This window comes from Talpa occidentalis, unplaced genomic scaffold (assembly GCF_014898055.3).
Source record: "Talpa occidentalis isolate TD23 unplaced genomic scaffold, MPIMG_talOcc4v2.1 talOcc4.12, whole genome shotgun sequence".
Lineage (NCBI taxonomy): Eukaryota > Metazoa > Chordata > Mammalia > Eulipotyphla > Talpidae > Talpa > Talpa occidentalis.
Genome location: NW_023601212.1, coordinates 85844162 through 86105131, shown reverse-complemented (window position 1 = coordinate 86105131; position 260970 = coordinate 85844162). Strand labels below are relative to the sequence as shown.

The window sequence follows — 260970 nt, the reverse complement described above, 5'->3', positions numbered from 1 at the left end:
ACATGGAGCAGCAGACCTCTCCTGTCTCTCTGCTGCTCCCCTCAGCAGTGTATCTCAGTCAGTCTGCCTGTTCTGTTTCCCACTCTGTCTGTGGTGAATCCTCTCACCCTCCCGCGCGTCTGGCCTGTACCCGGTTCTTGTATAAATAAATAAATCTTGAAAAAAAAAAAAAGAAGGGGTTAGATGTACTAAAATTACAATGATAACCAATAGAAAGAATAAAAAAACAACCTAACCAAAAAAAAGAAAAAATGTGAGTGAGCTCGATTCTTTGTGCTTAGCATAGGGGTCAGTGTTGCCTAGACCTAGAAATTAGTCTCCTTACAAGTTCAGAGGCTGTCATGGGGACCATTAAAACCTCCTTAAACATAATCACCTCAGGGGCATGGGAGTGAATGGGATTTTTACTTCTTCATTTTATACCCTGATAAGTAAGTTAATTAACAAATGAAGGAGAAACGACAGGAGGAATTTACCGTCAGGAAAGACATATGGACTTGCTCGGTTCTGTTTTAATTATTGTACAGAGAGCAGGACTGAATTGCTGCCTCAAAATTGGTCACGTAAGCAGTTCTTTTACATCTTCTGTCTTCCCTCATGGAGTTTTCATCAGTTAGATTGGAATTTTTTTTGATGCTAGGCTTGGTTTGGCCTTTAAAATTTTCCATCCTTTTGGGTCATTACTATACCAATAACACAAAAACGTTTTATCTACAATTCTCCACATCTAAAGCTGCCAAACCTCAGTGAATTCCCCTTCTGGCTCAGAACATGCTGAGAAAACAAAGCAGATCACACAAAAATAAAACATGAAATATTTTTGGTCCTTGGCAAGATTACAGTTTTATTATTGTTTTTCATAGGGGGAGCATGATTTTAATCCAGCCCTTAATAGATCAGTGTTGTCCTTTATATAATGATACAGTATTCCAACAGAGATGCTTGCCTTTGGTTAAAAAGTAGCCACATAGCAAGAAACAAGCAACTTCTGGAATAGCTGCTTGTTAGTTCCATGTAAGGCTTCTGCAATTTTTGGCTGAAGAGCTGGGAGAAAGGAGGTCATTCAGCCACTCACCAGACCAGAGCTAAGAATGTAGCCCCCCAAGCCCCTGATCATTTTCTAGGTGTGCTGCGCCAGATGCCAGTAATCCAAAGAGCATTACATATCTGAAATGAAGAAAGCCCCCACTACCCGGTATAAATTTGACATGCAGAGTGATCAATGAGCCACAGTTAAACGGTGTAGGGTAAGTAAATTGATCAGGCTTTTTGCACGTTAGCCTCGTGCCATCACCTGTGACCTGAGTGTGTTAATGCAAAAGGTGCTTGAGAGCATGGGCACGGGGTACATGTGCCCAATTATGGACACCTGAGCATGGGTGTGTGCACATGTGCAAGTGTGCACACCTGTGCCTAGGAGGGAAGCTATAAAAAGGCAGTGTCACCCTGAGGGAGGGTCTCAAGTTGCTGTCTCCCTGCTGCCTGGTTCCCCTGCTTACCAGCGAAACCTGTGAAAATGATGCCTAGGGCTCCAAAATTCTTCAGGTCGCTAGAACTGATGGGGAACCTACCCAGGCAGGGATGGTGGCAAAACAGATGGTATTCAGTGCTTTGTAGTTTGGTCTTACAAAAGGAGCCATTTGGAGCCTCAGAAAGCAGGTCTTAAATGCTACTGAATAACTGCCAAAATGATCTATTACTCAGGAAGCTACTGGAACAAATATGGAGGTGCTGAAACACTCATGGAATTTTACCTGCCCTGTTGTTTTGAAGGGCTAGCGATAAATTAATAAACGTGTCTGCACCGCATAATACCACCATGGGATTTTTGAAAGATCAAAAATAATTGTTTTCAGATACAGTTTGATTTACTAATAAATCACTGAAACTCATGTGCCTTGAGTTCACAGACTTGTAAAACCTGGCGTGACCTCTTACCTTCCTTAACCCTCTAGACCAGGTGCTCCAGGTGGTGGGTGGGTAGCAAGAGGGATGGGTAGATGGAAGGGGAGTGGGTGGATGGGATGGGTAGCTGAGAGGATACATAGCTTAGTGGGTGGGTAGGGTGTGTGGGTGGGTAAGTGGAAGGGGCATGGACAGGTGGTGAGTGAGTATGAGAGTCACTGGTGAGCTCTAGAGTACACAAGGCCTTGAAAAATCAATGATATCTTGAACAGCTGGATGGGGAGCTGATAAAGGGATTAAGCTAGAAAGTGAGAGGTGGAAGAAGGAACTGCTGCGCACCCCTGCCCAGCACTGATTCTTGGGGAGAGGCTCAACTCTGTTGCTAGCTTTCTTGGCTCTCTTTGGAACCCCGAGAGGGAGCTGCAGAGTGGAAGGTGGTGTGGTTGCAGTGCCCTCTGGTGGCCACCAGGGGATTTGGCGCCCTTAGGTATAATATTTTCTCATTGCCTGATCTGGCAACCCTCACCCCACCCCTACACCAGAATATAAACTCCGCGAGGACAGGGATTTTTGTCTGTCTACCCACTGCTGTCTATCTGGCATCTAGAATAGTGCACGCCACATAGTAGGCATTCAAGAACTATTAATCGAATGAGTGAATGACACTGATTTTGAACTCTACCCCACCATTTTATTGAGGTGTGATCCTAAGCAGCGCTCTTAACTTCATAAAGCCTGTTTCCTCACGGGCAAAACAAAGACTCTAACACCGTCCCACTATTATAGGACAGGAAGAGGGGCAGCCCAAAACCCCGCAAACCTGCCTGTTCTACATGGGTTCTGCCATCCGCCGCATCAACACAAAACATATGAGACTTTAATGGGAAGGAACTTTAATAAAACTAGGAAACAATACAGGAAAGGCAAAGAGTCTAGTTTCTAAATGAAGCATCCAGAGTTACCCGTCCCTCGTGGGTAAAAGTCCATCCATATGGGATTGGCCCAGAACAAGGCCCCAAAGCCTGCCACAAGTCTAAAGCATCTTCCTGTGGGGACCCACAGAAAAGGGTCAGAAACAACCAGACAAGCCCGGAAGGAAAAGAGCAAAATCAACATCAAGATAAAAGCTGCCATTGTCACCTCCCCACGGGTCTCACCCACATCTGTGTCACCCAGTCCACGACCAAAAGACAAGTGCAGTTTCTTCACGTGTCTCTAGGCTCCATGCGCCTCCTCCAGGTCTCCTTGCTCCATCCTGCTCCTTCCTCAGTCTCTTCTGCAGCTTCTCCTCTTCCTGCTCAGCTCCACCCTCCCTTGGGTGGGGCAGGGAACCTCCCCCTTTCCTGGGACCACCCTGTTACACCACCACCACCACCCACGTGCTTTACCTGAGGGAAAGGGACCTACACAGGCTGGGCGAGGGCCCTCCATGAATGTATGTTTGCTTCTCACTCTCCAGCAGCATCGACGATGCATTATATGCTGACAGCAGCCCCCATTTCAATAGACCATTTGCCTTAACAGGCATGGGCTTTCTGGGGCTTTCTGGGTGTTGGGCAGCCTGGGGAAGGGATCTAAGCTCAGTCCCAAATGACCAGCAGGGAGGAAGTGTGGCCAGACACACTGAGCAAAACTGGCTGAAGTCTTGAGATTCCTCTCCTGACATGCAAGCCTGTCTCCCACCCTTCAGCCACACCCAACTCTTCCTCCTGCCCTGAACCCATCAGGTTTCATCTGCCATCAGAACCTTTGCAGAGGTTGTTGCTTCCACGGGCAGTTCCCTGCCTCCACCACATTGTCACAACCAACATTCAAGCCCTCTGCTCCGGCCCCTTCCTGCTCCCCCTGCAGCCAGCTGCCCCAAGTGCATCTTCCTGCAGTGAACTCAGATCTGCTTATCTCACTTTCCAGCTTGAATCTCATTGTTCTAGGAACAGAGTCCAAGTCCTCTGACCTGCCATTTTGTGGTCTGGACCCAACCCAGTTCCTGGCCATCTTGCCTCTACTGATACCAGTTTCAAATCTTACACCAAACAGACCAAGATATTTCTTGCCTCTGAGCTTTACTCATGTCGTCTCTCTGCCCGGAAACCCATTCCCAGGTTTGTGCAAGGAAAACACGTGTTCTTTTTGCCTGCCCAGGATCCATTTCCTTTCCCTCTGGTGATGAAACCCCCTCCCAGCTCTCAGGTCTGGAGGTGCCTGTTGGGGTGACCTAGTTCTGAGTTAAAGGTGAGTGTGAGACACAACCTGGTAGGTTTCTTTTTTCTCTGGACTGCTGTGGTAGCAGCATCCCTTCTCCAGGCGAATGGCCCTCTACCCTTTGTCTTATTCCAACTTCTCCCATTTATTTTATTCATTTGTGTCCTGGAAACACTTGAGTTTGCACCCCCAGATTGCTTCCCCCATCCTCCCACTCCCCCACCTGTCAGGCTCTCCTGTCCTGACTTCCAGAAGTGCCCCCGGATCTATAGGGGTTCAGTTCTCCCTTTTCGGGTCTGAGGAGCTGGGGCTTTTTGTCGGGAGTTCCCTGGAGCAGGGAAGGCTGTCAGCTGAGAAGGTCTGTGTTCATGCTGGAGGAAGGACTATGGGACCCAGGGGCAGAGGGGTGGATTAGAGACAGGAATGAGGGGCACCTCTAGGCTGCCTCCTGTGGGGGCCGGCCCTTTGGCTCAGGGCCTCAGCAAAGGCAGGACCCAAGTTTGCCAGCATCTGCTGCTGGATGAATCTCCACTGTGCGCTCTGAGGCTGGCCCTGGCAAGCGCTCAGTGCTGTTTGGTGCATAAAGACAAAGGTCTTGATCTGTCTGGGAAGTAAACTCATTCTTGATCTGCCCCTGGCCAAAGGTGGCTGTTAGACAGTATCACTGCTTAAAGACACCTTGACTTCAGAGAAGGTCATATGAGGGGGAAAAAATGCATCACAGAAGAGATGAACTCTGGTAATTTCTAACATTTACTGAACACTTAACTATGTATTATCACTCCCCAATTCATACTGTTGCTCACTTGCTAGAACCATTTTACAGATTAGGGAACTGAGGTGAAGAGAGGTGAAGTCCGTCCTTGGAGGTCACATAGCAGCACATGGCAGAGACAGACTTCCACCCAGGCTAAAGCTGAGAAGCTCCTGTGGGCCCCTGGACCTAACAATGTGTGGCTGGGAGGGTCCCCAGCAAAGTGTGCTCTCCCACAGCCAGCATCCTCCACGTCCGTTTTAGGACCTGTGGGCATAAGGCACCGGAGTAGCACCTTCAGCAAACAGCTTGAGGGAGAAATCAAGGGCTGGGGCAGCCTGGGTCAGCATCCCCAAAGAGATGACATCGACATGGGGTCCACAGAACTGAGGGAGGTTGCTGAGTGTGATGCCCCCACTGGCTTCCACACCCACAGTTGGGAACCGGGCCTTCAGCGCCTGGGCAGTGGGGTGCAGCTCCTGTGGGGCACAAGTAGAGGGGAGATGAGAGTCCCCAATGTGGCCCCTTCCCAGAAGGCAGACCCCGCTCACCTCAGGCCTGAAGTTGTCCAGCAAGATGAAGTCCGCCCCTGCCTCAGCTGCCTCCAGGGCCTCCTGCAGGCTGCCGCACTCCACCTCCACCTTCAGGGTAAAGTTGGCGGCCTGCCGGGCCCCTCGCACCGCCTGTCAGACAGACCAGTGGGTGAGGGTGAGAGGGTGGCACCTGGCACAGGAGCATAGTGAGCTGGGACTGGTATTTAGAAAGCTCCAGATGGGTGAGGAACTTAGTTTAATGAGGAAACCAGGCACTGGGATGGTTTCTTTGTTATTAGATTCAACCACATGAAATAACCACTTGTGGGGGTCAAAAATGACCAATATCAGCAATATTCAGCATCTAGGACTGAGTCCAATTTCCCTCAGAATATGAAAACTGGAAAGGATCTTCAACAACATTTTTCCAGATGGGAAGCATGTCCAGGGCCTTGAGTCACCTGCCCTAGGACCCAGAACCCACCACACTGGGCTCCCCCACCTGGACCTTGGCGCTTGAACATCAGCCAAAGCAGCAGAACGGTGGGAAAGCAGCCACCGCTGATTTACACATGGAATCACTGAGGGGTCAGGTGTTTTGCACCCCCAGAATCCCATCCCTTTTTCTGGGGCGTGGCTAGCCACAGGGGGAAGGGCTGTGACTGGGCGAGGACAGGACCAGAGCAGGGATCAGGACACGCACCTTTTCCACACCACCGGCGGCCACCACGTGGTTGTCCTTCACCATCACCAGCCCCCCCAGGTCGTAGCGGTGGGGGGCGGCCCCGCCCACCAGGAGCCCGTACTTTTCCACCAGCCTGAAGCCCGGCGTTGTCTTTCTCGTGCCAGCCACATGTCCGGCCCAGCCGCTCCCTCTGGCGGCCTCCACGGCCGCCGCTGCAGCGCTGGCCACCCCACTGCAGCGCGCCAGCATGTTGAGGGCCACTCGCTCCCCCAGCAGCAGGCAGTGGGCAGGGCCCCTGACCTCTGCCACCTTGGCCACGGGCATCAGTTTTGATCCCTCGGGGAGGAACCAGGAGACCTGGCAGTTGACGTGGGCAAAGATGGCATCGAAGAAAGGCCTCCCAGCCAGGACGCCCGGCGACTTGGCCCACAGCGCCGCCTGCGAAGGAGCCGCCCCAGTGGCCAGGGCGGAGAGGTTGAGGCCCGGGCAGTCCTCTCGGAGCCAGGTGTCTGCCAGGGCTGCCAGAGTGGCGGGGGGGAGCAGGAGCGCCAGGCCTGGAAGGAGATGAGAACACAGTTCACATGTGGGCCGCCTCTCGGGCAGTCAGGGGTAATTGTCAGAATATTGAACAGGGCGGCAGACTGGGCCTTAGCCAATAGGGGTGAAGATGGGGGGGTGGACCCGCGGCCTGATAAGGGTGCCAGATGGAGCAAATAAAAATATAAGACATCTAGTTAGATTTAAATTTATGACATTCAGCATTATTTTTAGTACAAATATGTCCTCGGCACTACTTAGAAGATACTTATGCTTTAAAAAAATCATCTGTTGTTTATCTGAAATTCTAATTTAACTGTGTGTCCTATATTTTGTCTGGCAAATCTAGAGCTGGGTCAGCAACTACTTCCAGCTACAAGGGACGTGCATTGCACACCACCCGGAAGTCGCCCTGCAGCCGCTCCATTCGGCCTTGCAATGGGCACCTTACCCGCTGAAACCCCCAGCAGAACGTGAACTGTGTGTCTTTTTCAGTCACAGTCTGCTTGTTCTATGGCACCAAGTATTTTATTTTATTAAAAGAGTTATTTATTTATGCATACAGGAACTGGGGTACAAGCCAGAGGTGTGGGGTGAGAGGATTCACCAGACAGAAAGGGGAACAGAGCAGGTGGATTGACTGAAGCACACTGCTGAGGGGAGCAGCGGGAGAGACATGAGAGGTCTGCTGTGCCATGTGGGTCACCTTCCTGGCTGGGGATCGAACTCATGCTGCAGTGGCTGCAGATAGCTTCATAGTGCTTCGTCTTAACCCCTTGCGCCACCAGGGAGGCCCCAGCACCAAATATTTTAAAGCTGGGAGTTCGTCTTTTTACAGACGTGGAGAATGAGGACCAGAGAGGACAGGCAAATGGGATGAGGTCACACAGCAAACTGGCCGCAGAGTTGACCAACCAGCTCTGGGGGTCTTGGCTGTCTGTCCCTCCACCTTCGCCCTCTGACTGGAGACTCCTCCCACGGCTGGACAGTGAGGGAAGAGCACTGGGAAGTTGGGTTTGAGCCCTGGCTCTGCGAGACTCAGTTTCAAGAGCAAGGGCGAGTCCATTGCCTATAAAACAAGCGTCGGGGGACAGTGGGCTCTAAGCTCCGGACCCCTGGCGGAACCCTGCTGAGGGGCTGCCTGCAGGGGCCGAGCTCAGGCACGGTGCAACACTGCCATCTGTCGGCCCAGAGAAGACCTGCAGCGCATGGGCGCGCGCCGCAGATGCACTAGCTTCCCCGCGGAGGGGGAACAATTAGACAGCCTGGGGGGAGGGGTAGTTTTCGTTTGCTTTGGTTACCCCACTTTAGCACCAAAATTTGGTTAAGGCTAGACTTTCTGGTCTGCTCCACTCTGAGAAGCACGTTCTTCTTGTCCGGCCCCTCAACACCCCAAAGCCAAGCAGCCTATCTTCACACCCATCTCTCAGCCACAGTTGTCAGGGATTGCACTTGGTGCTCTTCCCCAAGTCCCATGCCACCGCCGCCCCACTTGGCTTCCCTCCCTCAGTCAGAGGCAGCTGTGCCCTCGCTGCGTGCTGGGAACATAGTTAAAAGACAAAGACATCGTCCCCATTCTGGAGTCATGGTGCAGTCAGGCAAAAGGCCTGCATGAGACCAGAGGCAGGGCCCACTCTGTTCAGAGCTGGTACAGTGTTATTTGCTTTTTAAAGCTAATATGAATCCTTCAACTGATGGATATTTGTAGGATAAATGAACTTGGTCAGGCTTTTACTCCACTAGCCTCTGTGGCTGTCACCCGTGACCTTAATGGTGTTGATGCAGAAGGGGCTTGGGAGGTGGGTGTAGGGCATGCGGGCCTGATTGTGGACACCTGGAGTATGGTATGGGCATGCGTAAGTGTGCACACCTGAGCCTAGAGGCTGAAGCTATAAGGGCAGCATCACTCAGAGACAGGACTAGCTATATCAGAACGGCTATGAGAGGACAAGGCCCTGAATGAACACCAGAGATAGTCCAAAGAGAAAGAGTATAGATTCTGTTGGGGCTGCCAGCCTCCTGGCCATCCCCCCCCCCCCCGCCCTTGGCTGCCCTGCCTCGCCAGCCTGCGGGTTTGCCCCACAACAATTGGCATAGAAGGAACATTAGAGCCTGAAAAAGCCGCTGAGGTCTCTAGGAGTCTCCTTTATCCATCTTCCTGAATCAATAGATTGGGAAGACCCGAATGTATTGATACATCCGTCTGCCCTGGGCTTGCTGGCACTACAACAAACTGGTGCATCTACTCGTGAATTAAAAAAAAAGGAACCAACTCCTGATATATGCAATAGGGATGTATCTCAAGTGTATTATTCTAAGAAGCCAGATTCAAATGGCAATTTGAGTCCACCCATATGACATTCTGGAAGAAGCAAACTGACAGCAACAAAGAACAGATCAGTGGTGGGGGTGGGACTGACCACATGGGGCAATGCCAGGGAGTTTTTGGATGTGACTGAACTATTGCCAGTGACAGTGGCACCTGCCAGTTTGTCAAGACTCAAAAAAGAGGTGAATTTTACTATCTGTAATGAAACCTGACTTTAAAATAAAACAATGATGGGCCTCCCTGATGGTGCAAGGGGTTAAGACGCAGCCTATAAAGCTATCCACAGCCACTGCAGCATGAGTTCGATCCCCAAGCCTGCCAGGGAGAAACCCATATGGCACAGCAGAGGTCTGCTGACTCACCCACTGCTCCCCTCAGCAGTGTACTTCAGTCAATCTGCCTATTCTGTTTCCCACTCTGTCTCTGGTGAATCCTCTCACCCTCCCATACCTCTGGCCTGTACCCCAGCTCTTGTATGCATAAATAAATAAATCTTTAAAAAAATAAAAATAAAACAATCAGTCCATTTGGGTGGAGCCTTCTGCTCAAACCCTTACATTCAGTGTACTATTTTCACCGCTTTTGGCTTCCTTACATTTCTCATTTTCTTTTGACAAGTCCTCATTGAGCACCTGCTCTGGGTGGCAGAGTAGGTGTTTTTCTCTTAGTTCTCAGGCTTCAGCCTATGCTGTTCCAGGTGTTGCCTCTGCCCAGATATCCCTTCCCCGACCCCACCCTTAGGCTCTCCCTTCACCTGTCAGTCCTCTTTCATGTCTTCTCTTAGATATCACTTCAGAAGGGGCTCTCACAGATCCCCCTAAACCAGGTCATATGCCCCCTACCTATTCTTACCTATCATCAAACTCTACTTTTCCTTTCTGGATACCAAGATATTTCTTTCTTTCTTTCTTTCTTTTTTGCTTGCTAATACTTTATTATTTTATTTTATATATTTTCTACGTCATTTTCATTTTTGCACAATGTATGCGAAACCAAGATATTTCTGTCAAGAGAGTTTTCTGCTGTAGTGCCTAGCACAAGTGCAAATGTGCTGCTTTTAGATTAAAAAAAAAAAAGGTCACACACTGGCTATTGTTTTGCTTAGTACTAAGTGCTCAGTGATGCTGATCCCATCAGAGAGGTCACAGGGCCGAGTGAATCAGGGCCGGGCTCTGGGGCTACATGGCCTGGGTTCCAACAGTTTCAACCACTTTCCTCTAAGTAATCTTGGGCAAGTGATTCAGTCTCTTAAGAACCTTGGATCCCTTGTGCAGAAAGGGGAAACTGAATATAATAACCACCTTAGGGGTGTTATGAAAATCAAGCGAGTTAATATTTGCAGTTTGCTCAGAAAACATTGTCTGGCACGTATCAGGTGTGTTCGCTAAAGGAATGACTGAAACGTTTACCAAGGGTCATGGGAGCACAGAGGAAGAGATGACTCGGGGGTCCCTAAGGAAGGGGGAGGCTGTTTCAGTGACTTTAAAGGATGAGTCATGTTTACCAGTCAGAGGTGGGGGGGGCAGTAGGGGTGGGGGCGGCCAGACCATTTGGACTATAAGAGCAGGGGTTTGAGGCTCAAAAGCAAGAAAATAAACAGAGTAGGATCCACAGGAGAAAGGCAGGAGTGAAGAAAGACAAAACTAGGTGCTGGCTGAATGTGGGCAGACCCGAGGGCTGTCACAGAATTGTAACCAAGGGGATGCATGTTATGATCACAGTTTTGCTCCACAAGGGCCATTTCAGCCACAACTGGGGATGGGTTGCAAGACAGAGGAGGCTGAGGGGATTGGCCAGACAACGTGATAACACCTGAGCCTGGGTAGTAACCACAGAAATAGTGAGCAGGGGCAAGTGTGGGTTATTTTCCAGGTAGAATCTACCCAGATTAGCAGTTAATGAGCTGTAGATGCATGAGATCCTGTCCCCAGTAGCTGAAAACTGACATAAGTTGTGCAAGAAGAGTAGGCTGGGTGGAGGACAGGGCCAGCAGAAGGCAGTGGGCTGCACTGCCTGCGTGCTTGTGGGGCCAGGCCTGGCCACCAAGTTTCTTACACCCTCTCCTCTGAAACTCACCACAGGAAACTGTTCCCATTTTACAAGTACTGGGCCAGGCTTTCCAGAAGTTTCCTAAATCATGCCCTGGGGACACAGCATGTAAGCAACAGGGCCTGGGAAGAAATTACTTTGTTTTTGCAGATTTTGAGAGGCCAGAGGAGCTGTGGGTGGCCACATCCAGACAGTGGTTAGGAGAATGATTCTGGAGTTCAGAAGAGATACTGCTGGCCAGAGGAGATTTTGGAGCCACCAGTTACACAGGTGGTGACTGAGCACAGCAGGGGGTGAGATCCCTGGGGCAGATAAGAAGAGTAGGACCCTGGGAAACATCAGTATTCGAAGGACATGCAGTGGCATGGCCATCAAAAAGAAAAGCAGCACCAGGAGGGAGTGGGTATCTGGAAGTCCCCAGAAGTCCCCAGAAGTAGAGTGTGAGCAGAAGCAAACAGAAGGAAGACTGAAGTGGGCATCGGACTTAGCAACAGGGAAGCTGTGGCTGGAGTGTCTCAGAGCTGGTGGTGAGGTGGGCAGCTGTGGGGTCACACTCAAGGAGTGCGTGGGAGTTGAGGAAGCAGAGGCAGGGTGTGGACAACCCCTCTTAGGAGAAGTGGAGAACTTAGCAGCCTCCCCTGGGCTGCGTATGGACATCACCTGGAGAGCTTTTCAGTCACTGCTACTCTGGCCCATTCCAGACCAGCCAAATCAGGATCTTTGTTGTGGGGGGGGGGGCGGTTCCCCAGGCATCCAGGTTTGGGATGAGCCTCCCATCCCCATCCCCTGCCAACTGAGACTTAGATGCAAGTGAAGATTAAGACTCTATGTTCAAGGCCTCCCTGGTGGAGCAGGCGGTTGAGCACTGCACTGTGAAGCTGTCTGCAGCCTCTGCAGCGCAGGTTTAATCCTGGCCGGCCGGCAAGAATCCCACATGGCACAGCAGACCTCATCTGTCTAGCCCACTGCTCCCCTCAGCAGTGTATTTCGTCAGTCTGCCTGTTCTGTTACCCGCTCTGTCTGTAGTGAATCCTCTCACCCTCCTGCGCATCTGGCCTGCACCCGGGTTCTTGTTTAAAAATAAAAAACAAACCTTTAAAAAAAAAAAAGAATTGATGTTCACACAATTCTATGAGAGCTTCAGAAAAGGCAAAGGGAGAGAGGCCGACACCAGCAGTGGTTGAATGCTGAATGAGAACTTAACTGAGATCTTACTGAAGTGATGGAAATGGCCTGATGATGGCTCCCCAAGTTAGTAAATTTGCTGAAAATTATTTCACTGGCTGCTGAAACAAACCAGAACCCACATGCTGCTGAGAAGCAGAAACCACTTTGCAGCCGGTGAATTGGAGGACGGGGCATCGCGCAGGGAAAGCCCACAGCACAGAGAGATGGCCAGGGAGCTCAACCAGCGCACGTTCATGGAAACAGCTGATGGGGGCAGACTCCTGGCTGCACCCACTAATTTACAAAGAAGCCAGACACACAGGAATGTGCCCAAGGGTTCATGGGACACAGTTGCACGATTCGACCATGGGAAAGTCAACCAAAAGATAAGTTCATTTCTCCAACAAATACACTGCAAGGAAAACAAGGGATGAAAAGAATTTAAAAACACTGGGCCTCCCCAGTGGCGCAGTGGTTGAGCGCTGGGTTGCGAAGCTGCCCGCAGCCTCTGCAGCACCAGTTCGATCACTGGATGCTCCCCGGCCACTGGAGGAGGGTCCCACATGGCGCGCAGACCTCTCCTGCCTCCCGCTGCTCCCCTCAGCAGTGTGCTTCGGTCCTTCTGCCTGCTCTGCTCCCCGCTCTGGCTCTGGTGAATTCTCTCACCCTCCCGCGCTTCTGACTGTACCCGTGCATGTATAAATAAAATAAATAAATAAATAAAGCTTAAAAAAAAATTAAAAAACACTAACTGTAAGATAAATGAGTTTAAAATCTGGCTTTTTTCCACCCTCCTCCCTTCCCCATCAGCATCCAGCACTGGCAACTGTGGTCTTGCCCGCACACATGTAATTATGGGCACCTGGACCAAGAGCAGGGGGCGAGCATATACTTACAAGGGGATGCCTGTGCCGAGGGGGAGGGGATTTAAGGGTGGCACGACTCTGAGGACAGACGAGAGGAGGGAGCCAGAGAAATGCTGAGGAGAAAGTGGGTCTGTCCCCTGACTCAGCACTAAAGGCCTGTAAAAATCTACCAGAGTCGCCAAAATTCTCTTTTCCCTTAGGAGAACTGGCAGTGAACCTGCCCGGCCTGGGATGGCTGCAAAACACTAACCTATCACAACCTATGGCTCTTATTTGAATCCTAATTCAAGCTAATTGAAATGCAATTAAGACATTTATGAAACAATTGAAAATCTGGATTGATTAGATATTGGATAACTTTCAGAAATTTTTAAAAATATGCTTGTGATTGTCCTATTGTCACAAAAAGAAAAGTCTATCTCTTAGAATATAATTTAAAAAAAAATAATAAAATGCTGAGATGTTCACATATGAAAAGATTTGCCAGCCAGTTTTACACTAGGGTCATCCTGGAAGGGAGGCAGTGGAAGGGGTGTGGGTGGGGTTGCACTGGCCGAAGGCTGATACTCCTGAGGCTGGGTGATGGGTACATGAAGGTTCATCAGACTTCCCTGTCTGCTCTTGTGTAGGCTTAAAATTCTTCATAACCAAAAGCCAAAACAGATCAAGAAGGAAAGAAAAGAGAGAGACAAGGAAAGCTATTTTAGGATGGCTTGGGCACTGTTCTCAATCCTGGCTGCACCACTGAATCATCTGGTGGCTTTGCTGAATCATCTGGTGGCTTTGCACGGGGTTAGACCCTCCCGCCCCAGCCCCAGAGATGCTGCTAGTGTAACAGGGTGGTCCCCAGGAAAGGGGGAGGTTCCCTGCCCTTCCCTTTCCTGGGGACCACCCTGTTACACTAGGACTGGTCTGGAATGTGGTCACATGACTTCAATTTGAGGCAGAGCTGAGCTTCTGGACACCGGCCATACACTGGTGTCTACCACACGTAGACACTTCCCACACATTGTCACAAATCTCCAACGTGTCATTTGTATGTACAGATGGAGAACGAAGCCTCAGAAGCGTTAAGGGAAGTTACCTGAAGAGCAGAGCTAGAAAACTACCAAGGTGGGCCCTGGTCTCCCTTCTCCACGAGGGTGCTCTTACTAGCCCCTCCCCCCTGCCTCCGCCCTGGGGGCCACTCTCCTGCCTCCTTGGAGGTCAGTTGTTCCCGCTGCCTTTGTAGGGGCATAATATTACACGGATCGTTGTTCCTGAGAAGTAATCAAGTGTGTCTGGTTTTCTTCAGGCCTGACTCTCTCAAGCATTTCCAACAAAAGGGATTCCTGCTGGGAGCTTTGAAAATACAGGCTCTCCTAATTAGCAGCTGTTCCTGAAAGGAACTTCAGGGGGTGGGGGGTGCTGTTTTTGCAGCTGCAGGAGGAGTTTTCCACGAAGCTGCTACACAGAGGGGACAGCTGTGCTGCCCGTGCCCTCCTTGCCTTGTTCTGAGTCAAGCGCCCTCAGCACGCCTGCCCTTCAGAGATTTGCATTTTATCCTGTGGGCTGTAATCTGACCTCTTAAGGCAATGCCTTCTTAATTCTTTCTCCAGAGTTTTGTTAAAATTGTCTTTGAAGGAAACCAAAGCATCTGGGGATATTTCCTACTCCTCTCTCTTTACAAATAATGTAGAGAGACACTGATAAACTGATGCCTTTGACAGAAAAATGAAGACTTCCCCACCGGCACTTATTTATGGCTCTACTCTGCCTTGACTGATTTTTGCTATTTGTTTCTACGTCATCCTAACTAGACAGGGGTTTGTTCGTGCCGGGAGGCATGACACCAGAATCAGCACTCTGTCCTTCCTCTTCCCTTCAATCATCTAAGTTGTTTGTGCGTTTGATGGGCACAAAGGCGGCTCTGGGGATGCACCTAAAATAACATAAGTTGTCTTTGTTCTTCATTTTATGAGCAATGATACAGCTTACGTTTGTAGCAACAGCGGTTTTAAATGTGACTGACATTAGCCCTGGCCAAGGAGTGATGGTTTTCCCCAATTTACAGGGGAAAATTAACTTAAAAATATAGATATTGACATTTTTATTTATTTTTATTTTTATTTTTTTAAAGACAGTTTTTTTTTTTTAAAGATTTATTTATTTATTTATACATGCACTGGGTACAGTCAGAAGCGCGGGAGGGTGAGAGAATTCACCAGAGCCAGAGCGGGGAGCAGAGCAGGCAGAAGGACCGAAGTACACTGCTGAGGGGAGCAGCGGTCGGCAGGGGAGGTCTGCGCGCCATGTGGGACCTGCCTCCCGTGGCCGGGGAGTAGCTGGGGATTGAACCAACGCTTTAGAGGCTGAGGGCAGCTTTCCAGCTCAGCGCTCAGCCGCTGCGCCACCGGGGAGGCCTGATATTGACATTTTTATTTTTTTATTTATTTTTTTTTTAATAGAGGCATGTTTTATTTATTTATTTGTTTGTTTGTTTTGTTTATACATGCACTGAGTACAGTCAGAAGCGCGGGAGGGTGAGAGAATTCACCAGAGCCAGAGCGGGGAGCAGAGCAGGCAGAAGGACTGAAGTACACTGCTGAGGGGAGCAGCGGGCGGCAGGAGAGGTCTGCGCGCCATGTGGGACCCTCCTCTGGTGGCCGGGGAGCAGCCGGGGATCGAACCTGCACCACAGAGGCCGGGCAGTTTCGCAACCCAGCGCTCAACCGCTGCGCCACCGGGGAGGCCCTGATATTGACATTTTTAAAAAAGCTTGCCTTTTTAAGTTTTTCTTAAAACTCTGGGGCCTGCTCCATTGCTGTCTAATGGAATATAGAATGAGGTCCTAAATAGAATAATTACAGCCCTTTGACAGGCTTTCCCAGGCACTGCTGCAAGCATTTACCCCCTCTCTGGGTGTGGGGTGCAGCTTCTTCCAAGTATTAACACATTTTCTTTTCTTTTCTTTTAAAGATTGATTTATTTATTTATACAAGCACTGGGTACAGTTAGAAGCACAGGAGGGTGAGAGAATTCACCAGAGCCAGAGTGGAGAGCAGAACAGGCAGACTGATGAAGTACACTGCTGAGGGGAGCAGCAGGCGGCATAAGAGGTCTGCGCGCCATGTGGGACTCTCACCCAGCAGCCGGGGATCAAACCGGTATTGCAGAGGCTGCGGGCAGCTTCGCAACCCAGCGCTCAACTGCTGCGCCACTGGGGAGGCCCTAATTTTCTTTTTTTAATAATCTATGTATATATTTTTTACATCATTGTTCATTTTTTTAAAACACATTTAATTTTCACATCACCTCTACAAGGTAGTAATATTATTAACCCCATTTTACAGATAAGGAAAGTGAGGCCCTGGAAGGGCAGGTAACTTGCCTAGGTTCACATAGCGGGGAAGTGTGGAATCAGGGTCATAAACCAGCAGGCTTGTTCCAGGGTCTGTTGCTCGCTTCCCCCACCTTAACCACACTGCCATTTAATCCAGCACAAAATTGTATTTTTTAGTTAGTATATGTTTACTGTCAACACCGGGTTCTGCTGCCACACCCAGGGTCACAGCTCTGTCCCTGGTGTGTCGGAAACTGCCCAAATTGGGAGTTGGGAGACTGCGCTCAGCTCCTGGCCCCATCGCCTGCCTGGTGGGAGACCTCGGCCATTTGCTAACCTCTGAGAATCAATTTCATGAGGAAATCGCAGGCTGTGATGAGGAGAGAAGAGCTGATTCACAGATAGTGCCTGCCCGAGTGCCTTCCAACCCAGGGTCTGTCTCTGGCACTTTGTCCTTCCATCTCTTTATTTGTTGATCCATTTGGCAAACACCAGGTGGAGACAGAGGCTGGCTAGAACTTCCAGATAAATGTATTTCTTTCCCTTTCTCTCCCTAGATAACAGAAGTGATCTCCAAATAGTGCCAGACTTGCTAGCCCTGGCCGAGAGGTAAAACAATGCACAGAGCTTCAGGAGGGGATGAGCTGTTGCTGTACTATGAGGGCAGTAAGAGGGGGCTCCAAAGGTCTCTGGGCCAGATGGACACTGGACAATGACAGGGAGACTTGCCAGGGGGAGAGCAGAGAGCAAGGCCTGGCAAGGAGAGGAGGCGTGGGGCACACCCAAGTGGAGGTGCACAATTTTGGCGCCTAGAGAGCAGCAAAGGAGGGTGACTTGTAGCTGGGGCCAGACCAGCAGGCCTTGAATGACAGGAAAGTGTTAAGGTTTTATTCAATAGACCTTGGGAAAACAACTAAGACTTTAGATCAGTAGTCATATGATCCCCAAAAAGGCAGCTTAAAGTTTAAATATTTTAATTGTGCCTAGAATTCTTGAAAGATTCAGGTGGGGAGGCTGCTGCAAAAGCCTGAGCAAGAGACAGTGAGGCAGAAAGAAGTATAGCGGGAGGCCAGCCCGCTCCAAGAGGTGAGGAAACGTGCCTGGCCTCCTGCACCCCCAGCCTGGCCTGACTCGGCCCAGTCCTGCATTGGCCTGAGTCCAACTGCTGCCTTTGCACTCCAGCCTGGCACCTACTCTGCCCCAACTCTGTCCGCGCCCCTTCTTTGCTCCACCTTCCCAGCTTTTGCCTCACCCCCTTGACTTGTCCACTCCCTCCTGGCTAAATGCCCAGGGGTGAGTGACATCAGCACCAACCCCACGAGCTAGGTCAGTTAAACATCAGGTATTGTCACCCTGAAGGCAGTGATGCAAAGAAAGACCCCACAGGGCTGCTCTCCCAGGGGGAGGTGGGAAGAGTCCCAGGTGATGCAACAGAGGTAAGTCCATAGGATGTGGCAACTGTTTGGATATTGGGGTGCTAGAAGTCGAAGGGGACCCTGAGGTTTCCAGGAAGGTGGTGAGGCACAAAAAGAAATGGACACATCCGTAAGAAGAGCTGGTGGAGGGAGAGACTGAGCCTGACACGCCAGGGAGTTGTCACAGAGGCAGAGATGGACACAGAGTTTCCCCCAAAACGGTCCTGGAACCTCGGGAGGGCTCAGAATGTGAAGAATCGACAAGACCACCAGCATGACCACCGGCACGTGACCGTGTGCCAGGCACTTTGCGCGCCTCATCTCACATATTCCTCACCACAGCCCAGGGAAGGTACTGTCCTGCCTTGTCGATGAGCAAACCCAGGCACAGTGAGGCTAAGCTCGCTGCCCAGGCCACACAGCTGGCAGGTGCAGACTGGACCCGAGTCCAGGCTCTGACTTTGAGTTCATCTCTAACTCATTTCTGGACTCCCCAAGAGCAGGTTCTACGACCGAATCAGAAAGGCTGGGTGTTGGGGGCCAGCAGAAGCCCCAAACCAGGGAGGGAGGTCAGAGTTGGGGCAGGTGAAGTCCAGAGAGGAGAAAGTGAAATGCAGAGCGCTCCATGCAGGGCCTCTGTGCTGCAGGCACTGGCCAGGTCTCCCGTGTCAAGCCAGTTGCCCTCTGCTGCTCACAGCCTGGTCTGGGGAGCAGGAACTGGATGTCATTAAACAGATGCAAGAAGCCAGCTGACTTGCCCAAGGCCTGTTTCTGGTACAGTCCAGATTCAAACAGGACACTCGACTCCAGAGCCTGACATTCGGCACCAGCCTGAGACATCAACCCCCTCTCATGGCAGGAATCACGGGACTCCAGCCCCCTGCCCCCACCCTGCAGCAGAGGATAGGACTTTGCCTCCATTCCTCTCTGGAGCAGCTGGTGAGGGGCAAAGTCCAGAGCTATTCCCCTCCAGCCTCCCCCTACTCACCTCCTTAGCCCCCAGGATACAATGTCTCCTCCGGGCCACCCCAGCTTTTCCAGGGACTTCAGAGCTTTCCTCCCAAAAGCTTATTGGGGACCCAACATAGGAGAAAGAAGAGCAAGTGGAGGGCTTTGGGAGGCAGGAAAGAGTGCTTGGGGTTCAAGGAGGTTGGAGCGAGATGGGGGTTGGGAGGAGACTTGAGATTTCAGCGTAAATAAGGGACTAGGATAAATTGAGACTAGGGGAGAAGGGGCTGGTGATGCAGGGGACGGGAGAGAGATCAGCATCTTCTTTACCTTCAGGGTCCATGACCGCTGGGAGCTGCAGGGTGGTGTGTCCACTTCTTAGACCTGGGGTTCTGAGATCCCGGAGGTCAGGGTGGGGCTGCCAGAGGCAGCGGGAGGAGGGGCTGGCCAGCTGCCTTGTCAGCCTTTCCCAGTGGCTCTGGGCCTCCCTCCTGCCCTCCTCCAGGACCCCTGGGGCCGTACATACCTCTGTCTGCTTTCCACACTCAGAGGAGGAGCTCTCCCTTGCGTAACTCAGAAGGCCTCTCCTCCCTGAACTGAAAACCTGTTCTTTCCACACGCCAGAGGCTGTGAGTGGAAGGATGTGCCCCCCTGAGCTGCAGGCCTGGCTGTGTGCTGCAGGCCTGCCTGTGTGCTTCAGAGAAAGAAGTGGGAGAAGGCTGGGAAGGGGCCAGTGGGCTTGGGCTTCAGTGGTCCTGGGGACTTTGGCAAGCAGTTTCTGAAGAAGAAATGGAGACACAGCTGGTCTGAGACGGGAGCTCGCCGAAGCCACTGTGCAGCTCACTGGAGGGAGCTGGAGAGGCTTTGCGATGGTGCGCACATCCTGATGCCATCCTTCTTTATCTCAAATAGCTTTTTTACGTTTTTCCTGCACCACAGTGTCCTTAGCTATAAAATGGTACAATGCTGTTACCAGCAGAGTCTACAAACTGTCACTGGGTCAGAACCTCTTTCACCAGTTCTGGGTTGGGCCACTCACTCCCACAAATGTAAACAAAAGGGCCTTTGGTTTAGCAAAAAGAAAAACAACAATTTAGTCTAACCAACAAGGGGAGAGGGAGAGGGAGGAAACCCAATTACCACGGAGGATGCCAGGTGGAGTTGCAGCTACAAGGACAGCAGGATGAAGCCTGCTGATGCTAAGGTTGGGGCTCCACCCTAGGGGGTGGAGGGTGAAGGTCTACCACCTGCCAGCCCGTGACCTTCCAAAGCAGCTCCAAAGCAATGGAAAAAAAAAAAAAAAAAAAAAGCAAGAGCCCAAGTGCCCAGCTCCCTGTTAAAGGCTCCCAAAATATGGCTGCTCAGCCCCACCCCCCTCCCAGCAGCCCCTTGCTCAGGGATGTCAGGGCCAGAGTTCAGACTGCAGCACTGCACAGGCGTGGTCCCCTCTGACTTGGTTGATGTCAGGGAGCTGAGTTCAGCCCCTTTGCACCAGGCCGCTCCAACAGCACCTCCCTGTGGGTGCCACTGACACTTGAGTGAGAACCTATGAACGACAGTAGAAACCCAACAAATTTCCTTCCTTTGCTTCTTCCCAAGGTACTTTAAGAGCACAGCATATCAGAGCCAGGCTTCGGAATGGGAAAACCAGGAAGCCACCAGTAAGCTGCACCCTGGCTTTGGCAAGCTCCTGTCTCAGACCAGCTGTGCCTCCATTTCTTCATCCGAAACTGCTTGCCAAAATCTCCAGGACCACTGATGGCCAAGTCCACTGGCCCCTTCCCAGCCTTTTCCCACTTCTTTCTCTGCAGCACACGACACAGCCAGGCCTGCAGCTAAAGTGAGGCAAGTAAGGATGGAAGGGGCACAAAGCTGAGGGAGGCCTCCCTGGCACCTCCAGTTTCTCACCTCAGCACCCACTCACCTTCCTCTAGTCCAGGCCAGCTTCTGAAAGCCCCACTCCAAACTAGTCTCGCCCTTTCCCCACAGAGGTCACTTTCTCCTGATTTTTCTCTTAAGTCCCTTTGCTGTCTCTGGTGAGTCCTTCTCCCTACATCCTGCCCTCAAGTTTGGGTGTTCAATCAGTGAGAAGGGACAGTTTCTCTTCCTGAGCACACAGCTAAAGGACATTTCCCAGACCCCAGGGCACTGAGACCATCATGGGACTGAATTCTGTGGCAAAAGTGGGATGTCACTTCCCCTGACCACAAAAATCTTCCCATGATCCTCCTTTTGTTATAGAGCAACCCCGATATTAAACGGGTTCCTGGCTGTGGGTCCTCACCCGCGCGCTTTAAAGGGACTTATGAATACTCTACTACAGACACACACAAAAGGGTTAATAAAAGGTTTATTTACAAGAGAAAAAGAAATAAGGAAAATGTACAACTCAGGGAGAAAATAGGGAAATAAAGTCTTTAATGCGTCCTACCCGATCCGACGACCTGGAAACCCAAAGTCACTCTCAGAGCTGGCCGGATGCTGCGAGCTGGCGGAGAGCCAAAAATGGGGGATCCTCCAAAGCCCACGTGTCTGCCTTTTATATCCACCTGGCTGCTTAACCCCACCCTCAGGTCCCAGCCACCTTCCCTTTAGTCGTGATGGGATTTGGAGTTCCCAGTGTCTTTGACTTTGACCTGGGGTGGGGGTGGAGTCCACAAAGCCTGTATGGAATTAGCTTTGGGACATCCTTTTCCCCCCTAACACTTTCTCCTCCCCGCAATGACAGAGCCACACACTGGAAAGAGTCTGGGTCCCTGAAAGATCTTATGTGAGGTCACCCTCCAAATGCCAGCATTGAGCTATTACAGAAGCAGGAAGAAAGCTTCTCAAGTTATGTCCCTGAGATTCTGGAGGATGTTTGTTACAGCAGTTAGCCTCCCTGACATGCTGATTCTCTCCACAACTCTCTTCTCTTTCTACACAGTTAATGATCTAGATAAATGCACGCATTTATCCATCTATGCCATTATTCAAATTGCTACCTAAAATCAGATGACTCTTAAGTCTATATCTCCAGCTCTGACTTCCCTACCAGCTTTGGACCCCTATTTCTAGCCACCTCCAAAATATCCCATCTATTTTAGACCTATCCCAACAGGTCTAAAAATGAACTCATTATGTTTTCCCAAAAAATGCTGTTCGTCTCTCTGCATTTCCACATAATGACGTCAGCATCTCCTCAATCTCCCAAAATAGAAACCTTAAAATCTAACTTCATTCTTCCCTCCATCACCTCAACAGCCTATTAGTTCTAAAATTGTATTCTCTGAGTAAATAGATTTCAGACCTGACCTCTTCTTTCACCTTAAACCAGACTCCCATTATATGGAAGTTGGGCTGGATGATGCTCCCATCTTGGGCCGCACTGCCTGCGGCCACCCTCCTGGGGCATCTTCCAGGCACTAGGCCAAATAGGGGCTTGCCAGACATTTACATAAAGTCATCACTCGTTCATTCACTGAGTCCCTCCATTCAGTAAACACACACATAGCTACAGCGTGCCAGGCCCTGGACTCTGGAGCCCCAAAGATGACCCATGGATTTGGAGGGCGGTGAGAGGCACTTTCAGATGACTTGTGAATGTCATCTGTGTTGTCATATGAAGCTGTAAGGGTAGAGAAGAAACACTGTGTCTGGTTGAAGTGGAGGCAGCAGGGCAGCTTTGCGAAGGCAATGACATTTGAGCTGAATCTGGTCGGTTGAGGAGGAGTTTGGCAGGGAGTCAAAATGTGTGTAGGGCAAATTGTGGGTGGGCTGTCTTCAAGCAGAGCATGCTCAAATGCAGGGGTGAGTCTGTGGCCCTCTCTGTGGCTGACACCTCCCAGGACCTGAACCAGGGTCCTGATGCTACACACTGGCAGGCAGGAACTGAGCTCCCTAGGGGGCCGGGGCACACAGGTACTCATTTTGCAGTTCATTGTCGGGAACAAGTAGATCATCCCCCAGATGCTCTGGGTTTCCATTGTCTATGGGCTCTGCCCATCCCCCCCCCCCACCGTCACCCACTGTGCTCCGTCCTCCACCTCTTAGGGTTTGAAAGTTTGTTCTTCACTTTGATTTGGGGTCTGCTTTTCTTACTGCTTTGGAAATCTTAGAAATTTCTGATTGTATTTCTCTCTGGTCTTGTTAACAGTCCCACTTTGATCTGACTATGACTCAGCTGCTGAGCTTGGAGCTCTAGGGTCTGTTTCCCATTCCCTCACTCAGCCCAAGGACTGGAGATATAGAAATTGACAGGGGCAACTTCTGCTTTCAGCCCCCAGCTGGCCCCTCCTTCTCAGTTCTGCCCACTGACCTGGGGTCAAATGTCAGAAATGGGGATGCAGAGAAAATTGGGTGTAAATGTCCACTTTCAGAAATGAAATGTTCTGCAAATCATGCTTGGAGGCATTTTTCCTGCAAAACCGAATCACATTATTCTCAAGACCTTTCCCTTCCAAGTCCTTCTTCTGTTTGAAATTTTCATTTTGGATGACAAAACTTTAGTTGTAACCATGATCATCTTATTGTGCACTTTTTGAGAATAGAAACACGCACTTTAAAATGAGTTGATGTTAAAATACACTCTGTGTGTGCATGTATGTCCTGTTACTTAAGGAGCTATAGAAAATGTGCTAGTAATTTAAGTTTTGCATAAGAGGGAAAAATACTTTGCTATCCGAACAAAATTAATATCTTCCACATTTTAAACTATACCCATCTCCCGCACAAAAAAGCACACCTCACATCCAGGGAGCTATAGGGATTTGATGAGATGAAGGAGGGCCAGCCAGGCTGGGTGGGCAGAGGTGAGGCAGGGTGCGACTTGAAGGGATCTATGTTCCATGCCAAGGAAGGTGGAACTCTATCCTGAATGCCTTAGGGGGTTCAGGGGTCGTCTGGACAGGGTGGCTATTTAGAAAAGTCACTGGGCCCATCGTGGGCAGACAAGGGACTGGGGCTAGGAAACCCCAAAGGACAGTCTCAGTAGGACCCAGGTGGTGGGTGATGGAGCCTGGAGAGCAGGAATGGTCCTGGGGCTGTGGAAAAAGAATCCACTGGAGTTGGTACCCAGGGAGTGAGGACGGGGGCAGCGGATGGAGGGCACATGGCCCAACTATGGCATTTACCGTTGCTGAGGCCCTGGAGAGGGCAGAACCAACTGAAGATTTGCTGATTTCCCCATTGTTGTGAGAACTGAATTCAAACTCTTAAGCCCTTCACAGTGAAGCTCCCACATGTCCAGGCTCACCTTCCACAATTCTCTTCAAACCAGACGCCCCATCCCTCACCCCATGCACACTTTGCTCTTTTTTAAAAATTGTAGAAATGATAAATGTTTATTGCATACAATTTGGAAGACACAGATAAATAAAAACAAAATAAAAACCACCCATACGCCTATTACAAATAAAACCACAGCAAACATTTGGGACATTTCCTTCACAGACAATTCTGTCTATGCTTTGCAAATTTATTAAAAAACTAGAATCATACATATTTACAGATTAGTATCTAGCTTTTTTCTCACTTAACATTATATGGACATTTTTCAAAGTCAGTATGTATTTGGAAAACAGGATTTTTAGCAACTCTGATAAGTATGAACCATTTACAATTATTTTCATAACTGATATGTTTGGTCATTTCTCATCACCATATTTTTGATTTTCATATTGTTTCTCTCTCTCCTCCCTGCCCCCAACTTTTTATTCTTACAATGGCTGCTGGTTCTTTTGGTTCTTTTTTTTCCCACTAGAGAATTGAAAGGTATGCATTCCGTGTTTCTCAAAAAGAAACTGCCTTGACCTCTGCACGCTCACCGCGGAGTGCCTGTGATTGCCTTCAGCCAGCAGTCTCTGAGCAGTCATCTCACTCACTCATTCTTTCATTCAAACGAAAATTTACTGAGCACCTGATACAAACCAGGCATAACATAACCAAGACCATGACAGTGAAAATGACAAATAACCTGTGAAGCTTTAGCTCCTGGGGAGAATCTCCTAACTTATCCCCACGAGCAGCATGTGGCTTTCCTGTCGGTATACATGTAAAACTTTGTTTGTGTCTCCGAGTTCCATCCTTGGCCGGCCAGGGAGCTACCCACATGGTGCAGCAGACCTCTCCTGTCTCCCCCCCTGCTCCCCTCAGCAGTGTATTTCAGTAGATCCTACTGTTCTGCTCCCCACTCTCTCTCCGGTGAATCCTCTCACCCCCCGCACCTCTGGCGTCTACCCCAGTTCTTTTATGCATAAATAAATAAATCTTTAAAAAAATAATTTTTTTGTCTGTGCTTCTATTTTAACACTTTTCACATACCTTGATATTTTCTGGGGTGTGAGAGCCCAGTTGGGTGCCTAACGCAGTCCCACACCCATTTCTTTCAGGATTTGCCCAGGGAAGGCGTGGAGGAAGGGAGATAGCTAAGGCGTTGAAGAGTTACACTCAGTCGCTCGGGCCGTCTACACATGTTGTCCGAGGGTGATGACCTCCGAGTTCAGTGACAGTATTTTCTAAATCTGAAATTGGGGCACTTGGTTCAGCAAATTTAGGACAATCGTGGCAGAATCACTTAGTGACTTTTGAAACTCAGTTGGGCTGTTCTGGGGCTCCAGTTAGTCCCAACAGCGCCGATGAGCAGCAGGAAACCGAGCCCGGACGTGGGAGCCGAGGCTAGCTGGGGGATTTCTATCCCAGCTCCGCTCACCCCTCAGGCAAGTGCAGGTGGCACAGCCTGTGATGGTTGGAGGACCCTTGGCAAGAACTGACCGGCCTGCGCCCTCTCTCTGTCTCCTGCCTCCCCCATAGGCCAGGTTGGGTGGCTGGCACACTGGGTTCCCAGAGGCCTCCCTTTTTGTAGGTCAATCTGTCTGTTCTCAGTCTCTGCACCCTCTGACTCAACAACTTCCTCTTTGCAAATTTCCTCTTTGCCCTGGGGAAATACCAAACTCTCTGGCCCATGAAGCCCCAGACTCCAGCCTGGACTGGTCTCTGAGACTGGGCACACTTGGGTCTTGTCCTTCCTCTCCATCCCAGAGCCACAGGGGAAGCCCCAGTTCTGTCACCTGCCTCAATTTCCTCACTCTCACGCATTGCCCCTGGAGAAGGGAAGGAGCTGTCTGGGAACAGGCCCAATAAGCACACAACAGCCAGGGCCTCAGCAAGGGCTCCCTCTCACTCTCGGGTCTCCTGTCCCCCTGCCTCTTGGGTGTGCCCCGGAGTGGGGAGGCATGAAGGACGGGAGACTGCTGAAGAGCCGAAAAGTCACACTCAGTCACACAGGCTGTATTTCTAGCAAGCCTAGAACTCTTCCCTGTGCTACAGACGGAGCTAAATCATCTGCCTCCTCCACGCCATCTGAGCAAAGATGAGGGTGCATGTGTTCTCGCAGTCCCTGCGTCTCCCACTCTCGGGCTGGCATCTCAGTCTCTGTGCCCTGCCTGCCACCTCCCCCATGCTGCCATGCCTACCACTGCCCTTCACAGTCACGTCCAAATCCTCTCCTCCTGGACAGAAACTGCCTGCATACATGGCCCCACACAGAGCGGGGGCTTCTGAGGCCTGCACCTGCAGGCAACTCTTCTCATCTCTGCCCTCAGGAGGCGAAGTGGCTGAGGCCTCTGCTGCCTTGGTCCACTGGTTGGGGAGAGAGCAGAGCCCTGGGCCCTGGGCCAGCCTAGAGTCCACAAGCACAGCTGACCGGCACACCCAGACTGGCTCCGAGTACCCGGGCTGCCTGGTCCACGGTGCAGGCCATTCATGGGCTGGCCCTGTAGGACTGTTCTAATCTATGGAATTAGAGCACTTTCCAGAGGAATCCTACTGGGGAGTTTGCAGGGTTGTCATTTCCTCTTCCCAGACCTTAACACCCCTGGAGAATCCTCTGAGAAATCACGGGTCAAGAGAGTCTATAACTGTGCAGATTTAGCAACTGGCTTCAGGACCAAAAGAAAAAAAAAAAAATTGGAGAAATAGGTGATGGGAGAAGCCGGGATCAGTGAGGAAGGTTTATTCATCCAGTCTACAAGCACTCAATGGGCACAGGCCCCAGCCTCGGAGCTGGGTGTGGGTCTTGGATGCAGATACCAAGAGATGTTGCGTGTAGCTGGGGATGGGTGCTGAGTGCAGATGCTAGGTGTGAGTGCTGGGTATGGGTATTAGACACTGGGGCTAGGCACAGATACTGGGTGAAGTCCTAGGTTTGGGTGCTGGATACAGGTGCTGGGTGTGAGTGCTGGCTGAAAAGTCCAGGGGTAAGAAGCTGAGGAAGATTCAGAAGGGAGCTGCTGGGTGCAAATACTGGACGGCCATGAGGTTGGAAGTGATGAACGTGTTGAAAGCTGGGAATGACTCTGACCTCCCATCTAGTTACTTACAGTCAGTCAGAGGCCTCCACCTCGCCCACTTCTGACCCATCAGAAACAGTCTCCTCCTCACTGCCCACAAGTGGCTCACCCTCCCCTCTCACCCCAGGGTCTGACCCAGCCTTTAACTCCTCCAGAGCAATGGAACCCTGGCAAGATTTCCGTCTGCCGAAGAAAGTGATAAGTGTGGGCCGCCTGCCAGGCCCCTCTATCTCAGGCTCCCCAGAGCTCTTGTCATCCCCAGCCACTGCCACAGAGGCAGGGGTCATGGCCTCCTCATCCGACACTGGGGCCGGCCCTGCCCAAGTATCTACTACCCCATTGCGCTTGCCTACCCTGGTGAGTTTTGGGACCCCTGTCCTCTGGTTTCGCCGCCTGCACCTAAGCAGGAGCAGAGCCACCAAGACAATGACCACCAGCAGGGCCACAAGTACAGGCACCAGCATGATGCTCTTTGGCCCCTGTTCTGAACTGTAGGGGGATCTACTTCTTATGTAGGAGGTTGGGGAGGTTTTTGAGGCAGTCACTGGGGCTATTTTTACCCTAGAGGTGGGGGAGCCAGTGATCCCGTTGGAGGTCTCCTCAAAGCTGGTTGTCATGGTGACAAGGAATCCACTGGTCCCACTGGAGGTGTCCGGAGAACTAGTTGCCATGGTGACAAGGGGCCCACTAGTCCTGCTGGAGGTGTCCAGAGAGCTGGTTGCCATGGTGACAGGAGGGCCACTGGCCCCACTAGTGGGCTCCAGAGAGTGAGTTGTCATGGTGACAGGGAGTCCACTGGTCCCATCGGTGGGCTCCAGAGAGGTAGTTGCCATGGCTTCACCAGTCACAGTGTGGAGATCCAGAGAGTCCGGCGCAGTGTTATTGGTTGGTTTAGAGATTTCCAGGAACACTATTGCCTTGGTGGAAATTTCCTGGGGGGTTGTTGACACAGATGCAGGGAGGTCAGTACCGGCATCAATGGAAATCCTGGGAGAGGCCTCGTCAATCCCTATATGGGGAGTCGAAACAGTTGGGTTCTGGGTGGTCTGGTTGCTGGCACTACCATTCTCCTCAGGGGCCCTTGTTAATGTAAAGCTGGAGTTCACTGAAGTGAGGTGTGCAGTCTCAGAGTTCTCTGTGACCAAAGAGTCAGAGGTCTCATTGGGTGTAGGCTTCGACTGAAGGGCTTCGGCTGAAATTGCTGGCTGCTCTTGGGCCCAGGAGCCCACACAGAGAAGAAGCAGCAGGGTCATTTCCATGATAAGAGGCCTGAGCAGGAGTTGGGATCTAGAGGGTGGGGAGAGGCGAGAGGCATTGAAGAACATAAAGATCAACATAAAGATCTGAGGAGGACCTGGCCAGGCCCTCCCTCCAGCCCACTTCCCTACCAACTGCCAGGTCTTACTTGCGGTGTAACGGCTTTTTCCACCCTTGCTTGTGCTATTATCAGAATAGCAAGGGAACAAAAGCTGGTAGCTCCCCATCAGCTATCTCATCCCTCCTGCCCCAGGGCACAGCAGCTAGACTCCAGCCTCAGCAGACCCTCTTGGCCATCGCTGGCCTTTTCCAGCCCCTATTGCCCTTTTTCCATCACCTGTTTGGGTCTTCTCAAGCCGTAGCATGTTCCCAGGTCCACTGAGTTCCCTGCCCCACCAGTCACCCTTCCTTACCAGCTCTCTTGATAAGGACCAGGCTGCTCCAACTCCTCCTGAAGCTGGGGCAACTATGGGCAAACTGGGCCCCAGGGGAAAGGAAGTGGCGCTGGCTCCACCCCACCCCACCCCAGCATCCTGCCCCACCCTCCTCACTCTCTGTGGGGTCTGAGATGGTGCAGGGACTCTGGGTCTCAGCTAGGGAAGGTGGGGGTCAGGGGAGGAGCCTGCAAAGAGGATTCCTGCGTGTCAGTGGGGAAGGGGTGGCAAGGGTTGAAGCTGAGCTAGGAATGGAGGTTAGAGCTGAGGTGATAGGAGTATGTGTTTGAGAACAAGGGGGTGCGGAGGAAGAGATGGGAGGGGAGGGTGGTTTTATCTGCATCTGTGGGCCCCCAATGTGTAAGACGTGGACTCAGACATTTCCTGTCCTTAGAGTCCCCAGGCCGTACCAGATCAGAGGAGCCCCGACTCTGATTGGGGAGTGAGTGACTGACTGAAGGCAGCAGGTGGTGCCAGGTGAGCTCCTCCCCACTTCTCAAGGAGCTGGAGGGGGGCGCACATATGACACCCAGTTGTGGATTATTTAACCGAATCAAGGTGATTATTAAGCATTGAATATGCTCTGAACCTATGTTTATAGAAGATTGGTAACGACGTGGGACTTTATATGGAAGACAGTGGTGGGGGGAAATATCCCCTGAGGTATTAACTGTGGTTTTTAGGACAAGTGTGATTGGGGGAGGGGAGATTCTTTTTTTCCCCATAGTTGCATTTTCTGACTTCCCACTAATTAGCAAGCTCTGACTTTGGGGTGTGAGGGGTGTGGGGGTGTGTGCTTTTTGAGTGTTTGCTTTTTTTTTGAGGGTTTGTTTTTTTTTAAGGTTTATTTTATTTTTATTTATCCTTTTATTTTTATTTATCCTTTCAAGAGCTGGGGTGCAGGCCTGAAGTGCAGGGGGTGTGAGAGGATTCACCAGAGACAGAGTGGGGAGCAGAACAGGCAGATCTACTGAAGTACACTGCTGAGGGGAGCAGCAGGCAAGACAGGAGAGGTCTGCTGTGTAGCCATGTGGGTCACCTCCCTGGCTGGTATCGAACTCCTGCCCAAGTGGCTGCCAATAGCTGGACAGTGCTGAGACTTTGATCCCTGCACCACCAGGGAGGCCCTAGGGTTGTTTTTCTTTGTTAAAGAAAAAGAAAGCAAGTTGACTGCTATATTGTAAAAGTAATGCCTGTGTATGCTAGGTGACTGAAACAGGCTACTATCAGAGTCAGTGTTGCACCCCACTCAAGCTAGTGAGTGAGTCTGACACAAAGACAAGTGGTTCCCGGGTCGGAGGCATGGGAATCCCTGGCTCACCCCACAGCAGCTGCTGGAGCTTCATGTTTGCCCTTCATGTCCCCCAAGTCCCACGGAGATTGGCTGCGCAGCTGAAGAGCACGGTGCTGAGGTAATGGCCCTCTTCAAGCCAACGGTAAGCAAGCCCGCCCCTTGCCCTAAAGGAGACCTGACTTCATCCTTCAGAGTTGCTCACCTTAAGGACGACCCTGAGAAAAGGCACGACCAGGACCTGGCATTCCTGGCACCAGCTAGAGTGTGCCTCTTGCAACCACAGTGCATTGCCTCTCCCGGCAGCCTGGAGGGTGTGACATAAATGGTCTCCATACCACCACCACCAGGCAGGACGCCGTACGATGGTCATATTTGTACAAGCACATAGGTATTTTCATTATATTTGATTTTGTTAAGTATACTGTTCTGCATTTTTCCTTTTTTTTTTAAGTCTTTTTTTTTTTTTAAAGATTTATTTATTTATACAAGCACTGGGTACAGTCAGAAGCTCGGGAGGCTGAGAGGATTCACCAGAGCCAGAGAGGGGAGCAGAACAGGCAGCAGGACCGAAGTACACTGCTGAGGGGAGCAGCGGGCAGCAGGAGAGGTCTGCACGCCATGTGGGACCCTCTTCCAGTGGCCGGGGAGCAGCCGGGGATCGAACCGGCGCTGCAGAGGCTGCGGGCAGCTTCGCAACCCAGCGCTCAACCGCTGCGCCACCAGGGAGGCCCGCATTTTTTCTTTTTTTACTGAACAAATAAAAGAGAGAAAAGGAAAGAAAGGAAGGAACAAGGGAAGGAATGAAGGAAGGAAGGGAGAGAAAACATTCCCTGTCAGACACTTAGGTTGTTTCAACATTTTGCAATTGCAAACAGAAAGGTGAATATCATTGGTTGCAAAGTAATTGGAGCTTAAACACTTTTTTAATTCTAGAAAATCAACAGAAATATTTGTAAGACTGCACCAAGATCCCCAATTTCCCAGTCTTTAAAAAGATCACAGAAGCAAAATTAATTTTTTACAAAATTGTCATTTGAGCCAAGTGACTGCTCCTGACATAATTATTTGTCCCCAGGCCCTGTGCCAAGCTCCTTCTGCTGGTAGGGCTGAGAGTGTATGAATGTGCCCAGCTTTCCTGAAGGAGTCAGAGCAAGGGTCTTCCCAGCACATTCTATGGACCTTGGGGTGAATGGAGAGATGATGAAAATGTGAACAAGGGGTGGTCGCTGTCTTTAAGGCAGCACAGAAATGCAATCATATCTAGGAAACTCTGGTGGCAGAAGCCAGGGAGTTATACTCCCTGTTTACCAGGCACAGAACCACCGGTTCTCTGTGTGATTCCAGCACCTCCTCACACAAACCCATTTTACAGCTGAGGAAGTTGAGGTGCAGAGACCTGTAGAATGTGCTAGACCTGTAGAATGGCCAGGCTCAGTCAAGCACTTAGAGTCACATAGCCTTTACTCCATACACTTAAAAAATGGTTAGGAGACTTGCCCAGGTACAGACAAAGAGTAAATGCTAGAGGTGAGCTTCAAAACCAGGTTGGTAGAAAAAAAAAAAAAAAAAAAACACAACATCAGGCTAGTAATGTAATGGCCCAAGGCCAAGGATAAAGATCTCTAAGGTAGTAAAGGTAGTAGTACCAGTCTGATAATTACTATGCTTCATTTAGAGGCCTGCTTGTCTATAAATAATCAAGTAATAGAATATTTGCTAAAAAGTGACTAGATCTAGCCTTAGAGAATGTCGAGGAAGATTTCAGAGAACCATATCTTAAAACGTTCAAAGGAGATACATAACACTTCACATCTGTGAGAATGGCCCATATCAAGAGCACCAGAAACAAGGGTTGGCAAGGGTGTAGAGAAAAAGAACTAGACTTGTCCAGGCCTTGGGGAAAACAGTACAGGGTTTTCTCAGAATATTAAAAATAGATCTACTGAATAATCTAATAATCCCACTCCTAAGTATCTACCCAAAAACTATGAGAACAATAATTCAAAGAGACATATGCATTCTTACGTTCACTGCAATTCCAGGTCATGGACACAGCCTATGCGCCCATGACACAGGAGTGTGCAAACAAGATGGTGTACTTCTGAGATGCTTGTACATGATGGAATACTATTCAGCTGTTTAAAAAAAATGAAGGAGGGCCTCCCTGGTAGCGCAAGGGGTTAAGCACCACACTACAAAGCAATCCACAGCCTCTGCAGCATGAGTTCGATCCCCGGCCAGCCAGGGAGCTACCCACATCGCGCGGCAGACCTCTCTTGTCTCTCCCGCTGCTCCCCTCAGCAGTGTGCTTCAGTCAGTCTGCCTGTTCTGTTCCCCACTCTGTCTCTAGTGAATCCTCTCACCCCCTGCATCTCTGGCCTGTACCCCAGCTCTTGTATGCATAAATAAATAAATCTTAAAAAAAAAAGATTAAATCTTGCCACTTGAGACAACATGGATGGACCTGGAGGGGATTATGCTGAGCGAAATAAGTCAGGATAAAGACAAATTATCAGATGACTTCATTGATATATGGAATATAAAGAAGCAAAGGAGGCCCTCCCTGGTGGCATAGGGGTTAAAGTCTCTGCTGTCAAGCTACTGGCAGCCACTGCAGCACAAGTTTGATCCCCCGCCAGGGAGCCAACCCACATGGCGCAGTAGACCTCTCCTGTCTTGCCTGCTGCTCCTCAGTGGTGTATTTCAGTCAATTCGCTTGTTCTGCTCCCCACTCTGTCTCTGGTGAATGCTCTCACACACCGGCTGCCACACCTCTGGGCTGCACCCCAGTTCTTGTATGCATTTTTTTGGTACACATTAATAAATAAAATAAATCTTAAAAAAAGAAAGAGGGCCTCCCTGGTGGCGCAGCGGTTGAGCGCTGGGTTGCGGAGCTGCCCGCAGCCTCTGCAGTGCCGGTTCGATCCCCGGCTGCTCCCCGGCCACCAGAGGAGGGTCCCACATGGCGCGCAGACCTCTTCCTGCCACCCGCTGCTCCCCTCAGCAGTGTACCTCTGTCCTTCTGCCTGCTCTGCTCCCCGCTCTGGCTCTGGTGTACCCAGTGCTTGTATAAATAAATAAATAAATAAATCTTTAAAAAAAAAAAAAAGAGGAAGCAAAGCAAAGGAACAGATAAAAACAAAACAAAACAAACCCTTAGATCCTGGCTGCAGAACTGAGACTTGGGGAAGGGGGAGAACCTAAAAGGAGGGGAGAGCGAAGGGTGGGGGTTGCCAAATGGACTGTGCAGGTTACTGGTATTTGGCAGTGGGTGTGGAATAGCAACATACATACCAGGAAAGCTGTGAACCTACACCCCTAAGGTACAGAGTGTTGTAAAGCAACTCTAATTAAAAAAGCAAGCAAGCAAGCTAAAGGCAATAGGGAAGCCTCTCCTCTTATATGCTACATTCAGTCTATCTGTAAATTCCACTGTCTCTACCTTCAAAATGGGGCTAGCAACTAACACCTAGATCTTAATTTCTAAATATCACTCTTCTTGGAAAGAAACCAGGGGTCCCTGGAAAATGGCTGATTTCAGGACTGGGGCATAGAAAGTATAGGATGATCCTGGAATATCTTGTTGCACCGGAAAGCAAGGAAGTGCTGGAACAAATCATTCTTTTTTTTTTTTAAGATTTATTTTATTTATGCATACAGGAACTGGGCTGTAGGCCAGCGGTCAGGGAGGGTAGGAGGATTCACCAGAGACAGAATGGGGAGGAGAACAGGCGGATCTGCAGAAATACACTGCTGAGGGGAGCAGTGGGTGAGACAGGAGAGGTCTGCTGTGCCATGTGGATCACCTCCCTGGCCAGAGACAAACTCATGCTTCAGTGGCTGCGGATGGCTACATGGTGCTGCAACTTAACCCTTTGCGCCACCAAGGAGGCCCCATGCTTGTTTTCTAACATACCATGTCATGTACTGTCTTATTTTGTTTCTTTCTGTCCCCGCTGGCATGTAAGCTCCATGACTGTCTGGGTGAGGGTTTTTTTGCTGCTGTACCACCAGCATCTAGAAGGTTCTTTTTTTTTTTTTAAGATTTATTTATTTATTTTACACAAGAACCTGGGTACAGGCCAAAAGCGCGGGAGGGTGAGAGGATTCATCAGAGACAGAGTGGGGAACAGAACAGGCAGACTGATGAAATACACTGCTGAGGGGAGCAGTGGGCGCAACAGGAGAGGTCTGCCACACCATGTGGGACCCTCGCAGGCTGGCTGAGATTGAACCGGTCCTGCACAGGCTGCGGACAGCTTCACAGCGTGGCGCTCAACAGCCTGTACCACCAGGGGAGGCCCTAGAAGGTTCTTGGTACACTGTAGGTGCACTATTCACCATGTTTATTGGCTGAAGAATTCTGTGACTGAGAGAAGGAAGGAAGAGGGTGGCAGGCTGATGAACTGTGCAGGTCAGGTGGCAAGGAGGCCAAAGAGCGGGGAGAGGGGACCGGGAGCAAGGGTGTGCCGAACTGTGAAGGCCCTGCCTAGGCCACAGCCCTCAGGAGGGCAGTGGAAGTCCTCAGAGGTTTGCAGTCTGAGCAGCCATGCCAACTACTTGTGAAGATAATATTCCCTCCCCCAAACCCTGTTCCCCGTCTGGGTTTGGACTTTCAGTTCTGACCTTTCAGTAAAGACTCTGTAGGTCTTTGAGGTGACAGTCATTTCCAATCAGACACCAAAACAAACAGAAAGCAGCTGGCAGAAGAGATTCTTACTGCCCCTTTCTGCCCCTGAGCCTGAGACAGGGGATCCACAGAGAAGGAGTCAGGACATCTGAGCTGCCTCACCTGCTGTTCTCAGGGCCTTGGCTCAGTTATCACCTATCTCTGCTTATGTCTCTACACCTATAAACAATAGAAATAATACTATTTTGTTGTTATCAGAAGGATTAAATTAGAAATGTGAGGAGTCTAATAAATAATAGTTGCTGGGCCTCCCTGGTGGCACAAGGGGTTAAGATGCAACCTACGAGGCTGTCCACTGCCACTGCAGCATGAGTTCGATCCCCAGGCAGGGAGATACTCACATGGTGCAGAAGACCTCTCCTGTCTCGCCCGCTGCTCCCCTCAGCAGTGTATTTCAGTCTGCCTGTTCTGTTCCCCCTCTGTCTCTGGTGAATCTTCTCACCTCCACACCTCTTACCTGTACTCCAGTTTTTGTATGCATAAATAAATAAATCTTTAAAAAATAAATAATAGTTGCTGTTATGAGGACAAGTTGAAGTCCCATCCTGATCCTCCATGACTGCAAGATTTGGATTTGCTTGGGTAGTTGGGCCCTTTCTTCCCACTGACACCCCTCATCAGGAACAGGAAAATCTAGTCAGTCCCTATCTTTTGGGGAATTTCCATCTAGTCAGAAGTATATGTACTAATTTATTCACTGAACGTAATTGAGTCTTCATTTTTATCAACATGATACAGATTATAAACACAAAGGATTTATCATGAATAGTAATACTCCTCCCACTTCCTTCCCAAGTTATAGTCCCAGAAAGGCGCCATATTTAATCCTTTGCACTTGTCCTAATCGGGGTCCTTTGCTGGTCTGGGTCCCTAAACACTGCACTAACTCTGCTAGATCTCCCGCCCATTTGCCTATTGTGATCTGCTGGCTTCCAGCCTAGCAGAGGAGCAAGTCACCCACTGGCCCAATCCACTCTCTATGTCACTTACATCCCTCTCTAGGTCCCATGTCACTGTAACTAAAGCTGCTTCCTGTCCCTTTAAGTAAGCTCTCAGAGGTGAATTTTATGTTGTCAGGCAAGCCACAAAGTGGTTAAAGGAGTAAACTCTGGGGCCAGACTTCCTGGGCAGACCCAAGCTCAGCCACTGAGAATACATGATCCTGGGCAACAAGTGTAAACTTTCTGCATGATCCTCTGTGACAAGAGGCAGCCTCGTCCTGAGGATGACAGGCCCTGGAACATGGCAAGTGCAGGGAACAGCGCTTGAGCATCCCAAAGGCCAAGGCTGGTTGTTAGAAATTCTTGATTGTCACTTGATGGTTTCCTTTCCTTTGTGTGCTGACCAGTTTCCGTTATGTGTACGTTTAATAATGCTCAAGGAGATACTACTTGCAATCTTTCCTTTGCAATCAGCCAGCCGGCATTTAAATTGCTCAAGAATCATATGTGACCAGTGACCACTGTGCTGGATGATGAGGTTAACAAAAATGAGACGAAAAAAATCCAAGTCTAACAAGCAGCTCATGCAGTGACCAGGTCCATATATGACTTTGAACTTTCTGGGGCTGAACCAAAAGGACAATTTACATGTGAATGTAAGAGGAGAGTTCACATAGTCAAAAAAAGGGAAGAAATACAGTAGTTCCTCAGAAGAGGCCAGTGTTTTCCTGGCATTCACTTCTAAAATTAATCTTCATGTGAGAACACCAGTTGATGTCCTGAGTAAGGACCACAGAATCAGATCAGCCTGAAGGCAACTCCAGTGACCCACCCCACCCACCGTATGTGTGTCCCTGGGCATAATCTGAGTCTCGATTTCCCTGCCTTTACAATGGCAATAAAGGAACTACCGCACAATGTTATATAGCTTGTTCATTTAAACACTAACCATGTAGGGCCTCACAGGTGGCCTGCGGGTTAAGTCTCAGCACTGTCACCTCTATGACCTGAGTTCGATCCCCAGCCAGAGAGCTGACCCACATGGCTCAGCAGACCTCTTCTCTCTGGCCTGCTGTTCCCCTCAGCAATGTGTTTCAGTAGATCTGCCTGTTCTGCTCCCCACTCTGTCATTGGTGAATTCATCCCCTGCACCTCTGGGGTACACCCCAGTTCTTCTACACACACACACACACATACACACACACACAAATAATAATAATAATCACGAACCATGTAGCAGGCATTGTTTATGGTAACACATCAAATAAAGTGTTGGTCACCTGTCTCTCAGAGGTAACCTTCTCCAAGACAAATATGTAATGTTAGATATTATAGAGGGCCATAAAGCAGGAAAGTGGGGGGAGGGGTCGAGAAAATGCTTGTTTCCCAGGAAACCTCTGGAGAAGGTGACATCTGAGGGAAGTGAGGGAGCCAACTGTGTAATATCTGGGAAAGGGGAGAATGAAGCCAATTCAAAGGCCCCCAAAACAAATCATGTTTGGCATGTTTGGGGTATCCCAAAGGGACCAATGTGGCTGGAGCAGAGCACAGGGAGAAGGCAGGAGGCAGGTCAGAGAAAGGGGCCAGATGCTGTGTGGCACCTTAAGGACATTCGCTCTGTCAGTGGAGAGCTATTGGAGGACCTGAAAAGGCTCCCTCTGGCTTTGGAAGACAAACTGTAGTGGTGAGTGAAGTGGGGAGCAGAGGAGCAGTAAGGAACCCCTGCACTCCACCAGGTCTAAATCAGGATGATGAGAGACATGGAGAGAGATAGGTAGTTACCAAATATTTTTTTAATATAGCATCTGCAGGGTTTCTTAACATGCTGGTTATGGAGGTGTGAAAGCGAGGATTTGAGGACACCAAAGTTTTGAGATATAGAGGGCCCGGATAGGGTGGGTTTGGTGGAGGCCATAGAGTTCATCCAGGCACATGTTAAGTTTGATATGTCTATTAGACGGCAAGTGGAGATTTCAAGTAAGCCATTCTGAAACTCATAGAAGAGGTCCCCACTGAAGATGCATATTCGAGGGATAACAACATTTGAGTAGTGTTTTTTATGGCCATGAGTCTCTGGGTGGATGAGTTTACCAAAGAATAAGTGAAGAGAGCCAGCTCTAAGATGTGAGGTGGGTGCACTCCATTTACAGAAAGGGCAGTGGTGGCTCAGAGAAGTTAAATGACTTACCTGAGGTCACACAGCTGCTAAGGGATAGAGTCAGGATTCAAAAGTAGGTGCTGGTTCAGATCTTCTTGTATTGCATTTAAAGTAGTCTATGTCAGCTTCTGTTCATGGAATTTGCTCCATGGCATTAATTTAGAATATTCAGAGGATTTATCACGTATTCATGTAGGCTCTGAAGTTCTAGGTTTTTCTCAAGTGAACTTTGAGACAAGCTTGAGAATCAGGAATTCAATGTTCTTGATGTCTGGTGGGATTCTCATATACTGAGACAGGCAGATCAGAGCAAAGGCAGACTGGAAGGAGTCTAATAGACATTGAAAGTTGGAGGCCTGAGTTGTCTAGTAACTGGCCAATAAGGACACAATAGATGACATGCTCAGCATTACACCCGGCAGCCTCCAGTCAGGAAAAATGTCAAGATCGCTGTCACCAGTTGCCTTTCACCTCAGTTCTAAATTGAAAGCAAGTAGCTCCCCTCTCCAGGACTGTCCTAGGTTTATTTTTTTTTTTAAGATTTATTTATTTATGCATACAAGAGCTAGGGTACAGGCCAGAGATGCGGGGGGTGAGAGGATTCACCAGAGACAGAGTGGGGAACAGAACAGGCGGACTGACTGAAACACACTGCTGAGGGGAGCAGGGGGTGAGGCAGGAGAGGTCTGCTGCGCCATGTGGGTTTCTCCCTGGCCGGCTGGGGATCGAACTCATATTGCAGAGGCTGCGGATTGCTTCATAGTGTGGTGCTTAACCCCTTGCGCCACTAGGGAGGTCCTGTCTTAGGTTTAAACAAGAAAATACCCATGAAATCACCTGATTTATGGCAAACCATGCACAGAGTTTAATTCCCTTTTCATCTCTTGTCATTGCTATTAAGAATCTCAGAGGAAATATGCTCAGAAGCATATGACCTCCAGAGGTTTCTCACCTCCCCAAGAAGTCTGTTCAGTTTGACATATTCCACCTAGGAAGTTGTATTCAGACAGAGTTCCTCAGGGCTCTGGGACCTGTTGCCTGGACTAATTATTTTCTGGCCCCATATGCCCCTTACAATCACAACTGAGTTTATGTTAATGAGGTGACTTTTGGAAATACCCTATAGATGGAGGAGACTTGTCATCTGGGGAGCCAACCACGTGATTACTGGGTTGGAACTTTCGATCCCACTTCCTGACCTCCTTGGGAGGGGACAAGGGCCAGGGGTTGAATTCAGTCGCCAGTGGCCAATGACCTAACCAATCATGCCTATGTAATGAGCCTCCATAAAAGCCCAAAAACATATTGTTCAGAGGATTTCTGGGCTGGTGAGCCCATGGAGATTTGGGGAGCATGGTGCTCCTGAAGAGGGCATGGGAGTCCCCATAGCTTGTCCCCATGCATCTCTGCAGCTAGCTCTGGCTGTTCCTGAACTATATATCCTGTCCTAGTAAACTGGTAATCAAGTAGTAAAATGTTTCTCTGAGTCCCATGAGCTGCTCTAGCAAATTAGTAGAACCCAAGGAGAGGATCATTGGAATGTCTTTTCTATAGCTAGTGTCAGAGCCCAGGTATGAAACTGGACTTTTGATTGGTTCCTGAAGTTGTGGAGGAGGGTGATGATGGGCAGTCTGATGGGATTGAGTCCTCAAGCTGTGAGATCTGACACTACTTCCATGTTGGTGCCAGAACTGAGTCAAATTGTGGGACATCCAGCTGGTGTCAGAGCATTCCTGGTTGGTGTGGGAACCACTGCCCACCCCACCCCAGTGGGGTTGGTACAAAAGCCTTAGGGTTGTCAATGAGGCGGGATTTGCTAGAGTAGCCCTGGCTCATGAAACAGGTGCTTTGGGAAAATGAATGAAAGAGGGGAGATGAAGAACTTGATTCCTGGGTGGCCAGGTGGTTTCATCACACATGGTTCCGAGCTGCTGTCAGTTACTAGAGATAAATGTTAATGAAAGAATTTAGGGAGAAATCCAATTTCTGGGGAGCTGGGTCATGGATGCATCAGAAAAGGCAACCTAATTAAGAAAAAGCAAAGTATTCAATCCTTTAATCATTGTTATCCCAACAGAAAATGGCAAGTTGAACCTTAATGCTAGACCAAGCTCAGATTTTAGGGAGTCTGAGCTTTGGTCACTAGCCTCAAAGCTGCCCCTCAAAGTAAAAAATAGTGCAGGAATCACAGAAAGCACAAGGAGAGAGAAAAAAATCAAGAATTACTGAAATTAGGGGTACAGTGCAAAGCCATTGCTTCATTTTGTGGATCGGTTGGTATTAGCTTCCTGGGGAAGCTTTACTAAAATGAATTATGAGAGGAACTAATTTAGGACATATGTCTTTGGTTTTAACTGCTGCAGATGGCGCTTTGTGTCCAGACACACAGGCGGTTATTCCTAAGGGGACAGTCCACCTGGTGGACTAGGTAAAAGCCAGTGTGAGCTCCAACTACCCTGGGGGAGGGGGAGCGTGCTACCCATCTTACCCTGTAAGTGCTAAGTAAACACCCCAGAGGAAACAGATTGCTTCATATGCTCATTAGGTGGGATGGCTTGATGATGACGGGAATACTCACCTGGTCAATATGCCATTACCAGGGTCAGATTGAATGCTATGGCTAAGGGTGGCCCTTTCACAGCGGTGCCCCACATAACCTTATCATAGTCCTCCTCAACTGACAATGAGATTACATCTCAATAAACCCACAGTAGGGCCTCCCTGGTGGTGCAAAGGGTTAAGATGCAACCTATGAAGCTATCCACAGGCTCTGCAGCACAAGTTTGATCTCCGGCTGGCCATGGAGCTGACCCGCATGGCGCAGCAGACCTCTCCTGACTCACCCCCTGCTCCCCTCAGCAGTGTATTTCAGTCAGTCTGCCTGTTCTGTTTCCCACTCTGTCTCTGATGAATCCTTTCACCACTCCCCACCTCTGGCCTGCAGCCCAGCACTTATATGCACAAATAAATAAATCTTTAAAAAATGTCAATGCTATTTAAGCACAGAGGAGGGAAAAGGCTGGGGATTGACCACTGTCCTGACTTCTGAAGAATGCACTGTGGAGACATAGAGGCTAGCTACCTGTTGTTTAAATCTTCTTTAACTAACTCCTTGGTCATTAGTGGAGGCCAAAAGGTAAGTTTACTCTCAGGCATCAGATTCCTGCATGGCTGTTTCACAGAATAGGATAAAACTGTCCTGACTTTAAGACATGAAGATGGCCTCCCTGTTGGTACAGGGGGTTCAGTACAGTGCTGTGAAGCTGTCCACAGCCTCTGCAGTGCTGGTTCGATCCCCGCTGACCTTGGAGCAACCCACATGGCGAGCAGGCCTCTCCTGGCTTGCCTGATGCTCCCCTCAGCAGTGTATTTCATCAGTCTGCCTGTTCTGTTCCCCACTCTGTCTCTGGTGAATCCTCTCACCCTCCCGCGCATCCGGCCTGTACCCTGGCTCTTATAAAAATAAAAAATAAATCTTTATAAAAAAAAAAAAAGACTATGCAGATGGCCTTGCTCTCTTGCCTACTAGCCCAGGGAAGGTCTTCCAGATCATTCACGTTATGTTCACAGCAGTAATGGCACCCCAGGCAGCTATATGCTGGTACCCTCCTGCCTACTAGCCACACCAGAACTTGCAAAGACCATCTTCCTGATGGGGAGTCAAGTTCAGTTGACACACACTGGTACAGCTGTCCCAGAGGTTAATATATTGAAACAATAGTCCTGTACCTCTTGGTAAATACCTGCTGGCCCAAGCAATCCCTCCAGGAACCTCATGCCCGTTGCTTTGGCCACTCCTTCAGGAAATCCCAGAAAGCTACACATGCCAGTAACTGAATAACAACAGTACCCCCAGCAGCTCTCCTGTCCGCTTGTGTCTATTGCAAGCATCCTTTACCTCCCTCCCCTTTTTATAATGAACCTTCCCTTTTGGATTAAAAAAAAAAAACAATAGAACCTCCCACCATATTTTCATGAGGACTAATGCACATGAAACTTAGCCTAAGTACACATTACTAATACTCAATAAAAGTTGGATATTATTATCATCACAAAGGCAACTCAGACCAAAGTTTGTTCCCCAGAAGACAAAACCCTAGTGGGCTCCAGGGTGATGTCATACATCCGATCTCCTTGTGGAGTCCAGGTTAGTTTGGAGGAAGAATGATCACAGGAAGTCCATGGTCATGGCATTCAAGGCCAGGCTCCTTCCACTACCCTGCTCCCGTGTGCTTGCCTCTAGCCCACACTGCACAAGGGCTCATGAACATAGAGAATGGTGCCCCCTGCTGACCTCCATGGAGAGCTGTCAGGACATATTATGTGCAAACCCAGAAGCTGCCATGGATACTCTGACAAGTATTTAAAGGAGACTTCTACTTTGATCATTTATAATCACTTATGATCAAGAAAGGTCAGCAAATTCAATTCACTTCCCAAAAGCAACTGTAAACCTGGACAAAACAGCCAAAATACCCATTTCAAGGCTCTAAAATTGACCAAAGTCTTACCACAATCTGAGAATCTAATTAACTTGAAATCTGCTCAGTTTTGAGTAAGGACAGTGGGAGTCTGTGCTGTTCTTGCTTCAGGCTATGCCATCTCTTCCCCTCTCCCAACTTGGTAGTGCAAACCTTCTGCCAAATGCACAGGGCTTGGGGACCAGCAGCATCATTTGGCTTGGAGCCACGGGCAGTGCCCACACTCAGCGATGTTGCCAGCTAAAGTGACCATCTTAATGGCAAGCAAATGGGGAGGATCAATGACTCTACTAGCCAGATGTTGCATATGAGCATGTGTAGCTAGTATGTTCCTAGCTGCGGCTATATGCATTTGCAGCAGAGCAGAAAGCTCATGCTACCCTACTACTCCAAGCGTTACATGTATATAGAGAAAATAAAACTGGGGCCAGCTTGAAAACAGTCTGAACCTGGTGCTGTCCAGCCCAAACAGATCCATTGGCAGAGGACAGAATTCCCACTGGCTCAAGGTGACTCACTAATCTCTATCCAATAACTGGCTGACCATTAAGTTACAAAGACATAAGGGCATTCCTAGGAACTCAAACTTAAAAGTAAAAACGAGATTATAAAAAGAGACATCAGTGGTTTCACATCACAAGGAAAGCAGATTTCACAGATTATTAAACAAACAAAAATCAATGACAGCAACAGCCTAAAGGGGGCATCAGAATCCAGTCCAAACTCGAAAAAATAATCAGTAGCAACTGTTTTTGAGTTATCCGAGATATTACATTTAACAAAGACTTAGAAAGAGCAATTATAGGGCCTCCTCGTGGCGCAGCGGTTGAGCGCTGGGCTGCGAAGCTGCCCGCAGCCTCTGCAGCGCCGGTTTGATCCCCGGCTGCTCCCCGGCCCCCGGAGGAGGGTCCAATAATCTAGAAAAACACCTCATTTTAAAAATATTAATCACATCTGCAAAGTCACTTTTGCTGTGTAAGATCAGTTCCGAGGTTGAGGACATGGACGTGGACATCTTTGGGGGACTATTATTTTGCCTACAAGGGTGTCGTCAGTGAAATGAACACAGGAGGAAGCTGTGAGGGGCAGGGGAGGCCAACTTTGGAGAGATGAGTCCAAGTTCCCTTGGGACATCTAGGGGAGCCGCCCCCAGGGCTTCCATCTTTCCCCACACAGGAAGCACCTCCCAGAGTCAGTCATTGGAGCTAGAAAGATGGACACTGGATTCTACTGGTTCTAATACCTGCTTTGCACATGAGAACATTTCTGAAATCAGGATGCATCTCTTAATGACATTTTACAACTGTAAGTAGCGGGGTTTCTTTTCTTAAGCACACATAAAATAAGAATGTCACAACTGAAGGCATCTTGGAGTCAGTGAAATCCAGGTCTGGGCTAGCACCAGAATGAGCCAAATCAGGCCTCAAGCATTACCCCCAACCCCAGCCTCCCACTATTTCCTGGTTCCAATTCTGGCTCTTTTCACCCTAAGCACTCATGGGTCCTTCCAACCTGGAAACTGGCCCCTCCCCGCCAGATATAGCCTGAGTCACAGGAGTCCTGCCCAGTGGTCCTCCAGGATACGCTGAAAACATCTGGGAGCCTTTAAAAGCCCCAACCACCAGGCCACAATTTAGAGCAACTCATTCCTCACAGGAATTTCACAGCTCCCACAGGAGTGCAATGCACAGCCCAAGTGCAAAAGTGGAAAAATCAATCTAACTTGGTGTGAGTGAGCAGACAGAAGACAGCCCAGGTGCAAGGTAGGCGTGTTTAGGTCCATCCCATCCAATTATACCCACCTGTCTCTCTCCCAACCACCCCCATTCTGAATTCCTAGAAGAGAACCAGTCCAGTTATCTCAATTCCTTCAAGGCAACAGCCCACACCACACACATTGTGGGAGCCCAGGAAAGGTAAATTGTGGGGTCTCAAAGCAGAAAAGCCCTGGTGCCAATAAATGTCTGGGAGTTTTTGCACCTGGGCCAGTTTCTCTGATTTGCTGTGATCTCCAATGAGATACTGCCCAGGGGGTCTTACAGGGTCCTTCAAGTGCTAACACTGAGTTTGTACTTCATCTAAGAAGCCATTTCTGTCTGAGGGACTTGAGGCATTGAAGACTCAGTAAGTGCCAGGTTTCCTGCTCACCCCATCCTTCTAGGCCTAAAATCTCCACTTCCGGGGCTCTGTCCTACACTGGCTGCGAGGACAGAATCTTGAGGTTCTAAAAATCAAACACCAGAAAGAGCAAAACAGAAATCCCCAAAGATATTGGAGAATGGAGTGTGAGTGAAGCCATTTTGAGATGGTGAATAAAGTCCAGGCAGAAAGGTCACAGACGCCTGGCAGACCACAGCTCTGTCCTTCAATTGGCAAACAATGGCAAGGTGTTTCAAATTCCTGAGTCCAAAGGGGCTATGGAAGGGGTCGCTGGCTTCTGGCCATCAGCACAGCACAGCCCAGGCCTTCATACACAACTAACACCTTTTATTGGGAAAGGGAAAGTGACTGAAAAGTGGCCTCCGATATCCTCACTGCCTGAGGCAGCTGGGGCCTCCCTGCAGAGTCCAGAAAATAGGGGCCACCAAACCGGGCCCCAGCAAGTTCAGGTATAGAGGTCAAAATCAATACGTTTGGAGTTGTAGAACTGTCCACCAGGGGGGTCCAGCTTCCGACAATAAACACCATCCGGAAAGTAGCCTTCATTCACCCAGGTCTGCAAGAAAGAAGGCAGAGCTCAGGGAGCTCGGAAAGGAGTGGTGGCGGGAGAGGAGAGGCAGACTGAAGTAGGAAGGGACTTACCTGCATCTGAGTGCTGGTAAAGGGCCCATACAGCTCAGCATCGCCCGTGTTTTCCCACTTGTATTCCCACATCACATCCACCAGACCATCTCCTGGAGACTCTGCTTCTAAAGTAACAGGCAAAGCCATTAGGGCCTCAAGTGTCCTGCCCCTGACCATAACAGCTCTCCTCTTTCCTTCAACCTTACCTTCTCTCTGGGTAGGAGTTGGGGTCTCCAGCTCCCCCTCTGTCACTTCCTCAGCAAACATGTCCAGAGAGGGTGGAGGTGTGGGGTCAGGAGCTCCCTGGGTCCGGCACCCCAATCCCTTCAGCCGCATGGCTAACCGTTCCCTTGTCTCCTGATATACGCCAAGGTTGCCCCGGGCTACCATCTGGTCAGCCAACCCAGAGAGCCGGTCCAGGCGCTGCGGGGAACTGGGCCGCCCAGACCCCTTGCTGCCCCGTTTACCTCCCCCTCGAGCCCCCAGACGCCTCAGTGCCCCAGCCACTGTCTCTCTTGGCAACAGTATCTCCAGGAGGCCCTCCAGGAGGGCTTGGGCACTCATTGGTGTCTGGCCCCGGCTCTCCTCATCCTCTGAGTCTGACTGTGGGCGCTGATCAGGTGGCCGCTCCCTGATCTTTACCTATAATGCAAACACAGAGGAGTTTATTTTCTATACACTGCCAGCAAGACCCATATCAGCACTTGCTGCCACCAGGCCCCAGCCATGCCACCCCTGGGCCACACCCAGTCAATATTGTCCAGCCAGCTGTCTCGGATCTGAGAATCCCGGTTCAGGAAGTAGTTGCCATCAGCATCAAAGTGGCCTTCCTCCATTTCTTCCTGCAGGTTGAAGGGTGTGATCCGCACACCTCCCTCACTGGGAAGTGTGGCTGCTTCCTGACCTGCATCAAAGACACAGGGGTCCCATGCCAGGCATGTATAAAAAGGCACAGGGCCCCCCCCCCCTTGACCCAAAGCCCACCTGTATTTCCAAGAGAGTCAGTTCTTGGGCATAACTCACCTTCCACATCCTCTGAGGCCAGAATGTCGTATTTGCTGGACCCCTCATCATCATCATCCTCCTCATCGCTGTCCAAAGAGTGTTTGCCTTTGAAGCGGCTCCCAGGACCCCCTACCCCAACCACAGGGTCTATGAGCTGTGAACAGGAGCCAGCAAGGCAAGAGATGCAGGTTACTGCTATTCCCACCAAGTACTCTAGATTCAACCTGAAAATCCTCCAAACCCACTTCTCAGACACCATGGAAAAGCCAGTCCTTTCCACTCTTTGTACTCCTAGTTTTCTTCCTCTTCTGGCTTCTAGCTCCACTTTTCTCCCCTCTGTCCTCCCGAGAATGAAGAGCCCCATTCACCTTCTTCTTGGGGACACTGGCTTCATCCTCCTCATCATCGCCCACGCCTTGGAAGGTCACTTTCCTCTTTGGCATGACTGGACAGAGGGACCTTCCCCAAGCTGAGCTGAGGGAAAGGGGGAAGATTATGGGAACTGGGTAAGGAGTGAATCCCCAGCACAACAAATGTTCCACCTGGGACGTACTATATCCAGTTGAGGAGGTGAGGGAGCACAGAATTAGGGGCCGAAAAGGACGTTGGGAGCCAGGAGGCCCCCAAGACTTTGTATGGCATCCGAAAGAGTTGCTGGCGCGGGAATGGACAGGCGAGTTCACGGAGGATCTCCTGAGAGCACCCCTACCCTCGACGAAAGGGTATGACCATGCCCATTCCCGGTCCCTGCAATCCTGGGCGCGACGGGGCTCGACTGGCTGACACCCACTCCTCCACCCCGGGTTCCCTCAGAGCCTCCGAGGCCCGGGCAAGGTTGGCGCCCTGGCCACCCCGCTCCTCCCTGCACCGAACTCCCAACTCCGCGGGGTAAGCCCCAACTGTCCCGGGATTTGAGTACAAATTAGAGAGGGGGCAGAGCCACTGGGTCCCGACAAGCCTCAGCGGCGCGCGCTCACCTAAAGATCCACTGGAGGCGGGGGAAGAAAAAGAAAGATGCTTTCCCAGGGGCCACATCCGGGGCACCCAGCTGCCATCACCCGGAAGAGAACTGCCGGAAGTGCAGGGAGACCGGAAGTGGCTTCACTCGGCTTAGAGGACTAACTGGGAGAGCGGGCGGAACTACACGATAGGCGGGGAGACACACCCCCTCCTAGTAGTGACGTGAGCAGTGTGGGGCGACAATGGAGAGAAGTGGGGACTTGTGAACGCCTAGACCCGGATCGAACGAGAGATTTGGCCGGAAGTGGTCTCGACTCCCTCATACTGCAGTAGAGGCTATAGGGAGAAAATGGAGCGCTCCCTACATAAGAGCCCCCAAGGCCACCATGAAAGAATTAATTCCGAGCAGGGCCGGTGGTTCTCCGCTAGTTTCCCCTCTCTGCATTGAATCATCTTTCCCCCAGGGCCGGCCAAGAGTTCTGAGCCCCCTGCCCAGCTCCCCCGCATCTCATTAGAAACCCTGCCTTCCCACTCCTGCTGTTGGCCCTCTAGATCGAGAGGTGCCGCTTTGCTCCTCTCCGAGGGGAAGTCTGGCTTTCCTGATGAGGCGCCTGGAGGCCCCTGGCGGCTCTGGGGGCATTTACAGAATCCAGCTCGCCTTAGGACCCAGAGGAGGTCATTTACCCCAGGGCGAGTTCCTGGTTTCAGAGATAGGAAGAGCCATCGCTGGAGAGGTGGCAGTGGCACCTGTGCCTAGTACCCAGCCCTGAACCCTGTGCTCTGATCTCAGGTAGGCCTAGAAAAGGGCAACAGTGCCTCTCTCTGGGACCACAGCTGCAGGATCAGACCCCCAACCTTAGGAGAGGGCCCTTGCCCAGGTTCCTGATCCTAGGGGTACAGCTGAGTGTCGGAAGTGGCTAGGGTCAGTACTAGTTCCTGAGGACGTTTCGCAGTCTGAATACCACTAAGCCACTGCTGTGCCCAGGAAGAGCCTACTGGAGCCAAAGGGGGGGGGGTTCTCCACAGTAAGCAGGTGGCCCACCCCTCCTCTCTCCTACCCCTAGGGTTTCCGCCCAGATCTGACTACCATGAAACTGCATCGAAAGTCTGTGCTCAGTTTCTTCCGCGGGTACAGAAGAGAGACTCCAGACCAGGAGGGCATCTTACTAATGAAGGGGACCCGAAACACCAGCTACCATCGCCGCTGGTTCATCCTCCGGGGAAACCTCCTCTTTTACCTGGAGCACCAGGCAGACCGCACACCCCTAGGCCTCATCCTGTTGGAGAACTGCCAGGTGGAACCACACCTTGGGGCCACAGAACCCTATGCCTTTACCATCCTGACCCCTGGGGCTGAGGGCCTAGAAGGTGGGCGGTTATACAAGTTGGCAGCAGAAAACCAGGAGGAGCTGGGAGCCTGGCTGTGGGCACTGGCTGGGGCGAGCTGGGGGCGGCTGGCTATGCTGCTACCCCAACTGGAGGCCCAGTACCGTGAGCTGTGCCAGGCAGCTGGCCAAGAGCCTAGCTCACCTCCAGAGGGCTATGGCTCCCTAGCCACCTTCAATGCCCCCTCCAGCTTTCAGGAGTTGCATGAGCGCTTTGGGAAGGAGATCCGGGTGCTACAAGAGGTACAGAGAAAGCTCCAAACTGCCAGTGACAATGGAGGCAGCAGATCCCAGGAAAAGGTGGAAAAGGAGCTAAAACATTGTTTGTTGAGTGACTGATGGACCAAAGACCAAGAGGTACCAACCTGCCAAGACCAGCCAACTACTTCAATAGAGACCCCAGATCCTGTCTCCTCCTGGCCTTTTTTTCCCCTTCCCTATTCCTTATTCTACCCCCCACTCCCTTCATCAAATAACAAGGCAGGAGACAGGCCCAGGTACAACAGCAGGTTCTTTTCTGGTTTCCTTCAAGCGACCACATGGGGTGGAGGTGGAGACAGAAGAGAATGTAAACATTGGGTTCCACCCCCTGGAGCACAAAGGGAAGACCCCTTGACCAGAGAGGGGCTGGAGGGTTCGAAGGGAATAAGGTGAAAAGTGGGGGCGCTGGTGAGACAAAACAGAGAGGCCTGAGAGTAGAGAGGAAGGTGGGTAAAGAGGAAAGCAAGGACAGTGGGTAGGAAAGTGGGGGACATTTCCTATTCCGGGCATGTCCCCTTAAATAAAGTGTAAGAATACTATAGGAGAATCAAAGAACAGAAGATTGAGCCAGCACCCCCACTCTGGGACAGCCAGGTCCTCTGTACATAATTATCACAGAGATGTCTAGTAGGGCGAGAGCCTGGCCCCCCAGTCAGGAAAAGGGGGAAGACAGGCAGGACCGAAGAGAAAAAGGAACCCAGCTCCACTTCATGGGGAAGGATAGCGACTGGAGTGTAAGGATCTGAAAACTGCTGATTCCCATGGCCAACAGTCAACCCTGTGGTGACAAAAGGCCAATCAGGACAGCACCTGGGAAGGAACCCCAGAGGGAATAGGGACAGGAGTGATAGAGACCCCGTGATGAACCTCACTGGAGGGGCTCCAGACTTGTTCCCAGCTGCCCCAGGAAAACGCAGCTGGCCCATGCACTGACTCCTGGCTGTGCAGGGATCCGCAGCTGGCGAGGAGATGGGGAATCAAGCCACTTTCCTCAGAAAGAGGGAGAGCCTGCCAAGGGGGCTGGGGCAGCACCCCAAGCTAGACTTGCTCTTAGCTGAGGGAAATAGAGGGGGGGTGATGCAGTCCAGGCCCAGGGCAGAGGTCAGAAGTAAGCATCCTGCCGGGTCTCAGGTGCTGAGGGCCTGTCCTCACCATCCTGGGGGGCTGGGGGCCCATCAGCCTTTCGACGCAGGGAAAGCTTCCTGCCTTGGGCCTTCTTCTCCTGCTTTTGCCTTTCCTTCTCCTGCTTCTGCTGTTCCTTCTCCTGCTCTTTTTCCCACTTCTGCCGCTCCTTCTCCTGTTTCTCCCGTTCTTTCTCCTGTTTCTGTCTCTCCTTCTCACGTTCCTTCTCCTGTTTCTGCCGCTCCTTCTCCTGCTTCCGGGTCTCCTTGCTGGAACCCAGTGGGGTGCTGTTGCCAGTAGGCGAAGGAAGAGATGGACGCAGTCCCTCAGCAGTGACCACAGGCCCTGGAGCAGGCCCAGCACTAGCCCTGCGGGCAGGAGGGGGTGGAGAGGGAGCCCCTCCAGCTCCCCGGGACCCTCGGCTCTTGAGGCCAGGGAGGCTCAGAAGGCTGGAAGAGGGGCCCAGGGGTGGCTGCTGCCTCCGACGCTCCTCATGGATGGCCCGGGAACCATGCAGTCGCCGTGAAGGCCGATACTGCAGCTCCCCCCGAGTTTCCCGCCACTTCTTGAGCTGGGTGGCATTCTCTCGTTCGATCAGGGCTTCTGTCACTGGGAGGTTGGTCACCTGGACAAAGAAGAAATGGGTGCCAGAATAAAGATGAGATGGGGTTGGGGTGAAGTAGGTGTGGGTGTGCGATGGCCAGGGCCTACCTCATGCACCAGGAACTCCTCCTGCATGCACTGTTGGGGCAGGTTACGCAGCTGCTCCATGGTTTCATACATGCCTTGACAGGCGCGCAGCTTCTCCACTGAACCCAGTGTGTGCCGTAGCAGCACCAGGGCCACCCGGAAAATGATCTTGACACCTGCAGGAGCAGAGTGAAGAGGGCACGGGGGATCAGGCCTTGGGATCTCAGCCTGTCATATTTAGGAGGGACTCAGCCCCCCTCCCTGTCTACTGAAAATTCAAGAAGGGAAATGAGCAAGCATGGGCTTCAGGTTCCTGGAAGGAAGAGCAGGCTCTGGGCTGGCGGCAGAGTCAAGACCAGACCTCTGTTTCCCCAGCCCCCAGATTGCTGACAATGACGCCTAAGTCCAACAAGTACCTTCTATCAGTAGGCCACCTCTGGCAGCCACCATGGAAGGCCCTCATGGCCTGAATGACTACAGAATTACCTTCACAGAAGAACATGTCCCAGACACGCAGTACTGAAGCCCACGGCAGGGTGCGGGCAAAGATGCACATAAACCACTCTGTCATATAGAGCACAGGATCGATGCGCTGCCTCCGCAGGTGCCGATGTGCCAGTGGGGAGGCCCGGCGCAGCAGCGCAAAAAAGATCTCTCCATCCAGTTGAATGGCCTCCTAGAGGAGGGGTAAGCCAGGAAAATAGGCCTGCTGTGGCCTCTTTGGGGTAGAACTGGCCCTGGTAGTAGATCCCCTGGTAGGGGATCCTCACCTCAGGGGAGAGGCCCAGAAGTGTGGGAAGGAAGGGCACAGGGTAGAGCAGGACAAGGACTCCCTGTAGGCTTGGGGAAAAGTCACAGCCCCACTGCACCCAGCCTCTAGACACTTACCAACCCTGCACTGTAGTAACCAGGGAGGTACTTGTCGCAGATCTGCACCAGGCACCAGAAGGCTTGCTGAGAAGGGCAAGAACAAGCAGGGAGGGATGGGGCCTGAGAACGGAGCAGTGAGCTCCCGCATCACCACTGTAGGCCAAGATCCTCCCAGGCCCTCCCTAGCCAGGACCATCTTGTGCTGACCTCAGCAGGCATGTGCATGAGCAGTACTGCAGCCACAGGAGCCTGGGCCTGGCAGTAACCCTCATCAGGCCGGTAGATAGTATAGGCCTTGAGAATTCGATACAGGTCCTGTTGCCTATGGGTATGGGGAAAGACCATGAGGGTGATCAACATTTGGTTGAGAGTTCCCTATGCCAAACTAAAGCTGCCCTCTACCCCAAGCCAGACCCCTCCTAGATTCAGTTCCTGATTATGTCAAGAGCTTTACTGCCACATACTCCCATCCACCTTCCTAGCCCTGCCTATCAAGCTTAAGCCATGGACTCAGATCATAATCAAAGCATTCTGGGCACTAGCCTTCCATCCCCAGCTGCATGCCCCATAACCCCCTCCCATTCCCCAGCACAGGCTGTGCTCTCTCCCTCCTTCTCTGCCCCTGTCCCATAAACCTTCAAGGCCATCTTCTCCAGAAAGCTTTCACTACCTATAGCATCAACTGTCCAAATGCTTTATCACCCCAGAGCAGGGGCCCTCTGAGGGCAGGATCTGCCTTATCAGTCTCATTGGAATTCATCAGTGTGGCCCGCCCCCCCCCCAAATATGTCCAATGGGCCCTGGTGAAGGCCTAGGAAGCCCACGGAAGGCCACTATGCCTGTGATCTTTCTCTTGTCTGCACCCAAAATAAAAATCTCTGCCTCAGACCTGGCTCTGTTTCCTTGAGGGTACCTTGATGCTAAATGAGAAATTTATCCACTCAGCCCCACATTAGAATAGAACTTTCCCTTCACTCCTCATGGCTAAGCACCAAATATATCCTGACCTTTATTCATGTCTGTTCCCTCTCTCCACTTCCCCATCTACTTTGAATTTCAGACTGTCATCTCTCAACCAGAAAAAAATACAGCTGTACCCCTTCATCTGTGATTTCAGTTACCCAACTGTGGTCCAAAAATAATGTCATGTACAGTAAGATATTTTGAGAATGATACACTATATTCCCATTATTTTTATTACAATATATAGTTATAATTGTTCTAGCTTATTATTATTATTAATCTTATTGTGTATAATTTATAAATTAAATTTTACTACAGCTATGTATGAATAGAAAAAAATACAGTATATATAGGGTTCAGTGTTACTCACAGTTCCAGACATCCACTGCGGGTCTTAGAAAGGGTCCCCCACAGATAAGGAAGAAGTATTGTAATGCCTTCCCAGATCCTCACCCTGCCTCCAGTCATATACACTCCTAAGCAGCCCTGACAATAGTGTTTCCCAAAATTCAGTCCCTAAAGTGTGGTCCTCATTTGTGCTTTACCTACATACCAATCCGGACATATTAGTTATTTTACCTAACACGTATTAGTGTAAACATAATTTCCACAAGCTCCCATGCCAGCATTCATCCACCTGCCTGCTTCTGTGTCCCTGCCTTCTCTCTTCCTGTGGGTGAACTGTCTGATCCTGGCCAAACAGTCCTTCCCCTTGGGCCCTGGATCCCATCCCCTCTCATGGACACAGCTCATCACTCCAGCAGCTTTCCCATGTCTCCTGCATCACCAGATTTTCTCTCTCTACTAGATCAGTCCCATCAGCATTCCAACACGTTATTTTGTTCTAGTTTAAAAAAGTCTCTCAGGGCCTCCCCTGGTGGCGCAGCGGTTGAGCACTGGGCTGCGAAGCTGCCCGCAGCCTCTGCAGCGCTGGTTCAATCCCTGGCCACTGGCGAGGGTCCCACATGGCACGCAGACCCCTCCTGCCGTGTCCTCTGCTCCCCTCAGCAGTGTACTTCAGTCCTTCTGCCTGTTCTGCTTCCCGCTCTGGCTCTGGTGAATTCTCTCACCCTCCCGCGCTTCTGACTGTACCCAGTGCTATGTAAATAAATAAATAAATATTCAGAATAAATAAATAAATAAGTCTCTCAACCCCATTCTCCCCCCCCCTCAATTTCTCTTCTTACCTATTCAGCAAAACTCCTCCAGAGTATAGACTCACTGTCTTCAATTTCTTTCCTCTCATTCTCCAGTTAGGCTTTAACCCACTGCTCCACACAAAACTGCTTTTATCAAGGCTACCAATTATCTCCACACTGCTAAGTCCAGAAATGAATTTGCAGGCTTGACTTTACAAGACCCATCAACAGCATTCCATACAGCTGCTCCTTAAAACCCTCTTTACTTTGCTTCCAGGGATCACACTCTTCGGTTTTCCTTCTTTCTCAACAGCTTCTCCTTTCAGTCTCTGCTACTGGTTGTTTCTCATCTTCCAGTGTTGAAACGTTGAAGCTGCAGGGCTCAATTTTGAACAACTTCCTTTCATACCTACACTTGCTGCCTTTACGATCTTACCCAGTCTCATGGGTGAGATCTAGTCCCATCTAGAGGTTAACAACTGTTTCCAATTTCTCTCCAGTTTAAACCTCTCTCCAAAATCCAGACTAAGTATATAGTTTTACCCAACTTACTTGACATCTCCAGCTAGACGTCTAATAAATATTTCACTCACATTCCAAAACTGAGCTTCAGCGATACCCCGAAGGCTATTTCTCCCCCATCCATATCGGTACACAGCAACTCCATTCTTCCAGTTTCTCTTTTCTGTCACATTTCACATCTAATCCTCTTGCAGATCCTTCTGGATTTAACTTCCAAGTAGATATCCAGAGTACAGCCACTTCTCCCCATAGTTCCTCTGCTATCACCCTGATCTATCTAGTGTCACCTTTCTCCTGGATTATGAAAGTAGACTCCTAACTGGTCTCTCTGCTTCTGCCTTGTCTCCTGATGGTCTATTCCCAGCACAGCAGTCAGAATGATCCTCTTAAAACACAAGTCAGATCACTTGTAACTCCATATCCACTCACAAACTCTATTCCCTTTCTTGTTTTAAGCTTTAATACATAGCACTGCTGCATATAAAATATACTTTCCTTCTTTATTTCATTATTGTCTATCCCCACTAGAATATAATAAGCCCTGTGAGGGCAAGAGTTTGTCGTTTGTTTACTGCTGTCATTTATAACTAGAACATGCCTGGCAGAGAGCAGATGCTCAATAAATATTTGCTGAAAGGATGAACTTATCAATAAAAAATGTTCACCCAAGAATCACCCAAGATCATCTTACATTCTACAAGGGAGCAGTATATTTACAGCTCGAGGAAATCTGGCATTTAGAAAAAGCCAATGCCTTGGCACAGCATTTAAGGGCCCTTGGTGACTGGCTCTAAACTGCTTTCCCAACCTAGGCTCTACCCAAGCCCAAGGCTAAACACTGTTTACACACAGCCTCAACCCCACCTGCCCCAAAGCCAGAAAAAAACCTAACTCTTCCTCCGCTCCCATATCCTTCAAAATCCAGCTCAAATGCAACGGCCTTAATGAACCCTCAGGGTGCTCCCCTCCCCCCCCCACCCTACCTTATCTCCCACCCAAGAGTCACAATCTTCCTCCCAGGACATTTCTTTTAATCCACTAAGGACCACTCTTCTAGAAATCCTGGAGGGTAAGAACTGCTTTCTATCAAGCCCTGTATCCACCTGGAGCCTTCAACAAATGTCCACTAACTGACCCACGTGGTCAGGGCCCCTTACCCATGCCCCCCTCGAGCAGCAAACATCTCATGGAAAGGGAACTGGCGGTGCAGGTCCTTCTCAATCACATCCAGCCACTTGGGGTCCCCAGTAGCTCGTTCCAGTTCCTGCGGGGCAACAGCAGGAATAATCTCAGGATCTGGGGAAAGTGATGATACCCTTTACACAGTGTCATGTGTCCCCACACCCTGGAGCTGCACGCACCTCAAACTTGCCCGGGTTCTGCTCCAGGAGTTCCTTGCTATTGGACAGGTATTGCCAGGCCTTGGCTCTAAGGGAGGAGGGGATGCCCTTCCGGCAGCGCAACTTCACCTAAGGCAGAGTGGCAGGCAGGGAAACAGCTTCAGGGGCTGCACAGCCTCCAAGATTTCCCCAGCAGTGCTCCGGTTCTCTGAGCCTCCCCTCCCACATTCCATAGGCTGCCTCCACTGTACATGGCTGGCCTATTTTTAAAGTTACTTCTCCTTAAGGCCCAAGGCCCACCTACCCCCAGTGTGGTCCAGAGAGCAGATTCTATCAGGTTCCTGGACTTCCCTGGAGCTCATGGGCCACCCTTCCCTCAGCCCCAAACCCACCCACCCCCATCCACTGCCCTGCCCATCAATCAGCTTTTTCAAACCTTCTGGAAACGCCGTGATAGCCACTTATCCCAGTTACTAAACATCTCTAGCCACTTGAGCTCTCGCTGCCGAGCGACATCCACGGGAATGGAACTTTCTCTGCAAGATGAAGGAGCATGGAAAGGGTCAGTTAGCAGCAATATAAAACCTGGGTTGCTGGGGGAACTGAGGCAAGTCACCTCCCCAGGCTCAAATAAGAGACTCAACCCAAAGGCATTTTGTGAAGGAAAGTTGGCGCCCTGGCCATCCAAGGCTGTCGTTCTCCACACTGAAAGGACTTTCTTTGGAAGAACTGTGTTCTCATTTTGGATCTTTTTGAACACAAAGATTATATTCAAATCCCCCTTCTGATACATACAACTTTGGGATGGGAGTATGCCATATTTAAAAGCTCCTACCTTTTTTCAGAAGACTTCTCCAGCAAAAAAAAAAAAATAAAAAAAAAAATAAAAGCTCCTACCTTTTGCTCTACCAAAGATTCAAATTCTAGCCTTACCACTTACTCATTGTGTGACTTTTAGCAAGTCATTCAATTCCTCTAAGCCCCAGTTTTCTCATTTGTAAGATGGAGAGACAAACAATATCTATCTGAGTTTATTGACATGTTATATATAAAATAGAACATAGCAAGAGCTTAGTAAATACTGATTATTATTCATTAAACAAAACACAGAACAAATTTACTACTCTGTCTCCTTAGAAGCAACTACCTGTGTTTCCTCCTGTAAGACTCTTGAGATTTCTTAAGCCATCTGCAATTCCCTCTACCACTCCTCCCTGAATCACCCCAGATTTCCAGGCACATGAAGCTCTCCTTGCACTGTCTGTCCACTGTTCTGTCAGAGCTTCACACTCAAGATGCTCCATCAGTCTCAAAACAATTACTGACAGAAGCCAGTACCAGGTACATGGAATGAGAGAGTGCGGATTTCCAGACAGACCTGAGCTCAAAACTCAGTTCTGACCCTTAGAAGTTGTGAAGTCTTGGCAAGTGATAACCTGCGTCTTTTCCTCATCTGTAAAAAAATGATGTCACCTGCAGCACAAAGTTATGACAGGATTATCTAAGAAACTATATAGAAAGGATTGTTAAATGGAAGTGTTCACTAAATGTTTCTTTTGTCCTAGAAGCTCACTGAACTGGGAGGCCATCTCTCATTAGTCTATTATAGTCAGTTCCAAATTCCACTCAGGACTAGGAAGAGTAAAATACCTTTCCTGCCCTCAAGATAGTTACACACCAGCAGGACAGATAACTGGCAGTAAGATGTGAGAAATGCAACGACAGAGATGCACAGAGCAGCATGTGGTTGGATAGTGGAAGAAGGGACATATGAGGCAATCCATGAAAAGAAAGGGGAGAAGGGCATTCCCGGGCAGGCAGGACAGCCTGGGTTTGAAGGAGAGACTACACTGGCTCAACAGGACCACAGCACAAAGTGGCGGGAGCGACCAGAGAGGCTGACGAAGCCGATGTGACCCGATGTGATGAAGCCAATGTGCAGAGAAGGAGCCTGTGTGCAGGCTTAGAGGCCCGGGAACTTTATCGCGAGGGCAGTGGGGAGCCTCTAATGCTTTTAAGGTAACGGGTACCCAAGTCAGCCTTGCTTCAGCGGTAGCGTCCCCAGCACAGAAGACGCATTTTAGAGGGACAAAACTACAACCCGAAAATCCAATTCAATCAAAGGTCCTGAGGGCAGCATGCAGCTGAGGAGCAAGCCATTGGTCATGCAGAACCAGATTATTTGAGTCGGGGCAATTCATTCAGCTGCTCAAATCCTGTTTCTTCATCTGTGAATTAGGTACAACAAATGCCTTCCTCCTGCGTGGGAAAGCACCAGGGTCAAATTTCAGTTGCCTTCCCCTCACAGGAATGTGAATACGGTGCTCAAAGGTTTTCTGATGTTTCGTTAGATTATAAACCTTGCCTAGAACATCCTTCCACCGAGCTTCCCCCAACAACAAGGTCTCCCAACACACAGCCGTGACTAACTCCTACTCGGTATGATTCAGATCAGCTTCAGTCGAATTCCCAGACTGGGCAAAACCCAGGTGCTCACAAAAGCCTGTGATGATCTCTAGGCTAAACCTAACATGCTGAAACCTACAGCTTAAGTATTTGTGTCCCCCTCTAGGTGGTGAGCGCCTTCCTTAGTACCCAGCACAAGCCTGCTATCAAGCAATGGCACAGGAAGAACTGACCAGCAGGTATGGGAACAATGGGCAGGATCTAGAGAGAAGGAAGGAAGAAGTCAAAGGCGATCACACCCCCACCTCAGGAGTGACTCAGGCCCCTGGAGGGAACTAGGAAAGAGTAAGCTGGGCTGGGGAGATGAGGAAATGGGGAAGAGGCCTCCTCCACCCCCATTCCTTCAGTGAAAACAGAAGACTGCCCTGTCCTGCTTCACAGAAGGCCCCTCCATCACCCAGACTTCCCCACCTCACCACCCCATCAGACAGTGGGCGATGGGGGAGGGGATGCGCCTGCATCCCTCCCAGACTCTTTCTCCTAAGAGACCAAAGATCTCTACCAGAACCCCCCTCCAGGATGTCTGGTCTGTAGCTAAAGTTTCACATGCAGGAGCTGGAACTACCCTAGGTTATCATCTCGTTCGACCTTTTAGTTCAGAGGAGAAAACTGAGGCATGGAAATGGGGAAGGCACTCACTCAAGGGCACAGAACACACCAAAGGCAAGGCTCAGTTCAAACCAAGAACCGACCCCTGGTCCGAAAGTCTCACAACATGCCACAGAAACCTCAGGATGCTCTCAGCTTGAGCGCAATGGCCAAGCAGCCCATCCCGCTGACAGCACCCCCCATCCTCCCAGGAGGCTATGCTGCCAGAGTTTGCGCAAAATGCATCATTTCCCTGCCTCCCCCCCAACCTCTGCCTCCCTGAAGCTGTCCCACTGGGTGCCCACGGGGTACTCACAGGCTGCCCGAATACTGGCTGCCCCCAAGGAAGCCGTACTTGTCCGTCTTGCGCAAAGCCAGTCCATTTATCTCTGAGTCTGAGCCCATGGAACTCACATCATCGGCCAAGGACTCCAAGGTCCCAGACATGAGGCTCACAGAGTCCAAGTAGCTCAGAGTGTCTGGGGCCTGCCCTCGAGGCCCAGAGATGCCAGGTCCCAGGCTGGACATGGAGCCTAGGTCCTGAGAGTTTTCGGCAGGTTCGGGAGCGGGGGTCACGGTCACGACAGCTACCAGAGGCTCACTTGTCCCTGGAAGGCCTGTATCAGGCCCTAAGGGGTCCTCTGGAGGCTGTTCTGCTGATGCTGATGCTGATGTTGCTGCTGCAGCTCCACGTCCACTTGTCATTTGTCCTGCTGTCACTGCTACACCCCGTGCAGTCACTCCTGAGGCCACTGTAGTTCCCGGCTTGGGAGCGAGCGGGGGTTTGGCCGTCAGAGCCCCAGGAGCCCTTCTGGAAGGGGTTCTGGTAGGGGTCCCGGCGGGGGTACCTGGTCCAGGGGCGGGTGAGGGTCTAGCCTCCTCCATCTTCGGAGAGTCAGTCCCTGGGGCCGGAGTCATCGATGCCTCCGCTCCCACCACTGCCGCGGGCACCAGGGGCACTGGGCTGGGGGCGCCCTGAGCCGTCGGGGCTTCAGGTGAGGCCTCCAGAGGCAGCATCACCACCGTGCTGTCTGGAGCCGTCGGGGCCGGGGCCGTCGGGGCCGGGGCCGAGATCTGAGTCGGCCCGGGGACCCAGGTGGGCCGCGCCTCCCCGGGGGCCACCAGGGTGACCGGGGCCGAAGTGGCCGTGGTCACTGCCGGCCCCGAAGCCACCACCAAGAAGGGCCCGGCCCGGGAGCCTCGGGGCGGCGGCGAGGGCGCCGCGGGGGCCGCAGGGGCGCCATGACGGCGCGGCGGGGCCACCAGGGGCGCCGGGCCCGGCTCCATCGCTGTGGGCCGCCCCTCACATCCCCCCCGCCCGGGCGGCCGCAGAAGGCGCCGCCCCTCAGGCCGCTCCGCGCCGCCCGCCCAGGAAGGCGAGAGGGCGAAGGGCGCGGCCCGGCGTGCGCCAGGGGCGGGGACGGTCCGCGGGCTGCCGCCGGCGCCCGGAGGCGGGGCAGTGGTACCCGGGTGCCCGGCGCCGGGGTCTCACTCGCGCCCTCTCACCCCTCGCGCGCTCTCGCCGCCGCCCCCCTCCCGCTTCGGGCGAGAGGCCGGCCCCGCGCCTGCGCACATGCCCCGGCGCCGGCCGTGCGGCCAGCCCGTCGGAGTTCCACGCCTGCGCGCGAACCATCCCATCGCGCTCCTTCTTCCTCCCGCCCAGGCAGGAGGCCTGGACGAATAACAGCAGAGGGGGAACTGGCTTCTGCCAATCGTTGGAAGGGTGGGTGGGGCTGGGGGTGGGGAGGGGGTGGGCGATCTGGGAAGAGGAAACGGAGACGGAGTAGGGCGAGGGGGCCAATGAGAGGGCGCGAGAAGGCCGGGGAGGCGGGACGAGGGAGTAACTAAGGGAGAGACGGGCAGCGCAGCCTCCCGGCCAATGGCGGTGGCTGAGGCGTGAGCGGCCGCGGAAGGAGGCGGTGCGGGGAGGGCAGAGGCCGGCCTGGCTAATAGGAGCGGTAGGGGGAGCCCACGGGAAGGGGAGCAGGCGGAGGTCGCACGGGCAATGCTGTGTGCTTGCCCGGCGACAGACAGCGCCCCCAGTCAATAGGAAATGCGGAGTTCTTCAGGGCTCCCAAGAAGGTCAGAAAAGTATCACAGCCGGGCCAGAGGGCGGGCCCACTATGCGATTAATTTGCCTCTTCCGCCAATGAGCGCATTAGCTCACTTTAGCAACAGAGGAGGAAAACAGACGGTTGTCATAGCCAATGGCAGCACCCAAAGGGCAGGGGCGCTGCCAACTGGCGGTGCCGCTCCAGGGATATCGGTGACAACCAGAGACAAGCGCGGAAAGGGGATGACAGTTGGAGACAGCGCAGAGAGGGGTGGGGGCTGGAAGCACTAGTGTACCACTAAGCCAATAAGAGTGTTGTTCTGCCCCACCCGAGTCCTTTTCTGGGCCCCCATTCTCTATCCAGCTCCGCAGCCCCCGATGCCTCCCCTCCCCACGCGTGAGCTATGAGACCACCGAGCTCCACCACACATCCAGTGTCCTGTACAGCCCTGTCAACGTCCAACACTCCTAGTCGAAGCAACTATAACCAGAGACCCCCAAATCTTCTAAGCGACCCGTCCGTTCCTATGGGAATTCCAAGTCCCAAGTCCCCCTCCTCAGTGCCCCAGCTATCAGCACTCTCCACCCCCTACCCCAGAATCCAGGTTCCAATTCCTCAGACCGCACTCTCTGAGTCCCCTCCCCATTCTAGTGGGAATCCGAGACTCCAAAACCATAAATTCCCAATACCATGAGTTCCCATATCTGTTCTTATTCTTTTAGGATCCATGACCCCTCTCCCATCAACTCCTCTCCTCTCATTGCCATACCTCTCTGTGCTCATTTTCTTCGAAAGAAAAAGAGACCCCAATCTCATGAATTCACCCCCTCAGCTCTTGACCACAAACACAAAATCCTGATCATAGAGCCCCACCACTCTGACCCCTCTCCCTTGAACCCCAGGAATAAAGCATCCTAATTTCCATACAGAATCCACCATCCTGAATGTTCTATCAGGTCTAGCTCCCACCTGCCAAGCTCCTCCTCAGTTTCCCAGGTCTCTGAGACTCCTCACTCCCAGCTCAGACCCAGATCTTGTGAATTCCAACTCAGGGCCTGAGATATACCACTCCTGAGCTTCTTCTCAACACCCCACTTTCCATTTGACCCAAGCTTCCCCCATTCCCCTCTCTGAAGTCCTCCTCCTTCCCAGAATCCTACCCAGTAATAAGTGGGCTCTCTGGACCTGTACCCCCATGGTAACCATATAAGGTGAGGCAGCTGTCAACTGTGGCAGGGAGGGGCCAGTGCAGGAGGCCAAGGGCAGCTGCTAAGTTTAGGGTGGCTCCTTCTCTCTTCTGAGAGACAACAGGTGGCTGCGCCCCAGTGCCCAGAAAAGAAAATGTCTTTAAATGATTGGCATGATACTGGAGAAGGGGGAAGGGAAGAGACACCTTCCTCAGGACATCAAGTCCTAGAGGGAGCAGGAGGAGGAGATGGGTGTTCTTGTCAACCTTGGGTTTCCTGGGGCTTCCTCGGTCACTATTTCCCCAGACCTTGACTGTATGGAGGGGACTGGAGGACTGAAACCCAGAGGGATAGAAGGGGGTATCTCAAAGTCACAATCAGCCAAGCTGGTTCTTGCCCAGAATGGAGAAAAAAAAGACCTCTGTCATCCAGTCACGCAAGAGGAGACAAACTAGCTTCTCTCTTGGTGTCTTGATTCCCTTTCTCTGAGTTCCAGCTTTCATACCAATATCCAAAGAAAGGATCACACTCACACTAGACCATGTTCTTCTCCTGTTTCTAACTTTTCCAGGGTTCCTAAGGTCTTGGCCCTCCACCTGGCACAGAAGGCCCCCTGGTACCTAGTCTCCAGTCCCTTGCATCCTCTACTCGAGTCATCATTCTGACAACCTGTATGTATTTGATCTTTTACTTCTCCAGGTCTTTGTCCATCCATGCAATCTGCTTAGCATACTGCTCCTCTCCTTTCACCTGACTCACTTTTATGGTCTCATAAAGTGATTCCCATACGCCTACACAGGATTGCCACGCCCTCTACTTCTGCACACTTGATCATCTGCTATGTCATTTTCTGCATTTATCCTGTCTCCATGGCTAGACTGTAAGTTCCATCAAGGCAGGGTCTAAATATTAATTACAATGATTATACATCACTAAACCCTTTCCAAACAATGTTCACATCTGCAAGTTCTGTGAGATGGGAATTACATCCCTATTTTATAGAGGGGGAAACCAAAGCCCAGGGAATTAAAGCACAAAGCTCAAGATCACAGTACACTCTGCTCCAGGCTGTCTACTGACTCCATACTCTGCATCTTTCCTGACAAAATCCCCCCTCTACTTAAAGGAGATGGAGAATAACTGCCTGATCCTTCCAGCTTCCACAGAAGGCCTTCCTACCTTTAAATTCTGCCATTAATGCTAACCATACATACACTTGATTGTGAACGCCACAGTGGAGGGGGAAGGGCTATGTCAAAATGCATTCATGAAGCACAGCCCAGAGCCTGGCACACTGTAGATGCTCTATAAATTTACTGGGTTTAAAAAAAAAATAAAATTTACTGGGTTTAAATCTAGGCCCATCCTACTCTAGGGTGCAGGGACTTGTTTCATCCCTCTCACCCTTATTATGCCTCCAAACTCTGGCACATTCCAGCCCCCTTTTGGGAGAAAGATCCTTCCTGCCCAGGTCCTAGTGAGACAGGCATCCCAAGACAGACTCCCTCCTCCCTCCCCCGGGGCTCCAGCTGCTGTGGGCCCTCCAAGAAAGGAGAGGCCCTGAGCCAGTCTATTTTGGTATCTGGGGTGGGCACCAGCAGGGCTAAGGTTACCCTGGTATGTTAAGGGCTCCCTGGGGCAGGGCTATATAACCCCAGAGGGACTGCCCCAGGCTGACTCTCTGCTCCTTTCCAGCCAGAGCCACTGCTTGCCCCCAGGACACCGAAGACATGGTGAGTGAGAATCCAGATGCCCCAGGTCCCTCCAACCTTGAGGCAGCCTCACCCTTTGAAAGAAAGTAGTGGGTTCCAAAAGGAAGAAAGCTGAATCTTACCTTTCCTGGTATCACTAGTGAGAGGCATAAGGGACGATGGTTTAAAGGAACCAGCCAAGGATAATCTGCCCAGACACTCCATTCACAGCGGCCCAGTCCCTTTGAAAGCATCCTCTACCTCCCTGCTCTCCATCTTCCTAAAACCCTCTGAGACCAGCCAGGCACGGGGTCCCACCCCCATTTTATAAATGAGAAAGAAGCGATTCCATCTGGGTGAACAAGTCAGTCAGGGTTGCACAGTAAGTCTGAGGCAAGCTCAGGCATTTGTTGGGTAGGATGGAGAATGGGGATTCAAGGGCAACAGAGAGGAATTTGGGAATGTAAATGAAGCAAGTTCTCTCAAAGAGGTTGTGGGAGGGAGCCTTCCTGGTGGCACAAGGGGTTAAGAACCACATTACAAAGCAATCCACAACCTCTGCAGCACAAGTTTGATCCCCAGCCAGCCAGGGAGCAACCCACATGGCGAGGCAGACCTCTCCTGTCTTGCCCGCTGCTCCCCTCAGCAGTGTATTTCAACCAGTCTGCCTGTTCTGTCCCCCACTCTGTCTCTGGTGAATCCTTTTACCCCCTGCATCTCTGGCCTGTACCCCAGCTCTTGTATGCATAAATAATCTTTTTTTTTTTTAAAAAAAAAAAAAAAGGTTGTGGGAGGAGAGGGAAAGAACCAGAAGAATGTTTTAGAAGGGCCTCAAAAGAACCCTAAATCCAGTCCATTGCCTCCAAGAAGGAGTAAGAGACCGGTCCATGGACCCCTTTGCCCAAACCCCACCCCCTAGGCACCCAAGAGGGCCAAGAGAAGGGCAGCAGCAGAGGGTGGAAGCTCCAATGTCTTCTCCATGTTCGACCAGACTCAGATCCAGGAGTTCAAGGAGGTGAGTGAGGAGAGGGGAGACTGAAGACTGACCAAATGTACCCCCTACTGCTCCTGCCCCCTCTTCCTGGAATGCACACCTGTTGGGGGGGGGGAAGGGAAGGGTTTAGATTCCACATTCCCCTCCCTGCCTGGGGTGTAAGAGGACAGCAGCTGGCTGGGGGCCAGAATCTGATCTGCCTGGGATAGGGATGCTAAAGCTTGGTCATGGGAGAACTAACTCCTCCCTGCCCCTGCCCTGCACAGGCCTTCACTGTGATTGACCAGAACCGGGATGGCATTATCGACAAGGAAGATCTTCGGGACACCTTTGCAGCCATGGGTGAGCCCCCCCACTCCACCTGCGAAGAGTTAAGACTGCAGAGTCCCGGGAATTCTGTAGCCTTAGGTTCCAGGCCTGTTGGCTCCACCCTGGACCTCATTCTACCCAGATGAAAAATGGCTGGGATGATATAAATTTATGGTAAGCATCAGCTGCAGGCCACAGAATCCCAACCCAGACTGTCCTAACCCCCCACTCTGCTCCAGGCCGCCTCAATGTCAAGAATGAGGAGCTGGATGCCATGATGAAGGAAGCCAGCGGCCCCATCAACTTTACCGTCTTCCTGACCATGTTTGGGGAGAAGCTCAAAGGTGAATTAAATGTCCGGAGGCTAAGCCCCTAGTTGGCCCTCCCAAGAAATTTCAGAGGGCCCTTCAGCATCATATGCTATCTGACCTCCAGGTGCAGACCCTGAGGACGTGATCACTGGAGCCTTCAAGATTCTGGACCCTGAGGGGAAGGGAACCATCAAGAAGCAGTTGTAAGTAGCAGCTCTCATGAAAAAGCCTCCTTAACGTCTTACCGAGGCTTAGGCACTGTCAGAGATAATGGAGAAATGAGAAATGTGGAAATGGGAGATAGCATTGAATTTTCACAGCAAATATGGGCGAAGAGCGAGATCGGGGAGGCCAGAGTGTCCGGGAGTCCATCAGAGGTCTAGGGTGACCCTGTATTTTCAAGGCGAGACTGGGAATGGCAACAAGGATGAGGTGGGAGGAAGGGGAAAGGAATCGTGACGTCCAACAGCAACCCCCTGCATGTCACTTCTCCGCAGCCTGGAGGAACTGCTCACCACTCAGTGTGACCGCTTCACCCCGGAAGAGGTGCGTGGAGGAGAGGCGGGGGCGCGGAGGGGTGGGGGAGGGGAGCGCCGGCCAGACGTGCCCTTGCGTTTCCCCCAGATCAAGAACATGTGGGCGGCCTTCCCCCCCGACGTGGGCGGCAACGTAGACTACAAGAACATCTGCTACGTCATCACGCACGGCGACGCCAAGGACCAGGAGTAGGGTCCTCTGCCGGCCCACCCTTCCTGCCAGTCCGACCCCCACCCCAACTCCCAATAAAGTTCTACTGGGATCCTGTTTCTTCTCCGCCCGCGGGCGGTGTTTGCCCCACAGGGTCTCCGCTGGGGACGGGCGGGCCGCTGCGGGGCGACGGCGGGGGGCCGGCTGCCGGCGGGGGGCGGCCCAGCCCGGGGGCGGCTCCGCCTGCTGCCCCGCCACGTACTCCCGCTCGGACAGACTCGCGTGGCCTTAGGGAAACTTTATTGAAGGTACAGCTCGACTGGAGAGGGGCCCTGGGGGTGGCAGGGACGGGACCGGAGACGCGCCCCCCGCAGACGGGGGCGGGCCGGGCTCCGAAGCCCGGATGTGCGGGCACCTGCGAGCGGGAGAACCCGGGGCAAAGGCGGGCCTTACGGGCTGAGGCTCCGGGATCGGGCGCTGGGCCGCCGGGGGCGCGGGGATTGGGCGGCTGACGGACGGAAGGCGGAGCCGAGGTAAAGCGTACCCCGCGCGGAGGCCTCAGAGGGCGTCCGACTGCTCGCCCTGATTCTGGCTCTGCTGCATCTGCGCCTGCATCTTCTCCAGCATCTCTTGCATGCGGCGCAGCTGTGCGAGACAAGATACAGGGCGATGGGGTCGGAGAGGCCAGCGAGGGGCTTGGAAAAGGACTTGGGCGGGAGTGGGGGCAGCGGGGGGGAGTGAGATGCTGGCTCACCTCTTCATCTTTCTCTCGGATCAGCTTTTCCGTCTCGGCCAGAGGCAGCATGGGCATCGGGATCTCTGTGGCACTCTGGCGGGAAAGCTTACTAGGGGGTGGGAAGGGGAACGACAGTCAAGGTTGGGGGACCCATGGTTGTGGGTCAAGGCCACAGGGCAGGACCTGGGGCTAGGTTGGGGTCTAGGAGGCAGGTGAGCCTAGGACTCCGAAGCAGTGTAGTAAGCCAAGTGGTTGGAGAAAGATCTGGATGGTGAGACCGGAGACTGTGAAGGACCTAGGAGTTGGCTTCTGCTCTCACCTACGACTGGCTCGATCACGCGCCCCAGGCCGAGCCAGGCTCTGTAGGCAGCGGGCCCTGTAGCCCTCGTAGAGCAGGTCGTGCGTCACCTCCTTCAGGTCCTGCAGGTGTGTCTGCACCAGCATGCGTCGCAGGTTCAGGAAATCGCAATGATGTGGGTTCTCCACTGGGGGGCGGAACCGCGAACCTCAGCGCTCCGGGTCCAGATTTACACCCCCACTCCCACCCCCACCCACCCCCGCCCCAGTCCCATCTGCCCAGTCCTGCCGCCTTCTAGGGGAGGGTGAGTGGTCAGCAGCCCAAGGACCCATCTTTGGGTTCCTATCACCCCCGGTACTAGAGATCACCCTCACTTCACATATTGGGTGCGTTTGACCGGATGTCGCTCCAGCTTCCTGCTGGCCTCAGAGCTTACGCCCGCCTTACCCTCTACTGTGCCCCAGGAGTAACTGCGTCCTCTCACCGGTGGGGTCCCACCAGCCCTCACTACTTCACATGAACCGACGACTGCAAAAGGGATGCTTTCCTAGAGGGCAGGAGTCAGGGATCACTGTTAGGTGGGCAGAGACCTCTTTCTCAGTCTTCACCTGCACATCCGCCTCCCCTGCCTCTCTGCCCTCCTCCTTTGCCTCTGAACCTTCATTTCTGCATCCTGCCTCTTGAAATCTTCATCTTCGTCAGAGTCACAGTCAGGGAACTGGTAGATGTTGATTTCCTCTTCCTTCAACTGGTCCCGTATCTCAGAGGAGACAGAGACAGAGACAGTAAGAAACACAGAGGGTGTGAAACACAGGCCAAGGGGGCGGAGGTGCATTCACAGGCTGGAGATAGTGAGGTACAGATACAGAAACCAGATGACCAGAGACAGGAAAGACATGGGTGGTAGAAACGATGTGCAGGATGACCAAAAACAAAAGCTCAGAGAGAGAAAGATGGTGAAAAACTGAGACAAAGACACCCTAATAAGGAAGACAGACCTGGAAAGAGTCTAAATGCCAGTAGCAAAAATGGTGGGAGAGGGTTCTGAAGACACCGGTAGGGTGTCTTTAGTATCGGGGGCCAGGCAGATATCAGGGGTTATCAGATCTATGCCCCTGCCTGCAGATGGGCCTTAGCCAAGCATCTAGCCCCAGGATTCTATTCTGAGCCTGAGACCTGCATCCTTCAGGCAGCTTACTAGCCCTCCTTCTCCAGAAACTCCCATAGTCTAGCCTGACATATCATGCTCCCAAAAGGCCACCCCAAGATCTAAGAGGTGAAAACTGGGTTCATGACTTTTAGCTTCATGCAGGGTTGAAGATCAGCCCACACACCTTCTGCTTGAGGATCTGGATTTCCTTAGGCATCAGGGCATCTGCTTTGCCGATGACAGGGATGATGTTGACCTTCTCGTGCACTGCCCGAAGGAAGGCTATATCTAGGGGCCGGAGCCTGCACCGAGGAGTGGGTCAGGCTCAGCCTCAGGGTCTCTAGACACCCCCAGCCCTCTCCAAATGCTCCAACCCCCAGGGTGTCCCTCAGACCCCCGGCCAAAGGGTGAGATGAAGTAGAGGCAGCAGTGGACACGGGAATCCTGAATGTTCTTCCGGTTCAGGCCACTCTCATCCCTAAGATACTGCTCGAACTGTTCCTCAATGAAACGTACCACTGGCAGCCAGCTGGAGTGTGGGGATAGAGCGCCTGGTCAGAGGTCAGGGGCCACGGGGCAGGGATGGGGATAAGGCTCACCAGGATGTGGGGTTAGGGGAAGTACTGGTTTAACTCCAGGCAAAGACATCAGATGAAACTGGCAGGGGTGTAGATGAGATGTTGGGGCCAGATGGCAGCCAAATACAGTCCCCACCTTCTGGATCAGGGTGTTGGGGCCAGGATAGACCAACCCTATAACAAACCCCCAGCCCCAGTCTCCACAAAGTAGCCACACTGGGAAAGTTACCCTGCCACCTCCCCCCACCTCACCAGTCTGAGCAGTCCACTGAGTCCCCAAAGCCAGGCGTGTCCACTACAGTCAACTTCACCTTGATACCCCCCTCCTCAATCTCCACACCCCGGCGCTCGATGGTCAGTGTTTGTGTTAGGCGAGCTATGGGGACAGAAGAAATCAGGGTGTGAGGCAGACTGAATTTCCTTTTTCTGTACCTTAGTTGCCCCCACCCATTTTTCAGGGGAGAAAACTGAGTCTCAGAGAAAAACAGCAAGCTGCCTGAGGCTCTGGCTCATGGGACACCCAGATTGAAAGGCAGAGAGTGCAGCGAGGGGACACAGGAGGGGGACAGAGAGCCTGGGAGGATGGGAGAATCTTACCACTGGCCTCTGGCACTTGCCGATCCTCATAGAGGTTGGTGAGAAACAAGCTGTTGATGAGGGTGGATTTCCCCAGGCCTGACTCCCCTGTGGACAGGCCAGGCCCAACTGTTCAGGTGAGGAGGCAGCTAGGGTCTCTTGAGGAGCCCCCTCCAGCCCTGTCTCCCAAACCCCCAGACCTGCCACCATGAGTGTGAAGTCAAAACCTTTCTTCACAGACTTGCGATGCAGCTGGTTGGGGAGGGCAGCGAAACCCACATACTCCTTGTCCTGTTGATGGGGTAGATAATATGAGGCTGCTGGGAGCAGCAAGCTGGCCCCCCTAGAACCTGAGCTTAGGAGCTAGCAGGAATCAGTCTACTGTGGGTTGGCTCGGCCTGGCTACCCTGGGATTTGAGGGCTGGGGCAGAGATGCCTGGGTTCCTGGGCATTAGGACTCACCATGGTCCTGCTAGCTGTCGCTGCACCTGCAGTCACTCGCTTCCTCTGGTGGGACAGGAAGTCGAGTGTGGCAAACAAGGGGAAACAAGGGGGCGGGCAATGTAGGACGCTGAGATGCGCAAATGAGCCCAGAGAGGTGGGGAAAGTTAAGGCAGAGAAAACCTGCCGTCCCCTGGATCCTTTGTTCATCATCCTTCTGGAAAGCTTACTGTCTACACACATTTATTCCAAATTCCACTGTAGCCTCATCACCCTGGTGGCGGTGGGGTATAGGCAGAAAGGAAGGAAGTAGGCTGGTCTCTCTAGCAAGTGAGATGAAAGCTTTGGGGATTTTTTTTTTTTTAATTCCCTAGCAGGGCCTCGCTGGTGGCACAGGGGTTAGAGTCAGCGCTATCAAGCTGTTGTCAGCCAATGCAGCATGAGTTTGTTTTTTTATTTTATTTATTTATTTATTTATTTATTTATTTATTTAATAGAGGCATGTTTTATTTATTTATTTTATTTGTTTGTTTGTTTTAGTTTATACATGCACTGGGCACAGTCAGAAGCACAGGAGGATGAGAGAATTCACCAGAGCCAGAGCAGGGAGCAGAGCAGGCAGAAGGACCGAAGTACACTGCTGAGGGGAGCAGCGGGCGGCAGGAGAGGCCTGCGCGCCATGTGGGACCCTCCTCCGGTGGCCGGGGAGCAGCCTGGGATCGAACCGGCGCCTCAGAGGCCACGGGCAGCCTCGCAACCCAGCGCTCAACCGCTGCGCCACTGGGGAGGCCCTGCAGCATGAGTTTGATCCCCGGCCAGGGAGATGACCCACATGGCGCAGCAGACCTCTCCTGTCTCACCTGCTGCTCCCCTCAATGGTGTATTTCAGTTGATCTGCCTGTTCTGCTCCCCACTCTGTCTCTGGTGAATCCTCTCACCCCCATACCTCTGGCATGTACCCCAGTTCTTGTATGCTTAAATAAAAATAAATCTTTTAAAAAGGATCTGAGTGGATCAAAGGGATTGGAAGTGGGAAGGAGGCAGCGATTTCCTTGCCATGAAATGGATTCCTAAAAGGATTTCAGGCTTTTGGACACCACTGCTAGGGGGACCCGGTCCTCGCATCTTGCCCCAGGCCCTCTCCTGATTAAAGCCCTTCAGGGGCTTCCCAGTGACCCCAGAACCAAATCTCAAATCAGACCTGACAGCCAAAGTCTCCCAAATCTTCACCCCATCTCTCTCTCACCATTGGTAATTGCCCATGTCTTTGGCTCTGCTCATGCTGCTTCTCCTTCTGCGCCTGGTAAACTCCTTATCTTTCAAGGCTTTGATTCAAAGAGCGCTTCTCCTTCTATGAGATCTCCCCCAACCACCCCAGGCAGAGCCATTTTCCCTCTAGACTCCCCAGCACTCTTTGTAGGCCCCTTCAGGGCCCACATGTGCTTATCTGGCCGTCTCTGCTTCCCCTGGCTGAGCTCTCTGAGAATAGGGACCATGTCTTCCAAATTTCCATAACTTTTGGTGTCTTGCACAAGGGCCTGCACAAAGAAGGAACCAATAAATAATATACTAGGTGAATGAATGAATAGAAGAAAGAGTGAATGGATGAAGTAAAGGCCAAAGGCTGGAAAACTACAGAACAAACCTTGCCTTGGAGTCAGAAAGAACTTCCCAAACTCCAGTTCTACCATTCACTGTGTCACTTTGGACAAATCATTTGACCTCTCAACTCCAGTTTCCTTGTGGTAAAATGAAATACACACATTTCCACTTTGTTTTCAGGACTCACAGTAGGTTTAGATGATAGAGGTTTTGGCATCAATCAGTAATATATACATACCTTTCCTTTAATAATTATGAGCTGAATGACCATGGACAAGTTAATTAACCTCTGTGAGCCTTTAAAGCTTCTCTCCTTACAAAGCCCTACCTGATCTGGATTCTGCCTCTGCTCCAACCGCATTTTCATTCTCAACTCCTTTTGGTTCTATTATTTATTATTTTCCTTTCAGTCCTTTTAAACTCCACCCTACTCCCCTCCCACTTATGGACAGAATTGTATCCTCCCAGAATTCATGTGTTGTAGTCCTAAACCCAACCCAATGTAACTATATTTGGAGATAAAGCCTTCTGAAGGGGGGTGGTGGTGGTAATTAAGGTTAAATGAGGTCATAAGCACAGGGCCCTGATCCAAGTCTGATGTCCTCATAGAAGATACCAGTGATCTCTCTGCCCACACATTAAGGAAAGGGCACATGAGGACACCGTGACAAGGTGGCTGTCTCTAGCCCAGGGAGAGTTCTCACCAGAAACCAACCCTGCTGGCACCTTGATCTTGGACATCCAGTCTTCAGAACAATGAGAAAATAAATGTTGTTTAAGCCTTCTTTTTTTTTTTTTTTTTTTTTTATTTATAGAGGCATGTTTTTATTTATTTATTTATTTGTTTGTTTGTTTTGTTTATACATGCACTGGGTACAGTCAGAAGCGCGGGAGGGTGAGAGAATTCACCAGAGCCAGAGCGGGGAGCAGAGCAGGCAGAAGGACCGAAGTACACTGCTGAGGGGAGCAGCGGGCGGCAGGAGAGGTCTGCGCGCCATGTGGGACCCTCCTCTGGTGGCCGGGGAGCAGCTGGGGATTGAACCGGCGCCGCAGAGGTCGCCGGCAGCTTCGCAACCCAGCGCTCAACCGCTGCGCCACCGGGGAGGCCCTGTTTAAGCCTTCTTGTGTCTGGTATCCTGTGAGGGCAGCCTCAACTGGATGATATAGCCCATGGCCCACTTCTGTCCCCTCATCACCCTCAGGCAACCGTTGTAATGTGCTTAATGTGTAATTTTTTTGTTTGTATATATTTTGAAAAGTATGTGACATATAAAAATAAATCTTTAAAAACGATGCCAGTTAATTGCTATCTTTTTTTAAAGATTTATTTTTATTTTATTTTTTTAAAAGATTTATTTATGCATACAAGAGCTATGGTACAGGCCAGAGATGCAGGGGGTGGGTGTGAGAGGATTCACCAGAGACAGAGTGGGGAACAGAACAGGTCGGCTGACTGAAATACACTGCTGAGGGGAGCAGTGGGTGAGACAGGAGAGGTCTGCTGTGCCATGTGGGTTGCTCCCTGGCCGGCGGGGTATTGAACTCATGCTACAGAGGCTGCGGACTGCCTCATAGTGTGGCACTCAACTCCTTGTGCCACCAGGGAAGCCCAAAATTTATTTTTAAAAAATTAACAAGTTATTTAAAAAATAAAGCTTAAAAAAAAAGTCTATATAGCTTTATAAGATATTTATTTATGGCTACAAGAACAAGGGTGTAAGCCAGAGGTACAGGAGGGTGAGAGGATTCACCAGAGACAGAGTAGGGAGTAGAACAGGAGGATCTACTGAAATACACTGCTGAGGGGAGCAGTGAGGAGACAGGAGAGGTCTGCTGCGCCATGTGGGTAGCTCCCTGGCTGGGGATCTAACTTGTGGCTGCCAATAGTTTAATAGTGCTGAGACTTAACCCCTTGTGCCACCAGGGAGGTCCTCATTCTGTTCTGTTTTTTTTTTTTTTTAAAGATTTATTTATTCATCATACAAGAACTGGGGTACAGGCCAGATGTGCAGGAGGGTGAGAAGATTCACCAGAGACAGAGCGGAGAACAGAACAGACAGACTGACTAAACTACACTGCTGAGGGCAGCAGCAGGTGAGACAGGAGAGGTCTGCCGCACCATGTGGGTATCTCACTGGCCAGGGGATCGAATCTGCACTGCAGAGGCTGCAGACAACTTCATAGCACTGCACTCAACCACCTGGGCCACCAGGGAGGTCCTCAGTTCTGTTTTTAAGATCCATCCATGTTGTATATCTAATTCTTATTTCGACTTCATTTCCAGTATTCTTCCCTTCACGTGACATTGGGGAAGTCAGCTCTTTGGGTCTTACTTTCCTCATCTATCAAATGGAATTAGAAGCTAAACTCAGCAAAGGTTGTTTAAAGTTCATGATTATAGAGACACACCGTGATTAAGAGTTGGGTGATCTTATTTTAACCTCTTGGTGGTGAATAATTCTACCTTATAGGGTCATGATAAAAACTATAAGATCAAATACACATAAAGCCCTCAGTGCAGTGCCTGGCATGTGAGAGCTCACACAGCATGCCAGTTAATTGCTATTTCCTGAGCCAAGGGATGTCACAGAGCCACCAGCTCAAATATACTGACTGCTCTTCTGGATTAGTGGCTCAGGATCCAGATGAGCGAATCAGTTAGGGCTGTGCCCTCTGGGGAGACAGAGACAGCTATAAGTAAGTGTGACATACAGTGCTGGTGCTAAAAAAACATGTAATATGGGGGGTAAATAGTACTTAAGCCAAGAGAAGGAATAATTATACCCTACTCCACTCCATCACAACCTTCCCTCCGCATTTCTCACCATGTAGAGTAGTCCTATGCTTCATTAAAAATCTGAACAATGGCCTCCCTGGTGGTGCAAGGGGTTAAGACACAACCTATGAAGCTATCCGCAGCCACTGCAGCACAAGTTTGATCCCCAGCCAGGGAGCTACCCACATGGCACAGCAGACCTCTCCTGACTTGCCTGCTGCTCCCATCAGCAGTGTATTCCAGTCAGACTGCCTGTTCGGCTCCCCACTCTGTCTCTGGTGAATCCTCTAACCCCCCACATCTCTGGCCTGTACCCCAGATCTTGTATGCATAAATAAATAAACCTTAAAAAAAAAATCTGAACAATGCCTCCCTCCCTCCTTACAAGTATGTCCAGTTGGTTTCCAAGTCCTTCCTATTGATCAGAAAAATGGGTCCCTTTCTATCTATACCCTTCACCCTTCGCCCCTCCTCTGGGTTCAAACTCTGATCAGGTCTCTCTTGAGTTTTTCAGTAACTTTTTTTTAAGATTTATTTATTTATGCATGCAAGAACTGGGGCACAGGACCTCCTTGGTGCTGCAGGCAGTTGAGTGCCGCACTGTGAAGTTGTCTGCAGCCTCTGTAGCGCAGGTTTGGTCCTGGCTGGCTGGCCGGCAAGAATCCCACATGGCGAGGCAGACCTCTCCTGTCTCTCCTGCAGCTCCCCTCAGCAGTGTGTTTCGTCAGTCTGCCTGTTCTGTTCTCCGCGCTGTGTCTGGTGAATCCTCTCACCCCCGCATCTCTGGCCTGCACCCCAGCACTTGTATAAATAAAATAAATCTTAAAAAAAAAGAACTGGGCTACAGGCCAGATGTGTGGGGGGGTGAGAGGATTCATCAGAGACACAGCGGGGAACAGACAGATTGACTGAAATACACTGGTGAGGGGAGCAGTGGGCAAGTCAGGAGAGATCTGCTGTGCCATATGGGTATCTCCCTGGCTGGGGCTTGAACTTGTGCTGCAGTAACTGTGGATATCTTCATAGGTGGCGTCTTAACCACTTGTGCCACCAGGGAGGCCCTCAGTAAACTTTTGGAAAATTGTATGTATATTGCATAATCAACACACATTCCCACAGAAGTGTCGGAAAGGCAAATGGCTAGAACCCACTTCGATTTTTCTCCTGTGCCTATACATGTGAGTATTTTCCTAATTAGGCTCATACTCTTTGTTTGGTAACCTGTTTTTATCGCTTTATGTATTCTGTACATCTTTCTATGGTAATACACATCTCCATTGTCATTTTTACAGATGCTTGGCATTTAGATAGATCCCCACTCTCCTTGTGCTAAACAATGCTGAGCTGGGATGAACATGTTTGTGGTGTCATCACTGGGCCTTACTCCAGGGATTCCTTGGGCTTATTTTCTTTTTTTTTTTTTGGCCCGAGGCATGTTTTATTTATTTATTTGTTTGTTTGTTTTGTTTATACATGCACTGGGCACAGTCAGAAGCGCGGGAGGGTGAGAGAATTCACCAGAGCCAGAGCGGGGAGCAGAGCAGGCAGAAGGACCGAAGCACACTGCTGAGGGGAGCGGCGGGCGGCAGGAGAGGTCTGCGCACCACGCGGGACCCTCCTCCGGTGGCCAGGGAGCAGCCGGGGATCGAACCGGTGCTGCAGAGGCCGCGGGCAGCTCCGCAACCCAGCGCTCAACCGCTGCGCCACTGGGGAGGCCCTCCTTGGGCTTATTTTCTATAAGAGGAGTTACAGAGTCAAAAGAAGTCACAGGTTTAAGGCATTAGTGTATGTTAACAGATTGTCCTGTGGGTAAGGCTCCAGACTGGTCTTTGTTTAGAGATGATATGAATTAGTAGTGACACAATACTTTATTTACATGCTTAATAACTCCTGCACATTCTGCCAATCATTCATGGGATAAGGGCTTAGAGAAGGTAAGGTCTCTCCTTGAGCTTCCTGTGGGGCAGTGCAGAGTAGATAGCCGTTTTCTCATTCAATAATTATGTGTCTTAGCTCTTTTTCATCTCACCATCATGTCTTCATAACTACCTGTAACTCCACCAGACATCTCTGGAGGGGTGTCTGTATCTTTAAACCTGAGTTCAGATTCAGACGTACTAGTTCCAGGGCTTATCTTCTCAAAGTCAAGAGCTGTGCTGGTGGTTCAGCTCTTCAAAAGTTCCTCTAGGAAGGGTCTTGGCTCCTTGTCATTGGTACTCGCTCACCTATTTTTTTTCAAAGACTTTATTTATGCATACAAGAACTGGGGTCTAGGCCAGAGGTGCAGGGAGTGAGAGGATTCACCAGAGAGCGTGGGGAGCAGAACAGGTGGATCCACTGAAATACACTGCTGAGGGGAGCAGCTGCTGCGCCATGTGGGTCACCTCCCTGGACAGGAATTGAACTCGTGCTGCAGTGGCTGAGGATAGCTTAATAGCACTGAGACTTTAACCCCTGCAACACCTGGGGGGGCCCCCTACTTCTCTATTTTTCATGTATGCCTACCCCTTTAAACTGGTAACACCCCAAGTGAAGTCAATTTGGAGAGGTGTTGAGTGCAGAGAACAGGGTCCTTGGGTTACTGCAAAGAAAAGTTTCACTAGCGTTCTTTCAGTGGCACAAGGTGAGTTTTCCCACGAGGCAGGGGCATTTGGTTATATCCAACAGGGCAGGTTTAGTAAATAAAAAAGGGAAAGGAAGTAAGGGGTGCTTGCAGACACAAGAGGGGCAGAGAGTGTTATCCCTGAAAGGTTTGTTAGGAAAAGGAGAAAGAAAAAGAGGCACGTGTATAGTCACAACTATGTTTGGAAGTGGTAGGTTTTTTGTTGTGTTTTTTTTTTTTTTTTTTTTTTTTTTATTGATGAACTGGGGTCAGATCAGAGATCAGAGGTAGGGGGGTTGAGAGGATTCATCAGAGACAGAGTGGGAAGCAGAACAGACGGATCTACTGAAATACACTGCTGAGGGGAGCAGCAGGCAAGACAGGAGAGGTCTGATGCACCATATGTGGGTTAGCTCCCTGGCTGGGGATCGAACTCAGGCCATAGCTATGATAGTGCTTAGCCTTAACCTTGAGGCCACCAGGGAGGCCCTGGAAGTGATAGGTTTAACAGACGCCTGCATAGACACAGGTGGGCAGGCAAGCTGCTGCTGACCAATGCAGAAATTGCACTGATACAGTGTTCTCTTTGGGAGGGGTTCAGTCCTTTGTGAAATTGTTAACTGTTGTTAGAGAAATCACATCTAGGTAGATTTGAAATACCAGTAATTCTCAACGAGGTCTTCAATCTCCATATCCCCACTTCTGGTCTTCCCCTCTGGATGCTTTTCTATCTCAGTCTGACACTTGCTATAGCAGTTGGATTTTTCATTTCCATAGCTGGCCATCGGACTATATTAGTCACTTCAATCCCCACCTCCAGTTTCTGGTCTTGTGATTGCGCCATCCTAAATTTCCTACTCTTAGTCTCCACCACAAGGACAAATCTTACAGCCGTATCATCTCCCAAGCTCTTGGCTTAGCAGAGGGGCTAATAAATGTGAATACACAACCCCCTCCCCATCATCAGATGGGCTGCAGGTACTGTCAGCCTCTGCAAAGGCAAGGTTGTACTGAGCACAGTGGTTGGATGCCTGGTGTTTAGGGAACACAGTCCCAGCAAGCGCCCCACCAAACTGAGAGAGTTTAATGTTACAGCTTCTCCCAGGGCTTAGCCTTTGGAGGGTTGTCGACCTGTTCCTACTCTCGTGTCTAGGAACCTCTTTCTTTGTGTCTTTGTTCCATGTTTTGTTGTTTCTGTCTCGGACTTGTTTCTCTCCAGGCTCCCTGCCTTTTCTTATAGTCCCTCCGACTCCGCTTCAATGACTTTATAGCTATGTCTTATCGTTTTCTACATCTCTTTGTCTCGGGCAGCCAATCCTTCACTCCGGTATTTTTGGCCTGCCGCTGTCTCTCTCGGTTTCTCCCGCCTTCAGGCTCAGGGCTCTTGGGTTACGACTTTGAGAGCCTCCAGCCCAGGGTCTCAGTTCCCGGCCATTCAGCTCAGGGTCATTCCATCCGCCCGCCTCTCCAGCGTTTGTGCGGCGGCTGCGCCTTATCCCTGCTCGGGGCTCGGCGCCCCCGGCCCAGCCCCCACGCCCACCTCGGACCTCGGCCTCCCGCGCCCGCCCGGCTTTGTTTCCCACGTCTCGGCGCCCCGCCCCCGCCCCGTCTAGGGTCTCCGCCGCCCTTTGTCTGCCTCGGTCTCTCCCCCACCCCTTTCCCCGAGTCCGTCTTCCGAGCTCTCTTTGTCTCTCCGGGCCGGTGAGGCTGGCGCTCTCCGCCGGGCCCGGGCGTCCGCGCGGGGGCCTGATATCGCGACAGCTGAGGAAGAGCCCGGCCCCGCCGCCCGGCGCCAGCCCAGGAGGCACACGGTTAATACCACCGAGTTCGGGCCGCTGTCCTCGGCTTAGAGCAGCCCTCTCCGCGGCACGCGCCCGCCCGCCGGCCACCGAGCTCTGGCGGACGCCGCGGCCCCCGCGGGTGAGCGGCTCCTCCAAGGTCCTAGAGCGGCCCCGAGCCGCCCGGCGCTTCCGCTTCCCGTCCCCTCCCCCGGCGGCCGCCCCCGGGACGCTGGGCCGGAGCCCCCTCCCCGTTTGGCGCGGAGCCCACCTCCCGGAGCCGCCGGTGACTCGGGCTCCCGAGCCTCGACAAGGAGCTCCGGAGGGCGCTGGGGCGGCGGAGCCCGCGGCGGCCGGGAGGTGAAGGGAGCGGCTGCGTGCGGGAAGGAGCAGCAGGTGCAGGGGCGGCCGGCGGCGCGGGCGGGGGTCACCCGGAGCCGTGCCCGGCACCTCGGGCCGGGACGCTGGCCGGCAGAGGGCAGCGACAGGAGCCGCGGGCCGCACATGGCCGTGTGACCGCGGGGTTGTGTGTCTGTCCTCTTGCTCAGGGCGGCGTGCGGGCGATGGAGCGCGCGGTGGATCCCTGGGGCCCGGATCTCCGCGGCTCGGAGGAGAGGGAGCAGCTGAGAGGCGCCCGCACAGGTGAGGGCTGCGGCGGTAGCCGCCGCGGACAGGTAATGCCCAGGTGGGGACTCCGGTGTTGGGCTCTCTGCCTGGCCGAGACCCAGAAAAATCAGACGTGAACTGCTTCCAGGGGGAGGGGGAGGGGAGCAAAATCCGAGGAAGGGAGCCAATGTTTCTGAGCATCTACTGTGCGCCAGGTCTGAGGAGGCAGCCTCTCTAGGTCTCCCCTCCCCGACAGTCATCACCATTCTCACTGCCTCTGCCCTACTTCAGGCCTCATTTGATCTCGTCTAGGCAATTGCAGTAGCCTCCCTTTTCTGTCTTTTTGATGCACTCTGCTGCCAGGTGAGCTAAGCTATCAGGTCTAAATGCCATCTCCCTAGCTCCCCTCTGCTGATTAGAAGCCCTAGTCTAATGTTCAATCCAGACCTTACATGCTTAGTCTAGTCCCAGCATCCCTTTCCAAGCTTTATCCTTCCTCTCCATGGTTTACTCCTACCTCTGCTATGAAAGCCAGTCCCTGTCTCCTTAGTTCCTGTTACTCTTGTGATAGCACAGTTATTATGAACCCACAATTATAATTATTCATGCTTTATCTTATCTCTCTCCTTTGTGGGAGGTTGGGGGTTGTCCTCTCATGTACACACAAGATGACTGAAGTAATAAATTACAGAATGGGCTACCATTATCTAATAGAAATAGCAAATGCCAGATTTTCCAAATAAAGAACATATAATGTAATACTTATCACAGGCTTGGAAATCAGGCAGGCCCGAGTTTAAAAACTTAGCTTTGCTACTTTCTAACCTTTCTAACCTTGAGCAAGGGACTTAAATTCTATGTGTCTTCATGTCTATGAAGTGTAGATAGTAGCAGGATTACTTCATAAGATTGATTGCAAGGATTTAGCAGTGCTTTGAAGGGGAAATTTTAGGGAGATCTTTGTTTCCTTTGGCTGACCCACTAATACATTGGGAAAGAATTTAGCAAGTGAAAGACAAATCTGATTTCTTGCACAGGGAGGTCCAGAACCTAGTAAATGATCAAAACAATTGATACAGCTTTTAGACAGAGAAGCAATAAATAGGAAGTGCAGACAGGATAAAGAAATTTTTGAAAGTTTTGGTTCAGACAACCAATTTAGTTAGCTAAGCAGAACTTGTTCATTTCCCACTCCTGTCTGTGACAATAAAGTGATTCTCTATTTCGAGGGTACCTTTCACGAAGAGATTTTCTGCTTTCAGAAGGAATAGAGAGGAGGAGGGTCAGGGAAATTCCTTGCTTTTAGGAGAAAGGAAGCTTGAAGGTATAATTCATTCACCGACTGTTTCTTTAATATAAAATAAATAATACTTGGTGCATTTGGGGTGACCTGGTCTGGAACCTGGTGGCTAAATTCAGGGAAGTTATTGTTATTAGTGAGGCAGAGACAATAAGAGTTTCAGAAGTTTGGGAGAGACAGAGCAATCACAAATTGTCAAGGAAGCCTTCCTGGGAAGATTGCTATCCAAAGTCGGAACTGAACCAAAGGGCAGGGTCTGCAACTCCCTTTTCTTTCCTCAGGTCTAGGGAGTGAGAATGTGGAGATTTCTCAGCCCCATGAGTTTGAACATACCCCACAGGAGGATGACTTGGGGTTCAAGGAAGAGGAAGATTTAGCTCCAGGTCATGAAGTAGGAAATGCCTCTCTCAAACCCCAAGGCATCCAGACCTGGGATGACTTGTGGGTCCACAGAGAGGGTCCAGGAAAGGCTCCGACTCGGGACAGAGGCCCCCGGCTGCTGGGAGAACCTCGCTGGGGCCAGGCTAGTGATCGAGCTGCTGTGTGTGGCGAGTGTGGCAAGAGCTTTCGGCAGATGTCGGATTTGGTGAAACACCAGCGGACCCACACAGGGGAGAAACCCTACAAGTGTGGGGTCTGTGGCAAGGGCTTTGGTGATAGCTCTGCCCGTATCAAACACCAGCGAACTCATAGTGGTGAAAAGCCCTACAGAGCACGACCTCCAGCCCAGGGACCCCCAAAGATTCCTCGGTCCCGGATCCCTGCTGGTGAGCGCCCCACTATCTGCGGTGAATGTGGCAAGAGCTTCCGGCAGAGTTCCGACCTGGTGAAACACCAGCGGACACACACAGGTGAGAAGCCCTACAAGTGTGGCATCTGTGGCAAGGGCTTCGGTGACAGTTCTGCTCGGATAAAGCACCAGCGGACACACCGTGGGGAGCAACCCCCCCGGCCAGTGGTACCCCGACGGCAGCCATCTCGAGCAACTACGGCAGCCTCACAGGGACCCAAAGCCCAGGACAAGCCATACATCTGCACTGATTGTGGTAAAAGGTTCGTGCTCAGCTGCAGCCTCTTGAGCCACCAGCGTAGTCACCTGGGGCCCAAACCTTTTGGCTGTGATGTGTGTGGAAAGGAGTTTGCCAGGGGTTCAGACCTGGTGAAGCACCTGCGGGTGCACACAGGCGAGAAGCCCTATCTGTGCCCTGAGTGTGGCAAGGGCTTTGCTGACAGCTCTGCTCGGGTCAAGCACCTCCGCACCCATAGTGGTGAGAGGCCTCACGCCTGTCCAGAATGTGATCGCACCTTCAGCCTCAGCTCCACCCTTCTCCGCCACCGCCTCACTCACATGGAGCCCCAGGAGTTCAGCTTCCCAGGCTACCCCTTAGCCCCCCTGATCCCCAGCCCACCTCCCAGCTCAAGTCCACCCCCGCCTCCTCTTGGCACCAGCCCCCCGCTGACGCCTCGAAGCCCCTCACACTCGGGTGATGGGCCTTTTGGTCTGCCTGGTTTGGAGCCAGAGCCTGGGGGCCCACAGGCTGGGGAACCACCCCCACCACTGGCTGGTGATAAGCCCCACAAGTGCCCTGAGTGTGGCAAGGGCTTCCGCCGAAGCTCGGACCTGGTCAAGCACCACCGTGTGCACACGGGAGAGAAACCCTATCTTTGCCCAGAATGTGGCAAAGGTTTTGCTGACAGCTCGGCCCGAGTCAAGCATCTCCGCACCCACCGTGGTGAACGGGCCCGGCCACCACCACCATCTACTCTCCTAAGGCCACATAACCCCCCAGGCCCAGCACCTACTGCCCCTAGACCCCGAGTCCGTGCCCAGCCCTCTGGACCCAGCCAGCCCCACGTGTGTGGCTTCTGTGGGAAGGAGTTCCCCCGGAGTTCTGATCTGGTCAAACATAGGCGTACACACACTGGAGAGAAGCCATATAAGTGTGCAGAGTGTGGCAGAGGTTTTGGTGACAGTTCTGCCCGTATCAAGCACCAGCGTGGGCACCTGGTCCTGAGGCCCTTTGGAATAGGAGATGGTCGAGCAAGGCCCCTTAAGGAAGAGCCACCAACCGGATTGGAGTGATGGAGTCCAGGGACAGTGGAGGCCCAGGACACCAACGGGAGGGTATTTGCTGCTTAAACAGAGAAGAAAGGGCCTGGGAGGTGGTGGGAGGGAGACGGAGGGGCAGACGGAGAAAGGAGTGAATAGATAGAAATAGAAATTGGAGACAATGACCTTGAAGCTCAGGAAACTTCTGGCTGGACTCAGGGCCTTCCCATTATGGTCTGTATGACCAGCGTCTAGTATACTGCCTGGTATACAGTAAGCCCTCACTACTTGTTAAATGAAAGCAATTGGTTTTAGCCTGAGGGCTCTTGAGGAATCAAATTCCTGCTGTGAAGAAAACTGGTCCCCTTCCAACTTTACTGGTAAGTCCAGCACCCGAATCCAGTTTATCTGAACTTACGAGCTGCAACAGTGAGACTTGGAGTTTAGGGTGAGAGGATGAGGCAGGGGTGTCTTGATCATCTTGATGGGGAGAGCATTGCTGTGGAGTGGGCGCTACCCAGCGTTGGGTCACTAGACACGGCCAGGAAAGGCACTCCTGAACAGCCCACACCGCTCTGCCTTTGACCCCCACCCACCCTGACATCTGGACACTGGCAGACTAGAGACTGAAGGAATGCTCAAGGCATCCATGCTGGTTGCCAAGCCCAGGGCCTTCTGATGGACGTGAGCGACAAACAGGCTGGGAGAAGTAGGGAAGCACCAAGGCCCAACAGCCACATCTCCATGTAGCTCCTAGCCAATAAACTGCTTCTTGTCTGAGGCTTAGACTCTGTGTATGTCTGTGTGTGTGTGTGCCTGGCAAGGGGTGAAAAAGGTGTAGAAGGTTCACAAGCCATGTGTAAACTTGTGTAGGCCCCTTTCCTCTTTGAACGTTGGCTTGACTTAGACGCTTTCTAATGCTGACATCTGGTTTAAAAACAACTGTCAAGTCAGTCAACTGAAGCCCACAGGCGCCACCTATGCCTCAGTATCCAGCTCAACCCATAAAAGGAAAAGCTCGCCAGGCTGTTGGTTGGGCTGGACGGCAGGAGTGGGGAGGGGGTATGTCAGTGAAAGTTTTTGCTGTGGCGACAGGTACTGAGTGAATTGTGACCTCCTGCGACTTACTGAGAATCCGGTCTTTTGGCTGCACTGCCCAAAAGGAGGTAAAGGGGAGGTGGCTCCACTGGAAAAGTCCGTCCTCTTTCCCAGCAAACTTTTTGTCATCAGGAGGGGAACTCCAACTCCCAGCATTTTATTTATTTATTTATTTATTTATTTTATTTTTTTTAATAGAGGCATTATTTATTTATTTATTTGTTTGTTTTGTTTATACATGCACTGGGTACAGTCAGAAGTGCAGGAGGGTGAGAGAATTCACCAGAGCCAGAGCGGGGAGCAGAGCAGGCAGAAGGACCAAAGTACACTGCTGAGGGGAGCAGCGGGCGGCAGGAGAGGTCTGCGCGCCATGTGGGACCCTCCTCCGGGGGCTGGGGAGCAGCCGGGGATCGAACTGGCACTGCAGAGGCTGCGGGCAGCTTCGCAACCCAGCGCTCAACCGCTGAGCCACCGGGGAGGCCCCCCAGCATTTTTTTTAGGAGGCCCGCAGGGAGTAAGGGGGAAAAAGGTACTGATTGATTGGCCAGGGACAAAAAAGACTAGGGCGGTTCACTCATCTAAGCAATGAAGTACAAGATTACTTTGGTTGCTTTGCAACTTCGCTGGTCGAGCTTGACAGCTACTCTGCCTCCTTGGAGAAAAACTCCCGCGAGGCCTTAGCCCTTGGCTCCAGTTTCCCTGGAAACCAATGAAAGCTTGCTGCAGCGTGGTCCCCTCCATCCTTCATGCTGCCCAGTTATACACGGAATCCTAGAATTTTGCCTTCAGTACAGGGGCCGGGGGTGTGTGGGGAGGAGGGTGCTCCTTGCTGCTTTTCATGTCTTCCCCCTCTAAAAGGTCTTCAAGCAGGCTAGCACTGAACTGACCATGTCACTCCCTATTAAAAACTGCAGGATCTCTGCTTGTCTTCTCTGTAAAGCTCAACACCTTGGTTGGCATTCAAGGCCTTCCACTTGTGTTTTCAGACCTGTGCCTCTTAAATGTTGTTTCCTTTACTTATATGTAAAAGAATGGAGATTAACGCATTTGTTAATCTCTCCTATCAAAATAACTCAAATTTTACTTCCTCCCTGAACCTCCAGTCTGAGTTAGAATCCCCTTCATCTGAACACTTAACACATCAAGAGCTGCTGTGTGCTAGGTATTGGGGAGAGCACAGGATGAGTAAGACAGGGTCTGCCCATAGTTTCCATTGGCAAGATAGACATTAAACAAATAATTACAAGTGTAATGAGGATATGAAGGAAACATTGATGCAAGAGTGAATCCTATATGATCCAAAGACCTCTCCAAAGAAGAAACAATTGCAACTAAAAGAGGGACTTGGAGGGCCTCCCTTGTGGCACAAAGGGTTATGTCTCAGCACTATCAAGCAATAGGCAGCCACTGAAGCACAAGTTTGATCTCCAGCCAGGGCACTAACCCACATGGTACAGCAGACCTCTCCTGTCTTGCCTGCTGCTCCCCTCAGCAGTGTATTTTAGTGGATCTGCCTGTTCTGCTCCCCACACTGTCTCTGGTGAATCCTCTCACCCTCCCACACCTCTGGCCCAGCTCTTTATGCATAAGTAAATAAATCTTTAAAAAAAAAAAAAAAAAAAGAGGGACTTGGAGTAAACTAAGAAAGGGAGCAGGTGGGGATGGGAAGAGGTAAGGTGAAGGCAACTAGTGAAATGCAGAATAATGAGGACTAAGATACAAAGACTTCCAAATTCAATTTTCTTCCTTCCATTTCTATGGGAACCTGGCATACAATAGGCCTGACTAGATGCATTTGTGTACAGTGTCCTTGTAACACCATGTGCTCTTCACAAGAATTTACAATCCCACAGGATGCTACCACCTCGCAAATCTGGCAAACTTCCACTTTGAATGCCTTTCACATTTACCTCCTCAGTACCGCTTGCACCCAATATCCATATCCTTCAAGGGAGTTACTCACTCATTCTACTCTTATTTTTCTGTCAGAACACCTATTTCTTTCATATATTGATTTATATTTCATGTTTATATCTAGTCATATATTGTTCATAGTCTTCTTTACTCAAGAACAGGAACTAGACCTGATTCCAGGTAGGTACCTGTTTATAGAACAAATGGACAGAGTTGTTTTCCAAGCACCTGTTGCAGAGTCCTCCCACAGCAAGAAATCCTACCAGTAGGGTCTTTCACTGCTCCCAGTTGAGCCTCTTTACTGGTTCTCTGAGTCAAGACAAGCAGATTTGCCTTTAAAAAAAAATTATTTAGGCATAGAAGAACTGGGATGTAGGCCAAAGGTGCAGGGTGTGAGAGGATTCACCAGAGACAGAGTGGGGACCAGAATAGGCGGATCTATTGAAATACTCTGCCGAGGGGAGCAATGGGTGAGACAGGTCTATTGCGCCATGTGGGTCAGCTCCTTGGCCAAGGATTAAACTCAGGCCACAGTGGTAACAGTGCTAAGACTTAACCCCTAGGCCACCAGGGAGGCCCCCAGTTCTTACCTTTTGCTAGAGTTGGGTTTCCAACCATAATCTGGTCCCTGCCTACCTCTCCACCACCTCACATACTACATTTCTCCTTGTCACCTCACTGCACTTATCACAGTCTTCCTTCTGTTCCTCAAGCTTATTCTCACCTTAAGATGTCTAGAGTTCGATCTAGAATACTCTTCTTTCAGATTTTCAAATGGCTAACGCTTTCTCGCCATTCAAGTTTCATCTCAAACATTATTTCCTCAAAGGTGCCCTCCCTGCCCCCAACCATAGCCACTGGCTGCTGCATCATCTTGCCCTGTTTCCTTCCTGGACGTTTACTATCTGAAATTATCTTGTTTACTTGCTTATATGTTTTACAACCTTAGAGGTGCAATAGCACCCAAGATTTTTGTTTTGTTCACTACTGCATACCCAAAACTTAGGATGGTGCCAGGCACATAACAGGACCCAGTAAATACTAGATGAGCGGATGAACACACGCAAAGTGGCTTTTGGGGATCTTGAATGTGCGTATCTAGGTATTTGTCCCCTTTTCCCAAGAAGAGCATAAGTTTGACCAGATTTAATCAAAGGATCTGAATTATGCCCTAGGCTCTGTGAACTGATGTTCAGAGTCCTGGTCCTACCACATGTTTCCTCATGTAACCTCATTTCTGAGAGAGATTTGGGATAACAGAAAGAGCATGCTTCTTGTGGTGATATGACTTTGAACAAATTCAACTAAGATTTAATTTTCTCATTTATCAAAAGGAGATAATATTATTGATCCCCACAGGACTGTACTAAAGAGAAGGTAGGGAATTATAAGCAATGTATATTTCGCTTTTCTTTCATCATATCTGAATCTTAATTGCCCATTCAATAGAATTAGATAACTTTTTCAAGACGTGGGAAATAGATTTTATATGAAATATTTCAACGTTTAAATGCTGAAAACTACAGTTTGTAAGAGTGCCCTTTTTATCAGACTAATTTTTATTTATTTTGTCTCCCCATCCCCCCACTGCCCAAACTAATTTTTGAAAGAAAAAACACCCTGAGGGCCGCGCAAGGTAGTTCTGTGGGCTGGATAGGGTCACTGGGTAATTCTCCATCTGGGCTACTACTTGTCAGGATGCTGTGACAACTCTTACGTTGTTAACTTAGGCAAATCAGTTTACCTCCGAACTTCAGTTAGCTCATTTGTAAAATGTATCCACCTTTGTGCAGATCAAAGGAGATAAAAGTTGGTCGGAAGGTAGTGAGTTATATCAATTGTTCCATCCGTTACAGATCAAACTCCTTACTCAACTCTTTTCCCCTCCTCACTACCGCTCTTGACTAGTCTTAAAAGAAAAAAAAAAAAAGAGTGATAAAGTGTGTAAAGACGCTTTAGTAAAACGCTGGCTCAGAGTAGGCACACCGCCCAGCAAGCAGCAGCTGATTTGCTAAGTATGTATTCAAGGAGCAAGCTATCCCAGAGACCAGGCCACCAGGAGGGCGACACCAGGAAAGGAGAAAAGACGGGAGAGGATGAAAAATGAGACGGGCAGGGGTGAGGAGAGGCAGCAGGGTCCGCCCTCCAGGCGGGGCGCCCGCGAGAGGCCCAGGCCGGGGCGGGAGCGCACGTGGCCTATTTCGGGCGGAGCAGACGCGCTTGGCAGCAGCGGAGATCTCCGAGTCAGTCACAGGAGGCGAGCCTGGAAGGTAGGTTACAACTGAGCTGCGAGGACCTGCAACGCCGGCACGGGACGGCTTGGGGCCCCCGGGAGCCGGAGGGCCGCGCAGGGCGCGGGTCCGGGGGTGGCCACCCGCCCACTGCAGTCGCGGCCGGACGCCTGGGTTCCCTGGGCCCCGCCCCCAGGGGCGGCACCAGGAATCCTGGCCAATGGCCGCTCGCCTCCCAGGCCCCGCCCGCCCCGCCCCCTGAGCCGCGGCCTCTGAGTGCCCAACCGCCCGGCGCCCTGGCCTGGGGCAGCGCGAGCGCCGAACCTGCGGCCGGTGAGTGCGCACCCCCCAGGGTCTCCGCCCCGCTCCCGCGTCCAGCCCGTGACCTAGAGCTCGGGGCCGCAGATCTGGGCGCCGAGGAGTGACTCAGCGCGGGGAGGGTGGCGACTTGCCGGGGCTGGAGATTCGAACTGTTCAAGGCCTTGAATGCCGGGACGAGCGGGGTGAACTAGTGTTCTCGGAGCTGGACCCGGGGCAGTGCTGGGGGTGGGGCCGGGCCAGGGTGGAGGGGAGAGGGCCCGACCCAGAGACCAGGGCCGGGCGGGAGAAGCCAGGGCTGCACCGCCTCGCCTGGGCCAGGGCCATAGTGATGGGGGCGGGTCCTGAGCTTCTGACCCAGCTCCCCGCCCCAGGACACCAAGATGCCTGGCGAACAGCAGACAGAGGAGGAGGAGGAGGAGGAAGAGATGCAAGAGGAGATGGTGCTGCTGGTGAAGGGTGAGGAAGATGAGGGTGAGGAGAAATATGAGGTAGTGAAACTCAAGATCCCCATGGACAGCAAGGAGGTACGTGTCCCGCACCCTGGGCCCCTTTGCTCCTAATCGTGGACCAGGTCCGACCTTCCTCAGACAGAAGCCAGAGATCCTGCCCCTACTTTTCCCGAAATCCCACAGTTGGCCACCCATCCTTCTGCCCTACTGTCAATGCTGCCATCATACAGATGTCACGCCTGCTGTGTGAATGCTGGAGAGTAACACTGTCCTTGGTTCCTCGTGGAGTTTGCTGTCTAGTGGGGTTAGACTGACAAGTACCAGCAGTTATTCTGGTGTGACTGCAGACACAAGGGGGTGTGGGAGCCCAGATATGGGAACTTAATGCATACTTGGGGGTTGGTGTGGGGCAGTGGGGGGGGGGTCATGTCAGGCAACAGCAACAGCTGACTTTGCATAGCATTTAATGTGTGCCAGACGCTGATCTAAGCACCTCAGTTCTTTGATAGTGATAGTATTTGTTCCATTTTACAGGTGGGGAAACTGGACAGTGAAAACTGGCCTGTGGTCTCAAGTTACTAAAAGGATGGTTTGTCGAGACTAGTAGGAATCTGAGGGGAAGAATGGCCTTTTTAGTGGCCCAGAGGAGTGAGTGGGGCACTGGGAGGAGTGAGGGCACATGATTCAGTCATGTTGTAACCTCGGTGAGAATAGTGTATGTTTTGGAGGCCAGGTAGAACATCTGGGTTTTACCCTGAGGGTGCAGAAGGTTCACAGAGAGGCATTTTGTGGAGATCAGAATGAGTTTTATTTACCCACTCAAGACCCTAACTATCACCAGGTATATTTCCACTTCCCAGAGTCCTACAGGATGCCCATCCCCAGCCAAAGCAGTCCTAATTTCAACCTCCAGCTGTGCCAGGTTTCTGGGCCCAGGGTACCTGATTTCTTCCTGCACAGGGGCCAGCGAACGTTCTGCTGCCCCCTAGTGGGTATCGTGGGCCCTAACTGAGGGGGCTGGATGCTTTGACAAATTCTTCCAGTCAAAATAACTATTACAGTTGTTTCTCTCAGGCTTCTTTAGCCCATCATCCTAGCTCAGCCTTGCTCTCCTGGCCCTGTGGATCTCCACCTTTGACCTATAAATTAAGAACTGAGATTCCAGAGCTTAGGGTAGACTTCCAACTCCTTCACTTACCTGCTTTGTGACTTTTGGGAAGTTTAACCTCTTTGTGCCTCAGTTTCTTTACTTGTAAAAGGGAAATCATAATAGCACCTACTTCTTGGAGTTGTGAGGATTAATATGTTAACACATGTAAAGAACTGTCTGGCACATAATAAATACTATGTAAATATCTGCTATTATTCATTCATCTTCCTGAAGTTCAAAAAGGTCATCCTTCCAGATATTTTTCAACTCACTTTTATCAAAGACCATTCTGGGCCTGGAATTGAACAGGGAGACCAACATGGTGGCTCTTGACAGGTGATTGAGAGCAAACAAGTCTTGGGGAAAGCTTTACAAGATACCTTTTGATTTGGGTCTTGAAAGTTTAGTGCAACAGACTTTGATTTGGCAAGTGGAGGAGGAGGAAGGGCATTCCAGGAGGAGACTGCAAAGGCAAAGGCTCAGATATGAGGCAAGAGAAGTGGGTGGCGCCATCAAGTAAAAGGTGTTGAAAGCCAGCATAGGACATACTGAGTTAGGTTATGTGGTGCCATCAGAAGCCTTAAATCAGAGGAAGGACATGTTTGTATTTTCAATTTAGAAGAATCATTAACTACTGTGGAGAGACCAGGCCAGGTAACTTGCTCCAAGGTAGGGACAGCAGTGCAGTGGAGAGAAGCTGAGAGGAGGGGATACCTGGTTGGACTGGTTGGAGCTAATCACGGTGTTGGGGGAGCTAGGCATAGCTAGTCATGAAAGGTATGAGGACTAGACTGTAAATGGCATCATGTGGCAATTAAAAACATTGGTTCAAATCCTAACTCTACCATTCACCAGCTTTGCCGTGGCTTTCTCATCTGTAAAATGGGATAATGAAAATAAGATCCTTGAATGCCAGTCAGAGAAGGATCATCCAAGGAGGAGGGTGGCATTGACACATCCATGCACACATCCCAAGGACATTTACACTATGCCCATAAGATAGCTCACTGATTTGCTGTGTGGTCCCACTGGGTGTCAGTTTTTCTATCTGTGAAACAGTGATCTTGAAAGCGCCTTCCAGTGCTGACACTCTGTGACTCTTAGCTGTCACCTAGTTCTATGCTAAGTCATTGTCCAGAACAGGCCTTAATTATGCTGCACTCAGGGGCTGGGGTATTCTTTCTCTGCCTATCACAATCCAATCTATCTTTAATGAATAGAACAGATTTTCTCAGGGCTCTCTGCACATCCAGTTCTGTCTCTCCCTGCTTAAACCCTTGAGTGGTTTCCTATTTCCCTCAGGATAAAGTCTCAGCTTCTAAGTCTGGCATTCAAAGCTCTTTACCATTGACCTCATGTCCTGGTTTCATGTCTAATCAATCAAGATCCATCCCATTTCCCAGCTTCAAACAGAACTGACCCTTTCTTACCTCTAAGACTTTGCCCATGTGATCTCTCAGCCTACTTAGCCCTCTTGCCCTTTTCCACCTGCTTTCCCCTACAGTAGCTTCTCTCTTCTAGATCAAGTTTCTTAATTTTTACATGCATACAAATCACCTGGGATCTTGTTAAAGTGAAGGTTTTGATGCAGTAGGTCTGGGATGGGACTTGAGACTGCATATCTAACAAGTTCCCACAGATGCTAGTGTTGGTCTGTGGCCCACACTTCCATTGTGGGGGAGCTAGAGCACAGGGATCGATTTTATACTTTATACCAATAAGAAGATAGATTCTGATTTTTGAGAGTCAAGGGGAGCGAGACAAGCTGCACAGGTGACCTCAAACATGTCAGCAAGATATAACTGCATCATGGCTAAGGGATAGGCGTTTTGGACAATGACAGATGTCCAGTTCAAACTCTGCGGTTGATTAGCTGATGACATTGGGTAGTCAGCAACCTTACTTCTGAATCTTAAATCTTTTTTTATAAAACAGAACTAATGATACCTAATCCAAAGGGTTGTGAGAATTTACAATGAAAACATGAGTAAAAAAAAACTATTGTTCCTGGCACATAGCGCATGCTTAATCAACGGTAGTTTTATTTAAAAATATTATTATACTACATTATATCCCCATAGTGCTTCTTGTTATAGGGTTCTATGCAAATACCATTTATTCTGACTTCTAATAGTTGTAGGATTTAAGACAAATAGAGCTTTTTACAATCACCTCTGTCTGGTATTTGCCAAGCTTTAGTAACGTGTATTACTCACCTGTTGTGCTCATATATTTAATGCTTTTCTTCAGATAGATTCACATTGTTCTGTTAAATAAATTTACCTTCATTTAAACAACAATATTGATGAAATTGTGAGTTTCATGGAATCCATTGTTTTTCTAATATCTGTGAAAATAAATAATGATTATAATAAGACAAAGTTTGCCTACATAACACCCAGAATCCTCTTGCATCCTGTAGTGTGCGTCCCTCCAGTTGGGAAGTTTTGACTTCACCTAGGTGATCTCACCTTCCTTGGAGCACTGAGGCAGGAAAGGGAGTGACTTGCCTGCAGTGTTAATGAGCTCGCCTTGGCCCGTCTTACCAAGATTCTTCCTGGGGCACCCAAGTCCCCCTCTCCTGGAGCTGGAGATACTAAAGAGACACGTGTGAAGAATTTCTTTCTTAGGAAGCCTAAGGACTTCCTGAGGCTGCTAAAGTCACCTTAAAGAATGGTGCCAAGGGAAAACAGACCAGAAAATGTAGCTATAATGAAAAAAGTTCTCTCCACAATGACTGTTGTGTTGAAATCAACCTGATAGATGTCAAAAACCAGAGCACGACTGGAAAATATGACCTTGAATTTAGATTGTGCCAAGCCTACTGTGTGGAGTTTCTCAATTTAAAGTATCAGGTTGCATTTTCACCTTGAAGGAGGGAGCTGGGGACTTGGAGTCCAGCCTCTGTCAAGTCTTGGCCACATGAGCACAGGGAAGTCTACTGGTTAAGGGCTCTAGAGTCAGTCCTGACTCCTACTGACTGTGAATTTAATCTCCCTGAGCCTTGATTTTTTTTTTTTTCACTCCTGACTTAAAGAAGTAACAGGAAGATTTTATACAATGATGTAGATAAAACAACATAATCAAAGCTTTACATAGCAATGTTATCACTATTATCACATAAATATGATATATATATATGAGATATATATGTGACTAGTCACTAATTTCCCAGACCACCTTGTTTTCTGTTTCTGAGTTGGTTATCCAAAAGCTGCTGCCTTTTTACAAAGGGTCTTGAAGGCCTTGCAACTTCAGAAAGAAAAGGACTTATTGCTCCCTGGCTGTCACCACCTCTACCTGTTTCCTTTCATTTGGTAAATTAATGTGCCTAGTTTCTTGGTCCACATTTGCTGGGATGAGATTCTCTTTTCTAAGATGGGAGCAATGTGCTTTCAATATTCCTCTTAATGCTCTGTTAGTACAAAATGTTTTCTCTTTACCTATTTCTTAAAAAGCTTTTCTTTTTCTAATTTTCTCTCTAGAGGCCCAGACCTCATGATATTGACTCATTTAAAAAATTTTTCATTTCAAGCCTCAGAATAGTATTGAGATTATACCCTTGCCTTCTTCACTTAAAAAATAAAAATAAAAAAAAAAATTTAAAAAGGTATTTGCTCTTAAGTCTTTTAGAGAGCCTGGAACTTGGTCCTGGCCTGGCTTCTAAGAACCCATGCTCTCCTGGTGCTCCTACCTCACTGGCTCTTCCTGTTCAGTCTCCTTCGCGGGCCACTCTGCATCTTGCTGCCCCAGGTTCTCTCTGCCCATTCCAAGTGCCCTCATCCATTCTCAAGGCTTTAAAAACCATCTATCTCCAAGCTTCCCAATTAACATCTCTGGCCTAGGCCTCCTTCCTGAGCTCCAGATATATCCAGAATTGGAGATACCATACAAAACATCTCATCTACCAAGTTGCTCCTGCCACCATACTCTCTGTGTAGATGGCAACCCTTGCAGTTGCTGAGCTCAAAGTCCTACGAGTCATTCCTCTTTTCTTTATACCTCACATCTAATTTTTGTTGAATTTGTTGTCTCAAAATGCAAAATATATCCAGTAGCAGACCACTTCTCACCACTTTCACTTTCCACCTCCTCACCTGGGTCTGAGTCACTGTCTTCTCTTGCCAGGCCACAGCAGTAAGGGAGCTTCCTCCCTGTCTCCTGCTTCTATTCTCCACCTCGGCAACCTGAGGGAGCCTTTTTAACTGAGTCTGATCTTGCCCCCAAACAGCTAACACTCCTCAGAGGGTTCCCTATCTCATTCATACTGTCACTTCACGGATTATGCTCGCCTGTGCATTCTGCACTGGGCACTTTGCATCCCCGAAACTCAACAGGCCAACTCCTGCCTCAGGGTCTTGCTGCCCCTCAGTAGCCAGTCTTAAGCGCCTTTAGGTGTTTGCTTATCTTTTATCAGTAAGGTTTCTTAATTCTATTTGAATTTAAAGCCACCCCCCCTATCATTTTTCTTCATCCAGTCTTCCTGAGAACAGGAATTTAAATTTAAAACAAGGCTGAATGACCCAGCGGCTAGAACAGAGTCCGGCCCCGTGTACGTGCTCCATGAGTATTTGTTGGATTAATAAAGAATAGCTAGAATGACACTAGGCATTGTGGTATTTGCATCACTGTATCGTTTCTAATGCGCACACGAGGAGGAGGCAGGCACTTTTGTTTTTTTCTATCTTACAAACGGGGGTACTCAGGTTGCGGCTTGCGCAGACCCAGAGACCGGGGGCCGGGGCCTAGCGGTCAGGGCTGACCTGTGCCCCTCTCCCCGCAGGTCCCGAGCGAGGCGCCAGCGCCGTCGGCCGACCCGGCGCGCCCACACGCGTGCCCGGACTGCGGCCGCGCCTTCGCGCGCCGCTCCACGCTGGCCAAGCACGCACGCACGCACACGGGCGAGCGGCCCTTCGCGTGCACCGAGTGCGGCCGGCGCTTCTCGCAGAAGTCAGCGCTGACCAAACACGGCCGCACGCACACGGGCGAGCGGCCCTACGAGTGCCCCGAGTGCGACAAGCGCTTCTCGGCCGCCTCGAACCTGCGGCAACACCGGCGGCGCCACACTGGCGAGAAGCCGTACGCATGCGCGCACTGCGGGCGCCGCTTCGCGCAGAGCTCCAACTACGCACAGCACCTGCGCGTGCACACGGGCGAGAAGCCGTACGCGTGCCCGGACTGCGGACGCGCCTTCGGCGGCAGTTCGTGCCTGGCGCGCCACCGACGCACGCACACGGGCGAGCGGCCGTACGCATGCGCCGACTGCGGCACGCGCTTCGCTCAGAGCTCGGCGCTGGCCAAGCACCGACGTGTGCACACGGGCGAGAAGCCTCACCGCTGCGCCGTGTGCGGCCGGCGCTTCGGCCACCGCTCCAACCTGGCGGAGCATGCGCGCACGCACACGGGCGAGCGACCCTATCCGTGCGCCGAGTGCGGCCGACGCTTCCGCCTCAGCTCGCACTTCATCCGCCACCGCCGCGCGCACATGCGGCGCCGCCTCTATATCTGTGCGGGCTGCGGCCGGGACTTCAAGCTCCCCCTGGCGCCACGGCCGCCACTGCCACCGAGCGCTGCCCGGAGTGCGAGGGCACCTGAGCCGCCGTTTTTTGTCGCCATGTGGCTGCGAGGGGCCGGCCAAGACCCCGACCTGGGGCTGCGTAGCCTGGACGGTTCACCCCCGTTCTGCTGGGTCTGCGGTAGGGTGGGATGGCAGGCTGGGCTGGAACAGGGAGCTCCCCAATCGCGTCCTGGCAAACCTCACCCCCAACTGCAGCCCCTCAGCCCGTGATAGTGAATAAAGTATTATATCCTCACCCCACCCGTGCCTGTGAGTGAGGTGGGTGGGGAGAGGAGGAAAGTATCCCCCAGGCTTAGGTGACCTGAGTGAACCGTGGAGCCAACGGGGCTGTAAGTCTAAGGGGTTCCGGGAACTGCGTGTGTGTGTGCAGCCTCCCTCACTCTGCGGTGGTCCATGTCCTTGCTACCTCGCACCCGGAAGGGTCTGTCAATAGAGCATGTTTGTGATTAAGAAGCCACTGCTTTCTGAAGCGCTTGGGTGGGTAGGATGGACCTCAAGGAGCTCAGCATAGTGAAGCAGCTCTAGTAGAAGCTTCATAGCAGCTTCACAGAAGCTTCAAGTGATCGGCTCATTTTTATCCCCAAAGTACCCGTAAAGCATGTCTATCTTTGGTCTCCATTTTTGCAGAAAAGTAGGTTTTGACAGCTAGTGAATGGCAGAGCAGGTGCAAGTAAAAGGCCATTGCAGTCTTGTCCCTGAGCCATAGGGGGGCGGAGGGGAGCTGTTGGGTAGTTCTTTAAAGCAATCATGGCATTTACAGGTTCTTCTCAGAAGAGGTGCTTGAGCTGATCTTTAAGATCAAGACAGGGACAGTATGGAGAGAGCCCCTGAAACTGTCTGTCAGACTTAGTAGAGCTTGCAGACCCACTGGAGGATAGAAATGGGGGGCGGGGAGGATGGTGGTGGGCAGGAAATAAACCACTAGGGACTTTGGAAGCAAGGCTAAAGGATCCAAAGCAGCAAAGAAACCTTGGCAGACTGGAAGGGGAAGGGTAGACTTGACAGTAGGAGCTAGAAGCCATAGGTGTTAAGAGTGGACCTGGCGACAGGGAAATGAGATGGGGCTGTCTTCATTTCTTAGGCAGTGACACTGAAACGGGGGCACTGCATGAGCAGGGCAGGAATTGAAGTGGGGGCAGTGGTTACACCCCAATCTGGGTGGGAGGTGGATGGGGGGCTAGGGAGTGACTCAAAAGAGCTTGGGGATGAGCTTTATGGTGCAAGATGCCATGTCCTGAAGAGGATACCCAAGAAGGGTATCTGTGAAAGAACAGAGGTCGGAAGAAAACTAGAACTGTCTTGCTCAGTCAGATGCCGCTCTGGTGTCCACTGTTTGGGGAAAGTGCAAAGTAGTTTCAGTGGAGGGCTGGGGTGAGAGTCAGCCTTGAGTGGACTAGGGTATAACTGGGAGGAGGGGGAAGCAGAGTGGATGACTGAAACATCTCTTCTTCAAGAGGCTTGGCTGTGAGAGTATGAGGCTGGTGGGAAGGGCTACTGGAAAGAGAAGTTGATTCGACAGAGGGGAGATTAGTGATCAAGGAAAGGGAAATGAAATCAGGCCCTGTCACTGGCAGGGAGAAAAAAGGTGGGTTTGGGAATATAAAGCTGAAGCAGTTCCAATCTGGACTGTTTTACCTAGAAAGAGAGATCACTGGTTAGGAGGAATAAGGTCAGTAAAGGGGAATGCCTCATTTTACTAATGATGAAACAGGCTTAGAGGGGCAGTAAAAGTAGTCTAAATGGTCTTTTCCCCTGCACTACCCCACCCTGTGAGAGAGGCAGGCCCCTTATCCAAGAAGGGAGGTAAAGTAAAGGTAAATCATATACACCCAACACTATCTTTGAGTGTACAGGTGGAATAAGAAATTGGCCTTGGGAGGGTGGGGGAGGAGTCTAAGGGCCCAAATGCAAGAAGAGAGGAAGCCCTGTTCTCCATATCAGACACGTGACCCCAGTTTGTGTTAGGTGCTGGGAAGAGGGGCTGAGGGCTCTCAGTGCTGGGGACCCAGGGTCTAAGGCTGAGTTCTAGGTCCCAGGTCTGGCTTAACTGTTGTTTCCTGCTCTGAACCCTTAGAATTTCTGAGTTGAAAGGCAAACTGGCAGTAACAGCAGCAAGCTTACATAGTACCTATTAAGTGCCAGGCCCTGTGCTAAGCATTCTTCTTATAATAGCTCACTTAAACCTTACAACCCTATCAGGTAGATACTATTTATTTTATTTTATTTTATTTTTTTTTTTAAATTTATTTTTAATTTTTTTTTTTAAGATTTATTTATTTATTCATACAAGCACTGGGTACAGTCAGAAGCGCGGGAGGGTGAGAGAATTCACCAGAGCCAGAGCGGGGAGCAGAGCAGGCAGAAGGACCGAAGTACATGCTGAGGGGAGCAGCGGGCGGCAGGGGAGGTCTGCGTGCCACGCGGGACCCTCCTCCGGTGGCCGGGGAGCAGCTGGGGATCGAACCGGCGCCGCAGAGGCCGCGGGGAGCTTCGCAACCCAGCACTCAACCGCTGCGCCACCGGGGAGGCCCAGATACTATTTATTTTACATATGAGCAAGCTGAAGTGCAGAAGTGATTTGAACAACACCATCCAGCTAAGTATCACTAATGGTACTCGAACCCAGAAATGCTAGCTCCAGAATGTGGATTCTTTTTTTTTTTTTTGTGGGACCCTCGCCAGTGGCCGGGGATCGAACTGGCGCTGCAGAGGCTGCGGGCAGCCTCGCACCTAGCACTCAACTGCTGTGCCACCAGGGGAGGCCCCAAAATGTGGATTCTTAACCAGCACTACACATAGCCTCCAAACTCCTTTAGAAGCCTGAATAGGAAAGGACCTTGCAGGAAATCTCACAGTGAATTGCTAGAACTCAAATTTCTCTGCCCCAAAGGAAGAAGGTACAATATACACAGGAGTTGAACCCAAAGGCACCCCTCTTTGGCACCTTCTGGGACACAGCCTCCCCCTCCCTGCCCCCCACCACTCCAGGAAGAATCTGGAAATTGCTAACCAAAACTGTTTTATTGAGAGAGAAAATGAAGCTGTCTTCTGGAGATTTCTGGGCCTGAGACCTCTGGAAGTGGGGCTGCCAGACCCATGATCAGTTAGGAAAGGATTAGAAGAGCTTCCACGGCCGGGCCACCCTCTGCTCCTCAGATGCCATGCTGAGTTCAGGTTCTGTGCCCATGTTCTAGGTTGAGGCTTGGCCCGTAGGCTCACAGGTAAGGTCTGCAGGCCTCACAGCCTGGTCTTTGGAGGTGACCCCATGGGGCAAGTCTGTATACTTGCGGGCAGAGCCGCGGGACAGATGTACTGGGTAACGTCGCCGGTTGATGTCCATCTTGGCAAGGACTGCTTGGGGCAGATCCACACGGCAGCGGGCTGCTAATGCTACCAGGTAGATGAGGACATCACTAAGCTCCTCTTGAAGGGCTGCCCGTTCCTTGGGGGGCCAGGCTTGGGGGCCAGCCTCCTCATCGGGCTTCCACTGACTGGGGGTAGAACATACAGATAGGTACACACAGCGATGCTAGCTAGGACAATGGGCCCTGGCTCTCTTAAGAGCACCCAGTTCTTATAGCAATGAACTCCTACCTCCTAGAAGTTCCTCCAAGGTTAACTCAACCCTTCTGGGCCCTAGGCAGTCGGGGTAAGGCATGACACCCGAGCAGATGATTCACCCAAAGCTGTGTCTCTCTCTATGCCAAGAGAACTTTTCACTTGTTGAGATCCAATTCTACTTCTCTAAAGACTGAGCCACTACCACCTCAGACCTATGCCACTGTAGAAGTCTGCCCTGTACCCACCCTTACTCTGTGCCATCTCTTAAAAGCATTAATTACATTTTGTGCCTCTCTTGCTATACCTTCCCCAAACTCCTCCAGGTTCTGCATGAGCTGATTCTTGCCCCTGTCTTTGTCTACTACTCTCCCCTCTCCCCATCTAAAGCCACTTTGTGTCTTGCAAACAGACCTGGCATAAAAGCTTTGCACTTAAAACTCCTGCGTGGAATGCTCCGCCCCCTCCTCTCCACCCTTAGAATTTTCCCATGGCTGCCACCTCCTCAGAAGAGCCTTCTCCCTTTGCTACCTTTTCATCACCTGGTGTTATTTTCTTCATAGAACTTGTTGTAACAGCAGATCTTTTCAAACAAATTTGCCTACTTATTGCCAGTATCCTTGCACTATCTTGTTCAAGGTCATATTCTTTGATGGTAGAAGACCTAGCAGCCAGATGACACTCATAAACCCGTCATGAATGAACAGCTTGCACACAGCAGGCACACATCTCTGTGCCTTAGTTTCTCCATCCCATGGTGACTGCCCTGGTCTTGCCTAATATGCACCAGTTTCCTTAGTAGCCTCCCCTGCCCCAATTTGCTCGGTGATCCATCCACCCTGCAGACACAAGGGTCATTCTACCACTCGGATCTGATCAGATTGTCTAATCATACTCCATGACTTCCTAACCCTTGTTCTATCTTTCAGGGTTCATATCCCTGAAAGGACCAGGAAGATTCAGTCATTTAGGTATCCCCAGCACCAGAACAGAATTTGGGAGCGAAGAGAGTTAAAGCAATCCTCTTATTTGAGGATCAAATAAACCCTCCCTTCTTCCATACCACAGAGATAGGAAATGTTCTGTCTACTCACAAGAGCTCTGCCAGCTCTCCCACTTCCCCTACTAAGGCCAGGAGAAGGTTCCGAGGCTGGTGGAACTGGTCCCAGTCTCTTTCAGCAGCAAACTCTGCATGGAGACGGCGGCTGGAAGAGGAGAAAGGGGAGAAAGCCCAGGTCCCAAGATTAGGATGAGAGGTAGGGCCCAGGCAGGTCCTGCTGTGTTATTAATGGGGGAGGGGGAAGAGGGGCAGCATGTAATAAAGGAATTCACCTAATTCTTTGGATGGCCTTAAGCAAATCATTTCTTCTCTAGGGGACCTGGTTTTCTCATCTATAAAATGGGTGTGCCCCTAGAGACACCCCAAACTACCGAAAGTTAACAATACCCTCTTCATTATTCCACCTCCTGCTGCTGCTTCTGCAGTTTCCTCCGCCGGGAATATCCGTATCTCTACGGATACTGGCATATCTAAATTCTACCAAGCTTTATAGGGTACAGCAAGGAGCGCATCCGTCATAAGAAGCCTTCCTTGATTTCCTCCAGCAGGGAGTAATGTCTCCCACCTCTCAGTCCTGCATATGCCCCGTCTTATCACCCACTCCTGGAAGGCAGAGGCCGGGCAGAAGCAGCATCCGACTCCGGTATTTCACCTGGGCAGAGCTGAGGGGTGATTCTACTATTGCTCACTGGGGATCGCCGTTGCCCTGCCTCGGGTATACACTGCCAAGCCCATTCTGCAGATGAGATTGCAAAGTTCTCCCCGGTGCGCCAGGAGTGCAGGGCCCGGAAACAGACGCTGCTTTCTTCCAGCCCACGTGGAGGGACCCTCCCCAGAAAAAGGGAGAAGGGCGGCGATCTCCCCCGCGGACTGGGCAAGAGCGGCTTACATATCCTCGAGCGTGGGCTCCGGGCTGAAGCTGAACGGCGCGGCGGCAGCAGCGCCCTCCTCCCGCGAGTCCCCACGAGTCTCCCCGCCCGCCGCGGACATTGTGGCCGCGGTGCCGCGCCCGGGACTGCCCAGGAGATCCCCGCGCCCACCGCGACAGCCCGCCTCCGGAGCCCTTGGCCAATCACAGTCGCCAGCGAGCGCGGCGGCGCCGCAGGGAAGACCAATTACTTCCGTGGAATTTCATAGAGCCCGCCCCCTTTCCAGATTGGACCAATCTGAGAGAGCTTCAGGCGCGCGCACCTAGTCCGGACCCGGTAATTCTTGGTTTTGGTCAAGCGCCTTAAAGGTGTCGCTGCCAGATTATTCCCTCAGAGGAACGCGAAAAAGGCAGAAGGCGGGCGGGCGCAGGCGCGTCACTGCTCTTGTTGGGCGCCAGATGGCGCCAAAGCGAAGTCGCGGGGTGCGGGCGCGCGTCGCTCAGTGGAGAACCCCAGCGGCGGAGGGTTTAAGAGAGAGGAATTGTCAGGACCCAAGAACGCCCGAAGGACGCAGGATGCCTTCGGGTTCCAGCGAGGCCTTGCCAAGGAGCTGGGCCTAGAGTAGCTGTTTCAAGCACTTCACATATTTAATCTCCACAGCAACTCATTTAATCCTGACAACAACCCAATGAGGTAGGTGATGATAGTATTATTATTCCCATTTTACAGATAAGGAAACCGAGGATTAAGTGATTTAACTCAATGGCTAGTCAAGTTTCAGATCCAGGCAGTTTGGGTCTAGAATTTGTTATTGGCCCCTACACTGGATTGCCTCTGATGGTCATAAATACTATTTATTTATTTTTTTAAGATTTATTTATTTTTATACAAGAGCTGAGGTACAGGTCAGAGGCGCGGGAGGGTGAGCGGATTCACCAGAGACAGAGTGGGGAGCAGAACAGGCAGAAGGACCGAAGTACACTGCTGAGGGGAGCAGCGGGCGGCAGGAGAGGTCTGCCTCGCCATGTGGGTCACCTCCCTGGCCAGGGATCGAACTCATGCTGCAGAGGCTGCGGACAGCTTCACGGGTTGTGTCTTAACCCTTGCACCACCAGGGAGGCCCCTGGAATAATTTTTGTTGTTACCATTTGGTTTACTACTATGACTGCATTCTGAAAGGATATGTCTTTTCTTTAAAAAGATTCCAGTAAACGGCCTCCCTGGTGGCGCAGCGGTTGAGCGCCGGTGCGATCCCCGGCTGCTCCCCGGCCACCAGAGGAGGGTCCCACATGGCGCGCAGACCTCTCCTGCCGCCCGCTGCTCCCCCCAGCTGTGTGCTTCTGTCCTTCTGCCTGCTCTGCTCCCCGCTCTGGCTCTAGTGAATTCTCTCACCCTCCCGCGCTTCTGACTGTACCCAGTGCATGTATAAACAAACAAACAAACAAATAAATAAATAAACAAATACATAAAAATATTTAAAAAAAAAGAATTATGGAAACCATTTGAAGGGCTTTGGACAGGGGAGTCATAGGTTCATACTTTGTATTTATGACCCCGCTGGCTGCTGTTTTAAGAATGAATGGAGGAGGACAAGAGTAGAAGCAGGGAGATGAATTACTGCATTTGTCCAAGCAAAAGAGACGGGGACTTGGGCCAGGCTGATGGTTGAAGATGGAGGGAGTTGAATGTATGGAGACGTATTTTGGACGTAGAGCTATAGGCTTTGTTGATTTTGAAGTAGCAGGATGGGATGAAGGGTAAATTCAAACCTGACTTACAAGTTTTGAATGTCAGACAACTTGGTGGATGGATGGTGACTCCTATTGGGATGAGGGGGAGGAGGTGCAAGATTGAACACGTCAAATTGGCAGGTAGATTTATGAGCTTAAGGGTTAGAGGAGAAATTAGGGCTAGAGATCCAGATTTTGCAGTATGTCATTTAAAGTCATGGAATTGGAGAATAATACAAGAATCCAGGTAGATAGACCAAGGTTTAGAGTACTCCGACATTTAGTAGTAGAGTGGAGGAGAGGCAGGTGAGGCAGGAGGAAAGTTGGCAGAGTGTAGTGACATGGAGGCTGAGAGGAACATGTTCCAGAAAGAGTGAACATCTGATTGGGAGGCTGTGAACTGTAAAATTAGAGGAGAACACGCAATTCACCACTGAGTTAGGCAATATGAAAGTTGGATATGGGAGAAATGAGGGAGTTCTGGGTCACTCCTGGATTTCTTTTTTTTTTTTTTAAGATTTATTTATTTATTGATTGATACATACATACATACATACATACATACATACATACATACATACAAGCACTGGGTACAGTCAGAAGCGCGGGAGGGTGAGAGAATTCACCAGAGCCACAGCAGGGAGCAGAGCAGGCAGAAGGACCGAAGCACACTGCTGAGGGGAGCAGCAGGCGGCAGGAGAGGTCTGCGCGCCATGTGGGACCCTCCTCCGGTGGCCGGGGAGCCGCCGGGGATTGAACCCGCACGGCAGAAGCTACGGGCAGCTTTGCAACCCAGCGCTCAACTGCTGTGCCACCGGGGAGGCCCTACTCCTGGATTTCTGACTTGAGTAAATGCATGCATAATTTGGCCACTTGCTGAAATGAAGGCATACATAGCTGGGAGTTGGGGTGGGAGAAAAGATGATGAATTTAGTTTGGAACATATTGAGTCCCAGCTGCCTCTAGGAGAGCCAGATGCTGTCTGGAGACAGGTGGACATACAGATCTGAAGTTCAGAGTACTGGGCTGCCTTTATGGCCTGGGCAACTGAACTTTTAGGAGCCTAGCACCTCCCCTAGCATCTTCCCTGGTGTTTGCTAAGCTTTTCCAGACAGGAACCAAAACTCTTTTACTGAAATATAAAACACCACTGGAGAACAACTTTCTAAGGAGTTCTGCATCTCAGATTTTTGAACAGTCAGTGACCAGGATTTCTAGAACTCACAGGTCATATGGTTCATGGGGACTGACAGGAAAGAGGAGGCACTCTCTGGGACTGCCTGCTCCCCCCCTAGCAGATCCCTGGCAGAGCTCAAAGCTCTTGTAAAGCATCCTGCAGAGACATCTTAGTTCTTTGCTTTGTGGCATCATCCTCTAAAGACTAACCTGACTCAGCTCTCCACAACACTGAGCTAAGGGAGTAGAAGAGGCCCTCATGAGGGAGAGGGGAACAGATCTGAACATATGATTGGCCCCATCATCTGGATGCCTCATTCTAGGCTTTTCCCACACCTCCAATGCCCGTATCCAATTTTCTTTATTGTCCTGACACATCTCAGCAGCCCCACCTCCCTGCTTTGATCAGGGACTCAGTGTGCTTGGTCTTGTTTTTCGGTTCATACTTGTGACTATCCCTTTATAAACCTATTTCCCAAGACAGGGTTTCCTGGTCTTTTCAGACCAAAGGTGTTTCAGTGCAGGCTAAGAAATGTTTCATGACAAGACAAATGGACATGGAATGTGAATGCACAGAGACGCCCTCTGCTACTCAAGAGTTTGGCACCTTCCCCCACTAGAGCCAAGCTAATATGACTGGTCCCAGTAAGGGTGCTTGGAAAACCCTGAGTGGATGAGGCAGCAGTGGCTGGAGAACAAAGTAACTGGGGCCTGTCAGTTCGGTGGGTGGTGTTGGGATGGGGAAACCTGGGCCAGTCAGTGGTCCAGAGACAATAGTGTGTGCTGGGAAGCTAGGAGCTAGGTGATTGGGAACCTATCCACCATTCCTTGGGAAGATTTCTTATTGGCCCAAGTGGTCTCCAAGGACCCTTGATGTGTTTTCTGAGATGACTGGAACAATATGTATTGTGTTCATGGCTGCATCCCCAGCATCTTCCACAGTGCTGTTCTTATTGGAGGTAGATCCACACACGTTGCTGTTTTGTTTTTTTAACATTTATTTTGTTTATTTATGCGTAGAAGAACTGGGGTGTAAGTCAGAGGTATGGAGGGCGAGAGGATTCATCAGAGACAGAGAGGGGAGCAGAACAGGTGAATCTATTGAAATACACTGCTGAGGGTATTGAAATACACTGCTGAGGGGAGAAGTGGGTGAGAAAGGAGAGGTCTGCTGTGCCATGTGGGTCAGCTCCCTGGCTGGGGATTGAACTCATGCTGCAGTGGCTGCTGATAGCTTCATAGTGTTGAGACTTAACCCCTTGCACCACCAGGGAGGCCCATTCCTCCAATGCTTTTCTTACCTCTGTTTGTGCCTGTGATTCTGTTCTGATTTTTACCCAAAGCTTTGTATCTCCACCTGCTAGTACGTCCCTTTTGCTGCCAGCTCCTCTCCAAAGAAAACTTGGATGTTGACCTTGATCTCAACTCTTGTTTTTAGGTAAATTAAGAGAACCCAAGACAGGGAAGCATCCAATCATTTTTCTCCCCTTTTAAAATGCCTGCCCCGAGTTAAAAAATGAACCAGCTAGAGAAATGTGTAAGCAAGCAGCCAGGTCCAAGGCACAGATTTCTCCTCCAGTCTGGTCTTCAGGGATTGGTACTACCAGCTTCCACCACTAGGAGACACCAAGAACAAGGAATGTGTGAATATAGTGCTAGGCCCCCCAGGGGGACCTCCCTCATTCATGCCATATATTCTGAGCATAACTATGGACCAGATACTTGTAGGTCATGGAGACACAACATCCCCTGCCACCTTGACGTGTTCTGCTAGCAGAAAGGGACAATTATAGAGTAAACTAATACAGTCTCAAGATAATTACAGTTTAGGCAAGCTGTGAAGTCAATATATACAGGGTGATGAGTTGGAGAGTTGCTACGTATTGGCTAAGGTCAGAGAGGACTTTTATGAAGAGGTTTAATTTGAACTGAGACAGGACTGAGACTGAGTGTGTGCCAGCTAAGTGGAGAGCCTGATTGAGGTGCCAGACAAAGGGCACAAACACAAAGGGTTTTGATTTGTTCGACATGGAGTAGAAAGGCTAATGAGCAAGAGTTTATTGAGAGGGGTAGGGAGAGTGCCATATGATGAAATTGGTGATATGTAGCAGAAGTTTTGTGAAAATCTATTTAAGAACTTTGAGCAGGAGCAAAACTGATTGACTTGCCATTATTTGGATAGTATTTATATTAACTAAGTAAATATTTGTTGCATAATACTGTATGATTTTGTTTCATTTGTTATACAAGGTTAATTTTTGGCTGGAGTTTTGATAAATGCTCTTTTTTCATTTGCTAATTTTCTATGTTATTATCATTCATTTTACATATTTTCATCAATTTTTTCACACAATTCAATGTATCAAGACTATCCAATTTTCCCTTTCCTGGAAGCCTCACAGACTCTGTCTAGAGTGGACCTGATTGTTCTCTAGGACTCCTATGTAGCTGTTCCCTTGAGACCTCCTTCACCTTCTCCTGTACTGGGTTGAGTTTGCAGACCCCATGTTTTCCTCTTGGCTTGCTCCCTTGTTTTCCTGAACTACATTTTCCAGTAGTCTCTTGCGAAAGAGTACAAAGATGAAGCCACTTTGATACCTTGATACCTTTATTTGAAAAATGTAGTCAGGTTTAGAATTTTCTGTAGAAAACCTTTTACCCTTGGAATTTTGAAGGCATTGCTTCATTGTCTTTTAGCTTCCAATTTGCCATTGAGAGGACTGGTAGCATTCTTATCTTGAAAGCTTTGTATGTGATCTTCCTCTCCCCCAAGATTTAAGGAGAGCATAGAGATTAGAGACTCTGGAGGCAGACTGCCTAGGAGACTGTGCAACATTATTTCTTAGTCTCCCTGTACCTCAGAGGCCTCTTCATTTGCAAATTGGAATTGCTGAATGTTTAAATGAGTTAATACATATAAAACACTTAGAAGTGCCTTGGCTAAGAGAATTTATCATGTAAATATTTTCTGTTACTAGGTATGTAGATCATTTTTCATTCACTATGCTGGGAATTCAAGAGGTTTCTAAGACAAACGTTATATTTTAGAAAACTTTCTTGTATTATTATTTGCTAATTTTCTTTCTTCCATCTGCTTTATTGCCTCTTTCTGGAATGCTTCTTCGAGGCTGAAACTCCTGACTCATCTCTGATTTTCATTTTTTCTCCTATTGTACATTTTGGATTCAATTTTCTGATAAATATCCTCAACTTTCTAAGTCTTCTACTGAAAAATATATTTTTATTTTTAAAAAAGATTTATCTATTTATGCATACAAGAACTGGGGTGTGGGCTAGAGGTGTGTGGGCGGGGGACAGTGAGAGGATTCACCAGAGACAGAGTGGGGAGCAGAACAGGAGGAACTACCGAAATACACTGCTGAGGGGAGCAATGGGCAAGACAGGAGAGGTCTGCTGCGCCATGTGGGTAGCTCCCTGGCCGGGGATCAAACTCATATTGCAGTGGTTCTTGATAGCTTGTTAGCACTGTGTCTTTAACACCTGCGCCACCAAGGAGGCCCTATTTTTATTTCCTAAGTGCTTTGTTTATTGTCTTTTTATGAACTTTTTTTTTCCCTGTAGTGTCTCCTTTCTCTTGATTTTTCCGTTTGCTTTAGCTTCTCTCAGGTTGGGAGGTTTGCCTCAAAGTCTGGAGATCCTTGACTGCTCATATTTAAGAATGAGGCATTAAAAAGCTTAATAATATGCTTGAGTGAGGCTTTTCATCTGGGAGGTTTCCGAGTGTGCAGTCTCACTAGGAGCTCCTGAAATGTTTATATTATAGGTCTCCTTTCTGGGAATGCTTCTCCAGAGGACTGGTTAACTCCCAGTTGAATCAGAGATGGGCCGTGGAAGCTTCCTGGACAGTGTTCTTAATTGCTAGGCTGTGGAAGGGCCTGGGCAGTCTCTCTTTCAGTTTTAACTCTCCTGTTTTTAGTCCCATTCCTTTCTCATTGGGCTTGGTGTCCCTAACTCTGGAGTACCTACAGAGGTGAGAGGCAGTCATCTGGCTGTGTGACATGGAAAGGTTCAAGAACTTCAAAGATCTGATTACCCTGTGTATGAACTTTCACCCAGTATGTTTTTATCCCCACCCTTGACCTTTGATGCCACCATCCCAGCACACTGGAACATAGCTCCTTGCTTCTTGTTAGTATTCCCCAACTCTGAAGGCATTGACAATTTGGGTTCCTCTAGTCTGCTGTCGGTTACTCCTCTTTTACCTACTCCCCATCTCCCAGGAATTGCTGACGCCTTTCCTTTGCTATTAATACTCTCCCACCCTTTAGTCCTTGGGGTTTATTCGTGTTTTGAGTCCTTTGCTGTAAACTTAGGGAGAAGGTGCCACTCTAAATGTGTGTGTTAAATCCCCTGCTCTGAGATCAGGGAAAACACTGACTCTCCACTTTGCCAGACTCAAATGTATTAACTGATTTATTCTGTGAGCACGTAAAAGATTCAGAATCCCAAGGATCCACACATTTACCAGAAGAATTTTTCAACAAATCCTTTTTATTTTACTGGAAATTACTCTTTTATTGGTTAAATCACGAGGAATTTTCATCACAAGATTTAACATATTAATGACCATTAAGGCCTGGACTCTGGGGCTTGCTCTGCCTCTCCCAGTCCTTAAAGGGGTTTAGTAGGAGAGACATCATTAACAGAGGCCAAGTCAGATGGTTACAGGTCTTCCTTTCCCAGTCATTGGACAAGCTGCTCAATTCTTGTCCAGAGCAAGAAAGAGACATTTCAGAAAAATCTAATGAAGAATTGACATTGCATTATAAGATCTCTCTTAACAATTTAGATTTATCAACAATATTGGTCCAAACTTATTTGCTTCTGATCTAAACTTTTTCATTTTAGAATTTATTTTTTTGTGTATATGTAATTTTAACAACCTCACTCCCTGTGCAGAAATGAATCAACTCAGTGCCAAGAAAAAAAACCCTCAAACCTGAATAGGCCCATCTTGCTCTTAGAAAGAGGCAACAGGTTTTTCTGCTCCTCTTCTATGCAAGAGATGAACACCCCCCACCCCACCCCAGTCCAAATCGTTACTTCTGATCTTGGAATGTGCAGCTTTTGATGGGCTGATTCAAATCACCTGTAAAGGGCAGCTGGAATTACTATGCAGGCAGCCTTCTTTGGAAACTTCTTAAATTCAACTTTTGAGGATCCTTCATGATTGTGCACAACAGCTCTGAAGTCCAGACTTCCTCTTCTATTCCATCTCATGAACTAGGCTCAGAGGAGGCATTAGAATTGTCAGGAGCAAGAGCAGTAGCAGTGGCCCCACGAGGTAGGACTTCAATAACTCGAGGCTTGTCGATAATCCTGGCAGTTCGGTTTCCCTTTTCCACAATGCCGACGATCCATGCTTGGTGGCCCTCTCCGTACTTGGAAGATTTGATTTCAGAACAAAAGCGAGCTGCTTGTTCTCTCGGCAGACAAATCAGTAATCCCCCCGAAGTTTCTGCTGAGGTTCCTTGAAGGAGGCCAAAGCGCCCACTGGCTTTGCTGATAGCAGCCATCTTGGCTATGATTGGCAGATTATGAATGACAAAAGACACTTCATTTCTTTGTTGTTTTGCGAGATTCTGAGAGTGTCCTAGAATGCCAAAGCCTGTGATATCTGTGGCTGCATGGGCATTAAACGTGTGCATTAGCCCTGCAGCAGTTCTGTTTAGGGTAGCCATGTTGAACATGGCCTCCTGATAGGCCAGCTCTACCTCTTCTTTGGAGACCACCATCTTGATCTTATTCCACCTTTCAGGATTATCCAGCCATTGGTGGGCATTGACAGCAACCTGAGTTCCTAAGGGTTTGGTTAACACCAGCACATCCCCAACAACGGCACTGTCAGGCATTATGAACTCATTTGGCTGACATACCACAGTGGCAACTCCACCGACGATAATCCAAGGGTTTACCACTGTTTGCCCACCAGTTACTGCCGTTCCTCCTTCCTCAGCAGCATCCCGAAAGCCTTTGATCATGAGCGGTGTTACCTTTTCTCGTTCCTCCTCAGTCATACTCTGGCTGACGCTGAGTAACATCAACATGTTGTCGCACTCAGTGATGCCCAGGGCATACAGGTCGCTCAGCACATTGGCACAGGCGATGCGCCCCATCATGTAGGGATCTTCCACCAAGGGGTAAAAGAAGTCCGTGGTCTGGACCAGCGACAGGCCCCCGTGCCGCAGGGGAATGACACAGGAGTCCAACCCGATGCCCAAGGCTGGAAAGGTTGGGCTGGGTTCCGCGCCGGCCGGCAGCCCGGCTTCCTGGGCGGCCTCTTCATGGCCTCCCACCAGGCCCCGGCCCAGCGGGGGCCGCGGGTCGGGCCGCGTCAGTCCCGCCAGGAGTTTGAGCAGCGTCTCCTGGGGGACCTTGCAGCCTCAGCCCTTCATGCCGGAGAAGCCCGTCAACCGCCAGCTCGGGCTGAGGCCCAGCGCCTGGGGCTCGAAGGGCCGGTAGCCGGAGAAGCTGCGGCCGAGAGACAAGCCCGCGGCGCCCAGGGAGCCTTCCGCCGCCGCCATCGCCTCGCCGCCAGCGCCGGTCGCCGCGGCTTCCGCCATCGCGCCTGCCCGGCAGGGAGGGGAAGAGAGGTGAGGAGAGGGAGCCCCCCTCTTCTCCGCGGAGGAACAGCCCGGCTTCCCGCAGAGTCCCCCCGCCCGGGCTCGAGTCGCGCCGCGCGCTCTGGGGCCTCCTGAGGGGAGAGCCGCCGGCTCCGCGGTTTTATAGCCCCGGTGAGTGACAGCCGCTTCCTCCAATGACGGCTCGGCCCCAGGAGGCGGGCTTCCTGTGGGCTGAAAGGGCCGAGTCCTGCTCGCGGCCGCCAGTTTGCGCAACCGGTCCAGGCGAGGTTACAGAACGAGAGCGAAGGTTCGTTCCCCTGTAATCTAAATGATCTCTTGGGCGTGACTGGCGAAACTTTGCTCCCCTAGAGGCAATGTACTAAGTGCAGCATTTTGGAAAACAGATCTGCCGCTTGGCAAACCTCACACGGGTCTGCATTGCCCAGGGGTCACTGAACAGCGCACAATAAATAGCCCGTGGAAAGAATAAGAAATAATGAGAAATTATATATTAGGTTGATACTTTTAAATAAGCAAACTGGGGCCTCCCCGGTGGCGCAGCGGTTGAGCGCTGGGTTGCGAAGCTGCCCGCAGCCTCTGCAGTGCCGGTTCGATCCCCGGCTGCTCCCCGGCTGCTCCCCGGCCACCCGCGGAGGGTCCCACATGGCGCACAGACCTCTCCTGCCGCCCGCTGCTCCCCTCAGCAGTGTACCTCGGTCCTTCTGCCTGCTCTGCTCCCCGCTCTGTCTCCGGTGAATTCTCACACCCTCCCGCTCTTCTGACTGTACCCAGTGCTTGTATAAATAAATAAATCTTTAAAAAATAAAATAAAATAAATAAGCAAACTGCAGCATCTAAAAGCAACGAAATGTTAAAATGGATTTCAGGTCCAGACACCCGCGTGGGTTCTGCCTCCACAACTACACTTCTCACTTTCCCTGTCCCGGCATTAGCTGACTCATGTGGATGGTAAAGTATCTTACCCAGAGCTCTTCCAAAGTTTCTCTATCTCTTTAAATTAATATATGAGACTCCGTGATGTATCTCTGAAGGCAGTTTGCCAACAGCTTAAAATTATGACTGCACATAATGTCTTTGACTTAACAGTTCCAATTGTAGGACTTTATCCTACAGATGCACTCACAGTTTAAGTGCAAAGCGATATGTTACTTATTGCTGTACTTTTTTTTTTATAGCAACATTCCGGGAAGTATTTAAATGTTTACCAAATATTAACATAAATTGTGGTACATTTATATAATAGATTACCAGGCAACCAAAAAGAGAGAAAAAAATTGATGTTATAGTTCTAAGAGCCACAGTTTTTTATTTTATTTTATTTTTTTTTAAAGAGGCATGTATTTTATTCATTCATTTATTTATTTGTTTGTTTGTTTATACAAGCACTGGGTACAGTCAGTCAGAAGCGCGGGAGGGTGAGAGAATTCACCAGAGCCAGAGCGGGGAGCAGAGCAGGCAGAAGGACCAAAGTACACTGCTGAGGGGAGCAGCGGGCGGCAGGAGAGGTCTGCGCGCCATGTGGGACCCTCCTCCGGTGGCCGGGAGCAGCCGGGGATCCAACGGGCGGGCGCCGCAGAGGCCGCGGGCAGCTTCGCAACCCAGCGCTCAACCGCTGCGCCACCGGGGAGGCCCTAAGAGCCACAGTTTTAAATGTTTTATATTTATTAACTAATTTCTTATAAAAATCTTATGAGTTAAGTTTTTTTTTTACCACGTTTTACAGGTAAAGAGTAAAAGGTACAGCAAGATTAAATGACCTAATCAAGGTCACAGCCAATTTTGAATGGAGATGTCTATGAAGCCAGGCAATCTGCTCCAAAGGTTATATTGTCTATGGTTTTTAATGAGAAACAAGCAAGTTTCAGAATGCTATGCATAGAATACCACCATTTGTTGAAAAAGGGACAAATATATATCAATAGCATATTTCTGGAAGGTTAATCACCAAAAACTGGTAATAGTGACTGTATCTGGGGAGGGGATGAGGTGGTGAGGGAACAGGAGATTTTTCGTTGTGTTCTCTTCTTTGTTCCTTCAACATTTGGGCCTTATTTTATTTTATTTTTTTTTAGCATTTGATGTTTTAATTACCTAAAAGTAATTGCCTATGGGAGTATTAGCTGGTGTGACCATCTTGGAAAAGAGTCTTTAGCCTTAACTAATGAAACCCATGCAATTCTACCCACAGGTGGATCCCTAGCAATTCTCCCCAAAGGCCATGGCCTAGAAAAACTGTTGCACATGTACCCCATAAGATGTACAAAATAATTGTAAGAATCCTGGAGGTTGCTTACACAGCTGTGAATTTACTGAACACTACTCATCTGTGTACTTCAAAATGATTAGGGTGGTAAATTTTGTTATGTGCACTTTACTACAATTAAAAATTAAAAAGCGGTTATAAGCCTCTGCAGTTCGATCCCGGCTGCTAGGGTCCCACATGGCGCGCAGATCAGCATATTCTCTCACCCTCCCGCGCTTCTATGAGTCATCTTTAAAAAAAAAAAAATATATAAAGTATACAATAGATCCATATATAGATCACATAGTACATCATTCTATTTGGCTCTTAGTACTGCGTAATACAGTATTAAGGCTTGGAGTGAACTGGAAGAAACTCAAACTTTAGAATTGGGCTGAGTTGCAATGGTGGCTCTCCTAATGACCTTGGGTGAATTGAATGATTTCTAGGAAACTCAGTTTTATTGCCTATAAAATAGTTTTCACCTGAAGATAATAATAAATAGCAAATAAGAATGTTAGGAGAATTAAATTTTAATTATATTTTAACTACATTTTAATTAACGTATGATGCAGGCACTGAAATTTAAATTCACAAACTTAACATCTTGGAAACAATTTTATATAAAGAAAAATCTGTTTATTGTCCTTTGAAAAAAGAATAAGCATAACAGCTAGACACTGAAAATAATCCATGTTAGTTAACAGGGAAATACAAAAATAAATGGTAATATAACCACACAGTGGAATATTATGTATCTGTGAAAGTGAGTTATAAGCATCATCAATATGGATAATCTCCAAAACAAAATGTTGGAAGTAAGAAGCAAGTTAGAGAGGGATATATAAACTAAGATGCCATTTATATGAGGTTCAACCCAGGGCAAAGCAGCAATACATTATTGAGATGCATAAATGTTAAAAAACAGAAACAAAAAAAATCTCTGAAAGGTAAGAGAATGACAAACAAAATTTAGGATAGGGGTTACATCTGGGGAGAGATAACAGAGGGGGACCTGTGAGCTATGTTAAATATTATTCCTTGAGCTGAGTAGTGGCTAGTTGGAGTGGTTCTTTATTCCCACCTTTTAGTGTTAGTAAGTTATGTTTCAACTTTTTTTTTTTTTAATAGAGGCATGTTTATTTCTTTATTTATTTGTTTTGTTTGTTTGTTCTGTTTACACATGCACTGGGTACAGTCAGAAGCGCGGGAGGGTGAGAGAATCCACCAGAGCCAGAGCGGGGAGCAGAGCAGGCAGAAGGACCGAAGTACACTGCTGAGGGGAGCAGCGGGCGGCAGGAGAGGTCTGCGCGCCATGTGGGACCCTCCTCAGGTGGCCGGGGAGCAGCCGGGGATCGAACCGGCGCCGCAGAGGCCGCGGGCAGCTTCGTAACCCAGCGCTCAACCGCTGCGCCACCGGGGAGGCCCTGTTTCAACTTTTTAGAAAAAGAAAAAGAAAGTATGCTTTGTTTCAGAATTAAAAAAAAAAAAGTGATATAGTGAAAGGCAATAGGTGTGGAAGCAAAAGTTCTGGGTTTCATCTGACCTCTGGATTTGCTATCAATGAGCTGGCCTTAGGAAGTTCTATAAGCTCTCTGCACCTTTCTTTCCACTTCTGTAAAATGAGTGTCTTGCTCTCTGCTAGCATCTGATGAAAGGTTTGCAAAATGCTCAGCATATTGAACTGTGATGGATCCTCCATGTATCAGTATAGGAAGAATGGAAACGTCCCTTCATGTCTGTAGTCACCTCCCCTGGGTTAAAAAGTGACTAGTTCAGATATCCCTGGTTAGGTGCTCTCTTTGATCTTTGAACTTTTCCCTCTCTGCATTTAGCACACTTTGAAATTCTTTATTCACATGATTATATGGTGACTATCTGTCCGCCCCACTAGTCTGTAAGTTCCCCGAGGCAGGGTCTGCCCTGTTTTGTCCATCCTGGTTTCCTAGCATTTTACCTAGCAATAACATTTGTTGAAGGAAGGTGTTTTGCTCAATGAGTTACACGGTTTGTGAGCACCTTTGATGAGTCAGGCAGGGTGTTGAACATTTCTCGTTTATCTCATTTAATCCTCACAGCAACCCAGGGAATTAAATATTATCTTCATTTTACAGATAAGAAAACTCAGGTCTCAGATTAGCTAAGAGTCTTGTACACATGTTAGCCTGCTGAGAATCTACTGAGAGTTCAAATTCAGGAATTGTTCATCCTGGGGGCATCCTTGATAATATTAATAATGCCCACCCTTGCCCCTGGGGGAAAGGTTTTCACCCTTATTATTTCCCTGTGCTTTCTACTTGGGAGCAACATTCTTCCAGACCAGTGCAACTGTTGTAGAACAACCCCGATACAAAACGGGGTGCCTGACTGTGGGTCCTCACCTGTGCTTAAAAGGACTTATCAATGCTCTACTGCAGGCACACGCGAAAGGTTAATAAAAGGTTTGTTTACAAGGGAAGGGGAAATGAGGAAATGTACAGCTCTGGGAGAAAAGTGGGAGACAAAGTTTTAAATGAGTCCTACCCGATCCGCCGATCAGGAATCCCAAAATGGCGCTCTCAGAGTTGGCCGCCAGCCAGGAGCGGTGAAGCCAGGAGGCGAGCAATCGCGAGCCAGCCACCCCAAGGCCCACGTGTTTGGTTTTTATATCCAACCTGGCTGCCCAACTCCACCCTCAGGTCCCAGCTATCCTCCCTTGGTGGTGATGGGATTTGTCTTTCCCAATGTCTTGATGGCTTTAGTCTGGAGTGGGGGTGGGGTCCACAAAGCCTGTATGGGATCAGCTCAGGACATCATTTCCCCCTAACACAAAGAAAGTCATAAATTCGCCTTGGCCTGTGACCAACTCTGGACTCAGAGCAACCACCTCATATGCCTTTTTGTGCAGAGGGTCCACAGGTCTCTGGGGGTGACCCTTGTAGCTGCATTAGGAACATTCAAACATCCTTTTTTTCTTTCTTGTTTTTTTTTCACTGAGAGATCTGTTGAGCCACATGTACCATTTTGGGGTTAAAGGATTGCAAAGGTGAAAACCTGCAGGTGGGTTGGGAGAGCAGACAAAGGAGAGGAAAGGAGGATCTTAAAAAATAGGAGGACCTTAGCACCCCCTCCCCAATTGTTTTTCAAATAAGATAAAAGCACTGAGCTAGGGGTAGTTAGAGGGTTTTTCCCATTATGATAATTTAGCATTATTACACTAGACTCAGGACATTCTAAAAATGTTCTTTTGTTGTGGTAAAATATACACTCAGTATCTTTTCAGTACACTGAACAAATTTTCAGCAGGTTCAAGTACACTACAAAATTTTTTCTTATTGCAAAATCATTCTGTTGTCATTGTACAAAAATCACAAAATGCAGTTTAGTATAAAGGAAGTTAAAATAACTTGAAATCCTTCTTCCCAGAGCTTGGTACTAGTAACCTCTCAGTAGGGAGTATTTTAGACATTTTTCTTCATGTAACAGAGGCGCATCACCCCCTCACACTGAACTCCAGGGGGCGCTCGTTCCCTCGTTCTCCCTCTCCCTCAGTCTCCCTCTCTCCCTTCTCGCTCCCTCCCCCTGCACCGTTACACCGAACCCTCTCAAGTAGTGTTGACCAGCAGTCCACATAATCTGTGTTATATGCTTTCTTTAAAAAGCAAAAACGAATTATCCCATTTATTTCCAGTAAGAAATAAAGTAATGGCTGAGAAGTACCTGACAGGTAGCAGATGCTCATACTCGCCCTGGGGTCATTCACAAATTTTTTTTTTAACAAAAAAATTTTTTTAAGATTATTTATTTATTTATTCATTTATTTATACAAGCACTGCGTACAGTCAGAAGCGCGGGAGGGTGAGAGAATTCACCAGAGCCAGAGCGGGGAGCAGAGCAGGCAGAAGGACCGAAGTACACTGCTGAGGGGGCAGCGGGCGGCAGTAGAGGTCTGCGCACCATGTGGGACCCTCCTCCAGTGGCCGGGGAGCAGCCGGGGATTGAACCGGCACTGCAGAGGCTGTGGGCAGCTTCGCATCCCAGCGCTCAATCGCTGCGCCACCGGGGAGGCCCCACAAATATTTTTTTTAAAGATTTATTTATTTATGCACAGAAGAGCTGGGTATAGGCGAGAGGTGTGGGGGAGGTGAGAGGATTCACCAGAGACAGAGCGGGGAACAGGCAAATTGACTGAAATACACTGGTGAGGGGAACAGCGGGCAAGCCAGGAGAGGTCTGCTGCACCGTGTGGGTTGCTCCCTGCCTGGGGATCAAACTCATGCTGCGGAGGCTGCAGACAGCGTCACAGTTTGCATCTTAACCCCTTGCGCCACCAGGGAGTTCTCCAATTTGCAAATATTTATTGGAGACTTCCTTTGTGCCAGCCCCCTGAGCTAGAAAAAATGTTGGAAGTAAGAAGCAAGTGAAAGAGGAATGAATAAACTATGATGCCATTTATATGAGGTTCAACCCTGGGCAAAGCAGCAATACATTATTGAGATGCATAAATATTAAAAAACAAAACCAAAATAACTCTGAAAGGTATGAGAACGACAAACAAAATTTAGGATAGGGGTTACATCTAGGAAGAGATAATAAAGGGGGGCCTATCAGAGATAGACACAAAAATCCCTGCCCTCATGGAGCTGACACACACAGAGAGCAATAGATAAAATCAACCATTTTCTAGTTAGAGATAGAACTAAGGAGAAGCAACGGAGTCTGGAGGAAGTGGGTAGGAAGTCTAGGGGAGAGTGTGTGTGTGGCCAGGGAAGGTCTCAGCGAGGTGACTTTGAAGTAAGGGCTTGAATGGAGAGGACTAAGCATGCATTTGGAAGGATTTTTTCAGGCAGAGACAAAGCCTCCGAAGCAGGAGTGTACTGGAACAAGGAGGCCGGGGTAACTGTGCCTAGTGTGTGGGAAAGAGTTATAGGAAATGAGGTTAGAGAGATGTTGCACAGAGCAGGGGATGGTAGGATAGGACTTAAGAGTGTCAAAGGTCAGGGGCCTCCCTGGTGGCGCAAGGAGTTAAGCACAGCACTGTGAAGCTATCTACCTCCGCTGCTCCCCTCAGCAGTGTATTTCAGTAAATCTGCCTGGTCTGCTCCCCATTCTATCTCTGATGAATCCTCTCATGCCCCGCACCTCTGGTCTATACCCCAGCTCTTGTATGCAAAATTAAAACAATCTTTTTTAAAAAAAGTGTGTCAAAGGTCATTGTGGGAAGACTATAATCTGACTTCACTACAGCTTTTTTTTTTTTTTTCTTTTCGTAGAACTGGGGTGTAGGCCAGAGGTGCTGGGAGTGAGAGGATTCACCAGAGACAGAGTGGGGAGCAGAACAGGTGGATCTGCTGAAATACACTGCTAAGAGGAGAAGCCAGTGAGACAGGAGAGCTCTGCTGCACCATTTGTGTTAGCAAACTGGCCGGGGATCGAACTCAGGTCTGTAGTGATGATAGCACCTAGGCTTAACCACTTAGGTCATCAGGGAGGCCCACTTTGCTACAGCCTTTAATCTGTAATCAGACTCCAGTGCCTTTCCCAGTGACCTGAGCTCCCACCCTCTGGCCCAACGTCCAGATCAGTGTGCCATTGCTGGTCCCTGACCTGCCACCTCAGTTCTCAGCCCCCACCCTCCACTGGGCTTGCTCCATGTGGCTGCCAGCAACAAGTTCTGCGTCATGGGCTTGAGAAATGACACCCATGGCCACAGCCTTCACACTGTTAACCATCTTCCACCATCCCAAGTAGCAGGAAGCTTTAGTTTTGTACTTCAGGGGTAAATGTGAGAAGCTCTAATGAGTCACTGCTAAAAAAGATGAACAAAAGACAGGAATAAAAAAGAGACTCCAGGGGAGACAGAATTTAGGGAATGGAGGATTCAGAGATAGAGACAGAATGTGAGGGTGACTTTGAAGGTGATGAGTGAGGGAATCTTGTGATAATCTGGGAGAACAGCATTCCAGGCAGAGAAACACCTATGGCAAGGGCCCCAAGACAGAGCAAGCCTGATGTGCTGGAGGAATTAGCAGGAGGCCAATGCGGCTGGCGACAGGTGGGCAAGGGGAGAGCAAGAGGAGGTGACCATCAGAGGGGCGTTGCCTAGGGCCTGTGGATCACTCTTAGGACTTTGCCTGGGCTCGGGGTAAGATAAGAGCCACTGGAGGTCTCTACCAGAACAGTGACTTGATCGCTCTGGCTGTTAGATGAGAGCATGTGTTGCTGGGGGAATAGATGCAGAGAGACAGGGGAAGAGGCACCTATAAAAACCCCGGGGGAGAGACCCATGGAGTCTTGTACTAGGTGTTCACATTGGAAATTTGTCAAATGGTCAGATTCTGGAAATTTTTTTAAGGCAGAACCAAAAGATTTCCTGATGGACTGGATGCAAGATCTGATGGGTCATGTGAAGGGGTTTTGAACTTGTCCTAAGGGGAAAAGGCAGTCACAGGATTGATTTTAAACAGAGAGATGATGTTGTTGTATTTAGGCTTTGGGGCCACCTGCTCTGCTAGGTGGAAAATAACCTAAAGGGACATGATATAGCAGAGGATCAGTGGTAGAGGGTGAAGTAGGGTAGAGGGGGTGAACAGCAGACAGGCTAGCTGCCCCCTGACCTCTGGGCCTTTGCACAGGCTGCCCTCAATCATCCAAAAGTTCTTTATGCTCAAGAAACACTATTATCTTCAAGACACTGGGAAGTCCCACCCTTGGATCCTGTAACCCTGTAACCCTGTGATTTCCTCCATTCTGGTATTTACCATGGTAGATTTTCTCTGGCATCTGGGAACTCCTCATAGCTGGCACTATGCTTCACTGGACACCAGGAGCTCAAAGCCAGTATGGAGTTGGAGCAGAGAGGGCCTTAGCACAGGCTGAGTGAATAAATGGAAAGAATATGAATGAGGGAAGAGATTAACATCCTCTATCCACTAATAATGAAATGTTTAAGAAACAGAGATTGGAAGACAGGCTGAGAAAGACAGACTTCCTGCCTAGCAGACAACTAAGATGTAACATGCCTTATTCTATAATTTTCTTTTTTTCTACTTACCAGTGGCAATATTTCTATGCTACTGGAAAATATGGTACGATGTTTTACTAAAGGCTGAATAGTACTCTATAAAATGGATTTATTTAATTCATATGAAAGACTTCCTACTATTGATGGATATTTATGTTCTTTCTTTTTGTTTCTAGTTAAAAGACAGGGGGAACATCCTTGTTGCATTTATTTTGAGGAGCCAGATTTCAGGGGATTTCAGGGCATTCTTCTTGGGGGCAGGGGTCCTAGGACTTGAAAGTTTGACAGTTGTAACAGTTTTTTTTAAGGATTTATTTATTTATACTTACAAGAGCTGGGGTACAGGCCAGAGATGTGGGGGATGAGAGGATCCACCAGAGACAGAGCGGGGAACAGAACAGGCAGACTGACTGAAATACACTGCTGAGGGGAGCAGCGGGTGAAACAGGAGAGGTCTGCTGCGCCATATGGATTGCTCCCTGGCCGATGGGGATCGAACTCGTGCTGCAGAGGCTGTGGATTGCTTCATAGTGCAGTGCCTAACCCCTTGCGCCACCAGGGAGGCCCAGTTTTGACAGTTTTTTTTTTTTTTATAGAGACATGTTTATTTATTTATTTGTTTGTTTGTTTGTTTTGTTTATGCATGCACTGGGTACAGTCAGAAGCGTGGGAGGGTGAGAGAATTCACCAGAGCCAGAGCGGGGAGCAGAGCAGGCAGAAGGACCGAAGTACACTGCTGAGGGGAGCAGCGGGCGGCAGGAGAGGTCCGCGCGCCATGTGGGACCCTCCTCCAGTGGCCGGGGAGCAGCCGGGGATCGAACCGGCGCCACAGAGGCCGCGGGCAGCTTCGCAACCCAGCGCTCAACCGCTGCGCCACCGGGGAGGCCCAGTTTTGACAGTTTTAAATAAAACTGAGGCCATCCAGTCTGGAAGAGAGAAGACCAAGGGGTGACATAAGCCCTGTCCAGTTTTGTGAAGGCACTTCAAGTGGGAGCATTTGACTTAAAGAGAACACACTTGCCCTCGGTATTTCCACAGGGAAGAACCATGCCTAAAAGCATGGAAGTCACAAAGAAGAAACTGGCACATGATGCAAGAAAGCATTTCCCTACAGCAGAGCTGCGAGACACGGTGGCTCTCTCTGAGAAGCTATGGCGTCCGATCTCTGGAAGTGCACAGCAGGGCCTGGGTGAAGATCTAGTAGAACATCACATAGAAGGGAGTTGTGCATGGTGAAGCAGGGTGGAATTAGGTGATACCTAGGAGTCCTTTCAAATCTGAAAATTTTTTTTTTAAAGATTTATCTACTTTTGCACAGAAAAACTGGGGTGTAGTCCAGAGGTACTGGGGGTGAGAGGATTCACCAGAGACAGAGTGGGGAGCAGAACAGGTGAATCTACCGAAATACACTGCTGAGGGGAGCAGCGGGCAAGACAGGAGAAGTCTGCTGCGCCATGTGGGTCACCTCCCTGGCCAGGGATTGAACTTGTGCTGCAGTGGTGATGATAGCTTGATAGCGCTGAGACTAAACCTTTTGCGCCACCAGGGGGGTCCCGGAACACCTTTATCTTGATGTGACTCAAAACAGAGAGACACGTTCTCCCCAGCTCCACCACAACTTCCCCATAGCCTTGGCATTTGGAAGGCCTAGGGCCAATGGCCAAGAATTGCTACCAATAAGGTCTTGGTTATAGAAGAAGACAGCCAAGGTGTGAGGCCCGGGGCAGCTCACATACCAGAGACGAGCACAATCAAAATACCTCTTGATTGAAACAACACAGAGGACTCACAGGAAGCTGGGCATCTTGGCTGGTGGGGCAATAAGACAACAACATGGGGTATTAAGGTTGAAATGATCCTATTTGAACTCACAGATTGGTGAGTCCTGCAGAAGACTGAGCCATGCGCAGAGGAAGGAACCAAGGCCCGAGAGGTGAAGAGAGCCATCAGCACAGCACAGCAAGTGCATACTGCCCAAGCTGGTTTCCAGTCTCTGGCCCTGAACTGTCTGCTTTTCTGGCCACAGAAATCAATTACATGACCAGAGACTGGAAATGGAGTCCCAGGAATGAGGTCACTAGTGACAAAGGGGCCCCAAGGACTGTGTGTGTGCCCAAGGGGTGCTATCTTTAGAATATCCCTACCTGCAGTACCTTCAGCTCAGCCCTCCCTCAGAAAAGCACGTAGAATTTCTAGAACTTCAGAATGCTCTGGCCCACCTAGCCATGAGATCATAAGGACTAGGGTGGTGACTTCCAAGTCTTTTGTGGGTCCCTTGAGCCTTAGTGACCTCCTCTTCCTTGAGCCCAACTTCCTTCTCTGAGGAGTGTCTACCCTTCTGGCAGGTGGGAAGAAGGGGAAGGAGTACTGTGGTGACCCAGAAATATCTTTTCTCCATCCTGACCAAAGCAGCCTGTGTCACTGCACCCAGGAGGAAGTGGTGGGTGGAGAGCCTGGGCCGAGAGGCAGCAGCTGATGGCAATCAGCACCACTTGCTGTCATCCGCATCAGCCAGAGGCCCCCAAGCACGCCTGAGGCTCCCTGCTACCACACTCCAGCTCTTTCAACATTTTATAAATTTAAGAGTGCGAGAGGAGGGGTTCAGTGTGAAAGTATGTGGACTGGGATGAGAGGAGTTGTTAGGGGTGGGGGACCCTCACTCTTCTTCCTTCACCCGCCTCATGGTCTAGCTCTCCTAACATCTGCTTCTCTGCACGTTGGCACCATTTCCTCCCCATTTATGCCAGGCCGATCCCCTCTCTTTTCCAGTTCAAGTTGTAGACGGAGCCCATTGGCTGCTTACCTGCCAGCAGTTTATTATTCAATCATACATTTATTAAATAAACTCCCATCTCTGGGAATTCGGCCCTTTTTCAACTCCTTCGGCCTCTCTCTTTTTTTTTGTTTGTTTTTAAAGATTTATTTATCCATACAAGAACTAAGGTATAAGTCAGAGGTGTGGGGGAAGGGGTGAGAGGATTCACCAGAGACAGAGTAGGGAGCAGAACAAGCGGATCTACTGAAATACACTGCTGAGGGGAGCAGCGGACGAGTCAGGAGAGGTCTGCTGCACCATGTGGGTTGCTCCCTGGCCGGGGATAGAACTTGTGCTGCACTGGTTGGCCATAGCTTGATAGCGCCATGTCTTTAATCCTGAGCCACCAGGGAGGCCCGCCTCTCTCTTTTGGATGATACAGACTTTTGCTTTTAAGAGCCTGGACCTTGGGAAGCAAAAACCCCTTAACTCTCCCTTGGCACAAAGGTAGCTCCAAACTTTCTCTCATTAAGTAAATATTTGCTGACTAAATATCTACTATGCTCCAGGCACTGTTTCAAACACTGAGATACAGCAGTGGAGTTTACATGCTAGTAGGGAAGATGGACAATAAACTAGATGACTAAGTAAATAAGATAAGCAGAAGCCTGTAAGTGCTAAGGAGCAACTAAAAGAGATGAGGGAATGAGCCATGGAAAAGCCAACAAGATAACAGCAGGTGCAAAGGCCCTGCAGGGGCAAATATATAGTGGACCCAGCAAAGGTGTAGGGGCCACTGCTGTCCTGTAATAGCCAGGTAAGCAGCATGACTGGAAAGGAGAGAGCTAGAGGGGGACAAAACCAAGGTCAGAGAGCTAACAAGACTTCTATCTGATTGGTTACACCTTCATAGTCCTGAGAACCTGGGCTTGAGTAAAATGGGGAGCCACTGGAGGGTTCTGAGTAAGAAAGTGACATCATCTGGTTTGTAATTTTATTTATTTATTTATTTTTGTTCTGTTTTGTGGGACCCTCGCCAGTGGCCGGGGATCAAACTGGCACTGCAGAGGCTGCGGGCAGCCTTGCAACCCAGCGCTCAACCGCTGCGCCAAGAGGGGAGGCCCTGGTTTGTAATTTTAAAGCATCCCTCTGACTGCTGTGTGGAGAACAGACCATGGAGGGACAAGGTCTGAAGCCAGGAGACCATTAGGGAGCTGTCACACAAACCAGGCCTGACATGACAGTGGCTTGGGCCAGGGAGTGACCAAGAGGAGAGACAACTAAACAGAGTCCCGTTTGCTCTCTTGGAGCAAGAGAAAATTCTCATTGTTTTCAGGTGAAACAATGGAAAAATAAGACATAATTTAGCTCATTTTACATTACAAAGGACCTGGAGGACTTGAGGCCTCCAGACCACTGACTGTCTTCAGTACACAGATTTCAGGTACCCCTGCACTTCTCAAGCTAGGATCTCATTTGTCCCTTCTCTGTGAGATGATATATTTGATTCCATCTTCACAATCCTGTATGGAACAATTCATAAAAAGTAGAGCAACCAGCCATCCTGAAGGGAGCTGACTTCATCTGTTGGTGGTTACCTTTGCTCTGGGCATTGATTCGGGCTGGTCAGCCATCATCACCAGCTGGATCACTTACATTGTTCATTTTCTGCAAGCAAGATGACAGTACGAAAGTATGGCCAATGTTTCAAGCTTGATTTTCTTACAGCATAAGCTTTATACACAACAGGAGAACACACTTGTCCTCAGTCCACAAGAGCCCAGGCTATGGGGCTCTTGTTCTTAACCTTCAGTGGAAGCTTCAGGCGTTGCCACTTACCACATTCTCCAGGGCTCTGGTTACCTGATCAGTATTGAAGTTGTTCAAAGAGACATGATGCTTTTGGCCAAATGTGAGGCCCAGAGTCTGGGTTGCACACAGAGCACTGCTGGATTAGAAGGGGCAGGTCAGAGTTTGCCTTCCTCAGCTCCACAGAGCGTTTCTCAAAGTCCCTGATGCCTTGGCGGGTGGGCGAGCGCTGACACAGTGGATGCGAATGATTCAATGATTCAAGTGTCAACCCCTCACTCAGATTCTTGGCCTATTTGAACACTGATGAGGTGTAAGCACAGGCCATGGAAAGACAGCAAGGCCTTGACAGCCATGCCACGGAGCTTGAACTTGATCCTTTTGTGCCAAAGTGGAATCATGCCAGGTTTTAAAGCCTAAGAGAGAAGCACTCAGGTTTCTCAAGGCTAATATGGTAGTACTTGGGAGGTAGACCTTCTCCAGGAGGAGGAGACAGAGAGGAGGAGCTGTAGTGGCAATAGCCGTTCTCGTGAGAATTCATGTAGGTGGGAATGGATGGAAAACAGCATGGAGGTGCCTCAAAAATTTAAAAATAGAATTACTATGTGAGAGAGCAATTCCACTGCTGGATATTTATTCAAACAAAAAAAAAAAGTACAGGACCTACCTGGTGGCGCAGGGGTGAAGTCTCAGTGCTATCCAGCTATCACCAGCCACTGCAGCACGAGTTCAATCCCTGGCCAAGGAGCTGACCCACATGGTGCAGCAGACCTCTCCTTTCTCGCCTGCTGCTCCCCTCAGCAGTGTATGTCAGTCAATCTGCCTGTTCTGCTCCCCACTCTGTCTCTGGTGAATTCTCTCATTCCCCACACCTCTGGCCTACATCCCAGTTCTTGGATGTATAAATAAATAAATTAAAAAAAAAAAAGAAAACAAAAATACAAACTTGAAAAGAAATATGCACCCCCATGTTCATTGCAGCATTGTTCACAGTTGCCAAGATATGAAAGCAACCTGAGTATACATCAAGATGTGGCACACTCACAACACTCACATTCACACACACCAACTCACACACAGCAACATTCAGCCATAAAAAGGAAGGAAGGACGGGCTCCATTTGGGACAACCCAGATCTTAAGGTCATTATGTTAAGTAAAATAAGTCAGACAAAGAAAGACAAATAGAGGGCCTCCCTGGTGGTGCAAGGGTTAAGATGCAACCCATGAAGCAATCCGCAGCCATTGCAGCACGAGTTCGATTCCCGGCCAGCCAGGGAGCAACCCACATGGCGCAGCAGACCTCTCCTGACTCACCCGCTGCTCCCCTCAGCAGTGTACTTCACTCAGTCTGCCTGTTCTGTTTTCTACTCTGTCTCTGGTGAATTCTCTCACCCCCCACACCTCTGGCCTGTACCCCAGCTCTTGTATGCATAAATAAATAAATTTTTTAAAAAAGAAAGACAAATAGAGTACAATCTGACTTATATCTAGACTCTTAAACAAGCAAACTTGTGGACACAGAAAACAGATTATGAGAAGTTACCAAAAACAGGTTACTAAAATTGGGTGTGGTATTGGGGGAAATTAGTGAAGGGCCTCAAAGGGTACCAACTTCTGATGATAAAGAAATAAGTCCTGGATTGTAATGCACAGCTTGGTGACTGTAGTTAACAATACTGTACAGTGTATTTGAAGGTTGCTAAATGAGTTGACCTTAAAAGTTCTGTCAGGGCACAGGGGAAAATCCCCCACCCTCTAGGTACTTTTGAGACTGGAGAACAAATTAAAATCAGATAGATTAGTAGGATAAAAGATCAAATTTAATAACATATGTATGGAAAATTACATGGCTGTAAATTCTAAAGTGAATGAGTCATACCAGGAATTTATACCCTATACCAAGGACCCTGAGGATCAAGGATAGGTGAGGGGGGTTTACATGAAGAGGAGGGGGTGACTTTATGACAAAACCTTGCGTCTAGATGTTTGCCCTATCGTGTAAGACAGGTTTCTCTGATTTAAACAAGCAAACAAACAAACAACAAAAAAAAAAACCCACAAAAGTTTCTGGAGTTATCTGGAAATCTAAGTAATCTTCATTCTTTGAGTAATAAATTTCTTTCGAGACCCACAGGGCCTGGACTGAGCTTAGTTCCACATACCAAGGTGACATGTATCGGGAAAGGCCCATTCAGGACATCTTGGAAAAGTCTGTCTAAGCATTTTGGAGAGACTGATCCTATAATTATCATCAGAAGAGGGCCTCCCCTGGTGGTGCAGGTGGTTGAGCGCAGCGCTGTGAAGCTGTCCACAGCCTTTGCAGCGCTAGTTCTATCCTGGCCGGTCAGCAAGGGTCCCACATGGCACAGCAGACCTCTCCTGTCTCACCCGCTGCTCCCTCAGCAGTGTATTTCAGTACATCTGCCTGTTCTGCTCCCTGCTCTGCCTCTGGTGAATCCTCTCACCCTCACATGCATCAGCCTGTACCCCGTTTCTTGTATAAATAAATAAATCTTTTTTTTTAAGAAGAAAACCTCTTTTGTGACTATGTATGGTGGTGAATGTTAAGTAGACGTACTGTTGTGATTAATAGATTCAGAGGGGACTCATGTCCACACCTGAAACTAATGTATCAATTAAATCTCAATTTAACAAAGGAAGGGAGTGAAAGACAATTCAGGGGAACTGGGCCGTTAGAGAACTGACGATCAAATTCTGATGAAGGCACCAAGTACCTGTGACTAAGGAAGGAGGTGTGTGTGTGTTTGTGTGTGTGTGTGTCTGTGTATAGTGCACATCCTGCTTCAAGACATCCATTGTGGTTGTCTTGCAGATCTTAGGGAAACCACCTACTCCTTCCTGCGAAGGGCCCCTGACTTTCTAGAATCCTTGAGGCTTTCTTGTACTTTGTAGCTTCCTCAGTCTTATAGTCCTCCAGCAGAAGGAGGAAAATTCTTTTCTTTTTAACTGAAAGCCAGAACATGATATGTGAGTGAGTATACTTGCCTGCTGAAACATCTTTAACAGCTGTCATCCCCACTGTGGAGACTTTTAGGTTGATTCCTAAATTCCCCTTATCCCAGGTGTTTTATCCATTGCTGCTGATACACTTAAAGTTTCTATACACTTAAACTCTAATTCAAACACCTAAAATTAGAAGATGGTGGTAAGGTAAATGGAAGTTAACAGGTTTTTTCTGCCCTCCTGCCATGAGCATCAATGCTTGACACCTGTGGTCTTACACGCATGTCTGATGGTGGCACCTGGAGCGTGGTGTGGGTGTGCATGAATGGGCACACCTGAGCCAAGAGACTGAGCACATAAGGGTGGCAGCAGAGGACAGAGGTGTGGCGACAGAGGACCATGCGGCAGAGTGCAATGGAGAGCATCAGAGAATAGCTAAGAGAGCAAAGAGGGGAGGCCCAAGTTACTGTCTCCCAGCTGTGAGGATGATGCCAAGGGCTCCCCTAAACTGTGAGGATGATGCCAAAGGCTCCAAGATTCTCTTTCAAACTGCCTGAACTGGTGATGAACCTACCCAGCCTGGGATGGTCACAGAACAATTGTCTGAAGGAAAACCTTCACACTGAAAATGTCTGATTTGGTTATTAATTCTGGATTTGTGATGAGATAATTACAGTTTTTCTAAACAGGTCACACTTGTACAGTTAACTACTAGAACTAACAATTTTTGGTATGAAGAATGTCAGGGACCCAAATTATTAATAGTTTTTTTCCCCCTATCAGTTGGAGGATACCGAGGATTGGCTCAAAGGAAAGTGGTGGCAATTGGCAAACCCTCCTCCACAAAAGAGAGGACACATTCATGGAGACGGGGACTTAACTGTCACCACCCAAAAACCTCCTCCCCCTGGCACTCATTATCACCAGTACTATCATGGGTTGGTTCAACTTGGCCAGCAGTTCTTCCAGTTCTGGAACCTTCCTTTGAAGTGGTTCTTCAGTGTACTCCTTTATTGAGCATTTCAGAAGATTGCTTTGGATTATTTCCAAGAAAATGAAAAATGGGCCTCCCTGGTGGCGCAAGGGGTTAAGTCTCAGCACAATGAAGCTATTAGCAGCCACCACAGTATGAGTTTGATCCCCAGCCAGGGAGCTGAGTCACATGACACAGCAGACTTCTCCTGTCTTGTCTGCTGCTCCCCTCAGCAGTGTATTTTAGTCAGTCTGCCTGTTCTGCTCCCCACTGTGTCTCTGGAATCCTCTCACCCCCACACCTCTGGCCTACACCCCAGTTCTTGGATGCATAAATAAAATATCTAAAAAAAAAATCTCTGCAAACATAACACTCCACTGCTGATCTTGTGGGCGATACGAACTGAGGCCAGCAGCATCTGGCCCTAGCCCCACAGTCACACCCTCCATGGTTTTAGTGGGTGTGGCATCACTTTTTTCAACTTGAAGGGAAAGATGGTTGCAGAGGTTGTGAACATACTGGGCATACTCTCTGCCAGGACCATGCCATGTGCAGTCAGGTAACCATTTAAAGCCCCATATTTCATAATCTGTTCCCAAGTTACTGGATCTCACATCCTTTCCCCTCTTCTTCTTGGGCTCTTGTGCTTCGGTTGTTTGTCTCTTCCAGTGCCAGGCTGGGCTGTGTCTTGTATGTCCAATTGGTTCTCAGCAGAATGCCCCCTGCAGAGCAGATGGGTTTGTCACCTGAAGTTCTGAACCTTAAGAAGGAAAAGACTTGTTTAAAAATGGGAGCAGGGGCCTCCCTGGAGGCCTAGGGGTTAAGTCTCAGCACTGTTACTGCTACGTCTCAGTTTTACCTCAGCCAGTGAGCTGTCCCACACGGCACAGCAGACCTTTCCTGACTCACCTTCTGCTCCCCTCAGCAGTGTGATTCAGTCAATCCACCTGTTCTGCTCCCCACTCTGTCTCTGGTGAATCCTCTCACCCCCTGCACCTCTGGCCTGTACCCTAGTTCTTCTATGCAAAAAAAGATATATCCAGACATAAAATGTCAAATGTAAAATTGTAAAAGCTGTAAAATAAATGCATTCAAAAATAAATAAATTCAATTAAAAATAAATAAAAGTGTGATAATTCCACAGATCCAGCCCCTTTCTCAGGGCCCCGCTCATCTTTTGCTGCTGCTTCTCATCAGTTGTGCCAGGGGACATGCTGAGCAGCTGTCCCTCCCTGGCCTCTAATAATGGTGATTGTTTTTAAGATTTTGGAGTGGTGAATCTCCCTTAGTCTTGTGATTTAGGGAGTTGAACCTCTTTAAAAGAGAGGTTTTATCCTTTTACTTTATATATTTCAGTAAGGTTTGACTTTTAAAATGTATATTCTCTTTTTTTAAAGATTTATTTATTTATGCATATAAGAACTGGGGTACAGGACAGATGTGTGGGGGGTGAGAGGATTCACCAGAGACAGAGTGGGGAACTGAAATACACTGCTGAGGGGTGCAGCGGGCGAGACAAGAGAGGTCTGCTGCGCCATGTGGGTAGCTCCCTGACTGGGGATCGAACTCATGCTATAGTGGCTGTGGGTAGCTTCATAGGTTGTGTATTAACCCCTTGCGCCACCAGGAAGGCCCCTAAAATGTATATTCTTTTTATAATTTTAGAATAAAACAAAATAATTTGTGGATGCAAATTGGAGCTGCTATACAAAGAATCAAAGGAATCAGTCTGAATGACCTAGTTTTTTTTTTTAATTTTTTTTTATAGAGGCATGTTTTATTTATTTGTTTGTTTGTTTGTTTCTTTGTTTGTTTATACATGCACTGGGTACAGTCAGAAGCTCGGGAGGGTGAGAGAATTCACCAGAGCCAGAGCGGGAGCAGAGCAGGCAGAAGGACCGAAGTACACTGCTGAGGGGAGCAGCGGGCGGCAGGAGAGGTCTGCGCGCCATGTGGGACCCTCCTCCAGTGGCCGGGGAGCAGCCGGGGATCGAACCGGTGCCGCAGAGGCCCCGGGCAGCTTCGCAACCCAGCGCTCAACCGCTGCGCCACCGGGGAGGCCCTGAATGACCTAGTTTTAACTGAGTTTGAAAAAGACGGCCTGACATTTAATTACCAGATTCCAATTTGTCACTTGCAGCTGCCTGGTGGTAAGTTATAGATCATCTGCCTGCAAAAGCCTTCCCTGAGGCAGAGAAACTGAAAGTGGCTTTGAAGGTGGAGCAGGATTTCCTTCTAATTCTGGAAGAATCTGAGTGTCCTTTTCATTTTCCCCATAAACCCATAGTTCCTCTATTTTGTGTTTTCAATATGGTCAGTTTTCTAAAATTACGCAAGGTATTCATCCTCATTGTAAACAGTTTGGACAATACAGCAATGTATAAACTCTATTCTGCAGAATGTACTTAGTGTTTGGGGCCTCCCTGGTGGTGCGAGGGTTAAAGCTATCAGCAGCCACTGTGGCCTGAGTTTGATCACCTGCCAGGGAGCTGACCCATGTGGCAGAGCAGACCTCTCCTGTCTCACCCATTACTCCCCTCAGCAATGTGTTTCTGTAGCTCCACCTCTTCTGCTCCCCCACTCTCTCTGGTGAATCCTAGCACCCCACACACACACCTCTGGCCTACACCCCAGTTCTTGTTTTGTTTTTAAAGATTTATTTATTTATTTATTTATACAAGCACTGGTACAGTCAGAAGCGTGGGAGGGTGAGAGAATTCACCAGAGACAGAGCAGGGAACAGAATAGGCAGACTGATGAAATACACTGCTGAGGGGAGCAGCAGGCGCAGCAGGAGAGGTCTGCGCGCCCTGTGGGACCCTCGCCTGCGGCCGGAGATCGAACCGGCCCTGCAGAGGCTGTGGGCAGCTTTGCAGCCCAGTGCTCAACCACTGCACCACCAAAGGAGGCCCTACACCCCAGTTCTTGTATGCATAAGTAAATAAAATCTTTAAAAACAAAAAGAATGTACTTAGTGCTTGGTTGTGTGTCTTTTCAGATTATTTTTACACACACATCAGTTTTTTTATCCTTTGTTTTTTGTTTTTCAAATATAATTCGTATACCATAAAATGTGCCATTTAAAATTATACAATTTAGTGGTTTTTATTTTTTTTAAAGATTTATTTATTTATTTATTTATTTATTTATTTATGCAAGATCGGGGTACAGACCAGATGCATGGGAGGGTGAGAAGATTCACCAGGGACAGAGCGGGGAACAGAACAGGCAGACTGATGAAATACACTGCTGAGGGGAGCAGCGAGCGAGACAGGAGAGGTCTGTCATGCCATGTGGGATTCTCGCCAGCGGCCAGGATTGAACCCATTCTGCAGAGGCTGCGGACAGCTTTGCAGTACAGCGCTAAACCACTTGCGCCACCAGGGAGGCCCCAATTTAGTGGTTTTTAATATATTCACAAAATTGTGCAACCGTCACCTCTAATTCCAGAAAGTTACAAAAGGAAGGTATAGGCCCAAAAGGAAACCCTATACCCATTAGCAGTTCCCCCATCCCTTACTTCCTTGATCCTGACAATAACTAATCTACTTTCTAGCTCTATAGATTTGCCTATTCTGAATGTTTCACTTAATGATATTAGACAATGTGTGATCTCCAGATTTGTTTGTGTTGTGTCATGTTTCAGTACTTTCAATGGCTAAATAATGTACTTTTTAAAAAGATTTATTTATTTATGCATACAAGAACTGGGGTATAGGCCAGAGGTGCTGGGGGGTGGGGCGTGGGTGAGAGGATTCACCAGAGACAGAGCAGGGAGCAGAACAGGCGGATCTACTGATATACACTGCTGAGGGAAGACAGGAGAGTCTGCTGCGCCATGTGGGTAGCTCCCTGGCTGGCAGGGGATCAAACTTATGCTGCAGAGGCTGTGGATAGCTTCACAGTGCTGTGCTTACCCCCTTGTGCCACCAGGGAGGCCCCCTAAATAATATTCTTTGAGAGAGAGAGAGAGAAAGAGAGAGGGAGAAAGAGGAGAGAGAGGGGAGAGAGATCACATTTTGTTTAGACACTCATTTGTTTAGGGACCTTTGGGTAGTTTCCAGTTCTTGGCTAATAAGTTTTAAATTCTTTTGGGTGGGTGTCCCTGGTGGCACAAGGGGTTAAGACACAGCATATGAAGCTGTCCGCAGCCACTGCAGCATGAGTTTGATCCCCAGCCAGGGAGCTGCCACATGGCACAGCAGACCTCTCCTGTCTCGCCCGCTGCTCCCCTCAGCAGTGGATTTCAGTCATTCCTCCTGTTCTGTTCCCCACTCTGTCTCTGGGAATCCTCTGATCCCCCCTCCCCCACACCTCTGACCTGTACCCCAGATCTTGTATGCATAAATGAATAAATCTTTAAAAAAATAATGAATTCTTTTGAGTATAAACCTAGGAATTGCTCCACCCTATGGATGTAAAAAGCTGCATCTTTTTACATCCTCACTGGCAATGTATAAAGGTTTTGATTTCTCCATGTCCTTACCAACACTTGTTATTTTCTTTCTTTCTATTCTAGCCACCCTAGCAGGTGGGAAGTGGCAACTTATTTCAATCTTGATTTGCATTTCTCCAGTGACTAATGATGTTGAGCATCTTGTCATATGCTTAATAGCTATTTATATGTCATCATTGGGGAAACGTTTGTTCAAAGTCCCTGTCCATTAAAAAAAAAAAAACTGGGTTGTCTTTTATTGTTAGTTACAAGAGTTCTTTACATATTCTGGATACAAGTCCTATATCAGATCTATAATTTGCAATATTTTTTCCTATTCTGTGGATTTTATTTTACTTTAGAATCCAAACAAGTTACTGAATTCACTGTTCTATAGGTCTTTTTCTTTGCCAGGGTATCCTGGGCGTCTTTCAATGTCAAGAGAAAGCCGTCTCGTTTTTCCCTTATTTTTTTTTCCTTCCTCAATCTTTTTTGTGGCAATGTAGTAGTCCATTGTGGATGTACCACAGTTTATTTGGCAAGTCCTCTACTGAACTGTAGAATCTGAAGTTGGCATGTTGGTGAAAGATTACAGCAGCTCTTAGGCAGTAGTTATCTAAGCCTGCTAGATGATGTGAAAATTCAAACTGGCACAGGAAATGTCTCTAACCTTCTTACACTTCCTCTCTGAACCCATGCGGTTTCACAACCTCACAGGCATGATCCCGCCTCCCCCTCCCCCAGTGTCATCACACTGCAAGCTATGAGAAAGTCCCACTAGGGTATCATCATTTCCCTCTTTCACCCTGTCTAGGTTGCCAGCATACCTCAAGGCTCTCTCTGACTGAGCCTGAGTCAGGCCCCTCCAGCTGCTTGAAAGATGAGCTCCCGCACCATCGTGTTGCAGCTGCTGCTGTTTGGGCCACTTCTCTTTGGTAGGCAAGGGAGGCAGGAGGGGAAGGGACATATGTGTGACCGGGGAAACTGTGGGGTTTTGTGGAACTGGAGTAAACCAGAAATGCTGTGAGGGTGGGATTGGCTACAGGTAATGTGGGGCCTTGGACTGTTGAGGCGGAAGGGGGAAAGAAATTCAGTGTCCAAAGTCTGAGCAAGTTATGGAGGAAAAGACCCAGAAGGAAGACAGGCAACAGCACTTAGAGATGGGGTGTGGGCCTTAGAAAGGGAATGTGTAGTGGGACTCAGAGCTTGGAGGGTCCCAGTGGGTCTCCCTTAGGCAAATCCTTTCTGCTTTCTGGATGTTAGTCTCGTCTCTTCATCTGAACAAGTGACGGGTTGGCATCTGACCCCATAGGATGCTATGAAATAAGCCTGATACCTGGCAGGAAAGCAGGTCGAGAGAGGACAGCCTGGACTTGCTGGGGAAGGCAGCCTGAGGTGGGGCTGTGATGGAGGCCCAGAGGGAATAGTTAAGGAAGATACTGGTCTGTGATGGGATGGGGAGTGAGGGAGCATTAGAAAAGTGAGGAGACAGCCTCACAGGAATCAGTGGATCTTGAACTCTTGAGTCTATGGGAGGAAGCCCAAGGCTAATTATCTGGGTTCTCAGGGTGCCAGGGCTCCAGCTCCAAGGAAGAAGTGGGTGTGTGAGGAGATATACCCCCATCTTGGAGATATATCCCCATCTTGGTCCCAGCCTGGGAACTTGGCCACCCTATGCCTCAGGGCCCCTTGGGCCTGCTCCCCATCTCGGGCAGCCTTGTTATCCTTCCTTCTATGCTGAGAGGCCAGAAAGTTGTGTCCTTCCAGCCCTGCACTGCCAGGGTCTGGGGAGTTGCTGCTTCCATATTTTCTGGAGTCAAGGCCCTCAAGGGGAAGTCTGGGGGTGAGGGGGTGCGAGGTTCCAGCTCTGCTTTGGGTTTGGGCAGCTTGGGGGTGAAGGATCTGGGTCGTTCAGGTTAATGACTTGCTTGGGGCCGTGTGGGCAGCTGTCAGTGAGTACCAGCAGTTCTGGGAGCACTGAGGGAGAGGCCGTGCCTGACGTGGCCCCTTGCTGGATGTGGCTGACAGCTCACTTTTCCCCTCAGGGCCCACCCGGAGCTACAACCTGGATGTGCAGCACGTGCAGAACTTCTCCATGCCACAGGCTGGCAGGCACTTTGGGTACCGCGTCCTGCAGGTTGGAACAGGGTGAGCCTCCTCCCTGTCTGGGAGCCCTGGGGAGTCCTAGGCCAAGGCAGCCTAGACAGACACTGGCCCTGGTGTTAGCAAGTAGGTTGAAACCCCTCAGTTCTCGAGATCCTTCCTGTCTCAAGGAGAGTAGGTGGATCTCTTAGAAACAGAAGCCAAGCCATCAATCAGATGGTGAGATGAGTACCCACTGTTAACATGGCACCTAAGTGCCTCCTAAAATACTTTTTAGTTCTTGCCCATCTCCCTGATTAGACAGTGATTGTTCCTCTGTTTTACCTGCCTCTACCCTAGTACATACCTGCCATACAGTAGACAAGCCGCAAAGGACCCTGGAATTGGTAACACTGCATGTACACATTACATCGTGGCAGATATTACTCAGGCCTCAGGTTTCATAGACTGTAAATGGGAAGACTCCTTAACTCTTAAAGTTCTGGCATATCACATTTTTTATCTGGGGTTTAATAGGGAAGAGGGACTGAGGAGCCTCCCTGAAGGGAAGTGGTTGCAATAATTTGAGATACCTAGTGGGGGATCTGAATGCCCTCAACAGGTGCGGGGTGTGGGGGGGCAGTGCAGGGTAAAGACCTGGCAACTCCATCTCACCAGGAGATTTCTCATCAGGGTTGTCGTGGGAGCACCAGGTGAGGGCAATAACACGGGAAACCTCTATCAGTGCCAGCCAGGCACTGGAAGCTGCGAGCCGGTCAGCCTGAGAGGTGAGTGACTGCTGAGGGGGCTGGGAGAGAGGTGTCTCAAGGAAATCGGGGCTGGTCCCCATGCCTGGATTGCCTAAGGCCCACCAGACTAATTTTCTGATGCCTACAGGTTCCAACGACACCTCCAAGTATTTGGGAATGACCTTGGCAACAGACTCTAAAAGTGGAAACCTTTTGGTAAGAATTTTGTAGAGTGTGAGATGGGAGCCTGTGAGACTTGATACCAGGAAAGAGAGATTAGAAAGAGGGAAGAAGAAAAGGGATGGAGAGCCGTGGAAGCTTGAAGGCACCAGAAGATTGAGATTCGGCATTTATTGAGAACCAACCATAAACCAGTTATTTTTCAAGACCTTACTTACCTCAGTTTTTTCTCTCAACTATGAAGTATCTGTCACCATTGATATAAAAGATTTTTTTCCTAGTACATGCGCTTTTAATGTTTTAATAGTTACATTCTTATTTAATGACTTATGAGGAAAAATATACAATAAGCACATGAAATTCATGATTTCTTGGAACCTATTGTTTACAATGAGGTTAAAGTTTTTTAAAAAGTAAAATTAAATAAAATATTAAATAATAGCATAGATGCACAGATGGCCCAAAGTGTGATGCCTAAAATTTGAAAAACACTTTATCACTCATGTTTTTAAGATTTTTTTTTTTATACAAGAACCGGGGTACAGGCCATATGCGCAGGAGGGTGAGAGGATTCATCAGAGACAGAGTGGGGAACAGAACAGGCAGACTGAAGAAATACACTGCTGAGGGGAGTAGTGGGCAAGACAGGAGAGGTCTGCTGCACCATGTGGGATTCTCGCAGGCCGGCTGGGATAGAACCCGCCCTGCAGAAGCCGCTGACAGCTTCACAGTGCAGCACTCAACCACCTGTGCCACCAGGGATGTCCTCACTCTTTTTAAAAAAAGATTTATTTTATTTATGCATACAAGAACTGGGGGTTAGGCCAGAGGTGTGAGGGGTGAGAGGTTTCACCAGAGACAGAGTGGGGAGCAGAACAGGCAGATCTACTAAAATACACTGCTGAGGGGAGCAGCGGGCGAGGCAGGGAAGGTGTGCTGTGCCATGTGGGTCAGCTCCTTGGCTGGGGATCAAATTCATGTCACAGTGGCTGGTGATAGCTTGATAGTGCTGAGACTTTAACCCCTGGGCCACCAGGTAGGCCCCACTTTATCACTCTTAATTCTCAAGACTCTTGGGTAAGCTTGGGGTCTGTACACATTTTACACACAAGGAAACAGGACCAAAGGAGTAAAGAGACTTGGCCAAGGTCACGGGGTTTTGAAGAGGTAGAGCCAGGATTCCCATCTGACACCAAGTCCTTTGCTCTTTACACTTCACTCCTGCAGCATCCTTCTAACTCAACTATGTGACAGACAGAAGGATGAGTGAAAAAAAAAAATTCCTCAGGCAGATTATGGCCTAAAATTAAAAACAAAAACAAAAACAAAAACTCTACTTCCCCTGTGGAAAAGGTCACCCAGTGAGTTGCTGTTGTCTTGTCCTCCCATTTGGGGGGTCGCCAATACAGGACTCACCAAGGATAAAGTTGCGTGCTTCTAGATACACTTTCTGTTTTGTATGCTCTGGAGACCTTAGCCTTGATAGGTTTACAGGAAAGATGGGTGCAGAAGAAGTAGTGGGTGAAGACCCAGGGTCACCCACCATAGATTCCAAGTTGACCATGTATATCTAGAGTGGACACAGCTCATGCATGAGAGAACCTGGCTATGTACTATGTACTGTTTTTCTTAATTTTTTTACATTGAGTCATAAGGGGCATAGACTATTATATCAATTTCATGTATACAGGTAATGATTTTGACATTTTTATAGATTGTAAAATGATACTGCAATAGGTCATCACCACACATAGTTACAGGTTTTTTTTTCCCCCTATGATGAGAACTTTTAAGGTCTACTCTCTCAGCAACTTTGCAATATACAATACAGGGCCTCAAGGTGGTGCAAGGGGTTAAGACACAACCTATGAAGCTGTCTTCAGCCACTGCAGCACGAGTTCTATTCCTGGCCTGCCAGGGAGCAACCCACATGGCACAGCAGACCTCTTCTGACTCGCCCGCTGCTCCCCTCAGCAGTGTATTTCAGTCAATCTGCCTGTTCTGTTTCCCACTCTGTCTCTGGTGAATCCTCTCACCCTGCACACCTCTGGCCTGTACCCCAGTTCTTGTATGCATAAAATATTAAATCTTAAAAAAATATATACAATACAGTTTTATTAACTGTAGTCATCATTCTGTGCTTACCTTCCCAGGATAATTATTTTATAACTTATAAAAAATAACTTTTTTTTTAATATTTTCTTTTTTTTTTTTAAAGATTTATTTATTCATACAAGCACTGGGTACAGTCAGAAGCGCGGGAGGGTGAGAGAATTCACCAGAGCCAGAGCGGGGAGCAGAGCAGGCAGAAGGATCGAAGTACACTGCTGAGGGGAGCAGCGGGTGGCAGGAGAGGTCTGCGCGCCATGTGGGACCCTCGCCCAGTGGCCAGGGAGCAGGCGGGGATCGAACCGGCGCTGCAGAGGCTGTCGGCAGCTTCACAACCCAGCGCTCAACCACTGTATCACCGGGGAGGCCCTAAAAAATAACTTTCAACCCCCACTAACCACCACTATGTCCTCTGTGTCTATGAGTTTGGTGGATTTTTTTTTTTTTTAAGATCACACATATAAGTGAGATCACTGGGCACTTATCTTTCTCTGTCTGACTTATCTCACATAGTGTAATGCCTTCAAAGATCTACTCATTTTGTCCCAATGGGAAGATTTCCTTATTTTTTTTTTAAGATTTATTTATTTATACAAGAACCTGGCTACAGACCAGATGTGCAGGAGGGTGAGCGGATTCACTAGAGACAGAGAGGGGAACAGAACAGGCAGACTGACTGAAATACACTGCTGAGGGGAGCAGCAGGTGAGACAGAAGAAGTCTGTCCCACCATGTGGGTATCTCTGCGGCCGGCAGGGATCAAACCAGCACTGCAGAGTCTGCAGACAGCTTCACAGCGCTGCACTCAACAGCCTGCGCCACCAGGGAGGCCCAAGATTTCCTTCTTTTTAACAAATAATGTGTGTGTGTGTGTGTGTGTGTGTGTGTGTGTGAGACAATTTTTTGTTTATTCATTCATCCTTCAAAGGACCCTTTGGTTGCTTTCAGGTCTTTACTATTGTAAACAGTGTTGCAATGGATATGCGGGTTCATACAGCCCCTCAAGTTAGTGTTTTCATTTTTAGACATAAAACCCAGAAGTGGAATTGCTGAATCATAATGGTAGTTCTTTTTTAAATTTTTTGAGGAACCGCCATACTGTTTCCATTGTGGCTGCACAAAGTTACATTCCCACTAATAGTGCACAAGGATTTTTTGTTCCCACATCCTCACCTACATGTTATACCATCTTTTTTATAACAGCCATTCTCACAGGTGTGAGATGATGGCTCACTGTGGTTTTGATTTGCATTTCCCTGATGATGAGTGATGTTGATCACTCATGTACCTATTGGCCATCTGCGTGTTTCCTTTGGAAAAATGTCTATTCATATCATATTCATATCGTTTTTTCATAAGTTTTTTTGACTATAGAATTGTTTGAGTTCTATATGTATTTTTTTAAGATTTTTATTTTTTATTTTTATTTTTATTTATTTATACAAGCACCGGGTACAGTCAGAAGCGCAGGAGGGGGAGAGAACTCACCAGAGCCAGAGCAGGGAGTAGAGCAGGCAGAAGGACCGAAGCACACTGCTGAGGGGAGCAGCGGGCAGCAGGAGAGGTCTGCGCGCCATGTGGGACCCTCCTCCAGTGGCCGGGGAGCAGCCGGAGATCGAACCGGCGCTGCAGAGGCTGCGGGCAGCTTCGCAACCCAGCGCTCAACCACTGCGCCACCGGGGAGGCCCTCTATATGTATTTTTTAAATTTATTTATTTATACAAGAACTGGGGTATGGGCCAGAGGCACGGGAGGGCGAGAGAATTCACCAGACACAGAGCAGGGAGCAGAACAGGCTGATGTACTGAAGACACTGCTGAGGGGAGCAGCGGGTGAGACAGGAGAGGTCTGCCGCGCCATTGGGATTCTTGCCTGCCGGCCGGCCGGGTTCAAACCCACAACGCAAATGCTGCGGACAGCTTCACAGTGCAGCGCTCAACCCGTTGTGCCACAGGGGAGGCCCTCTATATGTATTTTGAATATTAACTCTTTATTAGATATGTGATTTGCAAATATCTTTCCCATTCCTCAGACTGCTTCTTCATTTTGTTGTTGGTTTCCTTTGCTTTGCAGAAGCATTTTTGTTTGTTGTAGTTCTGCTTATTTATTTTGCTTTTGGTATCGACCCCCCCAAAAAATCACTAAGGCTAATGTCAAGGAACTTACCATCTGTGTTCTCTGCTAGGAGTTTTTATAGCTTCAAGTTCTATGTTCAAGTTTTTAATACATTTTGAGTTAGTTTTTTTTATGTGGGGTAAGAGAGTGATCTAATTTCATATTTATGCATGTGATTGTCCAGTTTTTCCAACACTACTTATGAAAGAGACTGTCATTTTCCCCCACTGTGTATGCTTGACTCATAATTAATTGGCCCATATATGCATGGGTTTACTTCTGGGCTCTCTATTCTGTTCCATTGATCTATGAGTCGTGAGTGAAATATTGAGCCAGTTTAACCGGAACTTGTTTGATGAACTACTGTTACATCCAGGCTTCATGCTAAGTTCTCCTGGGGGAAAAAGAATGAGATACAAAGATAGCCATGACCTGAGCCCTGATTTTCAAGAAATTGCAATATAGCAGACAAGATAGGCATCATGAAAGAAGCTACATTGTATATTTTGGGACTAGTCAGTGATGTGATTTGACTTAAATACATAGTGTGTGCTCAGGAATGGAAGGGGGTGGGTCTGGGAATGTAGGCTAATTTTCAACTGTAAACATAAGGAATGTCAAACTAAGGAGTTTTAGTCCTATAGGCAGTAGGGATTGAGCAATGCTAGAGCCATTGGCAACCTGCTGAAAGTCAGGAGTGAGTTCAAGGGATAACAACTCTAAAGGTTCTATTTCTTGGGTGATGATGCCAAAAGACACACAGCAAGAGGAGACCCCAACCTTTTTACCTTTGTTTCCTTCAGGCCTGTGACCCTGGGCTGACTCGGATATGTGACCAGAATATTTATCTAAGTGGCCAATGTTACCTCTTTCGCGAGAATCTGAGGGATCCTGTGCTGCGGGGGACCCCTGGATATCAGGGTAAAGAACAGGGGACCCAGTGGGTAAAATACCTCCAAGTGGTTGCCTATACGCAGGAACTAGCATGGGCGGCCACACCAGAGACATGTCACTAAAGTCCCTTTGTGTCTGACCCCTGCAGAATGTATCAAGGGCAACGTAGACCTGGTGTTTCTGTTTGATGGCTCACGCAGCTTGCAGAAAGATGAATTTCAGAAAATTCTGGACTTCATGAAGGATGTGATGAGGAAATTTGCCAATTCTTCCTACCAGGTAAATATATTAGGATTTTGGGTATAAGCTTATCTAAACTAGCAGTATAAAGAGAAATTTTGGTATGCAGTATCTCCATAACTTATGGCAATGACTCTAACTGTACCTCTGGAAGGGACAAGAACCAGAGAGAGGAAGCTTCTAGAATTCTCAATTCTTTTTTTTTTTTTTTTTTTTTGGTGCTCTCGTTTCCTCCTCCTCCTTTCCCTCTGTAGATGGCTCCCTCCAGCTTGTGTGGATACCTGGGCCTGTGGAAAACTCTGAAGTTCATATTTTTTAAAAATTTACTTATTTATGCATACAAGAGCTGGGGAACAGGCCAAAGATGCAAGGGGTGAGAGGATTCACCAGAGACAGAGTGGGGAACAGAATAGGCAGATTGACTAAAACACACTACTGAGGGGAGCAGCAGGCAAGACAGAAGAGGTCTGCTGCACCATATGGGTTGCTCCCTGGCCAGCTGGGGATCAAACTCGTGCTGCAGAGGCTGCGGATTGCTTCGTATTGTGGTGCTTAACCCCTTGCGCCACCAGGGAGGCCCCTGAAGTTCATATTTAAAGTTTTTTTTCCTTTCTCTCAGCCAATCTCTCCCTCTGCAAAGTCCAAATTCTCAGAGAGGGAATTCTGACTGGCCTGCCCTCAGTTAGGTAGTCATCCTTGGCCTAGCCAACAGAACCTGGTTAGCAAAGTTACTCAGCAAAAAATATGGGTCCTGGTCAGGTAGGCAGACCCAGAGAACAGGAGCTCAGCAGATAGCACCACCTGAGGAAGGAGGGGTTTATTTAATTTTATTTGTTCTTGTTGATATATTGCCTCATTTTCAAAAAACTTATTTGAGGCAGGAATGAGCAGTGGGGAGGCTGAGGTCCTTCCCACTGAAATTTTGATATGGGATAAGAAGTAATGATTAGAATGAATATGTAGGAAATGATAGATAACATCATCTCATTCCTTCTCTTTCTAGTTTGCTGCAGTTCAGTTTTCTACAACCCAACGAACAGAGTTTAACTTCTTGGACTATGTTAAACGGAAGGATCCTGATACTCTGCTAGCCAATGTAAAGCACATGGCCCAATTAACCAATACCTTTGGGGCCATCAACTATGTCGCGTGAGTTCCCTTTGCTAGGAGAGAGCCTGTCAGCCTGTTTTTGTGAGCACTGGATTCTTGCAGTTGCAGGGAACAGGAACTGGATAAGTGGGCTCAGCACAGGGCAGTGGTTATTGTAAGAATTCAAGTGAAACAGTTTTATTACCATTTCTTTTCCCTGTGACAGAAGTTTATTTTACACTAGCTAGAACCACAAGAAACATTCTTTTTTTTTTTAAGATTTATTTTATTTTATTTATTTATACAAGCACTGGGTACAGTCAGAAGCGCAGGAGGGTGAGAGAATTCACCAGAGCCAGAGCAGGGAGCAGAACAGGCAGAAGGACCGAAGCACACTGCTGAGGGGAGCAGTGGGCGGCAGGAGAGGTCTGCGCGCCATGTGGGACCCTCCTCCGGTGGCCTGGGAGCAGCCGGGGATCCAACCGGCACTGCAGAGGCTGCGGGCAGCCTCACAACCCAGCGCTCAACCGCTGCGCCACCGGGGAGACCCAAGAAACATTCTTTTTTTAAAATTTTTAAAAAAAGTTTTATTTATTTATACATACAAGAACTGGGGTACAGACCAGAGGCGTGGGGGGTGAGAGGATTCACCAAAGACAGAGTGGGGAATGGAACAGGCAGATTGACCGAAATATACTGCTGAGGGGAGCAGAGGGCAAGACAGGAAAGGTCTGCTGCACCATGTGGGTCACCTCCCTGACCGGGGATTATACTCGTGCTGCAGTGGCTGCGTCTTAACCTCTTGCGCCACCAGGGAGGCCCCCACAAGGAACATTCTTGGGAGGATGCAGGGATATGCACAGACCCTTGGGACAGAAAATATTTGCAGGCCTCATGAACCAGGACTTAGAAAGTGACCATGAACCATGGCAGCCATAGTAAAGTCTCATCTAAGATGGCAGTTTTTGAAGTCAGTATATGAACAAAATTCTCAAGTAGTCCAAACTATCCTTGAAGAATTCCTTGGCTTGTTCATAAAATTCAACATATTCAAATTGTGCGCTGAAAACCAGCATATCCCGATGTCCTAAGTCTACCTCAGAACTTTGTCCCCCAGAACTGGATCAGATTGCTTTAAATTGAGGTCTAGATGACACTCATCTAAATGAGTGTCACAATATTATATATATTTCTTAAATATATATGATATTTATATATTATAAATATATATTTAAATATATTTTAATAATATATTTTAATTTAATATATTAATATATTTTTATATATAAATAATATATATTTAAGAAATATATTTAACATTTAAGAAATACTTACCCTTAACTATTAGATGGATATCGTGCATGAGAATTATATCTCCCCTCCCTTGCTGCCCCAGATATACTCTCAAATTGAGTGAAATGGCAGAAGGATCTCCTGCACTATGACACCTAATTTTTCTCCTCTTCTTCACCAAGTGTCTATAGTTGAATTTGCGTGTGAGTTAAATATGCATGTGATGCTTCTCCTCCAGACTCTCCGTGCGTGTTTCTGGCTCTTTTATTCTGGGGCTTACTTGATCTGTCATGTCCACTTCACTTTTCTCTCTCCAGACAGCTTCAGCGGGTGTACGGTCAAGTCATATCCGCTGAAAAAATGTCGCCTTTAGTTCCTTGTTTCATATAAACAACTCGAATTTCAGTCTCCAGGAGAGAAAATCTGATTGGCTGAACCCAGTTGAGCATCAAAGAGTCCACATAGCTATGTCCTGGGTCTACTTGATGACGCAGAGTCATATGCATGAACTGGGATTCTGGGGTCCCAGCTCTGTGGGAACAAAATATAGTAGTCATGGAAATGTATTTCATAAACACTTCTTGGTCACCTGACTGTGTACCAGGCCATGTTATAGGTTATGAGTTCACAATTTTTTTCTGTGAAGGGTCAGGTAGTAACTATTTTTGGTTTTTCTTTTTTGAACACATATGGTTCTGTTACATATTCTTTGTTTTTATAACCCTTCAAAAACAAAAATGTAAAACCTATTTTTAGTCCATGGAAAACAAGCCATGGGCTGGATTTGGCATGTAGGTGGTTGTCTGCCATGTTCTTGGTGCCGGGAATAGAGCCCTGAACTGAATCAAAGAAAAATCTCTGCCCTCTTGGAGCTTAATATTCTAGTAGGGAGAGAAATACAATAAACAGGATTAATAAGTTAAATAGACAATATGGCAGAAGATATGTGTTTTTTTGTTTTTTTTTTAAAGATTTATTTATTTATACAAGAACCGGGGTACAGGCCAGATGTGCGGGAGGGTGAGAGGATTCATCAAAGACAGAGCGGGGAACAGAACAGGCAGAATGACTGAAATACACTGCTGAGGGGAGCAGCGGTGGAAACAGGAGAGGTCTGCCACGCCATGTGGGACTCTTGCCGGCCGGCTGGGATCGAACCCGCCCCACAGAAGCTGCAGACAGCTTCACAGTGCAGTGCTCTACCGCCTGCGCCACCAGGAAGGCCCTAGAAGATAAGAGTTTTATAAAGAAAAATAAAGTGATATTTAAGAGGAAGATCAGGGAAGGTTATTACACTGGAGCAAAGACTTGTTGAGTGTGAGGATGTCAGCAGTATGGGTACCGGGGAGCAAGGAGTATGGCTGCCACCACAGAGGGAAGGGCAAACCCTCAGATGAGATCATCTTGTGATGTTCAAAGAAGATCCGGAGCCCCAGCATGACTGAAGAGAAATCAGTGAGACGGGGAAGCAGGACGTGAGTGCAGAGATCCTGGGTGTGTGAGCGAGCCAGGGGCTTGGAGGCTACAGTGAGGACTTCAACTTTTCCTCTGAGTAAGATAAGAGTCTTGGGAGGTTTTGAGCAGAAGAGGGACAATCTGATTTATGTTTTCAAAAGGACCCCTATGGCAGCAGGGCTGATATTACAGTGTGGAGGCAACGACGATGGAGGCAGGGAGGTCAGTTAGGAAGCTATTGAAAACTCCAGGTGAGAAACGATGGTGGCTCCAGCTAAGAAATCCATGAATGGCGCTCATGTTAGGCTACATCCGCGTGGGTGGGTGGGAGAAATATTTCATATCTGAGGTAGAACTAGAGGTCCTGAGGGGTGCTTGTGTCCTGCCTCGCAGGCCTATGTGGCAGTCTCCATTAGCTCTCCCGCCTTCCTCTTTACTCTCTCCTCCACCTCTCACTCCAGCCTCGCTGACTTCTTCCAGCTTCTGCTCCCATGACAGGTCATGTCATAGTCAGGGAGTGTGGGCTGGCTGCCCCGGGATGTGAGAGAAGGAAGGATGGAGCTATTGTCCCAGCACAAGTCGCAGGTGACAATCTTGCTTCAGAAGGAGGCCTTGGGCAGGGTGGGGATTTGGAGGCTTGGCCTGCCCAGGATTCAGTCCTCCCTTCTTTCTTCTGCTTCACAAGCACTGGGAACCTTCTCCACGTGAGGAGAGAGAGATACATGAACAAGTGGAGCATGGCCCTTTCCTTAAGGAATTAATAATTGGAGGGGAAAGGGAGACAAGCAATCCCTTCAGTTTCCTAGGATTTTTGTGGCAGAGATGGACAGGCATCTGGGGGAGGGGAGGGAGGCAGAGGAGGTGCCCATGAGCTTGCTCTGGCAAAGTGACACCAGTTTTCTTCAACCATGGAATCCATTTTTTCCATCGAAATCTTTTCTAGATTACCAGCATATGTAACTGATTTAAGGAATGTCAGAAGCCCAGAGGCTCCCCTCACCAGACCTCCCCTCCCTGCCCATGACTCTGGGACAACCTTCGTGCTGGGAGGTCCTGATGAGAAGCCGAAGGCTGGGAATGACTCTCCTGAGAGATGTGAGCAGGCCTCGAGCAGAACCAGCATGGCAGTGACTGAATGGACAGGGAGGGAGTGAGGACACCTCGCTTGATTTAGGGGAAGTCTCTCATGTTCCCCCTTTCCTTGGACACAGGACAGAGGTATTCCGGGAAGACCTAGGGGCCCGGCTGGATGCTACCAAAGTGCTCATCATCATCACTGATGGGGAAGCCACTGATCGTGGCAACATTGACAAGGCCAAAGACATCGTCCGCTACATCATTGGGGTATGAACACAAACCTCTGACTGCTTCGGTCTCTTCTTCCATCTCCTGTTCCTGAATCCACTGGCCTTTCTCCCTGAGGCTGGGTCTCATGAAATGATAGAAAACTGGTCTGCAGTTGAGATTCCAGCCCTTCGTTCTTCACCCCTCACAGGTTGGCAAGTACTTTCAGGCCCCGAGTAGTCAAGAGACACTCCACATTTTTGCTTCAAAACCTACATGGGAATTTGTAAAAATTCTGGACACATTTGAGAAACTTAAAGACTTGTTCACTGAGCTGCAAAAGAAGATCTATGCCATTGAAGGTGAGTGCAGACCTGGGGAGGGAGTTCCCAGCCAAGTTCATGGCAACTCTGTTGGGAGCCTGCTGCCCTGCAGGGAGCTGGGGTTTTTGGAGAGGACCTGTTTACTCTGCACACGGGAGTTCCAGGACGTTAGACGTTCTGCAAACAGAACTTCTTCAAGAAGTGACTCCTGTTCTCTGAGGGTGTACTGGCTTCTGCGCGTGTTCCCCACTAACCAGGAAAACTTGTTTCTGCAGTAACTTATTGATCGGTATAAGCATAACCATTACATGCTGTTTTCTTGTCCCTTTGTTCATATCTTTAATAAAAGTTTGGCCTGGGAGCGTGAAAGGCAGAGCTGCTCTGGATGGCTCTCCCCAACCTCCCTTTGCTGCAAGTGCATTTAGACTCAATCTTCATTAATAGCAGAGAACTTCAGCAGCTGTCCGAGGCATTGGACCAGAGACACGCTGAATAACAAATGCACATTCTGCTCATCTGCCACTGGGATAAGGGTGCTCCTTCCTGAAAAGCCTTCAAAGTCCAGCTTGTCCAGGCTGGGGCCCAGAACTGACCTGTTATCCTTCTGCTAACTACTGAGCCCTATTGAATGAATCCTTCCTCCCATTCATCGTGCTCATTTTCACTTATCCTCATCTCAAAATCATTTAAGATGGGCGAGGGGGCAGGGGCCGAGTGTGAGGAACCCACAGGCCCTCTTCCTTAGTCCAGAATGAGAGGTTGTATTGTAGTCACCAGATAGAGGACTGGGCTGTGGGTGGGTATTTCCTCAGGAAGCCTAGTCTGCTGAGTGGTACGTGATTCCCACCGGGAAGTCTCTTTTGCTAGGACTTGGCTTTGGTGTTCAGTCCCTTGAAATATTGTCTATATAATGGAATTAGGCAGAACTGCTCAAGAATCTACTCTGCCTGTAACTGTGTCCCTTGACCACATCACTTTCCCTTTCAGATGCTCAGTGTTGCTTTTAAGTGGGGATAATAGAGGCCTCCCTGGTGGCGCACGGGGTTAAGACACAACCTATGAAGCTATCCACAACCCCTGCAGCACAAGTTCGATCCCCAGACAGGGAGCTACCCACATGGCCCAGCAGACCTCTCCTGACTCCCCCACTGCTCCCCTCAGCAGTGTATTTCAGTCAATGTGACTGTTCTGTTCCCCACTCTGTCTGTGGTGAATCCTCTCACCCCCTGCACCTCTGGCCTGTACCCCAGTTCTTATATGCATAACTAATTAAATCTTTAAAAAAAATAAGTGGGAGGGCCTCCCCTGGTGGCGCAGAGGTTGAGCGCTGGGCTGCGAAGCTGCCCACAGGCTCTGCAGCACCGGTTTGATCCCCGGCCACCGGCAAGGGTCCCACATGGCGTGACAGACCTCTCCTGCCGTGCCCGCTGCTCCCCTCAGCAGTGTATTTCATCACTCTGCCTGTTCTGTTCCTGGCTCTGGCTCTGGTGAATTCTCTCACCCTCTCGTGCTTCTGACTGTACCCAGTGCTTGTATAAATAAATAAATAAATAAACAAACAAATAAATAAATAAATCTTTAAAAAAAATAAGTGGGAATAATAATACCAACCTCATGGGGTTGAAGATTTAACTCCTGCATTCATTTCCTAGGGCTGCTGTAACAAAGTACCCCAAACTGGCTGTCTTTAAGCAACAGAAATGTATTACCTTACCTTTTTGGAGGCTAGAAATCAGAAGTTGGGGTGGGATGGTGGGGTGAGCAGTAGGGCCCTGCCCTTTCTGACACTTCTAGGGGAGAATTCTTCCTGGCCTGGCCATCCTTAATGGCATTGTTCAGTCTCGTGGCCACATGGCCATCTCCAAGCTTTATAGAGGTGTGTCCAAATTTCCCCTTTGGGCCTCCCCTGGTGGCACGACGGTTGAGTACTGGGCTGCACGGTGGTTGAGCACTGGGCTGCAAAACTGCCGGCAGCCTCTGCAGCGCCTGTTCAAACCCCAGCCGCCGACAAGGGTCCCACGTGGCGTGCAGACCTCTCCTGCAGCACCCGCTGCTCCCCTCAGCAGTGTATTTCATCAGTCTGCCTGTTCTGTTCCCCACTCTGGCTCTGGTGAATTCTCTCACCCTCCTGCACTTCTGACTATACCCAGTGCTTGTATAAATAAATAAATCTTCAAAAAAAAATTTCCCCTTATAAGAATATCAGTCGCTTTGGATGGAGACCCACACTAATGCACTCATTTTAACCTGATTACCTCTGTGAAGACCCTATTTCCAAATCAGATTAAATTCTGAGTACTAGGGATAAGGTTTCATCATATCTTTTTCAGCGAATACAATTCTCTGAATTGTAAATGCTGAATTGTTGTAAACTGCTATAAATCGAGATTCTTATTATCTCTAGCCCTAATTCTCTATCCTGACCTGCCCTTATCATCCTTCAATCTTAGTCCCTTTGTCTGATTCGTTCTCTCTGAGCCTCAAGTCTGGGATAGATGCTCTCCCCATGTGAGGCAGCGACTCCGTTCTGTGTCACAGCGCCTGTCTACTTGATGTCTGTGTCCCACACTAAACTGTGAGGCCTGTCACAGCAATGCTCTGTCTGCTTTTCACCTTTGTATCTCTGACACCAAATATTTTGTTACACTGAATTCAGCGAAGGAACAAATCGTCGTAATTGCAGTGTTTCTTGAAAGCTTACACGGAATAGGCCCTTTATAAATTTTGTTCATAACTTTTAGCATTCTTGCAAGACCAATGGTATTGTTTTCGTGTTATTAATTCATGCACCATCCATGTCTCAGACACTGTGATAAAGATACTCAGATTTGCCAAGGTCAAGTTCAAGGTCAAGTTGGAGAAAGACAGTAAATAATTGTGATAATTTAAGATTGTGAGAAGTGCTATCAATAAGGTGAAGAGACAGGTTTAACTACAAGAAGTCACCTCATATGACTTTTTCATAATTGAGGTAAAATTCCCAAAATGACTTTTGACCTGAGACATGAATGATAAGAATCAAACAGCTATGTGAACACTGTGGACAAAGAATATTCCAGTCAGAGAGAATAGTTACAGAGGCCTAGACGTGGGGACAAGCTTGGCATGTTGGCAGGATGAGAGAATAGACAGTGTGGTGAGGAAGGGAGCGAGAAGGTTGGAGAGGTAGGTAGGTGGGCTTTTCCGGGCCCTCATGAGGAGTTTGCATTTCAGTCTAAAGAGCAATAGGACATGATGAAGGATTTTTAAGAGAGGCAAAGATGTGGTCTGATATGCATTGTATAAAGGTTACTCCTTGCTCTGGGAGGCGGTGGATAACAGTCATGGAAAGAAGCAGAATGACATCAAGGAGACCAAATTAACAAGCTACTGCATTAGTCAGGCAAGAGATGGGAATGGCTAGCCAGGAGGCCTTACAGCCTATTCAAGGTGCTATGTGCTTTGGAGTTAGAACCATCATGATTTGGTGATGTGTTGAGGACAGAGCTGGGGAAAGGGAAGAGTTAAGGTCAATTCCTGGGTTTTTAGCATGATTTTGTAGGTGAGTTGGGATACTAAGTAGGAACAGAAATCAAGAGTTGCGTGTCACACAGGCCAATTTGGAGTAACTGGATATCTAAATCTGGATCGGGGCCTCCCTGGTGGCACAGGGGGTTAAGTCTGAGCACTGGAAGCTATCCACAGCCACTGCAGCACCAGTTGAATTCCTGGCCAGGGAGCTGACCCACATGGTGCAGCAGACCTCTCCTGTCTTACCTGCTGCTGCCCTCAGCAGTGTATTTCAGTAGATCCGCCTGTTCTGCTCCCCACTCTGTCTCTGGAATCCTCTCACCCTGTACACCTCTGGCCTACACCCCAGTTTTCTATGCAAAAAATATATATATATCTGGGGCTGGTGGGGTTTTGCATGAAGTTTAGGGCGTAAGTCAGTCCCTGATCTGTCTGACTGAAGCTCATGCTCTCTGCCTTGCTCAGTCCTCGCACGAGTATTTCATGATAGCAACAGTGCTTGGCACGCTGAGACCCGCTCCTAGGGTCTCATCCCAGCACTCCTCTCTTCCTTGACCCTCAGGCACAAGCAAGCAGGTCCTGGCGTCCTTCAACATGGAGCTGTCCTCCAGCGGGATCAGTGCTGACCTCAGCGAGGTGAGCAGTGGCTGGCGCAGTGGTCTGAGGGACGGGTGGGGTAGGGGGATGCAGCTGACCACTGGTCTCCTTCCCCGAGCAGGGCCATGGTGTTGTGGGGGCAGTTGGAGCCAAGGACTGGGCCGGGGGCGTTATAGACTTAAAGGAGGATCTGCAGGATGCTGCATTTGTTGGGAATGAACCACTGACACCAGAAGTGAAAGAGGGATATTTGGGTGAGTGTTTCTCTGTTCTGCTGACTTCTTTTGGCCTCGGGGCCCAGAGAGTCATGCAGGCTGACTTTCCCAATACTAATGAAAGCAGTTAAACAACCCACATGAACAAATTCAGGGTATAAATATGGTTAGGGCTTTCTCAACTTCCCTTTAATAATCCTCCCCAGTGTGTTAATCTTGTTTTTAATTTCTATATTTTATCATGCTTGACATCTTGAAACCTTGCTAGTCCCGCAAACTGCCAGGGCTCATATTCCTCAGTCATTTCATCCAGGCAGTAACAGAGGGGTGAGGACCTTGCCCCAGGAGGCGTGATGTCTGAAGACAGCCCAAGGTGATATATTTAGGAATGACGTTTTTTCAAGTCTCCTACATTATCTTTAATATTCATGTAGATGTCACATTCTTCTTATTAACAGATTCCCATTTTATTTTATGAATTAAATAAGTATAGCCTCTCTTCTCACCCCTCAGGTAAACTCAGCCTCAGGAAGATGCACCATGCTTCCCCTGTGGCTCATGGCTGCTTTTTCTGGGTGGTGTATGTTGTCCACCTTTAGAGAAATGCACCCTTGAACCAAGATAGCAGCACTTGTGCCGCTCCTAGCACGCGGCTGCTGTGCTTAGAAGAAGGTCTCCTAGACATTTCAGTGCATTTTTGCTACTAAGCTGGTGTTCTGGGGCTTCTGCTGACTTTCCTCCTGCATTTGACCTTCTTCCAGCAGTTTGTTTTTCTGACTCCAGGTCCCTTGCTGTCTCTTCCCTCAGGTTACACGGTCGCCTGGCTGCCCTCTCGAAAATTCACATCACTGCTGGCAGCTGGAGCCCCCCGATACCAGCATGTGGGGCGGGTGCTGCTGTTCCAAAAGACTGAGAGCAAAGGAAACTGGAGCCAAATCCAGAAACTAGATGGGGTCCAGGTGAGCAGGACCCCAGGGGTGTCTGCAGATGAGGGCTGGTGTAAAATGCTGTGCTCCCCATTGCCTTCTGAACACGCATCCACTACTGCACAGGAGGCCCCGTGCCAACCACTGTTGCTCTAGTAACTCACCAAGCCCTCTGCCACACCAGTGTAGCATCTCCACCTGCCAGTGTAAGAAAGTGAACTTCAGAGAGCCCAACTTCTCTCTCTCTCTCTCTTTTTTTTTTTTTTTTTTTGGCTTAGAACTGGGGTGCAGGCCAGAGGTGCAGAGGGTGAGAGGATTCACCAGAGACAGAGTAGGGAGCAGAACAGGCAAAGATGTACTGAAATACACTGCTGAGGGGAGCAGTGGGCGAGGCAGGAGAGGTCTGCACCATGTGGGTAGCTCCCTGGCTGGGGATTAAACTCAGGCAGTAGTGGTGATAGCACTGAGATTTAACCCTGAGGCCACCCGGGAAGCCCAAGCCTAACTTCTCTTAACTTAGATGGACTCTAAGGGGGATCTGGGGCTTGAACCCTCATTTAAGGGACTGGAATAGGTGGATGTGGTATGGTTGAGGGGGAGGGGGATTCCTAGTCACAGGCTCTCCCGCTGACATCTTCCTTTCCCTACAGATTGGCTCTTATTTTGGTGGTGAGCTGTGTGCCATTGACATGGACCAAGATGGAGAGACAGAGCTACTGTTGATTGCAGCCCCCCTGTTCTATGGAGGCCAGAGAGGAGGCCGGGTGTTTATGTACCAGAGAAAAAAGGTGGGGACCAGGACACTGAGCTGAGGGAGTAAGAGAAATAGATTCACAGCTCACTCAGGGCCCCATTATTCTGAAAGGCTCTCCCTGTCTGATCATGTGTTAATCTGACCTTCAGAACAACAGATGAACAATAGCTAATGCTCAGGGGGTAGACTTCATGCAAGGCCCACTGCCAAGCCTTTTTCATCCTCACCATCACCTTCTTTTTTTTTTTTTTAATTTATTTATTTATACAAGCACTGGGTACAGTCAGAAGCACAGGAGGGTGAGAGAATTCACCAGAGCCAGAGGGGAGAGCAGAGCAGGCAGAGTGACGAAATATACTGCTGAGGGGAGCAGCAGGCGGCAGGAGAGGTCTGTCGGGCCATGTGGGACCCTCGCCCGTGGCCGGGGATGGAACTGGCGCAGCAGAGGCTGCAGCAGCTTCGCAGCCCAGCGCTCAATCACTGCACCACCAGGGGAGGCCCCACTCACCATCACCTTCTGAGAAATTGCCAGTTTTATTTTACAAATGGCAACACTGCACCTCCATTGACTAGGGAACTTTCCAGAACTTTCTTGATATACAGGTAGCAAGAGATGGAACTGGGACTTGAACCCGGGTTAGCCTAATGATGCTGTCCCAATTCTGTGCGGGGTCACACCCACCATGCCTTTAGTGTCCTTCACTGTGCACAAGGCTGCAGCTGGTGAAAGCTTGCTGAGTGATGAGGTGGCACCTGTCACCTTGCCTCTTCCTAGCTGGAGTTTGAAGAGGTCTCAGAACTGCAGGGGGATCCTGGCTACCCCCTGGGGCGATTTGGAGCGGCCATCACTGCCCTGAGCGACATCAATGGAGACGGGCTGGTGGACGTGGCTGTGGGAGCCCCGCTGGAGGAGCAGGGGGCTGTGTACATCTTCAACGGGCAGCAAGTGGGTCTGAACCCCCGGCCGAGCCAGGTGAGGTCCCCTGCCTGTCAATCAAACCCACTCCAGGCACCTGGAAGCCTCCAAGCCCAGACCTCCTACCTCCTACCCCCCACCCATCCTGACTTGTCCTGTCTGGCAGCCTGTCTTCTCCCTAGCTCAGCATAAATTTCTCTCTTGGTCTCAGCGGATAAAAGCGACCCAGGTGTTCCCAGGAATTCAATGGTTTGGACGCTCCATCCACGGGGTGAAGGACCTTGGAGGGGATGGCCTGGCAGAAGTGGCTATTGGGGCTGAGGGCCAGGTTATCGTGCTAAGGTAAGACAGAGCTCTCCTCTGAACAGTTACTATGTGCCGGGCATTGTGCTAAACGATTAGAGGTATTAGCTCATCAGGTCGCCACCCCAACTCTGTGAGGTGGGCTCTCTTTAGACAGTGTTTCCATCTTACTGCAGGTTAAACAGCTGCTAGTGACAGATCAGGACAGATCAGGATTCAAACCCAGGCCCTCCTGACATCAAAACTGCGGAGTAACATTAGGTGATGACTTAGAACCTGGTCACCTGAATTCAAGTCAGAGGACCTGAGTTACTGCCATGTATTTTTTGGGTCACTGAGCTCTCAGGACTTCAGCCTCTGCATCTTAGAAGTGGTGATAATGCTTCCCTACTTACCCTCATCTCAGAGTTATCAGAAGCGTTATAGAATAACATAGATTGGATAGGTACCTGTTATGTCTTAAATACTGAGTCAGGCACTGGGCACAGAGGTACAAAAAACTTAATAAAGAATTAGGCAAATTGATCTTTATAAATTGTGCGAAGTGTTATGAGGGAAATGAGCAGGGTACTGTGGAGATTGTAGCAGAAAAGGTGCTATAGACTGTGTGGGGCCTGGGTGCTACTTAAGGCAGTGATATTTGAGCTTCGACCTGAAAGGCGAGAATGAGAGAGACTTGTAGCAATCTGGGGTAAGAACTCTCAGTGTCGAAAGCCAAGGTGTGCCATGGCCGTCAGGCAGGTGCAAATTTGATGTGCCTGGAATCTGGTCCACCAAGGGAAGGTGTGGCAGGGGATAAGCCTGGCGAGGCAGGCAGTCTTGGCATGGATAGTTGAAGTGTGAATTTTATTGGAAACATCGTGTGGCATCATGGAAGGGTGGTAAGCATGGAAGTGGCTCAGTAGGACTTCTCTTTTTTTTTTTTTTAGGTTTATTCATTTATGCATACAAGAACTGGGGTACAGACCAGAGGTGCGGGGGGCTAAAAGGATTCACCAGAGACAGAGTGGGGAACAGAACAGGCAGATTGACTGAAATACGCTGCTGAGGGGAGCAGTAGGCAAGGCAGGAAAGGTCTGCTGTACCATGTGGATAGCTCCCTGGCTGGCCAGGGATGGAACTCGTGCTGCAGTGGCTGCGGCTACTGCGGCTAACTTCACAGTGCTGTGCCTAACCCCTTGCACCAACAGGGAGGTCCAAGACTTCTCTTTTCAAAAGCTCACTCTTGGGCCTCCCCAGTGGCGCAGCGGTTGAGCGCTGGGTTGTGAAGCTCCCTGCGGCCTCTGCGGCGCCGGTTCGATCCCCAGCTGCTCCGGCCACCACCGGAGGAGGGTCCCACATGGCGCGTAGATCTCTCCGGCCGCCCGCTGCTCCCCTCAGCAGTGTACTTTGGTCCTTCTGCCTGCTCTGCTCCCTGCTCTGGCTCTGGTGAATTCTCTCACCCTCCCGCGCTTCTGACTGTACCAGTGCATGTATAAACAAACAAACAAATAAATAAATAAATAAAATACGCGCCTCTTTATATATATATATATAAAAAGCTCACTCTTTGCATGGAAAATGGGTCAGAAGGCTGCTAGCCAGAAGCAGGAGCCCTAGTGAGTTGTCACTATTATTATCGTGGAAGGAAACAGTGACGCTCAGGTCTGTTTTAGGGAAGGAGAGCCTCTCGGTTTGTAGATGGGACCCCAGTCTGACTGGGCTTCCCAGAGGAGGCCCAGGGAGAGAATAGGTGGTTTTCTGCCCTGCAGCTCGCGGCCTGTGGTGGACGTCATCACACAGATATCCTCCTCCCCGGCCGAGATCCCAGTGCACGAAGTGGAGTGCTCCCATTCAACCAGTGATGAGGAGAAAGAGAAGGAAGGAGTTACCATCTCAGTCTGTTTCCAGGTCAAGTCTCTCATCCCCCATTTCCAAGGTCAGCACTGTCTTCCTGCTCCGCAGAGCAGCTGCCTGCCCCACATCCACACTTAACGCCCCCAGATCGGCCACCACTCAACTCCTGCCTTTTTTTCACCCCACCCAGGGCCCCTGACTACCAACCTCCACTACACTCTGCAGCTGGATGGCCATCGGACCCGAAGCCGGGGCTTATTCTCAAATGGAAGACATGAGCTCAGCAGGGACTCAGTGATCACCCCACAATTGTCCTGCGAAAACTTCAGGCTCCACTTCCCGGTGAGGGAGCCGGCAAGCTGCTTTGGGAAGCGAAGGGGGATGAGCTGACCACAGTGCAAGACTCAGCTGTCACTCTCCAGCCTCCGGTGTCTCAGCACTGCATTTTTCTTCTACTGTCCAGTAGTAGTACTCCTGCATTGATTCATTTTTTTATTGAGGCAATGTTGGTTTACAACACTGTTTATGTTTTAGGGGTACAGATTCACACCTCTTCTGATGTATGTTGTCATGCCATGCCCACCACCAAACTACCAATGACCCTCCATCACAGTCCATTGGACCCTTCCTTTCCTTTCCTGTTCCCAGACCCCACTCCCTCTGGCAACCTCAGTTCTGCTGTCAGAGTCCAAGGGATTGCTTTGGGTTTTTTTTTTTTTTTTTAAAGATTTATTTATTTATGCATACTGAGCTGGGGTGCAGGCTAGAGATGCAGTGGGTGAGAAGATTCCCCAGAGACAGAGTGGGGAGCAGAACAGGCAGATGTACTGAAATACACTGCTGAGGGGAGCAGCGGGTGAGACAGGAGGGGTCTGCTGCACCATGTGGGTAGCTCCCTGGCCGGCCGGGGATCGAACTCATGCTGCAGAGGCTGCAGATTGCTTCATAGTGCTGTGCTTAATTAACCCCTTGAGGCCCCTCACAATTAACAATTAACCAGGGAGGGCCCCCCCTCACAATTTTTTTTTAAGATTTATTTTATTTATGCATCCAAGAACCCGGGTATAGGCCAGAGGTGTGGGGGGTGAGAGGATTCACCAGAGACAGAGTGGGGAGCAAAACAGGCAGATTGACTGAAATACACTGCTGAGGGGAGCAGTGGGCGAGACAGGAGAGGTTGGGGTTTGAACTCGTGCTGCAGATAGCTTCATTGTGCTGAGACTTAACCCCTTGCACCACCAGGGAGGCCCCCAGCTCGCAATCTTATTCCACTCATACCTCAACTCCATGCCCTGCTGCCTCTTCCTACCATAGCCCCAAGCCCTGTTACAAGATTTGGAAATTTTAAATGTAAATTTGCCAGAGAAGAGGCATGTGACATGCTGGAAAAACTTTAGACTTGGGAATTGAACAGGTTTGGGTTCACCCCTAGTTCTCGTCCTCAGGAAAATTGTGTCACCTTTTTTTTTTTAAAGATTTATTTATTATGCATGCAAGAGCTGGGGTTCAGGCCAGAGTAGGGAACAGAATAGGCAGATTGACCAAAGTACATGGCTGAGGGGAGTAGCGGGAGAGCCAGGAGAGGTCTGCTGCACTATGTGGGTTGCTCCCTGACCGGCCGGGGTTTGAACTTGAACTCGTGCTGCAGAGGCTGCAGACAGCTTCATAAGTTGAGTCTTTTTTTTTTTTTAAAGATTTATTTATTTATTTGTTTGTTTGTTTGTTTGTTTATTTATTTATTTATACAAGCACTGGGTACAGTCAGAAGCGCGGGAGAGAGAGAGAATTCACCAGAGCCAGAGTGGGGAACAGAACAGACAGAGTGATGAAATACACTGCTGAGGGGAGAAGCGGGCGCGGCAGGAGAGGTCTGCACGCTATGTGGGACCCTTACCCAGCAGCTGGGGATCAAACCAGTGCTGCGGGCAGCTTCGCAGCCCAACGCTCAACCGCTGCACCACAGGCCCTAGAATAGTCTTTTCTTATACAAACTTTGATAATGGCTGCCTAGAGGCTTCTGTTAGGACTCACTGGGAAAAGTGCTGGGGTTGATTAGTGATGTCTGCCATGGAATTGGGGCAGAAGAATGACACGCTGAGAAGCTACTGCAGACTTTTATTTATAAACATATGACATGTAGTAAGTGTATTTCCACTACTGGTAACTAGCTACTGGAACGTCATCACTTGTAAAACGTGGACAAAGCATGCATTTAACTGGAAATCTGGTCGTTTGTTTTCTTCCTCCTCAGGTGTGCATTCAGGACCTCATCTCTCCCATCAGCGTCTCCCTAAATTTCTCTCTCCAGGAGGAAGAAGGGACATCGAGGGAACAATGGACGGTAAGAAGACCTGTTGGGGGGACTGACAGGCAATAAAGAGTTGAAATTCAATTTAGCAAAACAGTATTACATAGTGTTCTTGGTTTTAAGCAGTAGAAATCAAATATGGCTTACTTACACAGGAAAGGAATTTATGAGCGATTATATTTAAGGGAGATTTGGAGAAACAAAGTGGGAAGAAGGGGAACAAGGGTGGAAGATCTGGTAGCTCTGGAGAGGAAGAAATGATAGATGGCCCTCCAGTGACCGCTGTGCCTCTGTAAGGCCTCCTCATGCTCCCACTCTCTCAAGATGCAGGTTCCAGGGAGAGAACTTCAGGATGGCCCCTTATCAGTAGAAGGACAGAGCACGCTGATTAGCTCTCTTGCCCAAGTGTATTCACTTGAGGCAGGTAGTTCCCTCAAAGCCAAATTTAGCCACTGTTATGTTATGGGGAAACTGATCCCAGGCCTACTAGGCCACAGACTCCTCACCATTCTCCCCAGAACCTGGCTTCCTTTTCTGAAATCCTTGATACTCAGCTGGTGCTTTGGCTTGTCAGAGGGCAGTAGGGCCTGGTGGGAAGAACCTGCATCCAGGAGTCTGAAGATGTGGGTGTTTATCGGGGCCCAAGCATACGCAGGCTCTGTCTCCCTCTGGGACTGTCCCCCATCTCTAAAGTGAGTGGGGCTTCCAAAGCTGGAGCACAGTGACTGCGAGGTGTGTGCTTTCTTGTGGTTTTAGACAGCAGGTAATGAGTCCGCTCCCGGAGATGTGAAGGTAACAGGGTGTGCTTGCCCGAGAGCAAAGCCCCTGCCCAGCAGGCGTACCTTGCCACTTAAAGCTGACTGAGTGCCCGTCTGTGCTAAGCCCCATCTGGGCACTGGCTCCTCCAGGTCAAGAAAATACAGCCCTAGTTATAAGACAGCAACAATATTATGCCACAGCTTTGGGGCATGAGGAAAGCCTCCTCACGGAGGTGACCCTTTCAGTTCCCTGGTGGAGAAGGGGAGGGGGGCACTGAGGAAGGACGCAGAGTGTGAGCACAGGCAGAACGAGGCCTGCAGGTGTGGGTGATGGGAGCACAAAGTGGGAGCGAGGGTGGAAGGAGAGCACACCTCTTCCCTTTAAGATCAGTTTCTAGAAGTCACATCACAGCTCCACTTACACCTCATTGGTCAGAACCTGGTCACATGCCACACCGAGAAACGCATCTCTGGTCCATGTGGGCCATGTGACAAGATCAAAAGTGGAGGCTCTATTTTAAAGGCAGAAGGTGAGGAGGGCCTTCTGGAACAAGCAGCTGTCTCTGCGTCAGCACTATTTAAATGCCAAACTGTGGTTTATGAACTCAGGTTAAAAAAAGAGATTTGAGGTCTCAGTTGTTCAAAAAAGGCCTCCTGAGGGAGTGTCACTTAGATCTGTAGCTTGCAGAATTAGAGACATTGGTTGGTAGGTGGGGAGTTCAAGGGCAATGGGGAGGAGAACTTAGCTCCCTGCAGGCCCTGGATGCCCATTTGGGCACTAGCTGTGGTCCACTGGGTGGTGGAAATCTGTGAACGTTGAGGGTGGGTGGTGGGCAGTCAACAGAGGCCACCAGGGCCGCAGCCTGTCCCTCAAAGAAGAATCTGGAGACTGTTTGGCAAGTGGCCTGGTCATGGAGGAGACTGGAATCTTTATGGAACCTACAGCTGATAAACCATAAAATACTTCTGTGACCCATTAACCTCAGGATAAAGTCACAGCTCCAAACATGACCTCTCTAGCAAGGCCCAAGGCAGTCGGGACCCTGTTTCTCTCTCCTGCATCCACTCACACTGGCACTCCAGCCAATCGGAGTATCTTCCTGCATCTTGCACAGCTCCTGGCTCTCACCCTGGGCCTCTGTTAGACTGGCTGCTCTTCCTCCCTCCCCATTCGCTTCACCTGGCTCCTTTAGATTTCAGTTGAGCGCCATTCCTCAGGAAGCTTCCTCGACCCCAGGTGTGGGTCGGGTTGCCCTCTGTGTGCTGTAAAGATCCTGCTACCTGTGCCAGCATAAGATTTGAAAACCCTGCGTGGTTCCTCCTGCCAGATTGAGAGGGCAGGCAGAGTGTCTTGTTTTGTTCTCTGGTGAATACTCAGTGCCCAGCATGGGGCCTGGCCTAGAGCAGAAGCTCTGGGAATGTTGAAGAAGCTGGCCTTGAACTGCTATCAATAAGAGATGGAGAGCTGTTCTAGGGTCGGTGGGACTTGCAGGAGAAAAGCACTGTAAGAGCTAGTCATAGGCAGGTGAGCCCCAAAGCTTCACAGCAAGACCTCCTTGCCAGTGGAGGGCAGGGAGGGACTGGACCCCCTGGGCCTTAGCCTCCCTCTAGGAGCTGCTCCCAGAGGATGGCCTTGGGCTGAGTGGGAAGGGTGGGGTCTGCCCTGGGAAGGTGTGGGACATTGGGAGGGACAGACCACAGTAGCCCAGCTGGAACCCCAGCTCTCAGCCCCTCCGTGAGTTCTGCTGCCTGTTAACCTCTTGTCCCCTGCCCTCCCCCTCCACACCTAGCAGGGTATGGACATGCAGCCCATCCTGAGACCCTCAGCACACTTGGAGACCAAGGAGGTAAGAGGGCCAGAAAAAGGCCAACATTGGGCCCCTCCTGGGTCTGGGGGCCTTAGGGGCCTGAACATACTTGTTCTTTGTTCTTGGCCTTTTAGATCCCATTTGAGAAGAACTGTGGAGAGGACAAGAAATGTGAGGCAAACCTGGCGCTGTCCTCCCCTGAAAGGTCTGTGAGCCTGCCAACCCCCTCCCTGCCCTCCTGCTCCCCTGGGTGTTTCCTGAGGCAGCTCCTGTGTGCTGGAGAGAACAAGGGGGAGGGGTGCTTCAAGTCAGAAGAACCTCATCTGCTTGCTAAATGTGTCATCTGGGCCTTGGTTTCCTCCTCTGAGAAGAGCAAGTCCCTGCAGCTCCTGCCTGGGTTAGATGAGGTCTCACGACCTCAGGCCTGTACGGAGGAGTATGTTTCGAGTATTAGTTTTCTGGCCTGCTTGAGCCCTCCCTTCTGAGTGCCCACCTCTGCTCCTGCTTCCTTTGCCTTGGTCCCCGTCACTTTTCCTTGATCTCCCCCCAACAGCTCCAAAGTCCTACGCCTGACCCCCTCTGCCAGCCTCTCCGTGGGGCTGACGCTGAGTAACTTGGGAGAAGACGCTTACTGGGTCCAACTGGGCATGAGCTTCCCCCAGGGACTCTCCTTTCGAAAAGTGGAGCTGCTCAAGGTAAGCGGGAAGGCAGACCTGTGCACACAGGCCCCTGGGGCATCTGCTCCCCTGGGGTGTCTCAGGCAGTCGGGGACAGACAGAAACTGGAGCAGTTGGCCTGCAGAGGTCTTAGGGCCACATCTGGGTCTCAACTGGATGGTCACCTGCAAACTGTGGGACCTGAAGAACAAAGTACACTCTCTTTGGGCCTCAGATTCCACAATCAAAAAATAGAAACCCACAGGGTTAGTGGGTTTTTAATATTAAAATATTACTACTTTTAATATCTTTTTACTACTTTTAATATTTTGGCATTTATCTTTCTGTTTATGTGCACACCTACAAATTACATTGTGTATATTTATATATAATATTACACACACACGTGCACACACACACACAGGCTTTCCAGGTGGTTATTTTTCCCCCATGTTCAGGAAAAAAATTCAATTTTACATAGTATCAAATTAACTATTTTAACTATTGAATTTATTTTCTTACATGGTTGTTCGCTTTTGGACAGCATTGGGTTTCTCTCCTCAGGTGTGGTCCCTGCAGTTCTCCCACCACCACCGCCCCTGTGACCCATCCCCCCGTGCCTTGTGCTCTTGCCTACCCTGTCTGAACCCACTTCTCCCCTCTCCCCTGTGGATGCCTCAGACGTGTGGTCAGCTTGCAAGTTTTATCTTTTTCCTGACCCTCTGTTCAGTATTTTAACTATTTTTAAGCGTGTAATTCAGTGGCCATTAAGTACATTGGCAGTGTTGGGCAGCAACACCACTGTCTGTGCGCAGAACATTTTCCATCATCCCAAACAGAAGCCCCGGCCATCTAAGCAGTAATGCCCCACTAAACTTGAACTGTGTCCAAGTCCACCCAGGATCCTGCTTTTACAGCTGTGAGACCTGGGGAGCCACTGAAGATCTCCGAGCCTCTGTTAGTGAAGTCCCTTCCCAGTGTGAGGCAGAAACCGGTGCTTCACAGATGGTCATGAAGCTGAAGGGATGGTGTGACTGGTTAGCCGGGGTCAAGCACATTGTCAGGATCCTTGCTGAAGGGTGGATGGCATAGCAACATGTTAGTCTCACCATACCCTCTCCTGTGACTGTACCCCCATTAACTGGAGGTACTATCTCTGAACTGCTCCATCCCGTCTAGTTCTCCACTGTTAACAGTGCTACAATGAACATTTTGTACTGAATCCCTGGCTGTTCTCCTGATTCCTTGGCCCCACTTCTCCGAGACGGCGCCCTGGCTGGGAGGTGGGTGCTGAGGCTTGGGGGCCCCTGGAACGCTTAGCTCTTTTTTCTCTCATGCTCTCTCTTCTCACCCCCAGCCCCACAGCCAGATACCTGTGAGTTGTGAGGAGCTTCTTGGCAAGTCTGAGCTCCCCACCAAGACCCTCTCTTGCAACGTGAGCTCCCCCATCTTTAAAGCAGGCCTCTTGGTGAGTGCAAGTCCCTAGGAACCAGTTGCAGGGGCAGGAGCCAATGCCAGGCCCTGAGCTCAGGTGGGAAGGTAGCTGCTGGCTCCAGGAAGGGTGCCCGCGATTGGCCAAGAAGGGCTTGCCCGACTTCTTGACCCAGGAGTGTGTACAAGCAGTTTTGTGTCCTGTTTGAGGGCCTGGACTTTAGAATCAGCCACCTGGAGATGGCTTACTCATTTTGCGACCTTACACACATGACTTAGCCACTTGGAACCTCAGTCTCTTCACCTGGACAGTGAGGATGTAACACCCAGCCCCAGGCCCAGAGCATTCATGGTGGTCACTGCTATGGCAATTGGGCTGGGAGCTGCAATTGGGCCTGGGTGCTGAGGCCCTCTGGAGGCCCAGGCCCCTTCCTCTTCATTCCCCTCTCTTCCCCACCAGGTTAATATCCAGGTGATGTTTTATACACTGCTGAACAGCTCCTGGGGGGACTTCGCTGAGCTGCACGCCAACGTGAGCTGGTGAGCAGGCCCTGGGCAACCCTCCCTCATATCTCCTCTCCCTCCGCCAGCATCCCTGACCCCTCTCGGTCCTGGCAACACCCTCTCCTTACACTGCCTTCCCCCATGCAGTGAAAATGAGGACTCCGGCCTCCTGAAGGACAACTCAGCCAGCACCAGCATCCGGGTCATGTACCCCCTCAACATCGTCACGGAGGAGTGAGTTCTGGGCAGCCTCAACCCCCTCCTTCTCCCCTCCACTTCCCCACCTAGGGCCCTACAGTTTTTAATGTTCAAAAGAGTGACAGTCCTTCAAGAGCTCTGTGTCAGGTTGTTATAGGACAGGGAGAGGGGCAGCCCAAACCCCGCAAACCTGACTATTCTAAATGGGTTTTGCCATCCGCCGCATCAGTACAAAACATATAAGACTTTAATGGGAAGGAACTTTAATACAATTAGGGAACAATACAGGAAAGGCAAAGAGTCTAGTTTCTAAATGAAGCACCCAAAGTTACCCGTCCCCTCGTGGGTAAAAGTCCATCCATATGGGATTGGCCCAGAACAAGGCCCCAAAGCCTGCCACAAGTCTAAAGCATCTTCCAGTGGGGACCCACAGAAAAGGGTCACAAACAACCGGACAAGCCCGGAAGGAAAAGAGCAAAATCAACATCAAGATAAAAGCTGCATGGTCACCTCCCCACGGGTCTCACCCACATCTGTGTCACCCAGTCCACGACCAAAAGACAAGCGCAGTTTCTTCACGTGTCTCTAGGCTCCATGTGCCTCCTCCAGGTCTCCTGGCTCCATCTTGCTTCCTTCCTTCCTCAGTCTCTTCTTGCAGCTTCTTCTCTTGCTGCTCAGCTCCACCCTCCCTTGGGTGGGGCAGGGAACCTCCCCCTTTCCTGGGGACCACCCTGTTGCAATCCCCCCTTTTAATTTTTATTCCACCATATCTATGGTGGTCGCCAAATCTGTTATAGGACAGGGAGAGGGGCAGCCCAAACCCCGCAAACCTGACTATTCTAAATGGGTTCTGCCATCCGCCGCATCAGCACAAAACATATAAGACTTTAATGGGAAGGAACTTTAATACAATTAGGGAACAATACAGGAAAGGCAAAGAGTCTAGTTTCTAAATGAAGCACCCAAAGTTACCCGTCCCCTCGTGGGTAAAAGTCCATCCATATGGGATTGGCCCAGAACAAGGCCCCAAAGCCTGCCACAAGTCTAAAGCATCTTCCAGTGGGGACCCACAGAAAAGGGTCACAAACAACGGACAAGCCCGGAAGGAAAAGAGCAAAATCAACATCAAGATAAAGCTGCCATGGTCACCTCCCCACGGGTCTCACCCACATCTGTGTCACCCAGTCCACGACCAAAAGACAAGCGCAGTTTCTTCACGTGTCTCTAGGCTCCATGTGCCTCCTCCAGGTCTCCTGGCTCCATCTTGCTTCCTTCCTTCCTCAGTCTCTTCTTGCAGCTTCTTCTCTTGCTGCTCAGCTCCACCCTCCCTTGGGTGGGCAGGGAACCTCCCCCTTTCCTGGGACCACCCTGTTGCAATCCCCCCTTTTAATTTTTATTCCACCATATCTATGGTGGTCGCCAAATCTGTTATAGGACAGGGAGAGGGGCAGCCCAAACCCCGCAAACCTGACTATTCTAAATGGGTTCTGCCATCCGCCGCATCAGCACAAACATATAAGACTTTAATGGGAAGGAACTTTAATACAATTAGGGAACAATACAGGAAGGCAAAGAGTCTAGTTTCTAAATGAAGCACCCAAAGTTACCCGTCCCCTCGTGGGTAAAAGTCCATCCATATGGGATTGGCCCAGAACAAGGCCCCAAAGCCTGCCACAAGTCTAAAGCATCTTCCAGTGGGACCACAGAAAAAGGGTCACAAACAACCGGACAAGCCCGGAAGGAAAAGAGCAAAATCAACATCAAGATAAAAGCTGCCATGGTCACCTCCCCACGGGTCTCACCCACATCTGTGTCACCCAGTCCACGACCAAAAGACAAGCGCAGTTTCTTCACGTGTCTCTAGGCTCCATGTGCCTCCTCCAGGTCTCCTGGCTCCATCTTGCTTCCTTCCTTCCTCAGTCTCTTCTTGCAGCTTCTTCTCTTGCTGCTCAGCTCCACCTCCCTTGGGTGGGGCAGGGAACCTCCCCCTTTCCTGGGGACCACCCTGTTGCAAGGTCAGCATTTTCTGACGGAAGAAATGCACATTGAAGGCTGATGCCACTCTGCCTCCCTGTGCAAGGCCCTCCCCCACTGCTTGGCCACACTGAGGTCAGGTCTGAACTGAAGTCTGACTCCAGAACACCAGGCTCGCTCTCCATGGTTTTCAGCTAGGCTGGAGTCCCTGCTGCCTGGGGCCACAGTGCTGCACAGCACAGGAGGAAAGGCTTCATAGTGGCTCTCTCCTACAGAGAGCTCTTGGTCAGAAGCGAGAGACAAAAGTCTTGAACCCACAGAACTAGTGAGTCTCAGGATGTTGTGGCAGGAAGGACCCATGCAGATTGCTGGTTAGATTTTCTTTTCTTTTTTTTTTTTTTTTAAGATTTATTTATTTATGCATACAAGAGCTGCGGGGGTGGGGGGCAATGAGAGGATCCACCAAAGACAGAGTGGGGAGCAGAACAGGCAGATTGACTGAAATCCACTGTTGAGGGGAGCAGCGGGCAAGCCAGGAGAGGTCTGCTGCGCCATGTGGGTCTGCTCCCCAGCTGGGGGTTAGATTTTCTTATTTACAGAAAAGGAGATTAAGCAGGGAAAGTGGAGTACCTTTTTCAAGTTGGCTCAGTGAGATAAGGACAGAGAAAGCGCATGCCCTGGGGCCTCCAGTATGTTTGAACATAAATGCTAAACAGAATGATGGTATCTGGAATGTGATATGAAAACAAAGCCAGGAAGGACGCTGTGGCTCAGAGTGCTCATGAAGAACTAGGAACCTGAACTGGGTTGGGTCTAGAGGATAAGGGGATTCAGATAGGGGCCAGGAAGGCAGAAGGTCCTTCTCACCTGAGAGCAGAGATGTAGGCCTGGAGGCAAAAAACAGTGGGACAGATCTGGTGAACTGGGAGAGGGCCGGTATATGGAGGAGGGGAGCAGTGAGCAGGCAGGTGGGGAAGCAGGTAGGTCTAGACCTGGACTCCGTGCTGAGGGCAGCAGGGAGCCACTGATGGATTCTGAGTCCGCGAGTGGTGGGATCAGAAAGTGCTTTAGGAAGGTCGTCAGGAGGGTGGTGTGGAGAGGGAGCCAGTAGCTGGTGCCGTATCTGAAAGACGAGCAGTGGGCCCAGGGTACAGGGGAGACACTGGGGAGGCGGTGTGTAGTGGGGAGAACACGCTCCAAAGGTGCACTCACCAGGGTTCCTATCCCGGTCCTCCCCTTTGGAACCTGTGGCAAGAGGCAGACCCCTTCGAAGAGTCTCAGTTTCAGGGGGTGTCATAAGATTGAATGAGACTGATCGTGTCCTGCAGCCCTGGGCACAATGACTGGCAACCTGAGGCTGCCCTGGCCCACGCCCCTCCTCCCTCCTGCTGCCTTCACCTTTGACTTCTGCTCTTCCCTCTTTCCACAGCCAGGAGGACTCTACACAGTACATCAGCTTCACCAGCGACGGTCCCAAGAGCCAACACTTCAAGCACATCTACCAGGTATGACTCTCAATACGAAAAGGTCCTTCAAGGTCAAAGTTCATTCAGCCCCATCCTGGGGCACCCGGATGCAGAGGCCGAGTCCAGCCTGCTGCCTCATTCTTGGTCTTTCTTTAGGGCACATACAGCGCCTCAGTGGCCACGGAAAGGCCGCAGTCGGTGTGCTCACCAGTGCGTCCCGCCACTGGAGAAGAGATATATAGACTCGCAGAACTCGAGAGCCAGGAGGGCCCCGAGGGAACCTAGTCTTTCAGTCACAGATTTCATGAGCACCTATTCCAGCTGAGGTGCTTTGCGAGGTGCTGGGCAGCAACAAGTGACACAAGGTCCCTGACCACTCACTACACCCAAGTTCTGTGCCTGGTGTGTACTATATGCAGCCCCCCGTAATTCTCACAGCAGCCTAGGGGCTGCTCGAGACAGGCACTGTCATTCCCACCTTACAGATGAGCACAGACATGTCAAGTAGCTGGTCCAGGTAGCACAGCTAAAGTGGGGAAGAGGAAGCACTTACTTGAATATCAAAATCCACGTCTAACCTGTAAGTCAATGTCTGCCATCTCTCCTGCAGCATGCGCAGTGCTGTAACAGCCGTCTTTGCGATGGGGCTTAGAGAGGGAGGGCCCCCAAGTCTAAAGCTTGAAGCATCTAAAGCTTCCTCAGAGGTGACCTCTGCGAGGAGTAAGCATTGATCCAGTCAAAAACCTTTTCATTTTACTGTGGAGGAAACTGAGGCCCACGAGGCCACACTGGGCTGGGCATCTGGGGAAAAGAGCCCACCAGTGAAGGAACCCCAAGCCATTGAGCCCCTTCAGAGCAGAGGTGGGAACCAGCTCACCTTAGACTGTGATGAGGGCAATGGCCTTCAGGAAGGTCAGGTGCCCGTTTGCATCGACAGAGACTGTTTTGAGGGACAGCTTGTGGGGCTTCTAGTGCTGTTCATTGGGACCACTCTGGGTTCCCAGGCCAGTCCTTTAGCACCAGAATAGTGGGAAAGAACTCAGCACGCACAGGCCCTGCCCAGCCACCTCTGCTCGATGTGAGCGCCGGCCAACTTGTCCGTCCTGGCCTCAGTCAGCCTTGGGACAAGGGGGTTGGAATAAGAGTGCCACAAGCTCCCGATCTCATGGGGGCACACACAGCAGGTACTGCCACCCTGCTGTGGGGACACAGAGGGGAAGCGGCCCTGTCCTTAGGAGTCAGAGATGCTGTCCAGGCACGAGCTGGCAGGATGCGTGAGGCTCTGCCATGTGGAGAAAGCAGAAAAGCGCACGTAAGCCATACTGTGTGGACAGAGGCTGGATGAGTGGTCACTGCCCACTGCCTCAGTGTGGGTCCCGGGTCCCAGCCATGGACCAGAAGAGGCACACCGGGGTGCACATGGGTTCTGGGGTGGCACATAGGGTGGCTTCATTCAGGCCTCTGAGCCCCTGGTCTTCTCCACTAGGTAGGGATTCAGCCCTCTGACCAGGACCACAACTTGCCCGCCCTGGAGGCCTTGGTTGGGGTATCACAGCATCACGTCAATGGACCCCTCAAATACACATGGGATGTGCAATTGGTGAGTGTTGTCCAGAGCAGGAAAGGACACTGGGGCTGTGGGGACGAGCTCCTACAGGGGTGCAGGTGTGTGTAAAGGGAGTGAGGATGAGGAATCCTCTTGGACCTTGGTGATGTCTGGATCCCCTGGGGACAGTGGGGAAGAATTGGGGTGCCAAGAGAGGAATGTCAGGTTCTCTTAAGGGGACATCATTCCCTCTGAGCCCCGGGCTAACTGAGTCCCTGCCTCGTGGTTCCCAGGAGCCGCCTGTCATCTGCAATCACAAGGACCTGGGGACTCTGCCTGGTGAGACTAAGGTATGGGCATGGGTGCTCAGAAATCGGGGTGGAGGCTGGCAAATTGCAAGGGGATACAGGCCTCTCTGACCCCTTATCATCTTCTTCTCTAACAGCCTTGTCAGCCCGTGGCTCAGCGCCTCTGCACAGTTGATTTTAAGCAGGAGTTCCTCGTGAAAGTGATGGGGACCGTGGAGCTGGTGGGGGAGATCGAGGTAGCACCTGCCAGCACCAGACATGAAGTGGGGGACCCACGGTGGGGACTTGCCCACCAAATAGTCTTCCTGCATTTTTCTCTTTTATCCTGAGGAAGAGAACCATGATTTGTTTGAAATTTGCAGGGCAGTTGTCATGGGCCCACGGATATTTCTTGTATATTCTTTATAGGACTCCAGTGGGGAGTGGCACCTTAGGCTGCTCCAGGAGAGACCTGAGCAGGCCTCTGAACCCCACTAGGGCTCATTCTTCTCTGCTGCTTCCCAATGAATCAAATCCAGGTGGGGGCAGAAGTCAGTGGGTCCATGCTCTTGTCTGTTCTCCCGGCCATGACGTCTCCCCGCCCCTCCCACAGGCCGCCTCCATGTTCAGCCTCTGCAGCTCCCTCTCCATCTCCTTCAACAGCCGCAAGCATTTCCACCTCTATGGCAGCAATGCCTCCCTGGCCCAGGTAACTCTCTGCCTCCTTAGGAGACCCGGGAGCAGAGGTCAGCCATGGGACCTGAGGATCCATTCCCAGGGCAGACCTAGGGGGGCCAGAGCTGCAGAGAGGCTGGGCTAAGCATGAGTGAAACTGGCCCAGAGCCAAAACCATCAGCCTTGGCGAAGCTTCCTTGGGAGCCAGAGTGAGCTGCCCACCCCTGGTCACCCTCTGAGAAGTGCCAGGGAAGACCAGTGGGTGATACTCAGTGAAGGGTGGGGCGTGGAGGGACGGCCTCTCAGCAGAGAAAGCAGCAGTGTGGGGCCAGGGGCCAGCAGATGTATAGAGCAAAGGGAAGGTGGAGCTAACAATGTAAACTGAAGCTAGACTCTGGAAAGCTTTGCATAGAGCCAAGACTCTAGCATTTTATCCTGAGGCTAGAGGAGGCCATTTAAGGCTTCAGGCAGCCGGTGTGCCTGTCTGCCAGTTCACTCGGTGGTGGCAGTGGGAGGGGTTCTGGCCAGAGAGGGTCTGGGCCTGCATGATAAGGTCCAGGTGGGAAATCCGATGACCTAGGGCTTGAGGCTGTTAGGGGCGGGAAAGGTTGCTTCCCTGCACTGCCCCATCTTTCCCTCCAGGTCATCACAAAAGTCGAAGTCGTGTTTAAGAAGCCAATGCTCTATATCTATGTGCTGAGTGGCGTCGGGGGGCTGTTGCTGCTGCTGCTGATTTTCATGGGGCTCCAGAAGGTGGGAGCTTCTGGGGGTCACGGGCCAGGCTGGGGAGGGGAGTTGAAAGGGGTCAGGGAGAGTTCCAAGACCAGGGAACATCAAAGCCAGCAGGGAACTCAGTGTACTCCCTCTGGACAAGGCTGCTGAGGCCCAAAGAGCAAGTGGGACTTTCCCTTTAACCAAGCGCCGGCAGAGCCAGGCCAGGGCACCCAGGGAGAGGAAGGAGAAGCACTGCCCTGCATGGACGCCCGGGCCCAGCACAGCCCCGAGCCTGGCCCCGGCCTTTGTGGAACCCTGGGTTACTGGCGGGGTGGAGGGGGAGGACAGGAGCATCCTGAGGGCCCTCCACTGGGGGTCTGCGTGCTCTGGAGCCTCTGACAGAGGAACCCAACTGAGGCCGGGGGCGTCCAGAAAGACCCCTCTAAGAGGTGGCGTTGGAGCTGGCATTTGAAGAATGAGAAGCAGTCAGATGAGCCATGCTGGGGCGCGTGCGTTCCGCGTGGAAAACTCAAATATTCCTGAAAAGAGACCATAGAAAATCAAGGTTGAAAGTTTCTCCCTCCCTCAGCCTCACGAGGGTTGTCATGAGCAACCATTTTGTTTATATTCCTGCAGATTCTCATTTTGTTGTTAATCTAAGTGTGTGAGAGAGAAAGAAAAGCTCTCACGCATGTGTCTAGGCAGAAAATGGGAGCAGACGAACCTTCTCCACTGCTTGGGGACGTGTGTCCCTGGGTGCCTCAGCTACTGTCTTTCTGTCTGAAGGGATCGGCCTCTCGCTCTTTAACCTGGGCGGTTTCCTGCAGTCTGGCGCCCACCTTTTATTGACTCAGATCCTTGTTGATGAACATGTAGATGGTGATTTACATCAAACAATGTGACCAAAAAAGGCTCTTGTTACTTCTTGTTATCTTGGCCCGCTTGTCCTAATATTCTTTAAATTCCTTTTGCTGAGCCCAAGAGCACATGGCACCTAACTTAGCACTCTGGAAGGGAGGGCTTTTCCTCTTTGTATTAGATATTGTGAAACACCCACCTAAAATATCGGCACATGATATTTTGATAAGCCCAAGGAGCGAGCTATTACACTGACAACTTTTTAACATATGGCCAAGGCTAGGTGTGCAGGTACCCTCGCCCAGCCCTGGAGCGGACATCCCGTGTCTGGGGCACAGATGATTTATTAACATGTGTTGCAGGGTCGGCTGGCAGGAAGCTCTTCATGGAGTTTGGCTCACTCCACCTGTGTCTTCCTACAGGTTGGCTTCTTCAAACGGGATCTGAAAGAGAAGATGGAGGCTAATTTAGATGCCCCCAATGGAATCCCTGGAGGAGACTCTGGACAGCCGGCATCTGAGGAGGCGGTGGAGTCCCTCCTCAGGGAGAAGGCCCAGGAGAAAGATGGCAAAGACTCAGACCAGGCCTGACACAGAGGACCCAGGACTACACTCTGCCTGCATCTTATCGTGTGTCCTTGGGCAAGTCACTGCCCCTCCCTAGGCCTCAGTTTCCCTGTCTTGAACATGGAGCCCATTCCTCCCTGCCTTGTTTGTGAGACTCCACTGAGGGACAGGCCAGGAAGCCTACAGAGGTGAGGCCTTGCGCTTATCAGATGGTCCTGGCTTCCACCAGCTCCTCTTAGTTTCCTCCCCTGGAAGAGAATTTGGAGAAACTGTAGTCTCAGGGCCTAGGGCCATCCCTGTCCCTCACAGACACCTGCCCATGGATGTCCACAGAGGCCTCAGAGGCCTGTGGATGTCCCAGAACCTTGCCCTGCATTCTTTCCTGCCTGGAGTCCATCCTGCTTGCCAATAGCAAATCCAATCTCTGTTTTTCACATTACTGTTGCAAACCCCTTGCTCTTTGGCTAACGGCCAAAGGCCCTCACGTGCCTTTCAGAACCTGCAGAATAGCACAAAGATGCTATCCCTGTCTCCCCTCCTGAGCTCCAGTGGCACCAGCCTTTCCACTGCCTAAGCTCTTTTGGTTTCACTGCTTCTCCCAGACAGCTCCCTCTGCCTGGAACATTCCTCCCCGTCCTTCCGGCTCACTCTCACTCAGCCTTACCTCAGTGCACACACTCCGTGGAGTCCTCATAGACACACTCACACTAGCCTGCACTCGTGTCGGGGCTGAGCAGCTGGTGAACCTGAATTCAAGCCTAGGGGTCAATGAGTAACCAAGTCACGTGAGCTGGTGTTCCGCGTGATCCTGGGGAAGACTCGTGCCCTTTCTGGCTTTGGCTGCCCCATCTCAGAAACTGTCATAAAAGGGGGGTGGGGGCGAGCAGCTTGCTCTCTTAGCACTGGTCGGGCTTGTTCCTTGTGGAGTGATTTACTTCGCATCTGCTTGAGCATTAGACAGTGAACGCCATGAGGGGAGGGACCATAACCTGCCTTGTTCACCTTGGCTTCCTGGTGATAGCAGAGTCGGACACACGGGCGGGACTTGACGCGCTCTCGCTGAGTTAGTGACAGAGTCTGTGGGAAGAGGTGGGAAAAGGCTCCGCTGGGCCCGGGCATTGGCCCTTCAAGGCTCTGCCTTTCCCAGTGGCCGGCCCCCTGGCTCCACAGCCCCACCGCGACTCCAGCGCACCCCCGCCGTGGCACGGGGCTCCAGGGTGGGCGCCACGTCTGTTATCTGGGTTCTCAGTTCTAAGAACAGTGTCTGCATATATTTACCTGATAAATGTGAAATTTTGTCCAGTTTGTTACGTCTTTGCGCTGGGGCAACATTCCAAGTGAGTGTTTCCTTCTCACTGCTCTCACTGAAGGGGCCCAAAGGGTCAGGTCTCCTCTCTCTCTCTCTCTCTCTCTCTCTCCCTTTTTTTTTTTGTTGTTGTTGTTGCTGCCATGATGCCCCTCAGAGAAGCAGGGAGAGAATGGGTGAGAAAGTGTGAGGGGCCATTAACAATTCATGAAGATGTGCCCCAGACCTTCCCTGCCCGCTTCCTTTTTTAAAAAGTAGTGATTGGAGGGGCTCTCATAGCCACCCTCCCTTTGTGGGCCAGGGAAGGCAGAGGGGGCGGGGTGGGGGGGGGTGTCGGTCGCCACTGCTGCCCTCTTGTGGTGACCGGGACCGGGCTCTTGAGTAACTCCGGCCAGCTAAGGTCCAGCGCAGAGCAATGACCTTCCGTGGCTCCCTTCTGCGCAGAGCAATGACCTTCCGTGAACATTCCCGAACCTAGCACTCAAGATCCAGAACAGTCTTTCCAAATCTGTGGTCTCTCTAACCTCCTCATCCTCCTGTCCAGCCCCCAGGGAAGCCTAGGGCTGGCTCGTAAGGAGGACCTCAGGAGGAAAGAAGCAGAGCCCGTTTTCTCAAAGAGGGGGAAAAAGTGTCTCACCTGTCAGGAATGTCACAGAACTACAGAAATTACAGTCAAAGCTCAGCAAGCCCTGGGTTTGAATTCAGGTTCTGCTGCTACCTTGCCGGGTGAGGTAAATGTCTGCGATCATCCTCTTAGCACTTGTCCTCTCTGGGACTTGTTTCTTCACCTGCAAAATGGGAATAATGAGCTGCAATGAGCAGTCAGTGAGGTAACAGCTGGAAACTGTCGAGTCCTCTTGCAAACACTTAAGCGCATCCGAGGAGGGGGCTAGAAGGGCCCTTCAGAGGAGCGCGCTGGTGCGGTAAAAGCGGCGCTAGACCGAGTCATGTGAGCTGGTGAACCCGAATTCAAGCCTAGGGGTCACTGAGTGACCCAGTCACGTGAGCTGGTGTTCCGCCGTGATCTTGGGGAAGACTCGTGCCCTTTCTGGCTTTGGCTGCCCCATCTCAGAAACTGTCATAAAAGGGGCTTGGGGGCTGAGCAGCTGAGTCCCCATCCCCTCAGCTGATGTGCTTTTATACACTGAGGTTCTGTGCATGCAGCCTGCTTCATTAGGCACCACGGGCTCTGTGCCCAGCGCCTGCCGGCTCTCAAGTGTCTACAAACATGTTTGAAAACTGAAAAAAAACTCCAAAATCAGAAAATTAAATTGTATAATTGAAATGGCTATTTCAGTAAATGTCTGCAAATGTAATAAATATCATGTCAGGTAGTCAAATACAGTTTTATTCAACATAGAGTTATGTACATGAACTATATGAAATGTGGGAGTTGCAGCATTTTATTTTCCTTTTTTAAAAAAAAAATTTATTTTATGCATATAAGCACTGGGGTACAGGCCAGAGGTGTCGGGGGTGGTGGGGTGGTGGTGGTGAGAGGATTCACCAGAGAGAGTGGGGAACGGAACAGGCAGCTCTACTGAAATACACTGCTGAGGGGAAAAGCGGGAGAGGCAGGAGAGGTCTGCTGTGCCATGTGGGTAGCTCCCAGGCCGGCCGGGGATCAAACTCACGCTGCAGAGACTGAGGATAGCTTCACAGTGCTGTGCTTAACCCCTTGCACCACCAGGGAGGCCCATGCAGCATTTCAATATTTGAAATTACTCGTAGTAGGGGTGTCTGTACAAAAATGTGCATAAGGTTTGACAAGGGTCTTTAAAAGACTTGGAGATTGCACTTGAAAAGTAATATTCTGCTTCCCAACCTAATTGAAACTTTGAGAACCACTGAACACAACCAAACCACATGGAGCTGTATGCTGTGAGGCCCCTTCCAAGCTTGTAGCTCATGGAGCTGGACTGAAATGTGCTTAGAGAAGTTTTTGCTCTTGACAAGCTATAGGGCCCGGAGGGTAGGAGTGGGGTTGGGGTGATGTCAGGATCCAGAGGCCCGCGACACCCTACCTGCCTATGTGGCCACCTGGTCTGGAGGTCTCATCGGCCCCTTAGCCACAGAGTGACTTTGAGCAGGTCACTCAGCTCTGAGCTCCATTTGCCATCTGTGAAATGGCGCATGGTCGGCCCCTTGGTTGGCATTCATCTCAAGATGTGGCCAGCAATCAGATGAGTTGTCAAGGTGTGTATGACCTGTTCTGCAGCTGAGGTCACAACAGGCCCAGAACCCCCAGACTCACTATTGGCACCAACTGCCCATCCTTTCCTGAGCAGGGGCAAGTATTAGAAGGACTGAGGTGCAAGTGTGGAAAGCAGTGTAAAGGTGGGGTGGCAGTGGGGTGGCCCCACCAATAGTTCCAGGGGTCCTAAAAGGGAGGCAAGCTATAATAGACAGGCCCAGCCTGGTGGGAGGGCCTTAAAGGCTGCAGCACTTGTCCAGTCTTCATCCTGATGCAGTGCGTGCCCCCGCAAGTGGGCTGGCCTGCACACACTCACTGTGGTTCTGGTCCAAGTCAGCATCTGCACAAAGTGGTGGCTCCGTTCCAGCTGGGTGGGGGAGGGGCCGCACAGCTGGGTGCTGGGAGCCAGGGGAGGCAGGCTGGGATCTGTGCCTGGATGTGAGAATCACGTTTTTTTCTGGCCCAAGGACATTACTCCTGGCTTTGGGAACTCCACAAAGGTGAGGGCCCTCACACCTCCCACCGGTGGGCCAGCCCCGTTGGTGAGGCACTGGGACATGAACTTGGTTGGGCACATGTGGGCAAGTCATGCCTCCTGAACTGCAGATTATAAGATTCCAGTGAATCACTGACTATAAAAGTACTTCCCAGACAAGGCCTTATGGCCTCACCGCCTGCTTGTTTTGTAGTTAGGACCTAGTGTAGTCCACTGCCCAAGGCACAGCCAATACACACATTTTGAGGATGAGTCTCTTTTACCACATAAAGGTTTTTATTGAACTCAAATTCAGGGGTTCCAAAGCCCGAGGAAGACAAGGGAGGCTGGGGTTTGTACTCAGAGGCCCAGGTCTCCCTTCCTGGGCCCTACTCACCCCCCTCCTACCCTCTCACCCCTTCCTGACTCAAGGAGGGTCTCAGTAGCTACCAATCTAAGCTACCCCACTCTAATTAAGTAACCCGACCCCTCCCTCCCCCCACCCCCATCAAGCACTTCGCCAAGCCAGGCACCCACCAGGGGGTATGCTGCGGCCCCGCCAGCACTCTGCTGACCTCTTTCTGGATCCCTCCCAGAGCCTCCTGCTGCCTGTTTGGCATCCCTCCACCCCTCATAACCCATTTCCCATAGTCTCCAGGGCACTAACTTCCTCCACCTGGCCCCCTCCTCCTAGAATCCTCAGCTCCTCCATTCACCTCTAGCTTTTCCACTAGTCTCTCTAAAGGCTTCTCTAGCTCCCTGTCTCCTCTTGTGCCCACCCCTTCCTCGCCCCCACCCCCACCCCCCCCCACACACACACACACACGCACACACGCACACTCGCAGGGTCCCAGGTCAGCGCCGGCCGGCCGCGTGGGTCCGCTGGTGGCGGATGAGGTCGGAGCTCTGTGAGAAGGCCTTTCCACAGTCATCGCACTTGTAGGGCCGCTCCCCACTGTGGACTCGGTGATGCTGCAGCAGCGTGGAAGACCGGCAGAAGCCCTTGCCGCACACGGCGCACCGGTAGGGCCGCTCGCCGGTGTGGGAGCGCTGGTGCTGAATCAGCGTGGACGAGCGATTGAAGGTCTTGCCGCAGTCGGGGCAGCTGTAGGTGCGGCCCGGCAGGTGGGTGCGGGCATGGATGGCCAGCACAGAGCTCTGGCCAAAGCGCTTGCCGCACTCAGGGCACTTGAAGGGCTTCTCGCGGGCATGGCTGCGGGCATGGGGGATGAGTGCCGAGCGCTGGGAGAAGCTCTTGCCACAGATGCCACAGCTGAAGGGCCTCTGCCCGGTGTGCACCCTCTGGTGACTACGCAGGGATGAGTTCTGGCTGTAGCACTTGCCACACTCAGGGCAGCTGTAGGGCCGCTCGTGGCTGTGGGTGCGCTGGTGCCTCAGGAGGTAGGAGCTGTCGCCGAAGGCCTTGCCACAGTGTGGGCACTTGTAGGGCTTCTGACCAGAGTGAGTGCGCTGGTGGCGAAGCAGGTAAGAGCTGTCAGCGAAGGCCTTGCCACAACGGGGACACTTGTAGGGCCGCTCGCCCGTGTGGGTGCGCTGGTGTTTGATGAGGTCAGAGCTTTGGGAGAAGGCCTTGCTACAGACCTCACATTTATAGGGTTTCTCACCCGTGTGGATGCGCTGGTGCTGGATCAGGGTGGAGCCCCGCCCAAAGCTCTTCCCGCAGATGCCGCAGATGTTGGGCCGAGGGCCCTGCCCACCCCTGGCCCGGCCACCCCGACGGCCTGGACCCCGAAGGGCCCCTGTCAGGCCCAGGGGATTCTGCAGCATCTCAAACTGGGGTGTAGACAGCAGGGCCCCTGTGGGCATCTCAAAAGGTGGCCCTAGGGGCAGGCCCTCGGTGGGCTGCTCCCCAAACCCCTGGGTGAAGGAGTCCAAGGGGTGGACTCCCGAGGGGATGTTCAAGGGATTCTTTTCCTCAGGATTCAGCATTTCTGCACCCTCCTGGAATTTGGAACCTTGAGCTTCAAATTCTGGGCTTTGGGTTTTGAACTCAGAATTCTGGGGTTCCAATCCAGGGTTCTGGGGTACATACCCCGGGCTCTGAGATTCACATCCAGGGCTCCGGGGTTCATATCCGGGGCTCTTGGGCTCATAGCCAGGGCTGCGGGGCTCATATCCTGGGCTCTTAGGTTCATACCAAGGGCTTTGGGACTCATACCTATGACTGCCAGGTTCAAACTCGGGGCTCTGAGAATCTGATTCAGGGCTTCTGGGTGCAAAGTCGGGGCTAGGGGGCACAAACCCAGGACTTCGGGACTCAAAACCTGGGCTTTCGGGCTCAAACCTGGGGCTTTGTGGTTCAAACTCTGGGCTCTGTGACTCAAACCCAGGACTCTGGGGTTCAAGCCCAAAGGGTATCTCTTCAACCTCATAGTCCCCAGTGCCTTCTTGCTGAGAAATTTCCTCTTCCTCATTCTCACTCATGTTGCCTGCAGGATCAGAGAATTACAGAAAAGCCAGATTGTGTGGGTCGCGGAAGGTTATTTGGTCCCACCGTTAACAGTCACAAACCTCGACCTCCTCCTCAAGCAGGGTCGCTGGCCCTTGGGCAGGTGCTGAAATCCCCACCTCCCCTCGGCGGACCCAGTCCACCCGGTCCCCGCCCCCGCCTCCTCCAAGTCCCGGGTGTCCAGGCCCCGGTGTTCTTCCCCTCCCTCGACCACATGCCCCTCTCCCGATCCCAGGCACGCTCCTCGGAGGGGCGCTTCCTCCCTCACCTTTCGGGGACCCTTCAGGGCTCCCCATTTCGTCAGGGCTTTGCACATCCCGTGGCTCCAGGCCCCACGGCGACGCCTCCCGTTCCATCCCCGCCGGCTCCCAGCGCGCCGGCGACGGTGATGGCGGACGATCCTGCGACCCGGCCTGAATGCCCTAAGACCCGGGCCCTGCAGCCCGCCCGCTCAGCGCCGCGCAGGGAACCCGGCTGCCCAGCCTCGGACCCCGAGGCCGGACGTCTTGACCCTGGGCCTCTCCGGCCCGCCGGGCCCCTCCCCTACCCGCGGCCCCGCCCCCACCCACAAGGTCTCGGCGTGCCCTGGGGCCCTCGGCGACCTCCACGCGTGGCGGCCTCGGAAATGAGGGGCTTCACAACTCGCCCTGCCGCCCCCGGACACCGCTTCCCGCCGGAGACCCCGCCGTCTGGCCCCCCAGCCCCGGGCTGGGCTGCGACTGTCCGACCCCCTCCCCCCGCACAGGAAGTGTCCGTCCGCGGCCAGTTTCCCCCGCTGGCTAGCGCCGCGGCCTCTCTAGGAGCGACTGGAGGTGGAAACTCGTTGGCATTAACCCTGGGCGGGATGGCCCCGGCTTTGAGGTGGGGGAAGACGGGGCGCCCTGAAGACGGCGGCAGAGGCTGGGGCAAGTTTGTGTGCCTATGTCCTCGGTCGCCGCTGTTCAGTGGCCGGTCTGTGGGTCTCCCGGGGCCTGCGTCCGGCAGCGCCTGCGGCCAAGGGCGAGGCGACGAGCGAGACCAAGGTCAGAGAGAAGGAGCGACGCTTCCCGGCGCCAGCGAGGGCGGCGTCTGGCTCCTCTCCCCTCCCCGGCCTCGGGTCAGCTCCGGCCGGGCCTCGGGAACTGGACGGGCCGCCCCTCCCCCGTGGGCTCACCCAGGCTCCAGCAGGCTGGGACACCCCCTCGAACTCCACTCCCCGCACCCGAGCGCCTACCCCCCTCCTCCAGGCCGCCTCCCCTCTCCGCTCCTCCTAATCTCCACCCGCCCCCTCCGGGAGGGCCAGGACCGTTGCCAAGGAAACAGCTCCGCCTCGGGTTTTCGAGGCACCGCCCCCCCCCAGGAAGCTCGGCGATTGGCCGAAGGCGCTCGCATTCTCGCCGCCCCGCCTCCTCCCGCTACTCCGAGGCTGGGCGTTAAAGGTCGCCAGGGAACGCGAGGCGTCTCTCTAATAGGCTGGAGGGTGAGCGGGCCGGCTCACCTCCGTCTGCCAGAAGCGCCTGCAGGAGTGAGTGGGAGGGTGGTGCCTGGCGTCTCCCCTAGAGCTGGGCCTGTGCTTTCAGAACTTTTCCCGCCCCCACTTACCCTTCATTATATTTTCTTTTTCTGAATAATGAAAGCCCTGGGATCTAAGGACACTCTTCCTCCCCCGGTCTCCCCGACACTCCCTTTCCCAGCGCTTTCCCTCTTCCCACGGGTTTCAGTTGCTGAAGAGGCTGGTGATGGTGATGGGGGGGGGGTTCCTCCCACAGAGAAGAGGCTGATTTCTTTTTTATTAACTTGGCTCTCCCCTCCATCTTCCCCAAAGCCTTTAGTTTAACTCAGAGCCTTTAGTCCCTGGCTCCTGGATTTCCTCACAAGCAGGCGGGATCATATGAAAATTCCTTACAGGTGATTGATAAAGTATAGGAAGGAAGTAGACAGAAAAGCTTCTAGGATTTAAGGCAGCTCAGAACTCTCTTGTCCTGTCTCACTTGGATAAGAGGCTTGTAGAGGAAGGAAACTGAGAAACACTGGTCTGGGTGCAGCTTAAATTAAGGGAAAAGTGACTCTGGAGAGACTGTTGAATGGGAGCCAATTCTCCATTTTCACCCTTGCTGTTGAGACGAGTCTAGTTGTATTCTTAAGTCTCCCATGTGCATGATGAAGGCGCCATGGACTGTGTTTTCCTGCTGCATTCCCAGACAAATGAAAGGAAAAAACTAGTTAGGAGGAAAGATGGTATCTCCCATCCTCCTGGAAAAAGACTTGAGAACAAGAATTTGGAGAATTCCAAGTGGTAAAAGGCTGTAGAGAGGCTATCTCAATAGAGGCGAGCAAGTAGTCACAGACATATCTTCCTACAAAGAAGTACTTTTCTGCCCTCCAGAAAAACAGCTGCAAGTTCCAAACCTCTTCCAAAACAATGTCTGCCTGTCCTAAAACTTCGGCTAAGAATAGCTCACATGGCCCAGCACTAAAGGGCGCACACAGACAGAACACACCATAAGGCCCGTCGGGAAAAGGTAGACATGGGGACCCCCTGGTTCTCTGCAAACTGCTTACAAGTGAGAGACAAGCCTCGTTCAGGAGACATTTTCCTCTGGCCTCCAACCTGTTTATCCACCAGAAAATTCACACAGGCGAGCAGCCATCCCCTGCAAAGGGGGTGACAGGGCCTCCATTCACCCCCACAATGTACTGCCTGCTCTCTTCACAGCAGGGACCACAAGCTTCATGTGCAGCTGGAGGGCTGGACCAGGGCTTCAAGCAGCTCTGTCAATGCCATTTTTCATCTTATAGTGGCCATCTTCCAGGCAGCTCCCTCTCACACCAGCACTGACTGCTGTGCAACGGGCTGTCGCGAGCAGCTAGCCTCCACCTCCCAAGTGCCCACGGCCATGACAGGATCTGAGCACAGGGAAGCCTCTGATGAGGGTTTCGACTTGACCAAGCACAACGAATTCAAGGCTGGGTAACCTTATTCTACCACTATGTCGTGGTGGGTCCAGCCCTTTGAGTGCCCCAAGTTGGGCGGCCACTTTGAACACAGCATTGTCCTGTGATGTGCAGCAGCACTGGGCAGAGCTGTTCCGTGTACCACCAAGGCTTATTGTCCGGCCAGTCAGCACCACAGGATCAACACAACAGCACTCAGTGTGAGAGTGGCTCCCTGCACAGAGGCCAACCTCTGTAAGTGGCTTCTGTTGGAGGTTACAAGGATGTCAAAATGTGTTCAAGGTTTAAGTTGCCCGGGAAGAGACCGATCATGGCATAAGCCCCCACTTTAGGAAGGAAAAAGAAAACAGGAGTCTTTGGTCAGGTTATCCCCTGCCTTATTTAGAACAGGCCGAGACCAACCACTACTCTTACAAAGTGAAGAGCAGTTTATAAAGTTTTATTCAAAGCAGTTTTCTCTCAAGCTTTGGCAGGCAGCTTTCTCCCTGAAGACTGTGACTGAACACACTTGGAACCCAGGCACTAGCACATCTTTTTTAAAAAAGATACTGTGTTTGAATTTGGGATAGGAAAGACTTACTTTGAAAAATACTAGCCTAAAGCAGGTTTTAGCTTCTCTGAGTCATAAGTTTATTTGCACATCCCATCCTAGCACTTAAAGAAATCAGGGTCTTTGAGCTTAAATCAACACCTTTATCTTCTTTTTTTTTTTAATTTATTATTTTTTTTATTATTTTTTAAAAGATATTTATTTATTTATTTATTTATTTATTTATTTATTTATACAAGCACTGGGTACAGTCAGAAGCGCGGGAGGGTGAGAGAATTCACCAGAGCCAGAGCAGGGAGCAGAGCAGGCAGAAGGACCGAAGTACACTACTGAGGGGAGCAGCGGGCGGCAGGAGAGGTCTGCGCGCCATGTGGGACCCTCCTCCGGTGGCCAGGGAGCAGCCGGGGATCGAACCGGCACCGCAGAGGCTGCGGGCAGCTTCGCAACCCAGCGCTCAACCGCTGCGCCACCGGGGAGGCCATAACACCTTTATTTTCAATGGCTGCGATGAGCTAGAGCCTTGTGGTCCTGAATTTGTAGATGGGGCTCAGTCTTGTGCAAATATTTATCTTGATGCACCAATGAAGACCTAGAAAAATCTTCCTGGCTTAAACTGCTTCAGAGTCTGAACCTCAGACACCTGTAGCAGCAAAGGGAAAAAGGAAGCCCACCCTAGTGACCGTGCCAAGAAATGAGCAGCTTTGGGCATCCCCGGTGGCGCAGCGTTTGAGCACTGGGTTGCGAAGCTGCCCACAGCCTCTGCAGCGCTGGTTCGATCCCCGGCTGCTCCCCAGCCACCGGAGGAGGGTCCCACATGGCGCGCAGACCTCTCCTGCCGCCTGCTGCTCCCCTCAGCAGTGACTTCGGTCCTTCTGCCTGCTCTGCTCCCCGCTCTGGCTCTGGTGAATTCTCTCACCCTCCTGCACTTCTGACTGTACCCAGTGCTTGTATAAATAAATAAAAACAAATCTTTAAAAGAAAAAAGAAAAAAAAAAAGAAATGAGCAGCTTGGAGTGAAGTGAGTCTGCACCGGAACATAATGGTGGAAAGTTAGGTGATGAGGGCAGGAAGCAGAGGAGTCAGGTCTGGTATTTGGGCCCTCTGCAAGTTTTGTCAACTTCAAAGTACTCAGAGAAAGCAGTAATTATGGTACCTTTAATTGGCAAGTTGCAAGCAGGATGCAGATCTGAATGCGAGCTGAGAACTGGTGTTACGAGTCAGCCTTTCCACAGGCAGTGCCAAGGGTTAGGAGAGGGGGTGGGTTGTACACTGGCTTCTTCAGGGAATTTAAAGCTGGTACAAAGGTAGCTCAAGCTGCCAAGGTGCCTCTTTTCAACTCAGTTTTCCCTTGCGACATGGTATCACACAAGCCAGTCCTCTCAGAAAAGTTTAGGGTGAGGGAGACCTTGATGGGGTCAGGTTTAAAGATCCAGTTGGAATCAAGACAGTTTATTACTTAACCTTTTCCCCCAATTTTTTACCTCTCTAGACATTTCTCCAAGTTGCAAGTTTGGCTTCTTCCTCTCTAAAGTAAACCAGACTCAGCTGAGGAAGGCAAGTGTGCACACACCAGCAGAAGATATAAGCTCTTGCTACTGCTCTTTGAGGTGCAGCGTCACCCCAACTAGAGGAAGGGCAGGGTCTGTGCCGGGACCAGGCTGGACTCTGACCAACTGGGTCAGTGGTAGATGGAGAAAGGAGTCACAGGTCAGAGGGGAAAGATTCTGGGCAGAGCTGGGAAATGTAAATGAGTGCAGTTCCTTTGGCTACTAACCCCAAATGTTCTTGGCCTACTGCTTTGTCCACGACAGTGGTTTACCTACAGAGTGAAGACGTGAGCTCTGCTTTTGTTTGCCCGGAAACTCTCACCTGGGGCTGGTTTCTCCCCAGGTATACTATGCGGTGGCTTTGTCATTAGTTTCACACTTGGGCTTCACTGACCCTGGATCAGTCCATTCCCACTCCAGTTCAGTGCCACGGAGTTATCGCAGGAAGCAGCAGATGCCTCCAGATCTCAGGCAGAGACACTGGCAAGCGGCTCAGGAGTAGTGTGCTAAAGACAGCAAGAAACTAAGAAGACTGAAGTCTTGTACGAATGGGCACCCGGTCTTGGTGTCCCGAGTGCCAGAATGAAAGAGCTATGATCTCTTCCAAAAGAAAAAAACATGATGAGGACCCCCTGGCAGGGTCAACGGTGGTTAGGCCTTAATTGCAGGACTCTCCCAGGAGGCCCTAAACACTGGAGGGTGGTTTCAGGGTGACCTTCCCCTTCAAACACAGGAGCTGCCAGTCAGCAGAGTGTGCTATGGAATGGTAGAAACACAACTTAGTTTAGGGCAAAAGATTCTTGATTGCTCCTCCTGACTATGCTGTGTTCTCCAAACAGGAGGTTTCCTTTCTCAGGCAGTTACTAGGGTGAATGAGTTGATGATAAAAGATGGTAGTTTGTAAACCATAAAAGACAAGCAAAGATATGTAAAGCAAACCTGTTTTTACTTCTCTCCTGTCACCCTTTCACATATATACTCTCTACCTGAATCCCCAATTCAGGAAAACTTGATTGCTGAAAACCATGGTGTGCCACTAGTGGCACTAGGAACCACACAGGTCATCTGAATGAGTGGAAACTCCCAGGAGATGGTCTGCTTTCCCAGAACCACTAGGAAGCCACAAAGAATGCTAGCTGCTGGCAAGGAGCTGGTAAGCAGCAGCAGACAAGCTACTGGAGAGAACAGACACCAGCTTCATCCCCAGGAGGCAGCTGTCAACTGTTGTTTTATGAGCGCTGAGGTCATGTTGCCAAATCTTTGGATTTTTCAAGGTAAGTCAGAAATCTCGACTTTTGTATGAAGTATTCTGACTCTTACATCTTGACCAATATTCTTTAATTTTTTTAAAATGCTGTCTGAGCCTGACAAATTAAAAAGGCAACTAATAGACCACATTCAGTACAAGGCCTTCAGTTTTTAATTTCTGCAGTAAAAAGACAACGGACAAAACCAAGTTCTCCTCACCTGAATCCTCTTAACACACGTGTGAAACAGCTTTTCTTACCTACAGCAGAGGTGTTGTGGGAGTGCTTGCTTCGGCCCTAACTCAGCAAAGGGGGCTTCTAGAGTCTGGAACAGTAGAGAGCAAAGTGTCAGCAAATGAAGCTGGTAAGGACTCAAGACAACTGTCCTCATCCCCTATGTCCAGAGGTGACTTCCCTGGAGCCACCAGAGGTTCAGGCCCCTAAGACCAGTTTGGCCCTCAGGCGACATCTAAATCTTCATCTTTTGCTTTGTCACCATTGAGGCCATCATCCACACTCCTGGAATATATTTGGATAGTGCTGGAAGCCCACAGGTGGGTCCCGGTTCCCTTGGCCAGGGGTCAGGGGCCCAGGCAACCCACTGGCAACCCTGTGCCTTCGCACCCCAGCATCAGGCCTATGGACCCACAGGTGCTTGGTCACAGCTGACTTCTGACTGAAGCACTTGCCACACTGAGGACAGGGGTAAGGACGCTCGCCACTGTGGGTTCGCTGGTGGACTACCAACTCGGAGCGCTGTCGGAAGCAGCGCCCACAGTCTGGGCACGGGTAGGGCTTCTCACCCGTATGGGTACGAGCATGGCGCCGAAGGTCTGAGGCATGGGCAAAGGCACGGCCACAATCTGGGCAGGGGTAGGGGGTCTCGCCACTGTGGACCCGCTGGTGCTGCCAGAGGGAAGAGCTCTGGCTGAAGCAGCGGCCGCAGTCAGCACAGCGGTAGGGCTTCTCTCCCGTATGAACCCGTAGATGGGTGATGAGATTACCACGCAGGGAAAAGGCCCGGCCACAGTGGGGGCAGTGGTGGGGCCGCTCCTCAAGGTGGGAAGCCCGATGCTTGTTCAGAGAAGAGGACTGGCTGAAGCCCTTGCCACAGTCAGAGCAATAGTAGGGCTTCTTAAATGTGTGTTCGTACAAGTGCCTCATCAGAGTGGAATGCCAAGCAAAACTCTTTCCACATATATAGCAACCATGTCGCTGGTCTGCTCGTGGGACAGGGAGATGGACACAGAGCAGGGGGCGACCCCGGCAACGTGGCCTGGACGGCTGCTCCAAACCATTAGGGAGCCCAAGAGGCCCAGCATCCACAGAAAGGATCTTCTCCAATGCCTCAGTCCCTTCTGCTTGTCCCTTTTCTTTCTTGTTTCTGGAATCTGCTGGGAAATAAGAGGAGAGGTTAGACCTTGGCTTCCCATCATCCTTGAATCCCACACCCCATGTGGTAATAGAGAAGACTCTGTATTACCACCCCATGTGGTAATACGGCCACTTGCTGGACCCAATGCTGCCTCTGGCACTCAGCTTGGCACAGGCAGGGAAGCTAAGACCGACACACCTTTTCAGCTGCACAGAAAAGAAAAAAAAAAAAAAAATACAGAAACCAAAGGAAAAAAAAGGACAGAAGAGTAGTGCATTCTACCTCAGGGGTGGGGAAATGGGAGGCAAGGGAGAGATGACATCTTAGCTGGATCATACAAGATGCTTAAGGATACTCCAGGCAACCGGAAAAGCACACAGAGAGGTGAACCTGGCTGGCCTGGGCAAGTGTGCAAAGGTGGACAGGATGAATGGGAGGAGGGAAACAATGGAAACCAAGAAGTTTGTATATGCTACAAAAATTTTGACAAAAAGTACACTGGCATAAACACCGGTAAAGAGCACAGCGAGAAGGATGCTGTGACGCTCAGCAGGGCTTAGGAACCAAGTGGATGTGAGCAATTCAGATTCCAGATGGAAGTGGGCCGCCGGCAAGCCAGGCTCTGGCACCCTGGCAGGGCCTGGGCGAGGTCACAGACCCTTTCTAGGCTGAATTCAGGAGCTAAGGACCAAACATAATAACCTGTGACGGGAAAGCAACTCCGGGAAGAAAGTGATAAGCAAGTAACAAAGTAATTGAAGGAAAGAGGAAAGATAAGGCACAGAGAAATCCCCAAGGGGCAGAGTGCCCACTACTTCACCTGTATCTACTTTTGTTTGGCATTCGGCCACCTTTGGATCCTGGGCATCCGGACCCCACAGTTCAGCCTCTTCCTCCACCCAGGAGATGAGGGCTGGCTTGGTGCCTCGGAATCCTGCGGGAGAGCAAAGTAAAATCCACACTGAACAAGGCAGCCCCGCCCAGTCCCAACTTCCCCAACCCCGGGCGTCTCACCGCCCCAGAGGCTGGGCAGGTTGCACAGGGGTGGAACCCAAAGAGCGTGGGGCCTCACCGAGGGCGCACAGATGGCCGTAGGTCTCCCGCATCACGTCCCGGTACAGGGCGCGCTGCGCGGGCCGCAGACACCCCCACTCCTCGGGGGAGAAGTACACGGCCACGTCCGCGAACCTCACGGGCTTGGGTTTCCTCCTCTCGCGCCCGGTCCTGTTCGGCGGCGCCATGGACCGCCCCTTGCCAGGCCAGAGTCTCCGGTGCTCGAGAACGCGTCCCCGGCGCGCGCCCCAAGGTTGGGGAGCGATCAGGAAGGCCGAGAGAGCCGGACCCGGCCTCCCGAGGATGCACCAGGGCGGCTGGAAACAGCCGGCAGGGGACCGTACCTCGGGGAACGCCTTCTTGAAAAAAGACTGTTACGCGGCCTCTTGAAATTTGCCCCCACGCGGTCGCGTGCAGATGACGTCACGAGGTGCTTCCGGTTGCTGAGCCCTCAAGCCCTCAGCCAAAATGGCCGCGGAGGCTTCGCGAGCTGGAGTAGGCGCCCGGCATCACCTGGACCGCAGACCGGCCCTCGTGCGCCTGGTGGGAGCTCAGCGCAGGGTCCCGCCACCGCACTCGCCGTGCTGGGAGGCGCAGCGAGGCCTCGAGGAGGTTTGGAGGGCGGCTGGAGGCAGCGCCCGGCGACTGCAGTTAGACTCCTCACCGCTCTGCTCTGCCTTGGTGAATTACGTTGGTTTTCATTGCTGAGCCGTTTGTAATTGATCTTCATCACTGGGTGACTGCAACCTTTCCTCAATATTGGAGGATCAAAAAATGTAGTGGGTGAAAAAGAAGCAACCGTCTCTGTCGGAAGCTCATGCTATCCTAAAATTCTGGGACTTCTATTTCAGGAGATGGTAGAGGCAACTGGGTGATAGTGGGGAAAGGTCAGAGAAAGGTGAGAAGGACCCTCTTTCTGCAAACGTACTCCCCCTCCTCCGCCCCCCACATGCCCTACAGGCAAGTTTAGCTCAAGTCTGCTCCTGAGTGCCTGATCACACAGCTACGTGACACCTTGCCTCTGTGGTTAACCCACAAGCACCTCCACACAGCACAGCTCAAAACTGAATTCATCCCTATTCCCTTTTCTCCTGCAACCTGCCCCTGCTGAGGCCCTTTTGTCAGCAAATGGCACCAACTCTCCATATCATGCCCACCTCCAAGCCTCCTCATGATCTTGAAGGGCTTCTCTGTGCCCTACTTGTGCTCAGAAATACCCCAGCTACATCAGTCACATTTCGCAGAAGTACACTTCCCATCTTCAACAGGTCTAAGTCCTAGTCTGGAGCATTTGTTTGTCTGCTTCTTTCCTAAGGCCTCCCAGGGGATTCCACCTGACACCTTGTCCCCACAGCCAGGGGAGCTAGGGGAGAAATAATAGCTCACTGGGAAGAACACAAAAAGCTTGAGAGGTTAACACCTGGCCATGGAGACAGGTTTGTTGGAGGATGTCTGGAGAGGGTAAGGATGCAGAGTTGCCCAGGAACTTGACCCCAGCTCTCCCAACCTCTCTGGCCCCTGAAGAACACAAGAGAAAACAGAAAAATCTCTGTTCAGAGTGATGGTATCTTGTCACCAATTCCTGCCCCTCGCTGCATTTCCTATAGCACACAGGCTGGGAGGAGCTCTGGGTAGAGCTGGAAACTCAAAACTCAATCCAGGGAAGACCCAGGGCAGCATTCACACCGTGGGTCAGCCTGTGAGGCCCATAGCCCGGACTGAGGGTTTATCTGTGGGCCTCTGACTAAAGCACCTCCCTCAGTAGGTACAGGAGTAACAATGCTGTGCATGAGCTTGACCATGAGCCAGCAGGTAGCATGAGAGATACTCACTGTGGTGGGACCAGGTGCCACACTAGCTGTAGGCAAAGGGTCCCTTCTCCCTAGTGCACTGGGCCAGGCTGAAGGTAATGGCATCTGGCTGCACTCAAACAGGAATGGAGCAGGTGAGTGCCAGGTGCTCAGGCAAGACAGACTAGGGGCTTGAGAAAGGCTGGATACAAGGAACTCTGGCCACAGGCTCTGAGCCCAGGTCAGTGTCTCTGACCCCAGGGGCTCATGACAGCTCCCACATAGACCACACTGACAGCCTCTTCTAAATGTATCATTTTCTCTGAATGGATGGTGGGAAACAACAGATTCAAAACTTACTTTTTGTTCTGTTGACTCTACAAGGTTTAATCATGTGCAGATGACAGTGTAACAGGGTGGTCCCCAGGAGAGGGGGAGGTTCCCTGCCCCACCCAAGAGAGGGTGGAGCTGAGCAGGAAGAAGAGAAGCTGCAGAAGAGACTGAGGAAGAAGCAGGATGAAGCCAGGAGACACGTGAAGAAACTGCGCTTGTCTTTTGGTCTTGGACTGGGTGACACAGATGTGGGTGAGACCCATGGGGAGGTGACAATGGCAGCTTTTATCTTGATGTTGATTTTGCTCTTTTCCTTCCAGGCTTGTCTGGTTGTTTCTGACCCTTTTCTGTGGGTCCCCACTGGAAGATGCTTTAGACTTGTGGCAGGCTTTGGGGCCTTGTTCTGGGCCGATCCCATATGGATGGACTTTTACCCACGAGGGGACACGTAACTTTGGGTGCTTCATTTAGAAACTAGACTTTTTGCCTTACCTGTATTGTTTCCTAGTTTTATTAAAGTTCCTTCCCATTAAAGTCTCATATGTTTTGTGTTGATGCGGTGGATGGCAGAACCCATTTAGAACAGGCAGGTTTGCGAGGTTTTGGGCTGCCCCTCTCCCTGTCCTGTAACAACAGGATCAGTCTTCACACCAGCAGAAGATTCAGAAGCGTACCTAGCTGCTAGAAGCCTCCCACTCCAGACTGTGTGTTGGTCCATTGAAGTGCCTACAAGTCAGGGACCTTCCCACTCACCTCAGGACCAGAGGAGATGCCCTCAACCAGAGGAACAACTGTCATAGGCTCTGGGGACCTGGCGATCAAAGGTAAACTGCTTTCGGGCCTCCCCGGTGGCGCAGCGGTTGAGCGCTGGGTTGCGAAGCTGCCCGTGGCCTCTGTGGCGCCGGTTCGATCCCCGGCTGCTCCCCGGCCACCGGAGGAGGGTCCCACATGGCGCGCAGACCTCTCCTGCCTCCCGCTGCTCCCCTCAGCAGTGTACTTCTTTCTGCCTGCTCTGCTCCCCGCTCTGGCTCTGGTGAATTCTCTCACCCTCCCGCGCTTCTGACTGTACCCAGTGCATGTATAAACAAAAACAAACAAACAAATAAATAAATAAATAAAACATGCCTCTAGGAAAAAAAAAAAAAAAAGGTAAACTGCTTTCATCCTAAACTTAAATTTACACATTCAAGTAAACGACCAAGCCGGGTCTTTCACTCACATCTAGAAAACCAATATCTGAATTATGAAAATTGTCTTTATGTAAAGGAGTTTTATTCAAGATGGCCAGCAAAGGAGTCGGCATGATGGGCACCCCAAAATTATGGCTCCCTGAAACTGCAGGAATGCTGGGATTTTCTAAGGGGTGAAGGAATGTGAGGGAATACGGGCTTCAAATCTCTGGGTGTGAGGAGGTGCCTGGTAGTCTAGGTGACAGGAGTCATGGCATTTGATTCTCAGCAGGTGTTTGTTTCTGCTGCAGGGTGTTTTCTCAGCAATGAGAAGTTGCTGCTATCAACTCAGGGAAACATAAAATTTTACTAAGGTTGTAACACAATTTTCTGAGTTCCCAGGAATGCAGGTGAACCTAGTTAACAGTGAATCATGAAGGGAGTAAGGGATACAATTCTTTGAGTTTACAGTTAACCCTAGAGAGGAATGCAACTTAGTTAACAGTTCTGAAAAAGGAATGCAAAGGAGTGATTAGAGTTTAATTCCACTTATTCCTAATTTTTAATCTGGGATGATTTCTGTTGCAAAATGGAGGGATCTGCTATACCATTGACTAGAGTTTGGGTGATTCATAGTGTGACCTAATCATGGGGAACCCAGGATGCCTCAAAGCCAAATAGTTGAGGAAAAGTCAAGATTCTTGTCTCCAGTTGGGTCATAAATTCAGGTCAGCAAAAATTAGTAAGGAACATGAGGTTTCTTGCTCAACAAAACATTTTCCCCTCCAGCTGGAAATGGGACATTGCTCTTCTCACCTCTCTGGTCCTCTCTCAGGCTTCCTCTCTTCTGGGGATCCTGAGTATCTGCATCCCCAATTGGAGTTCCTGCTTTACCCAGGAGTAGAGTTTGGGGTCTGGGAACTCTGGGAACCTATTAATTGCAGAAACATTTAAGACTGCCTATATGTTCATGTAATGAAAATATACCAGGCCCCCTTGTGTGGCTGGCCTTTTACATGTTCTCCGTGTTGGAAACCTTGAACCAAAAGGTTCCTGCTCTAAGTTGACACTAAAGGAGATAGCAGGAAGTGGCCCTGCTGGTGCAGCTGCAAGTGATGGTGCTTAGGGCTATCAAGAGCCACAGAACCACAGGTCTGAGGCTCAGCATGGGGAAGGCAGCTCTGATTTGGGCATGAAATAGTAGCATAGCAAGAGCAAAAGCTGGTCGGCTTAGAGGCTGCCTTAAGAACAGATTCTTTTACCTGGAACCAAATGGAGTCAGTTGTCTGTAGGGGGAGATTTGTTTTGAATGGCGTTAGTGTGTGCCTCTGGGCCGTGAGGGCCGCTGAGGTACAAGTTCTGAACTTTTTGCTGGAAGTCCTAGGGAGCTACTGCAAGAGTCTGGCCAGGGAGTCTGTTATGAATTTCAGTGAGGCTGATCTGGCCGGGATCACGAGAAACGGATTCATCCCAGGGCCGGACTAGGAGCGAGTCTCCCTGTAACAGGGTGGTCCCCAGGAAAGGGGGAGGTTCCAGGTTCCCTGCCCCACCCAAGGAAGGGTGGAGCTGAGCAGGAAGAGGAGAAGCTGCAGAAGAGACTGAGGAAGGAAGCAGGATGGAGCAAGGAGACCCGGAGGAGGCGCATGGAGCCTAGAGACACGTGAAGAAACTGCGCTTGTCTTTTGGTCGTGGACTATGTGACACAGATGTGGGTGAGACCCGTGGGGAGGTGACAATGGCAGCTTTTATCTTGATGTTGATTTTGCTCTTTTCCTTCCGGGCTTGTCTGGTTGTTTGTGACCCTTTTCTGTGGGTCCCCACTGGAAGATGTTTTAGACTTGTGGCAGGCTTTGGGGCCTTGCTCTGGGCCGACCCCATATGGATGGAGTTTTACCCACGAGGGGACGGGTAACTTTGGGTGCTTCATTTAGAAACTAGACTCTTTGCCTTACCTGTATTGTTTTCTAGTTTTTATTAAAGTTCCTTCCCATTAAAGTGTCATATGTTTTGTGTTGATGCGGCGGATGGCAGAACCCATTTAGAATAGGCAGGTTTGCGGGGTTTGGGCTGCCCCTCTCCCTGTCCTATAACATCCCGACACTACCCAACCTGGCCAGCCCCTTTCCTTTTCAGAGATCCGGGACAGCCGGATCCGAGCGCGCCCAGGTGGCTGTATCACGCCCCCATCAGGGCCACAGACACCCCACTCCGGGTAAGAAATTCGCAGTCACCTCCTCGAAGCTCGGCCTTTGCCCCCTGCTGCTGCCCACCGGTCGTCGCTGGCACGTAGACCGGGCGCAGGGAGCGGAGCGAGGGCGGAGTCTTTGGGTTCCCCTTCCCCCTTGGAGGAGCACAGCCGATTCGGCGCGAGGACCGGGGTCGGTCGGCCGTGGGCGGCAGGAAGTAGCTTTGGGTGGGGCCGCTCTAGGTCGGGTAGGCGAACTCGGTGGGCCCCGGGCTAAGAAAATGAAGGTGCCCTCACAGAAGATGGTAGCTTTCTCTCTTCCTTCTAGTTTGGAGACAGGCATCTAACAGTCTCAGTGTCGGCCTGGTGTCGATGATTCATTTTCTCCACAGACCCCCCCCCCCACGCCCCGCTTTTTCTTGCTGTTCCTCACGCAGCCTCGGAGGCCCCTCGTGCCCGCAGTTAAGATGGCTGCGGCCGCTTCAGCGTCGTGCGCAGCCCGGGCGCAGTGGGGTCAGGATTCCGGGGGCCGCCGGAAGTCGCCTTCCCGGTCTGGAAAGAACGTGCAGTCACCGGTCTTTCTTGAATTTTTTATTTTCCTTTATTTTATTTTATTTTTATTTTTATTTTTACTTTATTTATAGCAAACTACAATAATTCATTTCTTTTTTTCATTCACAGGATGCAGAATATTCAGCGACGTGTTCTCCCACTCTAGTCCTCTGTTAAGTTCCTTAAATATCCCTCCAGGGATAGCCTGTCTGTTTATATAGTCACGGTATTGCCACACATTTACTAGCTCTTTTTCTTAGGACATTGTGCCGAATTCCTCCAGTGCTTTACAGTTCGGTCAATTTTCAGAACAGAAAGAAGCCGGGTTACCCCAGGTCAAACAACACAGTCGCGACTCCCACCCACTGCCTGTCTCGTGAGAGCCTGTTTCTCTGCCTACCTCTGCCTTCTCCAGGCCTGTTCCAGAAAAGCAACAGGAACACTTTGACAAGATCGGGCGCGTTCAGGGTGGTATGGCCGTAGACCAGGAACACTTTGAATTAACTTACCCCTGCTGACCTGTGAAAACCAATTGTTGTGGTTTTTGAAGTCTGTGGGTTTGGAGTGCGGGGTCCTTGGGTTCACTCTGGGAAAGGTTTCACCAGAGCTCCCGTTTCAGCGACAGGGGTGAGTTTCCCCACGAGACAGAGACAGTTATTTTTAAAGGGCAGGTTTATTAGGAAAGGTATAAAACAGTAAAAGACACTTGCATAGACACAAGCGGACAGGAAGAGCTGCCCCAGAAGGGACAGGTTTGCTAAGAGAGGCCTGCATGGTTGCAGGCAGGTGGACTTGACAGGTCACAGGAGGCAGGAGGCTGCTGCCCTACAGAGGAAGAGAGTTGGTGAAAAGAGGCACCTGCATAGTCACAGGTGGGCAGTGGGAGTGCTGCCCTGAGCCAGTGCAGCTACTGCACTGATAAACTCTTCTGTTTGGGAGGGGTCAAGTCTTGTGAGCTGTGGTTGCTAATTTTGGACAACTATGCAGAATTTGAAAGGGACTGGCGATTCTACAGCGAGCTCAATCTCCATATCTTTAGATCGTGACTCAGGGTACTAGTGGGGATACTAGTGTCCTCAACTGGGGATACTAGTTTCTGCAACTGTGTGGATGGTTATACTAATCTCTTCCGGCCCCCACCTCCTTGTGTGAGCCAGGTATCTGGTCTTGTGGCACCTCCTTTTTTGTTTTTTTCTATTCCTTTCTTCCATCACAACTGTATTTTCAATTGATGATTAAGTTATGACTGTACAAAAAATTAGATGTTACTGTGCCTCTCAATTCCAAGCCTCCTAACAGAACAGTGGCAGGGCTACACAGAGCTGCAGTTGGGTCTTTTCAGTCCTGTTTTGCCCTTGTTTTTTCTTTTGTTGGTTTTTTAAATGCAGGTTGTTCTATAATATGAGTAAGACATTAATATATGCCAAACAAGTCTAGTACTTTCACTTGTTCATTCATTTAACGTCACAAGGCTGCAATTCCAACCCTTCTGGATTAGAAGCTGAAACCAGACATGCACTTGCCTGAGGCCACACAACTAAGCAGTGAGCCGTGATTCAAACCCTGGCAGTTTCCAGAATCTGTGCGGTAATGTCCCGATTATTGAAGGCACAGAGAGATGGGATTTTAGGCCAGGTTACCAAGAAACAGTTGTAACGTGGGGTAATGTTGACCTCAGAGGTCAGAAGAGCTGTTTCTGGTCACATACTGCACATCCTCCAGTAACATCATTCCTTTATACTGTTAGTGAGAAAAAAAGAATCTGGGCTGACAGTGAACAAAAAGTTATTCGAGGACCTGCATTGTTATACATCCTTTTGCTTAAAGTCACGGTTTCCAAGAACTTATCCACAACATTGAGGACTCACTGATTACAATTCCATAGTGTCATATAAATGTAGAGGGTAAAAAATGAAAATGATGGGTTTAACTGTGAGGCATTGAAAGTCAATAACAAGGCTATGTTTTGGGGTTACATCATGGGTGGGGGGAAGATGTCATTCATGCATGTAGGGAGGTATATGAAATTGCCCTGGACGAAGGGTGACGTGTTTCACAGAAGGCATCCTGCACCAGCTGGGCACCCAGCCTTCCGCCTTTCCCATTCAGCCAGCACTGCGGTCTAGCATAGCAAAAAGAGCATGAGTGTCTCCTGAGAAGTTAGGAAGTATGGGTTCCAGGCCTACCTCTGCCACTAACTCAACTGTGTGATCTTAAGTAAGGCTCTTCCTCTCTGGGCCTCAGTCGTTCTCAGAGTATATTCCGTGGAACAGTATATTCCCTTCCACGAGGGGCCCGGTGGCAAGAACAAGCAGTCTCACTCAAAATCCACTTAGGCCTCAGATGGTGTTTGCTGAAAGAACAAATGGGATCCATGGCCCTCATCTTGGAATTTTGTCACCCAGCTGTCTCTTCCAACAGAAGGCGCTCGATATACTCATTGTTTGTTGACTGCATTTTCTTTTTTTTTTTTTAAAGATTTTTATTTATTTATTTATTTAATTTATACAAGCACTGGGTACAGTCAGAAGCGCGGGAGGGTGAGAGAATTCACCAGAGCCAGAGCAGGGAGCAGAGCAGGCAGAAGGACCGAAGTACACTGCTGAGGGGAGCAGCGGGCGGCAGGAGAGGTCTGCGCGCCATGTGGGACCCTCCTCCGGTGGCCGGGGAGCAGCCGGGGATCGAACCGGCGCTGCAGAGGCTGCGGGCAGCTTCGCAACCCAGCGCTCAACCGCTGCGCCACCAGGGAGGCCCATGTTGACTGCATTTTCTAAGGGAAAGGTCACAAGCCTTAGAAGGGCTCTCATTTCCTGCTGAGGCTCTCCTGGGCAGGCTGGGCTGGGTCCTGCAGACTGAGGAGCCACCCCTAACCCCAAGGCATAGGCTACTTTCTGGTTGGGAAATAAGGACCAAACCCTTCTCCTGCAGCTACTCATTTACTACGCGGCTGGTTCCTGAGTTCTCACCTCACCCTCACCTGAGCCCCCGACCCACTGCCCAGATCTGACTGCTCAGAGGAAGTGGTGGGAGTATCTGGTCTGTGTCAGTTTCCAGCTTGGCTACTTTATAGCACTGAAAAGGAGAAAATCACTTCATCGTTGAGCCTCAGTTTACTCATCCACAAAACACAGCCATTGATGCCCATGTCTGCTCCTTGGTGGCCTCTTTACACTTTCTGAAGCATAAAATGTCAACAATAATTCAGTCTTCAAACAAATGTTTATTGCACTTTTACTGTGTCACACATGTTATCTTGTTAAAATTTCAGTCTGCACTGTAACTCTTTCCTTTGAGGTAGATATTATTAAGCCTCATTTTATAGACTAGGAGTTGAGACTTAGGGAGGGAGTATGGTTACCAGCTATGGGTTGGGGCAAGCCCCAGCCTAGATCTGCCCCCTGTTCCTATACTCTCGCCACCCACTTCTCTTTCAGAGCTCCCTGCCAGTGTCAGTTAGCTAGGGCCTTCCATGCCCTCCATCTGGGATCCCTCCCCAGGCCTTAATCCCCCTCAGCATTTGCCTCTTATATAAATAAGCAGCAAGGGGATGTTTTTTGAGACAGTGGAAAGATCTTGGTTGCACCTGTTACTGAGATAACACTGAGAAAAGTGTAGAATCTCACTCTTCATTTTTTTTATATATAAAAAAGTAGGAGAAAGGTGTCAGGTTTAATCTATTTGAATCTTTACAGGCACTTTTCTTTTTCACAAGTTTGGAAACTTGTGGGATCCTTGAGGGAAGTCCAGGGATGACTTTTGGTTCCCAAGCCCCTGACTCAGTTGCCTACTTTAGGGCCCAGTCAGTGCCTAGCGCCTCGGCAGCCTCAACCCCAGCGTGGCTGCCGCTCAGCCGCACTCCTCGAAGATGTCGGGGTAGTGCCGGAACAGTACAGGCGGGTCCCGGTCACCCCGCATGGGCGCCCGCGGGACAGCCCGGATCCCCGGCCTCCGGCCGCGCCGCCCCCCGGAGCAGGAGCGGTGGATCCACTGGTGAGCTTCCACGGCGAACTTCCTCTTGAAGCGCATGCCGCACTCGGGGCAGGGGAAGGGCCGCTCCCCGGAGTGCATGCGCCGGTGGCTGACCAGCAGCGACGGGTAGGTGAAGCGGCGGCCGCAGTCTGCACACACGTGGCGTCGCTGGCCGGCCTGAGCGTCCCCTGCGCCCTGGTCCCAGGCCTCCTTCACGGGTGGCGGTGCTCTTGCCACGGCCTGGCTGGCCAGCGAGTCAGGCTTGTGTTTGAGCAGGTCTTCGGGCGGTTCCTTCCCAGGAGTCTTTCTGGCCCCCTTGGCTCGTGGCTCTTCCTGGGGTTCTTCTTCCTTCTTGTTTGGACCATCTCCTGGAGAACAGGAATTACATTTATTTTTTGACACACCCAATAATAACTTCATATTTCATAATTATAGAAATAAGATTTTGCTTTTACAACTGTGTGCCACACTGTACGGAATTACATTTAAAAACATTTGTTCAGACCGTCTGGGTTTGTCAGGTGCTTTTACTTATGGAAGTGCCAGAAAAACACTGCCTAGTGATTACACACGACGCTGAAGGATGGTGAGTGGAGTCAGGTGTTGGCAGAGTGACTTATTTGGGGGGAGGCAATGGTTCCTTTACTTCCCAGCCTTGTTGGAAGGATTAAATGAGTAGAGAAGCAGGTTAAGCACTTGACCTAACTAGTAGCTATTATTATTGTGGTGTTTTTTGTTGTTGTTGTTTTGTTTTGGGGTTTTTTTTGGCAGGGCAAGACTTTTGCAAATGAGAAAAACGTTCAAGATCACTCTGCTAGAGGATTTTGAGGGGAGAAGAACCAAGAACTCAATTACTGAGCATTTTCTCATGTGCCACTTTGCCTTGCCTTGTGAAAGGCAGGCCTGAAGCTGCCAGAATCTTAAGGGATTTTAGTTGTTTCAGGAAAAAGGGAGAATGGTGTTTTCTCCAGGAGGGTCCTGAAAACCTGGGTCTAGACTTGATTCTCCTACATAGATCTCATCTTGACTACTGTCCCAAGTTTGCACCAACTTTGCACCAGGTCTGCGTCTTTGCTACTCTAGGTCCAACAGGGGTTGGCGCTTTGATACCTTTAGCGATGCTGGAAGTGGGATCTGAAAGAAAACCTAGCTAGGTAGGAAGCCCTGGGGCCAGGTGGGGGAAGACTTGGGACCATCCCTCACCTCTCCGAGCTCCTCCCAGGCTTTCCCCCTCCTCAGGATCCTGGGCGGCGGAGCTCCAAGCCTCACTCTCCTGTTCCATCCAAGAGATGAGGGCTGGTTTGGGGCCTGGGAATCCTGGGAGAGAACAGGGATCACAGTGCTGGCCTGAGAGGCGTCCTGGAAAGATGGCATCCCCCTGCCAGGGTGAGGGCACCTCCTCAGAACTTATGCTCAACCTGAACACGGTCTGCAATGCTCCTGCCTGGGGGAAGTGGATGCGAGGTGGAAGGACTCCCGAGGGGGGTACCTGAAGTCCTGGGAATGGGACGTGGCTGGTGCCGTTGGCGGAATAGTGCGGGATTAGGGGTCACAATCCTCTCCGTCCTTCTATATCATCTCCCCGGTGAACCCCAGTGGAGGAGGAAGGGGCTCTGACCCGGGCCTCACCGAGCGCGCCCAGGTGGCCGTAGGTCTCCCGCATCACGTCCCGGTACAGGGCCCTCTGCGCGGGCCGCAGACACCCCCACTCCTCCGGGGAGAAGTACACGGCCACGTCCGCGAACCTCACGGCCGCGGGCTGCTTGCAACCAGGCCGGCTGGGCCCGGGTCTCAGCGCCAGTAGCGGGGCTGGGGGCGGCGCCATGGGCCTCCCGGCCCAGAGCAGCGGCCGCCGGGTCCCCGCTCCCGGCCTCAGCTTCTTCCTCCGCAGAGAGGGCTCCCGGCCCCGCCCAGCTTTGCTTCGAGCCCCGGCTGGGGACCGACGTCGCAGGGACTGGATGCTGGGGATTCGGGGACTCTAATGGGAACAGAAAACCCCCCTCGATGTTTATTCACTTCATGGCAGCTTGGACTTAGACACCCGGGTTAAAGGACCCTCCCGGAAGGTGCCTTCAGAAAATATGGCGACATCCTGGCTTCAGTTGTCACTAGCTGCTCTTAAGGGCGCCATCCCTTGATCGTCTCGAACTTGCCGCCTGTCTGGCTTCCCGCGCCTCTTGGTCCGCTTGCCCTTAAACACAATGGCCGCCGGAGCGGGGCTTTTAGAGTGGGGCGGGCGCGGGGGCGAGGGAACGCAGGGCAGGTCGCGGGGGAACGCGCTTGCCTTCAAGAAAGATGGACGGGCCCGGGCTTCCCAGGCTTCGCTTGCCCGCTCTACGCCGCGGCCGGTGATTGGTCGCCAGCGGGAAGGGCGGCGCTCGCGGCCTGGGACTGGCGGGGCTTGGGGAAGACCGCCCTGAAGGCCCGGGGGCTGGTCGCTCGATCGCGAGGACCTTGTCGTCTGTGGGGCCTGGGATTGTGTCCCCGATAGCGAGAGCTGGGACCCGGGCCCCCACCGCTGCGGGAAGACGCTCACATCCTTGGCCAACCCGGGGCACGGCCGGGGGGGACACCAGGTACGCGTTTGCAGTCTGGACCGCGTCTTGGAAACACCCGATTTCCTGCAGCCTCGACTCGGCTTGCTCAGTCCTGAACTGGAGCTCCGGGCTAAGGGACGTGCTGGGTGAGGTGGGAACTGGAAGGAGGAAATTTAAAATAACTTCCCCACCCAAACTAATGAATACGTGATATTTTAAAAGTAATACAAAAGATTTCTAATGACAGAGCCCCCTGTACACTTGCTGTGTTCCCAACAGGCAACTACTTTTAACTCTTAATTAGAATTATATTGTACATACGGTACAATGCACACACATCTTCAGTCCGAAGTTCGCCCAGTTGAATACAAACAAATGTATTCAGCCCTGTTACTCATGACCCAAAATGATATATGATACTGATGTTACCCCTGAATGCTTCCTTTCTTCAATCAATATGCAATTTCTTTTTTTTTTTTTTTTTGGGAGATCAGGACATGAGAGGAACAACTAACAAACCAAGATAATTTACCAATGTATGTTTGTAGATTTTTTTTTAATTAATTAATTTATTTATACAAGCACTGGGTACAGTCAGAAGTGAGGGAGGGTGAGAGAATTCACCAGAGCCAGAGCTGGGAACAGAACAGGCAGACCCACAAAATACACTGCTGAAGGGAGCAGCGGGCGGCAGGAGAGGTCTGCGGGCCATGTGGGACCCTCCCCGGAGGCTGGGAATCGAACCGGCGCTGTAGAGGCTGTGGGCAGCTTCGCAACCCAGCGCTCAACTGCTGCGCCACCAGGGGAGGCCCAATATGCAATTTCTTATTGTGGTAAGATACACATAACATAAAGTAACCATCTTAAAATTAAATTTCAATGGCATTTAGTACATTAACTGTGCACCCATTGCCAACTACTTTCATTAACCCTGAAGGAAACCCCCACCATTAAATAGCCATTTTCCCATTTTTTCTACACCACCCCCCCCCCCAACTCGTGGCAGTCACTAACCTGTTTTTAGTCTCAGGATTTACTTTTTTGGGCATTTCATATAAATGAAATGGTAGGATGTGTGTGTGGCCTTTGGTGTCTAGTTTATAATGTTTTCAAGGTTCACCCTTGCAGCATATATCACTACTTCATTCTTTTTTTTTTTTAAGATTTATTTATTTATGCATACAAGAACTGGGGTAAAGGCCAGAGGTGTGGGGGGTGAGAGGATTCACCAGAGACGGAGTGGGGAACAGAACAGGCAGACTGACGAAATACACTGCTGAGGGGAGGAGTGGGTGAGACAAGAGAGGTCTGCTGCGCCATATGGGCCAGGGGACAAAACTCATGTCGCAGTGGCTGCTGGTAGCTTGATAGCACTGAGAAGTGGGTCATCTTAATAGCTTATGGCAGTGGTTTATGAGTCCAAGATATCTTCATCCCCATGTTTGTAATATTCCTGCAGTTAGGCAGGATATCAGACGCTATTTACTTAGCATAGGGCTCATCACTGGCGATAACAATACCAACCTGGTTTCTGGGTAGCAGCTCACAGCCCCATCTTCTAAGTCTCCCCCTTTTCAGACATGTTCTTCATGGCTGATTGAGCCTAGTGTCTTTTCAGTCTATATTTTCAGGGCTGACCTTGTTATTTTTTAGCAGGAATAATTTTTGGCTTTTAGTGTGACTTCTGGTTTCACCTCAGTAATCAAATGCTTATATTAAAATTTTAACTTTTTGAGTTTTGGAGGTGTCTCACTCTATTCACTGTCATTAATGGTATAGAAAAGGAAAAAGGAAATATATATTCTCAGAAGTGAGTCCCCCTTTTTTTTTTTAAAGATTTATTTTTTATTTATTTATACAAGAACTGGGGTACAGGCCAGATGCACGGAAGGTAAAAGGATTCACCAGAGACAGAGCGGAGAACAGAACAGGCAGACTGACGAAATACACTGCTGAGGGGAGCAGCGGGTGCGACAGGAGAGGTCTGCCACGCTATGTGGGACTCTTGCTGGCCGGCTGGGATGGAACCCGCGCTGCAGAGGCTGCCCACAGCTTCACAGCATGGTGCGCAACCGCCTGTGCCACCAGGGGAGGCCCTGAGTCCCCTTTTAAACAGAATCAACTTTATCTGAAGAGAAACTACAAAACTTTTCACCTGAACCAAAAAATACTTCTGTTTAGGCACTATGCTGTAAATTCTCTATGGACTAGGGACAGGAAAGATTTAAGAAGATGGAGCTAACCAATAAACTTGCTATTAACTAATTTGCTTGAAACAAACTTTCAAGGCTAAAACTGTTCCAACATAAATGGCTGCCAATCATAAAAATACAAAGATGTGTTGCTTTTAAATTAGTTTTACTGCCCACCAAATTGCAAGTGTTTGTTCAAGATTCTGGATAATGATGAAATGTTATACACTGGAGATCATTATGATTCATAATTTTTACTTGTCAGTTACAGGGTGCATTAAAACCTTAAGCAAAAGCTAAAGTTTCTTGCATAAAGCTCAGTCTTATATTGACGCACTTAGGGATGAAGAGTAATGAAGTTTGCAACTTACTGTGAAAAATATTAAAGAAAATAAGATGGATAAAAGATGGATTGACATAAGGTAATGCAAATAGCAAAACTATAGAATCCAGGTTAATTGTAGAATCTAAGTGATGGGCAAATGAAAATTTGGCATAAAATTCTTTCAACTATTTTTAATGTCTGAGAAGTTTTATTATAATGTTGGGATGGGGTGAGTTTCTTCAAATTATAAGTACATGCTAGGTCCCTTCATACTTTTATCTCAGACCATCCTGTGAAGTTGACATTAGTCCAATTTTACAAGTGAGACAACTAAGGGTTAGAAATGTTGAATAATGTGTTTAAGGCCACACAGCTAGTGGGGACTATGCTGAAACAGGAATCCAGGTCTACTAATTCAGAAAAGGCTATATGGTAAAGTAAAAATCACAACCAGTTGCTATTAATAATCATCTTTGAAACCAAGGGGTTCAAAAAAGCAGTCTTTGGTTAAAAGAGGTATTTGAGCCACCCAACATCACACCTGGAATGAAAAGTAGAGCTAGCAGATCTAAATGGGTCAGAAAGACCTCTTTTAACTGTTGACACATACAAGCATTACTGTAAAAATTAGACTGGATTTGTCTTGATTTCAGCTCTAATCATAAGTTACTCTTTTTTTTTTTTAAAGACCCCAGTATGATATGCCAGCTGCTGTGGCCCAAGAATACATCTTTATTCAAAAGATGTAAAATCTAAGGAACATGCAAGTAAAAACACTGCAATCACTAAATCATAAAGGTGTGATAATTTAAACTCATAGTGTGCCAGTTTTCTGCACTATGTGCACAGTGAGTGTGAGGCGGGAGAGTTCCTCACCTAAAGCCACTGTCCTTCCTCTGGCCACCTCTAGCTTTAACCAGAGTGCCAGCAATGGTGTGCTGCCACATGTGTCTTCTTATCAGATGTTTCACCTGCACTGGCTACAAGTCATAATCCTTGGATGAGTACCCCCATGGGGACAGGCCCAAGGTGTGCTTCTAGTCAAAGGGATCCCCAGAATGGATACTGGCTCCTTTAATAGGCTCTTGACTTTGGGGACCCCATATCTGAGGAACAGAAGAAATACAGGCAGAAAGCAGAATGGTGTGAGAGAACAATTCATACAGAAAAGTCAATTAAGTGAATGGTTTGCAGTGAGACTTAGAAGTGGGAGCTGGAACCTCAGAAAGTAGGTTCAGCCCTCAGGTAGCCTTTCAGATTCCTACCTCTTTTTTCTTTCTTTTTTCTTTTTTTTTTTTAAAGATTTATTTATGCATACAAGAGCTGGGGTATAGGCCAGAGATGCAGGGGGGTGAGAGGATTCACCAGAGACAGAGAGGGGAGCAGAACTAGTGGATCTACTGAAATACACTGCTGAGGGGAGCAGCAGGTGAGACAGGAGAGCTCTGCTGTACCATGTGGTTCAGCAACCTGGCAGGGATCTGGTGATAGCTTGATAGCGCTGAGACTTAACCCCTGCACCACCGGGGAGGTCCCACCTCTGCTCATTTTTTTTTTTTTCCTCTGTTCATTTTTTAACACAGAGCTTTATTCTCTTAAATGCCCACTTTCTTTCCTTGTCCTTCAAATGCATAAACCTCGTTCTTCCTTTCCAGACAAAACTAATCATCTTTTGTGAGCTCCATCTCCCACACTCTTGAAATATATCTGGAAAATACCAGGAATGAACTGGGGCACCCTGGCCTCCCAAGACAGGAACTGACTCAGAAAGCCCTACTGCAGGTTGCTGCCACCTCGCCCTTTCCACAGAGCGATGGGCCCACTGGTGGGCTGCCAAGGCATACTTGCGCTTGAAGCCCTTGCCACACTCTGGGCAGGGGAGGGGCCGCCTGTCAGAGTGGATGCGCCGGTGACTAAGGAGGAGAGAAGAGTAGGTAAAGCGGAGGCCACAGTCCGGGCAAGGGTAGGGCTTCTTACCTGTGTGCGTGCGCCTGTGGATAGCCAGCAGGGAGGGGTAGGCAAAATGGAGGCTGCAGCTGGGACAGCTGTAGGGCTTCTCTCCAGTGTGCTTGCGTTGGTGGATGGCCAGCAGGTAGGGGTAAGTAAAGTGACTCTTGCAGTCTGGGCATGCATAGGGCTTCTCCCCAGTGTGAGATCTCCTGTGGATGGCCAGGGAACCCCCTTGGCAAAAGCATCACCCGCAATCAGGGCAGGGGTAGGGCTTTTCACCTGTGTGGATGAACTGATGCTGGAGCAGGTACTTGCGCTGGGAGAAATGGGCCTGACACTGGTCACAGGGAAAGGGTCTTTCTCCAGAGTGGACCCGCTTGTGGTTGGCCAAGAAGGAGGGGTAGCTGAAGTTTCGGCCACAGTCTGGGCAAGAGTAGGGTGGTTTGCAGGCTGGAGTGGCCTTGGGCCAAGGTTTGATGGCACTTGACCTAAGGTTCCAGCAGAACTCCGGACAGCCAGCTTTGTGACTGGGGTCAGGTGGCATGCAGGACGACAACCACTCCTTGAGAGACACTCCTTGGTGCTCCATCTCTTTTTGCTTTGAATTCTTCGGCCCTTCTCTCTCCTCACTACCCTCCCTGGATCCTGAGGCAGGGAAAAAGATGAAACTTGAATTCAGTAGCAGGTTCCAGACTGTCCTGCCCTGGGCAGGTTCCAGACTGGGCAGAGCATGAATGGCTGAGTAAATGGCTCCTTGGGGGTGAGACTAAATGATAGGGGCCTCATCATCAAGGTCTCAAAGTTAGCCTGGAGTCAAAGCAAATTCCATTGTCTGAAGGTTAACACAGGAAAGTTCTGAAAATGAGATAAATGGAGAATTGATAATATTAAACCCTACTCGTTGGGCATTAGGATGGTGATGGTTCCAGCTTCCATAGAGCTAATAATCCTGATCCTGTTTATAATCTCTTTGCAAAATAGCCACTGAACGACCACCAAAAACTCTACATGTAGGCTGCACTCTAGATTCCCCAGGGGAAGACCTGAGAGCAAACCTGTATTATGATGTCATGCCTGCAGGAGACACCCGCTTTTTCTTTTTAAACCTCTGAGAAGTGACATTACCCATTACATTGTGATCCACGTAACTCATACCCAGAAGGAACATTTGTCTTCATTTTATCACACACAGAACCACTTACGTTTTTTTCCCCTTCCCCTGCCTTGGAAGCTCCAGCTCTACTGATCAAGTGGTACCCTAAGGCCCAATGTAGCTGTTCTGTTGAGTCATTTTGCAGGAAAATGGGAACCTTTCTAGAGATGAGATGCAGGGAGACAGGACTTTAGAGGGGGCAGTGTGTGCCAAGGATCCCAGTTGGGAGAGACAGCTCTCAGGGGCCTCCTGCTGGGGGTTGCTGTGAGGTACCTCCACCTTTCCCGCCTCTCTTTTGACGGCCGCTGGGCTCCCGCCCACTGGGTCCTGGGCCTCCGAGCTCCACGCCTCCACCTCTCCTTCCACCCAGGAGATAAAAGCAGGTTTGGGGCCTGAAAGTCCAGCGAAGGGAAAACAATGGGGGCGGCGGCTTCCTCAGTGCCCCACACTTCCAGCCCGCTCGCCTGCGGGGACTGAACCCCGCCTTCCCACAGATTCCTGGGGCCGGGCGGGGCCGTCGGGCCTCACCGAGCGCGCCCAGGTGCCCGTAGGTCTCCCGCATCAAGTCCCGGCACTGGGCCCTCTGCGCGGGCCGCAGACACCCCCACTCCTCCGGGGAGAAGTACACGGCCACGTCCGCGAAGCGCACAACCCCGGGACTGCCTTTCCTCATCCGCCCGGGCCCGGCCTCCTCGCCTCCATTCGCCGGGAGCGCGGCCAGGGGCGGCGCCATGAGAAACCCTCTCTGTGCCTAGCAAAGAGACACTTCCAGGGTAGGTGGAAACGCCATAGCGTTCCAGTCTTTCCTCGGAGTCCGGGGGGCGGAGAGCCCTGCCCTTATCAAAAATGGCGCCCCTGCGCCCTCAATATCCTTTGCCTTTCCTCTCTGCCCTTACTAATCCCAAGGAGGAACCCCGGGAGGTTGGGCCCCACGGCCGAGCAACCCGATAGGTGACATGTGTTGATTGGATAATTTCGGGTGGACGGAGAAGAAGGACGGCTGTGATTGGTCTTCCCAGGGCGGCCTATTTGAAAGACTAAGGTGAAGGAGCTAGTGGGCTGAAGGCGGCCGGCTACGAGGAGCTATGATTCCTAACAGAGAAGTACCTAGAAGTGAAGCCTCTCCCTTCTGCAGTTCACGTGAGCCGTCTTTCCGGCACGTCCAATATCCGGGGCCTGGAGGTCAGCTCCGAAGGGCGAAGGCAAGGCCGATTCTGAAGGTGAGGGAGTGAGGGGCGGCCTGCTCGCGGTCTGAGCTCTGTGGCTCGGGCAGGGCGGGCCCAGGCGCTGCGGGACCCGGTTCCTACCCAGTGTTTGTTTTGGCCTTTGCCCAAGGTCACCGATGTCTTCCCTCTTACAGACCCTGAAGCTGAGAGACAGAAAGGCCAGGTGGTGACAGCTCCTGGCGGCAGAACTGGGATTTAAAGTCATCTTCTGCTTCCCTTCTTCAGCCAAATGCTTGGTGTGGCACCCTGTACAGAGTAAGTACTTAATAATGTTAGGTATAGTTGTCATTATAACTATATTACCCTCTGTACCCTTCTCAATCAGAAAACCTGTGTTCAAATTAGAACTCGTTAAAAAATTGCATATATGGGGCCTTCTTGGGTGGTGCAGGAGTTAAAAGTCTCAGTGCTATCAAGCTATCTCCAGCCACTATGGCCTGAGTTCTATCCCGGCCAGGGAGCTGACCCATATGAGTGGCAGACCTCTTCTGTCTCACCTGCTGCTCCCCTCAGTAGTTCCACCTGTTCTGCTCCCCACTCTGTCTCTGGTGAATCCTCTCACCCACTGCACCTCTCGCCTACACCCCAGTTCTTGTATGCATAAATAAATAAATGTTTTAAAAGATTACATAAATTAATAATAAAACTGGGTATTAGCGCACCCCTTGAGACTGTTTTTCAGATTTCTCCAACTGAGAATTCGTAAAAGCTAAGAAGGAATGTTCTTGAGGTTGAGAACAAAACACTGTCCATTCCCACGGTGAACAGCCAGCAGGGAGACCTCAGAGAGAAGGGAGGCTTTTTAAAAAACTGACATGGGTCTCCTTGGTGGCGCAGGGGTTAAAGTCTCAGTGCTATCAAGCTATGGCCAGGGAGCTGACCCACATGGCACAGCAGACCTCACCTGTCTGGCCCGCTGCTCCCCGCAGCAGTGTTTTTTCAGTAGATCTGCCTTTTCTTTTCTTTTTTTTTTTTTTTTTAATTTTTTTTTTCATTCTTTTTTTTTTTAAGATTGATTTATTTATTTATACAAGCACTGGGTACAGTCAGAGGCGCAGGAGGGTGAGAGAATTCACCAGAGCCAGAGCGGGGAGCAGAGCAGGCAGAAGGACCTAAGTACACTGCTGAGGGGAGCAGCGGGCGGCAGGAGAGGTCTGCGCGCCATGCGGGACCCTCCTCCGGTGGCCGGGGAGCAGCCGGGGATAGAACCGGCGCTGCAGAGGCTGCGGGCAGCTTCGCAACCCAGCGCTCAACCGCTGCGCCACCGGGGAGGCCCAGATCTGCCTTTTCTGCTCCCCATTCTCTCTGGTGAATCCTCTCACCACCATCCCCTTCCCCCCACACATCTCTGCCTACACCCCAACTGTTAAAAAAAAGTCAACATACAATAACAGACAGAAAAATATTTGAAAATTATGTCCCAAAGGACTAATTTCCTCATTAAAGAACTGTAAATCAATAAAACAAAAACTATCAACCCAATAGAAGAATAGGCAAATAATATGAACTACAATTCATATAAAAAGAAATTTCTTTAAACATTTGGAAAAATAACCACCTATAGATGGAAGAATACAAATTAAAATTACATGAAGGATTATATTAAAAAAATATATATATTTTTTATTTTTTTATTTTTATTATTATTATTTTTTTTAAGATTTATTTATCTACTTATTTATACAAGCACTGGGTACAGTCAGAAGTGCGGGAGGATGAGAGAATTCACCAGAGCCAGAGCAGGGAGCAGAGCAGGCAGAAGGACCTAAGTGCACTGCTGAGGGGAGCAGCGGGCGGCAGGAGAGGTCTGCGCGCCATGTGGGACCCTCCTCCGGTGGCCGGGGAGCAGCCGGGGATCGAACCGGCGCCGCAGAGGCCGCGGGCAGCTTTGCAACCCAGCGCTCAACCGCTGCGCCACCGGGGAGGCCCTTAAAAATATTTTTTCATGTATCAAATGAGCAAGAATCAAGAAGTTTGCTCACACTCCTGTCCAAAATAATCCCCCTTATCATTTTTATCCCCTCATCCTGTACTGACAACTTTCTGACATTGTGTGCTTTTCCTTTAGCCTACTATCTCCATGGAGGCAAGGACTTTGTATTGTTCATTGCTACATCTCCATCTTCTAGAACATTACATGGCTTGTGATAGTTGCCCAAGATATCTGTTTAATGAAGGAGAGAATAATACACTATTAAAAGTATGGGATGAGGGGCCTCCCCGGTGGCGTAGCGGTTGAGCGCTGGGTTGAGAAGCTGCCCGTAGCTTCCCGCAGCCTCTGCAGCGCCGGTTCGATCCCCGGCTGCTCCCCGGCCACCAGAGGAGGGTCCCACATGGCGCGCAGACCTCTCCAGCCGCCCGCTCCCCTCAGCAGTGTACCTTGGTCCTTCTGCCTGCTCTGCTCCCCGCTCTGGCTCTGGTGAATTCTCTCACCCTCCCGCGCTTCTGACTGTACCCAGTGCTTGTATAAATAAATAAATAAATCTTAAAAAAAAAGATAAAAAAAAAAAAAAAGTATGGGATGAGGCCTTTCCATACATTCCTGATGGAAATGTAAATTCATAGTCTCAGTGGAAAACAATTTGGTAATAAGTATCCAAATCATAAGTACATTAATGTATTTATTGCTTAATGCACTAGTTTGTTTGGAATGATGAAAAAGTTCTGGAAATAGTGGTGTTTTCACAACACTGTAAAAGTACCTAGTACCCCTGGACTGTATACTTAAATTTTTTTTTTTTAAGATTTATTTTATTATACAAGCATTGGGTACAGTCAGAAGCACGGGAGGGTGAGCGAATTCACCAGAGGCAGAGCGGGGAGCAGAAGAGGCAGAAGAACCGAAGTACACTGCTGAGGGGAGCAGCGGGCGTCAGGAGAGGTCTGCGCGCCATGTGGGACCCTCCTCCAGTGGCTGGGGAGCAGCCGGGGATCGAACCGGCGCTGCAGAGGCTGCAGGCAGCTTTGCAACCCAGTGCTCAACCGCTGCGCCACCAGGGAGGCCCTTAAAAATTTTTTAAATGGTAAAATTTTAGAAAAAAATCACAATTTTGCAACCTCCATAATGATTTAAAAACCACTTATTTTGCTGCCATACTTTTTTTCTTGACCACCACTTGTAGGATTTATACAAAGCATCCTGTGAACATAGTATTTTATTTGTGGTAATTACTCATGATTAGCAGTAGACAGGACTAGGAACAAAGACTTATAACATCAACTATAAGCAAAAGTATTTGGCCTTGTTGTAACATCTTATAGGTTTTCCTGTTCCTTTCCTAGATGGGTTGACATTAACTTTTGACTCTGCATGTTAATGTTTCCTGCTCTTGCTTTGAATAGCTTCCAAACTAGTAACTTCTCTGTTTGGTTGTTAAGCTTTAATTCACAGGAGAAATAGAATACTTTTTTTATTTTTCATCTTCCCTGTTTCATTCTTGGAATTTTGGAAAACATGTTTTTCTTAAGAAATGCTGGGAAGGAATTCACACATGTACACACTGAAAGGAACCACAGGGGCTCTAAGTCTGGAATTGGATCAAGTCTAAAAATTAATTGAAGGCAAGAGCCTTGCACTTTAGGCGTATTCAGCAAGATCAGTAGCAACGTGAGAAATCCAGGTGGGAGCATCTCCTAACACTTGGGGGTTCTTGTAAAAATTAGATTGGAATATATATAAAGTGCTTACCACAGTACATGACACATCATAAATGCTCGATGAAGTAGCACTAATGCTATTGCAGTAGGCCAAAGGAGAAAATGATACAGTGAATGCAGGCCACTGCTTCAAGAAATTTAGCTGAGGGCCTCCCTGGTGGCACAGCGGGTTGAACGCAGTGCTGTGGAGCCGTCCGCAGCCTCTGCAGCGCAGGTTCGGTTCCCTGCCGGCCAGGGAGATTCCCACGTGGTGGGGCAGACCTCTCCTGTCTCACCCGCTGCTCCCCTCAGCAGTGCTTTCGGTCCGTCTGCCTGTTCTGCTCCCCACTCTGTCTCTGGTGAATTCTCTCACCCTCCCACTCTTCTGGCCTGTACCCCAGTGCTTGTATAAATAAATAAATAAATCTTTAAAAAAAAAAAAAAAAGAAATTTAGCTGAAAAACAGGAAATGGGGACAGAGGCCAGAGGGAAAGTTTTTGTTTTTAAACATGAATTTTAGCATGCGTATTGGCTGTGTGTGTGTACGTTCTGGACAAGAGAGGGACTTTGATATCACAAAACTAAGAAAAAGAATAATAGATGGGGCAAAGTCCCTGAGAGGGCAGAGTAGATGAAAGCCAAGCACAGGGCCCTCCTGGTGGCGCAAGGGGTTAACCACCGCTCTGTGAAGCAATCCTCAGCCTCTGCAGCATAAGTTCGATCCCCAGCTGGCCAGGGAGCTACCCACATGGCGCAGCAGACCTCTCCTGTCTTGCCCGCTGCTCCCCTCAGCAATGTATTTCAGTCAGTCTGCCTGTTCTGTTCCCCACCCTGTCTCTGGTGAGTCCTCTCACCCCCCACATCTCTGGCCTGTCCCCAGTTCTTGTATGCATAAATAAATAAATCTTAAAAAAAAAAAAAAAAAAAAAACCAAGCACAGTTATACTGATAAACATTCCATATGGGGGGACTTCCCCTGGGATGGGATACTAGTCAGCACACTGATAAATTTGGAGACATAGTGGGGAGTAGAAGATTGATGTTGCCATTTGACACCTGTGTTTTCTTAGTATAAAAGGCATTTACTAGTTAGGGATATATGGAAGACATAAGTGATATTGAAGGTCTGAGATTGGAGAGCAGAAAAGGTATTGTGGCTGGCCCTTCTTGTAACTGATTTTTTTTCTTGTAGCTCATATAGGCATGAAGGCAGATAAGAGATTAACCCAAGTAAGGACTGTGTACTAGTTAATTCTTGTTAACAAGTCATAGAAGGGGAGTTTATTGAAAGGACACTGGTCTCTGTCCCTGAACACTGGGCCAGGATTACACTGGGTCACAAATGGACCCTGGAAACTTGGAAGTTTTCTCTAAGTGCCTTAGAGAACCTTGGAAATAGTCTTCGATCTCTGCCCTCCGCAAACCACATACTGGAACTTGGCCTCCAGTGGCTCCCAATTTTTATGAGTTACAGTCCAGGCTCAAAGAAAATTATAAAATTCCTAGGTAAGGAAATATTTGGGTCAGTGTGTTGAGCAAAGTAGGGAAAAGAGCCAATTCTAAAATAGGGGGCTATGCAGACATTCTAGGAGGTGTCTGCTAGGGCATGTCTTCTGGTCTGAGGGAAGCTAGAGCTCCATCAGAACTGTAAAAATTTCTATTTCGTCAGCAGCTAGATTTACATTTTCTAAACAGTAATTCCACAAGGAACCTAAGTTATTGTTCATACATTTTAATGAGACCCAATCTGGTATGACCCCTTGGGGCTGTTTACCAACCAAGGAGAAAACAAACAGTTACAAGCAACTTGCTAAATACCAGAACAGAAGTAATCACAAAAGCTGAGCTCCCCAGCTGCTCCCCAACTCTGGGGTTGAGATCAAAAAAGCTGAAGGAAGAATAGGGGTAAGAGGATGACCCACTCCAGCTGTTGGAATATGAGATACGTCATATTTGGAAATTCTGATAATGGTAGGCCTGTTCCTTTAACTTGGTAAAGCCTTACTCTGAGCATTAACTCAGGGATGGGTGCTGTGGAGGCCTGTCAAAGATTAAGACACATTCACTGCCACTGCCCTACGGAGCTTATGTGAGGGAGACACCAGGAACTCAATTTAATAACTAGAGACTCTTCCTGCTTTGTATTCAGTTACGTTTCTTTCTATTCTCCTTCAATGGCCTCACCTCATTTTTTGAAAAAAATTGTTAACTAAGGACTCAGAACATTCTGTACTGATGTCTCCTTCTTCTGATAAGAATCGGGGAGAGGGCCTCCCGAGTGGTGCATCAGTTGAGCGCTGGGTTGTGAAGCCGCCCGCGACCTCTGCGGTGCCGGTTCGACCCCCGGCTGCTCCCCGGCTACCGGAGGAGGGTCCCGCATGGCACGCAGACCTCTCCTGCCGCCCGCTGCTCCCCTCAGCAGTGTACTTCGGTCCTTCTGCCTGCTCTGCTCCCCGCTCTGGCTCTGGTGAATTCTCTCACCCTCCGGCGCTTCTGACTGTACCCAGTGCTTGTATAAATAAATAAATAAATCTAAAAAAAAAAAAGAATCGGGGAGAAACAGACCCAGTGCTCAAGGATTTTCCAGCCACTGGCTGCCTGAAACTAATCTTAACCCGTTACCTAAAATAAGTGGCCAGTGCCATGTTTACTCTTGCTGCTAAACCAGAGCTCCTGCTTTTCCTTACAATAAATCTCCCAAAGCCCACTGAACTTATATGTCCCAGAGGCAAGTTCAAGCAGTTTTCTAGACACAGGTGCAGAAGACTTAGCTTTATAACGAGGTTTTAAAAAAAAAAAAAAAAAAAGGCTTACATATTTAGGCATCTGCAGCCTAATAAACTCTAAATAATACAGAGCTGCCCCCAAATCCAATGCAATCTAGAGCTATTAAAACAAGTACAGACCAAGTAGGTATACAGTATACACTGTCAGGTTGGCTTATTTTTGCATGGCCCTTTAAATGGTACATTGAAAAACCACCTGTTTGGAAAGAGATTACATCTAAGAATTGAAATTCTGTCTTTCAGGAATGATTGACCAAGTTAGTGCTATTTAACCTAAAAACATGGGGGCAAAGTAGTTGTGATTGTTATCCAAAGGGCTGCCAGGTATCAAATATATTCTGGGGAAGGCTTACAGAGGAGGATGTGGTAGTTAACAGCCATCTAGAGGTCAGCGCTATCCCACAATGAACTGACCCGCCTTGTGAGGTAGTGAGCTCCCTGTCAAAGGAGATTTTAAAGCAAAGGTAGAAGACCATTTGGCAGGAGTGTTGTAAAAGGGGGGTAAATGAGGCTTGTTTAAACCTGGTTTGGAGAGACAGAGTAGGGGAAGATCCTGTCCCCTATAAACTGGATTCTCCTGACTGCATGCAAGGGGACAAGTAATCCCTGTGTGCAAACTAGAAAAAAACAGACCACCACTAAATAGATGGGGAGAACTTTAACCCTGATATCCACACACAGAAATTCTTATAGGATGGGGTGGCTTGGAAAACTTGAATCACATGAGGGCACCGCTCCTAATGGGACCATGTACTAGCTCACACAGAAGGCAGCCAGTGTGGTAGAAAATACTAAATTTCAGGCCTACGGGGCAAGAGACCCGAGCTTAAGTTCTGACTCTGCCCTGTCTGGCCTAGGGCTTCTCTTTCTCTTCTCTGGGCCCCTCCATGAAATGCAATGAACTTTCGCAGTCCTGCTTTTTTTAAAGGGCACTGCCCTTCTGGCTGGGCCCGCCTACAGCAGATCTCGGGCTACCATTTTGGGCCCTGGGACTACACTTATGGACAGCCAGAGACCACCTCTGGCGGAAGCAACGGCCACACTCCAGGCAGGGGAAAGGCTTCTCCCCGGTGTGCAGGAGCTGGTGCTGTGCCAGGTGACTCCACTGAGCAAAGCGCTTGGAGCACAGGTCACAGGCATAGGGCCGCTCGCCTGAGTGAACACGCCGGTGACTGGCCAGGAGCGAGGGGTAGGCAAAACGGCGGCCACAGTCCTCACAGGCGTGCAGCTTCTCCTCTGTGTGCGTGCTGCGATGTATGGCTAGGGAGCCGCTCCGCCGGAAGGCACGTCCACAGTCTGGGCAGGGGTAGGGCTTCTCGCCTGTGTGCAAGAGCTGGTGCTGGAGCAGCGTACTGCGCTGGGAGAAGCGGGCCTCACAGTGCTCACAGGCATAGGGACGCTCCCCAGAGTGCACTCGCCGGTGACTGACCAGGCGAGAGGATGAGGAAAAACGCCGCTCACAGTCTGGACACGGGTAGGGCTTCTCCCCAGTGTGGATGCGCTGGTGGATGACTAGGGCCGTGCGCTGGCGAAAGCGACGGTTGCATTCTAGGCAAGTGTAGGGCTTCTCTCCAGTGTGTGTTCGCTGGTGGATGGCTAGCAGGGAGGGGTAGGCGAAACGACGCCCACAGCTAGGACACTGGTGGGGCTTTTCGCCTGTATGTGTGGTCCGGTGATTGGCCAAGGACCGGCTCCTACGGAAGCAGCGGCCACAGTCAGGGCAGTGGTAGGGCTTCTCCCCTGTGTGGATCACCTGGTGCTGGGAGAGGTTCTTGCGCTGGGAGAAACGTTTACCACACTGGTCACAAACATAGGGACACTCACCAGAGTGTGCCCGCCGGTGACTGACCAGCAAGGATGGGTAGGAAAAGCGGCGTCCACAGTCTGGGCAAGGGTAAGGCTTCTTCAGATTCTGGGCACACTTGTGGCTCTCCAGAGCCTGGTGATCAGGGAAGGTACAACCACAGTCAGGGCAGATGGGACCTCCAGACGTCTGCCTGGGGATTAGTCGGGGTTTGCTGGGCCGCCGGCCTCGCTTCCCCTTTCGTGGGGGCTCTTTAGGTGGGAATACTTCCTTCTCTCCATTCTTTTTTCTGGTTCTGGTTTCTATAGGAACAGAGAAAAATTAATGTGGGCCTCCCTGGTGGCACAGGGGTTAAAGTCACAGCACTATCAATCTATCACCAGCCACTGCCGCATGAGTTCCATCCCAGCCAGGGAGCTAACCCACATGGCATAGCAGACCTCTCCTGTCTTGCTCGCTGCTCCCCTCAGCAGTGTATTTCAGTCAGTCTGCCTGTTCTGCTCCCCACTGTCTCTGGTGAATCCTCTCACCACCACCCCCACACCTCTGGCTGTATCCCAGTTCTTATTTTTTTTTTTTAATATAAATTATATTTTTAAAATATTTATTTATTTATTTATACAAGAACTGGGGTACAGGCCAGATGTGCAGGAGGGTGAGAGGATTCACCGAGACAGAGCAGGGAACAGAACAGGCAGATTGACGAAATACACTGCTGAGGGGAGCAGTGGGCGCAACAAGAGAGGTCTGCTGCACCATGTGGGACCCTTGCTGACTGGCCAGGATCAAACCGACGCTGCAGAGGCTGTGGACAGTTCCATAGCACTGCACTCAACCGCCTGCGCCATCAGGGGAGGCCCCCTGTATCCCAGTTCTTGTATGCATAAATAAATAAATCTTAAAAAAACAAAAAGATTAAACTGACTTTAAAAGGGAAAAAAAAACTTTGGAAGAGGTAAGTGTAAAGCAGGAAGTAGAATCAGATATTTGAGCTGTCAGTGAGTGTCATAACACCCTCTATGCCAAGGATTCTCAAATTTTATTGTGATCAGAATCATTTGGGGGATTTATGGAAAGATTGCTGGGCCCTACTCCCAGTTGTGGATTCAGCAGATGTGGGGTGGGCCTAAGAATTTGCATTTTTAACTGTTCCCAAATCATGCTGCTGCTGGTCTGAGGCTCACACACTGAAAAATACTGCTGTCAGGAACTGGAATTAAAATATTTTATCTACTGATTCTCAAGCATAAATGTAATCCAGATCAACTGGGGCTATTAAAACACACACACACAGCAGTTCCTAGACACCCATATGAATAAATCAATAGGTCTGGAATGGGTTCCAGGAATCTATTTTTACCAAATTCCCCCAAGTGACTTAGGTGTAACTGACAGCTACTTGACAATCCACTTTGGCCTCAGCAAAATCTAAAAGGTGATAAACAAGGAAATATCATTGTCAGATCTCAATCTTAGAAAAATAGTCTTGACTTTAAAGAAACTGGCACAGAAGCGCCAGCCCAGACAGTCTCAACAGCCCCTGGCATGGATCTGGGGTCCTTCCACCTTATCAGTGCCTTGTTGTATTCTCAGGGTCTTGTCTTGCACAGAGGTCATCCAGCCAGAAGGGCAGAAAGGGCTCTGCAATCAGGCATCTGTTCCCCATGATATCTTTTCCACCAAAACACAGAACTGAAAGAGGTAAAGGGTCTGGAAGGAGGCTGGAATGTAGCTCTTTTTGAAGCTCACCAACTCATTCACACAATAGGGAACTGCAAGTTTTCAAGCTAACATGTGAGTCTGCCTGGTGGACCCACCCCACTCCCTCAAAGACAAGTGCCCGAAGTTGCAAAAATGAATACAGTAAATGAGGCCATGGGTACCCCTGGCCACTAAAACTCTGGAAAGTCTTTAGAGGTTGCAGACCCTTCCATTGGTGTTTTTCACTCACTTCTTTGGACTGTTATCCCCCTTGGGCACTCCTGCGGATCCAGAGCAGCCGGTTCCCAAACATCGGTATTTCGTTCCAGCCAGGAGATGAGGGCTGGTTTGGGACCAGCGCACCCTGGGAAAGGAGAACCAGTCAGAGGTCTAGCTCGCAGAATAGGCTGGGTAGTTACCGATGGCATCACCTGCTAAGCCCTCCTGCTCCTCCCCACACACAACCTGGTCGAGGGCCAGGGCGCTGGCCATTCTAGACTCCCTGACCTCCCCGCCCCCCCAGGTTTCTCCATCCCTAGAGGCCCGCGGAAGCGGATTGGGCCGGGCCTCACCGAGCGCGCCCAGGTGCCCGTAGTTCTCCCGCATCACGTCCCGGTACAGGGCCCTCTGCGTGGGCCGCAGACACCCCCACTCCTCCGGGGAGAAGTACACGGCCACGTCCGCGAACCTCACAGCCCTCGGCCTCCTTCCCCTTCTCCGGCCGGGTCCGGTTTCTCCTGGTCCCCGCGCAGAGAGCGGAGCCGAAGGCGGCGCCATTGGACCCGACAAGACGGCGCCAGGGCCTTCCCCGCCCGGGCCTCGGTGCCTGGGCGCCGGCGGACCCTGGGATTTGGGGGCCGCGCTGCACCGGGGCTGAGCGTGCCTGCGGAGGTCCGCAGGGGCTAGGAATCGGCCGCCTGCGGGGCTAACGGAAACCTTGCGCTGCTATTCAGGAAACTCCTGCTCGAATTTGGGTGCAAGGCACCGGAAGATGCCTTCGGGGAAGATGGCGGCGCTGCTTCTGCACCGCCTTTGCCTGAAACACAGGCAGCTTCCAGCTATCGATTTTATTGACCGGAGCGCCATGCCGGCTTCCTAACCTCTCTGCCCTCAACTGTGATGGCGCTGCGATTGGGCTTCACGCCCCCTCTCCCCCCATCACGCGAAGCCATTGGGCAGCGGCTGAAGATCGAGCATTCTGATTGGGTGTCGGCGAAAGCGGCCTGTTTGAACGAAGCCAACGGAAGTGTAAGGGCAGGAAGCTGGAGGCTGGGTGTCGGGTGACTGCGTGTGAGCTGAGGCGGGAAGCTGCCGCCGGGTCTGGGATCTGTAACGGGCCCTGCTCTCTGGCAGGTGCAGCTTAGCTAGGAAAAAGGATTTGAGCGATAAGGCCATTGTGGCCAACCTCGGGCTGAGATTACCATAGGCTCCTTTTAGTGGTTTTCTCAGAGGAGTCCTCAGACAATGGTTAATTTCCTTGTAGCCCTTTGGGAAGGGAACTAACGCCGAGTTTCCTGTAATCAGGCACAGTGCCCAACAAATCATACATATCATCTTATTCTTTGCCACCATTGTGTGAGGTGTTGATTATCATCCTGGTTCTATTAATAGGCGAGACCAAGAGAGGAATAGATTTAATCCCGGAGTTTCCAGAACTATTCAAACAACCGAACTGATGCTTCCACCCCCCACCCCACCCCCCATCCTAATTTGCTTGCTAACCCAGGACTCCATGTAAACTCCTGGTCTCTTCTCGGGTTCAATTTTCTGCATATCTCCTCATGCTTTAGTTTTACATGACATCTGTTCAACGTGCAAAGAAAGCCTAGTGCTAGTCAGCTTGGAGAAGCAGGGTTCAGAAAAAAGTTATGAGCCATGATCTGTGTAGAATCTAGTGAGGCTATGAACTCATAACTAATAATAATGATACAAATGATACCGGAATTGTCAGGCCTAGTCTCCCAGCCAGGAATGGATTCCAGGCTGCAGGGCAGCGCTGAGCCCCAGCCGCTAGACCCCCACGGGTTGGTGTCTCACGAAGCCGCAGTAGGAACTTCGCAGACGCTCAGGCAAGCAAGCGAGAAGAGGCAGTTTGTTTAGAAAAAAGAAAAAGTTTATTGAGGAGAAAAAGAACAGAAATAAAGTGGGACTCCCAGGCCAGGGAACCAGGCCTGGGAGGGGCAAGGAAGCCAAAGTGGAGTTGTGTCTCAGGGAATATATACCTTTTTTCCCTCATTATTCTAAAGCTTTACCAGTCTCTCTGTGATTGGTTAGTTCTTGGCTGTCTCACTTAATTTGTTACTGAGTGGGGATCTTCACATTCCTTATCTAACAGTTTTTTCTTTTCCCATTTGTTGCATCTTTAAATTTATGGCCCAGTCTTCTGGATGGGCATCCCTGCATTGAAGTTAAACAGTTGCCCTTCTAATGTGACCATAAATTAAACCACTCTCCATATCTCCAATCTCCGCCTCCCTTTACCACCTGAAGGAAACCAGGACCAGCATTAACAATGTTGTCCTTGGTCCTGGCATGTTTGTTTTTCCTAATGGAATTGGTTATATTTCTTTGGTTGTCCTTATCTCTGAAGCCTCCCTAAATTCTTCAGAGGTCCCCTCCTGCACTGTCCCTAAAACTGCCTAATAACCCTAGCTTGCCCTGTCTCACAAACATGCATGGGAAAGGCACAGGATGGAATCAGCACCCACTCCACCGGTCCCCTTTTCTGCACAAGTGCTGTGCAGAGTTTCACCATTGCTCTCTCATCTCCCAGGGGACCTGGGGGCAGGAGAATATACTGTTTGCTACATTTTTAACCTCAGCTGGTGACATACACATAGCTCTCTCCAATCCAGTAAGCAACATTTTAAAGCACCAACTATGAGCCAGAGTGGGCCTGGGAATGGCCAGAGAACCACTTTGCTTGTTAGCAGCAGCCACTATCAGGGCACTCATAGGGCTTTTCAACTGTGTGACTGAGCTGAGATTGGAAGAGGTTTGTTTTTTTTTTTTTTTTTTAAGATTTATTTATTTTTATTTATGCATACAAGAACTGGCGTGTAGTCCAGAGGTGCAGGGGGTGAGAGAATTCACTAGACAGAGTGGGGAGCAGAACAGGCAGATCTACTGAAATACACTGCTGAGGGGAGCAGCAGGCCAGACAGGAGAGGTCTGCTGTGCCATGTGTGTCAGTTCCCTGGCTGGGGATCTAACTCATGCTGCAGTGGCTGGCCATAGTTTGATTGTGCTGAGACTTTAACCCCTGCACTATGGGGAGACCCTGAAAGAGATTATTTATTGGGTAAAACGGGCACTGAAATGGGCACAAGGATAGAGGCTCTCACCAGAGTATACCTGCTCGTGGTTAGTCAGGAGGGAGGGATAGGCAAAGCCTCTGCCTCAGTCTGAACAGATAAGGGCCTCTTCCTCATGTGGGTATGCTAGTGAACAGTGGGGAGGGAAAGATATACATAGTGGCACCCATACTCAGTGCGCAGGTACTTCTGGCTTTCCCCCACCGTGTCTGTGCATGTAGATGGCCAGTGCCCCAGTCTGGCAGAAGCAGCAGCCACAATCTAGACATGAGTAGGCCTTGTCCCCTGTGTGGAGCAGCTGGTAATGGACCAAATGAGACTGACTAATATTACATTACTCTGTGATTTATCAAAGGTCATTTATCCAGTCATCTACTGCCTGTTATCTTGGCTGCTTCCAAGCTTTGGCAGTCAAGGCAAGAAAAGACATGTAGAAATTTTGAATGTATATTACTAAGTGAAAGAAGACACTCTGACAAAGCTATATACTATTTGATCCCAACTCCATGAAATTCTGGAAAAGGCAAAAACCATAGTGACAGTAAAAAAAGATTAGTGGTTGCAATGGATTGGTGAGAAGGGATGACTGGGCACAGTAAAGAAAATTTTTAGGGTAGTGAAACTGCTGATATGATACTCTAATAATGGTGGCTTCATGTCATTATACTTTTGTCAAAACTCAGAATGATAATGATTTGTCAATGTAAGTGCACAGATTATGACAAATGTACCAGACTGGTATGAAATGATTGTGGGGGAGGCCATGTGTGTATATTGAGGGGGAATTACTCTAAAATTAAAGCCTATTTTAAACGTTGTTTTAAATGATTCATGCTACTACATGGATGAGCCATAAAAGCAATATGCCAAGTGAAAGAAGCCAGATACAAAAGACCACATACCTTATGATTCCATTTATAGGAAATGTCCAGAATAGGCTCATCCATAGAGACAAAGTAGTTTAGTCGTTGCCAGGGACCCGGCAACTCTAAATATACTAAAAAAATTTGAGTTGTACACTTTATTTATTAACATTTTTCAATTTTTTTTTTATTTATGTACTTACTTATACATACAAGCACTGGGTACAGTCAGAAGCGCGGGAGGGTGAGAGAATTCACCGAGCCAGAGCGGGGAGTAGAACAGGCAGAAGGACTGAGCTACACAGCTGAGGGGAGCAGCGGGCGGCAGGAGAGGTCTGCGCGCCATGTGGGACCCTCCTCCGGTGGCCGGGGAGCAGCGGGGGGGGGGGGGGGGGGTGGGGGGGGAGCAGCCGGGGAACTAACCGGCGCTGCAGAGGCTGCGGGCAGCTCCGCAGCCCAGCGCTCAACCGCTGCGCCACCGGGGAGGCCCCGAGTTGTACACTTTAAATAGGTGAATTTTATGGTATGTTATTAATCTCAAAGCTATTAAAAAACAACAATGATAGTCATTGGCATGGGAAGATAGTCGAGGTAAACTAATTTGAAACAACACAACAGGTTTCCAGGAGGCAGTCTAGAACAATCCTTTCCCAAGCCTCAGTCCAGTACCTGCTTTTACCTACTCCATTCCCCATCTCCTCCAGGCATTTTTTCGCTCTCTTGAGTAGTCTCCCTGTCTGCATTTCTCACCCAAGAGCTGGTTTACATACATTGTGGGGAAAAAAAGGAATAAATGCGTGAGCAAAAATGGGTAGAGCGAGTATCTCCTGAAAGGCCTCACTGAGCACCCCCCACATAGCCATATATTTCTGGCATCACATACATCTTGACACTGGACCCTAGTGCAGCTTCAGCAGACACCATTTCCCCCAGGAAGAAGTACACTGCCACGGCTGCAGCGAAGCTTCAAGGCTGGGGTTTGGGCTGTGGATGGAGCAGGGACGGAAGTGGTGCTCTTCCAGCCCCCAGGTTCTGGTTGTTTCCATCCCCAGGACCACACTGCTTTGGGCTGAGGCGACATTGCCCGCTGGAGCTGGCTACGTTTGGCGTCAAAGCTGTGGCCAGAGGAAAGGAATTCACGCGTCGGGGGTCACTCTGGTACTCGATGGACCGTGGTACCGGAAAATGCCCCAATAGAATATGGTAGCGACCTGCCTTCGCGACCACCATTCAAATACAGTCGGAAACTCGCCGTTCTCTTCCTCCGGTTGATCATATCAAGTAAGAGTCACCTCCTACTTGGTTCCAGCTCTTACCGTTCCTATCCCCTCCTTGGCGTTGCGGGGATTAGTATAAGAACTTGACTTTTAACAGCTCCCAGTGATTGGACTGTTCTCATCGCCGAAATAACTAGGCTAGCGCTGATTGGTCTCTTGGGCCAAACTCCGGACGCTGTTGCTTGGTAACGCCTGGGCAGAAGCTGGCGAGCACGCGCAGTGGGCGCGGGGAGCGGGCGGTGCAGTAGTGCGCTTGCGCGGGGGTCAGTTTTCTTTGCGAGATGCTACCCCGGCGTCTTCCCTTCCGTTGACCCACAGGCCTCTCAGAGTGTGACCTGGCCACTGCATGAGTTGGTTCCTGTGCTGAAAGAAGCGTACTCTGAGAAGCTAAGCACGTTTATGGAATTTATACATTGCCTCAGATACTCAGCAGCCTTCTGGATCATCTAACCCGGAGCAACTCTCCATGTGGTGGTAGGGATGTGGTCATTATTTAAGAATAAGAAAGTTGAAACTGGGTAACTGGTAGCCGGTGCTTTTTCTATTGAGTTAGTCAGTGACTTTCTGAGTCGTCACAGCCGTTGAGCTGCACACACACTCACACTCCTGAGCTAGAAATTCCTCAACACCAGCAGGATTAAAGTGACTTACAGAAGTGCCCTCTTTTCCACAATGCTCTGAGTTCTAAGTAGACAAAGTCAGAATCTTGTTCTTTGTTACTCTTAAATATCTAGAAACTGCAGTCGTGATAGGAAAAACAGTAACACAAAGTACCAGTAACAGCATAAAACACTTCAAGGACATTATCCAATTTAGTCTTCTAACCAACCTTATGTGACTGATCATCTCACTTTCTGAATGGGGGTGCTTAAGCTCAGTCCAGTTAGAAACTGCTTCTAAATTGCTTTAGAGAATCCAGTATATTGACTTTGAAACCCACTTATCGTAACCACCATGCTACACAACTACTCTTAGACATAGCAACTGTTCAAAACAAAGTAATGGCAAAAAAAAAAATTTTTTTTTTCTTTTTTTTTTTTTGCTTTTCCCCTTGCCCTTGTAACCCACCCCTTCCAAGAAAGAAATGGTCTTTCTACGTCGAGAGTCACAATGGTCCATTCTATCATAATTCACTTCTTTTACAAATGTGAGGCACAGGGCTTGTGTGGCTTTATAATCTAAATGTGGACAGAGCATAGGCCTTGGAGTCAGAGACGTCTCTCTGGAACCCTGGCGCCACCTCTTGGCAGCTGTGTGATGTAACCAAGTTGTTTCACCTTGCCAGTGTATCCTTCTTCATCTATAAAACTAAGGTCACTCTACCTCACAGATAAGTCATTGAAGCTTAAAGGAGTTCACTGTGGAAAGTATGGGGCCCATGGAAGGCAGTTAATTCAAGGGAATTTTTAGCTGAGAGAGATGAGACTTGACCAACAAATGCTTCCTAGCATGTTCTAATTTCTTGAAGCAGTGAAAAATGCCATAAGTATGTAATTTTTTATTTTTGGAGATACCTTGAAGGTTGGGGTATGGTCTTCACCTCTTCAGAATCCCATCCCTTGGATATTTGGGTATTTTCCACTCCCATATCCCTGGTGCCCCCCCTCACTCGCCCAAGTTGACTAACCAATATTTCTAGAACATATATAGAATGCTTAATGCTCTAAAAAAAAAATGCTTAATGCTCTCAGGTTGATCTGAATCTTAAGACTGAGACTGCAATTGTTTTTGGCTTCTTCTCATGCTGGATTTTCTTCTACCACTGAGGGGGGTTCTGCTGATTTGTAATCAGAGTCAGTAACAAAAAAAATATGTTAGGCCTTTGGAAAAGATGTGAGACCACCTCTCACTCATATAGGTGATGTGATTGTGAGAGCTGAAAGGGTCCTGCACTTCATGAACAAGTAGTGAGACGTTCCTGGTATGACTTCTGTGGCTAATCAGCTCCTAGGCCCTACCTAGAGACATGACAGCTGCACTGAGGAAAGAGGCAAGACCATGTACCCAGGATGCAAATCTAAGGTAGAGAGTTTGCAGAAGGTCCAGCTACAATCAAGACAACATATCTGACTCCGAGGTTTGCAATGTGGGGTTAGCACAGACTTCAGGTTCAAAAGTGTCTGACATTACCAGTGCCAGCCTGTGGTCCTCAGCCTCAGTCTCAGGGTGAGGCACCAGCCCTAGCACTGACATCTCCACTTCCAAGGTTTCTTGGCTTTCAGTCCTTTCCTGTGAATCTCCTTCCCCTTGTCTTCTGCTGGGGGCATGGGGAAAGGATAATCTCAGGACTTGGACCGTAACCAGTAACCCATTATGGGCCATGAAGCTTTTCATTGTTCTTGGAGGGGTAAGGATGAGGGCAGTGGGAACATTCAGATTTGAGTCATAGCTCCCCTGGATAGTTGATTAAGAGAGGTGCCCAAGTGCTCACAGTTGGCTCATGGTCCTATGTAATTGTGGAACAATGAACCCCTCATCACGTACCCATCATGTCCAAGGGGAGGGATAGAATACCTCATTCAGGGGCATTGTAGTCTATCTGTAAAGACACACCTTTCTGTGCCCCTTCCTCTGACAACATCGTAGGCCCAGCTTAGGAAAAAAGCAGAATTCTGAGATCCTCAACCTCTAGAGAAACAACATTACTATATTGCAAGTTTCTAAAGGCCCAAGATTAGTAACACACTAGTGTTCAGAAAAGTGTAACTAAAAGCCTCAAGAACACTAGGATCTAAACATTTTTTTAAGAGTTAGTTTAATTTATTTATGCATACAAGAACTAGGATGTAGGTCAAAAATGCAGGGGGGTGAGAGGATCCACCAGAGACAGAGTGGGGAACAGAACAGGCAGACTGACTGAAACACACTGCTGAGGGGAGCAGTGGGCCAGATAGAGGAGGTCTGCTGTGCCATGTGGTCAGCTCCCTGGCTGGGGATCGAACTTGTGCTGCAGTGGCTGGTGATAGCTTCATAATGCTGAGACTTTAACCCCTGAGGCCTTAGAGTCTAAACTTTTTAATGACCAATGCATCAAAACCCTGCCCTTGAGTGTCAGCTGACCTTGTACTGTTCTCTTATTCCAAATGAAGGAAATGTACTCTGAGCTCCGAAACTTGAAAGTCATCTTTGGGCCCTTTCACAAAGAGTTCATGTTTCCTTGTGAGTTCTCCCATACAAAGCACTGCGATCCTCTGTCCCTCACTAGCAAGGAACTCAGCCTCCTTGCCTTAATTTCGTCTCCTGTTAAATGGGGATGATCTTTTCTTCCTCTTAGGGATGTTGTAGAAATTAAAATAAAAGATGTAATTTAAGAGGTGCGTTGAACAAGATTTTTTTTAAAGATTTATTTATTTGTGCACACAAGAACTGAGGTTGTTACCGGAACCCAGCTGCCTCAGCGGTGGAAGCAGGGGGAGCAGTGGTTCTTTCAACCTGCTGCTCCACCACAAGTCAGTTGTGGCAGTTGCTCCTCAGAGCTCATAACTGCTGGTTTTTGTAAAGGACCAATCAGGTGTGAGCTGTGAACTGATTGGTGCTAAATGGTCCAATCAGACTTGTGGGTGGGACACCCTGAAAGAGGATATAAGCAAGGAAAGGGGAAAAAGGAGATGACTACCCCAGCCCTGAGAGAAGAGGACGAGAGCCCCTGAAGAAAGAAGACATCAGCCCCAAAGAAGAAAGACGACAGTTCCAGCCTCCGAGGAAGAAAGAAGGGGAAGACTCTGTTCCTGGCCTCCGAAGAAAGAACAGAAGCATCCAGCAGCCGACCTCCAAGGAGGGAAGAGAAGTCGAAGGACTCTCTCATGGACTGGACCTCGGGCCTGTCTCTGACATTGTCTGAAAGGAGCACCAAAGGCCCTGGGCCTGGTGTCTCAAAGAGCTCTTTGTTGTTGGTGTAGCCCAACAACTCACAAAGAGCTGTTAACACTGGGTGTCTCTGACACCGTCTCTGAGGGACCAATAGTGGCCATCCCTACTGGCCAGTGCTGTCCAGCACTCCTGGTGACTAGTGGCGACCATCACTGATGCTATCTGGGTGAGGTCGCAGCCACTTGTGGATACACTAAGCTCTTTGTCTCCCCTGTTTGTAATAAACCCCAAGGTTGTTGTTCCTGGAGCCTGCGGTCTCTTGCAATTGTGTGTGCTGGTGAGAACCCACAGACAGTGACCTGTCCTCTTATCGGACACAGTCCTCTGTTAGGCTATAGTCCATAGGCCCCTATTGTGTGGGTATTGTATTGCTATAACCCTTGGTTTTGGTTTTTGGCCAGAGGTGCAGGGGATGAGAGGATTCACCAGAGACAGAGTGGGGAACAAAACAGGCAGATCTACTGAAATACACTGCTGAGGGGAGCAGTGGGCGAGCCAGGAAAGGTCTGCTGCGCCATGTGGGTAGCTCCCTGGCCTGGGATCAAACTCGTGCTACAGTGACTGATGATAGCTTCATAGTGCTGAGACTTAACCCCTGCTCCACCAGGGAGGCCCCACAGAAAATTTCTAACATAGATAAGTGATTCTTCTAGATTAATCTCTAACCCTTCCTTTTTTTTCTATTCCCACCATTCCTCCTTTTTGTAAATACATTGCCCCCCAGCATAATAGCTTAAATAGCTTTCATCATCTCAGTTTCTGTGGGCCAGCCATTTAGGCGGCTTAAGTGGGTGTTTGTAGCTCAGAGTTTCTCATGAGGTTGGAGTCAAGATGTTGGCCAGGGCTGCAGTCATTGGAAGGCTTCTTGGGGCCCAGAGCATTTGCTTCCAAGCCTCTCACATGGCTGTTGGCAAGAGGCCTCATTTAACCACATGGTTCTCTCCACAGGGTTCCAGAGCTACTTCTGTCAGCTGTCTTCCTCCAGAGCAAGTGAGCCAAGAGAGGGAGAAAGGACAAAATGTCTTTTAACGACCTAGTCCCCCAAAGCACACGCTGCCATTTCCACTGTCTTCTGTTCATTTGACCTGGGACATTAGGTCTAGCTCATATTCAAGAGGAGGGAATTCAGCTATGAGGGGAGATGACTCAGAGAATCTGTGAAACTTAGGTATAAAATTAACCTGTTTCCCTCCCCAATTATCTCTACCTATTTTATTTTATTTTTTTAAAGATTTATTTATTTATGCATACAAGAACTGGGGTACAGGCCAGAGGTGTGGGGGTTGAGAGGATTCACCAGAGACAGAGTGGGGAACAGAACAGGCAGACTGACTGAAATACACTGCTGAGGGGAGCAGCGGGTGAGTCAGGAGAGGTCTGCTATGCCTCTATCTATTTTAGTAAATTACCACTCATGTATACCTGTGCTGAATCCATCTTGAATAGGAGCTGCTAAATCTTTCTAAAGTCCCATCTTAATTTTGTATTGTCCTTTCTCGAAAATCACTATAAAACACACATGCTAAATGACATGCATGTAAAGGTTATCACAGAAGCATTGTTCATAAAACTGAAAGATAGAAAACGACTTAAATTTCCATAATAGGGGCCTCCCTCGTGGCGCAAGGGGTTAAGCACTGCACTATGAAGCAATACACAACCTCTGCAGCACGAGTTCGATCCCTGGCCGGCCAGGGAGCAACCCACATGGCAAAGCAGACCTCTCCTGTCTCACCCGCTGCTCCCCACAGCAGTGTATTTCAGTCCGTCTGCCTATTCTGCTCCCCACTCTATCTCTGGTGAGTCCTCTCACCCCCCCGCATTTCTGGCCTGTGCCCCAGCTCTTGTATGCATAAATAAATAAATCTTTTAAAAATTTTCCATAATAGGAGAGCGATTAAAGAAAGGCTGGTATAAGCACACAATTGAAAACAAAGTAACTTGAAAATTTAGAAACCCTCTACCTACTGCTAAAGAAAGGACTGATAGATCCAGTAACAGAGCAGAATGGTGAGTTTAGTACGATACCTCCAGAGTATGAACAACTCAGGGTGAAGAAGAATAGATTTGGATGTTATTTTTATATGCACAAAGAAACTCCGGAAGTTAGATAAGACTCTAGTAAGAATAATTTCCCACGGGGTGCCAGCACTGACATGAAATTGTTTTTAGAATACAAACCATGGTTAGAAGATAATCCCCACATGCACCTGGTGGTGCAGTGAGTTAAGACGCAACCTATGTAAACCATGTGAAGATTTATCTATTAAGTAAAATTTAAAAGTTGATAGTTCCTTATTACCTGCAACATCCAATCACTTGTTTCTCACTTTTTTAAAAAAGGATTTATTTTTATTTATGCATACAAGAACAGGGTGTAGGCCAGAGGTGTGTGTGGTGTGTGTGTGTGTGTGTGAGAGAGAGAGAAAGAGAGAGAGAGAAAAAGAGAGAGAGGACTCACTAGAGACAGAATGGGGAGCAGAACAGGCAGATCTACTGAAATACACTGCTGAGGGGAGCAGTGGGTGAGACAAGAGAGGTCTGCTGCGCCATGTGGGTCAGCTCCCTGGCCAGTGATCAAACTCATGCTGCAGTAGCTGCGAATAGCGACATAGTGCTGAGACTTAACCCCTTGCACCACCAGGGAGGCCCTGTTTCTCACTTTTTCATTTAACAAATCTTTCTGGAATAAAGCATACCAAGCCTGGTAGGGTCCATTTTTCCCTCACTATTATCTTCCTCCAACTAAGCTGACCTTCACTGAGTCCTAAATAATTTTTTCATCTTCCATTTCTTTGAGGATCCCTCCCCAGTTGCTATGGCCCCACCTCAGTGGCTCCCAACAAGGGCAGTGCCACCCGCTAGCGAGTATTTTGTGAATTTGTGGGAGCTTTCCTTTTGGCCCCAGGGATTTAGTGGGTGGACTCAAGGATATCAGTTGCCTTAAGCAGTACCAGATAATCCTGCTGCATTATCCTCCAGTGTTCTCAGAATGTCCCATAGTCATTCATGTGATGAAAACACATTTATGTGAGTACAGAACCTAAATTCATTTTATATACACACACAAACGTAAGCAGTTTTAATCCTGAATTTTCCAGGAAGGCAGACACCTGTATAAATCAAGAGAAGATTTATTTCACTTTGTTTGGAACTTTACCAAAAATTGTTTGCTTATTCTGGAAAATCATGCAGGTAATTCAAGATGCACTTGAATTTGAGTCGCCAACACAACTGATCAGTGACGGTCTGCATTCGAGGATGTAGCATTCACAGAAATATGCAAGTAGGCACAAGCATATGATCACTTCGATATGAACACTTCACTATACCTGGTAAAGTCATACCCAAGCACTTACAAATTGAAATATATATATGTAAAGACTAATATAATAAGGAAATATGTATAAATCCTAAGGGTAAGATTAGTGGATTTTCAAATTATGATTATGTGGACACACCCACATAATCAGTACCCAGATGAAGAAACCAAAAAATTTCTAGCACACAACACTCTCTTCTCGTAGCATCTAGTCCCCACCCTCCCCAAGGGTAACCACCAGTTCAATTTCTAACATGCCAGACTAGTTTTGTCTCTTTTTGAACATAATACAGGTGAACTCATAAGGTATATGCAGGTACACTCTTTAGGACCTTGCTTCTTTTGCTTCTAAAATTCATTCATATTGGGGCCTCCCTGATGGTGCAGTGAGTTAAGACGCAACCTATGAAGCTATCTGCAGCCTCTACAGCATGAGTTCGATCCCCTTGCCGGCCAGGAAGCAACCCACATGGTGCAGCAGACCTCTCCTGCCTCGCCCACTGCTCCCCTCAACATTGTACTTCTGTCAATCTGCCTACTCTGTCTCTGGTGAATCCTCTCACCCCTCACACCTCTGGCCTGTACCCCAGTTCCTGTATGCATAAATAATCTTTAAAAAATTAAAATAAAATAAAATTCATTCATATTGTTGTGCCTGTAGTTGTAATTTTTATTCTGTTATCTACAAGTTGCTATTGGACATACACTTTTTTTTTTTAAAGATTTATTTATTTATGCATACAAGAGCTGGGGTACAGGCCAGAGATACGGGGGGTGAGAGGACTCACCAGAGACGGAGTGGGGAACAGAATAGGCAGACTGACTGAAATACACTGCTGAGGGGAGAAGCAGGTGAGACAGGAGAGGTCTGCTGTGCCATGTGGGCAGCTTCCTGGCCGGCCAGGGATCAAACTTGTGCTGCAGAGGCTGCGAACTGCTTCATAGTGAGGTCCTTAACCCCTTGCGCCACCAGGGAGGCTCCAGACACACACTTTTAAATACATGACCGTGGGCCTCCCCGGTGGCGCAGCGGTTGAGTGCTGGGTTGCGAAGCTGCCCGCGGCCTCTGCGCCGCCGGTTCAATCCCCGGTTTCTCCCCGGCCACCGGAGGAGGGTCCCACATGGCGCGCAGACCTCTCTTGCCGCCCTCTGCTCCCCTCAGCAGTGTACTTCGGTCCTTCTGCCTGCTCTGCTCCCGCTCTGGCTCTGGTGAATTCTCTCACCCTCCCGCGCTTCTGACTGTACCCAGTGCATGTATAAACAAAACAAACAAACCAGCAAACAAATAAATAAAGCATGCCTCTATAAAAAAATAAATAAATAAATAAATAAATAAATAAATAAATAAATACATGACCGTGTCCTTTCAATTATAGTTAAGGTTATATTGATACATTTAAAATAGAACTATAGATGGATTATTTCTCTACTCACTTCTTTTGTCATAGGAAAGGGGCATTAAAAATATTCTAAACAGCATGTGTTATTCTGATAGACGGAAGACCAAATTACTCGTGGGCTCCTGCATTTTGTCCTCTGGACCTTTGCCGAATCATGATGCAAGAGTCTCCCTTCTAAACCCCTTTCCTTCCATTCTCATAGGATTCATCACTTTCACTGAGAAGCCATTTCCTTCTGTAGCTCTTTTGGGGACCCACTCTTCACTGGCTCTCTTTCTCTCTGAGGACAAGGATTCTCAGAGTCTTGTTCACCAGAGTAACTTTTATGTCTGACACATGGTTAGAGCTCGACAAATATGAACAAATAAACAAATACCTCATAGTCAGAGCCTTCTTGACCAAACCCCACCCCTACCCCCAGGGCACTTGCCATCCTGCATCTAGATCTTTTTTCTCTGGAGTAAAGGTCGCAGCCATGTGAGTCTATTTTGTGAATGTGCCATGACCTCCCTGTCCCCGCGTTGCCACTCTAGACCTGAGTGCCACTGCGTGCCTCTGCCTTCCCAGCCAGTAACATCAAGCACAGTCACTTCCAGAAAACTTTCCCTGGACTTGTTTTCTGAGTGTTGCCCAGATATAGTCTCCTTCTGAAACCACTGGGTGCCAGGAATCACCTTTACACAGCAAAGCGGCAGCCTGCTCAACTTCCCCATTTCTGCCGCACCAGCTGTCCTTGAAGGCACCATCTGTGCCCATTTTCTGTCTTTTTCTCAGTGTATAGGAGCACTCAAATGCTTTTTTTTTTAAGATTTTGTTTATTTATGCATACAAGAACTGGGGTGTAGGCCAGAGGTCAGGGGGTAAGAGGATTCACCAGACACAGAGTGTGGAACAGAAGAGGTAGATACACTGTGTGAAATACACTGCTGAGGAGAGCAGCGGGTGAGACAGGAGAGGTCTGCTGTGCCATGTGGGTCACCTCCCTGGCTGGGGATCGAACTTGTGTTGAAGTGGCTGCGGGTAGCTTCATAGTGCTGTGTCTTAACCCTTGTGCCATCAGGGAGGCCCCCCTCAAATGCTTTTAAGGAATATGTCAACCGTGCAGATTTAAACTTTTATTGCAACTTCATTACCCTCTGAAATATCTGAATTGTAACCGCAGTAGGGACTTTAGATTCAGATACTTGGTTTTATGTAATGCCGACACACTAATGTTTTTGTTGGTGATGGCATAAGTCTGGGTCAAATCCAATGAGAAAAACCATGTAGTAATTTCAGGAAAAAAAAGCTTAACTTAATTATCAGCTCTAACCGGAAATCAGAGAAATGAAGAATTGCATTGACTATTAGTTTCCGAGAACCACCACAGCAAATTACTACAAGACTGGGTAGCTTAATCTGGTCTCTCACCAGAAATCTGAAACCAAAGCATTGGCAAGGCCAGTCTCTCTCTAAGACCCTGGATGGAATCCTTCCTGCCCCTTTTCAGTTTCTGGTTGTTGCTTGCAATCTCTGGCATTCCTTGGCTTGTAAATGCGTCACTCCAATCTGTTACTGTTGTCATGTGGTGTTTTTCCTGTGTCTCTGTGCATGCCTTCACATGGGGCCTCCCTTCTGTGTCTGTGTCCGTCTTATAAGGGCACCAGTCATAGGGTTAGGACCTCATTGATTACACCTGCAAAGATTCTATTTCCAAATAAGGTCACAGTCACAGGAACTGAGAGTTTGGCTTTGAACCTATCTTTTGAGGGGACTTAATTCTGCCCATCACAGACAATAAAAAAGCAAAGAGAATTCTAAGAAATGCAGGAATACCAGCTATATCACATGTCACTCAACGTGGGGAATTGTTCTGAGAAATGTTTTGTTAGGCAATCTCTTCGCTGTACAAGTGTCACAAGAGTGTAATCCCACCAACCTGGATGGCACAGCTTACTACACACCTCGCTGTATGGAAGAGCCTGTAGGGACCCTCTAAGGTCTGCTGTTGAGCAGAACATCGTTAACTGTGTATGACCGTAGAAACGAGTAGTCACTACCCTTCATGCACCCAAGAAAAAAAGCCTCTACTTGGGGCTTCCTGGAGGTGAGAGTCAGAACTTTTTGGTGAAATCACTGAAGTTGCTGGGGTGCTACTCTGGTGGAACTTGTGAGAAATTGTCCCCCTGGGCTGCCAGCGAAAACAATTCTTGGGAATGTGTCTCACCAGAGGCACCTACATCAAAATTGTCCTGGGGCACATTCAGGGAAGCTGCTGGCCCTGGGGTGCTGCTAGCCACTGTACACTGCTGAAGCTGGGAGTTAGGGGACCATCTGCACTGCAGAAGCCTGCCAAGAGGGCTGACTGGAACCAGGGGGCAAGACCCTTTCTTCTTGCATGTCTTTCCTGCTGTCTACGGATGAAATTTAATATGATGGCAGCTGACAAAGAAACTGTAAAGGGCCCAGATCCATTTTCACACAGACAATGAATGTGGAGATGAGAGGTAATATATTATTAACTGGCACAGTGATGCGCCATGGTGTTAGATAATGACAGGCAGTTTTCTCTACCCTTACTGATTCTTTTTCCAATCTTCTCATCCTTCTTCCTCACCTGACAGCCTCACCATAAGCCTGTCACTTTACCATTCAGTTCCTCCAAACTTTATCCCTGCCTATCATCCTCCACCTCACCCCCAGAAAAAAAGAAAAGGAGACAAGAGTGGAACTGGTGACAGGCAGCTTTCTAGACTGGGGAAGTGAAGTTAGACCACAGAAGGCCTGGTTTTCTGAGATAAAAGTTCTAGCAATTCAAAGTAGCTGACTGGAGTGGAAGAGCCCCCAGAGGAAAGCCTTGCAAGCTCCTCATCAAGGAGATTAAATTGGATGGAATGTGTTGACACCTCACTGGATCATGCTTTACAGAGGCAAGGACTGAAGCTGAGGGAACAGCAGAGCTGATGGCAATCTTGCACAGGGATCTATACTCCATTTTACAAGGGACAGATGCCTCTCTAAAGCTTATAGGTGTTGAAATTTTGTTGAATGACATGCAGATCAGAGCAGCAACCAAAACCCAAGGCTTCCTGTCATTTCCCACAGGTGGTTCTTGGTAAAGGACTATAACTGACTGTCTTACCCGCCTCAACACTCTGCAGCCACAATCCAACCCAACCTACCCTGACTGATCTGGAGCTCAGGCTAGAGGCGTCTGCAGAGCAGAAAAAGGTACTGAGCAGAAAAGCTGCCCTGGAGACCAGAAAGGATAGAGGTACTTTGAGAGAAAGAAGCCATTTTTATCATTTTTTTTTTTTTTTTGGTATTTAACCTATGCTCTGAGACTTATTTATCAATAGCCTGAGACAGAATTTATTTATCAGGCACATCCAGATGTGTCTTCTCACTTGACCTTGATCTTCCAAGTCTGTTTTTGAGATAGGTATAACAGGGTTTGTTCCCATTTGTAGGGTAAATGTTTGTCAGGCTTTTCTGCTCTCCCGCCATTAAGATTGATGATGGATCCCTGTGGTCCTGAATGCTTGCCTGGTGGCGGGCAACTAGAGTAGGGTGTGGGCATAAGTAGGTGGGTATGCCTGGGCTGAGAGACTGGGCTTATAAGGGTGGTGTCATGGGGATGCCAGCCGAGCGATAGAGGAGTAGAACCAGAAAGAGAGCAAGCGAGACCAGGAGCAAACAGAAACAGCAGAAGAGAGAGAAGACCATGAGAGAACGCCCAAGAGCCCAGGAAGAGTGAAGACTCGCTGGGGGCTGGGAAGCCTAGTGGCCTCCCGGCCTCCCATCCTCCCTGCCTCCCATGTACCTGGTAAACTCAATAAAAGCCTGAAAAAGCCACCAAGGGCGCCAGGACTCCTCCTTTACCTGTCTGCTTGGGTCATGGAGATCCTGCCCTGTACCTGTCTGCTGCTACACCATTTTACAAATGAGATCACCATTGGGGGCCTCAGCTGCTGGGTTGCGAAGCTGCCCGCAACCTCTGCAGCACCAGTTAGATCCCGGCTGCTCCCCGGCCACCGGAGGAGGGTCCCACATGGCGCGCAGACCTCTCCTGCCTCCCTCTGCTCCCCTCAGCAGTGTACTTCGGTCCTTCTGCCTGCTCTGCTCCCTGCTCTGGCTCTGGTGAATTCTCTCACCCTCCCACGCTTCTGATTGTACCCAGTGCTTGTATAAATAAATAAAAATAAATTAAAAAACAAATGAGATCACCATTTTACAAATGAGTCACCGGGAATGCCAGTAAGGAGCAATTTAGACCAGGGAATCCCCGGAAAGGAGACCAGTAACAGTTAAGCAGATGGGAGACTCAGAGTCTACAGGGGTCCAAAGTCTCTGACGATTAATACTGATATGCCCCATCAGTCAATCTCCACACCTGCCGCACTGGAGGCTGTAGAGGACCTCTTGCCACTTGGCCAGTAGACATCGGCCTTGCCCTAGAGTGTGTACACAGGTGCTAAGTAAGGTAAAGAAGGCAGAGGTGAGACCTCATATAGTTATGAGATCTTGTGGTTGCTGCTTTAGGCCGAGGGCCAAAATACCCATCTATGAAGACTTTAATTTGATGAACTCCAGTGCCCAAGTTAGGGCAGTAGGGTTGGGTCCTCCCTACCGGGGTCTCAGGTCCAGGATCTCACTCTTTACTACTTTGCTGTGGATGTGGACTTCTTCAGGAGGCCTAGAGACTTACAACTTGGATCACGTGTGCTCTAACCTAGGCTTTTTTTTTTTTTTTGCCTTGGGACAGGGCAGCACATCTGTGTGTTTAAGCACATGAGAACTTGTAAGAACCTATCAACTTATCAAAGTTGAGAAAGATCTCCAAGTACTCACAGCTGGGTAAACCTCACCATGCCCCGCCTCCCACCCAGGAACATCCTCAGGTGCTGTGCAGCCAACTCTGGGGAGGGGGAGAACACCTCCAGCTGCATGAGCTACTGGTCCCATTAGAAGTATCATCACAGATTTCCAGAGGTCCCAGCTGGCTTCCTGTTACAAAGAGTTGCTCTAGTCCTAGGAGAGCTAACTGGGTGAGCCCTTGGTTAGAGTTGGGGTATTTACTTTCCACACGAGCTTTCACCAAAGAGCAGTCTTTCCTTAGCGCCCTTTATGTGCCATTACTTTCTTCACTCAGTTCCATGACAGAATTATGCTGGGCTAGGTGGGACCCTGTGCACCTTGGCCTCAGGCCCAGGATTGCATGCTCCAGGCTCTCTTATTCTATAAAGAAAGTAGGTAGTGGGTTTAAAAAAATTTATTTATTTATGCACACAAGAGCTGGGGTATAGGACAGAGGTGCTGTGTGAGTGCATGCGTGCATGAGAGAGAGAGGGGCGGGGGGATGATGCTCTAGAGAGAGTGGGGAACAGAACAGGCGGACTGACTGAAATACACTGCTGAAGGGAGCAGGGAGTGAGACAGGAGAGGTCTGCTATGCCATGTGGGTCAGCTCCCTGGCCCAGGGATGGAACTCGTGCTACCAACAGCTTCATAGTCCTGGAACTTAACCCCATGAGTCACCAGGAAGGCCAGTACGGAGCGATTTGGACCAGGGAATCCCCGGAAAAGAGAACAGAGGCATAGGTTTTGGTTAGGCGGTGAGTGTAAGAGGGCATTACATGCCCACTTCTTCCCCAACAACAGCCCTGCTGCTGGTAAAGGCTAGAGGATGCAGCCTTTCCAAGCAGCGGGATTCCATCCCCGATCCCTTACTACTACGGACTATTTACACCTCCCATCAGGCAGACCCCTCTTGATTGCTCCTGGGAGCCAGGAACAGAAAGAAGGAAGTGGTCCGACCCCGCCGAGGTGATCTTGGTTTCCTGCAACGACGCCCCTATACAGAACCCTCTGTGCGGATCTCAGAGACCCTCCTCCTCCAAGAAGTGCACCACACCCAGATGAAGTGAAGCTCAATGCCCCCAGACTCCTTCCCACTTTGGCTCAGCCCAGACCCTGCAGGACACCGCGCGAACGACGGAACTAGAGGCAGCACCGGTCCAGGTCTCTATCCCGCGCCACCGCCTCCCAAACTCGCCCCTGCGCCGTGGGAACCCGATCGAGGGACCCAGCCCGGGACAGCAACCGGCCTCAATGAGGCTCCTTTAGGAACTGGGAACGTCACAGATCGTGAGCTCTTGCTTCACGCTTATTGGCCCAAGAACTACAGAACCGGAAGATGCCCTTAAAAAACGTGGCGGCACTTTAGCTTCACTGCAGTTTCTTTATTATCTCAAGAAACTTGGCATCGCCTTCGGTCACTGACTGGCCTACAGAAGATGACGACATCCGCTCCACTGCTGTTCAAGAGGACGCGCTTATCTGCCCTCAACTGTAATGGCGCCGCCGCCCCATTTGGCGCCTTGCCCCTAGGGATGATGGCTGCCAGGCGGCTTCACTTAGTTTCTCACCACCCCGGAAGACGGGGACCGGCGATTGGGCGTTGCCCGAAGGCGCCCAGAAGAAGGCCCTCGGCGGTTGGGTAGTGCGGGATAAGGCTGGTTTTAAAGGAGCCGGAGGTGGGAGCCGTCGAAGACCCGGAATCCGCGGGAGGCGGCGGTGAGCGGCGCGCGGGGGAGGGCACCGAGCGGCTGGAGGGAGGGCGGGAGGAGGGAGGGAAGGGAACTTTTGAACCATCTGGTCCCGGGCTGGGGAGAGCGCTGGGCGGGGACCCGGGGGTGGGGGGAGGAGGGGAAGGGGTCGGTGGGCGGGACCGCCCGGACTTGGAGGAAAGGGGTATCTGCTTGACAGTGGATCCCGGGGGATCCGGACTGAGTTCGTGATGCTCAAGTTCGAACGCTCCTGTCTTGAGTGGAGCTTCGCGGAGCCGAAGCTCCCGGGGAGAGGACGATCCGCGCGCGGCGTGTGATTGGAGGAGCCGCTGTAGGAGTCTTTCCCCAGGGACCCATCTAGGGGGTCTAGCGGGAGGGGACCGTCGGTGCGGGAGTGTCGCCTCGGAGTCCTCGGCCACTCGGTGAGAGTGGATGAGGATCGCGGAGGCATCTGGCGGAAACCGAGCCTCCCAGGACCGGGGATCCAAGCCGATCCCTGGGGACCTCGGGGCGGAATCTTCGGGGACAAAGGCCCCAGGAGGCTCGGGCCGTGGGAGAACTGGGGCCACAGCTATCCTGGACCTAGAGGCAAATACCAAGCTGGTGGCAAGTGATCTGCTGATCGCAGTGGCAGTGGGAAGACACCCAGCCTGGGCGGCCCGCCGGGGGCGCCCTTTCTGCGCCCCAGGGCTCCGGCCCGTGGGCCACAGGAGCCACGGGAGGACCATGAAGGGTGGAGCCCCAGGGGAGGGGCTGGCCCTCACTCCCCACTCCCCCGCTCCCCCCCCTACCCCAGGCTGCAGCCTGGGATCCCCCAGGGACTCCCCGGAGCCGCCGCTTCCCCCATGGACTTGCCCGGGGACTCCAGGTGAGAGCGCACCCCGCCCGCCTGTCTTGAGCCCGGGAAACGGGGAGCCTGGCGGCCTTACGGGGAAACCACAGAGCCAATGACAGGCTCAGGCGACCGTCCCCCGCTTTTCTCATCCTCCAGCTCGCCTGGCCGCGCGCGTCTGTGCCGCCAGCCCCTGGCTCGAGCATTATGGGGAGCCAGGAGCCCCAAACGGCAGAGGCTGCAGCCCCTAGGGGCCCCTTCGCCCCTGGAGAAGGCCTCTCGGCGAGTCCTGGCCGTGGTGCTAGAAGATGTCATGGCTGCCCACATGGTGAGCCCCCTGAACTGAGAACCCGCCTTCTGTCCCAGGGCCCTTCTTAATACCCAAGTCAGAGCAGATGCCTAGTGAAGATAACTGAAGTCCCAGCACCTCGTTCTCATACCGGTGATTCAGGCAGCCTCCCTGATGCAAGAATTCTGTTTGACGTCCACTGGGTCTCCAGTGCCCATCCCCCACTGCCACCCCGGTGGGCTGGAACCACATCCCCACAACTCTTTTTTTTTTTTTTTACAGATTATTTAAACATATAAGAACTGGGGTGTAGGCCAGAGGTGTGGGGGGAGGGGGGTAAAAGGACTCACCAGAGACAGTGGGGAAGCAGAACAGGCAGATCTACTAAAATACACCTGAGGGGAGCAGCAGGTGAGACAGGAGAGGTCTGCTGTGCCATGAGGGTTAGCTCCCTGGCCAGAGATTGAACTCATGCTGCAGTGGCTGCAGATAGCTTGCTAGTGCTGTGTCTTTAACCCTGTGCCACCAGGCAGGCCCTCCATATCTCCACAACTCTTAAGTGTGAGAAACTCTTCGCTTTCTTCCTAGCCCATTCTAATAATCCTTGGGAAGCAGGCTGAGGTCTGCAGCTCTATTGCAGAGATGAGAAAAACTGAGGCCCCAGAATAAGGAAGTCAATTGCTCACCCAAGGTTGCCCTCTCCTTTTCATTTCTCCAACAGTCTGAGATTGTCCAGGCCCCACATCAGCAACTCAGCACACTAATGTCTGGCCCCTAATTCAGTTCAGTGTCACTTCTGTGTGGATCTTGAGTGAATTCTAGTCACCATCTCTGTCACCTTTGTGGCATAGGACACTGTCAAGCACAGGGATGTCCTGTTCAGCCAACATCATTCCATCAACTTGCCCTTGAAATCTCCTTCCCTAGGTCCCCCTTGTGCCCCAAGAGGAGACCTCCATGCCAGGGCATCACAGCCACCACCAGGATTCTGTCTGCAGCCAGCTGCCTGCCTCACCACCACGACAGGCCATGTGGTCCTCACAGGACAGGTGAGCACAGCAGGATGGAAGGTAAGCTGGGGTCACAGCTGAACCCCTCTGATCTTCTTGTTTTCTCTCTAGGCCTCCAGACCCATTGCATTTATGCCGAGAACCTTTGAGCCGCATCCACCGGCAGCCTTCCACCCCGAGGCGACGATCAAGGACAACCCCTGGCCCAGGGGAGGGCCCTTCACAAAAGGTGGACCAGGCCCCCCAGCCCACTCTGGTGGTGATGCTGGAGGACATTGCTAGTCCCAGACCCCCAGCTGAGGTACGGAGACTTCCACAAGGATGTCAGGGTTTCAGCAGGGGCACGCTCTCCAATGGGGATAGAAGACATGGGTAGGAAGGTTGGATGTGGGGTGGACTTTGCTCAGATTAAGGAAGACAACATTTTATGCAGAAGACACTGCCCAGGCAAAAACCAACATAAAAAAAACCCTTTGGTTTGAACACAGGCAGGCATCTGGAGGCTGAGAGTTGGAGTGTAGAGAGCTAAGGAGGCCAAAGAGGGCTCCCTGCCTCCTCACAAGTATCCCTTTTATATTTAGGGCTTCGCCGATGAGACTCATGACTTCATCGTCCCGGTTCGAAGGTGAGAGGCTGGGGATGGGATGATCAAGCTGTCCGGGCAACAACCTGTGCACCACAGCAGCCAGAGTGTTTACTTGTCTGATCCTTATAGTGCCTTTGAAAGCCTGAAGGGTTAGGGGTGGTGCTGGCTCAGTAGGTATCTGGACCTGGAAGCCCCAGCCTTTACCTTGCACTTTCACCCCAGAACCAAGCCCGTGATGATGGTTCACCAGCCAACGCCTGCACCCCAAGACCCGGAACCCCCCTTCCAACCATCTGCCCTGCCCACAGATGCTCAGGAGAGCTCGCTCCCAGGTAAGGCTAGCTAGAGGGATGAGACTTGGGCATCTAGAAAATCCCAAGTTTAGAAGTGTGAGGCAGAGAAGAGGGGCAGGGCTCAACCCCCCCCCCCTCCAAGGGCAGAGCTTAGTGTGTAAAGGTGGGACTTCAGAGCATGAGCCTCAACTTCCAGATTTAGGGCTTAGATGTTTGCAGTGGGCTTGTTCCTCTGTGGGCAAAGTTTAGTGTCCGGGAGAGGGGCTGAGACTACCGAAGCGGAGCTCAGACCCGGCAGCTGAGGAATGCCCACCTGTGACCCTCTCCTTTCCTCAGCCCCAGATCCTGTTCTGGAGCCCCCACCGACCCCACCGCCGTCCAGCCTTTTACGCCCCCGGCTCGGTCCCTGGGGCTTGGCCCCGCTCTTCCGTTCCGTCCGCTCCAAGCTGGAAAGCTTTGCTGACATCTTTCTCACGCCCAACAAAGCCCCACGGCCCCCACCCCCGACACCCCCCATGAAGCTGGAGTTGAAGATTGCCATCTCAGAGGCCGAGCAGTCTGGGGCTGCCGAGGGCACTGCCGCTGTCAGTCCCCGGCCTCCTATCCACCAGTGGCGGACCCAAGACCGCAGCCCCCCAGCGCCTCTCCCTAAGCCCTCTCTGGGCCGAAGCCACTCCTGTCCTGATCTGGGGCCCCCTGGCCCAGATGCCTGCAGCTGGCCCCCTGCTCCACCCCATCGAAGCCGGCCCCGGCCCCGGCGGCACACTGTGGGTGGTGGGGAGATGGCCCGAGCCCCGCCACCCCCTCGGCCCTGTCTCCGGAAAGAGGTCTTCCCTCTCGGAGGAGTGGGAGGCTCTCTTCCCCTCAGCACACCCTGCTCGTCCACCGCATCCGCTTGCTCCTTCTCTGAACCTGCAGAACCCAGGTAGTGCTCTCGCTAAACCCGCCTGAGGCCACGGGCAGTCCCCGCCCAGGCTCCTCCCCTAGCGCCCGGCGGGCGGGCCGCGGGCTAAGGCCCTGCGTGCTGTTTCTTCCTGAGCCTGGACCTTCTCTGCAGGTTGGGTGCAGCGAAGGGGATGGAGCCAAGAACCTCAGAGGATCGGGCTCTTTCAGACCCTGGGATGAAGGTAAGAGCAGCGGAGGGGAAGAGACAAGCCGGAGTCTGTCCCATACTGCACTCTCACCCGCGGCCCCATCTTTGCAGACCATGGGAAAGGTCTCTCGATTCAGAATACGCCGGACACCTGCGCGTCCTCAGCTAAATCTTACACCTATGGGGCTGCCTCGGCCAATCAGGTGAGAGGCTCATTGTGCCCAGAGCTGCCTTGGCCAAAAAGGTGTCAGTGGGGGTCCCCTGAAGCGTGTGGCTTTGTCTCCTCTCAAAGAGTACAGTCCGATGGTCAGTTTGGTCTGGATGTGTTTGTGCTCAGGGCCTCCTGCTTCAGGCAGCACTCTTAGTCCTTGGCTTGTTCCAGAAACTAAATACATTCCAGCCCTCGCTTACCCTTTCTCTAGACCCTACTGGCCCCGGGTTTCTCAGTGGTCTCTGCTCTTTGCTGCCAGGTTGAACAAGAAGGAGTTCAGCTTGGAAGAAATTTATACCAATAAGAATTATCAGTCACCTACAACCAGGAGGTGAGAAACTTCAAAGGCTTGGGGGTGAAAGAGGGAAGGCTGGAACCAGAGGGCATGCTGGTAACCAGCACCCCTCCCTGCCTGGTCCAGGACCTTTGAGACCATCTTTGAGGAACCCCGGGAGCGCAACGGGACTCTGATTTTCACCAGCTCAAGGAAGCTCCGTCGGGCTGTGGAATTTCGGGACAGCAGCCTTCCTCGATCTCGGAGGCCAACTCGAGGGGCCCGGGCTGCAGCTGGCAGGACCCTTACTCCCAGCAAGGCCCCCAGCCCAGACGTGGAACCCCTGCTGCAGCGACGACTGGAGGAGCTGGATGCCTTGCTCCTGGAAGAGGAGGAAGGGGATAGGGAGCAGCCCCCGTGGACTTAGGAACTCCATCTGTTTTATATATGCAGCCATCCTGGTGGGAGGGGGAGCCTCTGAAGCAGTTATATTTTTTCTCTTTATTTCTAGTAAAGTTTTCGATATGTTTCTGATTCTTTTGTATGCCTCTAGCTGAGTTTGATGGGCAGTATTGACTGATGTTTCTACTTTGGCCCCCAAAAGTCTGGGAAAGGAGGAGGTGCCAGGAAAGGCACTGCGGGTTGGGTACAGGGAGAAGCTGGGGGAACGTTCATAAAACTCTCTTGAATTGAGAAATCTCCTGTGTGGAAAGAATCTGAATCTACTTCAGAAGAGACTGTGACCCTCGGCCCCCGGTCAGGTGTTCTCTCAATTCACTTCCCTCACGGAGAGTCCCGTAGTGGACCAAGGATCAAGATGGCCCTGAATTCCTCTAAGGTGCAGGCGAGAACCTGCTGCTGATTGAAAAGTGCTAAGAATCATCAGCAGAGACTGACCCACCTACAGGCGCTTGACCTGCACATCGCGCTGTGAAAAGGAATTAAACGCATTTTGCAACTAAGAAATTGAATGTGGCAGTACATCCACATTAAGGGCTGGGCGCACGTCACGTCGAGTGGCCCAGGTGGCACTCCACGTATGTCGCAAAGGCGGAAAAGAGCTACGGCGAAGGGCACAGACGGGGCTACCTTCTGGAAACCGAATTCGTTAGGTAACTAGATGTTCACCGCTTCCCCCCGCTTCTGTAAAACGCGGGCTAGGAGAAGAGCCTCCCTTGAAAGAATCCCCACCGCCAAATGCGCTGCTACGTGGGGACGTGCCCCCCACACACAAGTGCAGGGTGTTTTTAAAAAACGATCGCTAGCACGTGGGGCGCTCGGGCGGCGCCCGCTCCAGGGACGAGGGGTGGCAGGACGCGGCTCCCTTCCCGCGCGCCCGGCGCCCCCCGCGTGGACCGAGCTCCCCGGCTCGGGCGACCCCGCCGGCCGCGGGCCGGACGACGGCGGCCCCCCCCCCACGCCCCGCGCGTGCGAGGAGCCGGCGACGGAAGGGGGCGACGACGCAACCGGCCGTCGAGCCGGCCTTCCGCGACCGCGCGCCGCCCAGCGGCCAACCGCCCCCGCCGCCTCGAGCCCGCAGCCGGCGCCGCGCCCCGTCGCCAGCACAGGGCGGGCCAATGAACGCGGCGCAGGAAGAGGCGGGGGCGGCCGGGCGACCGCCCCCAGCGCCCACTTCTGACCAGTCCGGTCACAAGACCTGATGGCGGGCGGAGCCAGCGTGACGCGGGCCCAATCCCAGGCTTGAGGCCGAGCGCACGTCCCCCACCCCGGCCCGAGCTCGACGCCGCCCTTCGCTTTGACGCAAACTCCTCCACCTATGGACGCCTGAGCCCGTGCGGGGTGAGGGGGAAGGGGGCGGGCGGGGGAGGAGGCAGAGAGGAAGGAGGCGTAGGCTGGGGAGGAAGGGGGAGGAGGGGCAGGGAAGTCCTGGAGGAGAAGAGGCCCGGACTCCAAAGGAGACTGCGGGAAGGCGCGCTGGAACTCCCCAGCTGCCCAGCGGCTGTTCCGGATCCCTTAAGGCGCAAGTCACACAGACGGAGGAAAGGAGGAAGAGACTTTTATGTCGGCAGACAGAGAAGCTCTACCCGTCACTGTTGCCTCACATCCGGGGCTTTGGAGGGCTGGCCCCCGCGGCCCCGCCCCCCCCTCGCGCCTTTCATGGCGTCCGGAGGCGGAGGCTGGAAGAGCTGGGTCTGGAGGAGGCCCCTTTAAATCTCCTTAAAGGGGTGGACACTGAACTCGGCGGACTACAACGCCAACCTTAAAGGGGAAGCCGCCGAACAGAAGCTGACAAATTGAGAACTGTGCTGTTGGGAGAATTGGAACGAGTGGGGATTCTCACCGCCTCCTCCCCCCACGCAAGAAGTCCTTTAAATTCAGCTTGAAAGGGAAGTGGCCGCTTGTGGAGGACTAGAAACTAACTCCCGAGCCCTTAAAGGGACGGCCTGCTAGTTGGACGACCCTGGACTCCTTAAAGGGGTGGCTTGTTTTAGCCGGCGGACTCGAGGCACTTTTAAAGGGGAGGTCTGCGTTTCTGGGCGAGCTTTCGGCCCCTTTTAAAGGGGTGTCCCTTCCTCTTCCTCGGGGAGACTTGTCTCGACCCCTGGCAGGGGGCGGCCACCGCACTAGGCCGGCCGGACACCGTCGGGTCGTCTTAAAGGGGCCAGGGGCTGGAGAACTTGAGGCCTTGCCTTAAAGGGACGGCCGCCCGGTTTTCGGCGTCTCGGCCCCACGGGGGGGGCCCTTGGGCTTGTCGCCCCGGGAGCGGCGCTGGCTCCCCGGGCCTTGGCCTTGGGGCAAGCTTGGGGCCAGCAGATCCTGCTTTAAAGGGGAAGCCGTGGCCCTTTCGCCTCTGTGCAGCAGCCAGCGCCGCGCCTGCGACCCCGGGCCTGCGGACAGGCCGCTTAGGGCCCCGCCGCCTCCGGATGCGGCGCTGAGGGCGGTCGCCATGGAGACGGCAGCGGCCGCGGCTCCGGGCCCCGGCTGGGCCGCCGAGGGGGAGCGGCGGCGGCGGCGCTGCTCGCGCCGAGACCGAGACCGAGAGCAGCGGCGCCGCCGAGGTCCCGGCGGCGACGCGCCCCGGGCCCTGTTGGCCGCCCCGCGCGGCTCCTCGTCCTCGTCGTCGCCGCCGCCGCCCGCCAGGCCCTGGTCGTCAGCCTCGTCTGGAGAGCGACCTGGAGGCCCGAGACGGCGGCGGCCGCGTCCCAGGCCTCGGCCCCCGCGACCTCGAGCTCGGAAGCGGCCTGCCGGCTCGGGCAGCCGCGGGGAGGAGGAGGAGGAGGAGGAAGAGGGGGGCGCAGACGACGGGGAGGCCGAGGAGGAGCCTGAGGAGGAGGAAGAAGAGGAGGAGGACTTGATCGATGGCTTCGCCATCGCCAGTTTCGCCAGCCTCGAGGCCTTGCAGGTGGGGCCTTAATGGGACTAGGGATCTTTGGGGGCTTCAGAGGGCCAGAGAGAAGGGTACGGTGCTTAGAGTGGGTGGAGTTGGGGGGGAATGCTGGCACCCCAAACCAGAGCAACCGGCTCCTCTGGCCAGGCCTCTGCCCCACCCTGGGGTGGGAGGAGGTAGAGCTAGTCTCCAGGGACCAACCAGGTTACCCGGCCCGAGAGCCACTTCGGTAGCTTGGTCACCCCTAGAGAGGTCGGGGGCTTTCCTTTCTCCATCTGCTTTAGTCCCACCTCCTCCTCCACAGAAGGATGCGTCTCTTCAGCCCCCAGAACGACTGGAACATCGGTTGAAGCATTCTGGGAAGCGGAAGAGGGGGGGCTCCAGTGGGGCCACTGGGGAGCCAGGGGACAGCTCTGATCGGGAACCTGGCCGGCCCTCTGGGGATCGGGCTCGAAAATGGCCCAATAAACGGAGAAGGAAAGAGGTGAGCCTGTCCCAGATCCCTGTCCTGTAAAATTCTGGGTAGAATGTCCTTCAGACCCATTTTCCATCAGCAATGACACTACCCGTGGTAAACAGTGCCCGAGTCTCTAAGGGCAAAGAGGAAGGCAGAGCAAATCTGAGCTCCCACTCCCCTGCCCAGGTTTGATAGAGTCATCTCTGTAGTCAGACCCACTTGCTTTTGATTGGCAGTAAGTTTACTCTAGACGTGTTGGTAGTTTAGGAGTTGTATATAAGGGACTTAGTTGAATCATAAATGAACTAGATGTGGTCTCCACCCTGCCCTCAAGGTGGTGGCAGTCTAGACAGAAAGATATAGTCTACAAACAAAAGCCTAGGCTAGAACTTGAGAAGCCACTGAAGGCAGAGATCAGGGAGAGATGCTGCAGAAACCCACATGAGGAAGCCACTTAATCGAACTGGGGGATGGGAGGAGGGTTGTGGTGAGGGAAAGCCCCCTAGGATGTCTTAGTCAGGCCTTGAAGGACAGTCATAGTTTGCTAAGAGGAGAAACAGGGCAAAGTAGTTTTGGGCAAAAGCACAGAGATGGGTTTGTGTAGAAAATGGCAAGAGCAATGGGAACAAGGGTGGGCAAGGGCAGGAAAAACAGCTAGGAAGAGATTGAGAGGAGGTCATTAGGGGCCTTGAGTGCCTTGCCAGAGAGTTTAGACTTTATCCAAAGGCCTTGCCTGTCAGCTTCTCTTACCTCTGGACTCTGGTCTTTCTCAGGCCTCCTCCCGTCATTCTGTGGAAGCTGGATACATAGTAAGTGCTATCCACCTGTGCTGGCCCCTCCCTGCCCCCTCTCTGAAAGTCCCATCTCGACCTTGGGCCCTGCTCTTCCCTCTTGTGACACCTCTGTCTTTCCTTCTCCCTAGTGTGATGCAGAAAGTGATCTGGACGAGAGGGTGAGTAGGGCTAGAACCTGTCGGGTGGGCAGTGTTACGGCTTGTAAAATGAACTGCAGCTTACGGGGTTCATATGTTCAGCAGATCCTCCCCTTGAGTGGGAACCAATGGTTAGGTTGAACCAGGATTAGGTTTTTGGGAGGTGGTGGGGAGGATTGAGAGGGTAGAGCCATTTGATCGAAGAATGAAAGGCTCATGTCTTAATGTGCCATCCCTTCCCAAGCCCATGGAGATACCAGCTGCTCCCCACGGAAATCCAGAGTGGCCGCAGAGCTGAGCTGGTCCTTCCTGCTGGCCATTAGTCTGCACTTACAGATTAGAGTTTGAGCAGAGAAGTGTGGTTGTGGCAGCGAGGACACTAGATCCCTTTAGTGAGTGTGAGAACGTACCCTGTAAAGGTGCATTTCAGTTTACTTTGAGGGCTGGTTTGCCTATTTTGAAATTATACGATCAACAGTTGATGCTCTTCCCCTGTAACTAGATTTGTGCTCCCTGTTACGTGTCTTGTTTTTGTCTAAAAAATTGACCAAACGGGGGCTACAGTGAACCCAAAAAGTTCTTGTCCATGTAAAGGGGGCAGGCACTATCCAGCTCTAGCGAACTGTTGCCACACAAGACTGTAGGCCCATTCACAAGAGAATCTGCAACTCTGAGTTTTTATGAGGATTTCCTGGATTTCTAAACATTAGCAAGTAGTTAAAACTTTTTTGCTAACACTTGTGGACCAAATCAGTCTGTAAGCCAGGTACGCCCATCGGCCAACAGTTGGCGATACAAGGCATTTTGCTTTGACTTGTCCGCTTCTCTAATACTTCAGCGCTGCCTGGATTCAGTCCTCTTGACTTTTCAGATTCTCAGGTTCAGCTGCTCCATCTTTTTTTCCCAACTATGAGCTCCCTAGAGCCCTAGGTCTTTGGTATATTTCAAGTAAACTGATGGGTAAGATTTACCACCACTGCCAGTTCCTAGCAGGCTTCAGAAGCTGTTTACCTTCCTGGGTGAGGGCCTGGCCTGGCCAGAGCCTGATCCTGTCCCTGCCCCTTTCCCCAGGTCTCCGATGATGACCTCGACCCATCCTTTACTGTCTCAACCAGCAAAGGTTGGTCCCAAGGACTGGGGTTGGGGCTGAGGGAGGGAAACTGGATGAGCATGGGCCTCAACTGACTGTGTCTGATGTCCTGCCCTCATAGCCTCGGGCCCCCATGGCGCCTTCAATGGGAACTGTGAAGCAAAACTCTCCGTAGTCCCTAAAGTGTCGGGCCTGGAGCGGAGCCAGGAACAGCCCCCAGGGCCCGACCCGCTGCTAGTGCCTTTCCCCCCGAAGGAACCACCGCCTCCACCGGCCCCTCGGCCTCCTGTCTCACCCCCTGCACCCTTGCCGGCCGCCCCCAGTCTGCCACCCCCACCCCAGCCCCAGCTGCAGCTTCGGGTCTCGCCCTTCGGCCTCCGCACTTCTCCCTATGGCAGCAGCCTGGACCTCAGCACTGGCAGGTGAGTGGTCCAGGGGTTTGGTCTGGTCTGAAAGGGCCTGGTCATTTTGGCAACAACCCCTGTATCCTGTGGCGGGGACATGGGATGGTACTTGCGGCGTGTGGCGTGAAAAAGGATTCTGAGGCTGAAAAGTGTGAGAGACGCTGGGCGAAACAAATTTCAAGAGATAACTGCAGGACTTGTCAGAACCCTTACGCATTCATCTTTGGGGGAATCCAGTTTGTGTCATTTCCCAATTTTATTTGCTGGTAGTGACCTTTTTGCAAGGCACATCTGCTAGGAATGGTGTTCCCCGGAGCATACTTTGGGAAATGCTGACATGATTAAGAGTGCTGGCTTTGGTGTTGGTCAAACCTGGATTCAAATTCTTGCTCTGCCACTTTGTGGCTGTGTGATTTTTGACAAGTCAACCTCTCTGAGCCTCAATTTCCTCTTCCTGTAAAGTGAAATAATAATATTAGCACTTCATTCTAAAGCTGTTGTGAGGATTAATTATGACTTAATGCAGTGTTTCCCAAAGTGTGTATGCTCATCGTCGCTAGTGGTATGTGAGATAATTTCAGATCTTATGTGAGTAAACTTTTGTGTGGCTTTTATGTGCTTTAGAAATATATAACTAGTATCTGAACCCTTTGATTTCACATGTTATTGCTTAGGGTGAGGCTAAGTAAAAAAGAAACTGAGTTAAATTAAAGAAGTAAATGGTACAGTTGGTTAAGTGGATGCGGCAGCAATTGAGAAGGTGGTGTGAGATGCTGGAGCCTTGCGTTAGCATATAAGCGGGTGACAGCACTTGGCCTACAGTAAGTGCACTCTGAAGGGTAAGAATTATTGATATTATTATCGATGCTATCGCTTTATTGTCTTAATCATTATCATTTTTTTCTTATTGAGAAAACTAAGGCTCAGAGAGGGCAGTGACTTGCTCAAGGTCACCCAGGGTGTTAATGGCCAGGTGGGCCTAGAATTCTGGTCTCTTGACTCAGGCCAGGCCAGAGTGGTGCTGCTTCCACTGTCTTAGGGTGGGAACCCAGGTGGCCTGTTGTAATTAAGCGTCAAAATGAATGATATGTTTTTTTTGCTGTGGTTGAGTCAGAGAAGGGCAAGTCACGTGGCCAAAAATGTCACAGGCAGCTGTGTGGAAGAAGAGACCTCTTAGAAGGGGAGAGAAGGGTTACCGGGTGTGGGAGGCACCTCAGTCAGAGGATGGGCTCCTTGGGTGGAGGGTGGGTGTCCTGGGGGCCGGGTTCTGCCACCTTCCATGTTGGAGAACCAGGGTCAAGGTATCGTCCAGGCTTCTGACCCTCTCCCGTCAGAGCTGGCACCTCCCAACCCCTCACTCATCTCCCCACTTCTCTCCCCAGCTCTTCACGGCCGCCCCCCAAGGCCCTGGCCCCTCCCGTGGCTCAGCCTCCCCCCTCATCATCCTCTTCGTCCTCTTCCTCCTCATCTGCCTCCTCCTCGTCCGCGCAGCTCACCCACCGGCCCCCGACGCCCTCACTGCCCCTGCCTTTGTCCACCCACGGCTTTCCTCCCCCTGGGCTGCGGCCCCCCCCACCACCCCACCACCCCTCCTTGTTCTCCCCTGGCCCCACCCTGCCCCCACCCCCACCCCTGCTGCAGGTGCCAGGGCACCCTGGGGCCTCAGCTGCTAACGCCCTTTCTGGTGAGTTTGGGGTCCTGGCCGGGGGGTGGGGGGCCATGGCTCTGGGCTTGGGCCCAGTTGACTTTGGGGCATCTGGACCTTAGCAGACAGCAGGGCTTGAGGAGGGAGTGGCTCAAGGCCAGAAAAGGAAGGCCAGTCACCTGGGCCCAAGGAGGCTGACATGGTGGCAACAGATATTAAAGCCTTCTCCCCCTCCCCTCCCACAGAGCAGGACCTGATCGGCCAGGACCTGAACTCTCGCTACCTGAATGCCCAGGGTGGCCCCGAGGTGGTGGGGGCAGGGGGCTCGGCCCGGCCCCTGGCCTTCCAGTTCCACCAGCACAACCACCAGCACCAGCACACCCACCAGCACACCCACCAGCACTTCACCCCTTATCCCCCGGGCCTGCTGCCACCCCACGGCCCCCACATGGTGAGCTCCTCATTGGGCTGGTGATGAGGCTCAGAGACCTGGGGGGAGGGTTTGGCTTCCAGGGGAAGGCCCTGTGTCCCTGGTTGGCAGCTTACTCTTCCCTTCTCTTCCCTAGTTTGAGAAATATCCAGGAAAGATGGAAGGCCTTTTCCGGCATAATGTGAGTGTGTGTGTGTGTGTGTGTGTGGGTGTGTGGGTGGGTGTGTGCGCGCGCGCACGCACGGTGTGTGGGCATGGATGCACCAATGCATGTGGCCCTGACAGTTGGGGTCCAGTCTTCAGCTTTAAAAACAAGAACCTTGAGCCTGTCAAGCTCCCTGGGGGGGGTTTTAGGGTGGAGGCCAGACAACTGATGGGCAGACCAGATGTGGGCTGCACCTCCGCCCCCAGCTTGGACTAGCCCCCTTCTCTCCACAGCCGTACACGGCCTTCCCTCCCGCAGTGCCCGGCCTACCTCCGGGTCTCCCGCCGGCTGTCTCCTTTGGCTCCCTGCAGGGGGCCTTCCAGCCCAAGGTGAGCTCCCAAACCAGATACTGACACGACCAAGCCCAGACACCCTGGATCATATACCTTCTTCCTGTCCACAGAGCCATGCCCATCTCCCGCCCCTCCCCTCACAGACCCAGGTGTCTCCAAAACCTGCTCCTTACCTCCCTGCCCCAGACCGGGGCTTGGTTCTAGACCCCTCTGTGCCTGGTGCCAACTCTCCTGACTGATCCCTCCACTCCCCTTTCCCAGAGCACGAACCCCGAGCTGCCACCACGACTGGGGCCAGTGCCAAGCGGGCTTCCCCAAAAGGGGACACAGGTGAGGGGGGCTGAGGCAGGTCCTGGGGAAGCTGGAAAAAATGTTGAGGGAGAACAGGGTTGATTTGAGAGTGAACCATTGATTTCCCGCCCCCTTTAAACGTGTGATCATGACATCCCTGAGAATCTAATGAGAGGGAATTCCTTCATCAACAGGATTCCTGAGGCATGAAAGACAGAAATTTCAAGAAATTGCCCCGGACATAAAATGACTTGGATAGTGCACTTCATAGGGATTATTAAATCTTTCAAGTCATGGGACCCCCAAATGACATCGTTCCAGGAAGTCCTGTCCATGAAACAATGAAAATACAAATTGTGCCTTTGTGAAGTGGCACAGGGAGCCAGGCCTTTCCCTCCCACTTGCCACATGTAGTAGCCTTAGCGTCCAGAGCTCTGGAAAACTTCACGAAATCAGCCCAAGTTGTGTTTCCTAAAGGGTAGACATCACCAAAGGTTTTCCAGCCTGCTTTAGTAGCAGCAAAGGCTTTTTTATAAGGGAATTTTAAACAAATCTTCATTATGTAAAACTTCCAATAGGATAGTTTCTTTGATTGAAATTCCCATCCCATCTGCCCACTCACCCACTCCCCAGCCTTCTGAGCAGGGCTTCTCAGGGCCCAGGTCAGAAACTGGTGCTGGAGGGGAGATGCCCAGTGTGAGTGAGATGGGGAACAGTGTCTTGACACAAGCAGGAATGGTTTGAAGGAGCTACACAAAGTCTTGGAGGTGTTTGGGGAAAGGGCTGGGTGTTGTGAAATGAGGTGCCCAGGTCAGTGAACAGGTATGAATTGCCACCAATCTCTGCTTTGCCATCCCCAGATCCCCGACCATTTCCGGCCACCTTTGAGGGTGAGTTTGGTGAGGACCCCAGACTGCATGAGCCTGGGACTGGTATCAAGGTGTTTGCTGAGGGGGGTGGAGGGCGGTCTTGCTTGGGAATGAGCGAGAAGGACAAGACGTGGAGGCAGCCAGATGTGTAAGAGCAGAAGCGTAAGGCTTGCAAGCCGCAGACCTGGGTTCAGCTGTAACTGGCCATGGGACCTTGGGCAGGACAGTTCATCTCTCTGAGCCTCAGTTTCCTAGGCTATGAAATGAACCTAGTCGTCCCTCAGTTGCAGGGATGATGAATGGAGATGTTGTGTGGCAAGGCTGGGCCCAGGGCCAGGCCTGGAATGGGTGATGAGTGAACTTCTTTCCTTCCCTTTCCCTTTGGTCATCCTCTGGGGCGGCAGAAACCAGGGAAGTGGTGTGCCATGCACGTGCGCGTGGCTTACATGATCCTGAGACACCAGGAAAAGATGAAGGTACTGGGGCCGGTGGGCTGGGGAAAACGGACCTGCCTGGACTCTGGGCATCTGCCTTCAGCAGAGCTTGGCAGAATCTTGGCCAGAAATATTCCCTTCTTTCTCCCAGTCAGTGCCTCAGAAATTCCCTATTAAGCATTTTAGGTTCTGTGGTTAAGTAGGGGGGTGGTGAGAGGACACTCTGAGAGAGACAGGATAGGCGCCCAAGTCCCATTTTGGCGCCAGCCAGCCCTTGGAGGGGGAGCAGGGGTGGAAGAGCAAGAGCAGGACCAGTCCTGGCTCCTCACTCAACTGCCCCCTCTCCCTGTCCCATGCAGGGCGACTCCCACAAGCTTGACTTTCGGAACGACCTCCTGCCCTGCCTTCCGGGGCCCTATGGGGCCCTGCCCCCTGGGCAGGAGCTCTCCCACCCGGCCTCCCTCTTCACTGCGACTGGTGAGTCTGGCCAACCCTCTCAGGGCCTGAGGTTCCCCATCTATAGCCCAAGGCCTACGCAGCCTCATCAGCATCTCCCACCTCTCTGCCCCAGGTGCCGTCCACGCTGCAGCCAACCCTTTCACGGCAGCTCCCGGGGCTCACGGACCCTTCCTGAGCCCCAGCACCCACATTGGTAAGAGCCAAGGGCATGTTGGGCAACCCAGGCCTTATCCCTGACTTTTAGGAGTTCCAAGCTGGGGATGGAAATTAGGCCTGAGAGGCAGCTGGAAGGGGGTGGTAGACCTGGTTCCACTTGCTTTGTGATCTAGGGCAAGTTGCTCCAGCCCCTCTGAGCCTTGATTTCATCGTTTGTAAAACTGAATAGAGGAGGGCAGAGTGATGGCCAGTCTCTGCCAGCTCAGATACTGTCTCTGAAACAGCGTGGGTGAGGGGTAGAGTGCCACCTGCGGGAGAGGGTGGAGGGAGACTGCAGGCACAGGGGCGAGCACGGTCACTGGCTCCTAGTCATCTCGACGGGCTTCTTGGGGCGATGTAGCCTGGGTGAAGGTGGACAAGGAGGATTTGCACCCGATGGCATAGGGAAGGTGTCTCTGGAAAAGGAAACTGTGAGGCTCCCATAGCAGGATAGGTGAGTTATTCTGACTGGCTACGTGACAGGTTGTGAAGTTAAGGTCAGGTGGGAAGGACCTTGCATGTCAGGTGGGAGGAAGCCAGCAGGTTTCCAGATGAGCGGCTTTCTATAGGGCTGTTCTTGGGTCATTGATTATGGGGGTGTGTAACCTTGGAATCAGAAAGACCCTGGGTTGGGGGTACCACTCACTGACCATTAGCAAGTCACTTAACCTCTCTGAGCCTGTGTATCACCTTTAAGCGGGAATGGTCCTGTCTGCCTCATGGGGTTGTGAGCTAAACGACACAGTGCATGTCAGAGCTAAGGGCCTTGCGTGGACCGAGGAAGTGCTCAGCACGTGGTTGTTAGGAACCAAGCGGCTGATGGCTCCAGGGCCTGTTTGCTCATCTGTCTCTTTCCTACCAGTTTTTGGTACCAGCTCAGAACTGGCTGCCCAATGCTCTGACCACCCACCTTTTCTCCACAGATCCCTTTGGACGTCCCACAAGCTTCGCCTCCTTGGCTGCCCTCTCCAACGGGGCCTTTGGAGGCCTGGGCAGCCCCACATTCAGTGAGTGCTGGGTGAGGTAGGGTGGGGTGGGTGCAGGACTGCCAGTGGGCTGTGTGCTCAGGTGGGGGTCTGGGAGGAAGCCTGAGTGGAGTCTCCCTGCTTGCTCCTCTCACACGCATTCCTTTGCTTTCTGTCTAGACTCCGGCGCCGTCTTTGCCCAGAAAGAAAGCCCAGGGGCCCCACCAGCCTTCGCCTCCCCCCCAGACCCATGGGGCCGCCTGCACCGCAGTCCTCTGGCCTTTCCTGCCTGGGTCCGGCCCCCTGAGGCCGCCCGGACACCAGGCTCAGACAAGGAGCGGCCTGTGGAGCGGAGGGAGCCCTCTATCACCAAGGAGGAGAAAGACCGGTATGGCGCCCACGCTCGGCCCGCGTTCTCTGCCTGCCCCTGCGGACCCTGATCTCTGCAGTGCCTTCATTTTCTCCCACCACCCTGCCTCCCCAGGGACCTCCCCTTCTCACGGCCCCAGCTCCGAGTTTCTCCTGCTACTCCCAAGACCCGCACTGGCGAGGAAGGGGCCAGGCCAGCCAAGGAATCGGTGCGGGTGAAGGAGGAGCGGAAGGAAGAGGCTGCTGCTGCTGCCGCCGCCGCTGCCGCCGCCGCCGCCGCTGCCGCCGCCGCTGCTGCTGCCACCACTGGGCCTCAGGGTCTTCACCTGCTGTTTGAGAGGCCCCGGCCACCCCCCTTTCTGGGCCCTAGCCCTCCAGAGCGCTGTGCTGGCTTCCTGGAGCCTACCTGGTTGGCAGCACCGCCTCGCCTTGCCAGGCCACCCCGTTTCTATGAGGCGGGTGAGGAGCTGACTGGACCAGGGGCCGTGGCCGCTGCCCGCCTCTACGGTCTAGAGCCTGCCCATCCCCTGCTATACAGCCGCTTGGCCCCTCCACCGCCACCTACTGCGGCCCCAGGAACCCCTCACCTCCTCAGCAAGACCCCACCAGGAGCCCTTTTGGGGGCACCGCCTCCACTTGTCCCTGCCCCCCGGCCCAGTTCCCCACCTAGGGCCCCTGGCCCAGCCCGGGCTGAGAGGTGAGGGGAGGGGAGGGGCAGGGGCAAAGCTCCATCCCCCTTTCCTTTCGACAAGGTCCTAGAGCTGAGGTTTCAAGTCAGGGCTGGAGGGCAAAAGATTAGGACCTCACCAGCCACACCTCTGAGGTCATGAAACTTGGGAGCAGAAGTCCCAACCCCCGAGAGATCAAGCATCAGGTGGACCTTGGGGGTCATTGGGAGGGCAGAGGTCACAAGCCTCTAGAGAGGGGGCTGTGTGTGCGTGCGTGCGTGCTTTCGTGTGTGCATGCATGTGCATGCGCACACGCACACACAAGAGGGGGTCATTTCAGCGGTCATAGCTCATGATCTCCTGAGGTGCACCATCACCCCCTCTGAGGGTCCCTAGGCCCTTGGCCTGCCTCCCCAAGGGCTCACTAAGCCAGAGGCCAAAGTGCCCCCCATTCCCCTTCACCTACCACCCAAGTCCTCATGCCCTCTCAGGGCTGGGGGAGGAGGGGCTAAAGGAAGGGGGGTTCCATGTACATATTTATCTCCCCTTCCACATAGCCCCCCCAGACCTTTTGTACATTTTTACAGGGGTGCCCCTCCCAATAATCCCCCTTCCTGGTTAATTAAATCCTCAGACTGGTGCTGTGTTCCTAGCCTCTGGCCTCTCTGTGGGGGGAGGAGGGAGGGTTACAGGGGGAAGAGCTGGAAGGGGACAGGCAGGAACCCAGGGTTTACCCCTAGGCATATGGGGTCCAGCAGGAGATAGGACCAACAGGTGAAGGGACCTTGGTACCTAGGCTGGAAAGAAGTGCAGATGCTTCCTGCTTGGCTGACAACCCAGGTTACCCCCCACTTGTTCCTGTTACCTCTTTATGCTCTCATCCCCAAAAGGCTTCAACCTCTAAGCTTCAGACTCCACCTCTTAGTGGCTCAGTCCCTCATTCCATTTCCAAGTGCCCCCAGGACTCCTGGGCCCTGCTCTCCAGAACCCTGTTACCCAAAACCTTGACCCAGGCTAATGGGGGGCCAGAGAAGGCCACCATGTACCACACACCAAAGAAGGGGGTCGGCCCGGGGGTGGGCCACACAGGCAGCTTCCTCAGCAGCCTAATGGCAGCAGCCCCAGCCTTCCCAAAGCAGCAGGTGCCCCCAGGCTGGGGCCCAACCTAGAAGGCAGGGGTCAGATTAACAAAAACATAACGTTGACTTTTTTTCCCCGGTGGGGCTTATTCTGTAACATGACTTGCGGATATTTATATAAAAATGAGTGTTACAATGAGGCCCCTTGGCTCCTCTTTCAGTGTGTGCGGGTCACCTGAGGGGGAGGGAGTGGGCTGCATCCTGGGGTCAGGGAGGGACGAGGACAGTGTTGTCCATGTCCTGAAAGGTTTCCTCCCACTCGGGAGAATGGGTCTGCCTGTGTGGGTGGATTGGAGTGTTGGGCACTAAAGTTTTTCTACAACGGTACGTAGTCCTTGAGATCCAAACTAAAGACAACAAAAGTACAGTCCTGTTCACTTGCCAGCCGGTCCAAGCCCCACACCTTTCCCAAGGTAGCCAGCATGGATCACTTGGTGATCTCCAGGTCCTTATGTTTTGCACGTATATTTTTTAGAGTCTGTTTAAAAGATCTATTGGCTTTTTTATATATGGCTCTAAAGAACAATTCAAACATACGTAGTACAAAGGGCAAGTGCCTCATAATCCCATCCCTCGGAGATAACCACTAAACTGTCAAGAGTACTTTCCTCCAGTTTTTTTCTAATTACATGCTTGAAAAGGTTTTGAAAACATGGAATCCTGTGAAATGCACTTTTTAAAACTGCCCTTTTACACTTCAGGTGATTCTTTGATGTTAAAAAAAAAAAAAAAGACAAAATGAGCTAGAGAGTGTTGACTTGTTCCATGTTTACCCATCACTTCAGGAAACATGCATCCGGCATTCTCTGCTACCACCACTCTTACTCGGGACTTCTAGGGAAGACTCAAATCCAGATCGCTCCAACAAGTCAGAAACAGATGACCAGAAAGAAAAACTTGACTCACAGGGAGGATTTCATATGGAAGTTGTTTTCAGCTTCTCAAAAAATCTGCTTTTGCTGCGGCCATCCCTTGAGATGGGGTATGCTCTCTTGACGGTCCCTTCCCACTGGGCCATTGCCACTATCAAGGGTATTTCCCTGGTTCCAGTCAGCACTTGAGCACCAAACTCAATGAAGTATTTTTTAGATATTCTACCCAGCCTCCCCTGGATCTCCCCCACAAGTACCTCTGCTGTCCCAGTTGTCCCCTGCTCTGCCCATTTCCATCTCTGAGTGTCACCGGCACCCAAAGCAGAGACCTCCCCTTTACCTCAATTGATCTGCTGAAGTGCCATTTATTTTTTCAATCACTGTTCACTTCATCCATCACTCCAAGTACTGAACTAGTGTCTGGGGATACAAAATCCCGGCTTTTTTGGCATTTATGCGCTGCTGTGAGAGGGGAACAACAAACAGGAGAAAGAAGGTCAAGAGGAAGAATCCCCAGGGCTGCTCCTTGGGGCCTGTCCTCACAAGTACTACGCTCCATCCATCCAACACTGCATGTTCTCATCCTAACTCAGGCAGGTCCTCGGGCAGAGGTGAAGGGTGGAGTCCAGTGACGGAAGTTACCATTGAGGGGGAAACGAACAAAAGCCACTCACGGCCGTGAGACGGCTCTTTAGAGATCTGTTCTTTTGAATGAGCTGAGCGTGTGACTGTGTAATCTTCAGCAATGTTCTTAGTGTGTATGTGTTATGGTTTCTTTCTGCGTAAAGTGGTTTTTAAAGGTTTTTAAGACAACTATTGAGAAATAATTCACCCTACAATACCATCTAATTTACCCAATCTTCTGTGACAGGCTGCTTTCACTTAACATAATGATTTCAAGATTCATCCATGTGGTAGCAAGTGTTGGTACCTCATCATTCCTTCTTATTGTCCATATCCCATGGTATGAATATGCCGCATGGGCTCACCCATCTCCAGCAGTGGGCATTTGGGTTTGTCTTTTGACCATTGTCGATAATGTGCACATCCGCATATGAGCTTCTGTACAAATGCATGCTTTCAATTCTCTTAGGTATGAACGCTGGAGTGGGACTGATGGGTCACATGGTAACTCTATGTTTAGCATTCTGTGGAAAGTAGTTTCCAGAATGCCTGTTCCATTTTATATTCCCAACAGGAGAGTGTGAAGAGGGAGTTTTAATGGTTTCTCTTAGCATGACTATGAATTTGCTAAGAAACATGCAGTTCTTAGAAGAGTTCCTGACAGAGTAAGTGCTCAAATAATGATTGCTGTTAATATCAGCAATACTTTTCTGTTCAAAATTCTTCAGAAGTAGATTGTGTGTGTGTGTGTGTGTGTGTGTGTGTGTGTGTGTGTGTGTGTAGAACTGGGGCATAGGCCAAAGGTGCTGGGGGATGAGAGGATTCCCCAGAGACAGAGTGGGGAGCAGAACAGACTGAACTACTGAAATACACTGCTAAGGGGAGCAGCGGGTGAGACAGGAGAGGTCTGTTGCGCTATGTGGGTAGCTCCCTGACTAGGGAACTCCACACTCAGGCTGTAGTGGCGATAGCATTGAGACTTAACCCCTAGGCCACCAGGGAGGCTCCAGAAGTAGATTTTTAGAGCTCAATTAAAATTTCTTACTTATGGGACCTCCCTTGGTGGTGCAGGCGGTTGAGCGCATTGCCGTGAAGCTGTCCACAACCTCTGCGGCATCGGTTCATTCCCGGCCGGCCAGCGAGAGTCCCACACGGTGAGGCAGACCTCTCCTGTCTCATCCGCTGCTCTCCTCAGTAGTGTATTTCGTCAGTCTGCCTGCTCTGTTCCCTGCTCTATCTGTGGTGAATCCTCTCACCCTCCTGCGCATGAGGCCGGTACCCCGGTTCTTGTGTAAATAAATAATCTTAAAAAAAAAACAAAGATTTCTTACTTATAAGCACTTTGGGAGGGACGTCTTTCAAAACTGGTTTTGAGGTGGGCAGATTCTGTCTACATAAATGCTGGGCATACAGGGGCATTGAAGGTGGGAAGAGGAGAGGCAGTGAAGAACACAGTTTAAAAAGCCTTTGAGGACCTCCCTGGTGGTGCAAGGGGTTAAGTCTCAGCACTGTGAAGTTATCTGCAGCCTCTGCAGCATGAATTTGATCCCTGGCCAGCCAGGGAGCTACCCACATGGCATAGCAGACCTCTCCTGCCTTGCCCACAGCCCCTGTTAGCAGTATATTTTAATGGATCCACCTGTCCCGCTCCCCATTCCATATCTGGTGAATCCTCTCACCCCCCCATCTCTGGCCTACACCTCAGCTCTTGTATGCATAAATAATATATATATATATATTTTTTTTTTTTAAAAAGCCTTTGAGATCAGACCAGAGTTTGAATTTGGCTCCCATTGACCAACTCTGTGACTATGGTCTAGGTGCAGACTGTTTCCATGGTGGGGAAAGAAGGAACATGACTATCCCAGCCCGCAGGTTGGCAGTGAGGGTTACACAGGATAGTGCAAAGGAAGGGTGATCAGTGCAGAATGTAGTAGATAGCGCACATTCACTAAATGAGCATTGCTAGGATTATGGTCAGAAAGATTAGAAATAATTTGCCTATTTCAGGATGGGCAAATTGAAGTTCAGAGAAGGTTATGACTTAAGGAGTCAGAAGAAGGAAGTTATATTGATTTGGGGAGGAGGTTAAAAAAACCTTCATTTTTAAAAAAGATTTTATTTATGCATGCAAGAACTGGGATACAGGCCAGAGGTGCGGGGGGTGAGAAGATTCACCAGAGACGGAGTGGGGAGCAGAACAGGCAGATCTACTGAAATACACTGCTGAGGGGAGCAGCGGGCAAGTCAGGAGAGGTCTGGTGCGTCATGTGGGTTACTCCCTGGGCGGCCGGGGATCGAACTCATGCTGCAGAAGCTGTAGATTGCTTCATAGTGCTGTACTTAACCCCTTGTGCCACCAGGGAGGCCCCCCAAAACTTCATTTTTTACAACAGCTTTAGATTTACCAAAAACTTCCTCTATGCCTTGCGTGCTTCCTGTTACCATTTCACATTAGTTACAATTAGTGAGTCTGTATTTGTACATTTTTACTATCCACTTGAGACCTACTTTGCTCAGATTTCCTTATTATCTCCCTAACATCCTTTGTGCAGAACCCCATAGGGCACACGTTACATTTAGTGATGTCCTCTTAGGTTCCTCTTGATTGAATTTCTCATATTTCCCTTGTTTTTTTTTTTTTAAAGATTTATTTATTTAGGGCCTCCCTGGCGGCGCAGCGGTTGAGCGCTGGGTTGCGAAGCTGCCAGCGACCTCTGCAGCGCCGGTTCTATCCCCGGCTGCTCCCCGGCCACCGGAGGAGGGTCCCACATGGCGCGCAGACCTCTCCTGCCGCCCGCTGCTCCCCTCAGCAGTGTGCTTCGGTCTTTCTGCCTTCTCTGCTCCCCGCTCTGGCTCTGGTGAATTCTCTCACCCTCCCGCGCTTCTGACTGTACCCAGTGCTTGTATAAACAAAACAAACAAACAAATAAATAAATAAATAAAACATGCCTCTATTAAAAAAAAAGATTTATTTATTTATACAAGAACTGGGGTACAGGCTAGAGACGCGGGAGGGTGAGAGGATTCACCAGAGACAGAGCGGGGAACAGAACAAGCAGACTGAGGAAATACACTGCTGAGGGGAGCAGCGGGCAAGACAGGAGAGGTCTTTTTCACCATGTGGGATTCTCACTGGCTGGCCGGGATGGAACCTGTGCTGCAGAGGCTGAGGGCAGCTTCACAGTGGGGGGCTCAACTGCCTGCACCACCAAGGAGGCCCAGATTTCCCTTGTTTTTAATGATTTTGACAGATTTGAGGGGTACTGGTCAGGTATTTTACAAATTGGGATTTGTATATTGCTTTTCTTAGCTTTAGGCAGAAGTAAGGGTTTGACGGGAAGCAAAGGTACAGTGCCATTTTCAGCACATCATGTCAAGGTACATGCTTTCAAGATTGTCACTACTGATCTTAACCTTGAGCGTGTGCATGAGGTCATATTTGTCACATTTCACTGCTAAATTACCTTTCTCCACCTTACCCTTTACAGGAGCTGGAAAATTAGGCTCCACTCCTTAAGAGCAAGGTATCTACCTAAGTTATTTGGCATTCTTCTGCACAGGAAATTTTTCTTTTTTTTCTATTTAATCATTTATTTGTATTATGATATACCCAGGGATAGTCATTTCACACTTTAGGTTATATTTTTTAAAGATTTATTTATTTATGCAAACAAGGACTGGGGTACAGGCCAGAGGTGTGGGGGGGTGAGAGGATTCGCCAAAGATGGAGTGGGGAGCAGCAGGCGAGACAGAGAGGTCCGTTGTGTCATGTGGGTTGCTCCCTGGCTGGCCGGGGATCAAACTCATGCTTCAGAGGCTGTGGACAGCTTCACAGTGCTGTGCTTAACCTCTTGCACCAGGGAGGCCCCCACACTTTAGGTTATATACCAGTATATTTTCCTCCAGTTTTCAGCTGGCTCCTGTTTTTGACATACCTCCATCATTGTGGGGTATTTTATTTTTTTTAACAGAGACTTGCTTTTTTACTATTTTTCCTTTTGTATCTTTGTTTTTATCTAATGTGCACATATTGTCTGTTTTAAAAACAGGGCCTCCCAGGTGGTGCAGGGATTAAAGTCTCAGTGCTATCAAGCTACTGCCAGCCACTGCAGCATGAGATTGATCCCTGGCCAGGGAGCTGACCCACACGGCACAGCAGACCTCTCCTATCTCACCCGCTGCTCCTCTTAGCAGCATATTTAAGTAGTTCTGCCTAGTCTGCTCCCCACTCTGTCTCTGGTGAATACTCTCACCCCCTCCTCACCTCTGACCTATACCCCAATTCTTGTATGCACAAACAAATAAAATAAATCTTAAAAAAAAGTTAAAAACAGACACCTATATAACATAAACCAGCGTAACTTCAATAAAAATGTTTTCAATTAAAAACAACAGCTACAGTAATTAAATAAAAAGGCTATAGCACATAAAAACATACATGTCTCCTTCCACCCCGATCACTCACACATGTGGGCATACACAACACACACACACACACACACACACACACAGCCCTGGTCCATACCCCTTTCTCAGAAACACCACGTTGATTCCTTGTTTGTAACTCAGGAAAAAATTCCTTTTTCTTTTTCTCTCAAACAAATGTCTACATATAGTACACACTCTTCTATAGACTTCCTCCCCTCCAGTAACCGTTGCTTAAGAGTTATGCCAGTGGGGCCTCCCCGGTGGCGCAGCAGTTGAGCGCTGGGTTGCGAAGCTGCCCGCGGCCTCTGCGGCGCCGGTTCGATCCCCGGCTGCTCCCCGGCCACCTGAGGAGGGTCCCACATGGCGCGCAGACCTCTCCTGCCACCCGCTGCTCCCCTCAGCAGTGTACTTCGGTCCTTCTGCCTGCTCTGCTCCCCGCTCTGGCTCTGGTGGATTCTCTCACCCTCCCGTGCTTCTGACTGTACCCAGTGCATGTATAAACAAAACAAAGAAACAAACAAATAAATAAAACATGCCTCTATAAAAAAAAAAA

General features: G+C 50.4%; 19 protein-coding genes and 1 long non-coding RNA gene across 35 annotated transcripts; 8 read left to right on the top strand and 12 right to left on the bottom strand.

The window, feature by feature from the left end:
* Positions 1-4360: 4360 nt before the first annotated feature.
* Positions 4361-19188, bottom strand: QPRT (quinolinate phosphoribosyltransferase). Its single transcript, XM_037504543.2, has 4 exons — positions 19043-19188; positions 6098-6633; positions 5413-5544; positions 4361-5340 (listed from the first exon to the last, which is right to left on the bottom strand). Exons 1-4 carry the CDS (start codon positions 19053-19055, stop codon positions 5122-5124), a joined length of 900 nt encoding a protein of 299 aa, XP_037360440.1. The 5' UTR covers positions 19056-19188; the 3' UTR covers positions 4361-5121.
* A 5672-nt stretch (positions 19189-24860) lies between these two features.
* SPN (sialophorin) lies at positions 24861-28748 on the bottom strand. The gene is made up of 2 exons (XM_037504542.2): positions 28710-28748; positions 24861-28326 (listed from the first exon to the last, which is right to left on the bottom strand). The coding sequence occupies exon 2, from the start codon at positions 28296-28298 to the stop codon at positions 27072-27074; it is 1227 nt and encodes a 408-aa protein (XP_037360439.1). The 5' UTR covers positions 28299-28326; positions 28710-28748; the 3' UTR covers positions 24861-27071.
* A 16016-nt stretch (positions 28749-44764) lies between these two features.
* Positions 44765-47152, bottom strand: CD2BP2 (CD2 cytoplasmic tail binding protein 2). Of its 3 annotated transcripts, none has more exons than XM_037507256.2 (7): positions 47061-47152; positions 46452-46557; positions 46102-46237; positions 45825-45982; positions 45285-45720; positions 45097-45203; positions 44765-45010 (listed from the first exon to the last, which is right to left on the bottom strand). In XM_037507256.2, exons 2-7 carry the CDS (start codon positions 46524-46526, stop codon positions 44900-44902), a joined length of 1023 nt encoding a protein of 340 aa, XP_037363153.1. In that variant the 5' UTR covers positions 46527-46557; positions 47061-47152; the 3' UTR covers positions 44765-44899. The 3 variants fall into 3 exon arrangements, with proteins under 3 accessions (XP_037363153.1, XP_054549718.1, XP_037363152.1); XM_054693743.1 differs by having other exon boundaries at positions 46452-46552; XM_037507255.2 differs by lacking the exon at positions 47061-47152 and adding an exon at positions 46637-47037.
* Positions 47153-47168: 16 nt separating this feature from the next.
* Positions 47169-49708, top strand: LOC119241747 (sesquipedalian-1-like). The gene is made up of 2 exons (XM_037507257.1): positions 47169-47833; positions 48108-49708. The coding sequence occupies exon 2, from the start codon at positions 48132-48134 to the stop codon at positions 48765-48767; it is 636 nt and encodes a 211-aa protein (XP_037363154.1). The 5' UTR covers positions 47169-47833; positions 48108-48131; the 3' UTR covers positions 48768-49708.
* TBC1D10B (TBC1 domain family member 10B) lies at positions 48881-59676 on the bottom strand. Its single transcript, XM_037507253.2, has 9 exons — positions 58706-59676; positions 55772-55871; positions 55357-55464; positions 55153-55259; positions 51579-51693; positions 51390-51455; positions 50988-51177; positions 50523-50677; positions 48881-50436 (listed from the first exon to the last, which is right to left on the bottom strand). Exons 1-9 carry the CDS (start codon positions 59674-59676, stop codon positions 49792-49794), a joined length of 2457 nt encoding a protein of 818 aa, XP_037363150.1. The 3' UTR covers positions 48881-49791.
* Positions 59677-60019: 343 nt separating this feature from the next.
* Positions 60020-65744, top strand: MYL11 (myosin light chain 11). 10 transcript variants are annotated; one of them, XM_037507244.2, is made up of 10 exons: positions 60020-60112; positions 62202-62301; positions 62430-62510; positions 63326-63363; positions 64241-64336; positions 64582-64657; positions 64864-64968; positions 65060-65138; positions 65433-65481; positions 65560-65744. In XM_037507244.2, exons 3-10 carry the CDS (start codon positions 62471-62473, stop codon positions 65662-65664), a joined length of 588 nt encoding a protein of 195 aa, XP_037363141.1. In that variant the 5' UTR covers positions 60020-60112; positions 62202-62301; positions 62430-62470; the 3' UTR covers positions 65665-65744. The 10 variants fall into 10 exon arrangements, with proteins under 10 accessions (XP_037363141.1, XP_037363143.1, XP_037363148.1 ...); XM_037507246.2 differs by lacking the exon at positions 60020-60112 and adding an exon at positions 60243-60285; XM_037507247.2 differs by lacking the exon at positions 60020-60112 and adding an exon at positions 60289-60308.
* Positions 65745-65888: 144 nt separating this feature from the next.
* Positions 65889-83395, top strand: ZNF48 (zinc finger protein 48). 2 transcript variants are annotated; one of them, XM_037507238.2, is made up of 3 exons: positions 65889-65930; positions 78708-78801; positions 80347-83395. In XM_037507238.2, exons 2-3 carry the CDS (start codon positions 78723-78725, stop codon positions 82146-82148), a joined length of 1881 nt encoding a protein of 626 aa, XP_037363135.1. In that variant the 5' UTR covers positions 65889-65930; positions 78708-78722; the 3' UTR covers positions 82149-83395. The 2 variants fall into 2 exon arrangements, with proteins under 2 accessions (XP_037363135.1, XP_037363136.1); XM_037507239.2 differs by lacking the exon at positions 65889-65930 and adding an exon at positions 74952-74957.
* On the bottom strand, positions 66054-71447 carry SEPTIN1 (septin 1). 2 transcript variants are annotated; one of them, XM_054693741.1, is made up of 11 exons: positions 71332-71447; positions 69161-69251; positions 68982-69068; positions 68637-68760; positions 68201-68335; positions 67991-68108; positions 67315-67416; positions 67104-67203; positions 66678-66843; positions 66377-66467; positions 66054-66267 (listed from the first exon to the last, which is right to left on the bottom strand). In XM_054693741.1, the coding sequence occupies exons 1-11, from the start codon at positions 71368-71370 to the stop codon at positions 66181-66183; spliced, it is 1140 nt and encodes a 379-aa protein (XP_054549716.1). In that variant the 5' UTR covers positions 71371-71447; the 3' UTR covers positions 66054-66180. The 2 variants fall into 2 exon arrangements, with proteins under 2 accessions (XP_054549716.1, XP_037363138.1); XM_037507241.2 differs by lacking the exon at positions 71332-71447 and adding an exon at positions 69423-69455 and having other exon boundaries at positions 66115-66267.
* Positions 83396-87645: 4250 nt separating the features above from the next.
* Positions 87646-94913, top strand: ZNF771 (zinc finger protein 771). Its single transcript, XM_037507242.1, is given in 4 exon segments — positions 87646-87691; positions 88051-88203; positions 94062-94809; positions 94812-94913. Coding segments are annotated over 3 exon segments (954 nt in total). The 5' UTR covers positions 87646-87691; positions 88051-88059; the 3' UTR covers positions 94874-94913.
* Positions 94914-97368: 2455 nt separating this feature from the next.
* On the bottom strand, positions 97369-100464 carry DCTPP1 (dCTP pyrophosphatase 1). The gene is made up of 3 exons (XM_037504541.2): positions 100364-100464; positions 99509-99619; positions 97369-98347 (listed from the first exon to the last, which is right to left on the bottom strand). The coding sequence occupies exons 1-3, from the start codon at positions 100462-100464 to the stop codon at positions 98047-98049; spliced, it is 513 nt and encodes a 170-aa protein (XP_037360438.1). The 3' UTR covers positions 97369-98046.
* Positions 100465-100807: 343 nt separating this feature from the next.
* Positions 100808-172047, top strand: ITGAL (integrin subunit alpha L). The gene is made up of 32 exons (XM_054693740.1): positions 100808-101036; positions 132852-132972; positions 134083-134185; positions 134813-134907; positions 135017-135084; positions 140076-140193; positions 140315-140445; positions 141410-141555; positions 145455-145587; positions 145739-145889; positions 149923-149996; positions 150079-150211; positions 150980-151131; positions 151749-151886; positions 152628-152825; positions 152980-153110; positions 154823-154989; positions 155098-155249; positions 157159-157248; positions 159764-159820; positions 159916-159986; positions 160335-160476; positions 161795-161905; positions 162329-162408; positions 162520-162606; positions 165974-166049; positions 167497-167610; positions 167850-167906; positions 168002-168100; positions 168457-168552; positions 169161-169271; positions 170513-172047. The coding sequence occupies exons 2-32, from the start codon at positions 132918-132920 to the stop codon at positions 170678-170680; spliced, it is 3504 nt and encodes a 1167-aa protein (XP_054549715.1). The 5' UTR covers positions 100808-101036; positions 132852-132917; the 3' UTR covers positions 170681-172047.
* Positions 107676-109941, bottom strand: SEPHS2 (selenophosphate synthetase 2). The gene has a single exon (XM_037504539.2). The coding sequence runs from the start codon at positions 109831-109833 to the stop codon at positions 108487-108489; it is 1347 nt and encodes a 448-aa protein (XP_037360436.1). The 5' UTR covers positions 109834-109941; the 3' UTR covers positions 107676-108486.
* A 3401-nt stretch (positions 172048-175448) lies between the features above and the next one.
* Positions 175449-177612, bottom strand: ZNF768 (zinc finger protein 768). Its single transcript, XM_037507232.1, has 2 exons — positions 177370-177612; positions 175449-177081 (listed from the first exon to the last, which is right to left on the bottom strand). Exons 1-2 carry the CDS (start codon positions 177455-177457, stop codon positions 175487-175489), a joined length of 1683 nt encoding a protein of 560 aa, XP_037363129.1. The 5' UTR covers positions 177458-177612; the 3' UTR covers positions 175449-175486.
* Positions 177613-181506: 3894 nt separating this feature from the next.
* LOC119241735 (zinc finger protein 764-like) lies at positions 181507-186216 on the bottom strand. Its single transcript, XM_037507235.2, has 3 exons — positions 185827-186216; positions 185575-185688; positions 181507-184770 (listed from the first exon to the last, which is right to left on the bottom strand). The coding sequence occupies exons 1-3, from the start codon at positions 185993-185995 to the stop codon at positions 183887-183889; spliced, it is 1167 nt and encodes a 388-aa protein (XP_037363132.1). The 5' UTR covers positions 185996-186216; the 3' UTR covers positions 181507-183886.
* Positions 186217-194550: 8334 nt separating this feature from the next.
* On the bottom strand, positions 194551-197630 carry LOC119241736 (zinc finger protein 688). The gene is made up of 3 exons (XM_037507236.2): positions 197435-197630; positions 197009-197122; positions 194551-196173 (listed from the first exon to the last, which is right to left on the bottom strand). Exons 1-3 carry the CDS (start codon positions 197628-197630, stop codon positions 195683-195685), a joined length of 801 nt encoding a protein of 266 aa, XP_037363133.1. The 3' UTR covers positions 194551-195682.
* Positions 197631-198027: 397 nt separating this feature from the next.
* Positions 198028-204524, bottom strand: LOC119242347 (zinc finger protein 785). Its single transcript, XM_054693923.1, is given in 4 exon segments — positions 198028-198500; positions 202837-203575; positions 204236-204354; positions 204491-204524. Coding segments are annotated over 4 exon segments (1365 nt in total).
* An 81-nt stretch (positions 204525-204605) lies between these two features.
* On the top strand, positions 204606-225310 carry LOC119241737 (uncharacterized). The gene is made up of 5 exons (XR_008551236.1): positions 204606-204735; positions 204982-205182; positions 205323-205443; positions 220345-220573; positions 220888-225310. It is a non-coding gene; the product is annotated as an uncharacterized LOC119241737 (long non-coding RNA).
* On the bottom strand, positions 211277-216303 carry LOC119241734 (zinc finger protein 689). Its single transcript, XM_037507234.2, has 3 exons — positions 215688-216303; positions 215366-215479; positions 211277-213716 (listed from the first exon to the last, which is right to left on the bottom strand). Exons 1-3 carry the CDS (start codon positions 215890-215892, stop codon positions 212533-212535), a joined length of 1503 nt encoding a protein of 500 aa, XP_037363131.1. The 5' UTR covers positions 215893-216303; the 3' UTR covers positions 211277-212532.
* Positions 225311-235709: 10399 nt separating the features above from the next.
* Positions 235710-241198, top strand: PRR14 (proline rich 14). Of its 3 annotated transcripts, none has more exons than XM_037507231.2 (12): positions 235710-235716; positions 236506-236577; positions 236701-236869; positions 237758-237879; positions 237952-238141; positions 238422-238465; positions 238649-238758; positions 239056-239644; positions 239777-239846; positions 239924-240015; positions 240283-240354; positions 240445-241198. In XM_037507231.2, exons 2-12 carry the CDS (start codon positions 236555-236557, stop codon positions 240722-240724), a joined length of 1761 nt encoding a protein of 586 aa, XP_037363128.1. In that variant the 5' UTR covers positions 235710-235716; positions 236506-236554; the 3' UTR covers positions 240725-241198. The 3 variants fall into 3 exon arrangements, with proteins under 3 accessions (XP_037363128.1, XP_037363127.1, XP_037363126.1); XM_037507230.2 differs by lacking the exon at positions 235710-235716 and adding an exon at positions 235867-236040; XM_037507229.2 differs by lacking the exon at positions 235710-235716 and having other exon boundaries at positions 236550-236869.
* A 2007-nt stretch (positions 241199-243205) lies between these two features.
* On the top strand, positions 243206-254677 carry FBRS (fibrosin). The gene is made up of 18 exons (XM_037507227.2): positions 243206-243661; positions 243951-244130; positions 244877-244912; positions 245026-245055; positions 246106-246154; positions 246246-246546; positions 247911-248212; positions 248419-248624; positions 248740-248784; positions 249042-249137; positions 249363-249431; positions 250253-250282; positions 250666-250737; positions 251055-251172; positions 251267-251347; positions 252273-252356; positions 252495-252702; positions 252799-254677. The coding sequence occupies exons 1-18, from the start codon at positions 243206-243208 to the stop codon at positions 253382-253384; spliced, it is 2949 nt and encodes a 982-aa protein (XP_037363124.1). The 3' UTR covers positions 253385-254677.
* Positions 254678-260970: the final 6293 nt, after the last annotated feature.

Coding starts and splice junctions, on each gene's coding strand:
- SPN (XM_037504542.2), bottom strand. CDS start 28,298: ATGGAAATGACCCTGCTGCTTCTTCTCTGTGTGGGCTCCTGGGCCCAA.
- CD2BP2 (XM_037507255.2), bottom strand. CDS start 46,725: ATGCCATACAAAGTCTTGGGGGCCTCCTGGCTCCCAACGTCCTTTTCG. Junction 45,204..45,284: donor AACTCCTACCCAGAGAGAAG/GTAAGGTTGAAG, acceptor CTGTTACTTTAG/AAGCAGAGTCTCCAGGAGAT. Junction 45,011..45,096: donor TTACCAGCACTCAGATGCAG/GTAAGTCCCTTC, acceptor TCTTTCTTGCAG/ACCTGGGTGAATGAAGGCTA.
- ZNF48 (XM_037507238.2), top strand. CDS start 78,723: ATGGAGCGCGCGGTGGATCCCTGGGGCCCGGATCTCCGCGGCTCGGAG. Junction 78,802..80,346: donor GCTGAGAGGCGCCCGCACAG/GTGAGGGCTGCG, acceptor TTCTTTCCTCAG/GTCTAGGGAGTGAGAATGTG.
- LOC119241734 (XM_037507234.2), bottom strand. CDS start 215,892: ATGGCGCCGCCTTCGGCTCCGCTCTCTGCGCGGGGACCAGGAGAAACC. Junction 215,480..215,687: donor CGGGCACCTGGGCGCGCTCG/GTGAGGCCCGGC, acceptor CTCCTTTCCCAG/GGTGCGCTGGTCCCAAACCA. Junction 213,717..215,365: donor GGGGATAACAGTCCAAAGAA/GTGAGTGAAAAA, acceptor CTGTTCCTATAG/AAACCAGAACCAGAAAAAAG.
- TBC1D10B (XM_037507253.2), bottom strand. CDS start 59,676: ATGGAGCCGGGCCCGGCGCCCCTGGTGGCCCCGCCGCGCCGTCATGGC. Junction 55,465..55,771: donor TATCACGGCGTTTCCAGAAG/GTTTGAAAAAGC, acceptor ACTCTGCCTTAG/GTGAAGTTGCGCTGCCGGAA. Junction 55,260..55,356: donor AGAACCCGGGCAAGTTTGAG/GTGCGTGCAGCT, acceptor GTTGCCCCGCAG/GAACTGGAACGAGCTACTGG.
- MYL11 (XM_037507244.2), top strand. CDS start 62,471: ATGTCATTTTCTGCATTTATCCTGTCTCCATGGCTAGACT. Junction 63,364..64,240: donor CCCAGGACACCGAAGACATG/GTGAGTGAGAAT, acceptor CCCACCCCCTAG/GCACCCAAGAGGGCCAAGAG. Junction 65,482..65,559: donor ACCGCTTCACCCCGGAAGAG/GTGCGTGGAGGA, acceptor CGTTTCCCCCAG/ATCAAGAACATGTGGGCGGC.
- PRR14 (XM_037507229.2), top strand. CDS start 236,657: ATGACAGGCTCAGGCGACCGTCCCCCGCTTTTCTCATCCTCCAGCTCG. Junction 236,870..237,757: donor ATGTCATGGCTGCCCACATG/GTGAGCCCCCTG, acceptor CTCCTTCCCTAG/GTCCCCCTTGTGCCCCAAGA. Junction 239,847..239,923: donor TTTCAGACCCTGGGATGAAG/GTAAGAGCAGCG, acceptor CCATCTTTGCAG/ACCATGGGAAAGGTCTCTCG.
- ZNF768 (XM_037507232.1), bottom strand. CDS start 177,457: ATGGAACGGGAGGCGTCGCCGTGGGGCCTGGAGCCACGGGATGTGCAA. Junction 177,082..177,369: donor CCCTGAAGGGTCCCCGAAAG/GTGAGGGAGGAA, acceptor CTGATCCTGCAG/GCAACATGAGTGAGAATGAG.
- ITGAL (XM_054693740.1), top strand. CDS start 132,918: ATGAGCTCCCGCACCATCGTGTTGCAGCTGCTGCTGTTTGGGCCACTT. Junction 140,194..140,314: donor GGGGACCCCTGGATATCAGG/GTAAAGAACAGG, acceptor TGACCCCTGCAG/AATGTATCAAGGGCAACGTA. Junction 154,990..155,097: donor TCTCATCCCCCATTTCCAAG/GTCAGCACTGTC, acceptor CACCCCACCCAG/GGCCCCTGACTACCAACCTC.
- FBRS (XM_037507227.2), top strand. CDS start 243,206: ATGGAGACGGCAGCGGCCGCGGCTCCGGGCCCCGGCTGGGCCGCCGAG. Junction 243,662..243,950: donor CCAGCCTCGAGGCCTTGCAG/GTGGGGCCTTAA, acceptor CCTCCTCCACAG/AAGGATGCGTCTCTTCAGCC. Junction 248,625..248,739: donor CACCCCACGGCCCCCACATG/GTGAGCTCCTCA, acceptor TCTCTTCCCTAG/TTTGAGAAATATCCAGGAAA.
- LOC119241747 (XM_037507257.1), top strand. CDS start 48,132: ATGAAACTGCATCGAAAGTCTGTGCTCAGTTTCTTCCGCGGGTACAGA.
- DCTPP1 (XM_037504541.2), bottom strand. CDS start 100,464: ATGTCCGCGGCGGGCGGGGAGACTCGTGGGGACTCGCGGGAGGAGGGC. Junction 99,620..100,363: donor GAGCCCACGCTCGAGGATAT/GTAAGCCGCTCT, acceptor CTCCTCTTCCAG/CCGCCGTCTCCATGCAGAGT. Junction 98,348..99,508: donor GGAGAGCTGGCAGAGCTCTT/GTGAGTAGACAG, acceptor TTCTACCCCCAG/TCAGTGGAAGCCCGATGAGG.
- QPRT (XM_037504543.2), bottom strand. Junction 5,545..6,097: donor CCGCCGGTGGTGTGGAAAAG/GTGCGTGTCCTG, acceptor TCTGTCTGACAG/GCGGTGCGAGGGGCCCGGCA. Junction 5,341..5,412: donor TGGACAACTTCAGGCCTGAG/GTGAGCGGGGTC, acceptor TGTGCCCCACAG/GAGCTGCACCCCACTGCCCA.
- LOC119241736 (XM_037507236.2), bottom strand. CDS start 197,630: ATGGCGCCGCCCCCAGCCCCGCTACTGGCGCTGAGACCCGGGCCCAGC. Junction 197,123..197,434: donor CGGCCACCTGGGCGCGCTCG/GTGAGGCCCGGG, acceptor GTTCTCTCCCAG/GATTCCCAGGCCCCAAACCA. Junction 196,174..197,008: donor CCTGGGAGGAGCTCGGAGAG/GTGAGGGATGGT, acceptor CCTGTTCTCCAG/GAGATGGTCCAAACAAGAAG.
- SEPTIN1 (XM_054693741.1), bottom strand. CDS start 71,370: ATGAAAATGCGGTTGGAGCAGAGGCAGAATCCAGATCAG. Junction 67,204..67,314: donor GGCAGGATGCAGAAATGAAG/GTTCAGAGGCAA, acceptor CCTGCCCTCTAG/GAAAGCATCCCTTTTGCAGT. Junction 66,468..66,677: donor CGTGATCGAGCCAGTCGTAG/GTGAGAGCAGAA, acceptor CCCACCCCCTAG/TAAGCTTTCCCGCCAGAGTG.
- LOC119241735 (XM_037507235.2), bottom strand. CDS start 185,995: ATGGCGCCGCCGAACAGGACCGGGCGCGAGAGGAGGAAACCCAAGCCC. Junction 185,689..185,826: donor CGGCCATCTGTGCGCCCTCG/GTGAGGCCCCAC, acceptor GCTCTCCCGCAG/GATTCCGAGGCACCAAGCCA. Junction 184,771..185,574: donor CCAAACAAAAGTAGATACAG/GTGAAGTAGTGG, acceptor ATTTCCCAGCAG/ATTCCAGAAACAAGAAAGAA.